The 288358-nt window shown below is 40.5% G+C and overlaps 1 protein-coding gene across 3 annotated transcripts; it reads left to right on the forward strand.

The window, feature by feature from the left end:
* The first annotated feature begins 5377 nt into the window (after positions 1–5377).
* Positions 5378–219114, forward strand: EFNA5 (ephrin A5). 3 transcript variants are annotated; one of them, XM_068928178.1, is made up of 6 exons: positions 5378–5563; positions 6077–7340; positions 179405–179697; positions 210547–210612; positions 211005–211085; positions 216135–219114. In XM_068928178.1, exons 2-6 carry the CDS (start codon positions 7216–7218, stop codon positions 216254–216256), a joined length of 687 nt encoding a protein of 228 aa, XP_068784279.1. In that variant the 5' UTR covers positions 5378–5563; positions 6077–7215; the 3' UTR covers positions 216257–219114. The 3 variants fall into 3 exon arrangements, with proteins under 3 accessions (XP_068784279.1, XP_068784282.1, XP_068784281.1); XM_068928181.1 differs by lacking the exon at positions 211005–211085; XM_068928180.1 differs by lacking the exon at positions 5378–5563 and having other exon boundaries at positions 5586–7340.
* Positions 219115–288358: the final 69244 nt, after the last annotated feature.

Genomic DNA, 288358 nt, shown 5'->3' on the forward strand with positions numbered 1-288358 from the left:
GCCTGCTCATGTAATATAATCTACATAATATGTATAGTGTGTCTGCTCAATACAGACGTTTTTGCACAAAAGATCAGGAATCTCTGGGATGACTGTATTATATAAGATACCCTGTACCTATTTGCTTTTGTTCTCTTACACTTTAGCTTTACATTATAATATAAACTCTTCCTTGTACCTAACAGTCCTAAGTACATACTTAGAGAGTCGTAGTATCTACATTGGCGTTTCTGTAAGATACTGGCTCCCGGTAATAACTTACAATCAAACAATATCTTTGGAAAGTCTCTTTAAAATATCTTTTAATGAATGTTTTTAATTTGGAAATTGTGGAAGAAATACAGTGGGTATAAAAAAAGGAAGATATACATTTGTCCTAGAACTATGGATTCTCTAGCTTTGGCACTACCCATGGGCTATTTCAGTTATTCTCTCTGACTCACTATTAATGATAAATCAGTATAATGAGGTTTACTTTGTGTGAAGCCAGAAGCTGTGCAAAGGATCGTGACTGTACAGAAACAAATGCTTTTATTTGGACTTCCAGAAAGACAGTATTCAAAATATTTTCATTTCATATAGACATAAGTTTAATGTTCTTAAAAATGTATCAACAAACTAATTCCTCAGAATTAGATATCTAGCAAACATGAAAAAGCATTTGTAAAGACAAACAAACATAAAACTTGAATGGCAACGCACTGTATCTAAGTCATTCTCTATGCATCTATGGAGAGGATATAAAATTCAACTTTGAAGTGGATTTTTCTAATGTCTCAAAGGGCAGCTGAGTACCCTGCTCCCATTTACATTTTTGAAAATCTCCTCCTTTGTAATTCGTTTTATGTCAAAGTTCAAAAAAGTTCATAAAATGTCAGTATGAAGCCAGGAAATCTTCTGCTTTCTTCTCAAAATCTTCCTCAAAATATTAAACTTCCAAAGTTTCCAGACTAACAGCCAAATAGATATGTGCTGAAGATGTCTTGCCTAATTTGTGTGCTGGTGTTTTGAGTGTTCAGACAGACATGCAGATTTTGAACTGACAACTTGAAATGGAAACAAGGCTGACAATTCGAGATGATTTTAACTAAAAACAAGAATAAATTCTAAAACCTATCTGCAAAAAGAAATATATATGGTTTCTGGATGCAGTAAGAAGCTTTAAAATGTCCCTGGATGATGGCCCAAAAAAGTGGTCCAGAATTCATTATGGTATTTTGTGTTATGGCATTTTATTTTCTCAAATAGGGATCTCAAAGTTACCCCTTTGAACATTCAAAAACAGTACGTCATTGAGACTCAGTACATCATAGTAAAGTAGGCATATATGTTATCTCAGGTTGGTAGAGCGGAAAAGGGGCTTAGAGAAGTGAGAGAGCTGCTAGACAGTTTAATAAGAAGAAAATCCAGAATCTTCATATAATTTCTCTGTTCTAGACAGCAGAGAATACTCACAAACACAATTACATACTGAATCAGATTCATCTGCAGTCGTTTTCTTCTGCTCTCTTCCGTAAAATGATTTGTTCCTCTCAAAAAAAAAAAAAAAATCCATGCATACAACACACAAACACAGTCTCTCACAGATAAGCATATCTAACAGGGAAAAAATATCTTTAAGTCAGAAAGAAACCTCTTATCTGCCTTGAGACTATTTGTCTACACTATAATCAAATGCTGAACACACATTTCTGTAAAGAATTCAGTGGTTCCTTTTAACATTATTATTTATGCTTTTGGAACCGCCTCCTCTCAAGTGAAAATTAGTCTGAGATTTTGTTCCATATTTGACAGCTCACGGTAAGGAATTAAAGTAAAAATGGGGAGGATATGTAATTATTAACCCTTCTGTTCAGTTATTAGTTTGCAAAACTTGCAGCTGAGGTTGCTTCTAAGTCATTCTTCAGCAAGAGTTTTACAGGATCAGAAAGGAATTAAAAAATGTAAGAAAGCCTGATGTTTCCAGGTCCTGAAAAACACATTTCTATGGATACCACAGATAAACAAAAGTTATAGTTTTGTACAATTCTTTTAATGAAAAACATCAGAGACAATTTAAACATGGAACTACTATAGATTTATATATTTTCTGTTTATCTAACTTCAATCAAATTCTATTGAAATGGAAATATACAATTTAAAAAAATCACATTTTTACAAAATGCTGACAGCTTTTATGAAATGCAACTATTTTCTCACCCGTATGCATTCGTTTCTCCAAAAAGTTCTTTCCTTAATTCTCTGTATTTTTACAAAAGGAAAAAAAACCCAGGGGTTAATTGTTTGACTCACTTAAAATCATCGAGCGGACTTCTGAAGAAACAGGATTGGGCCCTATTAGTTAGTTTTACTTCTAAGGCATGCACTCAAATTTATAAAAAAATAAAAATCATACACAGAAGTTACAGTGAAAATGTATAGATAGTCTATATTATTTTTTGCATTTCATAGGTACTAAACTTTGAATGGTGATTGTGAAATAAGCAAAACAAGTGACTTTAATACTACTTACACAAGTAATGCAGATGAGCTTTGCCTCCAGAAGTCATTTGTATCTGCTTAAGACAGTGAATATTGTGAATGGTGAGGGACAGCTATAGAAAGAGTAGGTGTATTTTTAAGGGAAATCAGCAAAGAAATAAAATCTGCAGATTTATCACTTTGAATGCTTTCTGTCTGAGAGAAAAGTTTAAGCTGAGCTAAGTTAAATTGTTTTGAGGAATACGATCAGTTAATGTACTAACATCAGCATAGCATATCCAATACATTGAAAGTCTATGCAACTACCAGAAAATACATGCTATAAATATGTGTTAAACACTGGTTACCACTACAAAGCTAGAGATGGAAGGGCAGCTAGAGAGGTTTATCAGAGGTAGACTGAGACAGTTCTTGTACCTATGTATTATTTTTCCTAAATATTATATTCAAAATAGTTGAATTCACGTTAAATGGCTTGTTAACAGTCTTTTGTTTCTGCTAAATGAGGGCTATGGCCAGACGCTGTATTGGCATACAGAAGTAGCTTATAACTCTGATATCAATAATTGCTTTAAGATTTAATCACAAAAATGCAGAGTGGACAGGAGGTTGGCGTGCTCGTGGGGGCTGGCTATTGGATGTGTCCATATGAAGTTGCTATGATGTAACAACAAACTTACTTTTTGTTCATTAAAGTATTGTCTTTTTACATGCAGAATTAATTAATTTTTACTTCAGGTCCAAAAGGTTTATGTCCTTATATCGTCTATAAACTAATAAGATACAGCCACCTACAGCTTGCTAAGTAAAGCAGGAAAAAACACGTCTTCCTGTTACAACTTAGTCCTGTTTTTGGAGTTTTTTTACTTACTGATAGTTTGGCTCCTTTTCATAGCTTTATATCCTGTTAAGTAAAAAGCCAAATACTATATTCAAGGAAGGATGTTTTGAATGCAAGATAAAGCTCTGACTCTGCTATTAAAAGGTGTTTTAAGTTAAACAAACAAAGCCTTCACTTCTTCCCTGTGGTGCTTCTTACGAGACGTGAACTGAGAGAAAAAATATCATTAGCTTTCTGCTACAAACTTAGCTGAGGAGATCCTTTGAAAAAAGTTTGTTATTAACATTTTCTCTTTCCTGTAAAGGTAGTGATATGTATATGCCCATATTAGAAAAACATTTAGGGAAGTTAACAGTGGATGTCCAATTCCTACTCAAAGAACTCAGTTCAGATGGCAAAAAAGGGGACTTTTTTGAAGGAAAAAGCATGGAAAAAATTGGTTTTCTGTTGTGTGTTCCATCTGGGGTCTTTGGCCGATTTTTTTGCATATCCTACTTAATCTATAGACTGCTGCATTAAAACAAAAAAAAAAAAGGCTGAGGGAAACCACAGAGAGAGAGAAAGTCCAGGAGTTGGAGTGTTTCTTTTTAACTGTAGTCTGTCTTTTTTTTTTTTTTTGAGAGGAAAGAGTTCCATTCTCCTCTGGCAAAACAACAGCTACATTAGTATGTGCAATTGGTAAAGACTAATCTGCAATCACTTTCCCCACTGAGAAAAAAAGGCGCAGCAAAAATCAAGAGCCGAGAGGGCCTGTGAATCCTCTTCTGAAAGGAGGAATTTCTCCCCCCCCCCCCCCCGGCCCCCATTAAATAAAGAGGGTAGACCGCAGTGATAGAGGAGACGAGGCCCGCTGCTTTTAAGGGACCTTGGGGGGGGGGGGGGCCGCCCGGGCGCCGCAGACGGGGGCAGGAAGCGGAATTGGTGGGTATCGCCCCTTCCCCGCCAGGCGCCGAGCTCAAGTGCGGCGCGAGGAGCCGCCACTGGAGGGAGTCTGGGCGCTTTCAAACGGCTGCGAGGCAGGCGCAGAGCCCCCGCCCCCGGCTCTCGGGCTGCGGGCCGGGGCGCAGGCCGCCGTCGCCGGGGCAACGCGGGCGCGCCGCACCGCAGCGGGGCGGGGCGGGGCGCAGCCCCCCCCTTCCCCCTCCCTCACGGCCACGAGCCGCCAACGGTCGCCGCCAACGGCCTCTCGGCGGAGCCGGGGACGGCTCACCTGCCGGCGCGCCCCGAGGCGGGGAGGTCGGGGGAGGGGGGGGGGACAGGCTGCCGCCCCGCCGCTCGTTTGGGCGGCCGAAAGCGGCGTAGCGGCGGCGTTATCGCCATCTCATCCTGAGCCGAAAGGTGAATGTTGCGAAGCGCGCGCGGAAGCGGCTGCCTTTGCCGCATGAGGGGCAGCCCTCCCCGCGGCCCGGGCGGGGGCATGTCTGCGCCTTGCCGGCCGTGCCAGGAGGCGTGAGCAGGGCGCGCCCTGGTACAGGCGAGCGGCCCAACAAACTGTTTAAAAATCCCGGTGTAGCAACCCGAGTGCTTGCTGGAAGAAGGGGATTAAAGGCAAGACAAAGCAGACCAGAATCTCCTTCCAGACTGCTAAACAGCCGCCCGATTTTAATTTGATTATGCAACGCCTAAGAGTAGAGGTGCAATTTGCGAGCAAATTCAATTGCTCCAATCACATCTCCTCCACTCGCAGCTGATGCCGTGCATCACCCGGGGCGTACAAATCGCGCGTTCAGGCTTAAAAGTGGGAAAGGAGTTTTCTTTTACAATTGAATTACCCTGCGCACTGTTTCCCGTGGCAGATGGAAACTCATCCTTAAGGCTGCGTGAGCGAACCCCTCTCACAGCAGCCGGCGTTGAAACGGTTACATTTAGCAGCAAGGTTGCACAGGAACCACTCCGATGTCTTAGTAATTCAATTAGTCAGGTTTCGAGAAGGTGGGGCTGGGTATTTTTTTGGCGTGGAAGGAGGAGAAGGCTAGGACGACGCCTCCTATCTCGTGTTGCAAACCAATCAGGTTGAGGTGTAAGGAAAAAAAAAAAGCAATCTGTAAGCAAACAGCAGGCTGTGCCCTGACTGGCTGCGCCGGCAAATCTCCCCCTTTCCCAAGTAAACTGCATGCAAAAATCCCACATGATCAAGGAGCAGCGCCCGTGCTGCGAGCTGGCTGCCTGCACCTCGTCCTCGCCGCCAGCCCTCGCGCGCACCCGCCGCCAGAGCCCGCCCGGACACACACGCGTGTGCATGTACGTATGCGTGGGCACCTCGCTATACCGGCTGTACACCGCTGCCGCGGCCTCTTGCACCCACGCGTGCACAGAGGCACCCAGCGCGCCGGGCTCCGAGATTTTCCTAGGCTGCTGATGTCGGATTTACACGCAGTGAAGGAACCGGTCATTGCAAAAGGGGGCGTGACTGTTTAAAAGATTTTTTTTTCCTCCCATAAAGCTTTTTTTTTTTTTTCCTGCAAAACTGACTTTTGCCCCTCCAATCCTCGTCGCTCTTTACGATCCCTCCCTGCCTGCCGCTGCATTCAAGTTTATTTATTTGCCTGCTGGCGTGGTATATTTTTCCTCGCTGCTCTTGCTGCTGCTGCTTCAGAGGGAAAAGGGGAGCAGCTGTCGGGCAAGACCGAGAAGAAGAAGAACTGGGTTTTTTTTTTTTTTCCCGATCTCCTTATGTAGTCATCTGAGGGGTGGATTCTTTTTTTCTCCCACCCCCCGTCCCCTGCTCTTTCAAACTGTTTTGTCCTTCCGCAGAAGTTGATGTTCCTGGGACTGGACCCGGCGCCAGCGCAGAGACACTCCGGGAGGCTGAAGCCGGAGATTTCCGCACCTCGCCGCGTCGCTCCCTTCGTCCCCCGTGCAGGAGAGGCGAGCCAAGACCAGCATCACCAGAGGAGTTTGCAGGCTTGATCTTCCACTTCTCCGGGGTTTTGCTTTTATCCACGCCCTCTCATAAAACAATTTTTATTTCCATTTCCTTGGTTTCCACGCCGCAATATTTCTTGGATTGGCCTCTTTTTTTTTTTGTTGCCTTTTTTTAACCTCGCCTTTGCTGTTGCTTAGTCCTTGGTGCACCCACCGCCCAGGAACAGGAAGGACAAGAAAACCGCTCCACAAAGTCTCCTTCAAGACACTCTGCGTGCTGCAGAACAGGCTCCCCAACTCCATCAGCGCAGCAAACAAACTCCTCAGGGTTTTGCTTTCCCCTGCTTTTTTTTTCCGGGGGGGGCGGAGGGCAAGGAAGGAAGACACAAACTTTGTACTTTCAGACCCGCTGGTACTTCTCGCCCCTCGCCCATCCGGCTGCCTTTAATATATTGCCAGGACCCCCCGTGGGCTTCCAGTGGGAAGATCTCCTGCCCCCCCTTCTCCGGCCCCCTCGCCCCCGGCCCCCCTTCCCCGCCGCCAGCCCGAGGGCCGCGCAAGCGGGCGCGCCCCTAGCGCCGCCGCCGCCTCCCCGGCCCGGGGCCGCTCGCAGGGGGCGGCGGAGCGGCGCCCCTCGCCCGCCCGCCGCGCACGGAGGGGGCCCGGTGTATGTCTCGCCGTGGGCTCCGCACGGGACTCCCGGTGAATGAGCACCGCCCGCCGCCTGCCGCCGCTCCGCGCCTCGGCCCCCACCTCCCCCTGCCGGGGTGAGGCTCCCTGAGAGCCGCGGATCGCGCTCCCCTGCCGGTCCCCGTCTGCGGCGGGAGGCGGCCTCGGCTCGCTGCGGCGCGGCGGCAGCCCACCCTCCTCGCTGTCGCCTGCTGCCCCCGCGCCCTCTGTGTGTGTCTGTGGCAAGCGATTTTTTTTTTATTGATCCCCCCCCAGCCCAGCTCGGTCCCCCCCCTTCCCGTTTCTGCGTCGCCGCTCCTCTCGCCGCCGCCTGCCCTGCGCGCCGCCGGCCGGGCGCGATGCTGCACGTGGAGATGTTGCTGCTGGCGGCCGCGGCGCTGTGGGTGTGCGTGCGCGGGCAGGAGCCCGGCGCCAAGGCGGTGGCCGACCGCTACGCCGTCTACTGGAACAGCACCAACCCCAGGTACGCGGGGCGGCGGCGGGGCGGGGAGCGGGGGAAGGAGAGCGCTTGCCCGCTGCCTGCAGAAACTACTTTGTTCGCAAGACGCGGCGGCAAACTTTCTTTTATTTTTTATTCCATTTTTTCGGAGGGTCGGGGCGCCAGGCAGCCGGGGTGGGGGGCCTCCGGCTCCGTGTTTACCCTCGCCTCGCGCCCCAACGCACGGTTGCACCAGGCTAGCCTAGGGCTCGGCAGCGCCGGCTTTCCCCGGGGAGCCCGGCGGCGGCGCCTCAGCGCGAGGCGCGGGCACCCGCCGCGGCTGCGCCTGCCCGAGGGCGGCGGGAGCTTCCCGCCGTGCGGGGCGAGGCACCGAGAAGGCGGGCGGGCGGGGGGGGGCGGCCCCGGCCCTGCGGCTGTGGCGGCAGCGGGGCGGCCCCGCAGCCCCCTGCCGCCCTGCGCGGTGCGGCCCGGGGCAGCGGGAGCCCGGCGGAGCCGCCAGAGGACGAGGTAGGTGGGCGCCGCGGGGCTGGCGGGAGGGCGCCTCGCCGCCTTCCCCGCCGGGGCCGTGCTGGCAGCGGTGCTCCTTGAGCGTTGTGCGCCCGCCGCGCGCTGGGGTACCGCCGAGGGGGTCTGAGCCCCAGGCTTGGCGCGCTGTGCAGGGAACCCTCTTGGAAAGGGAGGTTTCATTTGATTTTTCGGCAATTTCCCCTCGTCTTCACTGGCAGAAAAATTTCAGTCCCGTTCCAAACGGTATCCATGTGTTTGGGTAAAAAGTCACCTGGGTATTGTGGGGTTTTTTTTCCTTGCCTTCTTAAAGTACCTATGAGCAGACCTTTGTTTTCTTTTTTTTTTTTTTTTTTCTTTTTTTCCTTTAACCTGTCAAGCTAGTCTAAGTAAATTTGAGGACGTTTTATCTTAGGTTATCTCTGTTTTATGCTTCTGATACTGCTGTTTGGTTTGAGATTAGCACATTGATTTTTGTCACAGGTCATGTTTTTTAATAGATCCGTGTTGCCTGCAGAAAACTGCTCTACTTGATATTCCAGAGTGGCTTTAAAATAGGTGATGCCGAAGTGTAGAAGCAGAATTTTCAAGTGCCCAGAATTAGCCAGTCTGTCCAACACTCGAGTATTCTGTGCGTGTGCGGTAACAACTCTTCACTTATACCTAGTTGACACAGAAAACTTGAAACAAAAAAGTTTATCCAAAATAACAAAGGTGCTTGGGAATGACAAGAATATATAATTTTAAATGCCTTTGTCTACGTTTTCTTCTCATTGCATAAGTGTTACTGGAAAATAAATTGTTCAATATAAATAAGAAGAAAAGTTACATCACACATCAAAGAACATACCTCCCAAAAATTACCTGTCTGTCCTAGCAGAGATTTTTTTTATTATTGTTGTTAGACAAGCTGAAATATAACTACTGGAAAAAAATAAAGTAATATTTGCAAATCCCACTGTGCAGAAGGAGGATTGTTGAAAGAATTAGGTTTTACTAAATGATCTCCATGTGTTGCTAGTGTTAAAACAGTTCAAAAAATAACCTTCTGTTCAGGCTTTTAACTACTGTTCTGTATGTGATGAGATTATGCATCAACTGCATGCGCATAGGTAAAGGTAGTTGAAGGTACAAGCAATGTGTATCTAGTCAGAAAGTATTATTCATTGCATGAATTTGTAAGGATTTTAGTAAGTTTAATACTATTTTATTACAGTAAGTGAAGCCGTTTCTTAGCAGATGTTAAACAACAGCAGACTACAAAGAAAACTTAGTTTTGTTATTCCTCCAAACACTAGAGGAAGAGTTAATTGCACTACTAAAAAAAAAAAACTTCTCTTTTTAAGATAGCAGTAAAGTGTTTGTTTCTAAGTAGGCACTGCGCTCTCTCAATGAAAGTATCTATTTGGATATATCAATCATATTTATCGAAGAGTTAAAAATTATGAGAAAGAGCAGAGTACAGATATATTTCTCTTTCATTTTATACAGTTTGCCAGCTTTTTGTGCCTTTCAAGTTCCGTGAAAAATTCAGTACAGGAAAGCAGGCAAACACCTGATAGATGAGATGTAAAAGACCTGAAGAAAAAAGACGCTTCTAATTTGAACTCTTTGTCAGTGTCTTAAGTTAAAGGAAAATTCTCTTTGATTAGCGAAGACTTTAGATCCATTACTAGTGCTGTAGCAATAACTTTGCAGAGATTTATCTGCTTTCAGAGATGGACTGAAGGGACGGACTGTGTGGTTTTTATACACATAGAAGTACATAGGGATGCTTACTTGATGATAACTGTTTGAAACTTCAGTTACAAGACAAAATATAGTACAATTCTTTAACCACTGATGTGGCCGTTGTGCTTTAGCTTACTTTCTTTGTTGTATTTATTCAAGATTAACAAACCTATTTAGAACTAATGAATTCAGTTAAGAGATGTTGATAGTGATCAAAGGCAATCTAAAATTAAGTTTCTTCAAAACTTTATCTGAAGAATTTAATAAAGATTATATTTCCCTCAGATGTGCTGATGTGTATACATTTTTTTAGGTAGGAAAGTGCAGGAACTTATTGAAAGATATATAGCTCTCGTCCTTATTGAAAGACATATTAACAAATTGATGAGTGGCCCAATTTGGTAAGTGCTCACAGTATGAAGAATATTTCCCTAAATAAAAAAAACCCATGAGTCTATTAACAGAGTTGATATTACATTTCTTGAATAGTTGCCAAAGTTCTGCTAGAATAATTAAAAAGTGTTCTGTGTTCATTATTGTTCAAATGTATGAGTGACAGAAACAGCCATGTGTATTTAGACCTTAAATCTGTTGTGAGAAGTGTTTTAAGTATTCTTGCGCCTTCTTTCTGTTACGTGTTTAATTATCTACACACAAGTATCATAAGTGCCATAGTGCAATTCCAAATGAGCTATGTCTAGGTATTAGGTTTTTGGGGTGTCATAAAATAAGATTGTTTTATCCTTTTTTGTGGATTGAAAGTTATTCATCAAGTAAGCTTGAAAATGTGTTCTAATATGTTTTGTTTATGTAGCCATAGAATTAGGTGCTGATAAATTCCGATTATGACCTTAAAGTGCATTAGTCTTTCGTCACTGTCTGCGTATGTGTCCTAACAAGGGAGAGCAAAATGTTACAGCCCTGCTTCTGCATCCAACACCTAGAGTAGTTTTGAGAGTTTGTTTGGTAATCCAGCATATGCATTTGATCCTGATTACTGGTGTCCTTGTAATTAGAATTCAGTCAAAACGTCATGTATCTGGGCCAAATTTTGAAGTGATTTACTTCTCTACCACTGGCTATTGTTGATAATCTTGTCAAAGTTCAACTTGAACTACTTGCGGTGGTTATTGCTACATTTTACTGCTTGCAGGATTGTGTTTCAAGATTGCACTTTATGTTTAGTTATCTCCCTTGTAAGTTATTTCAATGGCAAGTTATGTAGCTTTAGGAATTGTTTCTGGTTTCAAGATACTTGCATTTCAAGTCTAATTTTTGATCATATGTAGAGGCCACCCTTGTATCTTCACGAAAATAATATATTTTTATCAGAGGTATTATTGGGTTTGGCTCTATCTTATACAGGGAACAAAAAATTACATCCACAAGAGAATGATGCAAAGGCATAGGATGCCAGTATATTTTTTTGCATGTCTGTATTTATGTGGATAATAACCTCAGGAAATCCTCTGGTAATTAGAGAATTTAGTGCAGCAAAATCATTTCTGCTTCAACTGGTTAGTTGCCATTATGAAGTTGGATACCATAATTTGATTAGCATTGCTAGATTCTTGTTGAGATAGATGCTTGAGATGGGAGCCGCAAGTAGAAAAATGATTTGATGCTGGTGAAAATTCTGCGCCTAGACCAAAATTTTGCAACCTGGATGTCAAAACTTAGGTGAATTCTGAGGTTGAGTATGCCCTGGTTCAGAAAAGCATCTATCTTCACTAAAGGACAAACTGAAATACTCAAGTTCTGTTGTAGTTGTGTGGATAAAGGCGAGTACTTGAGTGCCTCCCTCTACCAGCCGAAGGCACAGGCTAGTTTTCAGAAGCTCTGACAGTGTCTGCTCAGGCACGCTCAGCACTTCTCAGGAGCAAGCAGGGTGGATGTCTTCAGCATCTTCCTATTATTTAATATGCTTTTGCTAATTTCACCGGGTCATGTTGACTGTGTATGCTCAGGTCATGTGGTTGTTTTTTGTTTGTTTTTGATCTTGAAATAGTTCTGCCTGTGTGCAGCGATAAGGGAAATAACGTAGAAATGGTTGGAATGGGAAGAAGACAGTTGCTTATGTTAAGAATGACTAAGGAATTGAAATGAGCTGGGGGCAAAGTGTGCCAAAAATCAAAGCATTTGCTTTGGTTTTGGTCTTCCAGGTAGTTTTTAAATGACAAGGGAAGCAATAATGCCTTGAATACGTGGCTTTATTTTTTTATTTTTGGGTAATATGTCTTGTATTTTGGGAGGGTTGTATCTGGCAGCTTGCTCCGAGAGCAAAAAACCTCTGACTTTATATATATATATATAGTAATTAAAGATCAGAAGCACAGCTTTCAGTTTGCTATGCCTACTTTCTGTGGTTTTAATAGTTTCACTAACACCTTGAGTCTCCAAAAGGTTATTGGTGTTTATTTTAAAAGTGAATTTTTGAGACATTTTGAAATCTTCTGTGGAAAAACTACACAAAGAGCAGTAGTTTCATTGGCTTCCACCTTCATATGAAAGGCGCCTTGTAAAGTAGTAAATGGTCTTCGTGAAATTCTTCTTATTAAATCTTTTCAAAAAGTGCATAGTAAAGACGCTTTGCTGCATTCTTCCCGCTAGCGCTATGTCCTTTTGGAGAGGGACAGATAAAGATGAGCCTGCCTTCCTTTCCCCTGTTGCTACGATCCCACCAATCTACCAGCTTCATGCTGGGCTGAGAAAATGAATGAATGCAGTCCTTCAGGAGTCATGGTCTTTGCAGTTTTACAGTAAGAGAGGCATATGTAATATACGTTCGTGTATGCACATATATATATGTATATATACACATACATACACACACATGCACACACCCCCCCACGCCCCTAGCTGGGTGTGTGCACAATTAAATGTGTCACTAGAAGGGGATGCAGGGTAGAGTAAATCATAATTGTTGTGTGAAAAAACATCTCTAAAATGGAATTTTAAATTAATGAAGTCTTGCAAATTTCCAAAATGAATAGCCCAGCCCCCTTCTTCCAGCAAAAGTCTGTTTTTTTAAAAAAAAAAATCAAAAATTGAAAAAGAAATATTTGTAGAAGCTGTGTTTTAGTTCTCGGCAGTCTTCCCATTGTACTGTTTCTTTGCGCACTAGTAGTCCCCAGGTAGGTAGGCAGGTACACAAATGTAAAATGAAACAGAGACAATTGCAGGCATGTGTTTTGAGCGCTCTCAGTGCTAATTAAAGTACCTTGTTACTGCTTATTCCTAAAACAGTCTGTCACTGGGCATTGCGCTGTATTGTTGAAATATTAGACTTTCAGAAAGCACGTAAAGTAGGCTGGTCAAACTGGCGTTTGCAGTGCTGTGAAGCTACACATCACCTTAGAGAAAATGCTAACAAAGACACAACCTTCTCTGGAGAAGTATGAGTAGACAGCAGTTCCACCATGGCTGTGAAATGTACCTCTCTTGCTTAAGCAAGCTCAGTGTTTGTCTCTTTGCATTAAAAAATATAAAAGAAATATTGTGAAACTGGGCTTTTCTTTCTGTAATCACTCTTTGCTCTGCTCTTCAGTTCTGAGCATTGTTTTGAAAAAATGTCTTTAGTCTCATAATTAATCTAATCTTCCAGTGTTTCTGAATGGTGTAATTCACTGTTGAGAATAAAGGGTTCTGTTTTGTTTAAGTTTTCTTTGCGCTTGTGCTTAAAATGTAGTCAGTCAGCAGCACACCAACATAATGAAATGGAAACGTTTGGTTTAAAATAGACAAGTTATTGAAACTGCTTTCTGGTGATATTACAGCTATTGTGAGTAAACCCTACTGTAATGTACTTCAGCATAGCTGACTGGAAGAATAGAATCCCTCATGTCTCAGAAGTCTTCCTGGCATTTTTGCATTCTCCCTATTCATTGTTCTCTCTACAGGCTAGATTATAGTTGAGCTCATTTAAAATGGTGGGTAGTATTTTACAGTGTGCAAACATAAATAGATGTCTGAAGGCCTCATTTTTAAGAAACTGAGCAAAGATTGTTACATTACAAAACCACAAATTCCCACTCCTATGCAATTTAAAAAATTATTTGTATTTAAAATCAAGTATTTTAAAATTTAAAAACGTTAAAAACGGGATGCTGTTCTGCGAAGACTGAGATTGTATTTTGCTCCTATAGGATGTTATGGTTTCCAATAAAAGAAAAATAACCACCTCCTTTTTTTGTGTGGGGTTATTCCTCGTGTTTGTTATTGACAGGTTGATAAAAATACATTGTTAGAGCCCAGTTTCATCAAAAAATGAATTCGTTTATTTTTGCTGCAAAATGTAGAAGTATTTTTGATGCACATGTTCTATTAACTGGCATGCTAAGAGTTTTATGGCTTTTTTCGTCTTTAAATGAGTGACCAATATAAATGCTATCAAAAGAGAAATCAGCTAACAATAAGATATGCAGGAGTCCTGTTCCTTAGCAAGATCTGCTTGAATTGCTAATACCAACTTCTTATAGCAAATTCTTCAGGTTTGACCATTTTCACTTGAAAAGCCTTGAAGACTGTAATTCTATTCTATCACTTGTGCTGTAATCTGGTGGAAGAATTTACCTATCCGTGCTGGAAAAAGGTGCGGAAAAACGCTTTTAGTCTGGTAAAACCTGTAAGGTACGGTATTAGTTGAATTTTACTTTTTACATTTTCTTTTCCGACATTAAATCAGCATATTAATCCAATAAGGAACTGTTCGCTAATAATTACTACAGTAAAAATCTTTACTGCATGTTTGTCACTGAGTCACTTGACTAATTTTTTTGTTGTTTTCATCAGGCACTTAGAGAGCTGTTTTATTTGATAGACGCCATATTTAGTTTTCGATGACAATAATGAAACGATGCAGGAGTGCAGAAAAGAAATGATTTGCTCAAGAATCGTCTGATGAGGTGAAAAATGGGAATGTGAGATATGTCTGCTTTGACTCTGATGGGTCTCTGCTAAAATATCTTTTTGTTCCATTCTCATAGTTACTATCTGGCCTCATGACTATTAAAAAGATGCATGTTTTAATAGAATGTGTTGTCATGCCATAATGAATCTTCGCTGTGTAGCACTGATATTCTTTATTCATTAAAAGAACATATCTTTTTCTCCTCACATTATTTCCGTTTTTGCTTGTGGGTGCATATTGGCCAATGGCGGGCATGTTTACATTGTACGTGAGTTGTTCATCAGTACTAGCTGAGCACCCTGGCCTTTCCCTAGTGAGTAGTAATGAAATAGTGCATTTTTGCTTTTGTGGACTTCAAAGTAGTATTTTTCATATTCAGATTATGATTTAGAAGAGCTTATTCCTTCCCTCTATGCACGTTCCTTATACCAGAAAATCCCATTATTTAATCATACAGGGAACCATTAAGAACTATATATTAATTTTTATTAGGATGCTATTATTGTATGCAGGGGTTTTATTTATTTTTACTTTACATTTGTTTTAATTTTATAAATACATTTGGATATTTCATTTCAGTCTTTGCCTCTGAAACTGGAGCTGAAAATAGAAATTCTAAGTCATTGCGTCAAAACTAAACAAAAAATCCGCGATCTCTCTATGGTAAATTTTTTTTTGTGTGGTGCTAAGTCAATAAAATACAGACTTTTTTTTTTGTGAGGAGACAAAATAGGTATTTCTGCCACTTGTATATTTGATGATGATCTTTGTGATAGAGTTGCTGGGCTAATTGTCTACATCATCAACGTCAGGTAAGGACTGCTAAACAGGTTTAGTAACAGTGATGTTGGCGTCTCTAGAATTGTTCAGATTATTCTAAAGAAATTCAATAATTTTGTTGATAAGCAGAAAACCGGTTGTGTTTTTTTTTTTTTTTTAAATTGATGTCTTATCAGATTTAAAAAATAGTTATGTATTCATACAGGCAGGACGTTTATTCCCGCATGTTTGGCGAGCAGGAGTTAACAAAGTAGGAGCTATCAATCCTGCTCTCTTTCCCATTGTTTGCAGAAAAGAAGGAAATAAAGAGAGACGCTGGAATTTGAAAGTATTGACCTTCTGACATGCACACACAGCATGGTCATTGCACTGGCACATAAAGTGCCTTAAGCCACCATAATGGCAAACTGCATTTTTGAAGTTACTGATATGAGAGCCAGCTGGATGGGGGATGGAGAGCCAACATTGACTCTGCAGCTATTTGCAAGTTTCCACTTTAGAGCCAGACAGCTTCACTTCTAAATTCCCAAACTTCCCATTTAGGAATAATGTTGCTTTGTTCGCTTTAGCCAGGGATTTGTGACTGCTACATAGACTTAGTACCGTTTGGTCCAGATCTCTGTGGTCATTCTTCATAGAGATCTGCTTCACAGAGTAATTTCATTCATCTGGTGGTGGGGGAGGGATGAGAAACAGTGAAGGGACATTCAGATATAGCATTCTTCAAGGAAAATGCACATCCACATTAGCTAGTCACTAAAGCTTTTTTAAAGATGAAGGCAGAGATTTGGATCAAGTAGTTAAAAGCCAATTCAGACCCCTGTCTTCAGACTACATGTGATCTCCTGGGTAGGCTCTCCATGCATAATCTGGAAAAGACCTAATATTTTATGTACTGCAACAGCTCTTTCTCCCCCTTTTTTGTATTTGTTTACAGTTATTGCTTCAATACACTTATACATCTTTTTATAGTTCTCTTGGGGCTTAGTTTATTAAAAATTAGTGATCCATCACTAAGCGGGGTACAGTACAAATAGTGGTGCTCCCAAAAGAGTGTTCTTGTGCCAAACCAGAAGAAATAATAGGGATACAAAAGCTGCCAAAAAGCGTGTCTCCCAATTGCTAATTAATCAGGCGAAAAAGCACCTCAGCAGCTGTAGTTGAATGTGGGACAGTTTATTGTAAATATTGAATAAGGATATGTTAAGGGGACATAATATCTTTTTGTTTGTACCTGTGTATATTTTTTTTTAAAAAGAAATCAAATAAATGTGTAAACTGTGTGACTGAGTTGCTAGTGCTGAGCTTCTTTTACGTTGATGGCGTTGTCAGCGGATGGAGCTCTTTCGAAAAACTTATGCCACGTTTGAGCAAAACGACCTGTTTTGTTTATTTATTATTCCTGTCTATTTTTAAGGTATTGGCTATGAATAACAACATCTCTTGCCAGTAGGTGAAGCTTTAGAAAGGATACTTTAAAAGCTAACATCTTCAATAATTTGGGTTACAAGGTATGAGAGAGGAAGAACCATTGCTGTGAATATCTGGCATCCAAAGCTGCCAATCACTTCTGGCACAACTCCCATCATGGTTGCTGTGCCCATAATTAAACGCCTGTCATTAGTGTATTTTTCCATAACATTTACAATGGAAAAGGCAAGGGGTCCTTGCAGAGCTATGGCTGTCAGGGGAACAATAAAAACTAATTACACACTCTGCTGTCACCATTGTCAGCTCTGCTTTTGGGGGGAAAGAACATGGAAAGTGTGTGCCTAATAATTATATATATAAAATTATATATATACAATACCCAATTGGGGAAACTCAGTCATAGTGAAGTGACATTTACTTGGAAGTTTATTATTCCTGCCTTCAAAAGACCTTAATTCTAGGGTTTTATTTTTCCCTTCACTTATGCTGAAGTTGCATACACTTTTCCCTTTGCATTTTGCTCACCTTTCCCTTTCTTGCTTTCTCTGTTGCACACTTTCTGGTGAACTGAACTTTCCAACAAAATTGCTGAGAGCAAAGCTGGTTTTTGCCCACATTTACTAAGTGGGTGCAAATCTTCTTATCCTTTGTATGCTTTTTGCCTGTGTCCTGCGTACTAAACTTGATAAAGAAGCTGAATGAAAGCAGGTAGTTCTTTCAGATTAGTATGTGTGTACTTTTCTCCGTTTCCAACCCATGGGCACGCAGGCCATCTGCAGGGAAATCGGTAGGCTAAGGCTTTGGGGTGTCGCAGTTATGGCTTAAGTGAAAGTTTGCTAGTTCTGTTTATGGATACACAAAAATTTTCAAATGTGTGTATAGGTGCCTAATCAGAGAGGGAAATATCTGCAGGCTGCCGTCCAGAAAGAGGTTGAGAGAGTAAAGTCATGCTCTCACACTAACATTTACTCATGTTTTTTTCTCTAGCCTGTAAGATGAATATTTTACTGACGTTTTTTGTAGCCTACAGATTTAAAAAAGAATCTGTCCTGAAGAGCCAGAATTTTGGAAGATGTTTAGACACCTAGAGATCCAGGCAAGAGCCATGTGGGATTTTTGAGGCTGCCTGGTACCTAACTGTCTGCGACTATGTTTCTCTCTTTTTATACCTTTACGTACTGAAATACATTTCAAAAAATGGTCCCTAAAATTGATTTAGGAAAGCAATGTAAATAAACATCCTCATTTTTGAAAGTTGCTGAAGTCAAGAGGAACTGGTAAGTGCTAATTGGTGATGGAAGTTTGATTACTTGTTCATGTTGTATGCGTCGGTAGATGCAGTGGGATCCAATTTTTTTAACCCCATCCTTTTATGCTTTGTTATTGCAGTATTTTAGGCAGTGTTTAGATCCAGCTCCATTGAAATAAAAAGGTATTCTCCCATTGATTTGGATGGTAGTTTAATTAGGTCCTATATTCACAGTTTTATTGTATAATTCATGAATAAGAACTTTAGTAGTTAGGCTTATATCTTTTTGCGATTTTACACATTCTGTGTAAATCTAATCTAGTGAAACGCCACAGTTTCATTGGTTCCAAGTAATTTTTAGGTTGACTTTTTAAACTCTCTTTTTTTTTTTTTTTTAAAAGATTTGGGACCTTTATCTTGGAGGGACTGAGGGGGTAAAAGTGAACCTAGCAGAATAAGTAGTTACTTTGCCATCAGCAGGTATTGTTATATGTGATTAGTAAATAGGGGGTAGCAAGATTCTGATGCATTGGACACCATATACGGTGTATGAACATTTTGAATATAGTGGGGAAAAAAAATCATAATCTTGAGATAGCGAAAGTGAAGTTAATCAAATATAGTTGTACAAAAAGTACAATAAAGGATATGTATTTTCCGAAGCAGTGCACCGCTCTATCCTAGATAAGATATTCTGTAAGGACCAGACGAATCTTGTGAATGTCCAAGTGCGACAGAGTTGCTTCCTCATGGTAATAATTAAAACGCTGTATTCAGGAAAGTGTGGGTTTCTATTTTAATAGTCACCGAACACTAGATCTCCTTGCAAATCTAAACTGTTCAATATATAAACCTTGAAACGCTACCTGTTTACCAAAAAGATGAGCAGGGGTTCTTGTCCCGTGGCCTGTAAACTGCATTTTGAGGCTACTAGGAGAATAAGAAGGCAATTTGTCTTCAAGCATTTCATTTAATGGTGTTTCAAGTATTAAATTTTTGTTAATTTCCAGCCAACTTGCTGGTCTCTAGTGGCTATGAGATATAATGTAATAAGAGGAAGACACCACTTTCAGGAAATAGAGTCTATGTTTAATTTGAAAAGAAAAGTGTTGATGAAATAAACCAGTTTTTCCTAAAATTGCGAATCATAAAAAAAAAAAAAATTAAAACTCTGATTCTTAAACTGTGTCCATCGTGTGTATGTTTGAAGTCTCATCGTGCTTTATAGTCTTTGTGTTGGTGGCAATTGCAGAATAGTGGGCCTAATTTAATGTTATTTGTATGTATTTGTAGCTCCTTAAAGGACCCCAGAAATTTTTGAAAATTTGATTTGATTTAATTTTTTTATTTTTTCAAAAAAATCTGTAGATTCTCAATAATCTTATTATGTCGAGTTCGCAGACCTTTTAAAAGGATGCACACATAGTGTTATTGAAGAGTGTACATCTTAAACAGTCTCCAGACAAGCTCCATTTACAAAAATAGCAGGAATACTTCCTGCAGGGAGCATCATTTCGTAACACACTTAATAGCATAATTCTCATTTAAAAACATGAAATATAAATCAATCTCTTAGCACTTGCTACAGAAGTTGTGTTGCAGATTGGTTATTTCCTTCACTAACAAAAGTTCCATACGTTTATTGAGGATTTTGAGAGCGTAGAGAAACTCTTCATTAAAATAACAACACTCTTTTTTATTTTGGTTTTACTTCCAGTATCTTTAATCAAGGTGGTATGAAATTTCTCATTAAGGTTAAGATTCACATTATCATAACAAGTGACACTGTAGGTGAAGAAGGAAAATTAATTAGAGAGGTAGATCATGCTTGTTTCTCATTATATCATGACTATTCACTGCATTCAAATTCCAAGCAAACCCTTTCCCTGTACCTGAGTTATATAAAACTTACTTGCCAGGAACATTTGATGAAGAGAATCTCCGTATTTGCAGTTTGTAGTGCAAAGCACGATAGTTTGCTTTAAAAAAAAAAAAAAAAAAAGGGAGGGGGGGCTGTGATTTACAGCATCCTTTAAATGTTATTTTTTCAGACCCTGTCTCTGACTGAACTACATTTTATAGCTTACTGTAAAAAGAAATCTCCGTTTTCCATTTTTCATACTAGCTGTCTTAATTTGCTGCTGATAAAATGGCTGCTTTTAGCACAAAACATTTGGAAGCGTTTCATAAGCACTTTATTTTAGGTGTAGAGTTTTAGAGTTTTTATTGACCAAAGCACTTTTGCCTTTGTAACTTCTTTGAGTAAATCAGACTGTTGCAGTGCCCAGTTAGGACTTGCATGGTGTTCTTTTGCTCTGATTTAGAAAAGAGGAAAGATTGCATCTACTTTGTGTTTTCGTGGTTATTTTCTTGAGAAAGCTAGTACAGTGGATGCCTACAAGACTTGATTTTTAGATTAGAATCAGTATTATGTAGATTTAACCTAACCTTCATGAATTATTTGTTTTCTTTCATATTGGAGAAGATGTACCCGTAAGACAAAAATGTCCTCTGCTTTCCACATGTTAAATCAAAATGACAGAGACAAAGCAAGTCTTGGGAGTTTCATAGTCCCAAAAGTGTGATGAGGTACCTGCTTGAAATAGTTCTTTGGTTTTAAATTAAATGTACTGGCGGTTAGTACTATTTCTTGTGATTTCTGTTAGAGTTAGTGCTCTTAATGGTTTTGTCTTGAGAAACATTCCCATTCAAATTTATCAGTTTGAAAGATAACCTTTCCTGCACTATCTACTTACTGATCCGTATCACGGCAGTAATATTCTTATTTAAATAATATATCAGAAGCAAAAATAGTGTTTACACAAATCTATCCTGTCAATTGAGAAAATATGCAGGTAATACAGAATATCCTGATTTATAACAACAGAGGATTAATAATTATCTTTTTCTGTATTATTCCGTAGTAAATGTGAATAGACTGTAAGTGGTATTCTGTAATGCTTATCTAAAGCACAGAACATAAAAGGAAGAGTGCATTAACAGATATTCTGGCCAGATGCTGTGATGTATTTGCATGAAATTCCCATTGAGTTTATTGGATCACTGAGGAAATTTTTATTTTTATTTTTGAAGTTCAGAAGAGATTGAGGTAAGTATCAACTGTTAAGTGGATAGTTATTCATTGTACCTCATTCTCTGCTATTCCTTTCTGAACTTCAAAAACATTATTAGTAATGCTCTATTTTGAAAAATAGAGCATGATTTAAGTTCTCTAGAGAGATTTGCCATCTACTTTTCATTTGCCCCCTTGCAAAGTCCATTTTATCTTCTCTTTTCATTGTTATTACTGTGTTTTTTCCTGTTTAAAACTTTGATTCCATCTTAGCTATGTTTTGGGTTACATATTTATTTTACATTTATTGACATTTATATATCCATTTATTTATTAAGGTTTGATGTAACACTTCCTTAAAATTCTCACCGCAAGTAGGGACTTGGGAGACTGAAATGTGAAAAGTGGGTAGGAGAAATTTGTTCCAAGCTGGTTCTGATATAAAGGACCCCGTACTACTTTGCTTAGGACTGGGAAGCCTCATAGCTTTTTTCTTTTGAACTCCATTGGAAAAGCTGTTAGCTTGCAGCGTTTCTCATTTATTTGTGAGTGTTTTATCTGTTGCAGATGTATTTGTGTTTTCTTTTAATTATACTGATTGTTTACATTTTTTTTTTTTTTTTGGTGCTTACAAGCATTCCTGTTTTTCCTTTAAAATGAGAAGAGCGGAATGGAAGGCAGTCGGGAATCCCATCTGTTACCATATTTTAAAAATCAGACAAACGCCGTAAGTACAACAGTGCAACGTTCTCATACCAACTCAACAAATTAAACCTCCGTGCATTTAAAACTGAACAAGGAGGGGGAAAGGTAGCGATCTGCTGCTGCACGCCCTTTAACCCCAGGGCTGACATAAGCTACAGTTTTCAAAAGATCCCGACACTTCTGAAGTTAAAGCTGTAATTTCTCCTGTTTAAGCAGTGGCTTGTCAGATTTGATTCGAAACTTTCAGTAAAAGTCAAACATAGGAAAGCATGTTCAGACAAGATGCCAACCATTCTGAAAAAAAATCATACAGCTGCCTTTCAGTTTAAACAGGTAAATGATCATTGTCAATCTCATTGTACTTCACCCTCAGAAACGTTTTTTGTATATGTGGGTGGTTACGGGGAGGAAGGGAAGAAGTAGAGTAAAAAGGGGTGAGCTTGTACAAATGACAATATGAATTTTCCACTAGGATGTTTCATTTGATTGTGTTACTTTTGTTGCAGCTCTGCAAATTTCTGGAAATGGATGAATTCTTCTACAGAAGAATGATTGCAATGTAAAAAAAAAAAAATCCTCAGTACTTACACAAATGCTTATTTAAAAACGCTTCATTGTACTTCTGTTAAGTGTGAAGTTAAACATGTGTTTGTGCTGGTAGTAACTTCTTACACTGGACTTAGGTCCTTAATTTGAAAACTGCCAGTTCTTCACCCTTTTTCTGCCTTTGTTCTGACGATAACCTGAAAGCGTGTTTTTACTCGTGGCTTTTAAACATCGGAAAGTTGTGTGTCTCTGTGCAAAAAGGTGCGTTGCTATGATCTCTGAGCGGTCATGCTGCAACGTAGGCGTTACAGAGAGAAGAACAAGAGCTTTAGGTAGTTGATGAGGTGAGTGTTGCATATTTCATTTGTGTGGGTCACTTTAATTGGATTTGCATATAGTAGCTGTCTGATACATGATCTTCAAGCTTTATTAGTCAACTTTAGGGGAAAGATGAGTTTCCTATTTAGAAACTGCTAGTTGTTATTGAAACCTTAGTTGTGGCATTGTTCAGTGTCTTCTGTTCTTTTCCTGTCCCCTTTCTCTCTCCCTCCTCCTTGAATTTTCTTTTTATTCTTTCCCTCACCATGATCATATCCAAGGAAAAGTGGTTTGGGTTGTAATCTGTTTACCTCCCCATTTTTGCCTTGTTAAAATAAAATCGGGTAACCTCTCGAGGTTCCACACTGGTGAGTTCCGCCTGGAAGGAGCCGTAAAACAGTGGCTCCAAACTGCAGTAAATATTGACTGGGTCTCTGAGTTGAGTCTTGCTCAAAGCTCCCTCTGATGACTTGAAAGGCTCCTATTGTTCCTCCTCAGCCAGCACTCCATAGCCAAGGCTGAAGTATGCATGCGTTAGGGACAGGAGAAAGGCAGGGGGGGAAATTAAACAGTGATCACGGCTGAACGCCTAACTGCTCTGTGTAGAGGAAAGGGAAACCTCCAACAAAAAAGGGGCAAGAGCTTGCTGTGGGTTACAGAAAACTTTGCAGAGGTGGAGTGTCCAACATCATCCGCCCTCTCTCTGTGTTGGTTGCTAGATACGTGTAGCTGATAGCTTTAGCGTTATTTGGGTAGGACCTGGGGAAGGCGACAAGATAGGAGATCAACTTTTCCTTTCTGGGAACAGCTCCTACTAAGGAATTTGTAATGCCTGATGAACATCTAAGCAATGAGTGTGGCTCTTGGGCAGCTCCCTTTCCCTCACTGACGATGTATGAAGTATTTTGGAGAGTTTAACTGCTGCTCTTCTGTTGCATGCAGCTATTGCTTTGGCTGTGCAGGAAGGAGGGCAAGATGCAGAGGAATATGGTTTAATTAAGCCACGGCTTTTTTGTTAACTCATTTGAAAACACCGCTTGGCGATAAAACACGGACTGCAGATCGTTGTGCTTTCCTTGGCCAGTCCGTCATCCTCGGAGAAGCTTCTGCCAGCCGGTGCTGCGTGGGTGATGGGTCCCCTCTCTAGGGCAAGGTGGGGAGCTGTTTCAACTCTTAGGACCCTCCCGTCCCCTTTTCTGTTTTCCTTAGGCTATCAGGATATATCAGTTCTTTATAGGATTAACCCCTGCATTGGATGGATGGGTAATACTGCCTATTACCTTACGCTCACCTGAATCAAATCTCCCTGTGCATATGGATTGCTGACTTGCTGTGTATGAGAGTGAAACTCTTCTCACCAGGCTTCTTAACTCTCTCCCGCCTTCCAGAAAAAGCCTTCGAAGAAAAATATGATTAGCATTGTACCTGCTGCCAGTCTTAAAAATCATTCCTGCTCTGATTCATTTTGCTTCTAGATAGTGCTTTTTGAATGTGGTGAGAGAGATCTGTCTCATTCATTTCACACTGGTCAGCTGTCCTTGTTCTTTTCACTTGTATTTTGTCTCGGTGATGTTCTTCATTCCCTCCTGTCCTTCAACCAAGATGACATAAGGAAACTTCAAAGGAGCCATGACCTCCTTTTCTTTCTATTGGCAAGACAAAGCCTTACCCTCTGCGTTTAAGATTAGGGAAATGGCAGTGTATCTATCTCATTATTGTAAAGCATATTGGGATATTTTGAATATGAAAGGAGCTATATAAAAGCAAATTCTATTTACACCCCTCAGATGAGAATAGGTTTCATCTTGTTACTGCACTGGCTCTTTATCTACGAAGAAGAAGTGCTTGACACCATGTTAATAGAAATGAGTTTGCACTGTGATTTACTTGCACTCTCCAGCAGCAATAGAGCAGGCAGAAAACTCAGTCTTCAAGGGTGGGGCAAGAGAAGTAAAAGCAGGGAGAGGACTTATCTAAAATATGAAAGTACTGTTGATAAGAAACTTCAAGTACAGTGACTTAAAGCTAGCAAAAGCATTACTTTTGAAGCTTATACAGTGTGGTACTGTCTATTTCAAAGCCAGAAAAATGGACTTTCGATACATACGTAGATAGCGCATTATTGTAAATTGTTGTGGAGGGGTGTGATCAAATTTTAGTTAACCAGGATTTTCATTTCACCTAGAGATAACTGTTTTGGTGTGTAGACTACTTAGGGGTATAAAATCTGTTAGGTTTAACCATGTAGGGTTTTTTCTTTCTTTCCCGCTAAACATTTTTTTTTCTAATGCAAATACTTTATGTAAATACTGTATTTTGGTTGCCAGATCTTGTTGAAGTTCCCTTATCTATTCTGAGATCAGAATACATAATTGGGGCATCTGTAGATGTTGCACAGAATAGGGGGGATTGTGATTTTTTTTGTTTCTGTGTAGTAAAGCTAAACTTTTTATTTTGAACTAATAGTTAAACTAATAGTTAACAACGTGTTAGATGTCCAGTTTTAACCATTGCTTATGCTTTTTCTGTCTTGGATTTTAAACGAACAGCTGGAAAACATATTTTACTGAAAACCTACACCACAAATACCAACTTGCAAAAGCTAAACGTCATTAGAAAAAATTTTCTGTATGCCTCAAAGACAAAGTGACTTTCACTAAAACCGGAATAAGGAAACAACGTAACTGGACTCTGTCTAGGCCATTTTATCTATCTATCTATCTATCTATGTATCTATGTATATATATGTGTATATATGTATACACACACACACGTATGTGTATATATGTGTTTATGTGTGCGTGTGTATGTATATGTGTGTGCGTGTGTATATATATCTCGTTCTCATTTGTTTGTTTGCTTCCTTGTTTCTCACTTAACACAACACATTTAATATTATGATTGATACCTTAGAAGCAGGAACATTAAAGAAATTCAGAGTTACTGCTTCTGCAATAACTGGAGCACTTCTCTCTTGCATGAACCGTAGGATTCTCTTTTAACCTTAAGCATGTATATATGAAATGACTTTTCTTTCCACAAAGCAATATGCTGTGTGGCCAGGTTACAACTGCTGTGAAGTTGCATAATTTAAGATCTTTGGTTTTGTGCAGGTATAGTATCAAACAAATGTCTCCCCACACAGTTGTGTATGAGTTTTCTCTTTAGCTATTTTCTTGATTATGAAAAAAGCTTTTTAACACCCTTATTGCAGTCACTCAGGTACTATCACTCATTAAAGATAAGTTATTTGGTATATGTTGTATTTCACACGAAGATAGCGTTAATTCCTTGGTCGTGCAGGTATTGGTTTATAGATGTGTATACATGGCTTATTCTTGGCAATTTTTGTGTAACTTCAGAGCCTGATCCAGCAGAATGGAAATCTTTGGAAATTCTGAGTGCGAGAACTTGCAGGTCCCACTCAGTTTGCAGTGGAGTAAACGTGCACCTGCCATTCAGTTTGATAAAGGATTGACTGTTTAGATTAGAAAACAACATACTGTCAGACAGTGGTACTCCAGGCAATACATTTTTTTTTTCTTGACAACCTGATGCTGATTTTTTCATTGCTATGTTTTAATTACACAGGATAATCTAGGACCTGAAGTATAGGACAATATACAGATGTATATTTTTAATTATGATCTGTTTCAATTATTCCTGGGAAGGATTAGTGGAGTTGCTGCTTTTACCCACACTGAGGATATGTATATGGTGACTTACACCAGTGGAATAAAAGCACTTCTTTCTAAAGTTTTCTGAATGCCTATTAGAGTGCCTGTTATACTTGGATATGACAGTAAATCTACAAGTTAATGTAGTATGTTTCTCAGAATACCACCGTACCTCCCCTCAACCTTTGGCAGGATGCATCAGTAAAAGTTTTTTGAGGGAATAAAATTTAAATCTTTATAATGAAGAGCCCACAACATGCATTTTTTTTTTTGCATATTATGCCATTATAGCGTATTAAAATGGCTCTGCTTTATAGGGTGCAAAAAAAATGAACCCAGCTGGTTCATAAAGGTCCGTTATAGACGATAATCTCTTACCTGAACTACAAGTTCAGAATATCGTAATTTATGTAATTTTTCTGAACAGAATATGAAATTGCTCAGTTGATCTGTGTGGATGTTAGCTGCAAGTCCAAATCCTCCTTAAAATGCAAATGCCTAGAGCAGAATAGTCACTGGTTTGATACAAGCATTATTACTAAAAGCTGTAATAATTCCGTCTCATGGAATAGCAGAACTGGGCCAATCTTAAATGTAGGTCTGTCCATATGGTGTTCTGTGTAAGTTTCTGCAGGTACGATTCATCAGCACTCCGCCTTAATGGAGACTACAGAAAACGATACACTCTCAAATATTTACATTTATATATTAGAGCTACTATTATTGGTCACACCTTAAAACAAAAAAAAAGTTCTGAATTTCTAGTCTAGTAATTGTGCAACGTGTTCAGAGTACTTTTTTTTTTTTACAAGTGCCTGTCTGTTCAGGTACCTCCATAAAGTACACAGACAATGTAGCATTTTCTTTAGAAAAGTGTGAAATGGTAGAGGGCTGGTTTTATTCATATTAGTTAAGATACTGTGATGTTTGTGCTTAAAAAAAAGCTTAATGAACTTATAATTTATAGAGGCCCTGTCATATTGTCAGGAAACAAGTTAAAAGTGATGTGATTTTTCAACCTGAACTTTTACTTGAGCAGTCAGCTTCTGACATAATGAAAAAAAAATACCGCATTTTTATTATCAAATACAGATTTTAAAAATACAAAACAAAACCTCAGAATACAATAAAATGCATTTTCATGCAGAGAACTGGAAAGTCGTTTTGTCTTTAGGGCCTTAGGTGGTGAGTTAACATTCACAGTAGTTGAAAAATAAATAAATGTAATGGTGTTCAACTTTATTATGCGGAATTTTTAAATTCGGACCTCTAGAAGTTTTTTGCAAACCCTGTGTAACCTATTGTAGTTTTTGAAGTTGCTCAAATTGCACTTTCAATTTCAGTTTTGAGTGCATTTCTTATACTAAACATATAGCAATTGACTGGCTCAAACTATTCATTTTTTCACAGCCTCTGTTTTCCAGATAGGTGTTCAGTAATGTCTTTTCAACAGCTTGTCTAAATAATTGTTGAAATGAGAGAAAGCTTTCACTTACTTGGTGAATTATAAAACATACACACAAAAATCCCTGCGCTTTGGAAGGGTTAAAGCTTTTCATGAAGGTTAATAGAAAATAAAGAAGTGTAGCAATGCAGTGTTTGTCTGAAGAATTTGAGCCAAGGTGTCTATTTATCTCTAATGGAGGATGACAATGAAGGATTTAAGAAGTCATCCCACTTATTGTCTTCAACACAAAAACCTTCCGCCTGCATCTTTCAACTTGCTTCACCACTTCTGAAGGAGCCATGGGCAAACTGCTGAATTTTTATTAATCAGCTTAACCTAATGAGATGAAAAGACCTTTTCAGAATTACAGGGAGAGAGTCCTGCACGTACAGAGAACGCTGTTTTTGAATGCTTTCACATCTAGAAATTCGCTTCACGCTGGTTGGGAAAAGACAGACCTCAGTTCTGCTTCTGGCTCCCGCATCTACCTTCCTCCTTTCTCTGTCTTACCTAATTTTAGCCTTTCTGTAAGCATATGCTCATGAGGGGTCTTCCTGCTCTCTCTCCCCCCACTTTAGGGACGAGCATAAGGAAGACTTAATGAGGGTTTAGGGTGGAAATACCTTTGGGAACTGAGGCAAGAAAGCCTAAGCTGCTAAAACACCGCTCTTCTGATGGGGGCCCTGTCTGGATAACTTGCCTCTTCTAAATTCTTCTTCTTCCATTCCTTCCCTCCCCCCAGCTCCCTCTGCTTTTCTCTCTCTTGTCAAGCCCACTTCATAAACGGTAGCAGCTGGAGATCTTTTTAGTGGCATTCAGGGATTACTGCCCTTCAGGATTTTAATAAGCCCCACTGCCTGAAACGCCTGTGAGGGTGCTCTCTGAGACAATTACCATTCAGGGCTGGGATTGAGGGCCCTTCATGGCCCAGATGGCCGCGGCTCTGCGCGCGGGCAGATAGCATTCCCCAAACAACAGATCACTGGAGCAAAGAGGGGTTTTTTTGTTGGGTAGGATGAGGAGCGAGGAGAGGGAGAAAAGGAAGGGAATAAGGGGGTTCTCTCACTTTCCAGCTAATCGAAACAAAGTTTGCTCATCCTCCTATACATAACTGGATTTAAACTGTGACCTCTTAAGAAGCGCAATTTGAGGTTACATATCCCTATTCACTGTAAGGCAGCTGCAGTTTGCAGTTTAAAAACACAATACCCCTGATTATGAGGAGTATTTTTTAGCTGCCCCACAGAAGGAAATAACTTGCAAAGGCCTGGAGTGAGGCCCCCTTCTTACTTTAGCACTGGGAAAAGAGGACAAAAATTGCAGTCAGAACTTAACCAGTTGCTGTGGATGTTTGAAGGGCAAGAATGGAAAATGCAGCATATTCACACAGGGCAAACTTTTAGCCAGGAGGAACTGAGCACTTCAGTTTGCTTCTGCCTGCGCTCTGGCATGCTTTCTAGAAGTGTATGGGAATGAAATGGTGGGCTTCTGAAGCAGCAACTTCTTTGGATGAGTTTTTAGCCCCTGAAATGAGAAATGCAGAGTTCATGGGAGAAAGCTTTGGGCTGCTTTTGCAGTGAGCGCTGCTTTGTAACTAAGTGGAAGAGGCTTGCAGAGCTATTTTTGCTATGGCCAGAGCTTTTTGGCCTTGCAGTCCTGTGCAGAGGGTGCAAAATGTTGGCTTATTAGCTGAACAGCTGTTCTCTGTCTGGATGGACAGACATTAATTTTTTAATCCTTGGACCCCCTGATGGCAGAAAAACCCATTTGTGCCTCTTCAGATTAAGGTTAATATTTGTGATACGGAGCTCAGTTGCTGCCCACTTGCTTTTGACTTCTACAATGAATACTTCATTCTTCTAAATCATATTTAATAGGAAAATAAAATGCATCGTGTCATAAAAGAGAGAAATTGCCTTAAATAGAAAGCATACAGCTGGACTGTCTTATGGCTGAACAGTTTGGATGAATGGGACTAATTCTGTAGTTATTGATCTTGAGGCTTCTCCCATACCCCAGTAAGCTGTAGCAAGTTAATTTGTGGAGCTGCTGAAACTCCAAAGTTTAAAAAGACTGGTTGATCGCTTTTCTAGAAAAATAATAAATATGAATTGGTGGTAGAATTTTAAAGGGCTGATAATGTGTATGTAAATAGCTCTGCCTCATAAACGGTTGATTTAAAGGAATTAGCGCTAAAGGAAAGTAGGATGGTAATTTCTTACTCTAGGAGCCGTGGAGATGGCTATGGCAAGGAGATAGTCCTGTGTGAATTGAGGCTACTGAATTCATCCTCCTTCCCCTGAGTATTTGGCGGTAGTTGTTTTTTAAAGTAGCTATACTGAGCTCTATTGAGATGGCTCAACCACCTCTGTGGTTAAGAAATCATTTGTAACAGGAACAGCAATACAGGAAGACAGTCAGTTCACCTCAGGATGCTGATGTTTCATTAGCCTTTTTCAAACTGATAAGCACGGTTGCTCGAATATATTCCCATTATGAAATTGAATGAACAGTTTTGGTTCTCTCCTACCATCCTGTCTGAGGGTTTTGTCCCCCCTGCGCTTAAGTGTTATTAGAATAACAACATTATAAACAAATAAATAAAACTCATAAATCAGAAAGGACTTAACTTTAGTGATGGATGCTGATTGCTGACCTGCTAAGAACTGTGGTATGAATTGCCAGGCGAGCCAGCCAGTGTAAAGCTTGCGGCAGTTTCTAAGCGTAACTCGTATTGGAACAAATTCTGCTTGCCTTGCTTTCGTAAGTCGACTCGCTGAAGTGATTGAGATGATGATTAAACTGGATAGGGTGAGTAAACTTTGGCCAGTGTTAGGAAATACTACTTTCTCACGTATTATCTTTGAAGCCCCCAAATTCAGCTTAGATGAGATACAGCATTATAAATTACAGTAACTTCCTTAATATTGAAGCTTGAGTCTTCTGTTCAATTTGAATTGATAACGCTGAAAAACTTTGGCCGCTGACTGTGTGTATATATAAACAGGACTTCAAACAGTCTGTTACATGGTCTGACCCTTCTGAGTGCATCCAGAGTACGTACTGGTGCATTTCGGCTATGAGATGTGTAATTTCGTACTGGAATATCTACACTCTTATTTTGGTAATAGCGATGTGTAATATTACATATAATAAAAATAATACTCTCCAGGGGAATTGGTGTGGTTCACTGATTGCCTTAGAATTGAGTGAATATAAGACTGGATTAACAGTGGCATGATGAATCAGGCTAAAACTTCGGATAGGATATGCAGAAGTATTTAGAACATTGGTAGTGTTTGTGTGCTGAAATGTAACAGTGGACTTGTGTTACGGCCTCTTGTTTTTGATCACCATGTTGAATCTTTTCAGGGTATTTCTGCTTTCTGATATGTGTGAGACATATCAGGAATGCTGTATTTTCAGAACAACTTCTGGTCTGTAAGTTCGTGTAAGTGCCGTGTTTGTCTCCTCATCTCTGAGTATTGCTGCATTGTCCGAATGTTAATCAAAATCCATGTTTAGGCTACTTTGTGATGTTTCCAATATACAACCTACGTATTTCTGAGACCACCTTTAGCATCTAGGTTCTTTCCCAATGTTTCAGTTCTTGCCAATTTTATTTTTTTTTTACTATTTTTGCAATATTAGGATGAGTCTAATTTATAATGCCATTAAGAGATGATTTTCTCCCTCATTGTCTTCTGTCAGGTTTCTTTGTTAATAGCAAAGAACACTAGACAATCATGTAGAGACAGGCCTTAAAAAAGAGATAACATGTTTGAAGCCCTGTTCATAACATACAAAAACATATATTGCTGGATGATTTTTATTCCATTTCCTCTGCTCTCCAGCAGGCCATACCTGATTTTATTCTTTTTCCTTTTTTTTTTTTTTTTTTCCATTTCACTGTCAGCAAACAGTGTGTGAGCTGTGATTTACCTGACACTGTCTACTGCTGCCGGGTCTAGAAGCCTGATAGAGTCTTGGAACAGCATTACAGCGCTTGTCAGTCCTTATGTCTTGGGCATGTAGCTAACAGACCTCTATAACCTGAGTAGTTTCTCACCACGTTTTTTGTTTTTTGTTTTTTTTTAAGCTACAACCCTTAATTAGAATTCACGCATTTTTCCTAATTAATAATATATGCCATGAGATAACATGATTGGATCCAAAAATCATAAAGAAATGAAAAAAGCTAATTTTCTTTCATTTAACAATGTTGATGACTGTCCTTCTGTGTGTTTTGTGCTCCTGAATATTTGCAGAAATCCATGTGGAAATACTTGCAGTAGGTTTAGATCATCTAGATAAAATAAAGATAGATAAAAGGTGGTTGATACGCGTTACCATAATCTTGGTAAAATTTGTGAAACTTAACTAGCAATTTTGAATCTTCTTCTAGAGGAAGTAATAGCTTAATATTCAAATACAAATTATTTAACATGTCTTTCCTTCAACTACTGTTCTATTAACTATAGAATCACATTGTGTAAGTGCTAAAATATTAGGTAATTTTACCTAGAACTTCAAAAATTTTAGAGTTTTGTTTCTTTAATAAAGTGTGTAGTTTTTAGCTGTCTGATAACAGAGAAGGGTGTTGCTATCTGTCTGTCTCAGTGAGCATGTCCAGACCACGCTGTTCAAAGTGCTATCCTGCAACATAATCCGATATGCTATGAATGGCTGATATATTTAGGTGTCCTTTAGTGAAATGAGATGATAATGTTAGTCTCAGTATGTGGGAAAATTAAGGAAATCCTAAAAATACAGTAGAATTCAGTGGTTACAGCAGCAGTCTTTTTCAAAGCCTTTTAGAGATGTAGTTCCCCATTTTTAGATGATGGTGAATTTGTTAGGTTAACAGTGTTTTCCCATTTTATGAATGAAATCCATTTTCCTCGTGGAAAAAACGAGGAAAACAATTTTTAATCTCATGTACAAAGCTAGAGGGGAAAACTGTTTCAAAGACTTCATAAGAGCAGAAGTTCCCTGATAACCAGTTTAGGCCCTTGATATTGGACTTGATTTTATGCGTCCATGAACAAAAGGCTCTTAAGTGGTGTTTATTCACTTCAAGTGTCCCAAACAGTAAACAGGAATAAAAGTGTTCAGAAGTGTCTGCATGTGATTTCCTCGCAACTTGCCATGACTCCCTGGTGCTTCTGGTTTTGTCGGATTATTAGTCTGTGAAGGAAGAGATAAAGCATTTCCTTGTATTGAATTTGAGCACGCTCTGTGCTTTGGGCTGAATGAAATATTAAAGGCTGTTTGCGATCTTGCAGATGAGTAGGGCAGGCAAAGTTTCGCACGCACATGGCAGGGGGAATGAGGTCGAGACATCATGGATTCCTGAATTCAGGTGATTTGTTCGTAGTTGCTGGTAATATTTCCCTCCTACATAAAAGGAGGTTCCACCCACATGGTTTTAAGTAACTAATTTTAATTACTTTTGTAAATATCTTTGAACTATATATCCTTCCATTGATTGTGGCTACTTAAACCTTTTAGCAAGTACAGTAAACTGCAGTAATTGTAATGAACTCTCCCAATCTAGCATTCTTGACATTGAGGAGCCTGCAAGAGGCGCTCCTGAGAACGAGAGGGTACCGATATGTTACTCCTGCCTGCATCGATTGAACAGGCTAATTGCAGTTGGGAAGGAAGGCCATAAATGATAGAGTTCACTTAGGAAAGCAAAACAGTTTGGAAACAGGGGGATAAAATATAAAGGGTTGTGTGTATCATCCATCTTTCTCATTTTGGTGAGTATACTTTTTATACATGCGTACGTACTAGCGTACTGTCATTACATACACCCACACGTAGCTGGTCCAAGAAGGATTTCCATAGTATTGACTAATGTTTTTAATGCTGTATAATGCTTCACAAATGGTAGTTGTCCTATAGAGAGATTGTTGTCCGTAGCAATCCTTCTTGATTAAAAGTACCTTACTCGTTGGCTCACTGCTGAGACCATTCATTCCACGGATGACTGGTTTTGCAAGTTTGGCCTTATCTGTCAGTCTGTCTGTGTGGAACGGGAGTGAAATGTATCTATACTATATTACTTAATGAGAAACTTTGTCTTAAGTATAGGGAACGCTCTCACTGTGAGGCTGTCAGTTACCTAAGGCTTAAAATCCATGGTAATTACCATGTCTATAAAACGTCCCTCATTATGGCACATAAAATGCTTGGCTGCAAAGAACTGCTGTGTGAAGATTGTTTGCTGCGAACCAGTCAGCATAAAATAAAACTCCTGGGTAAAAAATAAATAAAGAGGCATCATACTTGGTTTCATTTGCACATTTTTTGATGAAGGATAGATCCACGTTGTCTGGCTGTGGTGCAGCAGCAATTTAATGCTTTCACTCTTCACCACAGAGGAACGTAGTGGCACTACTGCAGTCTTACGGGCTCTGCTAGTCTATCACAAATAAATGTGCTGGCCCTGGGGGAAAACAGTACACAAGGAGTTAAGCCAGGCTGTTTGCAATAGATCAATACTGGAAAAATATGCAGTAAGAACCTAGTAACCTTCCAGAGAAGTTGCTTTGAAATATTCACGCAACAATAAAGGTGAAAATCCCCTTTTTTATTTGAAGGGAACTTAGCAAGGATGCACGTAACAGGAGGAAATACGAAAACGCTTTTCCTCAATTACCAACGGTTAGCTCAAAGCAAGTAATGAAATCATTTCAGAAAATAACTGCATGATTATTTATTGACTTTGGCCACATTGATTTGCTAAATCATATGGATGCTATTAAGGTTTGCTGTTTTAAGCAACAACACCCGCTGCTCCCCCCCTTCACCTCTTTCTTTAAATTGACATGGTCAAATCCCAGTACGTTTTTGAAACCACAGTCTTCAAGATGGTGTATTTCAGTTCTACGTGTAATGGTTTCTTATTTCTTAATCGTGTCCCCTTGGCCCTCTCCACCCTTTGTATTTTGGAGTGTTTCTGTGTAGCATGACCCCCATCTCAGTTATGAAACTATGAACTGTATCATTGTATGTGTGCTTTTTGTTCGAAAGTCATTTAACTGGAGCATGGATTATGTTTTTCAAGTGGAAACGTTCCATATATCCCATATTACAATGTCAAATTATTAGTGGATTTTCAAAGCAAACAAAAAACGTAATTTAAAGCCATCTCTCTCAACTGCATGTTATTATAAAGATTCCCTGGTTGTTTTATAATAATATGCGCTGGAGCTATCCCACATCTTATTACTGTGAACAACTGCTGACAGAAACGCTGATTCATGCGAGTGATATTTTAGAAAACACGAAGCATACTTAAGCTAATCCAGTGATATTTCAGATTTGTTCTATAGCTGTTCCTTAGCTTCTGAGCAAGGCCCCGTCTTGAGCTTTACCTGTGCATTTGGAAGGAGGTATCAGGGGCTTGATGTGTTCGTGAAGTAGCTCAGAACTGCATGCTAAAAACAAAATGAAAGCAGTCTGCTGGGTAGAAGTTGGACAATCTGATAGGAGTGTCTAAGTGGCAGCAGAAATGTACCGAAAGGCCTACCGGTGGAAAATGGGCTTTATGTTGTTAATAGTACAAAATCAATTTTTCCAATATGCTGCTGCTTATAAAACCAGGTTTCTCTTCCCCTCTTAAATAGCCTGAGGTTGTTTTATAGCTACCTTTTATAACCTGAACATTGCATTCTCTGCCTGAAGACCCATTTTTAACCTTTTCTTTGAATGAGTTGGAAGTGAGGGAGGCGGTGCACCTGAGATTGGATAAGCAGTTTGCCAACTTCTCTGGACCATAGACTTTGAAACTCATCTGTGACTCTTAATGATTCTCTTTTTCCAATTAAATAATTCTCAGAATTTTTTGTTTTAACCCTCTCTGTCTTTAGACCAACAGTGGCATTACAGGCTGAATTATGCAGCAGCCCTCCCCATCATCTTACGGGGGAGCTGTCAGTATGCTAGGAAGTCGAGCCTTCCCAGGGCTGCGTTGCATCCCACCAGCCTCATATCACTGGTAGAAGCAACATGGCACGCAGGCGTTTAAATTATTTACACTCATAATCGGCCTTTATGTTACATTGCTGAGCCAAGCCTATGTTATTCTAGTGCATAATTGATGGTGCTCAGTAGTGGAAAAGTTAGAAAAGCAGAAGTAATGTGATGCGAAAGTACAGCGAGACAGCTCCAGCTGGCACGTCTTGTCTGGGCTGCACAGCCTAAGCCAGCCCACCAAGGACAAGGTAAGGCAGTCCAGGTCTGGCCTCTCGGCAGGAGTTTTATTTGGGATTTGAGAGGGAAAGGATACAGCACGTAAGAATTCTTCGGGCAAGCCATGTGACTAACAAGAGCTTGAAAGTTGTAACAGTTGGTCACAAGACAACTCCATCAAGCTTTCAGAGGAATTAGAAGTCAATATTCCCAGAAAGGGGTAGTTTACAGAGAATTTTGCATGGTTTTGGATGGGGTGATGACTGATATCAGTGCATTTTATGGGAAAAAGGACTTAATGTCGTGGTAATTCTAATACAGGGAATCGCATAAGCAGGTATATTTTATAAAGGCTACAGACCTTCAGAAGTTTTGATCATTTCATGTTACACAAGCATCTCTGACACATAAAAAGGATGCACAGACTGCCAGATTTTTGGAGTGACTTTTATAATATTTTGGCTACCTTGGTTGGGAATCGATACAACACAAAACACATCCCAAGTATTTCAAATTACAATTTATGGTATTTTCAGGTGCTTCTGCTAATATGTAGAAGCAATGTAATATCTTCTTTCTGACTTAAATATTGAAATCTTTCCTAAGAAATCTACTTGATTTACAAATACCGAGTCATTATAAAGATTCCTTTCTGTCCTTCTTCCCTTCCTTGGCTTTGCTTTTTATTTTTAGTCAGCAGCAGTTCTATTTTTCCATCTGTCAAGCATACTACACGTATGTTTTTTACAGTAACGTTCCTCACACCGTGATATGACAGAGTGGGACATACTGCTTTTCCAATGTGAAAAGAAATAACCTTTTCATTAAAAGCAATAGAATTATTGTTTTGCACTTTGGTGTGTATGTAATAAAGCCTGTAAGCGTTTAGTATTAAATTATTTTGGAACAGCAGCAATTCCTTTATTGCTATTTTTTCTAGATTAATCACCAAAAACTGGCATTGCTTGACTGTTATCATCAGGATAAAAAGTGGAAATGTTTCTGTACTTTTTTTTTTCTTCCTATTTTCTTTTTAAAAAAAACCAGGAGGATGATCGGAGTAATAGACTAAAGGTTAGTCAGGAAGTTATTGTCATTTCTGTTATTGGTCTCTAGAGACTTTGAAATTCTGCAGTAGCAGTATTTGTTGTTAAGGAAAACTACTGTTTAGCCACGTGAGGTAGTTGCAAGCAGACTTCTTGTGTAACTGGCAATGAATAGTGCTAATGAGTGGGACTTTCTCCACTATTGTGAAAACAAGGGCTGCAGCTTGCCTAAACCCGCTACTGGTGTAACTGTAATGACGATCTGGGACCGGGGATAGGTGACTGAAGTAGTGAAACAGCTGTATGTTTCATTTTTATTTGAATAGAAATGGATTCACTTCTAAGAGTTGAAGCCCTTGACACAAACACAGTGTTTTAATCCACGCTTTTTGCGTGCGTGTTGTAAATGACCACGCACTGTTTAACTAAACCTCTGCTTATATTACCTTCATACACAGAGGTAGTGCTAATGCAGGCATTTGCATGCTAAATGCTCCCTTTGTGACAATTCTTCAGGTGATGAAGTGGCTAATAACTTTTATTATTATTTCTAAGCCGAGAAAATGAATGTTTCATCGTCATTCATTGGTAAGAATAGCGCAGAGATCCCAAATCAATTCATCCCAATGCTTTAATAACCTTGTCTCATTAATACTTCCTATATTAATTCTACCAAACAAACAAACAGCAAGAGGAAAAAAAAGAAATACAGGAAATCATACAAAGATGATTATGAGAACAGAAGTGACAAAAAAGGTACAAAATGATATTTCATATAGAAAAGGCAGCCTTGTAATGTTTAATGAAGCAAGACGAATCCTTACAGCTTCTTTGATGATGGTGCTATAAAATATCCTAATAAGCTATAAAGAAAGGAACCTATGTCCTGTTGAAAATAATGACTGTTGCAAAGTCCCGTGCCACAACAGTAAGGAGGCAAAAACAGAGAGAAAAGTAATTAGACACCGAAGGAAGAAAATCTCAAGCAACCTTTTTGCCCAGTGCTGCTTTTAAGGAAGAGCGATAATGAAATGTTATTAAGCAGCACATTTTCTCAGCTAAAACACATTTTGGAGGACTTGCTTATGTTAAATTTGCACACTGAAAATTACTTTTATTGGTGTGTTTTGTAATTCTGTGTTCTAGAATAAGGAAATCGGTGTTTAAGAAAGGTAAATACAGTTTGTGTCAGTATAGCTATCTATATAGATACATGAGCACGTTTGCGTGTGTATAATTATTATACAAACTTAATATTCTTGTATACCCTTTCTGTACCACAAATGCATGAATATCAATGCCTACATCAGCACTCCATCCACGTTTGGGATTGAAAGAGAAAGAGAAAGAAAAGACTCTGATGTGACACAAGATCAGTTCTCCCTTGGCTTGTACCTTTTAATTCATTATTGAAAACATCTATGTTAAAGAAAAAGGATTGCAGTCCTCCAGGTGAGTGAAGTATTTAGCATTGTTAGTAACTCATATATCAGCTGCACAAGTGTAATGGCAGTGGAAGGTAAGGCGTTTTATGTCAGGCCGAGTTTTAAAGTTTGTATCAGGGAAGTTCTAGTGTTCCGGTGTTATAAAAAACCCAGATGGGTAGTCTGTTTTGGTAACTCAAAGTCCAGTTGCAGGTCATCTTATACACCTTAGTGAGTCAGCAGATAATGAGTAACTGTAATTTTAAAAGTTAAGTATTCAATCAGAAGTTCTGGATATGGGCTATATCAATCCACAAAACATCTTAAAATATGGGCTACTAAGATGTGTGGTTTCTTTAATGTGTAGTTTAGTTCGGGGGACTTCAGCACTCCAAAATGTTGTTCTTGTCACTGATTCATTGTTTATCTCTAAGTTACTCGGTTCTGTCTGTCTTGGTAAACTTGCCTGTAGAGGATGAGCTAACTTTATGAAATAGTTGTAATTTTGTTGAAAATGCTATAGAAATGCAAAACAATTCTGTGAACTAAAACTACTGAGTAAAATACTGTGTAATAAAGGCCAGTAAGTTTGGACTATATCCATCAGTCTTTGCTTGTAGAAATAATGCATAGTTTAGCAGTAATTCTGGAAGTTAGGCTACTTTGACTTTTCAGATTCACAGGTGATGGTCATCTTTATCCTTTAATGTTTATAGACTGCTTTAAGATAACCCATATGACAATTGCTACAGAGACAGGCATGCTATTACTGGCTTATATTTTTCAAAGAAAAACAGCAATCGTGATACAACACGTGCTTAGAAAGTAAAATTGGAATCTTTTCATACCATGGTGTATTTAGCATGGGGTTTTGTAGGTGTTGCGGTAGAGGTTAATGTAAATAAATAGATTAAATAAATCAGTTACATGGAATCAGTAACACTGTTTGGTTTTGAAATAGATTGATAATGGAAATTGAAGTTTGAGTTGTCTTGTGTTTCAGTAACGCTTTTTGCATTTGTAAAATCTTCAGTCGTTACAAATATGTAAGGATATCAAATTAAAGAGCTTCCTTTCTACTTCCCAAGAAATAGAAATGGGACTCTCTTTTTCTCAAGTTTTTCTAGCCATATTCCTTATTGCATTATAAGGAGGTGGCTCTGATCCTTTAATTCTTTGTAATAACTATTAATTAGCACTAAATTAAAGTGAATCTATCTTGTAGAGTTACATTTCTTATTGATCCAATAATAAGCAGTTAATCATATTTATTACTTAGTAAACAGTATCCAGTATTCATGAGTGGACTTAATATTAGGGCATGTTGTGAAAACTGCAGTTTTTGGCTTGGTTAAAGAGATGTGCTTTGGGGTGGCTGGTAAGAATCCAGCCTGGAGTGTTAGGCGGCTGATGAGCTTTCTGTCATATCGATAACAGTAGAGTCACAGCCTCACAGGATCCTTCAGGCTGGAAGGACCTCAGGAGGTCTCTAATGCAAGCCCCTGCTTCCAGCAGGTCAGCACTGAGGTCGGACCAGGTTGCTTGGGGCTTTGTCCAGCCTGGTCTTGAAAGCGTCCAAGGATGGAAAGAGATGGCACAACCTCCCTGTGCAACTGTGCCACCACCGGACCGTCCACGTGGGGAAAAAGCTTCTCCTTTATAGCTGGTTGGAACTTCCCTTGTTTCAGTTCATGATGTTGTCTCGTTTCCACTCGTGCATCTCAGTAAAGAGTTTCTCCTTAACCTCCCCTAGCCACTGGGGGCAGCTATCAGGGGCCCCTGAAGCTCTCCGTGCTCCAGGCTGGACAAGCCCTCCTCCTTCCGCGTCGCATCGCAGGGCCTGTGCTCCGGCCCCTGACCATCTTTGTGGCTTTCTGCTTGACTCCCTCCGGTCTCCCTGGAGTGATAATACACAAGACTTTATGTAACAAACAAAACAATACATAATATGCAAGACCTTGTGGTGCTGTGCCTAACTGGGTCTGTGACAGGAAGTCCAAACCATCTATCATAATGAATGAGTAGACTCTGAGGGGGTGCTTTTAAGATGGTGTCTCCACCTCCCGACTGCCATTTCAACTGCTCCGGTTCACTCGAGCATCAAATCTTTCCAAGAGCGCAGGGCTTGCCCTCTGCACGCTATCAGCGCAGAGAGAACGCACGGCTGGCACAGGAGAAAAAAATTAACCCGGCATTGCCTGGCCTGCAATTAGCCAGTTCACCGTTCCAGAGATGGACGCTTCCAAATAATGTTCTTTTCCCTTTCTGTCAATTTAAATATAAATATGTGTTTTAATCCTTAAGGTTATTTCACATTTGTCACATTCTACGTGCGATGCTGTTTGGTGTAGTCCCCTCTCAGGTGTAAATCTCCAAACATCTAGAAACCAAAAGTGTTTCTTGTTTTGGGTTTTTGTTTGGTGCTTTTTAAGTCAGACAAAAACTGAGACAGATACTTGTAGAGGCAAGCTGAATTACAAAAGTTGCCAGTTGCCTTCTTGGCTACTTTTAAAATTATGCTACTTACCTCACAACTTACATATAAGGTGTGCATTTAAATAGGTACCTTCTGCCCCAAGGACTTCTCCTCTCTTCTTTTCTTGGTCCTTGTATTTTTTTCTTTTGTGTCCAACAATACAGTTCTGTGCTTGCTTTTGTAAAGAGAGGTGAGAGAGAGGCGTCTTAAGTGGAAGGATATCTTTATTAAACTGCAAAGACTGTTTCTTAGGAATTGTGTATCTGCGTGGGCAGGATAGCTCCATCGTATTTACCTGAATTCTTACTGGCCTTATTTCCTGACTTGTGCTACAGGAGAGGAACATAAATAGCTGGGGAGAAAAACATGCAGGGAATACAGTCCTGCAGAGAAAAGGAGGTGGTGCAATCCTGTATTTAGCTTATCTTTTTCCACTAGAGAAGGAAGAATTAGTGCATCCTTCAGGGACATAAAGGATTTTTCTGCCAGAGTAATTTATAGCATTGACTAAGTATTTTTTTGTGGCTGCCAAGTGCTCTTTTTTATGTTTTTGGAAGTAAGAAGGCAGGATTACAAACTATAAATTACTATAGTGGTAGCTGCTCGCAAGCTTGCCCACCCATTCATGCTGTATAGTACTTTATGGAAAGTTATGTTTAATGCCACTTAATGAGTACTTAGGACTGAGTCCTCTCAAATGCTTTGATGGGCTGTTAAATTCACAAATGTCCTGCAACTATAAATTACCATTGAAGATTAGTAGAAAGAGTGCATTGCTGTATATTTCAAATGATTTACTTCACGTCATACTCATCTTTTTTTTTCCCCAAAGTGGAGGCCCTCAAATACTGGGACAGGATTTGCCAACCATCTGTGGTGCTTCTTACTTCTGCGTTAAGGTTGAACTGCTCTTTAGTGTTTTGATTCTGCTCTTTGCAGTGAGGAATGGGAAAAGGGATATGAGTATGTGTGCGTATATTTATTAACCCAAGGACAACAAATGAGAATATTGTCATTGCTGCAACTAATAATAGGATTCCATCATAAGGTTAGGTAGGAATACCTTGTATCCATGAAATGCGATCACAGAATATTTCTTATTCACAAAAATTGCTGAATGTTGCTTCTAAAAATGAAACATATTAACCAAACTTAGTTAAGGGCTTAGTCCTGAATAACCTTTGTGTAATCAAACAGCTGTATTCTTTGACTTTGCTGATATTTCTTAAGTGAAAAAGGACTGTTTTCACTAGGTTAGGGATTTTGGAGTTAGGCCCCAAAATTATTTGCTCTGTATATTTAACTTAAGAGGAAATGTGGTTTGTGCTCTTTTTTTTTTTTTTTTTTGTGGCTGTGAAGGAGACAGCTTGGACAGCAGATGAAATAATTCCATTTCTTTTCTCCTGATTAATGTCCAAATTTATATAAAATGGTTGTCGGGCTTTAGAATGAATTATTCTCATTATATTCTTGGGTTTTGGTTGGGTTTTAGATAAAGAAATCTGGCTGCTCTGATTACTTTTTATCTTGAGCATGTCATGTTGTCCTCCCTTCTTCCCCTAAAAATAATCTTTCATTGCACTTGTTTTAATAAATGTAAAAGCTGTGGGTAATAGTTTATTACTAAAAATGGTATTGATTGATAACTGTGTATGACCAGCTCACTTAAGGAGTAATAAATGTGCATACTTAACTGTATCTTAAATAAGACCATTTTTCAAAAATAATTTCACTGATTCTTTGTCTATAAATATATATTTGAAAACAAGTGATAGCTCTATGGTTCTGAATGACTGAGATGCTTCTTTCTGAGGGGCAAGATGGTCGCAGTTAAATGCTTTTGGGGTGTAAGTGTGCACACTCACAGCGTGCCTGTGAATACTCTTTTAAAATATTGCTAACTGTCCCTTTTGTAGGTCAGAGGAATTTATTAAAAAAAAAAGTGAGAGCTCTTAGCATAATTTTCCTTTTTTCAGATGGGATGTATATTAAAATTGCGGTGCTAGTGTCTGGTTATGACTTACATTTACTTCGTGATCCTATTTATACTCCTGGAAAGACAATAAAAGTTACAGACAGAATGTAAATTTCTGCACCGAGATCATATGGGAGATTAATGTTTTGCTGATCATAGATTATGTGACAAAAATATTAGTGGAGTCTTAAAACAGGAACTGGGTGATTAAAATGCAGTAGCTACCTTCTCACATATTCATAATTGCTGAGAAATTAAAATGTTTTCTGACTGTTTCTGACTGTTAACTGTCCCAAGGAACATATTTTTAAAGCCATTTTACGTTGTAAAACAAACAAGAACATAGATTCCCTTATTACTCTATTCTCAAGAAAATAATATTTATTGTCTTCAGGAGACTCTTAACGAAATATATGAAAGTTTGGAAACTTAGTAACCTATTACGAATATCCTAATTTGAAAGATACCACATATACGCTTCACTCTGCTTCATTTGAACTAGACTTTTTCCATGCTATTTCTGATTTAAAGACCTGTTCTGGAAAGATGGTATGTAATTTTTCAGAGCAGTTGTGTGATACTTTATATGAGAAGCACTGCAAAATGCTGCAGTCCTCCCTTTAAAATAAAGCATTGGTGTTTGCTCCATGGAGGGAGCTCTTTCTTATATCTGATGTTCATCTTCCTCTAATAATTTTAACACTGAGATGCATATCCTAGATAAATCTTTGAGTAAATTCTGAGATACACTACTTTTCTTTCAACTTGTCAGGCAGTTGGTCTGAGGAAAATAGGTTGTGCTACTGGTTATGCAGACTAGCAGTTGGGCAGCAGGATTATACAGCATGTCCTATGATACCCAATTTTGTTTGGAAACTGAAAGGGACACTTATAATGTACCATATGAAACCTCAGAAAGGGCAGCAATGAAAAGTATTTGCAGGTCCATATATTAGGATTGCTAACCAGTTAATAGGACTGTGACACTGTGAGCTACTCCAGATGCTCCAAAAAATAGCTTGCTGAGTAAACTAATACAAGTCACTTGAACTTCAATCTGCCAGGAGTCTCATCTGTAAAAAACTGACATTAAAAGGAGGGCTTTATACAATTCTTTGAGAGCTGCTGACAAATACTGATTTTTAAATTCTGTATTTGTTTTCTGATATCCGTAAAGGAGGGGGAAACATAAGGGTAATCTGAATACAATAGACTTTTACTAAAGCTAAATAGTTCTTTGGAGGCTGTTAATACAAACAGGGTGAACTAATATCAACTATCCTGGAATTTGCAGAATAGAGAGTGGAATTTGGCCCTTGGTTTAGTTAAGTAAAACAACACTACGCTTTTTGACGTTTGGCCCTGGAGGAAGAGAACCTAAGGAAATAGGTAACTTTATTTTCTCCTTCTTAAGGATGTGAACCATTTCATTTTCTGAAGTTCTACTCTGTCATTTTGACAATTATGCTTTGCAGCTATCAGTCATTTCTGAAAGAGGGTAATTGGCCATTAATTAAGATATCATGAATGTCATTAGCATTCAGTTTTATTTTTTGTATCATCAGCTGTAGGTTTTACTTGAAAACAAATATTCTTTTGCCATGTGGATAGTTTTGTTTTTTAAAAAAACACCTTAAAGTCTCCCCACATTTTTTGTTTCTGATCTTGGCTAATTTAGCAAGAGGAAGCTGCTGCTGTTAGTAGGAAGGATCCACCCAAGGAGATGCCACGCTTGTATTGATTGCACCTGATGGAAAGTGAGAATTGATGGATGTTGTTAGTCACAAGTGCAGCCTTTAAAGTTCAAGAATCGTATATATTGAGGGTTCTTGGTACCCTTGGAAGTATGAGAGGAGAGATAGGGAGCAGTCTGTTACCCTTGCACACAGTTTGGCAAGGATCTAATCTTTCTGAAGTCATTGCTTGTGAGTTATTATTTCTAATCACATGCTTGATTGACTCCAGCTAAATGACCCTATCTGAAAAAGGCAGGGAGTTAAATCTAAAACTGTAAGTATGTGTTTTAATGGAAAATAGAGATCATCATGGAATGTGTTCTCTATCTGCACTTGATACCCAGCAGAATATATAGCTTAAAAAAAGGTAAGCACTATTCTATCCTTGGGCAGAAGCAGCGTGTAAAAAAGACTGTGACTGAGCTCTGAGGATGAAAATGGAAGCCCTGGGGCATACGTGAAAATGATAAAACTGAGCCCCTTGATGGTGATATGCTAAGTATGGTTAATATTGCCGCTGTAGTATGAGAGGAGGATCAGGTGACCCTTTGAACTCCTTCCTGAGATCGCCAAGTCGTTTTGAAGTTTCAGGAAAAATGCCTACAAATGAGTTAACGAAAGAATTGCTGTTAAGAATAAAATGAGGCTATTTGCAGATGTTGTCTGTGTTTGGAAGACGCCCTGTTCTGTCTTGCCAAATCATTTCTTGGACAAAAAGATCTTAGATGAGGAGTCTGATTTGTCCACAATGAAAGAAATTCCTGAGGAGGAGCTTTTCAATTGGTCCTAAATTTTATTTTCTGTTAGGAGTTAGAGAGCATGATGCTAGAATGCAAAAAGCACGAAGCACTGTATTTTCAGGGGAAAAACATGCAACAGAGAATTTTTGTTTTAAAGTAAGGAAAAAAAATAATACTTCTGGCAGGTTCTCTTTTTACAGGTATTTCACAGCTTTATTTTTTCTTACCATTCAGACATTTGATTTTGTAGTTTTTGTTTTGTCTCATGATACAGATGGAGCCTGAAGTTTTTGAGATACTGCTGCAGCTCCTTCTAGATTGTCCAAGTTTTTTTTTTTCCCGTTATTTTACAATTTGATGGTGAACAAAATGTTCCCCCTCCCCCCCCCCGTAAACTTGCGCGTTGTGGCAGTATCCAAGATGACAGAGGGAAATTGGCTTTTATAGAATGTTTGAAATTATTAAACATTATTAAGAATAGAATTGGTGAAGTGAATCATTTACAGGATGTAATACTGAAATATTTTGGTTTTTTTGATTTTCAAGGGAGAAAACTGGCAGCTAGTGTGAATAATAAATAAAAATGACAGAATAACACATCTTTTAAAGTCCAACTCGTGATTTCTGTGAAGTCAGTGGAAAAAAGTGACATTATCTTAAGTAAAATCAGGATGATCTTTCAGAAAACAAAAACTGGTTTTATCTCCAATGATACCAGAAATGTTTTCTTTGTTTTAAAGCAAGTCATATATACTCAATTTTTACATTGGCAATTATTGTTTCTGTGAGTTTTTAGTAATCTAAAAGTGGGATGAAGTATGAAGCGGTGTCAAATGTTTTGATGTTGCCAGGATATTTGATTTCCTTACACTGGAAGGATGCTTATGGTACATTCCGTCGTTGCAAAATTATTTTATGCTTGCAGATTAGAGTAAGGTTTTCATTCGTTGGGTATCAGAAAAGACAGTAAAACAGGAAATGTGTTGGTGCATGTTTGTGGAGCGTCCTGTACACAGCTAAAAACCTTTGTGTGGTTATCGGATAGTGACCATGGACAGGTGCTTGAGCGGCTGGAGTAGGTTCCCCTGAGATCAGAAGGTTAGGCAAACTGCCCCTAGGATTTAAACAGGGCAGTTGTTTCATGTCAGTTTAATTATCCTCATCTTTTGTGAGACAGACACTCAAGCGGTCTGGAAATATTAGGAAATTGGAGGCTTTCACAGCTTTGAGGGCAAAGTTCTGATTGGGTTTGTTGGGTAATCATTCTCTTTGTGATAGTCTTAATGCCGGTGATGGGCTGTTAGAACCACAAGGCATGCTTAGTGCCAGTACAAGATTTAATCGAGACGCTGTCGTTCAGCGGGAGATGCCTTTCCGTCCGATTTTATTTCTGTGAATTTACTCTGCAACTCAGTAATCTCTGCTTGGGGTCATTACTTTGATTTTAACTTAGCAATTTAACTCCTGAAGTGCTTCAAGTAACAAAATCCTTGAAGGAGTAATAAGTTTAAATAGCTCTGCATCGGTTGAAAATAGTTCTTTAATTTAGTTCAGGCTGGGAGCACAAACTGGCAGGAAAACAAGGAGAAGGAAGGAGGAAAAAAGAGATTAAGCATAAAATGTCACGCACTGTCTTATAGTTAGAGAAGTTAGAGGTGGGGGGGAAAGGTTAAATATATCCCTTTTCAGCGTGCTGGCATTAATAAATACTTGGTAATCATAAATAAAAATTGTAGTCTAAATAATATTTACTTTTAATACTCATTTTGTTTGTTTAGCTTTGATTATTCTGATGGCATTACTAATACAGCAGATATAAAAATGTAACTACTGCTTCCTAAATTAACAATTTAGTTACCAAATGAGGAGAAAACATCTTAACATAAATAAAATAAAAATCTCTAGTCATTTCAGCCAGCCCCATTGCTTTTATAAAGCACTTGAGATTTTATTTTCATTAGCACTGAGAGGCACTTTGAAATGAGTAACTAGCAAATAAACAAACTGAGATAATTCAAGTTTATATTGTTGAGTTAATAAAACTAATAAAATCTCTACATTTCCCAAGGTTTTCCATTATTACTATTTAATTTTTTTTATTGCAGAAGAAAATCATTAGGATTATATAGTCTAAGGCATCGTGGAAATTTTCTCTACCCGTTTTATGTTCTTTTATGACTTGTTGAAGAAAATGAGACTTGTTCTGCAGCTTGTGAACAAGGAGAATGTGTCTTTTAAGTGGTTTCATCCGGGTAACTGTTTGGTTCCTCATTGTCTTTTGCTTGTCGGTGTGTGCTTGAAGGTTCATTTCTTTAGCAGTTATTCCTCTAAGAGGATTCTGGGATCTTAGTGCAGATTTTACAGTCTAGTAAACAGAAAGTGTATTCTTTTAGCAGCTCTCTCTCCCTTTAGCACTTGGTAAGTAGGTTGCACTGTATTAATGCACTGGATTGATAGGAGCATCCAAAGTTGCTGCTCCATGTACGGTGCCTAGTCAGTCTGTTCTGTACAGAGTGTGCTTTGCCGTATTGTTGGTGGCTTTTGTCTTGGGCGGCTGCAGAAATGTTTAGATCATCTTTTTATTCCTTTAATCATTGCTTCTTTGTCCCCATCTTCTTTCTCCTGGTGTTTTTTTTGTTTTTGTTTTGTTTTTGTTTTTTGTGTTGAGAGAGAGTACAGATGTGAGGTATGCTGAGGAGGTGAAAAGTCTTCTATCAGGTAGAAACGCTGAAGCACGTTTTAAAAGTAGATTGATGGTTTATCTAATGAAGGTTTAGAATAGCCTTCTCTGCTGTACCATATGCCTTTCCTCTGTTTATTTGGATCGTTGCCCTGTAATATGCGCTTTCTAGTAACAAGAAACTTTCTCCTAATCTCAACAAGCGGTCTGGGAATACACCAAATAATTTGGAAAGACATTGTGAGGGTTGTTCAGTAGTAGCTGGTATGATATTGATGATATATCATTCTTTTATTTTATTATAGGATATATTGCGTTATTCCAGGTAGATTTTTTCCCCTCATTTTTTGTTATACTGCAATCTGTGTTTGTTATGCAATACATTTATTAACTTTGCGGCACTTAAATCCCAGTAGATATCAAATGATGAGATGAATGTGAGCAGAGCAGAAATGTATATAAAATAGCCTAGTAAAGTTTATGCAATATAAAAATATGAATACACAACAAAATATTTGAGTGACTTTTTGAAATATCTCATGGTTTTTCTTTAGTTTTTAAAATACATATGTATTTTCACTGACCTCTGACTTCCAAGTTAATTCCACAGTTTTATGGTCTGTCTTTTGTTTGCATGCCAACACTGTACATATATATATGTGCATGTATGTCTTTTCTCTCACTCTGTGTGTGTGTATATATTTGTTCCAAAAAAACAAATAATCATGATTACAACGTTAATGATTGTAATCATTAATACCACATTGAATTTAAATAAATCATTTGTATATAAATGCATGAATTATCAGTAAAATATAACTAACTTTCACCGCTTACGTGGTGGGATTTCGGAGGGAGGACGAGGAAGAGCTCAAACCACCTTCTGCGTGATGCCCCTTAGTTTGATTTTACTGTGTGTCATCGTAGACAACGTTTGTGTACAAGACGGAGAATAACACTTCTTGAATGAGCAGATGTGTAGTTTTTTACTCCGTCTCACTGGAAGCGCGATGGTATCCTGAACAAAGGCTTGGCTTGGGATGAGTAAGCCATCAAGTCGAGATAATTTCCTTTCTGTGTACAACTGAACAAGCTAAGTTTCTCCCCCCCCCGCCCCCACTTTTATTTGTACAGGTCGATACCAGTATTTTCCATGTCACCCAGCGCTGGGTTGCAGGCTTGATTCACGGCTCCCACCCAGCCTGTGGGCCCCCCCGCCCCCCATTTTGCTTTGTCCGAGCCTCGCCTGAGCCAGGAAGGAGTTAATTGCTGATGGAGGTTAGACAGGAGCTCTTCGTGGTGTTCGTGCTAGGTTTCGTGTCTGTCACTGCCCCTCTTTCATGCTTCTGTGAGTATGGAAATGATTTGAGACAGAATATCGTTGGGAGCGGGCGAAGGGATGAGCGCGCGGGTGCCGGGGCCGCGCGTTGCGCTCCCCTCAGGTATTCGTGGCACGCAAGGCTGGGAGGGGACGAGGCGAGGGGGCGGGCGCGGCGCTTCCAGAAGGTTCTGCCGCCGCCACGCCGCCCTCTCCCCCCGCCGCCTCCCGGCTGCTGCCTCCCGGGAGGCACCACGGCCCGGGCAAAAGCGGCGGGGCACCCGGCGGCACGGCCGTCAAACGCGGGCGACGTGAGCACTCGGTCACGTATTCGCCGTTCAGTTGTTAATAGTCTTGGATTTGGTGCCTGAAATGTGTGTTGCCTTGAAAACGGCAGCTCCCTCTTTTTGTGAAATCCTCATTAGGCGTGTAGCTCCCAGAGAGGGGGGCGAACCCCCCCTCCCCCGTCCACCTTTCAGCAAAGTAAAACCGAAAAGCCTGGAAAAGAAGCACTCATGAAGTCATGAGGAAAAAAGCGTAGTGCAGCATTTTTGGTGGCACAGTGTAAAAGATAATAATTCAGCAACTTAAGGGATCGTTACATTTTCTACCTAGATTTGTTGGTATGACCTTGTTATAAAAAACATCTCGGTATACCTAAGCCGGTTCATATATTTGTTATGCTGTGTTTAGGCTTTCGGAGCCTAAATTTATCAGAAAATATGGAAATATGGATGATGTGATATTTCCTAGCTGGTCTGGAATGGGTATTGTAACCTCTGAACCTAGAAGAAAAAAATAGGTCATACTTCTAAAACTACTGTGCTCAGCAGACGTTCACTGTATATTATATTGTCTTTGTGTGTTCACAAATGGGAGAATCTAATAGCAGTATTGTAATGAAACAGAAAACCGTCTCTAGAAGTCCTTATAGATGGCACAAAATGCTGTGATTTTTTTGTCCCCCAAATAAAAATTGTCTTAACGTGTTGTTTCGCTCTATTAAAAAATTAAAATGCTATATGGTATTCTGTACCCTTATCAATCTATTTGGACCTACGAATAAACGATATAATGTAATTTAAGGTTATATTTTGAATGGAAGGGTTTTTTCTTTTTTATTACCATGTTTTTGGGTATTACCTGTCCTTGTTCTCTAAGAACTGGTCACCTTAATTTTTTTTTTTAATTGTTATTTGCTCTCATTCGTGTTGTTGCACTTCTAATTTTTTTTTCTTTTGGAAAGAATAAATTGGATTTGTTACTGTAACCTTTTGAGGCGATCAGCTTGGTCATCATTATCTCTTGGGCATGGAAATAAGGGACAAGTGGCATACAGGGTAGTTTCGCACATGAGTATCCTGGTGTCTAAAACAAAGTTACTTGAAAAAGGAGTGAATCAAATACTGTTTTTAGAAAAACATGTTTCTTGTGGTCGCTCAAGATTAGCTTTTGCTGATAGAAGGCTCTTTTGCCTGTGATTCAACACGATGCTCAATCTCCCAGCCGCACATTTTGTTAGGATTATTTGGCGGGGCGACTACGAAAATTGTTATTGTCATTACTGTTATTTTTTCTGAACAGTTCAGGCTGGCATCTCGGCTGCTTGCCAGCTTCAGCTTCATTCCACTCAGGAATTATTTACCTCATTTCTACTTGAACCTGCCACTCCTGCAGCTCATGTTAATAACAGAGATGGACAGATCAAAGGAGTCAGAGCCCCAGGAAGAGGAAAGTAGGGCAGTCCTCATTGGCACAAAAGACAATTAGTTTTAATTATTAAGATTGTTATTTTTTTTTAATTTATAGCAGAGCTTTAGTAAAGGAAAAATTCAGTTACTGTGTGAATGAAACAAGTTTCTCATTGATAAGTTGTTACGGTTTAAAAACAGAGCCCTAGTCTGAAAATAATAAGACGCGTGCAGCCTTGCTCATATCTGGTGAACAGGAAGACAGGAAGTGCCATGCCGAACATGATGTGTCACAGGGTTGAGTCCGCAGAAACTACAGAAGAAACAGGTCCATCTGTAGTGTATGTAGCAAGTGCTAAGAGGACCTGCTGCGGTGGGGGCAAGGGTTTAGTTAAAAGCATCGTACGTAACCATTGGTCTTCCTGTAACTTTCTTTTCTGTTTCTTTTCCCCTCCCATAGTTTTAGTGACTTTTTATTTAAAAAAAAAAAAAAAAAAAAAAAGAAAGAACAAACCCTTAAACTAGTGAAAGCTACTTGGTTTTGCTAGGAATTGCCCTTGTTGCTACTGTGCATAGGTAAGCAATCTGCATTCTCAGTGGAATGAATGTTTTGGTCAGGGCCAAAAACAGAAACAGACAATAAGGAGGAAGAGCTGCATCCTTGGAAGAACATGGGGAAACTTGCCTTTGATTAGCAGTGAGGTTAGATCACGCCTCATCTTCCCTGCGCTTTGGTAAGTGAAACAAGTAGTTTCTTTTTAAACTTTTTCATTTGAGTAGTAATAAAAGTAGACCAGTGGTTATCCTTCTTCAGTCATTCTGAGTCCCAAGGTGGGTTGCAGTTGTGCTGCTTCTCTTTACTGCCACGCTGTGGAAAAAGAAGCCTGACTTGGATGCTGTACTGTGTTTTCCACAGCATGGCAGTAACGCAAAACATTGCAGCTTTATTTCGCTCACAAGCAGGGCTGGTGGCTTTTGCCCACTCATAATAAGCAGCTGGTAGACACATTCTTATGATTTCTGTGTAGGGTGGGAATTGATGTGATATTCTTCTCCCGTGCTATGGCACTGTGTTGGGCGATAAAATCGCTATAGAAATAAACTCATTTTATAATAAAATACATTCTTTTGCATTAACCACGTGGATGTGAATTTAACTGCCAGCACCATATTTGGGAGTGCGTCTGGGTAAGGATGGTTTTGAGCCACGTTTTCAAGGCAGGCACTACAATACATCATGCGGCAGTTGGTGTGTGCTGAGGGGTGAGAGTCTGGTGCTATTCAGTGAGCTGGACGGGGTTCAGTGATAGGTCGGAAATCTCTGTTGCAAAAAGAATTGCATTCAGAAGGGAGTGAATGTGGTCGGACCTGATCTAAATGGAGTGAGCCATTTATGATTCTTGAGCCTCGGGCTCTTGCCAGATTAGCTTTTGGTAATCAGCTGGACAGATTTACTGAATGACACGTAGGTAATAAAAAGGAGAGTGTTAGCTGCTTAATTTTAAGTGTCTGATTCACTGCTCCTTTCCTGCAAGTACACCATAGATGTAACTCATCAGAAAAGGTTAGCAACAACAGCAGTGGTGAACGTGCTGGTTATTTTGCTTAGTGCACAAAGATATTGTTAAAAGTCTGCTTTGGCTACTCTAATACTCTTTTCTGCCCTGTTTTTTGGAGATATTTAGAAAGTTTTGTCTTACTCCTTTCCATTTTTTCCCTCTCCTTCCATTTCTACCTTTCCCTTCCAAAAATTAAGAATCTGAGAAATATAGAAATAAGGATTACTAGAACAGTCAACCTTTGTAATTATTCTGCTTTAGTCCTTTTTGGGAGGGGATATGCAGAAAATACGTAGTACATCAAGCTTGCTCCAGGTTATTCTCAGTTGTAGGCCATTTGTTTGTACAAGATGCACACGAAAAAATCTTTTTGCTCCCATGCAACTTCTTTCAGTGACACCACCTAATCATTTTTTATTATTATTATTAATCTCAGGTAGACTGATAGTAATTGAAGCCTTAAATTTGACAACAAATAAGCACAGCTATCTAGAAAAATGTAAATTCACTTTGTCACAAGACTAGTCTTTTTCAGGTTTCAGCCACTACTGTCTCAGCTGCCTGTGAACATCTGGGTGGATAAATATATGTGACACCAATGCTAAAGCAACTGTCTCTTTTTTTTTTTTTTTTTTTTTCCCTTTTCCTCCTTGGGGGAGGTCAGGGATAGCTCAGTGGGGTGGTGCTTGTCCTGTTTCTTCGGACTCTCTCAAGTGGGTTGTTTTAATTAAATGTGTGGCATTCACCCTATGATGGTGAATGGGTTCATGTAAATATGTGCTCAAAAAGATTGAGAGGGCATGGAGTTTTCCTGTGTGATTATGTGGAAAACACTTCTCCCTTTTCCCAGATGTTATTAGGCATCATCTTAGATTGGTAGTTCAAAAAAACACGTTTAGATCTTTCAGAATTCCTCGTGCTTCGTGAAAATAACAGTAGGCATGGTAGTTACTGCAGTACGGAGCCCCCAATGTGGTGCAGAAAACAGTATTTTCTGTTACATGTGTTCTTGGAGAAATACCTTTCCTGCCTAAAGTCATTAAGGGTGTTTTGCTGGAATTGTGGGCTAGTTAACTTCCTCAAGGATTTGGAAGCTAGGTAAATAAAATGTAATCATTAGTTTGGGATATGGTTTCTATCCTTTATTGTGAAGGATGTGAAAGCAAAACATTAACAACAAAATCTTTCTGAACTTTCTCTTCCAACCTTAATAAATGAGATGGCTTTTGTCTCCTGTTTTTTTTTTTTTTTTAAACATTAAAAAATAATGTTAGGGGCTAAACTAAAAGCAGTAATCATTTGTTTAAAAAAGAAATAAGAATATATTTAGTCACAAACAGTAGTAAGTAAATGACTAGCTGCTGACTGTGGACTCACAGGCAGCTTGCTTGCTGGGGATACTGAGTTTAGAACTTTTTGCCAGTGTCACTGGAGGATGAAACCTCACCTTTCAACTTCTGGGCTTGTTCACAGCAATTGTGGGCCTCGTGACTGCTAGAATGCAGAGAGGCATATTGTCATAATATGGCTTTGTCAGTGTCACCTGTTGACGCACGTTATGCAGTGATAGACTTACAAGCTAGGACTGAAGCAAAGCATTGCACAGAAAATGGAGATTGTGAAAGGCACATGCCTGCTACTTAAAGTCTCTCTGATTCATTCACCCAACAGGGAAAGTCAAACAATTTGAACCTTTTTTTTTTTTTTTTAATCAATTGCTTCTGCATGCTTTGGCTAGGCATTTACATTTTGGGTTTTTTGTAACTGCACTTATTAAAAGCTTTTATGCTCCTCTGCCTCTAAATATGTTGGTCATCCATGGAGTCAGATCAGCTTTTCTGAGGTACTTTCATGCTTTCTCTGTGCTTATTCTGAAGAGGGGCCAGAGAGAGTGAAGAGAACTTTTTTGGCTCTTGTGTGATTCAGTTTCTACAGAATTCTGATTTGCCTGGAAGTTTAAAATCCAGATATTGCTATTTCAGATAATGGCTTCAGGGAAGGAGCAAGAATGGAGGAGAAAAAGGAGCCAGAGGAAAGGTGGAGAGTGAGATGGAGAGAGACAGAACCATCTTTGGAGGAACTGGGGATTGTCAGCTGTTCAGTGGTTTGGAACAAGCAGACTGTGCTGTGTCTCATTCATTCTTTCTGTCTCCTCTTTTATTATGTCTGACTTTGATGTTCCTCCCACCTTAAAATGACCTGAATAGACATGAAGATGAGGGCTGTGATAAGGGATTGGGGGTGGAGGGGGGGGGGGTTGATATCTCCAGGAGAACTGATTTAGCTATTAGTTAACAATAGCTATTGAAGATCTCCTTCAGAGTATTATATGGTAGGAGAAAGCACAATGCTAAGTGTATAGGAAGTCATGAGATATGAAAGGGAAGATTTGTGTGTGTGAAATGTATGTAATACTTATTCTCTGTTGAAGTTAAAACTCAAACTACTTTTTTTTTTTTTTTGAATAAACAGCACTACTTCTGTACGTGGCAATGTGCCATGTTAACAGTTTGTATTTTGAAGTCTAGAGAGAGAGAGGAGGTAGAGGCAATACAAGGAAAATTTGATCCAGCAACAGGAACTGCCATTCACAAAACCAAAGTGGAGCATCAGTTCTCCAGTTCCAGCTTGCAGCTCACTTAATTATTGTTATGACTGATCCTCTAAAATTGCAATTTTACAGCACGTTATGATACTTGGATAAGCAAAAGTTATTTTTTTTCTTAAGGAAGTGGCTCTCCCAGTTCTTACGTTTCTGACCAGGTTACCTTATTACACAGTTTGCGTTATATTCTCACACCTTCCGTCTGGAGAAGACGACAGTGTTCCACGCTCACTCACTTGCTCTCTCTTGTGCACACACACACATAGACACACTGAATTTCTCTCATAGTACCCATAATGGGTTTAAGGGAGGGAAGGAGAGGAATATAAACAGAAAAACCACATCCTGACAGCTGCCTCCAGTTAGTCCTGTTTTTCCCCCAGCTTTTAAATCTTACAGCAGCTCTTAATTTGTCCCACATGAGTCTTCTCCCAACGGGGCTGTTGTCCGTTTCCTCCCTGCTTTCATTTGATCCAAAGCAAACAGTTAATAAAGAATATACCAATTCAGGCAGCTGTCAATGGGCCTTCAGCTTTCAGGTGCTGTGGACAGGAAGAAGAGGGCATATTATTTGGAGGTAAGAAGGGAAAATGGGATTGAAACGTGATGCCTGTGTAGAACAGAAAAGTATTTCCAGGTCAGGACTGCTTAAGACAATATAGTTGCAGATTGTCAGGAGATACATTTGGAGACTACTGATTTTATTTTGTTAGTATATGTGCAAATATCTTCGAAAAAGCCTTTTAGATTAAAAGTATATGGGGTGAGTGGTTCAAATAGTTCCATGTATATGGGGAAAAGAATCCCAGCACTTTACTAGCAGTTCATGAGGTCTCAAGATCCATTTCACAGGGACATAACTGAGTAGGCACACATTGCGGCTGCTAAATGTGGTGATGCTGCATTTTTGTCTGTTGTTTTTTTTTTTGGAGGGGGGGGAGAGGAGGAGGAGGTTTTGTTTTTGAGATGAGGTTTCCTACAAAGTATGGCTGTATCTTGCCTTTTAGGTATAAGAGTGTTAGGGAGAGGGATAACCTACCTTACTCCTAGACATATACAGAACAGTCAGAGTAGCTTTCTCCTGCCTGTCCAGCTAGGTTAATCTCTTCTAAGTACAAATTGCTTATCAAACCTGTGAAACTCAACAAAGTCATTTATCATGTCACTTGAAAACTTCTCTAGTCTGTGTTTAAGAAGGTGCTAAAGGATTGCAGTGGCATTTCCTCCAAAAAAAACAAGAACCGATGCCAAAATAATGCACTTTCTATTCAGGCCTCCAAAATAAATAACATTGCAGCTAGTTGTCTGCAAGTCATTATTGGCTCTGCCATAAAATATTAGAGTAAAACCTATCTATCTTGCCAGCTCTCTAGGTCTATTTGAGAGAAACTATCACTGTATTATTGCAGCTCTGTTTCCACTGACATTCGCAGGTGTGTCTCCATAGACTCTCTTCCTGTCATTTCCTAGCTTTGGTGGCTTGTTTTTGGGGGGGATGAGGGGAAAAGTGAAGGAGGACTAATTAAGACTTTTTCCTTCTTGTCTGCAGTTGGTATGAAAAGGATTTCAGTAAGTGATTCTTGCTGTAACAACATGCCTTGTGGGGTATTGCAACTCAGGGCTTAGCATTGTGTTCTGCAAGTTCTCCCATATCTCAAAAAAAGCAGTCTTTTAAAAGAAAGTAAGCTGTGTGTCTTAATTTTGCTTTCATGCTTTTCCATGATGTTGAAATAACTAACACCCAAGTCATCCTCTAATGCAATTTGATCTCTTAAGCCTTTCTCAAGGAAATAGGCTGGTTGACTCCATCTGAGGTCTGGTGGAGAAGTGGGGATCCAAAGGAAACTCAGGCTCCTGAAGGGTAAAATAAACTCTACTCTTTTCAGTAGTGTTGTAGGAAAGCAGCACAGTGAGAGTTAGCTGGAGCTGTATTTGTCTAAAAAAGTTAGCTCCACTGGAAATAAGATGTAAGGCAGAAATGGACCCTGAGATCAGTGAGGCCTTATGAGAGAGGCAAGAGGGGGAGAGCTGGGGTCAGGAGACCCCTGGGAAGATTATTAGAAGGAGAAATGGGTCTCTGGCAGAAGCCAAGATTTTGAACAGCTAGGTATACAGAGACAAGCTTAAATGAATACTGAGTGTCAGAGAAAGGGAGCAGTAGAGCCTGTAGGTGGCATAAGTATGTATGCAGTTTTTCGTGAGATTGCAGGACTGCCTTGTGAAATGTCAGAGAAACAGGTCTGTGCATGTGACGAATGCTGCTAGGATGTCAGTGAGAAACAGTCTGGGAGCAAATGCGGGTGTCTCTTGGGTGGGTGCGGTTGAGGTACTGGACTATAATCCTTGAAAAAGGGCTGTCTAGCGAAAATAACCTTTATGCTATCTATGTACTGCTCAGTACTGCACTACCAATTTTTAATTATAGTTTATTGTTGTGAAGTAAGAAATTTGATCTTTTTCTTCTTGGACTGACTGGTAAAGCTAATGTGTTTCATGGCATTTGCCATGAACCTATTTCCATTACCTTGTTTCCATGGCATCTAGGTGTCAAAATTTTTTTTTAGCTGGAAATACCCCAAATTCCTCCCTGCCCTCCTGATATTTTGCAAGTGTCTGAGTGATAGTTTTGGTAAAGTACATCTCTGTTCATTAAATTTTTAGGATTACTCTTTTTTCTCTTTCCAAATTGTGAAAATGAAAAAGAAGTTCCATTTTAGGGAATGTTGTGTATATATGCGTGTTCTGATTTTTCATGTTTTAAGACATTTCATTAAAAATTCTGTTGAGGCATGAACTCTGTCAGTGCCTTATCAGAAACCCAGGACAGTTTTCTGCTCCTTTACCAGTTGTAAAAAAGAAAATACATGTTTCTCCTTATCCCATAGAAAATCTCCTGTTTAACGTTTGTTGACATGAATCTTATTATGTCTGATATGTATCTTGTGGACAAGCAACAAGGGAGCTCTAGGTCCAGCGTTATTTTCCCTGGGGTTTTGTTTCCAGTGTATCACTTTTATTTAGTGTAAGTACTGACCTATTTTTCGTTTTTGTTTTTCCATTTTATTGTCAAAATCGAGTATCTGTGTATGCTCTGATTTGATTTTGCTCTTTGGAGAGAGGATACGGCATGTTGTTTTAATAAGTATCTCAGCACATGCAATAGAGATGAGCTCAGTCCTGTAAAAATCAAAAACCAGAAGTTAGAAAAAAACTTAAGTAATCAGATGGCTAAGCTGAAGAAATATTTTTGTTGGAGGCTTATTTCTAAGTAAGAGAAATATAGATCTTATATCATGAATTTAATTTCCCTCATTCTGCTTTTTTTGCTAAAGAACGAAAGAAAATGTGTGTGCATGTTTATGAGAGACAGCCAGGCAGGGCTGGGGAGGGGGCTTCTGGAGGAGTTAGGAGTTGAAGTAGAAACAGGGAGACAGACTTAAACGGATGCTGAGCGCACGCACCATATGCGCACGAAACTCATGCACACAAACGCGTGTATTTATGCTACTATCATAGGCATAGGTGTTCCTGAGGTAAGTGTTGACGATGGACCATTTATGGAAGCTTTATCGCAGACACCGCTATTTGCTCAACTGGATATAGTAACACATGCTTGTCTCCTGTAAAACATTCCCTTCATCATCAGCTGATGCTGATTATTGGGCCTGGATAAGAACTACATAAACAGAAGCAGAAGCTGCGTGGTTAGTGTGTGTGTGTATATTTAGCTTCACTGTTTGTAGTCACTCTATCTCACTTTGTGAAATAGCAATTAGAAGAATGTGGCTTGGAACGGAGGAAGGGCCTTGTGTGGCTGTCCTCTCTCACCTGTTTTTATATGCTTTTACTCCAGCTACATCACTACCTTCTCTTTGGTTGCCGTAGAAGTAAACTCGGCGCTGCTTGGACAAGAGGAATAAATGAGCTGTATCTCTGTGTGTTTGCTGATGCCTATGCTAAAGTGTGGGGAAAAGAGGGGTAGGTACAAATATTGCCAGCTGATTTTTAAGGTGAATGCACAGGACCTAACTGAGAGTGAGATCTCTTGCTTCATGATATATTTTTTAATTATTTATTATTATTTTTTCCCTTGAACTATCTTAGTATTGTCACCAAGAAATACCCTAAGCTGGGTCCATTTTTGACGTGGCAGAAACTTAACAAGGAAACAGAATACTCGGATCTCTGTCTTGGATTTGTTCATTAGATTGTTTTTGAGATATATGCCTGTCCCCTGCCATCCCTAATCCTTTCCCCCAAACAGAAAGAGCGGCAACAAAAATGGGATCCCCCCACAAGCTCTTCAAAAAAAAAAAAAAAAAGCCTCCTCCTGCCTCCTACTATTATCCTGTACCCTAAGCTATATGAGGGGAAGTCTGGCCAACGATGAAGCTATCTGTCTGTTGCCTTGTAGTGTTTGGGGAAAGTAAGCAATGTATGTTCATGAGAGGTTTTGTGAAGCTGAAGTGAAGGTAACTGAAATAGAGAAACTGAAAGAAATACAATTTTCTATGTGGTCTTACTATCTGTAGTGAAGTGGACAATGCAGTTGGACTGCAGCTGTAATGTATGGCAAAAGGAATAGCCACTGTTCCCTGGTATTTTTGTTTCTGTCTGTTCAGTTGCTTAAGCCACAAGTTACAGATCTTGGCCCCCTGTGTGAGGTGTGTCTATTTCTTAACGAGTCCCTGGTCTAGTTCAGTTGTTTCTGCATTTATTAAATGACACAGAGGACCTCCCCTTGCAAAGAGTTGTTGCCTTTCCCACTCCTTATGAAGATGAATTAATAATTTTTTTCTTTTAATTAGGTTCCATCTGCTGTTCCTGTCTTGAATTCTAAAGGTTATAGTTATTACCATATTCATAAAATCGCCCAACTGTGTAAGAGAACTTTAACAACAAATTTAAAGCCAAATTCCTCTATTATGCCTCATTCAGTGCACTTTTTGCAGTGGGTGATAGGGAAGCTGATTATTTGGGGCAAGCGGTGCAAATTATTTTCCATTGTCTATACCAGAAACGTGCCACACTGGAAAGAGAAATATGTCTGTATTTCAATAAAACTGATACAAACTAGAGTTTCCAAACACGAAATGCCTAAATTACAACAGCTCTTGGATGACGATCCTCTTAGCGGCCCAGCTTCCTTAAGTCTATAGCTCTTACTATCTTACTGTAAATGGAACGCTTAAGAGTATATATTAGCTTTTCGTTGAGAATGGATTTGGCATGAAAAGGCAGCCTTGGCTTGCTTTCTCAAGAAATCTGAAAAGAAAGGCTGATAGTCGGCTGAACAGTATGTGAGATTTGAGTGAAGTCTCCTTTTCCTGTAAAGGAGGAGGAGTACTGGGAATCTGATCTTAATGTGGGTGCTGCTTTAGGTGGAAGACCTGCAGCTACAAGAAGATAATTGCGTTGCAGTGTTTGGCATAGGGTTTAATTTTCCTTTTGTCTTGCCAAACAGGCATGTACCTTCGCTTACCTTCCTCTGTTTTTCTCCTGTGTTCTCACAGAGGCCTTATCAAGTCATGAAGTGAAAGCTTTCCTTCATCTGCTTCCCAGCCATCCATTCCTTTTAACCTGGGCTTGCATTGATTATCTTTTAGATGATAGCGTGCTTACGAGAAGAAAAAAACTGAAGAGTTGGCTGGATTGCTTTTTTGACAAATTCATTTTCTTTAAGGAACACCTGATTGCTCTACTGATAGAAAAATAATATGATCGCTATCTGAAATCAACTTTCAGAAATGGATTCCTCATCTTATTTTGTGGGTGATTCCTCATCTGATTCCTCATCACAGATTCCACATCTGTGAGTGGTTGTCTTTGTTTCTGCCCTACGTTCTCTTTTCCCTCACAGTCTGCAGTACTGCCCTGTACACTGTGTTTCTAGGTTGATCTGAATGAATACGCATCGTGACAGATGATCTTTCGTATGAGTTTCGGGCAATACTTGCAGCAGTCAGATTTGAAGCTCTGAGGGTTGAGCTCTAATGATTCTTCTGTGGTCAGTTTTAAGAGCTTAGTCCCCCAGCAGTCTGCTTTACCCCTTTCCCTCAAAATTACTGCTTGTTCAGTGTGATGTATTCGCTTAACCCTCTGCTGGAGGTTACCGGCTTTGTAGCTAAGCGGTAAAAGGGAGCATGTGCCTGTGACTCAGACGCCCAGTTCACGGGCCAATATGAGATGCTGAGGAGAGCAACAACTATGTGGAAGGCTGTGGACTGAGATGGCTGAGCAGTGGCTATGTGATGGAGAGGCAGGCAGACAGCTGGTATTCAGCCGTCTCAGCGTGGTTTGCCAGAGACATCTGTCAGTGCCCTCAGAGCCCTTTGTTATAAAGGTGGTAATTTTTTGTCTGCCTGCAGCGGTGAATTACAGTGCACTACTCCTACTTGTGTTTTTGCTTGGCTCTACTTCAGAGGTTTTGTGTTTGCATTATTTGAGAATGGCAAGGGAACTCTGTAGTGAAGAGGGCTGAATATCTGTTAATCACTATTACTGCTGTTGCAGCTGAAAATGATGCACACTCATTTTCACCTACTTTACCTCTCAGTTGGTTCCCTGCAGTGGTTGCCTGCCATGATCTTGACAGAGATAGGCAGAGATGTACACTGAAAACCGGTATGAATTGTGTGCATGTCATGTGCAGACTTAGTTTGTATACTAGAAGTGATGGTCCATTCAAGTATTAGAGCATTGGAGAAATAATCTTAACAGAGTTGCCAGTTAATTAATTCTTTATGTAGCTGTGAAAGGGTGAGCAACTGTATAATTTGCATATTTACATTTATTTCAGAAAGTAGCTATATACTATGGGGAATAAAAATGAGATGACATTTAATTTCAGCTTTTGGTGATAGTTATTTCAGTCTGTTGCTAATGGTAAAAGGAACTGTGGGCATCTCCTCATTAGATTTGTTTGTGCAGTGTAAATTGTACTCATGCTTGTGAAAAGAGCCCTGGGACATGGATACAGGTTTGACACTGAGCTATAATTTTTCTTTATCTGAGAGGTGTTTGAATGTACTTTTAAGCATTGAAACACAAGAAGTTCCGTCTGAGCACGAGGAAGAACTTCTTTCCTGTGAGGGTGACTGAGCACTGGACCAGGTTGCCCAGAGAGGTTGTGGAGTCTCCTTCCTTGGAGATAGTCAAAACCCGCCTGGACGCGATCCTGGGCAATGTGCTCTAGGTGACCCTGCTTGAGGAGGGGGATTGGACTAGATGATCTCCAGAGGTCCCTTCCAACCTCAACCGTTCTGTGATTCTGTGACTTCAGGAATCCCGTCCTTCTCAGTGCTACCCTTAGGAAGTTTAGGATTTAGGAGAAGAAATGCACCCCAGGAGAAAAGTCAAACTCTGTTTGGATTTGTGAGGCTCAAGTATGTATTTAGGGATTGGTGAAATTCTGCAGTTCAAATGTATCTGATTTTTTTTTTTTTTTAATTTGATGAAATTTGTGATTATTGCCAAAGATGTTTTTCACCCCTAAGACCTTTCTTGTAGGAGTAATATCTGCCTCTCCTTCTGCCCCTGGGAGACAAAATACTTTTGGATCCCCTTTACAGTTTAGATGGAAGTACCTGTTGCCAACCTCTTATTCAGTTTCAGTCCTGTCTCCACTGTTCCTTAGAAGCTATTTGGAATTGCAAAAATTTTAGGAAGTCTTTTTTTTTTTTTTTTTTTTAAGTTTAGAGAAGAAAATAGGAGAAACGCATTAGCTTCCCTATATCACCTCAGTTGTACAACTGTTCTTTTCACTCTTTGTGTTTTGCTGTGTCTTTTAATTTCCATCTCTAGTTTGTGGTAGTTATTCCAGAATTTGGTGAGATGCTACTTTAGCTTTGCCCATTTTACTGAAGTAAGCTAATGTGCCTGGACAATGGTTCATTGCACACCTATGTAGGTGGCTGATGGCTTTGTGTTCCTCTTCAAATATAAGGTGCTGTTACAGCAACTACAGACTTTCTGATTTTTGAATCAGGATATCAGCTATGTAGCTTGGAAGGCTGAAAAGCTGTTGAACTCATACAAGAATATATATATATATATATATTTAATGTGGATACCTTTTATTTGGAATTGAAAGCGATTGCTATTTAGACCTTATTTAAAATTTAATGTACAAGAAAGGCTACATTAACAGTATGTGATGTGTGGCTAATGGCTTTCCTTTTCTGTGTAAGATAGAAGGAGGGGGAGTAAACCAGTAACACTTTTTTGGGTGTAGTTCAAGAAATAGAAATTTAGGAATTAGCAGCTTGGAGCAAATGCATCATTTTTGGCTTACTCTAGTAGATGAGCTGTGGTGTGGATGACCCAAAACCAACATGACCTCGTTTGTTCCAATCCTGCTCTCCTAGGATTGATAGCAGTTGCTGAAGCAATGAGTAAACAAGGAGTGTCAGCTGGTCTTTTTTTGAACATTTTAGAATGATTAAAAACAACAGCAAAGCCCTTCTCTCCCTGCCCAATAAATGGAGTGGATAAGAGCAAAACGACTCTCCTTCCTTATGCCTGGACTCCTTTAAAGTGGGAAAGTGTTTCCAAAAAGCTAAGTGGAAAAATGTTTGTGTTGCGCTAAAGTGCGTCTGTATGCCATGCATTCTCTTCTATAAAATAGTCTAGTGGGTTTAGCTCTCATTTATAGCTGAAGGCCTGAACTGAGACCGCTTGTGTTGCTGATTGTAGGCGTAAAGAGAAATTTTCACCCTCTCTCCCAAGCAGAGGTATTCTGATGCAGAGCAGGTCAATGAAATGCTGCCTCTGCCATGCAAGCCAGAATGGTGTATGCATTCGCAGTTTGCAATAGCGCCAAAGCACCTGCTCCACAAGAGGAATCAGTGAAATTACTAGATGTAATTGATGTTTGTGCGAAACAGGGAGCATTTGGTTTTTTCCTCCTTGTGGTTAATGCTCAGTGTGATAATGCAAATGAGTCTTCCACATCCCTCCCTACTCTACCCTGTCACATGTACTTTTTATCTTTTTTTCTTTGTCTTGTGGGTACTAGCAGTTGCTAAATGGTTTTTATGGAGGATAATATATTTAGGAAGCAATTTCCATTTGAGATTTTTACTGCTACCTCTCCCTCTATGTGACCTAGGGAATGGAAAGCTGATATAATATAGTTATCTTTCCAAGCTGAGTCACTTTAAAGCATGTGCATGTAATATATAGTTTTTAATAACCTCTCCTGCTGTAGAGTAGAAACTGGTCTCTAAACGAGGACACCCAGATGAAACTTGTTTCTATGTAAACATGGCTTGAGCAGAATCAGCCAATTTCAAGGCAGATTAGTGTTAGTGGAGTGAAAATAGGGTAAGGGAAGGATGCATATAGGGAGAACTCAAACATTAGTTGCATTAAAAAAAAATCCTCATGGGATGATTTCTCTTCCTTAGTCCCCCTCCAACTCCAAAATGTTTTGTCCTGTCTGCTGAGCCTATTTTGTATTAAAGCATAGGTCAACACTGTAGGACAACACATGGAAGAGAGAGCTGGCCTCCTGCACATTCGGGCAGAGCTTCATAGTGGCTGTAGGTTCTCTTGTTCTGTTCTGCAATAATGTAGGTCCAAATAAACAGGTTATTTTCATAAGTTAACCCGAGATACTACCTCTGTTTGTTCTCCTGTTTTTGACCAGCCAGCTTCTTTGTTGTAAATGTGTTGGTGTCCAGGCTGAAGAGGAGGTGACTGAGTGAATGTTCAGCTTTGTCCTCGCACATGCCTGACTTGGATTAACTTTTCTTCTGTGTATTAGTGTGCTTGGCAGCAATGGGCTCCCCTGAGGTTTGGCTGCTGTTAGTTTGGAGCTTAAGAGGGGACCCTTCTCTCTTTTGCTGACCTTGTTTACTTTCCTAGCAAGGAACGAAGAGTCATCCCAGACAGAAAGAGAAAAGCTAGTTATCACTTCAGAGAACTGCATGCACCTGAAAAAATGAAATAGATATTGTCCCCTCAGAACTCCTGAGCAGCTAAACCTCAGACAAACTGTAGTGCAGAGGTACTACTGACTAATTGGCAGTAGGTTACATTGCTAGCGTATCGTTGACAGTACTTCACCGCCACGATACTTTCAAGAGAAACGGCCTTGTAGAATTAACTAGCTGAATTGGCAGAGGGTCCTCAAGCCTGACCTATCTGTGCAGCTGCAGAGCCCTTGGTTTCTTAGGAGTCTGTCCTGTAAGCCAACTTTCACTGCGAATGCTTTCTTTGGGGTGCGGGTGCTCCTCTTTCTCTCCAGGAAGAGGTCACCAGGAGCGGCTGCCCAATGCTACATCTTGTGGCTGCAGAATTAACAGCAGAGCATCATGAGAAGCCAGAATTTCATGAAAGACAGATTACATGGGTAAGTATGCCAGTGGCAGAGATAAGCAGGTGAGGGAGACAAAGGGTTCTGTTGAGTGTATGTGTGTATACACACAGATATGTGTGTAGTCACACACACATATACATAAATGCATATATATACATATGTGCACACACACACACACACACACACACACATATACCCATACGAAAGGAAGACAAAGGGGCTGCTGGAGGGTAGAGGAAAGGGGATGGGACTTAGTTCTTTGTTAGTGAGAAAATGGATAGATTGCTGGCAAAGTTGCCCTTGGGAGCCTGGCTGAGCAGCCTAAAGCTCATGTTGTCACCCTTGATACTTCGATGCTTTGTCAGAAATGGTCTTACCCTTTACGCTCCTATTAGGATAGCGCAGGACATGCTGTGCGGTTCAACGGGTTTCTGCTGCAGGTTTGATTCCTGATGCCGATTCAATAGGGCCTTTTTTCTGCCAAGTGTATGTAGTATATCTGAATATTTTCCTCCTTCAAATTACTTTGGTGCATGAAAACAGTAAAAACTGCAGTTTACCTTGGGAATCTTATTTTGTGGGGTTTACGAACAGCTTACTCATTCTTCAGTACTTCTTTCAGATGTGAAAATTTTAAATGGTCTGCTAAAATTATCTGAGCATGAAGCTATAAAAAGCTGAAGGCTTGCACATCTGAAATGATGAAGAAAAAGAAACCTACAGAAATTTTGCTGTGACTTCCATGTTGAGTATGGTAGCTTGAGTTGGGCCTTCAGAAACAAAGCATTTTCTGGAGGCAAAGGCAAAGCTTTTTGTCAGGAGTTTTGAAGTATTTTATGTGGTTGTCCCAGGTTGCAAGTTTGGCTGCGTTCATTGAAAAGCATAAAATATTACTGAATCAGGTTACTCCTAAACGACATAATTTAGGATAGCATAAATGTGTTTCACGTTAGGTGGGATCTTATATTGATTTATTAACTGATTAATGTCATCCTTCCTATCCAAAGTGTTACGTTTCCAGGTCCCATTTCCTACTGATTATTAGTACATGGTTTCTCCAAGGCTCCACTGTGGAGGAATTTCTCTTGAGATGAAACATTTTTGGAAAGAGGCTTCTTTTTGCTGAGGAGCTGCTTGTTGAGTGGCAGTGTTCTGCAAGCAGGTTCAGCCAACAGTATCCACATATTTGAACCTGCACGGATTTCTGTGAAAGATCACTTTGTTGAACAAGAGTTGCCTGCAGTCCCCTAAGCTTTCTTTTTGCCCCACGTTGTAAACATAGATTGTCCCACAAAAAGATTTTTTTCCCTCCTCTAAATTTTATGCAAACCAAGAAACAAGGCCTTTCTGCTATAATATTTTGGGTAGGCTTCCAGCTTGACTAACCCTATTTTATTTTAATCTTCTGTCACACGTTGCAGATCTTGGCAAGCTGAAAAGTTGTGGTTCAGCTGTTGTTTCCATTTTATTTTCTAAAAATGTGATATATTTACTTAAATAATGGAAAGCTGGGAAGAGCATGATAAATTCTTTTCTGCGCCTCCTTTCCTTCACTCAAGTATTTAGGGGTATATAAAATATGAAGAAGTTACTCTGCACCTCAGGATGCAGAGTACCTTACTGCTTTCTTATGGTAGAGTGGGTATAGCCTGGGGATTCCTCTTCTCCTTTGAAACCATAAAGGGATCCAGATAACCTGATTGTCCATATTTAAGTTGATTGTCCATATTTAAGTTGATTGTCCAAAAAGCCAAAGTTCTTTATTGTTTAAAATGGCTGGTTGGCTCTTTCTTGGTTATTGTTTTGTTTTGTGTGTCTCTTAATATAGCAAGCTATGATTGTAAAGTAATTCTCTATTGTAATACAGAAGAAAAGAAGAAATGATTTTACAGAAATCATTCTTTTAAAGTAGAATCTCTTGAGCACGTAAGCATGATGCCATTTTAGAACTGAATGCTTGCACCATCAGCAGTAAAATTTCCAATACAATGGTAAGCAATCTTTTTGAACTGAGCTGGGGAGCAAGCTGTCTAATTTAAGTCCGAAGCATGACTGTTGGTAAAAGTAGAAAAACATTGCGCTGGAGGAGTTATTTTCAGGTTGCCTGGTATCACTGAGGTCCCTGAAAAGGAACTCAGAGGAGCCTAGCTTCTAGCTATTCCAGTGTTATGAGCAATTTGTAACAACAGCTTACTTCTGTTGCTAATTCTGTTCTGCACCTGGCATTACTGCAGTTGCTTTTTGAGTTTTGTAAACTAGCAAGGAAAGAAACATTAAGCATCTGTTTGTAACTCTGGAAGAAGTGCTGCGAGTGCCTTCACTGAGAATCAGTTTTGTTTCTGTGAGTGTGCACAGACTAGTATGGATAATAAGAACTGCAGTACTGGGTCAGAGCAAAGCTCCATCTTGCACAGAATCGGGTCTGTGATTCTTGTAGTAACCAGTAGCGAAGGCCTCTAGGAAAGGTTAGAAAACTTTGGAGTAACTTTCCTTGGTGTGTTATCCCAGCTTTTGGCCATCACTGGCTTAGAATAAGAAAAAAATATCGTAAGTTAAAATGGATATCATTGAGACTTGGAAGCATTTTAACTTCTTGTAATTTTGAGCAGATCCTTAGTTTCTTCTTTCTATGAGAATAGAGCGGGATATTCCTCCTATAAATAGTTTCAAAGCCTGAAATTGCACATAAGCATTCTTTCAGCTGCCAGTAGCTTGCTTGCAAGGAGTTAAAAAGCCTAACAAACAAACAAACAAAAACTATTTGGGATCTAGAAAAAAACTTGACTAGACTTCCTACATGCTTTGCTATGTCTGTGCACATCTGTAAGTTGTTTCATATACCTTTTCTCTTTAGGAATGGGGATATGAATTGGTGTTCACCTCACTAAAGCATGTTTTGATCACAGTGAAAAATACTACGCTATTTGAAAATATCTTAATGCAAAAGCCAACTAGAAAGAGATTCTGGGGTTTTTTTTGTTTGCAATATAGTTTCTGAAGCTAAAGATTTTAACAGCAGTCAAAAAAGGATTCTATCTTAACATGGAGAAAAAGCAGCAGAAGCAAATTAAAGATTAAAAAAGCTACCTTTATGAATAGGCAATTATGGAGTAGGACTTTAGTACAAAGTTGTCCCAAAGAAGCATACACGTGAAAGGTATTTTTGTGGGTTATTTAGTTTATGTATTTCCTCCACGGACCTTCAGTAGTAAGCAGAACTCTGGCTGCTATGTGACTGTAATAAGCTGTTGTATGTAATGTCTATGTTGCTAAATATGCTTTCCTGCGACTTCAGGAGCGTGATTACATAGCTGACTAATATGATATCTTTATGACGGTACTACGATACTGTTACAGCCCTTGTCCAAAGCACACAAAATCAGTTTTTATGTCCCTTATAACCAGTGATGTACTTTAAACTTGTGAAAGATTTATTAACAAAGGCTCTAAGAGCACATATGCTGCGTTAATCGATTAGGCATTCGCTTCCTCACAAGTTACTGTTGCTATAAGCAGAGAAGAGTGAAAACAACTATCAAAATTATTGAACAAAGCAGAAATACAGTTTAATGTAGTCTTACGTGTGATGTAAAAGATCATGAAGTATGTCTTTTCCAACAGGTAGAGTGCAGCTGGTATTCCAGTAGCCTCCTGGGGCTTGCTGTTGCTCCTTTTCAGTTTCCCCCTCATCCTGGGTTTCCAGTTTTAGTCTGATGAGGATTTGAAGGACTTTTGCAGCTCACTGCAGGGATCTTTCAAAGATATGCATGGGAGCAGCTGAGCCATTTGAGCTCAGAGAAAGCTTGAAAATGAGCTGACCTTGAACAAAACACTTTGCTTTGGTTAGAGTTGAAAAGGTTGGAGGCTATCTGTTACTTTGTGCCAGCCGGCTCACCTATCAAAGCTAGAACCTTAACTTCCCCATGGATTAACTGTGAAGCTAATATACTGGGCACGCAGCTCCAATATAGGTTCAGTTTTGTGCTTACTAGTGCAAAATCAATTTGCTTGCTTCTCCCTAATCGGGGGACTCTCTTGCCAGACCAAAGTTTTACAAAATGTTTAGCAAAGATTTCAGCTAAGCCAAACAGGGCAAATGCAGTCCACTTTTTCCTTTTAAAGAAAGTAAGCTTTTGTAAGTACAAAGAGAACAGTGCTTTTCTAATTGAAGACATGCTAAAATCTGCAGTCAGAGAAGTGTCCCCACCCTCCACTCCAGCCAAATGCCAACTGACAAGCATAACCTGTTAAGTGTGAAAAGGGGTCTGTAGATCATTTTAAGCTCCGGCGTGCTAAGGAGATTTTTCTCAGCTTTTGGATAGTAAACAAGATCTGTGATTTCCGTCTATGATATAATTTAACTTTTGGCAAGGTTCAGAAAAATAAGATGAGCTCTGTGGCTAAAGCTATTGAGGGACACATTTTGCATTTAAAGTTCACCCAACTAATCTTTCCTTTTAGGTCTCTACAAAAGCAGCTCTTTTTGGAGCTCAGCAATATAAAATAAAATCATCCTTGCCTCTCCAAAACTTGGCAAAACACTGTGCCCAGATTTCTCCTAAATAGGGAGAGGCCAAGCTGATCTCTTTTTATATTTTGTAATGATATTCTTTCTCATTCTGTTTTGGACAAGTGGGTTTTGGATGTAGTCCATCTGGAATGTTAGGTGCATCGTAAAAACATCCCACTGTTGCGAAGAGCTGCTCTAATTTCCAAGTGCCACTAGACAAATTGTAACTCTGATTCTATCAACATTATCTCTTGGGGGTTTAAGAGATATGGGCTACCATCGCTGTAGACAAAGGCCGATGTGCTTTCTTCCGCATAGTGAAAACACTGCTGTAAAAGCAGCATCTGTTTAAAAATAAAAATAAAAAATAAAAGCTCACCCTTCCCCAGAGGTATAGGTTTTGTGTATTTGTGATTCATTTGTTCAAGATGGCAATAACTAAGGATGAGTAATAGCTTTAGATGAACTCTGAAGGACACAAGAAACCAGAATGCTGTTTCGTTCTTTGAAAGTGAGGATCTTGGCTTAGGTTTTGTGACCTGAAAAGAAGTGCTGGCAGTGAAAGGTGAAAACCTGTTTGATTGGCCTGTGGTCTTTTTGATCTGTGAACACAATTTAGCATACCATCTGGGGAAAATGTCTTCTGCTGGCACAGAAAGGAAGCAAGCAACCCAAGAACAGCGTCCAAATGCACTTTAATTTCTGTTGCTCTTGAATTTGTTCAATGTGATTTTGACTAAGGGACTAGAATTTCACATCTGCAAGATATAGTGTACAGCTATCCCAACCACTAGAGGCTAGATTAGAAGGATAAATTTCTTCCTATTCCTATTATAATCTATCACTGGGGCTTTAAAGATGAGAGGCCAAAACAAAACAAAAAAACCCCTAAAACAAAAAACACCCTACCAGTGCCTACAGCAGCAGGCATTTGGTTTAGATAAGGTGTAAAGCTGCTTTTTTAAAAAAAGGAGTGCTGCAGGCTAGTAAAGAAACATTGATGTTGCTGCTGTTAATATTATTTATTTTTACTTAATCATTATAGTATATGCATAGCTTTATAGACTCAGTAGTTTAGACTTTCTTTTTTCTAATCTTTCTGCACTTTCTTGCTGAGTAGACCTGGAAAACGTGAAATAAATAGTTGTGAAGGAAGAATTAGAGTGGAGTAGGAATGTAGTACAATGTAACCGAAGAGCAAACAAAACTAGATGTACAGAAACTAAGGGATATATGAGAAGGAAAAGGGGAATAGCTTAAAGCACACTTAAACTGGATTGGAGCCAAGTTTTCATGATGATCAGGAGAAATTTATCTTGTCAAAGGGCACTTTAAGTATTGGGCAGATGATATGTTGTTGAAAGCAGAAGAAAGAAGCTGCGGATGTAAGTTGAACGTTAAAAGGCAGTTAGATGCGTATGGCTTTCGTCCCTTCCTTTACTGTGCTGAATTAACCGTCTTCTAAATTTTCCTTATTCATTAAACAAATCAAATCCTCTCTGAAAATTTGAGAGACTTCAGAAACATCTTTTTTTTCCCTTTTTTTTTCTTTTTGTTGTTATTGTCTCCAGTTGTTCTTCATCGCTTTCATGCTTGTGGAAGGGTAACTGCCTCTGTAGACTTTTTAAAATAAAGGCGTTATGTAAATGCTTCAGTCAGAATAGCCTGGGCTTTTAAAAAAAATCATATCGATAAAGGTGTATAAATCTGCCCTGACTTGTTCGAGCTGTACCAGTGTATTACAAAAGCAGCTATGATGGCGTGGTTGTCCTGGGAGTAGCCGAGGGTTTGTAACCTGGCTCGCCTGCTGCAGTGCAGGCAGGGCACGTGAGTCTCTGCAAAAGCTTGGGATTCTGGACTTAGGTGCATACTGCACCGTTAAAGAATTGAAGAGGGCTATGAGAGATTATTTTTGAGTAATCATGGAATTGATTTATCGCTGTTGCTTTGTGCCGTATGCTCCTCTGCCAGTGAGAAGGTGGGGAGAACGGTAGGGTGAGGAGTTGAGGGGGGTTTACTGTCCCACCTACTGCATGGGAACGCCGAAGCTCAAGACTCTGGCCAAAGGCGGGTCTGAAAAGAAATACAATTTAGGAATGCGTCAAACCCATCTGTTTTTTTTAGTTTAGTAGTCACAAAAGGAGATTCCAGGATTGCTTCAAAAAGGTAAAACACCCTGGAACACAGCTCCTCTCTTCTAGAAGAGACCTCTTTATGGCAAATATTATTTTCACATCCCTGATCCGTACTACTAATTCTAATATTTGATCATTCCCCAAATTATTTTACAAATGAAACTGCAGGTTTTACCCCTCTCAAAGCAGAGTCTATAAAGTGATCGCTCGATAGCTTATTCTAATGTTGTTTTTTATTTTAATTTCTTTTGACAGTCAAAGAAAATGTGGTACTATGATGTAAGGCTCTTAGCTCACTTCCCTAAATGACTTTCTGAACTTGTTGTATGACTGCCAGGGTTGTGCTAGGGAGCGAGTCTGAGCGGCACGATTGTTACGTGGAAACTAGGGTAAACTTATCTTTACCGGTTTATGTGTTTGCGAATGAAAAATGATCATGTGTAAAAACGGTTTACCAAAGGGGGGGTGGTAGTTAAGAATGAAAACAACGTCACAGTAATAGTTGCTCTGTTTCACCGCACTTTGGACTGAGCCAAAACGTTGTGGTCACTTTAAGATCTGTCCGTTTAGAGCATTTGTTAAGCCCACGTTTGAAGACGGTCCTTTAATGGCTGAAGTCTGGTGCGCGTTAAACGCTTGAATTTACTGCGAGTCTTCAGAGACAAGTCGATTTATACGGCACAGTGTATGAGGTGTTGAAGGCATGTGCCGGAGCGGGGAGTGGCCCCGGGAGAATATTTCTTGCAAGGGAAAGGTTACTATGGTGATGCCAGTAAAGCAAGAAATGAGGTAATAGCTTGTGATGGTTGGAGAGAGAAGTGAACAACTCTTGAAGATGACTTTTCTTGATACCTTGAGCACTGAAGAATATGTTTCGAATTTTTGTTTTTCATGTTTAATCCGATTAATCGGCTACGAATTTCTGTCCGCAAGAGTTGCGTTTCACACGGTGTGTTTTCACCTTACGGTCTGCTTTGATTAATCATCCATGTATTCCCCTGGATGGGAAGCAATGAAAGACTCCGGTTTCCCTCTTTGCTGTATTTCAGGGATTAATGGGAAGTAGTGTCATGCTTTGTCAAGGGTCGATTTTTCATATTAACGTTTGCAAAGCAGAGACAGTGCCCTGTGCTGTGGCTCTTTACCATATTAAACAGGAATGTCCTTCAGAGTCTTTGTCAATGATAGGTATAAATCAAAGTGAGAAAAACGGTACATGCTGAATTTAACATTACTGCATTTTTTAATGTGTAAGTAGGCTTAACTTTTTTCCCATGTTAAGCCCATCAAGATCAAAATCAAGCAGGCGTTCACACGCACAATTGAAACTTGCCAACCTTTTCCTTTAAGTTTACATTGGTCCAAACTCTTCCCCACTGCTTTTGTCAATAGATCTTCTAAAGGCAAGCATTAGAGCTAGGTTTGCCTTAGTCTTTCCTCTTTTTTTGTCTTCCCAGCTTCGGGCCCAAGGGCTTCTTTTAATCGGCATAAGTTAAGGCCTGGAATTGAGTAGACATTTGTGAAGGAGACTTGAAGTTTGGAACAGAATTGTCCTTTATAGTTTTTTTTCCGGGGGGGGGGGGGGGGGGGGAGGGGAGAATCTTCTTATGAGAATAAAGACTGTGGGCTAATCTCTTGCCATCTGGAAAATGTAGAAGCCAGAGGTTGTTGGCACTGGGTCACATCCCTTATGTAAACTGTCAAATTCTTTCCATATTAATGGCGTATCAAGTTAAACCCATGAGATTTGTTGTCGGCCAGAGCTAATTTATTGATTTTTTTTTTCTTGATTCTGTCCTATTAATACTTAATATTGTTGATTGATTTTTTGGATAGGTGTTGGTCATCTTTTTAGTATAGAATTTTCCATTCTTTCCTGGTTCCTCAGTTCTCTACTAGCTGATAATGCTTGGTAGAGGCCGTTATGTGAAAGCCCCATGAAGAGGAGAGATTTCTCAAGTGACTTTTGCTGCTAATTAACTTGAAATGAAGCTAGAGACAACTGTTGGGTGCATTGAGATGGCCTGACACATGCTACCATATATAATTCCAGTGCTGCAAATTTTGGGATGAGTGCCAGAATCCAATATGGTAGCTATTTGCAGATGACTCACTTTAAAGTCAGTCAAATTAAGGTGTTTTGTTCCCTCCTCTAGAGGATTTGCTATTGTATTTGTTGTTACTTTTTTATTTTTTTAAATGTTGTTTGTTTGTTTATTTTATGAACAGGCAGGCTGGAGGAAGTAAGGTTGTCATCACATCCCAATCCCATTTTTTGTGCTAACGACGTTCGGGTAACACTGACAGCTTGTTTCTGCCGCTTACCACAGCAGAACAGAGTGTGGGGATGGGACAAAACAAAGAATGAATCTTTATAATCACGAATTTTTTAGCCTAGAAAGGTAACTACTCTCTGGAAATTGACCCTCAAGCTCTTTAATGCATTGACAGCTCTATTCAAAGAAGGAACACTTGCCAACAGCTGCTGTTACCAGCGTTGATGTGTATTGATTTTTTTTTTTTCTCTTTTCTGAAACTTTTCACGACTTCCCTCCCATCCCCAAATAAAAGAGAAAACTTGAACTCTGTTTTAGACCTTTTGATAGCAAAAGGCTAAACCATATAAAGTGCACCAGTGAAACCCTCGAAGGCTTGTTTTTGCAGAAAGCAGACTTTAATGTTGCATGCTGAGAATAATGGCCAGTAGAAGGAAACCGTAATGTTTTATTGCCAGACATTTCATACCCAGAATATTTTGCCAGAAGGTATGACGTGTTTGGGAGAGAACAGCATATTTGTTTTTGTCAGTACTTTCTTCCTCCCTCTCCCCCTTCCCACAATAGTGTCTGATCTAAACTTGAACAGTAAAACAAAGCCACGCAAACTAAAGGTTATTACTGCTCTTTGTTTTATCTGCTATGTCTCTGCTCGCTCCTAGATCCTCCTCCAGGCCTGGGTGTTTGGAGTAGAGAGCTGGGAAGAGGCAGAAGGCAGAGGTCCCCGGAGAAAGTGAGCCCACCCTCAGCTGGGGCAGGTTGTTCCCCTTAGCATGGCTTATGGGAGGGCCTTTCCTCAGCAGGCTCCAGGCTGGCACATCCGAAATAGGGAAGGAAAGAGAGGGGAGGCTCTTGGAAGGGCCGTGGGAGCCCTTGCCGTAAGTTACACAGTGTTGGCTTTAAACAGAGGCGTCACTGGAGGAGGCAGAGCCGAGTGAAACGTATTGGCAGATTTTCTTAAGTAAGCGTTTCCAATTGATGATGGTGGGAATGTGCTTACAGACAAGCTTGCTGCCTGCGTTACACAGGATTTTCTGTCAAAACCCTGAGGGACTACAGGCCTTGATAAAAGGGGATCCATGGTGGTGATATGGAAAACTGTTGCTACAAAATATCTTTGTGTTTCTGTCAAACAGCAATCCCAAAACAGTTTGGAAAGGGAGGGCTGAACTGTGTGCATGTGGGATGAGGAATGATAGGGAGAAGGAATACAAAACTCTTGCATTCATTTATATGTAGAGCTTTTATTTTGTGTTACAATAACTTTAGGCAACGTACCCTAGTTAGGGGTATAGTGGGATCTAAAATTCCTAGTAGTGATTAGTAGGGAATAGTAGGATGTAAATGTTTTTTATGACAGTGTCTCATGAATACCTGTTTATAAATCATCAGCATTGGCTTGACTTCCCAGTTTCCCGTGAAGGAAACGTGTGTGTGTGTGTGTGACGTGAATGCCGTTCTCTCTGCCTTCAGCTTTAGGGATGCGGGGCGAGCCTGCTTGGCGTGCATTGGCTTTGAAGAGAACCGTGACTGGAAGAGTGTTGTGGCTTAAGATCTGTTGTTTGACAAACCCATTTGCTTTTCTTTTTACGTCTTGGTAAGATCTTGCCCTGGCACACTTGGTCACAGCTGATTAGGTTAAGGATCTCTCTGGCAAGGGAGCATGCCCATGTTGAGCAGGACAGCAGGGGGTGCCCTTAGCAATTAACGACAGATGTGGGAAGGGTACCGGATCTGCCGAGAGAGGCATTCACACAATCTAAATTTCTCCCCCTTTACTGGATTTGTCATCACTAGAGCAATTTCAGGTTCCTTCCCTATATCATCCTCCCCCCAACCCCTTAAAAAAAAAATAAATAAATAAAGTGATACTGTTTCTCTTTGACAGCAGCCAGGGAATTGTACATTCTTTGTAACATCTAGTATTCTGTCTGTTCAAAATGCATTTCAGTAGGGAAGTTCTCTATCGTACTACTCTCACAGAGATTTTGCTGGGCTGTAGGGAGATTGTGGTATATGAATAATAAACATCATCTTCAGGGAGCAACCGACGCTTTTCAAACAGTAATATTCCCAAGTTTATGTCGTGTAGTTGCTAAAATATGTCAAGCCTATCATCTCTCAGGAGTAAGGAAAACTTGTTCCTCTGCTGTGTATTCCCCTGCATGCAGGGGTGTGTGTATACTACCTTGTCAGTTTGGGAAGGGAACCGTTCGCTGCCCTTAGATTTGAAAAGTGCTAGAAATTCCAGGAGGAAAGTTCCACTGAATTTTTCTTGCAGCCTGGAGGAGAAAGTCTGGATTATTTGTTGTGATACTCTTTTATTCAGACGGTGGAACGCCGACGTAGGTTCGTTTGCTTTTATATTTTAATTGACAAATGTATTTTTCTCTTGTTACAACTCTTAAGGTGTGTTGGGGATTTAGCATCATCCCCTTAAAATGCGAGTAACTTTTTTTTAAAAAAAAAAAAAAAACCTTCACAGAAATCCCTTTTATTTGCCACCATCTGCACAGTGAAAAGTTCACTGGTTGTGCGCTTCGAGCTTGTAAACCAGAATGTGTTGCTTTATCACTGAGCGCCTTGGCTTGAATGACCGACGCAGTGGGTTCCCGTGCACTATGCCCCACGCTGGATTATGCGCATCCCTGATGCTGGAGTGCTTCCCATTCTAGCTGAGGCAAACCAAAAGAACAGAAGCCGCGCAGCAGGTTGCACAGCTTTTGATGAAGCTTTGTGCACAGACCACTTTCTCCTTAACTGGGAATAGTCCCCAATAACAGCTGCTACCAGTGCTACTATTAGTCACTCGGTTTCACTTACAGACAAATCCCATCCCAAAAGGTAATGTTAGCTAAATGTACGTTTTGGTGAAGCTGATGAAATTACATGCTGAAGACAACTAGTTACTCGTGCCGTGGGGTGTTTTGTGTGTCTTTTTTTGCAAGTATTGCTGTTGCACGTTTCTTTCTCTTTGATTTTAATTGTTTCCCTTTGGATATAGTCTTGTGAACACCGAGTCTGGGTAAGGGTCACACTTATTGCTCCCTAATGTGCTCACAATTAAATGAAAATGCATATACAGTATGTAAAGTCACCTGTTGAAACCTCCTGTAATAGGGCATTTCATTGTTCACGAATTAATGTCATGAATCCATTTGGACACCAACCAGGAACTTGTTATAATTGCTCGCACATAAGTAAAAGCTTTCCCTGTGTTTTAATTAGTTGATACAAGGGATTAAGATGATTATGTGGAAGGCAGTGCAGTTTCTCTCTTAATAAATCAGGCAGTGTGGGTGCCAAATCAGCCCTCGATCCCATTTGGGCAGAGTGTTTTGATAAAGGCACAAATCAGACCACTAAGACTTCCTGTGGCAGCAGCAATGTAGATCATTTGGGTTTGCTGATACTGTTGATGTGCAGTGTGGGATATTAATCAAGACTAATTATACACACTGGCTATGAAGCAAATTCAAGGCCAGTGCAGGGCATGCTTCTGTATGTAATTACTGACTTCAAGGTACTGGGTTAATTGATAGAAATTAAAGGACCTTCCATTTACAGACACCACATTTCAGAATATCAGCTCAGTACATTAGCTCTTTCTTTACAGTTTGGTCCAGTTAGTTTTAAACACATGCCAGTAGATGATTGAACAGGCATCCGTTACGTCTTCCCTGTTTTTTCCTTTCCTGTTCTGTACTTTTAATTTTCTCTTAAACCCTACCAAAGAGGCAGCAAAGAATGAAATACTTCAAATAATGACAGGCAGCATGCTCTGCGACTGCTGTGCAGAATGTCATTAGCTTATGTTAGACAGGCAGAAGAATTGCAGAAACTGTTTTGTGAATAACACTGAGGACTGCTTTTTGATGCAGATTAGTGTGTGTGCGTGTTTACCATATACATTTAGTAGTAAACTATATATATTTTGTTATACACATAAACATGTATTTGTATAGAACATAAAATCTCATAATCTTGTTACCTCGTATATCTAGATATCGCTATAAATTTGAGTGTATGCATGTATGTATATGTGTCTCTCGTGATGTATGGCTCAAATGAGCTTATTCGGGAGGGGCGAGAGGGATCATCAACACTTGTCTGTAGTGATAGAAAGGAAAACGGAGTAAAGGAAGTTTGAGTACTCTCCAGGGAGATAGTTGTAGGTACTTTGGATTTTTTCCTATCTTAGTTCAGCAAAGATTGATTGCAGAATTGGATAGGACTCAGGGCTGTACTGAGAGAAGGGAATTCAGTACATATTCTCCTTGCTATTAACTTTCCATTTACAATTACACTTACAAAAGTGTAAAAGGGAGGGGCTGAGTATCTGAATTAAAGTGGGTATTTCTGTCAAGGTTTCATGTCCCTACTTCCGTAGCGCGTACTGCTTGCTGGATGAAGCAGAGGAAATGCAAGAATCATTTTTTTTTGCCTTTTTAAGGTACTTTACTGTGATCTGTGTAGCTATGAGAAAGATACTCTTCTGTCCTATAATGTCTGTTTTAATAATAGTAATTGGTGCTAATGGTAATAGCGCTGTCTTCTTTTTACAGAAATATTTTTGATTGCAGTTCACTCAGCGCCATCTTTAACGAGCAGAAAACTGTTGCTACTGTCAAAGCCTTTTTTCTTTAGGTCTAAACTTCCCTGGCATAAATTGCTTGTAGATGGGGTGCGAGCCAGTCCATTCCCATTGTCTGTGCAGAACTAGACACGTGAATGCCACAAATTAATCACCTCTAACGCGAGAATAGAAAGCTCTCACCCACTAACACGTTTGTGAAAGCCACTTTGAATCCGAGGGAAAGAACCTCTCAAACATACGTGAAAAATGGTGGGCTTCTGAAGGCCAGGGAATTGTGCAGCTTGACTGGACCTGCGTGCTAGCGTGTGGGGGGAGTGAGGGATGGGAAGAGGACCAGCCTGGGAGGTTTTCTGCTAAATGATCCTCTTTCACTGATGGATGCTGAGGTCATAAATGAGCTGCTGGCTGAGGCCGGGTTGGCGGTCAGAGCGTAGTGCCAGCTGTCTGCCTTGCTGGGGAACAATAGCGGTACCCTTTTCCATGTGAGAAAAGGACATTCAGGCATAATGTTTTATTAGACTTTGGACTAACCTTTCTTTTTGCAAACCTTAGGGTTTTTAGATAGGAATTATACAGTGTCATTTATAATTAACCTTTTTTTCTGCATACCCGTTTGTGCTTGAGAATTCCTTAAAGCGTATCCATGAATACCCTGCGTTAAACATTCAGATCTTGTCTTTCTCTTTTATATTGCCTATCTGAAAACTGAGGTGATTTTTGAATCATTCTGTTTTTGTCATTTGGAGGGGAGGTGGAGGGGAGAAATACAGGCAAGAATAATTACTGTATTTCTTTGGGACAGACTCATAATGCTGAGCCTGAAGGGAAAGGTTTTGTTGTCTTTTCCCTCCCTCCTCCTCAATTCTTGTGGACGTAAGTGGATGATAGATGGAGAACTTTGAGCTCCTTTGTTTCATAGGATTCTTGTTATAGAAATTCTTCGGAATAGAAGCGGTTTCTATTTAGGTAAATGTATGAAACCAGACGCATAGCAGCCACTGTCAGAACATACACCACATTATCATATTTACAGTTTGTGATGATAAGAACTGGATATGAACTGAAACTGTAGCCAAAGGAAAACTTTTGGAATGGTGCATTAAAGCATGGCGTTTGCCTCATCAGAAAAACTGCAATTGAATGCCGTTTTCCCTAGTCTTCTGTTTAAACATTTACCCTGAGATGCTAGAAATCTTGTCCAACTTAAAAAGTGTACTTTTGACAAACATAAACTTCAGTGTGAAAGGCCAGAAATCATACTAGCAAAGGCAATAAGAGATACCATGGCATTTACATAAAGGTTATATTAAATACAAAGCATCAAGTGTGCATACTTTTTTCTTTTTTTCCTTTTTTTTTTTTTTTCCTCTGAACGCTGATGAAACAGAGTCATCACTAGTGTGCAGCCTGAGGTTCTTGGTCTGCAGGCTTTGTATTATTTTCTTTTAGCTTCTTCATAAGGCTTGTATTATGCACCATGTTTACTTTTCTTCGTTCTCCCCATTTTTGTGTGTAGAAAGCACACAGCTTGCGGAGGGCGTGGGGAAGTGCACTGTATCACACGCTTCCTGCGCGCTGTCGGTCCCGCAGTGGACTTTCTTTGTGGCTTTCCATTGGAACCACTATTACACCACTGCTGCCCTTCAGATGTGCTGGAACATCTGTACTTTTCCAACCTCAAGCCTCAAGTCATGCTGAAGGTCACGTTACAGCTAACCCCAGAGAGTAGAACACAAAGTAAAGGGTATTCAGTTTCTCAAAGATATGACCCTTCTGCACTTGGCCTCTGGGACGCTCTAATATAATGACAGAGCTTAACAGCTTGTGCAAGCACTAACGGTTTGGGGTTAGCCCTGTTAGACAAATGGCTGGTTCACATTACTCGCTGTCCCTATCATATTCATAACTTGATACCCAGGACAGACCCTTTAGGAAGTTAAGAAAAAGAAGCAAAAAGATAGCAGAACTGTGGGGACTCTGTGGTTCGTTACTCATAGATGTTATTTAGAAATTTGCCCATGTATCTCTTTTTCATCTGTGTCTGAAAATAGCTTGTGGGAACTCCTACATAATAAAGTGAGCAGCACTGTTGTTTGAAATGTGAGTAATGCTGAAATTGCTGGAAAAGCTTGCCTTGCAAGTACTCCAGAACTATTTGAAAGACACAGATTTCTGCAGCTGGGTCAGCCCTCTAACACCTTCTTTGTAGGTGCAGAACTTTGACCCCCAGACTCAAATACAGTATCACTTTAAGGAGGAATCTTTGAGTCAAGGCGGGGAAAGGCTACTTTTGTCACCGACTGAGATGGAGTTAACAGGAAGACTACAACTACTGTTAGATACTCCTGTCACGAGAACAATCTCGGCGCTGCAAGCATCTTCAGGGCTGTTGACAGCTGATGCTTGCTTTCTATCTATAAATGATTATGGACCACTCATATTATCACAAGCTCTTATTAGTCTCCTTATCACACCTTGTTGAGAAATCCTAGTATTCAGAAACCTTGTGGAAGCTTTGTGTGGAAACCTCTGTGCTGCTCTGAAGGCATGAAATGCTGTCTTGATTACTGACAAACTGTAATTCCCATTCCCCAAGTAGACTGATACATCTAGAAACTGGTACCAATTCCATTTTTGTCAATCTGAAGCAATTGTTAAACCTTGACAGGTCAAAAACACTGTAGTGTTTTTGTGTAGGGAAGTGTCAGGTGCCTATACTTTTGGGATACCTGTGAAAAAAAAGAATTTGGGAGGCTGTCACTTGTTATATCATTCGTCCGGTGTCCTGTAAGAATTTTGTGTGGTCTGGCAGAGTATAGTATGTGATGAATAATACTGTAGTATTTGCTGTAATGTGGCATTGTTATTGAAAGAGGCTGCATGCTCTTCCCACGTTTCCTCCTTTCTGCTTTTTCATTACCTCTTCCTTTGTGTCAGCACAAGCGTCTGTTTGCAGCAGTGCGGACTTAGGCCAGTTTATGTCATAAGTCAGGTTGTCTCTGTAAAGATGTAAACGGCTACTGAGAAAGTCCAGCATGGTCCCAAAAGCAGGAGGAAAAAAAATGTTTATTATTTCAAAGCGCTCTTGCCTAAACTTTAGGAGTTAGTTCACCTACTGTGAAAGATTTGTTAAATGTTTTTTAATACGGGTAGGAAAAATGCATTAGATATTTAACAGCTGCGCAGCTGTTAAAGGACAAAGTAGATTTTTATAGCCTGAACGGTGATTTATTGCTGTATTTTTTTTTTAATGTACTTAAAACTGAGCGGTCTTTTTACAGTTACCTGCATTTGTATGGTTGTACTTATTTCTATATTATATTTTGGTTAACTATTGATGATTTCTAGCATTTGTGAAAGTCCCTTTGTCTCTTGCAGATCACTTAGATCCTGAGGTAGTACAGATCTTCACAGGTGTGGTTTGAATGCGCTGCAATTCTATTTAGCAGTAAGACTTTGCCATGCTGCTGTGTTATAGCATGTGGGCCTTATACAGTATGCAAGCTGACTCTCTTGATTTTCTCCTCTTGCCCTTACGCAAGTATGTCCTATATCAGGGCTATGTTATGAATAGATAGATTTGTACTGTAATTCATTGCATAATATAAGAAAAATCCTCTACAAATATGAAATGCAAGGAACTTGAACTTCAGTGGAAGGAATCTAAGGAATTTAAATCTAATTTTATGTGTGTGTGTATCTATATAGTCTCCCAATGTGCTTCCACAGTAGCAGGTTAGTGGCTAGAACTAGTCCGAATACATTATATCGACAGCTAGTCTATTTGTCTTGTGAGCTTCCAATGTGGATGGAGGTGAGCTAGATATAGGTGCGTTCCAGTTTAAAACATATTCTGGATTTTTTTTTTTCTTTTGAAGTTACAAATCTAAATATGTTTCTTTGCTAAAGGATAATGGGCTTCCCAGATATATCAGTGACTGTGTTTGCTGTTTATATCTGAGTTATAATGTGACTGACGTTCTTTCTCAGTAACTCCCCTCATTGTACTGCAGAGAGAACTACTGAAAGCCTCCTCCTTCAGTGAGGCAGAGAGTTGTTTTAAAAACTTCTTTACAATAATTTATTTTCCCTGCTTAGAGAGAAAATGCTCTATCTGTGCTTTATGTTACTTAACTCAACGTACATGCTGATGAAAACGGTGAGAGACAGTCACTCTGCATTTAGTCACAGATGGATCAGCAGCGCCACAGATGATTATTAGGTTTTGCACTAAGGAGTTGAATTCACTTATGTACATTTTTTCTGAAAAGGACAGATGCCACTGGAAATTGTGTTGTCCTCTTCTTCTAGTGTTTGTGTTTCAGCTTTTGTTTTTAAATATCCTTTAAGCAGTGGTTGTATAGGAAGATAAGTATTTATCGCATTTGGTTTCATAAATCTTTGGAAACGTACACGTTGATTCTTCTTCCTAAAACGACGTGGAGCAGAACGCTCACATAGCTATATTTGACCTTTTCATATGCTCTACGTATCTCCTAATTATTTCCCTTTTGAAAATAATCTAAAAACTTTTTTGTATTGCTTTAATAAAATAAGGACGATACAGGGGGTTTTATACACAAGCTAGTATCATGTGCATTATGACTTCCCAGATCTGAAGCGACTGTCATACACGATATTTGTATGCTAGGTATTTGCATATTTGATGGACTACGGTCTTAGTTGGAGTACTCTTTGGGGCCTTGTTCCTCCAAGCAGATTATACCTAATCTGTGTGGCACATAGCATGGGTTAGATGGCTTTGAGGTTTCTTTCTGTATCTGTTACCTAAAATGTTCAGTATTACTATTAATGCTGTGCTTGTGTTTATTCAAGATTCAATGAAAAATTCAATGAAAAATTTAAAGAGCTGAGGAGTTGGTAGAAGTAAGGTGTAATTCTCAGCCATTATTTTTCATCCTGATCCCAGAGTTTCAAGGGGGTGGGGTGGGGTGGATGTTGTTCCAACCTTCGGCAGTCACTCTCCAAAATCACTTCATGTTACTCTGACATCCACTTTGGACCCCTTCAGCCCAGGTTCCTGTTGAAGTTCTTCACTGCTATATGCAGAACACTTCTCAGAGAAAAGTTATATACTTGCTTTCTATTGCGCATGGTGTAGTAATGCTTATATTGCAAGGTCTGTTTTGGAGCACTCTCATCCCTTTTTCTTATGTAAAGAGGGTGAGTGACTATGAGGATTTTACCCTAACAATTCAAGGCATGTGTCCTGTGGAGCAGAAATGGTGCAGCTATTGTTTTGTAAGGTCTGCTGGAGGTAGCACAGTGTTCATATAGGAATAATCAGGATATAATGTCGTTTGGTCCTTTTTTCCTTTTTTTTTTCCTTCCTTCTTCCTCCTTTCTTTTAAAAAAAAAAAAAAAAAAAGAGGTGAGGGAATGGTTTAACTTGATTAGTGTTGGGACGTGATCTTAGTCTTTGCAGATTATAGAATGAGGACAGGCTTTTCTAACCATTCATCTCAGCTGGGATCTAGTAACATTTTGTCTGCAATACAAAGACCAGGGCATCTTTGCTTCTCAGCTGTCAGGTGCAAAATATGTAATATCTGTGCAGGTATATATCTTACATGCAGCCTTTAAGAGTTCTTTGTACACGCCTGTTCGTTAGCAGGCAAAAACTGTGGCCAGTTTCCATTACAACTTATATGGTACTTGGTCAAAAATATGATAAGCTGACTGAGCCTGAAATAATGAGGTCAGTGGCCTTTAAGCTGTTGATACTTTAACCCTAATGCCACAATAGTGCAGCAAGTAGCAACTTTATGTGGCAAGGATGTAAACTTGTGAACTGCAACAGCTCTTCAGGCTGAAGTTCAGTGTATTGTGGGTGGGAGAGACCAAGAAATAAGTCACAAGAAAAACAGCTAGAAAGCTAAGAACAAATAGACTTCAGCTCCTGAGACCACACGGAGTTGCTTGCTGGATGCCTTGCCAGATGATGGGGGAGGCTAGCTGTCGGGAGGTTTTGAAGGTTTTAGCAGAGCAAGGTAATGGAGTTGACGGTCTGACAGGCAGTCTGATTTGAGAATTCCAGTCAGCTACGCACCCATGTGTTGACTAATAAGTCAGTGGCTTGCTAAGCCCTGTCATTACCTAATATGTTTTTGTGTAACGACTTGAGGCCTTGCAGGAGAGCTCTGTTTACATGGTTGTCTCTGCCTATTTTATTCTTTTTCCCTGCTTCAGAGCTCGGTTTGGTTCAGAGCCTAGCTGTGCCAAGGTTCTCCACAAGGAGATGCATGTATTTATTTCTGGTGTGCTGATGATGCAGCTGTTTGGTAGCATTACTCAGGTGATCTGAATCTTTAGCCCCATGCAAGTTAATCATCTACTTAGGAAGTGGATGCAATATTATGACCAGCAGTGTAATGGCTTACTTTGTGTTCTGGAACCAAATCGATGCTGAGATTTATATCTATAAAGTAGGAATTCTTTTAAAGCCTTCTTTTTTAAAAGGGGATTTTTTTTTTACCGTCTGAATTAGAAACTTCGATTTAGGTTTCTTGGTACAGCATACTATGTATACATATGTAATTTGATCCATTTTTTAAAAATTGTATCTGATAATGTGGATAAACTTTTGCATTTCCAAACTGCTGCACAGATTTTATTTTTGCTTTGGAGGGGAGAGTATTGTGCTTTGCTGTGCCGGTACTTTGACATCTAAATACTTGCTCGAATGCGTAAGCCTGATAATATTAGTTATATGTGTCAGTGATTCGTTACAGACATAGAACTGTGAGAGCAGTTATTTATGCTTGCAAAATCTAAGGGCTGGTTGAGTCCCAGTTGGAATTCAGGCATTTAATTGCTTGTGTGCCTGCTCTTTTTAAATTCATCTTCTGTTGCTCAGGAATTAATTCTTCATGTCCTTTCCAAAAAATTAAAACAGTACTCCCTCCCACTGATTTTTTTTTTTTTTTTAATGTGAAATGGGTGATGTTTTCCTTTCCTACCAGAGAGCAAGGTAGCCAACAGAGGGAGCACAAATTCTGTCATGTTCCCAATCTTGCATTTTCATGATAGCCTGACTGGTAGGACAGCCAGGAGCCGGGTCTCAAAACAGATGTGGCGCTGAGAGCTCTGTTACAATATTGCGTCAAGCCAGTGTCATTTGAGTACATACAGAGCATTGTTATTTTTCACAGGTAAAATCTAACTTAGTTTTGAAAACTGTTTTCTTTTTGGATGAATGAATCATCCTTAAGATACAAAATATTACTGAGGAAATATCCCTTGAAAAGACATTAATGGAAGTGGAAAAAGTACACACGTTTTGTACGGAGCGTTGTTGCTCCCTTTGCATGGACCTGATCAGAGAAAACACTGCGTACGTAACATGCACGTTGTTTATTAATTATTTCGATCCAAGACTTGGGAGGGAGGGAATGAAAGGGTAGTATCTGTGCGTAGTTTGAACACCTGATTACGGGCCAGAAACTCCATTAATTTATCTACCTAGTACAGCTGGAAGAAAAAATGAGTCTGTCTCTTCCATCTAATGAACTGAGTAATAGTTACCTACCATACAGAGATGCTCTGATGGTTTGTTGTTGCTGTGTTCTTCTGAAGGTAGAAAGTAAATAGTATAGTGATAATAACATGATAATAATACATTAATACATTATTAAATCAATTTTCCTTGAGAATGGCCCTTTTTAAAGGGTTAGGGTTTTTGTTTGACTTCACATTTGGTTGCATGCAGTGTTTTTACGCTTAGGTTTTAAATTGTTAGTTTTAACAGTTTCAGACTTGCTCATCTTAGCCTAATTGTGCAAATGTCTAAGCGTGTGTATAACTGTACTTCTGTGACTGGCTTCACTGAAATAAGTCTGTAGGACTGCCCGTATGGGCAAAGCTTTTGGGCATGCCTAACGGCAGCAGCAGAACTGTGGTATGCTTTACAGAGACAGAGAAGACAGGTTTATTAACTTTAATTTAAAGTGTACATTTCCCCGTAGATTGTTTTTAACCTCTGAATTTACAGAATGTAGTGATGAGTTTGTAATGCAGTGCTGGAACAGAGGCTTGCCAAACTCGTCTCTCGTATTTAGAGAGACAGCTAAGTATAGAAACAGCCGCGTTGGGCTGGATTCAAACTGGGAAAATCCACAGATGTAAAAGTCTTTGTAGTTTGTTAGTAATGCTCTGAGACATCCAGCCACCCAATGACTGCTAATGTTAAACCTTTGAGAATAGAATCTGCTTTCTTGACAGAGAATTTATTAAATCAAACGCTGACCTTTTTAAAGCCAGTAGAGGCAGGAGGTTCCTCTGCCTCGATATACAAAACAAAACTCCCAGCATCACTGTCTTGCAAGCATGCTGTACAGCCTGCTGACCTGCCCTTTTGTAAAAGGGAGGCCACATACTGATGGCACACATGCTATCAAAATCCTGTAATCTGAACGGTCTTGAGAACTAAGACGTTCCTATCCCTAGCATGCTTTTAATTTGTACTGAATGAGCAATTGTTGACAATACAATAGAAAGAGGAAAACAGAGCTAGTAATGATACGAGTTCTTGTTAGTTGCAGTGAAAAGTGACAGTAATATTATCTGGCAGGAACCCTGGGCTCCATATGTGTGAGCGGCATGGTTTAAGCAGCGGTTTTATAGAATTGGTTTGGTGTGTATGTTTTGAAAGGTAGGGGGCATGGGTGTCAGTCCTGTCTTGAAAGAAGTGAAGGTCTTCCTGAAGGAAATCAGTGCAATGTATTAATTTCCTTACTTTTGTGAGGAATGCCACTTCTTGCCTCTTTGGACCCCGTAAAAATTTTGTCAGTGGAGTAGGGGTAGTAGTGAACTGCACAATGGTTTTAACGTTGCCCAGCAGAAGAAATGAAACCAAAATTCCTGGGTTGCAAAGCAGACAGGAACTGTGTGGTAAGTGTATGGATTTGAGATGATTTGAGATGCAGATTCCTTGGTATTTTTACCATTGTGGCAATTTCCTTTAACCTGTTTGTTTGGAAGGCAAGGGGGAAACTCTTTGTATTGCTGCAGCATGGGTAAAAGAAATGCATTCTGTGCTTCTAATTGAATTGGTTTCTTAAGGTCAAATTTTACTCCTCTGGATTGCATGAGCGATGATGCTAAACTCAGCAGACCTCCTTGCTTAAATTTGACCCTTAGGATGTTAGGATATTTGACTGTAGGTACTTTCGCATATCTACAGGGATTGGAAAACAATGACGTTTGGTAATGAGTACTGCAGAAGTAAAATGGACTTGAGTAATGTAGCCTGCAAGGGTAACTGCGGCTTAAAAGCAAGTGGCAGCTTTAAGTTAAGTTTGTAAGGAGGACATTTTATATTTCATCCCCTTTCAACGCTTGGATCATTTATTTCCCCCCGAGCAATATGAGGCCGTAATGTGAAAAGGTTCTGGCCCTTCTTCCCTATCCATATTAGTGATTAACAGAGTGAGTAATGACTTCAGGCGCCTTTGTGGCACAGTGATCGCAGGAACATAATCCCACCGTACTAAAATGTGATAACAAACAGTGAGGTAGGATAAAGGCAAAATAATATTTGTTTTGCTTTTTGTTTGTATTTTATGCACAGACAAAGCACAAATAATAGCTGTGCCCTTTTGTTCTTCGCTAAAAAACAGTGGTTCCCTAAATCTGTGGTGTTTTTTTCTTGCTTGTTTATTTTTTAATCTTTAATTTCCTTCTTTTAGAAAAGAAAGAAAAGCAGTTTAAAGTCATCAAGGGATTCTCAACCCTTTTTATTATTGACTTGTTCCATAAATGTGTTGTTTTCCCCTCCACAGTCATTTTTTTTAGTTTTGAGAAACGTGCTTGTTACAAGAAGTTATCTGAGGAGGCTGCATATTAACTTCATGCAAGAGAAATGCAAAACAAAACTGAAAACATTTTATTTGGTGACTGAGAATAGGCAGGAAGTTAGGGCGAAGAAGGGAAAGAAAAGCAAAGCAGAAATGCCATTATAGTAAAGCATCACCTGTGTAACGGAAATTCCAGCTGTAATGAGAGAGATCTCTGTAACTGTGCAGCAGTACACACATCTGTTTTAATACCTTTGAACTAACTTACTTCAGTAACTCATGTTCAAATCGCTGTGGAAGAGCGTTGAACTGTGTGGTCGGCACTGATCAGTGCTAAAATACACAAGCAGACTGTGAAGAATTTCATGGTTTCCTTGTGTGCTGAGCTGTTTTATTAAATGCATCTAATTGTTTTGCCATCTAAAGCTCATTTCCCAATTAGGATTTTGGAACTCAAATATGTTTCTGCCAAACTTGCAGCCATGCCTTCTGCCAGATCATATCATTACAGGAGAGATTAATTTACTGTTTGCACATTTATGTAGATTATGTGCTCAGCCAAGATTGTTTAAAGTTAACAATTCACAGGTTTCCGGAAGTCCCTCTAAAGTGAGCCTACAGGGTTAGATGGACTGCAAGGGACAGAGTTCTTCCCTTTCGCCTCAAAATACATCTGTCCCAAATACTGAAACAAAAGGGTCAGCTCACTGCCCAGCCTTCCTGTCCTGTTTTTAAAGCACTGTTTTGAATGTGGGAAGTGAGAAATCGGTTTCTCCCGTTTATTCATCCCTTGACTTCGTTGCGCAAGACTATTAGCAATGTTTGCAGCTACTTCCAAGTGTCGTGGTAGTTTCTGTGCGCTGACACTTGTGTGTAGGGATGAGGACCACCAACTTATTTCCTGTTGTTACTATGGCATGTCAGCTGATAGTAGATCCTGTGCGTCTTGCCCCTGTGCTTGAAGAACTTGCTCACTAAGCGCTTTTGTAATACTTCTTAGCTGTTAACAGCATCTAAAAAGTTTGATTTACCGTAGTACCATGTTCCTGGAAATGTTGAGACCAACAGTAAACTGCAATAAAATATTTTATACCTTTATGGGAAGAATGTACTTACACCACTCTTAGGCATTACCAGTGCCCAAGAACAACCTCTGAAAGAAAAACTCATTAATTCAGTTAAGTTATTCATATATATATAATTTTATATGTGTGTATATAAGTATTTGCTTGTATGTATGGTGATGCTCTGCCTTGCTTGTGAAGTGCCCCAGCATGCTGCATCAGTCACTTACTCACTCTTGTCCTCTGTTGGGCATTGCTGTTGCAGGATGTCTTCCCAAGCCCTACGCGCAGCACGGGACGCTGGAAGAACAAATTAATCGGCCAGGGAAGGTAGTTCAGTCTCTAGGTTCGTTCTGTCTTGCGTTGCCTGGCAAAGCTGGCTTGTAAGTACGCCAGTTGATGCCAGTGCTTGATTTGTTTGCTTCTGTGTCGTGTGATCAGGTTCCTGCCCATGGGAATATGATTGAAAGTGCGGATGAATTCCGCAATGGTCAGTAGCCTGTATTTGTTTCCACCCTTAATTTGGTTATCAGCAATCAGGACTGCACTGAGAGAAGCTTCTTGGAGATGACTCCATCTCTGAGCCCTTCTGCACCACGTGTGTTTTCATTGCATGTGTTCCGTCTCTTCTCAGGAACAAGGCGGATTTATCTCATTGCCAAATAACATTTTAGCTAGACATGCTTGGATTTATCTTGGGACCAGATTGCAAGTATCGGTGAATGTAGAAAGCCAGCCGCAGTAAGGCACAGAACTGCATCAGTGGCAGCTAAGGCCTTCCCTTCTACCAGCTCTGACCCTTCCTTCAGGACTTCCCTCCTCCCTTGGAAAGCTCTGCTAAAACTGAGAGCAGGATGTGTGTTATAGCCCTGAAGGTCATCTCATTACTGTGTAGTAACGATAGTACTTCAGTTAAGTCACAAAAAATACAGGTCTTCATTCTGCTAAAATAAAATTTACATCTCCTCTTCCTCCTCCCTGCTGGGTGTGTATGTTTGGGGGAACACAGGATGGAAGGGACTTGTAACTATTAGCAGAAATTTGCCCATCTGACTTGAGCTAAGAGGTGCGCTAACAGGATTTTATCCTTTGACCTTGTAGGACAGACTAAGCCAAAGAGTGGGAACTTTGCCCTATTATTCCTCATGGGAGCACCATTTTAGATACCCATCTGTGAAGCAGAGGCACTGGATCAAGGCAGATCATTGCCCTCGGGAGACTGCCTGCCAGCTAAGCAGCCTTGTTGAACTGCTGAGCAGTGTTATCTCTCTGCTATCCCATCTCTTAGCTATCTAAATCACTGTTAGAACTAGAGTGGGGCATACTTTTAGTGGGCAGAGCAATCTGTCTCCTGGGAAACAGCTAATTAGATTTTATTATGTATTTGTATTAAATCCACGAGAACTTGCATGTCTGCTAATTGCTTTCTGTTTTTCACTATTTGTGTGTAAATATTATTATGGTGTAGAATATGCACTGCGTAAGCATTCGATGGTAAGGAGTAAGTCATCCAGCTACTCTGGCAGAGGTAAACATTGCTTTGCACTAATAAACGAGTGAACCCATGTATACCCCAGGAATTTTCTTAGCGGTGCAGGCAGGACATAGCTCATAACTCAGAGTTTCTATGAAGCTGCCTTTCTGAAAATAGTCTTTTTTTTGTGCCTCGGGGGTGTGTGTGGGGGGGGGGTGACCATTTGTATTTTTCATGAGTTGCACCCTTCACACATAGAAATATGGTGCAGTATTTCCATGCTCTATGTTTGCAATAGGAGTACAAGACTAGAAGAATAAAACAAAGAGCTACTTTTTCTCACAGCTTGATTAAAACAATCCTGCTTAGATCTGCTAGGTTGTCAGCTCAGGCTTGTCTCTGACTTTTTTTCCTGCCTCTTTTTTCCATCCATCATTCCTGAGAGCACAGAAGGAGGAATAGATATAGTGTTCTGTGCTTGCTTAGGCCTTGGCAAATAACAATTCATCAACATCCTAGCTTTAAAAAAGACCATTCTTTGACTTGGTAGAGCATTACAATTTACCCAGTGTTCCCTGGTGTCAGGAAAATCACATGACCGGATCTAAAAACAAAGAGAATCCTGCAATATATTCTTGGAGATATTAATAATAAAAACTGCTGTGGTGAAGGGAAAGTGCCTGAAAGCCTTTGTCGTATGACCTTGATATTTCAGGGATATTTCCTGGAGGAGAATGTTCAAAATAATAACCCCCCAGAAAGCAAGAAAAAAAAAATCCAAAATGTTGTTAGAGGACCTTCTTTCTGCAGCGGTTCTTTTATTATTACTGTTTCAGAGCTGCTGTTATGCTAGGGAAGAGTAATGTAATCAAAGCAATTGGCTGCTGGAGATCTTTTTTTAATGCACTACTTTGGACACAATACATATGCTCTGTAAATAAATACAGAATTAGCGTTCCTGTTGGAAGCGTTTGGTGAGAATGAGTGATTTGTCTTCCTTATGAAAGGTGCATATATTTTCCTCTCTTAGCTGTTTATCGGGCTGCTGTTTTTCTGCTTATGGATTCTGAGATGGAATCCGTCATTTGTCAGCTTGTGAGCAGATGTTCTGGAGACAACCAAATTGATCATGAGGCTGCACTGAACAGCAGCACCAGTGTTGGAGGGCAGCCTTTACAAACTGTCTCTCTCTTCCGTTCTGCCCCCTCCATCCCTTTGTTATTTTCAGTCATAGCTGTTTGCCATTAACTGTCCTCGGGAAAGTTATAGGAGGACAGGAAAACGGATCCACTCCTTTTGTGCGTGTGTAGAGTGTGTATTCAGAGACAACCTCTGTACTACAGCAGAAAAAGGAGGCAGACAAAGACCGAGTCTGCACTGAAATGTCTCTGTTGCAGACCAATCTATAATGCCGTCAGGGAAGGCAACATTTTGTACTGCTTGTCTTTTTTTTTTTTTTTTTTTTTTTTAAAAAAAACAAAACAAAACAGAAAAACCCACAGGACTTGAACAAATTTGTAACTCTTCGGGAAGTACTGCTTGCTGTTTTATCAAGCTGTTGCTATGATGATTTCTTTTAATTGCTGTTTGTCTTGCATCCATATGAATGTTTGAGTTGATGGCAAGTGAGAGATAACATGTTACTTGACAAAACTGACTTTCAAAAGTTTGATTTGCTCTTAGCTGCTGTAGAAAAGAACTGCTGGAGCTGGGTTGATTACACAGCCATTAAAGGCCTTTCTTGCCAAAAAAACTCCTTTTTGCACTTGTGTGCTGTTGAAAACTGTGGGCTGGTGCCAGAGGATTGAAGAGCTAAACACATGCTGCTGAAGAGCTACATGTGGCTTTCAAACCACAGGTTTCTGACCCCAGCCTTAAGTAATTAACAACAGTCTCTGGAATGATGCAGTACTCGGTAAAAATTGCTGGGCATAAATACCTGTCCTTCTTCAAAAAATTGAAAGGTTTGAAAGCAGGCATTCTTTTTTATTTAGAGCTGAGGGCAGAAATGGAGTTCTTTGTAACCTTTGTAAATGGATTTGGGGGGGATGGGGTGTTGTCAGATGCCCTGACCAGAATGGTGGAGGAGCAGCGCATTGTTCGGGGCTCTACAGACAAGATTGATGTAAGAAACATGCTTAGATAAAGCTGATTTCCCCCCCCCCCCCCCCAAAAAAAAAAAAAACATTAGAAACTGGAAAACGCATGCACAGTGGAGTATTTTATACATGTTTTCTTCAGCATGGGCTTTTTTATTTCACAATCATTTTCTTTATTTTATGTCAAACAGAGAAAGAAAGCCCCTTACTCCTTTTTCTGCCAGGAGCGTTTCACCTTCCACTGAAGATGCACAAATTTGAGGCTTTTGATATGGCAGCTGATGGAATAAGTATGTATGGCTAGCAGCCGAGATCACAAAAGGCATGCGTCGTTTGGCATGCCACGGCCTGATGTCTTGACAGACAGATAATGTTTGTATGAAAGATGTGGTTTTGATGTGTTAGGAAAAGTGAGAGGTTCAATGTGTAGTTTTTATTCCCTTATTAGTAGGGACTGAAATAAGGCTTTAGAAGACAGGGAAGAGCATGTGTTCCAAGGCTGTCATTCAGTTCGGAGTTGTTACGTGCTGTCAGTTATATTTATCATCATGCATTCATTGCAAAGAGTAAATATAATAGGTAGGCTATGTAGGAAGCCACAATTTAAAAATGAAGAGATTGTTGCTTTTGGGGTGTGATATTTAGTCAGATTTGCGTCTTTCTGCAGAGAACCAGGCTCTCAAAAGGTTTATTCACACTGTCTTGGTCCATGGTCGAGTTTTGAGAAGATTTAAAAAAAAAAAAAATCATTTTTGGAGTTTGCAAGGATCCAATATTTGCCTTTCTTTCTTTTTTAAAGCACTTCATGTGTCTACTTTAAAACGAAGAGTCTTGGAAGCAATCACAAGAGATAACCTGTCTCTCAGGAACAGACTTGTTCACGTTGCGAGAGGGGTGGATGTGATTTGGTGCCTGCACAGGTCACAGAGGAAAAAGCTCATCCTTGTTCTGACTAGCTGTCAGGTGCTCAGGGTTGCCGTGGACACTAGATTTCAGGAGCTGTGCACTGCTTATTGCTACTCTCACAAGAGATAAAAAGGCCTCTTGTAGGCACAAGCGCTACAGCGTCTCCCTTGCCTGCCCTTCTTACTCAATAGACACCAGATTCTGTCTGCGTTGGCTGAACTGTGCTGATGGCACAGTAGTTGGTGCTCAGTGCTCTCCCTTTCTCTATAGATCTCTCCTGCCTTTGTTTCCTGAATTGTCTTAGTTGCCTAGGACAGAGGCTTCTTTCAGACCTAGCTGTCTTTCCTTAAATGAGTGAATATTAAATTCAGTGCCTTGCATTTGATTTTTAAGTGAATAGCAAATCCAGCTCTGCTTCTGAGTTGGGTGTATCAGTAGCACCCCCTGCAAAAAGAAGTTTGTAAATTTTGGTGTTTTTATTGCAGTGCCAAAATGCAGATATTTTTCTCTCTCCCTCTCTCTCTTTTTTTTTTTTCTCCTTAGTATGGCTGATACCAGCTTTCTGAGGAGCTGAGGGTCCTCAGACTATCTTGTGGCCTCTTTTTCAGTGTCTCAGGTTGGGCACTCCAAACTGACGCGCAGAATTAATGGACACTTTGGAAATACAGCTTTTAATCTCTCTGCCCTAGTTTCCTCTCGTAAAATGCAGGTTTATAATACTTGACTGCATCAGATGGGAATATGGGGTTGTGAAGATTAATTAGTTAATTTTTAAAAGTAGTTTACCAGTGTGAAGTGCCACATAAATGCTGATAGGAGTTCTTACTGCGTGTTTTTTTTTTCCCTTCTGGCTCCTACCTTATGTTACTTTGACCTGGTTAAAGAAAAAAAATTTGTCGTGCAACCAAATTCTCTCTGTGCTTCCTTCTTAGTTGGCTTTTTTATTTTTGTTCATCACCTTACTATTTAAAGTCTTTTCACGTAAAATTATAGTCCTGGTCAGGTGCCCAAGGCTATAGGAAGGATTCATGAATCCTCCTCTTTCAAAGTAAAAATGCTGCTGGAGTTAGAAAGCGTGCTCTCTCTGCTGCTGCCGCGCACGGTACGCAGACCTTCCTGACCTGCGTGGCTTTGGAGAAGCACCGCGATGGTGGTGCTGCCAGTATCATCTCGTCCGCTTCTCTTCCTGTAGCAATGCTTATTTCTCTGAAGTCAGGTAGACATGAAAACACTATGAAGATATGCCATGACGTTTTCTCTGACACGTAAATTTTTCTGACCATACAAAGGGCGCTGTGTGTGTGTGTGTGTGTGCATGTGTACCAGTTTAAGCCTAAAATGTTGGCTTTGAGAAATTACATTGAGATAGTGTTGTTAATATTATTTCAGAGCTAGTAGGTATCACAATTAAATATTTTAGGGGACTTTGCAATAATCCAAAGGGATAATTAATGGCTACATTTTATTATATGATAACAAACTGTTTTATCCAGAGGGCCTTTGTCTTAGCTAGTGCTCAGAATGAGCTGTGTATAGAAAGAATCTGATTTATTTAGTGAAGGAAGCTTGTTTTCTTAGCACCGCAAATTGTTATGCTTTAAAAATTGAGAAAGGTGAGGTCAGGTAATGCTACCCTGAAGAACTGCGCTCTATCCCTACCTGTGTTAAAGAGCTTTTGTGTGGTTTTAGGCAAATGGGTTAACCTAGACTTTTTACGAATGATTGCTAACTGCATGTTCCTCATTTTCTGGGTGACTGACTTGAAACTATGGAGTCTGATTTGGAAAAGTGCTGAACTTGCACAGGTGCAATTGTAGTGATAACTTCTCCGAACCATCGCAGATTGGGGACCCCCAAATCGTTGGTTACTCTTGACATGAACAACTTCTACCTCAATTCCGTTCTCTGTACAGTACGGTTAATAATATCCTTCAGCTGACAAGAGTTGTTATAATGAAAGGTTTGCCGATATTTGCAACTTAAGTAGATAGTGGAGTAAGTGGCACCCAGAAGTTTCTGACATTTTTGTTGCAAGAATGTCTTTTTTTAAAATTAAAGAAGATCAAGTATTTTTCTGTCGAACAAAATTAACTGCTTGAATAGTCACTCCTCACTCTGTGGACTGAATGAAGCTAGGGCCCCACGGAAGAAGCATTACCATGACCATGTAAGCTGAAGGCTCTATTGTAATAGATGCAAACCGGGAGTAAGGTAAAATGTCAACTTTGCAACCTTTTCCTAACTTTGAAATGCTTGACTTGCAACCTGACAAATGTTGTTAACATACTTTTGAGTGTGTAAGTGCTTTATTTTCATAACAAATCAAACTGTGGGGGATCATTGGGAATGTTGGAATTTGTAATTTACTCCATAGTTCTCTGCTATTTGAGCTGACTGAATAAATGGTAGCAGCAGCCAGTTGTCATCTTTCGCAGAGTAGCACTGCGTAGGAAGGGATTTGCCGATGGGCTTGGATACTTGCTGACAGCAGAGTAGTGGTGGGAGTTGGGAATCTCCATGCCGGGCTCTGTAGGGAAGCATTTTCTAATGGCCACAGATTCTTCTACCTTCTCATCTGTACTGTCCTATCTCAATCCTTTTTTACCTGTTTAAAATACCCAATAGAAATATTCCAGTCGTTCAAAGTTAGCAAAATTAGAAGGAAATGAAAAACTGGGTTTTATAATAGGAAATATTGGGTTATCTTAATAATAGATGTTGCCGCCAGTGCTACTTTCAGTGCTTTCAATGCCTTTGCTGAAACATCTGATATATTTTTCAGTTGCAGTTTGTTCTGCATTTCATTGTTCACTCCTGGTACCTGGATTATAGTAATGATAATGAGGAACAAATGAATAAAGAAATGAATGGAAATCCCAGATGTCATGCTCCCGTCTCAAGAATAGTAGCTGACTTCCCATTATGAAAGTGAATGTATCGCCCATGATACTTCGCTTCTCGTTCTGGGGCTTGAACTGCTCGGAAGACTCAAAGATGTACGGTCCTGAATTTGAAGAAGTAGTCAGAGGCCCTAGCAATTAATATACCTGAAGACTATGTGTATTTTTGAAATAAAATCCTCTCTATAGCTGTTTAAAATCTTCATCTCCCTCCTCTCCACCTCCTTGTTCAGATTGAAAGATATGACAAGAAGTAGCACTATAACGTTGTTCAGTAGAAAGGGGTCAATATTGTCAGTTTAATTCAGATGCCAGGTTAAAACAAGTTACAGAGTTGCTGATGCTGCTTGTAAGATCCTCAAGAGCAGTAGTGATCGTTTTTTTCCTGTGTCTTATTTTTATGGCTGTAAGTTAGTTTTACATTCGGTGAGAGACTGAGAATACCTGTGTTTGAGACATCTTTGCCAGTGCGCGTTGGTTCTGCTCTTCAGACCCCCAGCTATTTTCATCCTGGACCTCTCCTGAGAAGAAACTGCCAGTTGAGGGCTTGCTGGTGTTTTCAGGGAGTTTTTAAGATGAAGCACTGAATTTCTGATTCCTTGCCGCAATAATATGTCCAGCATTTTTTTGAATCACACTGTCTGGTAACTGGGAGAACGCAGGCTTGGACTCTGTTTCCTTGGCCAAGCACGGGTCAGGGCTGTTCGCTAGTAGCGGAGAAGGCATGTCCTTCTGTGCCTGCGTGGCGTGGGCGTTCACCAGGCCTCTGAGGTGAACATCCCTGTCCTCTCTGCACCCGGGCTGGGAAGCTGCGTCTTCCTTTTTTCCCCTCCTTTAGACATGGAGACTCCTGGTCCTCTGCACAGCAGGCTCTTGATGTGCCTATAGGACTACATCAAAAAGAATATGTTATATTCTGTTCTCTTTGTCAGTACCAGGGTATTATTCTGTCTGGGTATTTTTTAGTTATTTCCTGAGGCCCTTTATCATAGGTTTCATTGCTTCCCACAAGTCATCTCAGGGAATAAACCAAAAACATAGATCGGACAAGGCTGTTCTTTGAGAGGGAAGTGGTTAAGAAAATGGAAGAAATGAAATACACTTTCCTCCTGTGCTTCTTGCTCCTTTTCCTTTCGCTGAGGCTTTGCAGTCCAGGGCCTCAGACTAATGCCTAGTTGAGGCCATATCCTGTGAAGATGAGGACAAAAGAGTGGAGGACAAGGAGGATCGTTAACAACAGTTTAACATGGCTGCGATGAAGTAAAACTAACTCATAGACCTGATTATTGGAAATCAGTTGCGCCGCTCTTCACATGCCTAATCTGGTACTGTAATTTGTATAATAAATTCCTAAAAGAGAAGGGCACGTGGAGACTCAGCCTTGAACAGAGGGACACACACTAGTGTTTTCTTCAAACTTACGAATATAATAATAAATGAGTGAAATTGCAAGAAGATCCCAAATCTCAAATAAGTCTCCTGTTTGAAGGCGTGCCTTGAAAGGATTTATTATGCTCATGCGCTAACTATACCTGTGAATTCAGGGGCTGCGATTGAAAAGACTAGTTCATTGATAATGTGTGGCTGTAGTTCTGCTTATGTTCACGTGCACAGGAACTGTGTTGCAGCATAGCTAATATTTCATGCAGTAAGAAGCAGCTATAATTTTTTGCTTCTTTGAAATTCCCTCGTTTCTGTTGTTTCATCTCAGTCTGTCAGGCCATCTGTCTCGGTGCACAAAATTTTTCAGCTCTCTTAAAATAGTCTGGAACAAATAGTCATGGCCATAAGATAGCTAATGAGTCTTTTAGTGTGAAATGCCATGTAATAGCTCTGGCTGGTACCTGCTGTAAGTGTAGTGAGTGACTAGAACCACAGGCTAGTGTTTTTTTTTTTTTAAGGTTATTTTCAAAACTCATGGCACGAAGCTATTCAAACAGCAAAACAGCAGTAGCATAGCCGCTGCCTGTGGTAATATACCTGTGCTCTGTACGGGTTTGTCTAATTATTTAGAGTATAAATGGTCTGAATCTTTTCAAGATCTTTATAAAGCCCAGGAGGATGTTTCTTAAATCCCTTCAGTGTCAGGGAGTAGTTTTTTTTGCAAGACAGTGATCTTGAATTAAGAAAACTCCCAGGAAACTGAACTGATTGTCATTGCTGTCTCTTGCAATTCTGCCATTAGCTCTTAAGAGACAGGTGTAATCCCTCGTGCGTGCAGTGCAAAGTGTAGCCCTTTGCCTTTCCCTGGAAAAGCTTCAGCTCCCCTAAAAACATAAATTAAATTAGCACTTGTTGCGCCCTTAAACAGTCCAGACATGTAAAGCATAGTTATCTTGCTGAGAAAACGATCAGGACAACATTCAAAGAGCCCAGTGTCTCCCAGCAATCTCCCAAGGACATCTCAATGTGGCATGACCTTTTCAGGATAAATGGGCTTTTAAATTCAGCCTTTTCATTAGTGTCCTCTCTCTGTATTATGTCTTGCAAGTTGGAGCTAGCTTTGAAGCTGTGAGTGTTGTGACAGTGGCTATTGTTCCTGTGCGTGCATTGTTAATTGTAACAGCAGGAAATGTGCAAACCATATCAAAACAGCTGAGAGGAGGGTGGGGAGGGGGAAGCCTGAAGGAAGAAAGTTTCAAAGTGAATGTAAATAAAAAGGTGCAAAAACTACAGTTATGTTATAAGGAGTAAAACTCTGTGTAGGGGAGCTGAGTTTGTTTTGTTTTTTCTTCCTCTCCCTGTAAGAGGAATATGGAAGCATTAGCAGCCAGACTACCTTCATTCCTACAGCGTGGCTTGCTATAAAGCAAGTACTTAATTCCCTCTGAAGAGGGAAAGAAGAGGAAGTCACTGATATCAATAAGATGCAGTGCAATGTCTTGAATGCCAAAGAGATGCGCTATATATATCGGGGTTGCTCTGCTTGTATCTGACACCGGGCATATTTTGTAGTTAAAACAAACAAGACAAGCAGGTATCTTGGAATAGGCCACTAGCCTTTCTGCTAGCCATGTTTTTGGCTAAAAAGGGTCGGTGATCCAGGAATGACCGCACCAATTCAAGTGAGCCACACTGAGGATCAAAACAGACTAAGAGAGTAAAGCATGGATGATGCAGACATCAGACAGATACGGAGAGTAGTAATGCTGTTATTTGGATAAGGGTGATCATTAAGTCAAATAGGAAATGTTTGAGTAAAAGCAGATTTTTAAAAATGAACTAGAAATACTTGAAAATATTTTAACTTAACTATACTAAATAGGCATGCGTTTGCAAATAACAGTGTTACAGTTCGGATAAGTTGTTGTTTGTTTCTCATCTGTCTGTTGATTTCTGTATGCTCAGTGATGAGGCCATTGCCCTCCTCTAGGACTGAAAGGAAGCTGCGAGATGAGATGACTGAGACTTTAGGAACGATCTTTGAGCAACGTAATTGGTTCTCATTTGTGTTTTTAAGGCCAGCTATAACATACTGAATAACTGTATTTTATCCCTTCATTTATTTGAGTGAGTTATACTCAGAGGGTGAGAGGGAGTGAAGCAGAACGTAAAGGATGCAACAGACGTGCATGTGGCCTGGCTTGGACACACGAATGTCATACAAAAGTTAAGAAGATGGGGGGTTTTTTTGTTTTCTTCTTGTTGTTTTTTGATTTAGACGTTAGGCTGAGTATTTGAAAGAGTGGCCGTGAAGGAGGAGAAAAAGCACATGCTTTCTAAGGTGAACAAACTGCCTGACATTGATTGAAACAATATATAAAAATGATCCACATGCTGTATTCACTTGGCAAAGGTAAATAACGTTATGGAAAAGTGAAATAACGTTACAACAATGCAATGTAAAGAAGGGAAGAAACAGAAAGAAAAGAAAATTGAGTCAGAGACTCCATTCTACTTTTCATTCTGGTATCATCAGCCGATTATATCATCATATGGAGAGCTCTCAGATTATATAGATATTTATACTCTACGAAATCATGTAAAGTTAAACTTGTAAATTTTTTTCCACTGCTCAACTCGGAGGAGATGATGACCTCTTCTAATGACATCTCGATTATAAATACCTAACTGAATTTTGAGGGAAAAATTGCAGAAAACAGGGTGCTTTAAGCAATGCCATGTTACTCTTTTAGCCTTTCTTTGATTAAAGTTGAATTTTTATTTCTTAATGTCCATGATTCATTTAACCAGACTCTTTTCCATATTAAGACTAGTTCCCAGCAGTCTGTTATGGTTTTGCCTTATGGGATCCATTGGGTGAATTGGATCTCAACCCTCCCATTTTGCTTTCTTCCTATATTCCTGCCTCTTCCTGCCGATTGAAGAACACTTTATATGCGTACTAAGAATTTCTTATTCACTGTCCCTTTTATGTGTAACATCTTCTCTGTATTCCTCAGTTGTTGAGTGTGTAAAAAAATGTCAAAATTTAAAGCTTGCAGCCGCATCTGAGGGCTTTGGTAGCAACGCTGGGAGATAAATCATGAAGTAGATTAGGGTATGAGCAGCACCAGACAGAGATGCTGGTGGAATTGCATACACTGAAAAGGCAAAAGTCGCTCAGATGCGAGGCAAAAAAAAAAAAAAAAAAAAAAAGCGTGTGCTATAGTTCCTTTGGAATATTTGTGCCGCTGGCTGCAACTGTAAACATCCTAAACTTAAAATGAACCTCTCTCTGCTGTTGGTATCAGCATTTGGAATCCAGCCTTATTGACAAAAGGCACTCACAGCTCCTGCGCTTAGTCCTGAATATGCAGCATTTTCTTTCAGTCACAACTGTTGTGCCATTCCCCCAGCTATGTGTGTGCCTCCTTCCAACGTAGAAGGAGAGTTAGGTCCTAGGCTGCACTCTTGGCACAGCACGGAGAGCAAAATACCTTTTTCCATTTGTGCGTATTGAACTCTATTCATGATGAAAGTCAGGGTCTTGATATGCTCACTGTTCTCAGTTTTAATTGGTTTTATCTGCTGCTATCATAACAGCCTTATCTCTGCAGACAGTTGCATGGATAATATTTGGAGATCAGAATTCAAGCCCAGTCACCCAGTGTCAACCAGCAATTAAATGTTATTTGATAGTTCTGTCTGTGGCTCAGGTGCTGAGGAGCTCCTGTCTCTGGTTGACGGTCTTTATAGCATCATAAAACATTTCTCAAGGGAAATCTGGATGTGGCAGGCTTTCTGAATAGAAATGGCTAGAAAAGCCTGGGCTAAGTGCAGTTCAAGCTCCAGCGATAGTTCAAATCTTTGACTATTGGCTAATGACTATGCAGTTCAGGTCTGAAAGATGTTTAATTATTTCTATTATTGCATTCAGTGAAAAAATAAAAAAGCCTCTATCTCCGTGACATGGATGCTTATGTGTACTATGAGTAAGGACATTAAGTGTTTCAGTATTGCTTCTCTCATGGCTAATTTAATCTTTTTGTATGAAAACATACTATGTGCGTGGGAATACTGGCTGACTGCTATCTAACTGCATAAATCCAATTAATTGCAGTTGGGTCTCCCCAAGTGATTCTCTGGTTGATTAGGTAGTCTTCCTATTGTTTTGCTGGGGGTTTGGCTTTTTTTCCTACTATATTTTGAGACAAACAAAAGCATTTCATAAAGAAGTTGTGAAGGGAATGCAACACGACTTAACTAGAGTTTGCAGTTACTGTAGTGTCTTTTTGGCTCCTTTATGACAGTAAGGTTATTTCTCAATTCTCTCTGCTGGTTGTAAGGAAGCATAAGAAAGCTGGTATATGTTTGTGGTGGATGTGCTAAGGGTTCTGTGCATTAGGTGTTTTAATTGCTCTGTTGTGCCTTATGGGTGGATTAACTATTGTAGCACCTGATTAATTTCCTTCTTTTTATCTAGCACAGATGAGGGCAGAGACAAAAGGATGACAAATGGGATTGCTAAGTGGAGCACTGATCAATAGAGAGTGCTGTCCATTTGGGTAATGGACATCTCTGTCATATCAACTGTTAAAGAATTTAGCTGAGATGGGTCCCCATAGATCCACAAACCGTAAACCATCCAATATGAGAACCATTACTCTACACCCCTAATATATAGAAGTAACTCTCAGGAGTTCAGTCTTTGAGATGCTAGAAGCACTAATTTGCTGAATTTATTAGTGTTTTTTTTTTTTTTTAAACAATCCTCTATTTGGAGACAACACTTTTTTCATTCATGTACATGTTATGAAGACTATTGAGCTTGTTTTATTTAACAGAAGCAATAGCTCTCCACTTCAAACCGTTCCCTTGTAGCCTTAGAAAACTAAGTTTTCTTTGAGAAGACTGATAAATAGCTTTGTCCTGTCAGAGCAGATGCCTATGAATTATAGGACAGGAGTTTAGGAGTCATAGTGTGTCCAAAGGTGGCTGCATTCCTATTGAGTTTTGCCAGTTAGGCTATCATGGTCACCATGAGGATTTATGTAATCCAGCTCTAGAACGAATCTTTCCTGGTAATCATCACATAAATCCTTTCAGAGATACCCAGATTTTCTGGAACTGCACTTGCCATGACTCCTTTGGACTTGAGCAAGCTTTCAGGCAGAAGGCTAAATAATACAGTTTTCTTCTGGCCTGACGCTCCCCGTCTAATGGAGCCGTTGTAGAAGCACGTGCTCCGGTATAGATAGGTGAGCTTATGAAGGTCACGAAGGAGAAAGGTTTACTTGGCAGACTGCTGAACATATATGAGGGGAGGAAATACTGCCATGTCTCTCCATTCAGAGTCACTTTTGTAGACTTTTACATAATGGACTTCTCTCGTTGTCCCTTCTTTATCTTTCACATGTGCTTTTGCTTCAAGCCAGTTGGGCCTCCCTGCTTAGTAGCAGCTCTGCTGCTGTCCACTTTACTCCCCTTCTCCTTCAAAGTGCAATACTGCTTTTGGCCCCAGACCCTCTCCCATGTGTCCCATATGTTTCCATTCAGCTTGCTCCTGCTTTTCTCCTCTGTCCTCATTCGATTCTTCAGTCCATGCATTCCATCAGTTGCCTTCCTATAATTGCTCTCTCACAGTAGGGAAGGCAAGAACTAGGAAGATCCTCCTGACCAGATCTTACAAAGCAGAACAAGCGGCAGAATTGCCTCCCACTTCTCCCCTCTTCAGAAAGTAGGACATCTGGATGTGCTTTCTTGTTTCTAAATTTGGCAGCAAGTCTACAGCAATCCAGAAGATCTGCCAAGGGAGGGTCCTGTAGCACATGAGATAAAGGCTAAAGTTCTCAGAAAATGTGAAAGCAAAAATGCTAACGTGTATAGGAAATAGTTGTAAAACATCTCCATTTAAAAAAGGAAATAGCTTTATCCTTTAATTTCAGTGGGAGTTAATTTGAATTCATGTTACTGCACGCTCTCATGACATTTTGAAGAGCTTTTCTATTGGATTCGGTGACTATTTTCTGTACTGATTTTTCTCTCCAGTTCACTTCTTTGTATGAAATAAGCTTTGAGGCCAAAAGGAGGTTATTGCTTAGCTATTGGGGAACACCTTGGTTTTTTTAGAATGCTGTTTTTCTGGGGAGCTGTTGTTTAATCCCCAGATCATAAACGGAGAAGAAAGTAAAATAAAATGTGCCATGTAACACTGAAGAACCAAAACTGTACAGCTTTGTTCCTTCTTTGCTTCTCCTCACTTCTCCATTTATTTCCTGTTCCTTTTCTTCTTTCATCCTTCACTATTATCACTCATCTTTATCTGATGGAGCCACTGTTAGCCTCAGACTACTATCTTCATATTAAAAAAAAAAAAAAAACTGTATAAGAAACGACCCCAGAAGCAGGGACGACACCCTGACAGTGCTGCAAAAATGATGTTGGTACAAATTAAGGAAAATGGGAGGGAAAAGAGTCAAGGAAAAGGACTGAGCCGTTTCTACTGCTTGTTGAAGCTAGGGGCGAAACTTGTGTCTTCCTAGTTGCATTCACTGGGATAAAATTTTAGCTTGAATCAGAGGAAATAATTGAATAGTTTTTTTTGTTACCAGTATCTATTTTTTCTTTAGCTTTTCTGCATCAACTAATGCAAGCAGAAACTTCTGTTTGACTTTGCTGCTTTTTATTAGCTTGAAAATTCTGGTTAGAGGGATCAACCGAAGCAAAGGTAAGTTAGTAGTCCAGGTACGTGTAGGGTACAGTTAGTGAAAAATAATTCTACTGTGATTGTGCATTTCAGAATCACACTTTGAATTAATTTTATGATTACATTAAAGATGCTTAGCTGTAGGTCAATAATTCTGTGGTACCTTTGCATCCTAAGCAACTTACATAGATCTCTGTCAGCGTAATAAGAAAAAAAATTGTTCAGTGTTTCTGTTTAATGTAATATATTGGTCTCATTTTCCTCATGCTTTCTGATATGTTTTGCTGTAAAGTGTCCAATCTGTTGCTTACTTTTAGCATGGATAAACTGCAAAGGCTTCCGGATCATTGTTTAGAGTTTAGCTAGTGTGCCTCAGTGGTTGGGGCACTGAACGTATGTGGCTTTCTGTGTTCTGCGCCGAGGAGTTGCATCTAAGAAAGCTTTCATGGGCTTTACTCTTTCATCTCCATCCAAATGCTTCTGCCTTCTGCCTTACAAATTACGGAGTGCACAGGACGTAATTTTTATTTCTTTTGTTTTAATGACTTCTAGTTAAAATTAGTTATCCTCAAATAGTCTACAGTAACTGCTGCCTGTGAAATCCGGTCTTAAAGATAAACATTGTGGTGAAGAGCAGATTTTCACTGGGCAGTCAGATGCGGGTCATTAATTTTCAGCGTGGCTGTTTGTCTGTTAATGAGGCCATGACCCAAATGGCAGGAGGGATTTTTACCTATTAAATGTCCTACGCATCCCAGTGGACTGCTCAGTTTCAGCTAGGGGTCTTCACCAGTGATTGTCCCGTGTGATGTTCACACCGCGCTGCTTTGTCTTTGAAGCATACCTGGCAAGTGGAGAATTCCTTGTGCTCATCTCTACAATCGTTTATCTCCAGTAGGACCCATAAAACAAAGTTGTCCCCATACTCCATTAACCTCTGTGTCCTAAGCCTAATTGATAAACATACCTGTTTGGTCTAAGGACTACCTGTTTGCCATCGGTGTATTTTTTTTTTAGCTGTCCCTTAGTCCAAGGAGCATCACTCCTCCTTGTTACTTACCTTATACAAATGTGCCATTCCCTTGCTTTTGCAGTTGACATTTGTCTGACATGAAAGATAGGCTGAAGAAAGAAAGATACGAACAAAATAGATCGTCTTACCTAACAGATTTAGGTTATGTGTGGATTTTGAGACCTTGCGAAACTCTGGGAGACCTTTTCTCTGGTGTGCCTTTAAAGTTGAGGAATTATGTTAAGGCACACTGAAAAGACAGCCTTCTTGCAATTTTTCTCTTACTGACTATATTTTCTGTTCCTTTTGCTGCGGCATGCATTTTTGTACACTTGGTATGGGTGGTGCATATTACACTTTCATTTTAAAAGCCTTACACACAGAAGGGAATAGAAGGATGGTGTTGTGGGTCCTGTGGCTAGAACAGCATTGAACGTTGTTTGTTTTGCTTTGTGGTTCTGTAGCAGACTTGCTGTGTAACCTTGGATAAGTCGCTCAATTTTTCTGTTCCTCGATTCTCCATCTTCTAAAACAAAAGTGATTTTACTTCTTTTTCCCCCCCATCAATTGTGTGGGACAGTTTATAGGTGCTAGTAGTCCTTGAATGCTAAGTAGGCATTGGAGCTATCTACGTACTTAGACGATCTTAAAGATTTTAGAAAAGATCCTCCCAGCCAAACGGGTGCCTCTCCCTATAGTAGTATTTTACAGTTATAGACTGGAGCTTTTGAATTTTGAATTATGAAATGTTTTTATTAAAAAGCAAAAAACACCCCCCCCCCAAAAAAAAAACAAACAAAACCGGTCTTACAGACTTGGCTTGATCCTATAAAATAAAGTTGATCCTTCATGTAAAAGAAGGGAGAAAATAAGTTTTAGGATAAACTTGTCTTGGAGTTAGAGCCCCTGCCATGATGTTGTAATGAGAAGGATGATGATAAAGACACACTAAAATCCTTATGTTGAGATTCCTCATTAAAAACATACAATATGCAGTAAATATTGTCTACCCTTATGGTTAAGAATGTGGATTCAGTGGAGTATAAAGGAAGAGTGATCAAAATGAGGTATCTGTGCATGTGGATTTGGCCTGGTTTTTCAGCTGAACTACAGTATATTTTTCAGCTGAATGCATTAATGTTTTCCTGCAGTTTTTGTTAACGTACACCCACTTCTGCAATACTGCATTAATAAATATGTCTGATAGAATTTGTACATGAAGAAATCATCAGCATGCGCAAACATTGTTGTCTGGAAGATATGGGAACATACAAACGGTAAAATGAAGGATTTCACATGTAGGCAGCATATACATGTTTAAACGACTTTGTGCAGTAGTATGTCTTTTAGGCATACTGTGTGTATGATTTTAGGCTATGGGAAAGGTGTTTCTTACAGTAGTAATATTTATGGCAAATACTAAACCATTTCAATTTTTGACATTATCGTGGGGACTATTACTGATACCAATATATATTTCAGAATTTCTTTTTTTTAAAAGACCCTTAACATATAGAAGTAGAACTCCACTTGTATTTCTAGGATCTATTTATACAGCTGAAAAAATTATGGCAAAAGAGGAGATAAAAATACAGCTAGTAAAAGCATAAAATCTCAATATTGGGATTTCAGACTTAAGTTTCCACTGTGAATTTCTCAAAGGAATCCTTAATTCAAGTATTTAAAAATTCAGTTCAGATTTATGTGCTTATATTTCAGCTCTCCTTAGCTCAGCTGCAAAATAAAACCATTATTATAGTTTTATTACAGCTAAGCATTTTGGAGGCAAGCTTTCCTAGCGTTCGTGTGATGTTCTTCTGCAAGCGCGCTTAGAACAGGCTGCAGATAAATTCACTTAATGATGACTGCAGTGCAAAATGAAAAAAACAAAGTTTTTTGTTTACCTTGCAGAGTACACTTCTGCTTCTTGCTCCATGCAGCATATAGTATGAAAATTATGGCATGTCAATGCTTTTGCCTTGCCACAGTGTTCAATACTTTCTGAAATTTATAGAATGCTGCACTTAAAATTTTTCTGTTTATCTGCAGTTTCCCATATAAAACGTTGGAGGTTAGTGACCAGCAAGGAAAGACTCTTTTTACAATTCAGGGCTATCCTGTGACAGACCTTGTGTTTACCCTCTTTCAAAGCAGTCACCCTGTAGCGATGATGTGACGTTGGCAGCTTTGGGTTCGCCAGCTGTGTTTCCTTGTAAGAGTATTTCCAGAGTAGAATAAAGTAGCCCTGATCATGATCTTTGAAAAACATACACCTTGCAATGACTGCTGATTACTTTAAGAAATCCCCATTTCAATTCCAATATGCTTATTCCTTTTCTGCCTTCCCCACGTGTTTCTGTTCCCCTGAAAAATCATGCTGCTCCATTTACCTTATTTGGAATTCTACTCTGGATTTTTCGTTTTTTTTAAAGAAAACAAGTGTTAAGGACTGTCTACGCATTCAGTGCAAGTACGGGCTGTTTGAGGGGGGGATCAAATTTTGTTAGGGGAGCAGTGAGAGAAATGTAGAAAACGTGATCCAAACAACCGTGCCGAAAGTGCCGTCAGTCTCAGCATCACGTAGGTTTGGGGCGACTTAATCACTTTAGTAACGGTGAAGCCCAGGCTGTTTCAATAACATGGGAGGTCACTCACAGGCGTAAGAGATTTTTGCTGTCGTTGGAAAGACGATAGCCTTGCTGATGGAGGCGAGCAGGGGTTTCTCCAGAATCTGACAAGCGTTTACTATATCCGCTGTGCGCAGGACGTGCCTAATGATTAATGACTTCTCCGAGTGTTGTTAGAAGTTCCAGATCACCATATGTGACCTACCAGTTGCGTGTGCTAGCTTCAGAGCGTAACTTTGATGTCATGTGCTCCTGAGTTTTTTCTGCTGGGTTCATAGCACAGCATCGTGGAAAAAATACAGGGAACTGTTAACAGTAGTGGCACTAAGAGAAGCATAGCCAAACGGGAGGCGATTCAGGGAGGAAGCAGTGATGCTCTGTGAGTTTAGTTAGCTCTGGCAGGAGAGAAAGATGTCCAGAGAATTTCAGATTACAGATTTGTGTACCATCGCATAGGTTCTTAAACTGAATAAAAATGGGTCTGAGACTTTGAGATATCTGCAGGTCTGTCAAAACGGAGAGTGTGGCTGTTCTCACCTGTGCCCCCAGCATGAAATGTGGATTAAATGTTGATTCCACCAGCGGTTACTGAGCTCACAGAATTTTCAGCTTGTGGCTTTGTTTTTTTAATGTATCTGCTAACATCCTTCTTCTAACTTTATGAGGTTTCTTTTAGGCTGGATTAAGGCGTAAGCATAGCAGATCTATTCTGAGGCTCTCAGCTCCTGGCATCCTGTGTTTACATTTGTTCTTCATGACTGGAGAAAGGTCTGACTGGGTATTAGACTCAGCGCAGTGGTGTTTGCTGAAGTTGCTGTAGTTGAGAGCTATGAACTAACCCATTCAGCTCAGTGATGATACAATTAATTCTAAGACCTGCTGTGCAAAGGGAGGAGGAGATGCCTGTAGGAGAGGCAAGCCTGTCAATTCAAAAGGCTTCTTTTTATTCCACTCTCTGCAATACACACTATGAACACCTGCCTTTTTAGATGAGGAAGAGGCTCCCAAACACCACATTTGCTGCTCTCAGGAAGAGAAGGTTACTAGTGGTATGTCATGGGGCCAGGAAGAGTTCCTTGATTCCCTGGGAGGCAAAAATACTCCCATGCTCTTCCCCCACTTTTAGTGGGAAGTAGAGATTCCAGATTGCGCTGGCTTTACAGTTTTGATCACGTCCTGCTGCCCTCCAGAAAGTTCACTGGACTGAGAAATTTTATCAGAATTCATATTTAAAATACATGTAATTAATTTGTGCCACAGTTTAGAGCCTGTTAATATTCACTAAAAACCTATTAGGTAGCGGCACAAGCTTGATTGCTTGCGTGTCCGAGCTTTTAAAAAACAAAAGTCTAGGACAGCCCCAATCTGTGAAATAACCTCACATTCAAGCAAGACGTTTCCAGTCTAGAAATAAATAATAGTTTTTCAGATGCACTCTTTGACAAATGATCTGTCAGTTACTTCGAGACTAATGGTTATGGTCCTAATTCACCTGCTGTATAAACACACGAATTTTTACAAAAAAGAGTTTGATTAAAAACAATGAGCCCAATTCTCAGACATGTTACTAAATCTGTGCATTAGAATACTGTAATTGAGGTGATCCCCAGTAACGTGCATTTCTTGGATAGATATCCCCCTGCAGACTGTAAGCACTGAATAGTTAAACAGTTATTCAAAAAAATCATGAGGAAAAATGCAAAGACTCACTGTCTCCTTTGAGTAATGGTGACAAAATTAATTCCTGAAGCAGACTTACTGAGATTTTGGTCCACAGTGTTTGATTTTATTTTCAGGAAATAAACATTACTGATGAGGAATAATATTTTATTCTGGTGAGGATGGCTAGGAATATTTTTTGAAGTCAATCTGTGTGTATTAACCATTTAGTTCTAGAGAAAATCTAGAAATTTTAGACTCCCTGTAAAGTGAAGAAATGTATGTAGAGAAAGAGGCACCTGTTGGGTGCATGTATGAAAATACTGATGCTAAGGGCAATTGCCTATGACTTGCACACTCCACAGTCCGATAAGATGTCAGAATATATCTAACATCTAGACCCTGGAATTTCTTTCTAATGATGATCTGTAAGCTAGGAAGAACGTTACCATTTTGGAAAGGTTTGAGGCTGTGCTAGATGTTAGGTAATTATGCTCTTAAATTATCATTTGATGAAAATGCTCATCTTGATCACAGGGAGAAATGATCACCAATGTAGTTCTCTAAACTCCTTCCGGATGCAATATGTTCAATATTCAAAGAGTCCAGTCTTACCTGTAAGCATAAATGTCAAAGTGGAGGATATAAAATGTGATTGATTGGGACTTGCAAGGGAATCACAGATGCACAGAAAGAGGGAAACACATTACTGCAGTAATCTCTAGATAGCATATATGGAAGGTAGGTTAGATGTGCTGTTCAGCTGCAGCTGATTGAGGTTAAAGAGGTATTTTACTTCTGATTGTGCCTGCTGGCGTTAGTGCATGTGTGGCTGCACTCGGAGCTGGTTCGGTCAACATAGTTCCTTTATTTTTTAAATGCTTTTAAGAAGTGTTTAAGCCAGGCGATATTGACAGATTAAGGGCTGGCTATACGTCTGGTTATGGCAGAAGAGGAGAAGGTCGCCTGCGGTAGAGAGATGAAGCCGCAGTTGGAAGTGGGGACTGCAGGCACTGTCATCTTCCTCTGGCTCAACCCAAAATTAATAAGCTTCAGCTTTGGGTCTTGCCCATAGTCTACTCACAACAAAATCACTCTTATGTAATTACGTAACTCCAGTTTAGGCACATGGAAGAAGGTCATTATATAGGTAAGGTTAAAGTTAGTAGCTATCATAATAATCTTTAATTGAACCATCTTAATGAGGGTATTGTTCAGATAAAAATAAAGGTACAGAAATCTCAAGTACTTCAGCAACAGGATCTAGTTCTTCAGCTTCTGCATGTTTTTTGTTTTTTTTTTCCCTTCTCCCATAAAATTAAAGCAGCCTTCTAGTGTTTCTCAAAGCTTTCATGTTTGGAGTGGGAAATAAACTTTTCCCTATATCTTGTTGGTAGCACGTTTAAAAACTGGGGGCAGTGGATATCTGTCACACGCAGCACAGTGGTGCAAGTTCAGAGCGCTGGAAGTACGCAATTTAGGATTGGCCGTTATTTACTTTGTTCTTTGCGGGAGTTGCAGGGCTTTTCCTGTAAAGCTGTTACAGATGGTCAGGTATATATAAAGGAATGTAGGCTGTCAGTACTGCTGTCGGTACGTCTCTGTGTGCTAGTTGGGTTTGTAAAGTATATTGCTAAGATTTTATATAAGTTTTAACTGGGAGAAAATGAATGGGTACAGTAGCCCATTACTGAACCAGATTGCATCTCTTATGTTAAGACTTTCCAGGTTAGGCTAGACAAAACCCCATTTGTTTACATTGTGCCTTACCAAATAAAGCACTACTTGGTTGCTTCAAGAATTAAACTTGTTTAGTTTCAGTGTTATGATAGAAAAGAGGATCTTAAAGCTCCATTTTCTATATATATATTATATATATATATATATATATTTTTTTTTTTTTTTTAAGATGACTAGGTACAGAGGTACCTTCCAATCTTGATATAGAAGAAGAAAAATCATCTTTAAAAATATTTAATTGCCTATGATCTCCTATTGGGGGTGTGTTCCACTGGCAACTGCACTGACAGATTAGGAAATCCACAATGAAAGCATGGAAAATAAACTAAAAATAATGTTTTTATTATTACACAAATATGGTGGTAAGTAAGAATGGTAACGCAGCAGAAGAAAGGGATGGAAAGAAGTTCCAAAACATACCTTTATTGATAACCTACATAAACACTTAATTTACTTTTAAATATTCTAGACAATGTATGTCATAAGAATCAACTTTCAAACGTCATAAGGGTGTGTGTTTTCTAAGGATTTTAAAGGGTACTTTTGGCCTGGGACCTTTATTGACAAATTCATTTATGATTTATGTGAATGGACCTATGCTTCAAATTTAAGTTATTTGTTTGCAGGCTTCTTAAATACTTGACAGAAGGAAGTCAAAGCCATGTTCATCTGTTCAATTTATGTATTTTTTCTTAGTAACTGTACTTTTGAAGTTATTTAATTCCGAGCGTGTATAGGCTGTGTGCAGACTGACTTACTAATTTTGAGTTGTTGGTGTGTCAAACATGAGGGCTTTTAGATTGCAGGGGAAACTTGTGTAATTTGTTTTATAATGGACAACTCGGCATTTTAGAACTAATCCTTTATCATCTTTACTCATGTGAATGTCCTCATTGTCTTCAAGCCCCGCTTGATAGAAATCACAGATGCAGTCAAGACCTCAGTGCCCTTGCAAAATGAAAACTCAGGCTATTTCGGTAGCTTTAAAAGTATTTTTAAATGATTCCAAAAGTATTTTTATAACTTTCTAATTTCTGTATTTCCTGAGAAACAAACCATTCATAGATTACTAGCTGCGGAATATGTGAATATCTTCAGGAAAACTTTTCTCTATAATAAACTTTAGGTCTTTTTCTCCCCCTCCCCTTTTTTCTGATAACTACAATGAACATCTGTATTCCTATTCACATCCAATTTTTAAAAGCATTTCTAAGCTGGTGAAGTGCAGAGTGTCCTGAACTCTGTAGCTGCCTTAGGCTTTGAAAGCCTAAGGCAGGACTGCAAGCATTTGGCCTCGTATTGAAACAGAAAATATATTGGCCTCTTCCCCTGTTTCTGCCCATTTAAGAGCCCAGGAAGGTATTCCTGACATCACTAGTTTAAAAATAAACTCTTGTGTCTGTAAAAATTAAAGGCACCAAAATGAAGTAGAAAATTGCGGCTTTGAACTACCGTGCGTTGGAATTACTTGATTATGTTAGGAAGGGTTAAAGAGCCTCGTGGGGGAAGGGAGGGAACAGGGAGATCTGTTTAGTTAATTGTCTCTCTAATCCCTAAACAGTTCGTGCTACCTATATTGATTGCCTCTTGCCGACCAGAGGTAAAAGCAGCTCTGGCCCTCCTCATCTGCATACAGGCTAAGTAGGAACTCTCGTTTGTTATTACAAAAGGATTTATTTCAATGAAGAAATAAAGCAGAGGGATGGCAGATAAGGGCACTTAAGCCCTTTGAGCATTACAGCAAGCCTGTAGGATGTGGGCCCCGAACACGATAAGCTTTGCATTCTTCATTAGCGATAGAGCCTGGTGCCAAAAAGAACGTGGGCAGCCCGAACCGCCAACTCTTTCGATGCTTCTCTGGAAGAATCAATCCTTGCAGAAATCCTGGTCTGCAGCATCACTTCCGAGGTCCTCCTCTGCTTACCTTTGAAAGCAAGTGTAGGTGTTTCATGTGACATAGTCTGTGGCACATGTGTTATACTCATACTTACACATGTAAGTACTTCTTCAGTTTTTTACGCTGCCTCTCAGTTTGGGACTTAGAGACGATTCTCCAGTGGCAGAGATCTCCGTGTGCTAGATAGGTTTAAATGACTGATTAAAGTATGTAAAGGCTTGATCCTTAGGAAAAAGTGAAAGGTCACACAACTGCCTTTTGTTTCTCAGATTTCTTCTGACAAATGTAGTGGCTGAGCTGGCATAAGAATTCACTGCCTTGCCAGAACCAGAAATGCTGCAGTGGGCCTGTGCAAGAAGACTTTCCCTGTCGCTCACTTAATGGTTATGGTAGGATGAGCATAGCTACAAAAATTTCAGAGTTTCAGGCTCCAAGAAAGATATCAAAGTTTCAGCCTGTCTTGCTTTTGGGCCACCCAGCATAGAAAGCAAGTTTTTTCTCAGAGATTGCAGAAGGAAAACATCTGATGTTGCATTTGCGAAGAGGGGTGATATGGCTTTAAAATGTGTCTGCAGAATGGACAGCATCTTCTGAGTGGAAGTGCTTGGATAATGGCAGTTCAGGAGCTAATGTTAAGCAAGTTGGCACGTAAATTAGCTTATACTTTCATTCACCCAGTTCTGGAAAGTTTACTGAGTCCATAAGCTGTTTGTTTGCTTGCTGGGATTTGTTCCCTGAAACAAACTGAAAAAGGTGACTCCAGGACTAGCGACTAAAGAGATTTAGGCTTTCGTAAGGCTGAGGAAGGTTACCGAGCCAGAGAGTGACCCCTTTGGTGCTAGGGCTTCAGTGTTAGTTGTGCACTATTGCAAGACAAGCAGTTGATCTAAAGAATTAAAATGCTGTGAAGGCTTTCTTCCACAATCACTTTAAAGAGTGTAGAAAAAGGATATGCTATTATGCTTTTATACCATGTAGCATGTTTCCTAAAGACGCTAAGAAAAGGAAAGACTGTCTGGGATTTACAAAAATACATTAAATCAAAGTGCCTCATGCAAATTTGCAGCTATTTCAAAGTTCATTTAGACACTTATCACATTCCCTAAAAATATTTGTGTATATATATATATAACACTACTGTGTTAGAGTATTTGTTCAGTCTGAAAATGATGACAGGTTGTTTCTCGATGGCTTTTATTTTTAGGTTCTTAGACCAATGTATGAGCAGATTATTATAAAGGATTGTGTGGCTTGGCAGCCCTTAATTTTCAGGGGAGAAATCAGTCATCTTCATAGACGATGTGCTCGTGCCTGATTTCAGCTGGTCAACGTGCTTTAAGTACCCAATAAAATAAATGCGTGGGAGTATGTTAGTATGCGTAGAAGTATGCATGCACATAGTGTAGAACAGTATCTGCCTCGTTTGTCATCTTCTAACATAGCTTTGCTTAAACAGGTATGCTTACATATATATTTTTTCTGTAAGTATTTTTGTCCTATTTGCCAGCCATATTGCTATCAGAACTGTCTCTCCAAATGGCGGGGTTTGGCTCTTAGCTAGTAAACTTTCTTCTGTGGATGCAAATAATGAATTTTTAAAATCACAGCCTAGAAAAACTAAAAAGGTGAATTTCCTTATTAGGAAGTGACCATAGTTCTGGGTACAGGGTCACAGGGTAACTTCAGATAATGGACAAAGTGTCATTTTTAGTTACATAAAAAAAATATTTGCGTAATTTTAGAGGTTTTTATGGTTTCTCATGAGCTTACTATAATTGGATTTATGATAACTGAAGACCCATGAAAGTTCAATCTAAAATAGGTTCTCTGCATTAAAAAAAAAAAAGAGAGAAAGAAAGAAATCAAGCTCCGTATCTTTGAATTATCCAGGGATTAGAAAGTGATATTTTTCCCATGCGACAGAAACTTCTAGCTGTGAAGGGTTACAAGAAATCAGACCTTTAAATCTGTCACTTGTCCAGGACCAAATTGTGCTGGGCTCCACACTAGAGTAATTGGGAATGGAATTTTTCACGTGTGGAAATGAAGAAGAATTTCTCTGGTAGTTTGGAGCTACTCAAAGACTTGAATATTAGGGAAAGAAATAACTGCTGGGACTAATTGGTAGGCTGAAAATAAAGTTCTCGGAAGTGAATGATGAATCCAATTTATTGGAGGGACACACAACCAAGGCATATGTCTGCATGTGTATAAATAAACAGCCAAGGCTCAGAGGACAGTAGCAGTGTAGCAGAAATAAAAACCAGACAAATACCTGAATGTTCTCCTTTACATATACTTGCTCCAAAGTGGTTGTATCATTTGTTTGTTGTAATATGGGAAGGATTTTGGAGAGAGTTTTTCATTACCTCACATCTCCTTTGTTTCCTTAATAAGTGCTTAGGTAAAATTTCCTTCAGGACTACAATTTTCCTACTGGTTTAGCCGTACGTGTTTTTAAGTATGTGCTATACGGTGGGCCAGAGAGTTTGGAGGAGGGAGAAACAAGCCCCTCCTCCCAAACTATAAAGTGTTATGTTTGACTGTGTGAATAGCTTGTAACAGTTGATAGTTACTCTAATCATGCTATGGAACTGGAATAAAGCACGTTTTTACAAGAAGTATCAAAAAGACCCTGTCTGTCTTTTATCATTGTCTAACTAGGTTAGATTTGATAGGAAAAAGTGTTTTAAAACACTTGACAAAATACACACGTGCGCGCTCCCGGCCTCTGGGAGTGTTCCTGGCAGCTCAGCAGACCAGCTCCACGGAGGTTAATACGGTGTTGGAGCACGCTGAAGACCCAGGCCTTTGTGCCCTCTGACAGACTTGCGATTTGGGCCTCTGTCCTGAGGCTGATAATCGGGGCTGCTAGTACATCTTTCGGTGTGTGTCTGGGCAAGCTGTTTGTAGCAGAGCATATTGGCGTATCAAGAACTGAGGAATACCTCTCTTGAGCTCATCTCGGTTTATTCCATTTGTAGCACTTGGTGACAAGCCGGCTGTGGTATTTGCAAACTATATCAACTAACCCATGTAAAGAGGGATGACCTAGAGTACATTACACGAAAACGGTTACTGTTATACCAAAGTGACACTGTGATTTATGAAACATCAGACAACAGGCCTTTGAAGAAGTCTGTTCTTTATATCTGTCTTTTTTGCTTACTTCTGTTGTCTTAGTGACACGCTGTCCCTCTAGGCTCCTGAAACAGTTTTGTGACCCTGTTGGAAATGAATAGAAGGCCCCTTTTTCTTTCTAAACAGGAAAAACAAAGCTATGAATGAAGAATTGGGGGAGAATGGGAAAGTGAGTCACTGTGCTTTGTCACAGTAATACTCATTTTATCACACCTGACACAAGCGGAGCAGTACTTAACAGTTCAAAGGAGAAAACCAGGCCTTACTCTGGTGTCATTTAGGTTCAGTTCCAGAGCTGCTGAAATATTAAAAAGCTTCTCAAATGTGTGCAGGGGCTTTTCTTGTTTTTGTTTTTAAAGAAAATATCCAGATGAAGCTGTTTAGGCAAGACTTCCATTTTTTTTCCTTTAACCCTAAGCATGCTAAGCAAGTCTGTGAAATAACTGTGGCGCTTACTTAACGGTCTTAATTTCGCTTTCAAGCAGTAGACCCATCTTTTATGCTTCTGTGTTACAAGCTTTTTAAGGAATGTCTGTGTTTTGCCAAAAATAATTACCGAGCCAGGCTTTCTAGCAACATCTTTTTTTTGGCATCGGTTTTCTTGAAATGTAGAGTGTATTATTTTTTTCTTTTGAACTTTGTTGCTGCACTTACCTCTCTCCTGTTTCCATATTGCTTTCTGTATTGCGCTAGAACTGCTTGCTGGGCTTTAACAACAATAGGTGCAATGCCATAGATCAAGAGCCCAGCCATCCTCTCAGTGAGCCCTGTGGCACAATAGCAATGCTCCCGTTGTACGGGACCAAGTCCCAGATCTTTTCTGGACAGAAAAAGGTAAGGGGCATCTGTTCGTGAGCGGGAAAAGAGGATGGCCCAGCAGGTCTTTGCAAGATAGTGTGCCGAAGCTTAGTGCTTCTTTGGGTGGGGGGGGAGGTATTTTAGTTTCTCACAATGGCTTTTGAAGAAGATGCATGAGAAAAGAAACGAGCAGTAGTTCTGTGTTGAGTAGTGGTACCCACTATGTAAATGGCCATACCGACTGCCTTTGTGTAAAACATTGGAATTTCACTAGTGAGAAGTAGTAAGATCAAAGTGTTATTCTGATTATGCGTGTAGTGCCTAAGGTGACTTTGGTAAAATAAAATAACGTGATTTTTTTTTCCTGCCACCTACGGCTGATGAAATTTTAATCACATTTATATTATTATTCTAGCCTATGTGGAGATTCAGTAAAGCTTGAAAAGCATAGTCAATATTATTGGTCAATAGTTCTGTTCGCTGAAAGTATGCATTTAAACACTGAATAGGGCTATTTTTCCTTTGCTAAACAGACACAGCTGTCTTTAAAATGCTAGTTGAAGTTAGATGCAACTTGAGGTATAAGCTAATGAGTTACACCGTGCCTTCAAAACAAGCAAAAGTAGAAACAGCTGCCGAAGTAGACTAGCACATACACAGAGGGACGAATTCTCTCCAGGGAGTCACATCATAAACCAGTGTTACGGACATGCCTGTGGAAGCAGTTTGCTCTGTTTAAACCTGCGTAGAATAAACGCACAAACTCAACAAGACCTGGTTTATAAAGAGCTAGAAAAAGGGAGAATCGCCATCTGCTTCCCTGGTGGTGTGTCTCCTCCTTCAAGCTGTGTCAGCTGCCAGAATGAAGACTAGTGCCTGAAGAGCAAACCGTTGAAAATTGCTTGCAGTTTGGGGATTCACTGGGAGGCGTTCGCACGAGGGCCGCCCTAAGCGCGCGGGTGGAATTCTGCTGGATGCAGCCTTGTCTGATTTGAGGCTGTGGTTTCCTGTCTCTGTCACACTTTATGAAATCCCAGTCTTAGCACTTAGGTTACGGTAGGTTATAGAAACTCCAGCCTGTGCATCCTGGCTCAAATTGCTTTTCTAAACAACTTCCCTGCTATAGTAACACGTACAGCAGATTCTCTCATGGGAGCCCAGGCATGTGTATATAGCAGTAAGGTGCATGGTAAAAAGTGGTAACAAAGGTAGCTTTATGAGAAAGAGCCTTGGAGTGTGTGTGGGGAGGGATCTTTATTTGCATGATATACCATACCCTCCCGCTTTCTAATTGGTACTAATTGACGGAGAATGTGATTTGCAGTCTTTAAGCCACCGCTAGTTTGTAAGGGTTTGCTTGCTACATTGTTCAGCCTACTGGCTGCCCTTTGCTTATTAAGCGTGGTCAGTACTCAGAGCTTGCCTCTCAAGAGATGTGTATGTATTATCAGCCCTCCTACAGGCACCAAAGGCTTGTCAATCACTGTGACCTCCAGAGCCCTCCAGCAAGCCCAGCAAACAAGGCATTGAGGTCTGCGGTGGTTTTTTTTTTTTTTATTTTTCAGTTGGACTTTTTTGGAGTGGGGTTCTCTAATTATTTGCAAGTGTATGCAAACACTGAAGGAGAATTAGGAGCATCAAGTGGGGCCTCTGCTTTTATTAGGAGACTCTTTCTTTTCTAAATAGACGTCAAACATATTCTTTACTCTTTAGACAGTTAACCTTTCATCTCTCCTGCAGCAGAAATTCCACTCTCTGAGGTATGCTAATTTGCTGTTTGCAGTGCTCTAAAGTAGAGGGAAAATGTCATTTACAGTGCCTTCATTAAAAAGTTCTTTATCCGGATTGTACATATTTTCTACCTTCCAGTTGCATATTATTTAGTAAAATGAGCCCATCTATTCTCCTTCTCCTGAAAAGAAAACAGAAAAACAATCAATAGATGAATCCTAGCCATAGATGATTCTTTCCCAGGCTTGAATTCAGCACAAAGTATTCACATTTACTAAGAGGTAGGATACAAAAGTCCCCCACCATCTCCGGTCCCCTTCTATCCTTACGGATAGAAGGCTGGAACAACGAAGCCAATGTGGCCTTCTCCGACGTTTCTGTTACTGTTATTAAATAAAAGTCCTTTATGCAAGACAGGATATTGAAAGGGATAAAATGGGAAAGTCGAAGGCACAGTAGGGTAAGACTTGCGGAAAGAAGTGAAACTGCTATTGCCTTTCTTTCTGAAGTGACCATCTTCTTTTCCTTGGTGGGCTGGTCTGTGTGATCTGGGAAGATATTTGAGGCAGCTCTGGCTGCACTGCCTGGCCCTGCAGAGAAGAGGAGATCTGTCCAGGTGAAGTGGTGCACTAACACACAGCGCACTGGAGCTGGCTCGGCTTTCTCCACATGATGCTTTACCCTCAGTAACGCCGGTGTCATGTTGTGAGTCGCAGAGGAGAGAGTGAGCTTGTTCATTGGCATGCGTTACCTGTTTAGAGCATCCCGAAAGCCTTTGTTGTCTCTTTGGAAGCACGTAAGGTGTGGCTGCATCTCTGCTGGCTTAAATTTCCTTTGGCTGTAGTGAGAAAGAGTGCTCCCGGTCATTGTCAGCGTTGGGCAAATGCTTTGTGGCTGCTGTCGTGTTAGCTACTGTGTCATCAGCGACTGCCTCTAGCACAGGTATTTTTGCATATGTCTACAAGTTTACAGCTGCCATGGGAAGAGATGTGCTCTCGGTATTCACTGAGCGGTGTGAAGAACTTCGTACACGCTTTAGGGACGCTCTAGTTATGGTATGTGGTCAGTCGTGGCAAGCAGGATATTTGCACCAAACTAAGGAGGTATTTCCTTCAAAATGTGCAAAGGTCTGTGAAGGAGATGTGCCTACAGTAGCCACCTCTGCATCTTTGAGGTTACCCATCGAGAGATTAACACAGCAAGATTTGTTAACTTTTTATGCTCTTTCCCGTAACCCTTTCCGTATCCCTTATAGGGGGAGTGGTGTTCAGGGGCAGCTATGAGCTGCCCCGAGTTGTTTATACTAACTGTTAAATACTACTGTTGGGAGCCCAGGATTTTGAATTGAGAGAATAGATAACCTGTTCCCTAAACGACTAGGTGTTTGAATAACTCTTACTCTTCCTCACACCCCCAGGAAACAGAAATGAAGATACCCGTTTCCCCCTGTCCTAAGTCATGCCAGCCTGTTGTTTTATTCCTAGTACTTCTTTCTCTCACCCATCTTTTATTTTACAGTGAGTTAGACATTTTTCTAAGAGCTTTTGTTGGAAAACTAAGCCAGATTTGTCTTTTGAGAATGTACTTGTGTAGGAATCCTTTCATGCTGCCAGACAAGAGCCACTGGCAAGTTGTTTTTTTAATATAATCTTGATAAATACTTTTTCATGGATTTTGTCATGTTCCTAGATGAGGTGAATCTTTTCATTTACCACAGAAAGTTAAAGAAGGCAGCAGCAATCCCATGATGGGGGAAAAGGAATAAGAAGTCAGTTTTTAAATCCAGATAGTTCAAATGAATGCTCTGACCATTAAACAGCAGTAGACTACTTGGAAAACATCATATTTATTAAATTGGTTTGAAGTATCTTTAGGGAACGTGTTGTTTCGTTTTTTGAACTGCTTTCCTGATAAGTCAAGGTAAGGGAATCTCCTTGGTTTGGGTTGTTTCTGTAAGGCGCTGAAGGCCTTCACGTTGTCGGGCAAATGAATTTAGCCCTTCACATGTGAACGGGCATTCCACAGTACCTTTGCTTTGTATGCAGCTAAGTGCAAAATTAGAGCTTTGTAAATGAGTTCAGTTTGGGGTGCTGGTATGCTGTTTTGTCTGCTTACCCTGGGAATAGGGAGGATGAAAGGGGGAGGAGAAATAATTACGGGCAAAACAGTAACCTTTTCTTCTTCTCCCAGACGTTCACATAGGCAAAGAAAAACACACAAATGTTTCCTTGCCTATCACGTACTTAGACATTTTGTTAAGATGGATCTTTGTGGACTCCTAGGAGGAGACTCCCATTTGTATTTAGTCTGAAGTAGTTTGCTGGGAAGAAAAATAAGCCAGAAGCCCAGTGCGGTGGTACTCTTTTGTTTAGGTCTGGAGGACTGGCTCAGTTAAGGTCTCAAAAGGGGGATGTTTTCAAACAGTTTAAGAGAAGGCAGAAGGATTATTATTTTTTTTTAATGATGTGGCAAAACACACAGCTTAAAGCAGGAAATTAAGAACAGAACAGCCAGCGAATGTGATGGTCACGGAAACAACTTTTTTGGCTTTTGTTTTATTTTGTTGGTTGATACCCTTCATGCAACGTGAGATGTGTTATTTTTTCTCCCTCCTTGGTGTTGGCTGTTGTTTTTTGTTTGCTGCAGATGTTCAGGAAACTAATTCCAAAGCTTGCACCTGTGTGACACTGACCTAGGTCTACCTTGCCACATCCTGCTTTTATTCTGCTGCACAGATCAATTTGCAGTTTATTCCTCTTCTCTCTCTCCTTTGTCCAGAAACCTATCCGTCAAACCCTCCCTCCCTCCCTCCCCACAAGCCCTACCGGGGTGGGGGGGGGGGGACCTGCTCATTTCTGAGTCTCAAGGCTGTTTTGGCAGAGGAATGGAGGCCAGATTTCTGTCAGGTCAAGGTGCCATCTATTAAGACTGCGTTCACATTTTCATTATGAGACCCTGTTTGAGGGATTTATAACTTGGCTGTAAAAATTTGCTTCAGGCTGAGCTTGTCATACGTAGTTTCGTCAGAGGGGAACTTGTTACTGCTCTCTCATAGATACTCTCAGCCGAAACACATGCGCAGGCTATTGTTCTCCCCCACCAGAAGATGGAGACGGTAGAGTGGCTGGAGAGCATCTCTGTTTTGTTTTTATTAGGCATCCATGAGGTCTGAGACGTGCTAATGCTTTTAGCTAGGACTGTGTTTTGGCAGGCTCTCATAGGCTTTCCGAAGCCTGAAGTCAGACTGCTGCTGCCGCCGCCAGCTTGCTCCTTGAGTTTTCATATGTACTGCTTATAACCTGAGTCTAAATTACCTTTATTTTAGATTAACGTCAGGATAATAAAGAACAAAAGTAAAGTCCCTGCTTGAGGTTTACTGCATGAAGCTGAAAATACCTTAGGAAGCAAGATGGTTGCTGTGCAGTGCTCTTGTGGCTGGGAGGCTTGAAAGCTTCGGCACAGCGAGGGGGCGGTGGCAGGAAGCCTGTGTCAGCTCCCCTTTTCCTCACTGCAGAAGGCTCCGCAGAGCGCATCTCCTCCCGCAGGGCAGCCACTCTTTTCTTCCGCCACAAAGAGCTGCTGACCTGGCGAGAGTCAGCGAGCAGCGAGGTGCCCTCTAAGGCCCTGCAGAGGCACTTCATACGCTCTGTGCTTCTGAAGGCACCTGTATTTACGGCATGCCAAAAAAAGGGGCAAGTTAAAAGACTGAAGTGAGAAGGGAGGCAGTTAATAGGAAGAAGCACCTCCTTGTGTCTCTGCATGCTTTTTTGGGGATGCGGTTGTGGTGCAAGACCTCAGGGAATGCAGGCCAGGAGAGATTAGCATCACTAAAAAAAATTCTTGGCTGATTCCACAACTAAGGAAACAAAGATATTAGTCACATTAGGGAATTCCTTATCTTCTTAATACCATGTTATCGTGGGCAGAGGAAAAAACCTGTGCACCCGTAACTCTGGAAATGTTCTTTTGAACTTGCCGGAGGCTGCCTGTGTTGCTGGCAGATGCGCCTACCAGCAATATAACTCTCTGGTGATAATTCTCTAACTTCAGATTGACCGATTTTCTATGATTAGCGGTGAAGAGCCTAGTGAAGTGCCTCAGTTCGAGGAGTCCCCATATCCAAGACAACCAAGCCAAACCCTACTTTCCAGACAAAGGGCTTCTTTCTTAATAGCTTCCTCAAATAGGAGGCTTTTAAATAAGTCGCTTTGTGCAATTATTTTGTCTTCTATATATTGACATACATTGTAATCGCATAGTGGAAACAGTTAATGATTGCACAGGCTTGCTAACCTTACAGGTTAGCAAAGTTAAGAGCAAAGTTATTCAAAGCCAAATCTAGTAAATTCCACCAAGGACACTTCAATTTCATTTTTGACTTAGGAAGAGTAAAACAGGAGAAGTTAGAAATTCTACCGAGGACTTAGTTATGAAATAGCTTTATCATAGGTTTTATAATCAATGGATGGGTAAGTTTTGTGTTTACAAATTATACGTTCCTTAGGTGGATTTTGTATATCATCTACAGTTTAGGCACAATATATCTCAGGTTGATATATGCAAGCTTCACTTAATTATTTCATTACCTGTTTTTGAAACAAGTAGTAGGACTTGCATCTTAGTCTTTCAATTTTACTCTGTTACCCTCTGTTAAATTTCTGTGATAGTGCATGTGCTAGAGGCACGCATCAGGTTGCAGAGTCTTCTCCAAGTTTCAAGTATTCACCAGTTCTCTTCATACAAAAAGATTTTTGTTCTAAAACTAGATAACTAATACTAGTTACAAAGTATATTTGATTACTGTGTAAATTTACCTACATCTAATGATGGTTAAGAACTGGAATACAGTTCTAGAGCTCAGACAGACATCTCGGGGAAGATGTACTTTCCAGCCTTACTTCCTATTATTCTAAAATATATCAGTTTTATTTTTAAAAGCTTTACTATGGCATTCCTGCATTATCTCTTTCCTGGTTCCTTTTCGTTCCTTTGGCCATCTTTGTCATTGGCTGTTAACCTCCACGCTCTTTTTAATTAAATATGTAGAAAACTTTGCCTTTACACAGAGGCTTACCTGAGAGGTATTACCTGAAATGTAGTTGTATTTGTCCATGCGTCGTTTGTAACGGGTGGCTAAACCACAGCCCTGGAACGGTTCAGGAGTAGCTGCCTTGCTGGGGCTACATCTCGTCAGCAGCGGCAAGACGCGTGGGCCGCTTCGAAAGCCAGCATCTGGCTATGGGAGGAAGGAAACCTGCCCTGGCTCCTGCCACGCTCCTCACGCGGTTGTTGGGGGATGCAGCGCCCTGGGGTGACGGGGGTGGTAGTCGCTTCCCAGCTTCCCAGGTGGGGCAGTGGAAGCTTCCCGTTCCTCGCTGGCTGGGAGATACGGGGCAGCACGCCTCTGCCGCGTGCGAGGTACCGCAGGCTGCAGGAAGGACTTGGCGTGCAGCTCACCTTGTCTGCCAAAGTACAGAAAGTCTGGCTTCAGAGTTTGCCAGCCTTTCCATTATAAACTGATAAACATGAGCTATCAGCTAGATCATATAGCACTTAGGTCTTGACTGTTATTTGAAGGATAAACATTCATAGCTACTTAAAAAAAAAGAACTTTCTTCTTATGAGAAGAAAAAACCCTCACATTAGATATCTCTCTTTTAATTTAATTTTAAAAATATTTCTGAACATTGATAAATATGCAGATCAAAGCAAATATTTGTATTATAACTAAACTGAAAAAGAACACAGCTGTGATCTTGACAAGGATTAAAAATCATCTCTCTAGGTTGCTGGGTGGTTTTTTTTTTTTTTTTTCTTCTAATCCATGGCTGTAATCATTTGCAGCACAAAGTGATAGCGCACAGGCATGTGTACCAACCAGATATAACAGATTATAATTACTCTGAAGGTGCATTTCTGGTCTGTCAGGGCGGTAAGTTCTGACCTAAAGTTTTGCATGACAGATACAGTAACTGTGTGAAGGCGCTCCTGACGGCAAGCATTCACTTGTTATAAAGTGCTTACACAGGTGATTGCACAAATGATCCTGCTAACTTCAGGGCTGATACTGTGGTGTCGGAGCAGATCTTGCAAATTCTTTAAGCCGGAGCTCCATGGGATGAAGGGTTTGGCAGATCTACTGATTTTAGGTCTCCTTTCTTACCCTGCTGTTGAGATCTGTCCCTGTAGTTGAGCGTTTGGCGCACGCGCTCTACTGAAAGTTTGCACGCTACGAAATGGATCAAGGGATTGATCAAGATCAAAAATAACTCTGCAATATGGCACCTATTGTTATTTTAACCAGGTCACTTCACTTATCTGGGTCCACATCATGGCCCCAAAGCAGCTGTTTCGGTACAATTCACGAGGCAGTATATTGCCCCAGGGGGCTGGAGTTCCTTTAGTTGACAACAATGCTGAAAAGGTGTTGTAGAAGAATTACAGCATGAAGCCTCAAGAGGTGGTTATCGCCAGTTATGCAAATAGCTCAACTTTTCCAAGGTAAATAAAAATAATTATTTTAGTGATGGTTTGCAGAAATTAGCTTTTATTGGGCTTTTACTATTAAGTCAGATTATGCCGTCTAAAGACAGTGAGATCGCATATGATGGAGCAACGCCCGTCAAGTGATAAAATTTACACCCAAGAAGGGGGTCGGTTTTGCTGTTCATACTGTGATTGAAATCTCTCTGATCACAGACACACGAGCACAAAATTATTTTGCGTGCAACTACCATATGAAATGCACTGGCCAGGCCAGATCCACAGTTGTGCTAGTGCAGCCTACTCGCCCCCAAGGCGTTCTGTTATGTATGTAACGCCAGTCCATAGAATAGGGCTTTTTTTGCTCTGCTGCAGTTTACTAAAGGATTCTCCTGAAGCAGATGAGACTGTTTTTTCTAATCCTTTTATATTCAGTGGGACTGCTCGAAGTTGGTATCTTTAAAATCTTATTTTTGTCATTAGCGTCAGCAGATGAATCTTAACATCTCTAGCAAGAAGATACGGGGTCTTGTAAGGTGATATTGTAGTATAAACTTGTTTAAAAAGGAAACACTTGTTTTGTGCACAGTGAATGTAAATTTGAATATTAACTCTCGTTACAGAACTTGCATTTGAGATTAACCTTTCTTTTTTCCTTTACTTCTGCTTGAAATTGCTATTAGTAAATTGTAACAGGGCATGATTCCAAACTTAAATGTTGCATTCAACAAAACAGCAAATAACTGGAAGGTAATGATGCTTTCAAGGCATATACACATCCAGTCCTGTGTTATAACACAGTTTTCTGCCTCAGTAAAGGCTTTTTCAATTTTAATAGTAGTTTTTATTTTCTTAATGGAGTAAAAAGTTGACACATTGAAATACTCATGAGTTGAAGGTGATGAAAGTGTAGATCTTGCATTAAAACATTTTTAGCAGAACATATCCTGAGGGGAAAAGAGGACAGTAGGAGGCAAATGACTTAATTAGGATGTGGCTAAAAATTCTCTCAAAATAAGCATCTATTGTATAAGCTGAGAAAGTAAGCAGCATGAGTATAAATATGCAACTTTAGGGCAGAGCTGATTTTCACTGGCAACTTCAGATCATGGCCGTGGGATGTGCTTGTGTTAACGCTCTCTGTACCACCCAAGTTCCCAGTTCAGTTCAGATTCAGCAAAAACCTGTCATTCTATTTGTTTTGGGTAAATTTAGCAAGCTGCTCCTGATTACACCTTAGCCTGGGACCATCTGTTGATGGTGAGGCTCTCAATGGAGTCATTTCTGCAGGCAATGAATGGGAAAAGGAGTGAAGCACCACTGCTATTAGTAAGCAGATGCATGCTATCAGTGAACGTCCTTCCCGCCTTTCAAGCTGCCAGCTCTCAGTATTGATGGAGTGTCGGATGCCTGCAAGCCATTGCAGCCGAAGGCAAGGAGAAGTGCTCTCCTAGGGCCCATTCGTCAAATATTTCTGCTGGTGTTTGATGGAAAGGAATTCTGAAGGCACGGTTTTGTATGCGAGCAGAGGGAAAGGTCGGATTCTTCTGTGCTCTTCCCCAGCTTACCCCTGAACACGTGTGTGTTTTCCAGCAGTGCCCTGTCAAAAGACTCGCATCACAAATAACAGGATACAGCTGCTGTTCATAACAAAATGAGTAAACCCCCAAGTGTCAGGGTTGGATGATTTTAAAGCCATTTCTACTACTGAGGTTAGTGCTAGTTAATTCACTTCCGATTAAAAAGATACTGGGTGAAAAGTACCATTTTAGGGCATCTCGTTTAGGAAATCTGACCTAGGCATACTGGAGAATTTGTATACGCTTGCTGTTGGTAGTAGGGCTATTAATATTAAAGGTGCTGGGACTAAGTCTGCTGCCGGTGCTCTGGGGTGGTGGTTGTTGTTTCGGTCATGCCCTGTCCCCCCACCCCAGTCCTCTATAAGCAGCAGCTTGCTTTTTGCAGGGAGCTTGTGTAGGATGGCATGAGCTGCTCCGCCTTGTGTTTTGAAACAGTTGGAGGAGAGAGGTAGACAGGACAATGTGATGGACTGGATAATGAGTTGTCTGTTTAACTCTGGGAAACCTACATCAGATCAGTGAAGTGAAATGACTGGTTTACAGTTTGGTGCCAAGTGGTGTGTAGTGCTCACTTCACCTAACCAGCAGTTTGCTGCTCATTAGAGTTAGCAGCGTCATTGAGCTCCTCTTTCTGAGTCTGCAAGAGTGGAAAGAAAAGTTTCCGGTTCAGATAGTGTTAATTCTATTCAGAAAGGAAGACAGGTTTGTTGGGGAGGCTTCACTTGAACCTGTGGTTTCTGTTGATGAACCATACAATGTCAGCACTTCCGTTAGCCCTCAACTTTTGTGAGCCAGGAAAGGCAGGGGAAAGATACAAGTGAAAAATGGTGCATCCATCAAAATCTTCATGTATCATACCTACTGCATAGTTTTAAAATCCACATATCCTAGTTCAAGGAAAAGTAGGGTACTGAGAGTCACTAAAACTTACACTGCCAGAAGTTCCTCAAGTCCTGAATTAATAATTTAATGTTTGTGTATCTGATTTAGTTTTGTGACAAAATGTTATGGCTGTATATTTCAGTCGTAGGATGTATATGCAAAGAAGATGGCTAAGGACGTAAGATTGCTGAACTCTACTCAGTATTTCCTGTCAGTAGTTCAATATTAAGTATTTCCCTTCCTGAAGAGGAAATGAAAGTACTAGTAGTTTCTGCATAGCCTGAGAAGGTCCTATTTATAATCCTGGAATTCAGCAAAACCATGACGCACTTTTCAGTGCGCTAATCCAGTAAATCGATGCAATGTCAGAAATTGTACCGAAGTGTAAGGTATAATTCTGTGCAAAAACTGTATGTGGATGTATAGTGCACAAAAGAAGTGAAGTGAGAATTAAATGTGTGGGTTGGTGTTGGTGCTTCGATAGCTTTTTCTTTTTTTCCTAAGTAAAGTCAAATCTTACATTTACTTATGGTTGCCAGTGATTCCAAAAACAAACGTCAGACTTCAAATATTTCTACAAACTATTGGGATTATTGGTGTACCAGTAGCATTTGGAGTTGTAAACTAAGGTTTATTTGTGCTAAGTGTGCTGCACTGCAGTGAGGACTGGAGGATGGGCAGAGGACAAGCACAAGGCAAGATGGAAAGCAGGGATGTGAAGGGGCACGTTGTCCAGGACCACGCAGCTGTTACTGATCAAACTGGGATATGGGAGATAGACTACTGTACTGAATCTAGTGGTCTGTTTGCAAGATTATACTTCTTACCTCTCAGGATGTACCTTAGACAAATAGAGAAATAATCAAAATCTCAGTAATACAGCTTTTCTTCTTACTCATTGTGGGTAGCAGGCTTTGCACAGCTGCTCACTGACTCCAAAACAAGGCATTTATAGGTGTGCCTAGTAGTTGGGATCAGGTACTCCTGTAAGCCCAGCCTGCTTCCGTTGAAGTCAACAGAAAAATTCCCACTGGCTTTTGGATGGAGCTGGTCCTGAGCCCTTTGTAGATTTAACTCTGAGATTTCAGGTCAGTTCTCGTGAAATGGTGCTCTGTAACTTCCTTGGAGACTTCCATAGGCAATAGCCTAAATCGTAAAACCATCTGAATAAATTTGTGCACTAGCCAGTGCTTGAAAAGTCTCTTAGCTTCATCAAAAGGAATTGTTTATTCCAGGTCATGGCAGCTGGCTGTTCGTAAGGGAGTTCCACTAACACTGTATTCTTCTGCTGCGTCCGGTTTGGTGATGCATGAGGAACAGTGCAGCCTTCATTTTTGATATGATAATGTCAAGGTTACGTGGTACAGCATGGCCCTTACCTTGACATATTTAAAGATCATGGCGGCAACACAGGATTTCTTCTCAAATTCTTGACTGTTCAAGAGAGTGTAAAACAGTAAACAAACAAAGCGTGTGTTGTTGACCTTAAGCGTAGGTGAGGGTCTAGGATATTTGATTTCGGCTTTTATGTCTGCTGGTATGATACAAAAGGGAAAAGAGACGCTTAAAAACCTCACCTACCTGAACAACAGTAACACAAAGTCGTTGTTTTCAGGTGTTTCTTAAGGTACCTGTGTGTATTAAATAGCAAAATACAACAGAACATTAAGGCACTTGGTCAGGTAGGAAAATACAGATTAATGACATCCTGTTATTTTCATCATACTGGAAGTACATAATACAAGGGGAAACATCCATTCTGTACCAAGTTACAAGTGATAATTTTCTTTCCCTTCTCTATTCCCCAATGTGGCCACTTTTGAAAGAATCCAAACCAAAACAAAGCTCAAAAAGCAGAGTTCTTGTTTATGATGAGCTGTTACAATCAGGAGGAGATAATGTCAGCATCTGCTGAGGGGACCCTGAAGTCTGGGTCAGGCTGCAAAAGTCTGGCATTTGGATTTAAAAGAAAAAAAAAAGGGGGGGGGGAAAAAAACCCCAGTCAATAGACTGTCAGAGAGCCAAGTCACAGCTGCCTTGGAGGTATTGATCAGGATGATTTCACCAGGCAAATGAGCTCTACCAGAATGGCTGTGGAGCACCGTAAAACTGAGTCACTGACCTGGGTTGTTTATTTAGCTTTCTCCAGATATTCTGTTTGGTGTACCTGTTTTGTGATCAGTGTGCCATTCAGTGCTTGGAAGATTGATCCATCTGTGGTGGTAATACCTCCACCTTAGGGCATTCGCATCTTTTTCTCCCATGTTGCAATAAAGCATTACAATAAAATGGCTTGCACAGGCAGGGAGAGGAGGAGTTTGGAAGAAATAAACTCCCTATTATGGCACCTTTTAATTAAAACCAGAAAAGATGTTTTATATTGGTGTAGTCATTAGTTGATACCTCTATATTTAGTATACGCCCGGGCTAAGATTTTTGCCAGGCACGTGCTTCAAGTGTTAGGGTTTATGGGTTTTTTCATCATTGTCTGTCCCTGTTAGTTTCAAAATACGATGATCACAACTTCAGGGTGAAAATATGTCAGGATTTTAATGCCACAAAAGGCATAAAGCAAGGGTGATGTGAACATGTGGAAAAAAAAGCCTTTGGATTATGTTTGCTTGCTAAACTTAAACCGCTGGTTGCAGATGTGGTATATATCTTTTTCTTTTTTAATATGAATTAACTTGGATACTGCAGAGTGCTCTCTAATGACAACCTTGTTGACCCTGTAAGTAAATAGTAGTTCATGGATGAGAAATATGGTTCTTTAACACCTACAGCATGTGATTTTTGTCATGGCATTTAGAGGAGGTCTGGCTGTTTACTACTTGAGGTCAACAAGTATTCTGAAGTATAACCTGTAAAATAACTTATTTCTTTAAAGCAGCTCTATCTTTAAGCTATTATTAAGGCACCCATAGGCTGAAGCCATAGCCTGGAGGAAAGGTTACAAAACTAGAAGTGCTTTAATATTATCTGTGGAACAAATGAGAAGCCTCTGAACATCATGCCTGTTATGCTGTGTGGCTTTTATGTTAGTAACATAGGTCAAATACACTAGTGGGGGGGGGAGGTGGGGGGAAGAACCCCCCCCCCCCCCCAATCCTGCAAATAGACCACTTTGAAGAACAGAGGGGTAGACAACAAGCCATGAGAACAGCCATGTTTCTATTGTAATTGTCACCGTTTAAGTTTGCTCTGTGACAGTGAAGTTGGAAATGATATTTTAGTACCCGTGCTGCTGTTCTGGCATATGTTTGCAGGTATCTTCCGTGGCAAGGGATATTTTACAATGTAACATTTAAATGATTATGGCAGACTGGGTGATGAGGTGGGGCTTCAGAGAAGGAACATTTTAAATCCTTATTTTTAGAAAGCTCCTCAAGGGAGGGCCCAGAAACGGACATGACTTGTCCTTGTAGTATAAAGCATTCTGCTGGATGCTCTTAGACTGCAGTAACCGTGTCGTATAGGTGGCTATTTTGGAATAGCTATTGCACTTCAAATTCATAGTCTGTCATATTTGGGAATAATTTCTCCATGTAGACAAGCCCTAAGGAGATGGAAGCAGCTGCTCAGTTTACCCATGCGATTAGGAAGATGTTTCTTTGATTGCAGAATTCTTCATGCAGGACAGACAGTTTAAAAGTATTGATCCACGTATAGACCAGAGAAAAACTCATAGGGTCTAAGTCTAATCAGTTGAAAGAGAGCTTTTTATGAACCAGGGGGTTCTCTGGTTCTTCCCCCCCTCTAGATCCCTACCTGATTTAGTAAGCTGGGATAGGTATGGTGACCCCAATCCTGTTACAGGGAAATTCAGTGAGGATTTAATCTAAGATTATGAAGTGGATTTCAGGAGCTCTGGTTTGTACCTATAAAGAAGTCTTCAAAGTTGTGGAAACACATTTTGGATTATATAAAAAAAAAAAAAATCATGTCTAAAATCAGTAGTAATTCTTGCTAAATACTAGAAGTTTTAAAGTCGGTCCATTCTGTATTGCTTGCTTTTTGGCAGTTTCTTAAGGAGCTGATACAGAATTTTGGTAAAACAACAAAACGCTCCTGCCTCGCTGCATTGTTGGGTCTGTTCTGAAGTGTTCTGGAGGCTGGGAGAATTCAGAAGAGTAGAGAAATAAGTCCGTCTTACTAAGAACACGTATCAACTTGACATACAGGATTTGGAAAAGATAGTATTATATGCAATTGAGGTAGCTGGAGTTTGTGCAAAAAGTGTTACTGGAGTAAAACCCCCCTGGATTTAGACCATTCAAGATAACTTAGTTGACGTTGCAGTGGAGCGAGAGAGGAGGATTCACACGTTCCGTTCTCTCGGCTCGGCCGTGAGCCCGACTACGGAGCCTTGGCTCACCAAGCCGCATTCTTATTGCAGCGTAAAACAGATTTAAGTCTGTTACTCTTTTAGCTTACGTTGTTCTAGAAGCAGTGTAAGCCGTACCAGAAGAACAAAACCCCAAATATTCATGCACTTCTATTCTAAAGGTCTTTGTGTAGAAGGAATTTCTTGCAGTATAATCATAGTTCTACAATTATATCTGTATATTATTCTCACTTAAGTTCCTTGGGTAGAAAAGTTTGTAACAATCTTGCTGGATAAATATCTGTCCTTTTATGCCAGTATGCTGTCTTGCCAGAGAGATGCTCGTTGTAGAGGTTATCCTGCATTGATACAAAACAAGCTTGGACTTCTGGAGGAATTACTGTGTTTCGGAAGGTTTTAATACATGCGTGAAGAAAAGAAGCAGTGGTTGAAATCAGAGAAACATACGCTCTTGCAAATGTGTTGTGGTCTTTTTTTTCTTTCTCTCTTTTTTTTCCTTTTTTTTCCCCCTCCCCAGCTGTGATTTCCAAGCTCAAACGTGATACTGAGAACGGGTTGGTTTAGAGAGACAAAGAGGAGGTGTGGGAATTGGGGCTCCAATTACCTCACACACTCTGCTGCTGAGCCCTTTAATTTTTCTTATCAGTAATTCACTTCAGATAACAGTTCTGTAGATAAAGTAAACCTTCAAGGAGAAGAGAGGGGGAGAAAACAGAGCTTTTATTAGCCTTTATCAGTTTGCTAAAGAGCATTTTATTGTAAAAGATTAAAACAAAATTATTCTGTCCATAGTAAACAAACAATTGAATAAGAGTAACAGTTGCAAGTGAGGGCAAATACAGATTGAAATATATTTGCCTTTCCCTGATCTCTGGCCCTTTCCTTTCCTTCGCTCCTTGTCTCCATGGTTGTCTTCGTTTCTAGCAGTTCGCTAAATAGCTACTTAAGATTAACCTTTTTCTCCACTTAGAGCATGACATTGGGACCTACCCTGCTCTTGCTCCAGTTTGCGTTTGCTTCATTTTGTTCATGTCTCTGCTCTCAGATCAGAGCCTTGTCTTGGAAAAGAAGTGTATGAGAGAGTCATTAAGCAAAGCCAAGAGGATCCTGTTTTGGACCCACGATTATGATGATGCTTAAACAGTTAAGGAGAACTTGCAGTGCTACATGATGATTAATTATGATTCTCTGCACATCGGTAGTTTCAAACAAGAGTACTTACCTAGCTTTTTTGTTGCTGTTGTTGGAAAATAATGATTATAGTGATCATGTAATCTTCCTTTTTCTCACGATGAGATGATGCTTGTGGTAGTGTAGGGGTACTTGGGATAATGAGTGGTGGAAGGATGTAATTAACAAGCAGTTAGGTAATTTATTAATTTACCACATGGAGAACTCCATACCTCTGTTACAGAGTTGAGATACTTTTTCTTTTGCAGGCCTATTGGAGTAGTTGTGTTAAGTTCGGGAAAGACGTTACAGATTTATAAGAGCCAGCCGACCAGCTGGGCCTTATCACCCACTGTTTTGCATGTGGCGGCTGCTGCTTCACTGTTTTTCGTCTCTCTTGTTGCCTCTTCACATAGTTTTGTAAGTTGTGCTTATTTAGGAAGTGCAGCTGCAATTAGAAAGAAAAGCACGTCATCTTCCCTGTTGCAGTTCACGTAAGGGCTTCTGCTCTCCCCTCCTTTAGTTTTGCAAGCACAGCCCAAGAATGGAGAAGGGCTGAATTTTTTTTAATGTTGTTTATCAAAGTTAACAAAGTTTTAAAATTCATTTGAGAGCCAGTTTCTGCTGCCAAATGCACCTGTGCTTTGATGGCAAAAACAGTAAAAATGCACGGGTGTTTCGATAGCTAAAGTTTCATTTGCCCAGTTTAATTCTTGCAACTGATGATGGCTGAGATGCAACATCATCTTTTCCCTTCTAAATACAGGTCTAGCTTCTAGAAGAAATACCTTTTCAGTGTTATATGCTGCTCAAAGACAAATATCAGAATTTTGCACAGCTACTTCAAAGCTGACTTGTATACTAAGCCAAAATATTTCTTTGTATCTTTTTAGAATATCTTTGAGTCAGATAGTCTAGATAATTGGAATGGTAACTTGGAAATGAAATTGGGTTGGACATGTCCTAACTTATCCTAAGCAGAACATGCGTGTTAGGTTCTTTTAAAAAAGGAAATTCTTTGTCAGCTTTCTGTCACGTATGAGATATCATTCAAATTCAGTCATGTGAAATGCTGAGAGAGAGGCGGACTATTGGAGTCAAGCTGAATCACTCCCATTCGTACTGTGGTGTAACGAACGTGAAAGATTAGACTACTCCAGTAAATCAAAAGGATCTCTCCTAACAAGGAAGCAGCAGGTTCAGATACAAAGAGGTTTAGGGCTTTTTTTTTGGTTGAGCTGAAGAAAGAAGGAAGAAAGTGAATGAAAAGTCTACAGTTGGTAGAGTTTACATATTATAAAATAAATTTGCAAAATGATTACTTAAGTTTTTTTCTGATTAAATACTTATATACTGAATTAGCAACTCTCAGGGTGCCTGCTCTCATAAATCAGTTATCTTAGTTAAATTCACAAAATATATTTGACATTCACTTTTATGAGAAAAAGAGGGGTTTTAATACAAAAAAAAGCTAAAAGTGCATCCAGATCTAAATATATATTTCATTAGTATGAGGTTTATCTCATAGATTATTACACTCAAAACATTATTTCTTTATTATCATTGGTATCATTAACCAAAGCCATAGCTAACATACACATAGGTGTATGAGCGTTCTTGTGACTTACTCACTGGCTAAATAAGGAGCTACAGCAAAATTTTCCCATATTACTGCAACAAACTCATTGAATTTATGCTATCAGTCATTTCAAGTGAAGAAAATGCTTAATCTCTTTTTGCATTCATATAGATCTTAAATATTTTTAAGAATGTGTTCTTGTTCTCATGAATACAAATACGAGGATGTTTGACATGTAGTTGCTTAGTATCATTTTAGAGAAATCTTTGTCTCTTAACATTTTAGCTTATGTTCCCTCCATTCCTGAGACCTGCAGTATCTTTTTAGCTACTGTAATTACTTCATGAGCTGGTAAAAGCAGTCAGGTTCACATATTAAATCCTACATTAACCAGCACTGGGGTTATGAACTAACAGATTTCTTTCTACAAAGATAGGAAGAGTACAAGACATTACTTACTTGGAATAGTGTGTAAAATCGCAGAGCATCAACTCAGCCAGAAATACAATTCACATCAGTATAATTAGTCTAATTTACTGTCTTTTAGGCTCTCTGCTTTGGAGCAGTGAACTTGAAGTGAGCTTTGGACCTCCAAATCCTTATACCTGTGAATAAAGTCCTGCATTTTTTCTCTGGGATAACATTTTTCAACAAAGGGACTCGGTGGAAAGGAAAAGAAGGTGCTTTATTGGAAGAACAGATGGGATGGATTTGATAATGTTTTTAGAGATGAAAATATACCTGTGAAGAAACAAGCCTTGCTGTAAGAGTGCTGTTCTTCTATTGATCCAAAGCAAATGATTTTCAAACATGAAGTGAAAAGCTGAAGTGAGGCTGCCATAGGTGGGTTACAAACAGCAGTGGACAGGAAGTCTAACCTGAAAGTTCAGATTAAATAACTTTATTTTAAAATCTCTTGCAATACTTTTTACTTCCCTAATTATCTGGAGAAAGTGTGCTGCATTTTTTTTTCTCATATGTTAAAATTGCAGTAAACCAAGGACTCTTACTAGTGTTCAGTGAACACCTGTGACTAATACTTGTTGTGAACCAACTTGATTAGTAATGAACGGTCTGCTGCCCATAAACACAGAGCGCAGACCCCAGTGGCATTGCTTTGTGATAAAGCTGCAGCAGGAGAGGACAAGAAGCAGTTCCATGCGGTCTTTCTCAATTATGTCTCAATTACTCTTTTTTTCCTTAATAACGTACTTGAGGATCTGGATTTAGTTGCCTGTGCAACTAGTGACCGGGGATTTACTGATGTGCGCATAAAGCTTCAGTTATATAGGAACTCGCTGAGACCCGAAATCCTTGGCACGAGCCTCTCCTGCCGATGTGCAGAGTGGAACGCGGCCGCGGTGCCCGGGGGAGGTTTGCTCCAGTGAAGGGCAAGCAGTGCTTGCACCACGCGCCCTTCCAGGCGGAGGTGTTTGTATGCCTGTGTGTGAAGAGAGAGAGTGAGAATTCCCTTGGGAAAAAGCAGCTATTACACAACATCTGTAGTACAGAGCTGTGTAAAAGGTGTGTGTGGTTTTTTTTTTTTTTTTTTTTTGAGAAAAGCTGATTTTTCAAGTGTAACCGAGGCTGAAGTCTCTCCTACTGGTAATTGCGCTCTACATCATTTAATTTATGTTGTATTTCCCGGCACTGTGCATTGGATAAGAGTAAATAAAATGGCTGTGAGTGGATACATCTCTTACAATAACTCTTGTTTTTGGAATGTAATTTTCAGGCTTAGCCTTATTACCAGTTCTCTGTTAGCAATTCTACCTGGCGCCAGAGTCTTGAACCAGACCACTGTCAGGCAAGTGAGGAAGTGTTAGTTAACAGTGACTGCTTTATCTAAGGAGTGCTGGCCTGGGAGAGTTGCAGGTGGAGTGCATACACTAGGGTTTATGCACTATGATAGCAAGTGCAGCCAGAGTAAGCAGGCATCAGGTGTACAAGTTGTGCTTTGAAAAAACAGGAGGTGGAAAAAAAGAAGAGAAGATAGTGAGAGATCACACACCTGGAATCTAGCCAGGTTTTGGCTAGAGAGAAAAAAGCATGGAAGCGAGTCAGATGTTGATTGTTTTTTCTTTTTCTTTCCCTTTTTTTTTTTTTGGGGGGGGGGAACGCTCACAAAGTAGGTAGGTTGAGGAGTTGCACTTAGTAGGAACAAAATGATAGATATGTTTGATAGATTTCCGTCACATGGTGAGAAGTTCATGCTCTTTAAAGTGGAGAGAAAGAAGAACATGCTCGGTCTTCTAGGTCTGCACACATGTTTTCTAGCCACTGTAAATTATGTAGCTATTTACTCTTGAACAAAGAACTTATCAGGAAGGTGACAGGATGAAGAAGAGAAAGCAAAATATGAAACATTGTATAAGAATATTTCATCCTCCATGAATGTGGATTTCATAATCTTTTGTCAGTCATGCTAGTAGGTTTGGAAAATTCACAGAACAACAAGCTAAAAGGCTCATCTCTGAAGATGAGCCCATGGAGACTTGACTTTTCTGCTGGAAAATGAATTTTCCTGCTGAGAGTAAAAGAAATCTTGTCAAACTGGTCTTTTCCAGCCTTAACTGATGCAGTTCATTCTGTTAAGGCATTTAAACCTGGCGTGTTTCAGGCAGCTCCTATGAGTGGCAAATGCTTTTGTTACCATGGTTGCTTTGAAACAACAAATGATGCTGGACATGCTACTAACTGCATGGAGATGGAGTAACAACCCAAAGATGGACTAGCAGGTGGATCCAACAGAAAAGTAACGCATCTGTTCTGTGTAAGCTTCGTAAGATCTGATGGACATGCATATCCTTCAGGCACTACAAAGAGGGCAAGCAAACTTTCTGGGGAGAAAACTCTTCTGTTTACTTGTGTACTGACAGTTAAAACATTGTGTAGGATCTTGGAATACGTTGATGGTTATGTTAAGAGCAGAAGCAGTTCTACCTCAGATATTACTAAGTATTAGAAAAAGTTGAAAAATATATATGCTTTTTGACTTTTATGAGGGAAAGGAAGTGGGAAAAATCAGACGTTCTCCATTCCTGCCCACGCTTTATTAAACCAGTCTAAAACAAATCCAGAAAATGAGGACAGAAATTGAGAAGCATGCAGAATCGTCTTGTGACTAAAGAGTTAAAGATTTATGCATTTATACAGCTTTGTCATTTCTCATTTTCCATTTCCCCTGGTCTGTTTACAAGCACAAGTCTGTGCTGAGTAGAAAAGCATATGTATGTTTAGCATTAGACAGCTCTGGGATTGCTTGTATTCTTAAAGAGAATGTATTTTTAAGCAAAACTTCAATCTGTAAAGTTTTAATCCAGCAGGTGAGGATGTAAATTGAAGGTTAATGAAAGCTAATACTCTATTAATATTTCTCACGCTTTTCACTCATTTACAAAGTTTTATCTTGTAACCTTTTACATATTCAGAAATACGCAAGCTGTCTGCAGTCGCTGCTAAATCCCTGAGTAGCTGTAAGATTTCAGGTATCTTCAGTTAAACAGCCTGTGTACCTGCTAGCTCTCAGAGGAGTTACAGGCATTAACCTTGGGGGAGAATGGAGAAGTGCCCCGGGCACCGCAGGAGAGAGCTCGTGTTGGTGTGCTGGGGCCGCAAAGTCACAGCGGTGCTACCTATGCTGCACTAATTGAGAGTTACAATGAATCTCTTTGACAAGTAAGGACAAAATGAACTGTAATGTAAATAAGCATGTTGGGACAGTAAACACTTCTAAAGCAAGCAAAGGAGCAGAAAGGAAAATAATGCTGACAGTATGGGCTTTCTTTAACAGTGTGCATGAAATAGGCTAATAAATGTCAAAGTTGAGTCCTTGGTCACTGTTCACAAATGAAGCCTGATCAGGAGAGAGATATCAAGGAAAAGGCTCAGGCACGTCTCTGTTAAGCGCTGAGACACCTGACATCTTTCTTAGAAATAATAGCCCCAAATAGGTGCAAGGGATTCTTTTTTTTTTTTTTTCTCCCTGTCACCTAGTGGCTAGGATATTCCGGCAGGAGGAGAAAGTCCTGTATTCTGTTCTCTCTTTCCAGAGCAATTTGTGCATTTTACATCAAACAGCTTTTGGGTAAAACCAGGAATAGTACTGAAGACAAGGATTATTCTTAGTGAATAAGACTAGAATACCACTAGACTAGTGTATGAAAAGCAGGTATTACCATCTTTCCCGTCCCATGCTTTAAAAAGAAAGTAGCTACGACTGTGTTTCGGGAAGAGCCCAATCTTGTCTGTACATGTTTCCATAAAAGACAATCCTCCAATGACCCTAGTTGGAGTCCCTTAAAAGGCTGCTGTCCCCAGCTGTCAGTTAGCACCCTTGAGCATATGTTTGACTTGAAAATCTAGCAAGCTGCCTGAGCAAATCTCATCTCTTTCACTGAACCACCTTCAGTGTTGGTTGAAGTTAGCCTGCCTGCCTTGACACAGATGCGGTTCGGCACACGCGTGGTTCAGCACACATGTGGCTCTGTTTTGCTGATTTTGCTTACAATGGTAAGAGGGAGAGGCAGAACGGCCAGGTGGAGACCGTGACATCTAGCCCTCCTTCGGGTTGTTTTATAGTGTGCATACTGGATCAAGCTCTTTGAAGGACTTACCTCTGGCACGAGCGTTTTTGGATCCCAGCGTGAAATAGGCAGAGCCGGTGCTCAGCTGTTGCGATGGCATCAGCTCTGGACATGCTCACAGCGCTGCTCCTCCCTGAGGGAACTTGCCAGGGAATTAGGAAATGGAAACACTTCCAGGCTTCTATACGGGGCTTGTTTGGTTTGCTTGTTTGTTTAGGAACCTGTAATTCCTTCTAATTCAAGCCAGTCATTGCTGATGAAAGTAAAAAGATTTTACTGTTTCAGATTTGAATGTTTGCTTGATTTTTTTTTTTTTTTTGAACTAGTATTAGCTTTTCGAGTTACTTTGCGTAGCAAGTTGAGCAAAGATTGGAAACTAAAGGATGTTCTGTGGTTACTGTGGGGGAGAGACGTGGTCCTTTTCTTTTCAGAGAAGGGCAAACAAAGTTGCATTCTGAGAGCTAGCTAAAAATGAGAAACAGAAATGAAATAAACTGCATAAGTTTTTATGTTTTAAAAAAAAAAGAAAAAGAAGAAAATAACTTAATCTTGAAGATCTTTCAAAAAGAAATGAATTGGTGCTGTTCATAACATTCTCCCCGAGAAGAAAAAATAAGGGGGTGGTAGGGCAGTTTGATGTCTAAATGAGGTAATCTCCAGAAGAAAAAGATTATATTTGTTAAACTGTATAAGAAAAAATCAGAAGATAATATGGCTTTGTTCACAGTATTACATAAAGAAGATTAAAGACGGGGAAACAAGCTGCTTAAACACTGTAAACTAATTAGTTCGACGAATTGTTTTCCCGAGGTTCATGAGATATGAAACATTGGCACCAGTGCGTGAAATACACTCTGCCTCAGTGCTCTTTTCAATTTATTTTTCTGTTAGTGTCATATGTGTATATAAAAAAAGAGCAGCCAAAAAGAAAGAGGTTACAGAGGGAGACCAAAGCCTGTCAGATGATTGAAGCTGACATTTTGTCATCTTAAGCCCGATACGGGAGGGCCTTCTTCTAATACCCTTGTATAAATACCAGCTTCGTTTTCTGCCATCACAGGCTACGCTGCACAAATGATGTCAAGACAAGGCCCAGAGGGATTCCCGCCGCTGCGCGGGGCCCCGGGGCAGCTCCACGCCGAGCGGCGCGCGCGCGAGCGAGCTGGCGCGGCGTTAATTAGCTCGCCCAGCGCCCGCCTGCGCGGGGGGGAGGCGGGCGAAGGGAAGGGGAGCATCAGGAGGGCTGCGGCTGTGGGAGCTGCCTGAGGTTGGCTCGGGTGGGGGGGGGGGGGGAGAGTGGCAATGGCAGGTGTTTGGCAGGGTAAGTGTTTTTGCAGCTTTGGGGGTTTTTTCCTTCCCTGCAACTTGACGCACCTATTGGGTGATGTGCCAAATTGCGCAAATGTTCGAGGTGCCCTGTCGAACATGCGGTTGTTAATGTACTGAAGTGGGCTTCCTTTAGCGCGCCAGAAAAAATGTAATTATTTATCGTTATAATTTGATAAATATAACCTGATTAAATTGTTCTTTTTCTTCTCCTAAAATACCGCAAAACTTGATCGGATGTGTTTGGTGGTATCGTATTTGTAAGGTGATATTCCTATTTCGTAATATTGGGCAAAACACCTGGGATTTTGCTGATCTACAAAAATACGGTGCAGATTATTCGTTTTATAGTTGTGTGTGCAATATGACCACGTGGACTCCTGTATGGACTTTCATATCAGATAAGGAGAGTAGGGCTCGGGGCTTCCTGCACAGGTACAAGAATAGTTTTTCCTAAAAAATAAAATAAAATAAATAAAATCAAAAAGGGGGGGGGAGGGGATGAAAAATCCCATTATGGCTTCGGGTTATATTTGTAATGGTACCAAAATACAGGGGATAGTGAGCATTTCAATTTAGACAATAGCCCGAGGGGTTTAAAGTAATATCCGAGGGGCACTGACTATATGACTGAGATAACGTAACTAAGGACATAGTAGACGCATCATTTAGCGGAGGCTACATCAGTTACTTCCTGGAGGGGAGGGGAGGCGGAGGTTTGATTTTTCTCCTCCGGGTTTGGTAGCGATGGGTGCTCTCTCTGGGACACACGTGACGTTCTGTTCCGTGTATCCAGCGCAGGACTTGGGAGTTCTTGGTATTTACGTTATTGCTTATGAAAAGATGTGTGCCTGTTTAGTTTATTTTGTTTTGCTATGTTTTTAATGAACGTAAGACGTAACATTTGCAAGAGATTTAGGTGGTAATCGTCTGCTGTGCTTCAGGTTGAGTGTCCGAGGTACGCTACTATAGAATGTGGCTTTGTAGCTCCAAAGAATGAAGCGATGGGTATGGAAAGGGAAAAAAGGAACCAGGGAAAGGAAGGGAGGAGGGAAAGACGCTGTCACAACGAATTACTGCATCACTTCCTGCTTTCGAGCGCTCCCAGGTAGGGCCCCATGGGGCAGCGGCGGTGGCCAGCTGCCTTCTGCAGGGGCACGGCAGCGTCGAAGCACCTCGCTGAACACAAGCCGTAATTTGGCCACAGTGCTGCGGTATGCGTTCAGACCTTTTACCCCCACTCGCCCTTTCTTTTTTCAGCTATTGAGGTCAGTGCATTAGTTCCTTAAAAATGAATCCAGCCTGGAAATCTTGGTAGCATGGGTACTGCTCAATTATAAACTCTGAAGTAGGCAAATCAGATTCTAATTAGCACCACAGTCAGAACAAAGTGCTATTTTTATTGCCCATTACAGTGCATTTGCTTACATAGGTACCCTGCAGTTACAGATGCTTTGTTCAATGTTTTTGTTGGTCACAAAGGTAGCGTTTGTTACCTCTGATCTTTGAAGTTACCAACTTGAGCAACACTATAAAATGATTGTTCACAAAGACATGAATAAGCAACACTAGTCAGTCTTATGTCAGGCCCAAATAACTAACAGTCTGCCTAGTGAGGAGGATGATACCTCCTTGCAAAGGTGACAGTACAGTCCTGTCTTTCTCTCCCCTGGCAATGTGATAAAAAAGACTTTTTTGTAGTTTGCGGTACGGTAGAAATTTAGAAGTGAAAGCTCTTGATTGTAATCCGATGTTGTCTTCAAAAGCCAGGGCTACTTTATGGCCCAGTGCCATCACGGATTTTGTTATGTACTTCTCGTGAAAAATACACTTTGTGTAACTTCCATTAGGGTGTGATGTTTAGTATTGCTCAGTAATACTCCCTTGGAAGAACATATGGTACACAGTATTGTGTCATGTCAATAAGAAACAAACTGTGGCTTCTTAAAAGGAATATATTTCATTTTAAAATGGTATCTAATGAAGAATGAGCTAATCTATTGAGGAATAGACAGGAATAAAACCTCAGACTTTTTTCAGAAATAATTAGATACTAAGAGACCTTTATGGGTTCCAGGAGTAAACCTGTGTGACCCTGTCCTATTTATTAAGACTGATGAACTCTTGTTAGTGTGTTTACCATTTCCCTCCTGCATTACCACTTTTTTACAAGCTGTCTAGAAGTTTGCAACTTTTATGCTATATGTTTTTTTGCCATCTGACTTTTATGACTTTTTCCATAAAATTTATTGGCTGTAGGAGTCTTACAGCTTCTAAACCGCTTAATGGTGCTGGCTGCATCCATTCTGTAGCCGCTGCTTTTTTTTCAGACATCTGCGTAGATAGCGCCTGAAATTTACAGAACCTTTGTGCCTAATCCCAGCGGCTGACCTGCGCGCCCAAAGCCTCCCCCTGCTTGTTGCTGCTAATTATTCCCGGTAAGCCTGGGGGGATCAGACCCTTTCTTAATGAGTTTGGGAAAGCAAGTAAACATTTCCTTTCTCTCTCAAGAAGGTTACTTGCCTCATCTTTGTGACTTGTGCGTAGGGTGAGACTTGTGTTCTGCGTAGAGTTGGTGTCCGCAGAGCTGCTGGTGTAATTTTGTTCTGTAGAGTGAGGGAGAAGGAAAGAGAGAGGGGACTGCATTTGGCACCGCAGTGTAGCAAAAACAGCTGTGTAATGTGGCACAAGTGGATTATTAGATGTGACATAACATGTAGTATTTCTATCATGGCATTATATATCTGTCAGAGCTTTTGTCAGGCCCTTTTTTCTGAGTTTGAAATCCTTCTCATGTATTTTCAGTGAGTATCTGTTAAAATGTCCAGAAATCCCTCTGCAACCAATCAGCTTTGCTTCCTCTAAATATCTGCCTTTGATTGACGGCTTGTTAAACTGAGTTAGGACGCCGTGGGGAGCTCAGCCTACGCCGCGTGGACGCGGCTATAACTTGACACAGAGAGTATTGATTTGGAAAGATTTAGGCAACGTGGCTACATCTAGATAATGTTTTCATGATTACGCATCTGGGTAATTGAAGACCTGACAGATTTTTAATTCCTCTTTTGGTCAGGAATACCAAACTTGTACTTACGGTCTTTGAAAACGTTATATGTGCATGCTTTCTAATGACTGTTAGAGAGAAAACACATTAACAACAGTTCCTCTTTCACAGTTGCACAGGCGTTTGCTTCTGAAAGCAGTTGAAACAGCCAGCAGCTTGTGGTGATGTGGAAGAAAAGAGATTTTCATTCCATAGGGAACACAGTATTTTTTTTGCCCAAAGGAAGTACCAAAAAAAAAAAAATCATCTGAAAAATCCGTTGCTGCTTTTGCATATCCTTGCTTTAAGAAGTCTGTGTATCAGCATGTGTCTTGTCTAAGCACCTTATTAAGTCGCATACTAATATCTTTGTTGGTTTATGTATTTCTGCGTTGGGATATGATACAGACATTCCAGATCAGCAAAAAGAAAAAAAGTGTCATTGTGTTTCAGCGCAGGTTATTGGATGTCTTCCAGGGACACAGCTCATACGCAATAGAACATTAAGGGAGTGCCCAAATACTAAGATCTGTCTTGGCTTCCTGCCAGCAATTTTAGGGCCACACATTCCATATCTGCATAAACCGGCCAAGTTTTACCAGTACAGACTACTGATGGCGTTTCTTAGATGAAAATGAAACATTGAGAGCGATAATCTTCACGTTCTGCTTATCCGCTCTGAAGCCCTGTGTTGCTGCAGGCTGTGCTAGAGAATTCTCTGACATCCGCGCTTGCAGCTATCGGTGACCAAAGTGGGTAAATCTTTGCGCTCTTGAGTTATTAGCTCCCTAGCTTTACCAAGCGCTAATGTGGTTACTTCCAGCTGTTATTTCATGCAGCTCTCTATATTGCTCTTAAGTGCTGAGAGCTTTTCTTTCATAAAAAAGCTCTTCTGTAAAATATATGCATGTCAAAATCTGATAATTAGTTGTTTAAGTGCCACAGTTATAAATTGTTCCTTGGCAATGTGATAATACAAACCTTTCTAAAGCTCCGAGCGGTTGAGCAGAAGCAATTGGGATTGAAAGAAAAAAGAGCAGCATGAGGAGTCAGGACAAGCGGCATAAATAGGAGCTGGAGCGTCTTTGGGTTTGGAAACAGAAGACTGTACGGAGTGGAACTGCTGGGCGGCAGAGGGAAGGAGGAAGACCACGGTCAGCAAGCGGGTGCTCCTCTGGATGTTTTGAAGTTAAGTTCTTTTCAGCAAAATCCCTAGGGAAAGTTGTATTTCTAACAAATGACTTTCAGCAAGTGTAGCTGTGATGATTTTAGGTCTTCCTCCTCGTAGCTGACCGTTGTACCTTGCTACAGCAGCAGAGATGGCAGAAGGGAACGGGCGCCCGTTGCCCTAGGCCTCTGGTGTATCCGTTCAGGCGGTCTGCGAAGGCTGTGCTACGTTTACGGACAGGCAGGGCCGAAGCGTGGCCCTGCTGTTTTGTGAGCAGATATTCCCCTATAGGCATACCATGCCACCTCTCGGGTGGCAACAGGCAGCTTGCGAGGGCTGAGGTATGCCGGGAGGGGAGACAGTCACACGGCCAGCTGCAGCCCTTTGCTTGGGGAATATGCACTGGGGGCCCAAGAGTGAGCAAAGCATCCAATTAAAATTAAGTCGAGAACGAGCGCTTCAGAAAATGTCTGCCGCAAATTGGTTACAGGTTTATATTTTGATCGTGTGATTTTCTTATGCAGTTCTTTCTGTTCAGGCGGAGAACTCTGCCTTCTATATCTCTTTAATCGTGTACCTTAAAGATTAGACAAAACCGATTCTTCATTTTTCATTTTGCTCCTTTCTTCTGAGCGGTGTTTGATATGCCCAGGCATGCAAGCACTCTGTACTGTTGAAAAGAAAAAGGATCAGCCTAAACGTTTGCAGCTACCCTGAATTAATTTATTGAAAGCCCTTGATTTCTAGTGGGGATGTGGGAGGATACAGTTGTATGACTGCAGAGTTCTCTGAATACTTCAGTGTTGTATTTGTGCACACGCACACCTCTGCTAAGTTCTCTTCTAGGCATAAACTTATTTTTTGCATTTGAATTTCTTCCGTTTGCATGTATATTATTCAATCATTCAGCCCCGTATTGTAGCACACTGTGTTGGGTAGACTGAAAAAAGATCTGTGCGTTTGGAATGGGAGAAATAAAAATTCCAGTTCCACCTGTAACAGAGATTGTTCCAAAAGTGTATCTGGTTTTGGGAGGGAGGGAGGGGGGAATTCACAGTTAAAGGAATTTGCTTGTTATAAAATTTGGCAGCATGAACTGTGATTAAACAGTGTTTTTAGCTTGTCTCAAGGCCCTTAGTAAAAAGATAAGGTGAAGGCTGCATAGTTGACTTTTCAGAGGAACATGTGGAGCAGCGTAAACCGTAATGTCTAAACAGATGAATGGCATCTTTTGCATGCTTTTCAAGATTTGTTCTCACTGTTGAGATGCCAGTAAATCCGTTTGCCAACATTATAATTTAACTCTTTTCATCAATTTCGCATTTACATTACCTAAGTAGTTTTATTTCAGAAATGTGTATAGCTCAGATAACTCGTCAGGCTCATGTAACTGATCTGTATCTGTTTGTGATTCTGCCCCTTTTACCTCCCACATGACTTGTACCTTTCTTGTGCAAATAAGCTGCCACTACTACCTCTGCTTGATCTCCATGCTACAGATGTTTCTAATTAACTCTACTGTGACAGGCCGGGAGGATATAGTTACAGAGGCTGACAGGTCCCAGTGTCCATGGAGGCACTATCCTGTCACCTGATGCATTCCTGTGCTAACATCTTTTTGGCAAGCTTTCTTAATTACTACAGCCAACCAGTACCTCTGTGTTTAATATGGAGAGCGTGGAGTGATAGCTTCTAAAAGTCAGCAAAGAACGCAACCTTCCAAGGGCCAGCGGACTGCAGTCTCTCTTCTGTGGTTAGAGATACCGGTGCTGCCATTATGTCTGCTTTCAGGTTTTCCTGTTTTCTGTTTCTGCCTTGCACCAAGAATGTATTCAGGCTTTTTTTGTTGTTGCTTTTTCTTTAAAGTCACAAATGAACCCACGCCCCAGTAATTTACTGAAGCTTAGTAACCCATGTGAAAGCCATGCTTTCGTGGACTGTGTAGATGGTAAAGGCGGTTGAGCTTTGGCACGCGAGCTTTGGCACCCATGCTTTCGTGGACTGTTTAGATGGTAAAGGCGGTTGAGCTTTGGCATGCAAGTTACTGTGGGCCAACTTCTTTGTAGTGCAGACTTTAAATGGTGATGTGCTGTATGATGCACTTGCACGCGTCGCTCCTAAGACTTTCCACAGCCTGTGTCAGCCAGCCAGCAACTGGAGACTGTACTTGCATTACAGCTGGGGAATGCCGTGTGCTAAACGAACATCAGTGTTCCTTGGTTTGGGGTGAACTTTGCGTTTAGAGGCGTCTGGAAGAGGTGAACAGTGCATATGAGGAGGATATTGCACCTGCACCTGGAGCTGGATGGATATCCTCAAAATGTTGTGTTTAGCCCACTGCTTGATATTATCAAACAAAAGTGAAGGTGAATGCACATTTCAGTAATGAAAGATAGGAGATACCATTTCTATAAAGAAAGACCGGTTCTGTCTTAGGCCTAGGAAATGAGAGCTGCCCATCTAATGAATTTAAGATTGGGAATCTCATTCTTTCAGAACTATCACTTGAGAATAAGAGTAATTATTTCCTATTGCTCTTCATGGAATACAGTTATAATTGCATTACTGTAACAGTGTTCACATTAACACTTAATTGTTAATGTCTTCCTAATTTGGAGGAAATCATCACCTCTTCATATTTCATTGCCAGAGAAGGTTGTTAAATTGGAAGAGCAGCATTTGAAACCACTGAATAAAGAAAAATTGCATATGACATATCTTTAGCTTAGAAGGTAGAAATTTAGAAATATATCTTTATTTCCTTGAGATCTGTTTCTGTTGTCTTTCAAGGTACTCGGGCTTCTTTTAGACGCTAAACTGCACTGACAAAATTGTTTTATCGTAGAGAAACAGGAAGTCCTACATAGTATAAAGGCTATAACGGTGTTCACTGCAAGGGACGGGCAGTAATTTTCTTTAGCTCATTCGTACATTCTGCGTTGCGCTGGAAGACACATTAGCAAGGAGAGAAAGGTACCACCGGGGCAAGGTCAGCCTGACAACGGTGGTCTGCAGTTTTCCCCTTCCAGATGACTGCAACTCATTCCTTTGTACCGCACTCAAGTTCTTTAGGAAAACAACCCTTAGGCATGGATTTGACTGTCCACTGAGCAGCAATGTTTGCGTTCAGAGGTACTGGAGAAGCATAGGGGAACAGTCGTGATGTCTCTCCAGTTTATCAAAACAAGCAAATATTTGCCTTGAAGGTACTGAGGGATTGCTATCTCCAGTGATTAAAGCAGTTCAAAGCAGTAAGAGGGTCTCCACAACTTCAGCAGTGGCTTTCACATGTTCACGGTACTGTTTTGCCTAGTGCAACAGAGCAAAAAGGAAAAAAAAAAAAAAAAAAAAAAGAAAAGAAAAGAGAGCTGTAAAGATCTGTGTATATAAGTAGCTATGCACCAAAAGAATATACATTAAACATAGTCCACTTCCCAAGTACAGAAGAGAGAAAATCCATAAAGATGGAGGTGGAACAGCATATTCTGAATGCTCTGTTCCATTCCCTGAATTCAGTACATTGTTGTTTTTTGGGCAGACTAGGATGGAGGATTTGTGTTCAGCTAGCACCTAGTACAAGTGAGTGACAGCTTACCAGATGTTTCGTTGTTCTAATAGCTATTTCAAAATAAAATCTTTCAAAAGTATGGTTTTAGTCTTTCTCTCTTGAGTGACAGGCCAGTAGGGGGCTGAAAAGGTAAGTGTAAAGAAAGATTAATAGGCGATTTCTTGACTGGAGAACTCCTCCTTTCTCCCCTTCAGGTTGCCGTACATATTGGCCAGAAAAGTTCCCTAAACTGGGAACATGTTGTTGAGCTGCTTCTTTAGAGTTCTTGCACTAGGAAGTCCTTACCTGGGAAACGTACAGCCCAAGCAGAGCTTTCTAGGACAGGGGAAAATGGAGAAAGAAAGAGATGACGGAGCAGAGGGCAGAAGTCCCTTGTCTTAAGCTACCGTTGCTTCTGTTCTCCCTTGTCAACTGGAGATCAGTAAACATCTTGTTGTGATGTTATTTCTTCATCCAAAAAAGTGTTTGTCCACTAGCTGTCTGGAGCTAATGCTGTATAACTTACAGTAGCATTCAGTTGTATTTCAGCAATTCCCTTTAGATCAGTTTACACTACGCGGCTAAAGCACAGTGCAGCTGTGTTCACTTTTGTTGGAGTACAACAATGGATTTTTACGTATAATTTTAGTTCTTAAGATCGGCCAGAGCTGCGGATTCAAAGTTCGTTCCTAAAAACAACACACGTGTGTGCGTGTGTGTAAAGGAGGGGAGGAAGAGAGGTTTTATTGTAGGACCCAAGGGAACTCTTTATGTCATAGGAGTATGATAGCTAAAAACTGGAATATTTCAAAGACACCTTTGGAAAGGGAGCCTGCTCCTCTAAATCATGTTGATTGGCACAATTATGATTCAGGAATGTCTGTGAAAGGATTGCTTCTAGCACGAGCTGATTTCTTATCAAGTTGTTTGCTGACAAGTGAGAAACTAGAGGGTTCATTTTCTTCTGCTCTGTGATTCATTAGTTTTATTTCTCATAAACACCTCCCTCCCCGCTTTGCCTTGTAAGTGCAAGCTAAAAATGCTGTCGTTAAAAGTGATTTTGTTTTCTCTGCCTAAGGAAGATTGTTTAAAATGAAACATGCTCGTTCTTGATGATATGGGTCTTGTCCGTTTAAATCTGTAATGTAATTCCTCCTTATGTGGTGATAAACTTCTTTGCAACTTTCAAGCTTTAGGAGGAAGAAAAAGATTTTCAAGATTTGTCTATTTAAATAAATAAGCAAACATCTGTGATTTAACACTGCTTTAAATAGCATTCAGGACTGATTTTATGTAGATAATATTTGTTCCATCTCATCTGTACTGGCTGTGCACCTGACGTGCATGTTAGTTTTCTGTTTCTATTTCACTTTCAACTGGAATTCTGCAGAAACCAAAGAGAAAAAGTGAAACCCCTCATTCCTTCTCCTCAAAAAAGCCAGGCAAAGCAAATAATCCCCAATCAACAATCTATCAAACCCCATCTCTTCCAAAATACATGCAAAAAAAGCAAAGTAGTAGGTGCTAACCACATGAGATATGAAATGAGAATTTAAGTAATGAGCAGCATAGATTGTCAAGCTTCAGTCCTCTAGTAATAGGACTTTTTTTTTTACTCCAGTGTGTGCAATCTAGAAAAAAGATCTGTTGCTATACAACAAGCATTTATTTCTTTTCCTCCTAATTCTCTATGATTTGTGCTGTACTGTTGCATCTGCAAGAAGCATTTATTTCTCTTCCTCCTAATTCTCTATGATTTGTGCTGTACTGTTGCATCTGCCGGAACGCTCTTTTATAACATCCATGCAAATTATGATTTGTATTGGCTTCACAATTGTGCAGGTGATTGTCCCAGCAAGTGCTAGATGAATATTCTAACCCATACATCCTGATATATCCTAACTCATATAAATGGGACGTAACCCCCACTATAAAAACAAATTAACATCAATACGTGCATATTTTGGCTTTCCATATTTGAATTAACAGACCTAAATGGGATGTTGAGTTTTACTTAGGCTGTGCTTAGTTTTGTTCCCTAGCCCCTGACAATATGCCTTTATGTTAACAACTAGAGGAGGTTGTTGAGTTTTTTCTGCTATAGCGTGCATGTTTACTCACACGTATTTGCTTGTTTTTTTTCAGTTTTTGTTTTTCTGGGCCCTAGTCACAGTTTCACAAGTGTTACCACAGTCGTGAGACACACCACGTGACCCCTCTGACTCTTTGCAGCTGATGGTGTAGGAGGCAAGGGACGTAAAGGACGCCGCTCTGCGTTCCCTGCCCGGGAATCTGGGAGGACTGTTCTGTGGTGACCTCGGTCTGGTTTTCCTCCCCATTCTTTGCTGTCCCCAAGCTGTGAGGCTGATTTGTTTGGACAAACCCATTTCGTTAAGTGGAAATCCCCTTAGAAAACTGGGAACAGAAATTGATGGGAACTTTACGTGATTAAGCGTTCAGTGAATTTTTTCTGCAACCTGTGATGAATTTACTTGGGCGTAAAGTCTAATAATTATTTTGATTATCTGCTTCTTACGCTTTCAGCTGGACTGGTCTAAATTCTTCCTGTAGTTTGTATGACGTGACAGTTAACGAACTGGTTTGGCCAACACGCTAAGCCAAGTTTGTGGAAAGAATACGTCAGTGATTTTCTTTTGCTAGAGGTTTTCTTTTCAGCTTTAAGACTGTATCGTAAGAGAACCTTTTGTGTGTTGCGGTTTTTGTCCGTTTTTAAAGCAGAGAAAGAAGCTACTGAAGAAGATTTAAAGGGAAGGGAGAGAGGGATAGAGGAGAGTGCTAGTCCTGCTCTGTGTAATTCTTAAGCCAAGGAAAGACTGTGCTGGCCTATGGGAGCAGGACAATCGAGAGAAGGGTGTGCTGCCTTTCTGAAAAACAGGCTCCGCAATGTGCCAGCAACGTGTTTAGGGATACCTCTGGTCACCTGCTTGTCCTATAAAAACACCAGCCTGGAGGAAAGCAGGGGTTTAAGATTAATGGTCAAACGATCACTGAAGAAGGTATGGGAGGATTACGTTCGAGGCAACATAAGAGGATTCCATCTGGAGTTCTGACAGGAGGAGCACAGAGCAAAAGCTGTTCCTGTAGTGGTAGGAAACACTCATGCACAGTAATGAAAACTTGAGTCGCAGGTGCAAACCATCAAGTGCTGTTTGTCCACAGCTCTGTGAATGGCACCGAGGACAAAACAGAGTTTTACGTTCCCAACGGACGCCATCCTTTGGTCAGGGGCACGGAGGCCGCCACGAGATGCTGTCCCATCCCTGTTAAACAAAGGAGCTTGGAACGAGAAGCAGCTAACTGGTCTCCAGAGGTTTCTCTCTTCCGTTTTTTACATTCCTTCTTTTGTGCCATGAGGTAATTACCTGCCGTATACGATATTTGATTGAATCCTAGGTTTTGCAGCAGCAAGTAATAGTTGGATAATCGAGGACGGAACATTATTTCAGCTGGTGGACGAGTTTGGTTCGGTTGTTGTTCAGGAGATGTCGTCCGCAGCATCTCTCTCTCAGCCTCGAACAGCTCAGAGCGCAGCGAAAGGCTGCGTTGTAATGGCTCCTTGTAACAGTCTCGGCCAGGAAATGGGATTACGTGCCAGGCAGGGGGACGGACGCTAGAACGTTTTAAGGAAGAATCTAGGGCCAAAATACTTTGTGGTAACTTGTTCCAATGGAAGAGTGCCTCTTATTTGTGTCTCAGCGAAATTTCGTGTAATAAATTTCCTACTGATGCTGTATCAGCAAGTAATTACTTTTACTGTATCTTAAAAGCTTTTTGTACTTTAAGTTCTTCGGTGCTCTTTAAATTTAATGTATTGCTTTGAATAACTTTCCTTCACACTTAAAACTTCTGCTTCCAGCCTTACTGAAAGTGGACCCTGCAGAAGAAAATTACTGCTGTGCTTAGAAGAGGCCCTGCCAGCTAAACGCTTAATTCTCAGATATATAGCTCAATAATGGCGTCCTTATACCTTTAAAACAGATCGTGAGTCATGTAAAATCGTAGCTATTTAGGATGAAAGAATATCTCCCTCCCTTTCCTCCTCCATGTTCCTTCCCTCCCCTTTGCTCAAAAGAAAAGAGAAAATAGGATGTGGGAAGGTTTGTGGGTTTATTTGAAACTGTATGAAAAATAATATTCAGCTGCTGTGTGGAGAAACATGTCCAGCTGTATCATTCAGAGATCAGTTCTGGCAAGAGCTCTTTCAGCCAAGTTCTGGGGTGGTACTGGATCTGGTATTTCCATTGGTTACCGTTCCATTTTATGTTAGTACTGTCTTGTTACTCTGTCAGCAGTATTACCCCGAAGGGATTTTATTTCTGTATGCTTTTTTAGAAAGTATATTTTTAGCTTAATCTATTTCCTTGCTATAGAGTGATTTAAGAGGTATTCAATACGTTCCTCTAATTTTTGGCTAGGAAGACGTTGCTGGGATTGTTCAGAGAAAGGTCATGAAGTTAAAAGCAACAATCAGTCTCATAAAGTCAAAAAGAGATAGTAACACTCCTTAAGGGAAGCAATTCAGTGCGTATACTTCCTTGTATTTGTTTTAAAAAAAAAACCGTTTTTTTTTAATAAGTGGGCACAGTTCGAGCGCCCAGCTGTTTTGAACAAGCGTGTTGGTTTTTCTGTTTTTTGGTTTTTTTCCACCTTCCGAAGTGACCAGAGGCTCCTCTAAACACTCAAGAAAGAGAGCTCTAAAGGCACATATGAGACTCATCAGAAAATCCTAAGTAAAATTCTAGCCACCCTGGTGCCGATTCCCCCCTCCCTTTTTTTTTTCTTTTTCTTCTTCTTTTTTTTTTTTTTTTAAATCTGCAGCCAAAAAGCAGAGGTTTTGTGTAATCTTATTTAGGGTAGTGGTAGAATTCCCAGTGACATTAATGGGAACAGGTTCAGACCTTCTATATTAAATTGTTGTCTCTTATTCAGCATTGTGGGTGGCTTGCTTGGAACAAAGTTTGCAATTGAATTGGAAGTACTAACACTAGCTCAGCAGCAGAGCAGATGTTTTATTTTCTGTTTATTTGCTACATTTTTCAACGCAGGCCCTGGTACTTTGGCCAAAAGCTTATTTCGTGCATATAAAATGCTTGTTTCTGAGTCTGACAACTGCATGCAGTACGATCTTCAGCATAAAGTACAATTACTGTCGTTTCATTGATCACCTATTATATCCCAAGGCATATCCAGGCAAATCTAGCAAAGAACGTTTTCAAAAGTTGCAGGAAATAATTGATCAAGAGGTTATAGGATGTAGGGCACACTGGAATTTGTGTAGCCTGAAGCAGAAAGTTTCTTCGTCCTTTCAAGCCTTCTTGAAAACCCCTAGAAGTATTTGGTGAGCACCTTAGGAGCCTCTTTAATGTTCTTTTGAGTCTCAGATATCCCAGGAGACACTGCATAAATGACACATGCTCTTTTTTAAAGATATTGCTTGTATTAAAGAATTGACTTTTTTTTTTTAACAAATCAACTCGATTAAATAAGTTAATCAGCTTAGACTATTATTTGTTTAAGGTCTGTTGTGCTTTAAAATTGATTGTTGTTTAGGTCTGCTACATAAAAAGGCAGTCCTGGTTCCGTTTCCACTTACATGGCGTAGCGCATGCTTAACGTTCAGCCGGAGTGACAGCTAACACGACAGGATGATGAGGCAGAGGTCGGTGCCAGTTGCCCAGGCCCACGCATGGCCACCAAACTGAAGAACAAAGAGCTGACGCGATCCAGGTAGCTCACTGCCTGCGGTGTTTCCCCACCTTTCTGCGAGGCCCCTGCTGGTGCAGGGGCTGAATGGGGGCAGCTGGTTCCCCAAGGTTCAGGCCGGGGGGTCACATTCAGGCCGCTTATCCGGCGCAGTCGTGTGGGCTGGGAGCGGGAGAGCTGTGCTGCCCTGCAAGGCAGGGAGGTTGATCGGGGGCTGTGCCAAGTCGGGCAGTATTGCCCTGCTGGGATGGGGTTTTCCTTCCCGAGCAGGGAAGGAGAGAGGCTAGGCAATATTGCCGGGCATAAGCTACAGAGGGGACAGTATTTCTGAGGCAGAAAGCTAGCATAAAAGACACTTGTCCCGTATTCAGGGAGTCTTAATATGTAAGGGGTCTTGAGCCCTAAGAGATTGATACAATGACGGCTGTATGACCTCTGGAGCCAGCGCAGGGCTGAAAAGGCCATGCTAATGTAGGAGTTCCTAGCTAGTGGGAATTCAGGAACCCAAATGAGTATATTGAAGTAGAATTTCCTGTGGTATGTTACCCAGGTTTTTCTGTATCAGAGTATTCACTTCCTTCTCACCATAGGTAATTCAGAGCTGGTAATAGTTATCCAATTGTATTGAACGTCTGAAACAGTTAGCCAGAGGAAAATGCTGCCCGTGCTTGCCAATGGGCAAGGTGATATCAGTTTTTCTTTCAGGACTTATCAGGGTTGACTGTAAGGGAAATATGATCCAGGGTAACTTTAATTTTTTTTTTTTTTTCCCAGCAAACAAGTTCTTAAAAACGTGAAGGAAAGTTGCATCAAGAGTGGATACCTTTATATATATATTTTTTCCTTTGATGACGAATATGTTGTTCAACTTTTCAATAAATCAGTTGCACTGATATGCTTTCTATGTGACAGGCTGCAACTAAGCTTCATTATTCATACATGTCTGCATGATGTTACCGAACCAATTGGTGCTGTATCCATTTTGCACTTATGGATAGCTCACCATCTCTTATGAGCAGAAATAGTCAGCTGGCAGTAGTGACACAGAACAAAAATGGATGGAGTCCACAACCTTTTTCCTTCTGGCAGTGGGTCCTTCTTTCATCCACTTTCAATTTTTTTTCTTTGCCTCATCAATATGTACAAAGCAGAGGCTAAGTCAAAAAGCAGATACACTCCTAGCTCTTTACAAATCAATCCTCTTACATTGTAACAGGCAGAAGAGTTAAATGAGGGTAGGGAAAGGTCTCTGTATTGTCTGATTGGCAGAAAAGGGCCATGCCTGGATGTAATTGCTTATTGGATGTAATTCTATTCAAAGACATTGACTTGGCAGGCCAGCCGTGCCAGAGCCCAAGCCACTGTAAACCGAAATGCAGGGTGTCTCTTGTGTTGCTGAGATGCAGTTCACGATGGTATGAATGAAGGAGCAACAAGTGGGTGTGTTGTTACACGCTTGATAAATAAGGAAAAAATGAGATCTAGCAAGTGGTACTTGCTGGTAAATGGTATGTGTTTGGGAATGGAGTATCTGAGAATGTTTGCACTCTTAACTTCATGTTCTTACTATTCAGTCCTGTTCCCTTACTTATCTCAGAAATATTTTTTTGCAAGATGGAAGTAAGGTGGCAAGCTGAGAGGATAGGATGTGCAATGAAACGCAAGAGGAAGTCGGAAGGACTTCAGCAGTTACATGAATGCAGTTATATGTCATGCAATTACTGTTGCTCACTGGCTTGTCCCTTGTTTGCTTTCCTTGTAAAATATATGGATCGCTCATTGGCCTTTGGCAGCTGACGCTATAAATGTAACCACTGAGCGTAAATTCTGGTATAGTCCTTCACTGGCAGTTGTCATGCACCTCCCTGATGCTTGGAGCTCAGGCATTCCTGCTCTGGAGCGGGCTTCACTATCTCCCATTAAAAAGACAAAAAGTTTCTTCTTCTCTCAATGCCTGATGAAACTTGCTCTCTGAAACACACTTTGACTTTATTTCTAATTCTCAGCTGTGCTCAGCATACTGGGAATTACAGAGCTTATGTTACCTCAGGCTCCACAAACCAACTCCCTGATGCGTTTCGTCACTGTGCACACTTGAGACTTTACGGTGTTGCAGCAGGGCTGTAAAGTGCCTAAACAAAACATTATGCAGTTATTAAAAGCAAGGCAGGAAAAAAAAAAGGTTAAAAGGGAGAGAAACTCCTTCAGCCAGGTTTCTGAGTAGAACTGCCAAGTGCCATGTATCCCTGGTGACATGCATTTGGCAAGCGTGACCTGGCGTCCTGCTGCGGTCTGCGGGGAGGCAGCAAGGATTCCCCTGCGACTCATCCTTCCCACCAAGCAGTGCTGTTCTCTCGGCTGGCTCCCAGCCATCATGGTAAAGCCGCAGCCAGGGCGAGGAGGCAGTAGAGCAGGGACATGCGCTGCTGTCGCGTAGGCGAGTCCCTCGTCAGGGAGCAGGAAGGCAGCTGCAGGGGAGGTTAGCCCCAGGCACCACTGTCGGGGATGAAACGAAGTGCAGGAGGAGGCAGGGAGGAAGGGGAGGTAGCCGCAGGAGAGGAGAGGGAGGTTGCTTCAGGCTCCTTTCAGCCGCTGAGCCCTTGCGTAGTTGCAACTCTGATCTCTCTAACAGCAGCTAGCTCTCAGTTACATCCTTAAGCTCCAGCTTTTCAGGGCTCCTTTTATGTATTATGATCATCCACTAGCTTGAATTATTATTTTTTAATTCTTCTGTTAAATTCTCACCCACATTCTCCACTTGTATGAGGGGAGCTCTGCCTGTTCTGAAAGGAACTGTGACTTACGTTTGGTTCCCGAAGCATCTGTTTTGAGTTTGTTGAGAGAGGGAGAAAAGCAAATTATGTGTTTCATAGAGTTGAGTTCTGCTTTTCAGCTATTTTTTTTCTTTGCATGAAAATAGTCATTAAAATTTCAGATGCAGGTTGACTAAAGCTGTTCATAGATTTGTGTTCAATTCATTGAACAGTTTTAGGAGGAACAGTTGCAAAAGGTGAAACAATTTATTTCAACATTAAAAAAGAAAATATCTTTTAAAAAAGTGCTTAATTAAATTACAGGAAAAGAGTTTAGCTTTCCCTATGTCCCAAACCATAAGCTACTCACGCAGCAGTAATGCTAACGTGTTTATCCATTCCACATGCTACGGCTCGTTCTTCCGACTGATTCCTGTTGTGACTGTTTCAGCAAGAAAAGAGTCTCATGGAAGCCCCTGTATCTTCTGATTATATGAAGAGATTTGGGTGAAGGTGCAGTGGCAGAGGCTACTCCTGGTGTTTGTAGGTCTCCTGTCTGAGTAGCTGCTCTGAATTCAACATAGCAAACAAATCTGGATGTTAAATTAGCAGGAGCAGCAGATAAACCTGAAGGTTGGTTGTACTGTTCATCTAATTTTCCTAGTCAGGTATTTATGAGGCCTCATAGTATCCAAGTGCCTCAGCCGTCAGTGAGTTATTTTCCCACGGCAGTGAAATACTGCTGTTTTTACCAAGGAAAAACTGAGGTAGGGCAGGATGCAGGAAATCTGTTATTAAGCCAACACTGGACTGCATTGTTCAGGTCCTACCCTATTTCTCTGTGCCTTGTTTCAGCTCTTGGAGACTATCTACCCACCTGTTTATTGCAGGCCGTAATAGACAAAAATGAGTAATATTTAAGGAAACAATGTGGCTAGTCATAGTCGTGTCTAGCTTCACGCGTTTACTAACGCACCCCTCTGTTCCAGCATCTCAAAACGCTTTGATGAGCTCCTTCTTCTGTAGGTAAATGTTGTGCAGAAACTCTCTTCTTGGCGAAGGCAAGAACACGCGGTAACAAAGAGCTCCTGCGATACAGTCTGGTCGCGGTGCTGTGACACTTGCAGGGCTCATCAGCTGCTGGGACGCAGAGTAATGTGTAGGCAGGTGATAAGTCTCTCTGGGAGGTGCATTCCTTGGAGCATTCAGATGCCTGATAGGAAATCTGTGCATGTGGGGGAAGGCTTCCTCGTGCCATCAGTTGGTAGGTTAGGGAGGCTGGGTCTTAGAAACTCGTTTTTGTCACTTACTTTTTTGCAGTGTGGGAACTCTGTGTTTGAGTCAAAGGAGTGCTGCTCTGGAGAATGCAAGCTGGATGGAAAATAAAACATGCAGACTTGTGATGTCAAAGCCTGAGACCAAAACGGAGAACAGTGTGAAACTATTGTTTCCATCCTAATATGAGGACGGAGCATTTTACAGCCCCCTGTCTGCAAGTACGTAAAATAGCTGGATTGTACACACAGGTGTTCTGCTGATTGAGCGTCAGCCACAATGTTTGCTGACCTGCAAAACCCTTTGGAGTAAACCTGAAACAAAAATGAAAGCAGTTCTGGGGAAGCTGGACATAACCCTGCTGCCCAATAAAAACAAACCCCGTATCTGCAGAACGTGTGTCAGCGATGTAAATCCCAGGCTCATTGACAAGAGGGATTTACAGAGCAGAGTAGTTACTTCCTGGAGTTGTAGTGATTCAGTGATGAAGGAAACTCTTCAGCACTGACCCTGGTATGAGCCTGCTTACGGGTCGGGTCATCAGTGGCTTGGTTAAACACGTATGAATATTTATTGTTTACCCTGAGGTTTGTAATATTTGTTTCAAGAGGATGCTTAAATCTTCTGCAGTGTTGATAGGGACTGAAAGATCTGGGATACGTCTTTTAGCTGAAGCAGTCGTGGCATGGTGCTGCCTTCAGAAATGTTGAAGATGCTACACCCTCATGCTCTTGTGTGTTCAAACAAACCCTTCCTGGCTGCATGGGGGCTGTGAGAGCCGTTGGCTCCTCTGTCTGTAGTGTTGTTGTGCCCTTTTATTAGTCAAGCCATTGCAGCAATGCAGGAGGGGGCAAACCTTTAGCTCAGAGAAAAATTTTTGGAGATGAGAAAGGGTCTACAAACACTCTTCCAGGAGAGTTTCACTGGCATCTTTATGGAAGTTGGTAACCAGGTGATAAACAGAGACGCAGACCCTGAGCTGACTCGATTCTGCTTATGGCTGGGCTCTGTAGGAGGGTAGACAGTGTCTTTGATCACCGTTATCAGTCATATCAGTGTAAATCAGCAGGCATCAAAGTTAATAAATGGAAAAGGCAGGGTAGTCAAAAGTTGATTTAATTATATATTGGTTCTACTAAGTGTTGTTGAGTGCCTTACTGGATTTCATAAGGAAAGAGTGAATTTTTGTTATATACCTATATATACATTTACTAAGGTAAGCTATGTATACACTTGCACCTGATACATATACGTATTAAAAAATGGACTAAACATCCTACAAGCAAAATAAAACGATGCCGGTGAAATTTATACACTGGAGATTTTCAAAACCAGAGGTTCTGCTTCACTAAATCAGTGTGGTCATGTGCTCTGGTGGTTGTGATGCTGATGTTAACTGAACCAAAATGTTGGTTTTACAGTTCATTAGCACTCTTGGTGAGAAGAGCAGCTCACACTGAGCCCTCTGAAAAAGTTTCTATTTCTAGACTGCTGTGAGCCCTGCCTACAAAGCTAGGGAGAGACAGTTGGATTTTTCAGTCCAGATTTTGCTTGAATGGAGGGAGAAGGGGTCGAAAACAAGTGGTTTTTTTAAGTATTTGCACAGCATTCTGAGGGAAAGAGACCGTTCTTTTTTCAAGAAAATCTCTATTTGGCAAAGGCACATGATCTCCTGACATGTAAAGCGTCTATAAAAGAGGTCTGCAGTAGTCTCTTCCGCACATTTACTCATTCTTTGCTTGGTTAAATGATTTCGGGCAACGCGCTTGACAGCTGTGGATGTAAGGGCCCCCCAGACCCCTCCCTGGACTAGGCCCCTTAGCAGCCCGAGAGGAGCTGGGCACAGACGTGCACAGTTAGCTGATTCTTGCTTATCCTGACAAGAAGAATTTAAAAAATGTGCCAGCTTTCAAGGGTCAGAGGCTAAAGTATGGATGCGTTTATTGCGTCTTTTGGTTTTCCCTCTAATAGTCAGTTTGACACATTCTTTCAGTGAACTTTCTGAAAGACAAATAGCTCCAAATGGACGAAGAAGAAATCTCCTTTGTCAGGATTCTCATACGTGTAATTACCTTCAGGTGTCAAGGGCACTTAGTGACTTTTTTTTGTGCTACTCAAGCATTTATACCTTGTGGTCAGTGTGGTGCGTATTTAATTTTATTAATGTGGACATTTTTAAAGGGAGGACTTTAGAAGATCTGTTGTCTGAGACTTCACTTTCCATCATGAAATGACTAGTATCACACTCTAGATAATTCTTTCAAAGACATGGTTTTTGTCTATTTTTTCAGTCAGCCATGTGGAAGTATACATAGATTTCTTAGTGTGACTTAAGCACTGAGAGCTGCTCTTAAGCCTTTCCTTCTGTGTGGATGGTAGCTAGATTATGAGAAGAACAACTGGTTTGAGCTCCTTTGTCCTCTTGCTTTTAAGCTCTGTGCGTGTGATCAGCTTTCAGTTTTGGGAGACATTATATAAACTAATCTGCCATGGCGCAGAAGCAGTGCAAAATGCGCTTCTTAAAATCACTAGCCTGGAAATGTAATTGTCAATGCATATTACTGTGCTTTCAAAGGAATGTTCACCACTTTTTCCAGCAGCAAACAACTAATGGAAGGATGAAATTATTGTAGTCAGAAACCAAAAGTGGCAGAACACAGAAGAGAAGTGCAGAAAAAACATGATGTGAAATCTGTTTTGAATATCTCTGCCTTGACATTTTCCTGGGTGGTTGGAAATCTGGTGCTGAAAAATTTGGGACTGATGATGTAGTTGATTACAGAAAGGAAAATGGACTTTTTATTGAGGAGGGCCACGTTTAGATAAAATCAGTCAAAACAGTGCTAAAAAGAATTCAAAGTAAATTGTGTTGTATGCAGTTAGCTCTTAATTTAGTTTTAACATTGGATTGCATGCATTGGTTTAACATTAGATAACCTTTGCTGATCCAGGCAGCGTCTGGAATTTCGTAGCTCTTGTTTTTGAGGGACAAGGTGTGACTGGCTCTCCAAGCCCAAGCAAACCTGGAGAGGAGGGCATTGACTTTAGTCTGTGTGAAAGCAATCTGGAAATGGTGGAAGGAGAATGGCGGAAGAAGTTTGAGTTAATTATGATGGGAATTATTGGCTTTGTTCGTATAGGAACCCCTTTAATGTTTGGGAGAGTGGGTTAATGATGTGATCTGGCATTCGTTTGCTGTGCATCATCATCAAACAAAGGAGAAGAAAAAAAAAAAAAGCCCTTGGTTGGCTTTTTTGCCTACAGGCTGCTGCGAGCTGATTATTCTTCTAATCAGAACCATCCCAATCAAGGGAGACAATTAGCTGGGTTAGGTCTCTGCTGATTTCTCCTGTGGCCCTTAGCATCAGATGGCCTTGAGCACTCTTCACTGCTATCAACAAGTATTTCAGTAATACCTGTTTTGCTCCACCTGTTGTCGTTAAGACCCTCTTTTCTTCTCTTGAAGTGCCTCCTTTTGTGCATGCTGATTTAAACGGCGCAGATACCAGAAGGCACAGGCATCCTTCAAATGAGAAAGCTTGCCGGGCTAGACAGCGGATGCAGGGTTTAACTTAGTATGTCATATAAAAGTATTAGTATGTCTACGGTTGTAGACAACGTTTTGAGATACGCGGTGCGTGTTTGCGAGTGAGCGTGTAATTCTGCATTTTGATCAGCAACGTTTACTTTCGTGCCTAGAGTAAATACGTGCACTTGAGCAGGCAGCGGGGCAGGTTGGGCGCGTCGGGCAGGCAGCCTTTGTGCTTGTCCGCCGCAGCCCGCTCCCCCTGCCCGCAGCCTGCTGCCCTCCCGCTTAACTCTCCTTCTCCGCTATCGTCGTTTTCACGCAGCAGATGCTGGTCTGCTTAGTTGGATTTTATCTACCCAAGCGGTCTACTTGATACCTAAATGAACTAAACAGGCTAGTTAGTAGGCCCGTATGTTTATGTGCTGCGACCGGGGAGTTGCTCCTGATTTGCCCCAGTGTAGCAGAAGGTGAAACTTTATCCAGTGGTTTTTATGGGATGGACTTTTTTTTTTTTTGCCCATAGGTTGTAACTGAAGTAAATCACAAGCTGTCACGATAACTTAATCGGTCCTTTTCTCTGCTGTGTAAAATCCTTAACTGACTCAGTAATGCTTTTTTTTTTCTCTCTCTTCAGTTTCCAGTCTCCTTTTTATGGCGTATTATTTTAGTAATACTAAAAAATGAAGTAAGCCCAACGTATGTAAAATATGAAGAGGATACGCACCTTGAATGAGAGACGGGCGAAAGAAAAACAGCACAGAAGTGGTTGAAAGTTGAAGCAAATCATTAACTCCCCTCACCCCCCCCCCCAACTCTCTGAAGCTTGTTGGTGCTATTAGGGCAAATTTTGTAGTGTGCCTCTAGCGTAGCAAATCGGTACTGAGTTATGAAAAAGTTTCCTTTTTTTTTTTTTTTTTTTTAAATAGGGACTCCTTCAATGATTACTGAATGTAAGAATTGCTTATTAGGACAATCTGGGAGTTTCACACCATATTTAATCCGTTCTTAAAAGTAATTATCCCTGTCAAAATGATTCTTTTTCTGTCCTTGTTGATGGAAAAACTCAGCTTGCTAAGCTTGCTGTATTTTTAGCTCTGTGTTCTCGTTACTATTGTGATTGAAATTTTGGGAACAAGATCTGGTTTCTATAGTGTTAGATAACAATATGGAGATTCTTGGATTTGAGCTGCTTTGAAGAATTTAAATAGCAATGTCAGTATTCAGTTCAGCAGATAGAAACAAGTCCGATTTTAAGGACCTAAAAATGAGTGAAGCGATGTTTAGCTAATCAATCCCAGAGAATTAAGAAGTCACCTTCTGTACTGTGCCACGATAGAAAATGATTTCTGAGTTCTGGGTTGAGAAGTTGAAAAGAAATGGTTTTGTGAAAGCAAGAACAGATTTCCCTTAATGTAAGTCCAGCCATTTGGAATAAATGGAAGAAAACAGGTATTCCGTATCCCGTGGGTTATGAGCACGCACGTGTGAACAGGTTGTGTGGTTTTTATGCAGCACGCACATACATAGCTGATACTAACCAGTGCAGCTGATTCAGTCCCTTGCGGGCTGGGTACCTAATCAAGAGCATCATCTGCGCACCTAACAGTGAGAAAATTATAATGGTGAAGTGAGTTAAGCTTTAACGTTTGAACACAGGAATTGTGCTGCCACCTACATTCAGATTACTAGTGAGATCAATGGTGGGGTATTGATAAAGTCTCGGGGCTTTTTTTTTTTTCCCCCTTCTTTTTTTTCTTATCTTGCCCAGTGTGGGGGCAGTGGTGGTGATGTCATGACCTTTTAGCAGACCAAAGAACCATATTTAAAATGTTAATCCCGGTAAGACTTTTTTTCTTTTGTGCTATAAAAGGTGTCTTCTCATTAAAGTAAAAGCTTTTTAACCCTTTCTCTTTGTGGATTAAGAGTCAGGTATTAAGCACTAAGATATCTGTAGTGCGCTTTCCCGGAGATAGAATAATTAAATTTAAGTCACAAGAGGATTTACTATAATAATATTGATAATGAATGATTCTCAACATGAAGTTATTTGTTACCGTGTTTCATATTATAAAATGCTGTGTTCACACATTCTTCTTTGGCTGAGGTAGTTTTCCTCTGACATCAGCATAATAATGAATAATTTTACAACATGTTATAGTCCGTGCAGGTTCACTGTTCTGATGCTTTATTGAATGCTTTTTGCACAGTTAGGCCCCAGTTCAGGAAAGCATTTAAGCGTTTACCTAAATCTTTTGGCTTAAGTATGTGCTTAATGTTAAATATCAGCTTAATTGCTGTCTTAAACAGAGCCACTTATCAGAAAAGACCTTAATAGTCATATATCTGTAACCTTTTTGGAGCTTTAGAGCTAATGTGTCAAAATGTATTTTTTACCTCAGTTATAACTGTGGATTTAAATAGAGAATGAATATTCATGCACTGTTACTCAGACCATTCTGTGATCTAACAAAATGTCCCCTAACATATATGTAAGTGCATTTAAATGTCTGAGTTACAACTTGTTAAGGTGTGAGTAAAGAGGAAAACACACTAAAGTGCTTGCTACTTAACGGAACAGATTCATAAAGAAAAATAAAATAACTGATGAAACAGAAAAAGCAGTTAAATAGCAGTTAATTCAGCAACTCCAGAAACAATCTATTACCTTAGCTAAGGGCAGTAATTTTCTGTTGGACAGTTTTTTCTGTAATCTAAGGAATTGTTAACCTTTCCTAAATGATTTGGGAGACAATCTGCTTGGTTTCTTTGATGTAAAAACTAAGTTGGAGTTATATTATACTCTGTGATTACACTTAAATTGCTCTCTTAATAAATCCAGATTTATTGATAATATATTTAAAGCACATAATTTGTCTTTCGGTTGACATATCTCATGTGCATAATAATTAAGAATTTTTTCACTTCAGCAATGAAGGGAAAAGTAGGGGAAACAAAGCAAATGACCTCCAGCTGTTCAGCATATTGTCTGCAAGTTTGGTGAATGCCAAAGCCTTAAATTACCTTTTGCTCTTGGGAGCTTGGAAGGCATAATTATCTTCCACAAGAATTTGGAACAGGAGAAGATTTATTATTTGGGGGGTGGAAGTGAAGGGCTCTACAACTGTTTCTTGCCTCGTGTTTTTGTGGTAGGAAAAAGCAGGTGTGAAAAAAGCAGGTTTGATTCTGCCTGCTTCACTGTAAAAATTCCTGCAATACCTCTCTAGGCCTAGGTAACCTCTCAGAAACCTTAGAAATTTAGAGAGCACGTTTAAACATTAGAAGTGTTTCTGAAGAGTTGACCACCTGATTATGAAGCATGCATTCCTACAAGTACAGGATAAGCTTAGCAGTATAATAGTCTGAGCTATGGTAGAAGTGCAATAAAAGTCTTTTCTGGTGTATTGCTGCTGTTACGAGTCAGGTCTTTAAAAAAAAAAAATAATAATAATAATGATGACAAATCTAGAGGTCCGTATTCTGTTTTAATCGGTTTTTAGCCAAACTTGCATTGCAGTCAGTAGAAAACCTGGAAGCCTCTATTTGTCTATGCTTGTTTATGTGGCATCCTCCTTGGAGAGCTCGTGATATCCTTTTAAGCCTAGTTTTCAGTATGCTTTTTTAGATAAGTGTTTGTTTTAATTGAAGTTGCAAACAGGGATTACGGAAGCGAAGTTTTTTTTTTTTTTTTCCCTGAAGAGTGAATCTCCAAAAAAGACTTTATTTACCAAACCAAAAATTATTGCAAAATCTCATCACTGAGGGGTTGACAGAGTCTGATCCCTGGCTGTAATAGGTAACAAAGGTGGAAATATTCCATTCAGATGCTCATTAAACATTTGAGCGGTACCACGTTTGGTTAGATGCTTCTGTAGTTGGCTGTAACGCCTCTTACCGTTCTCTTTCTTAATAGTGCAGCATCAAATATTATAAGTTACTTTCTTAACTACGGGATTCATGGTATAAATTACATCTCTGGCAGAAATTGTCAAGTGTCAAGCTCAAAAATTGGGAAGGAGCACGTACTTTTCCGTCTGCTAACTAAACTCAAATACTGGCCCAGGACGACCGCTCTCGCTGCTTTTCGCGCTGATGCCCGGTGGCTCTGGGAGCCTTCCCACAGAATTGGTCGAAGTTGTGTGTGCTCTCTCTTTAACCTCAGATTATCCGTTTAAGCCCCAGCTATGTGCTTAAGCTTACAAACACTTGGTTCTTGAATTTTAGGTTTCGAGGAGACGCTTTGTACAGGGCACTCTGCAAGACACTTTACATCGCAGGAATTTGAAGTGAGCAGCACATTACGGTGACGGAGAGAGCCTGTTACATATTTTTATAGGCAGCAGAAAAGATGCAGGATTGTTATTAGATCAGGTGCAAGTAGAAAAATAAAATACTGCTGGGGAATACAGAAAGGCATCCGCTGCAATAAGGATAGAAGAGCTGGGTCTTGAATTGGTTTGTATTTGGCTGTACCAGAAAACCAGAATCGAAAACAGGCAGGTAGTAATGGAAGGAGATACTATCTGTCCTTGGAGAAAAATATGTTACAGGCAGGCGAGGTCTATTTTGTAACAAAATTTTATTTTCTTCTGTTTTCTTTTATTTTATTTCAATTTATTTTCTTTCCTTGACACTAAACTAATATTTAAGAGTAATAATAAAAGGAAGAAGTGGCTCATATGTTTGGTAGTTCGTTTTAACATCCCTGGAACAATGTTAAGGCTTCCCAACGCAGTAATGGTTCTTGTCAGACCTGTGCGGTCCCTTCCCTGGTACCTGCCTCGCGCCGACTTTATAATAAGTAAGGATAAGAGGGGAGGGCAGGGAAAGAAACCTTTGGTTTAATTTGTCTGTGATATTCTCTGCTTCTTATCTTAAACCTTAGTGTCTGTACCGTTAGAACAGCAGCTATGTTTTGTGCAGACAAACAAGGCCATCGTTCAGTTGTGAATGAAGCGATCTCACTAGAGCTTGGAGATTGGAATTCATTTAAGATTAATTTAGAAACACTTTTAGGAAAGATGCAAAAGAGAAATTAAGGGAGTAGCTTCAGTTTCACCTCTTAGAAACTTCTGATTGATCTGAGAGCAATGCATTTTATTTTCTCTCCCCTTTTTTTCTTCTACGTGAATATTTTACATATGCATATAAAGCTGAGTGATCAGGCTTTGCACCTTTTGTCCATTTGAGCTGTATTCATACATACATACTAAAAGATGATTTCTGTTACTCTTGCAAAAATAAGAGTTGCAAAACCTGTAATAGGAATTTAATTGAAAAGAGTGAAAAAACTAAAAATAGTATACAGACTGTATTGAATTCTGTCATTTATTGATCACATTCCGTTTACAAAAATGAATTATTGCCCATCAGACTGTATGTAGTTTTTGCCGTGTCTTAGCTGCTTTACAGACCAATTGCCGGTTTACAGTGCAAAGTTATTCCCATTGTAAATAAGTACAGAAGCCCTTTTGCATCAGTATGTATCTTGTTCAAACAAATAGAAAGCTTAGGATAAACTTCTCTGGGGAAAATATGTTTTCAGTGCTGTTGTTCAGAGACCACGTGCACAAACATTCAGCCTGAAGGAAAATTTATTAGTCTGTGTGCTGCAGGTCTTTGGAAAAAATTGCAGGATTCAAAAGAAAATATTTCTAATATTGATAATAACGGCACTACTTGGTGCTGGATCTGTAATCTAAAACTATGGGTGTTTGTTTTTCTTTTAAAGTTCAGTTTGCCTAGCGTGAGAGACTAATATAGAAAGGTAAAAGGAATAAGGCTAAATTATTGACTTTCTCCATAGAACTTTCTCTAAAATGCAATTTCAGTGTCAATAAAGGAAATATTTTTCCTCTGAGTCTCTTAAATAAACACAAGGCAATTGTGTAGCAAGAAATATATTCATTGATCGAACCCGCCTTTCCTGATAGCAGATTGTTTGCAAATATATTTATGTATTTGTTAGTTATTCTGACTTTTCTTTAGCTATTCTTTTAGCTGTTCTGACTTTGGGTGTTTTATTTTGTTTGTTTTGTTTTGTTTTTTACCCGAACATGTTCAAATAGCTTTTGTAGGATGTATTTGAATAAGTAGGTTATTCATGAAGTTTTCATAGCAAATGATTGCTTTGATACTGGAATTTCTTGTTATGTTTCTGGGTCTGTTTGTGATGTTAGGTGTTTTCTTCTTCTTTCCACATGTTACTTTCACTACTTTATGTTACATCTTGGAATGCATTATGAAGCACGCATTCCTACAAGTACAGGATAAGCTTAACAGTATAATAGTGTTAGCTATGGTAGAAGTTCTTTCCCTTTAGCTGGAAGATGTGGAACTGTGACTGTACTCTCAGAGTTTATTAAATACCCAGATACCATGAAACACCTTGAGGATCTTGGGCGTTTTGTACATTTACATAGAGGGAAATGAAGAGCTACCTACGTTCTACCACTTACAAATTATCATGGTGGCCAATTCTTAGAATTCTAAGTTGATCACAAAGCATTTGAAATAAAGTAAATCGAGAGACTGAGGGATTAATTGTAAGCAGATATAGCTTAATATTGAAGAAAACATTTCTTATGCAACAGCAGTTAAAGCTGTATATACAACAGATAGGCACTTTTATCCAAATGTTTTTCTCCTCTCAAGTACTTCCCGTGTTATTTACTGGTGCAAATTGGTACGGCATTTTTCTCAAGTGGTATTCAAGAGATGGAGACTTCAGTTTGTGTGTGCTAGCCATCACTCTGCAATCTGCTTTTAATATATTAGTGAGAAAATGAATCTGCAAAGGTGGCTTGCATTATGCCCCCTTCATTGTGGAAGTAGGCTCCAGTTTATCTATGTCGTTCGGTGCGCAGGTCGGCGCCTGCGTTGTGCGAGCGTTGTCGTCTGTGGTTTTGCGAGTGCGAGAAGCAAGACCTTTCTGCAGCCGGGGCGCCGCTCTCCGTATCCACGAACAGATGTCAGCGCGCGCCTCGGGCGGGGGGGGGGGGGGGGGGGACAAATACCCGTCCCCGAACCAGGTTCCAGCGGGTCTGATAGACAGTGTCTTCTGGGTTAGATGCATGGTCAACACATGTTGTTAGACAGCTCAGGTCTGGGCTCTTTAGTGGTGATTTATCTTTACACCTGTTTTTTTTTTGGGGGGGGGGGAGGGGGGTTGGTTTGTTTTTTTTTTTTTTGCTTTCCTTTTAAGAATTTAAACCCCAAATGGGGCTGGTTGTGAAGTCTGTGTTAGTAGTAGAAATCAGGTGAGACTTTCTTGCTTATTTAGGAAAGGTTGATTTCCTAATGAACCAGCAAACTAGACATTTTCTGGCATAGGGCAGAGGTAGTTGAGGTACACTTCATATTTTCAAGCAAGAGCACAGAATAAAAGAAGAAGCCGACAACTTGTGTGGTGTTAGTGTCTGAAGCAGATAGATGAGGAGTCATGTGTGGATGGTATTGATGACTGTGTTTAGAAATATGTGAGTAGTAATTACCAGCTCTCCTCCTTCCACCTCAGATAAAGTGGGAGAAATGTTACAAGTGAACTCCAGAATGCCGTTGCTGGGTACAACTAATGTGAACACAAATAATGAGCTTGTGTGCATCAATCAAATTAACAAAGAGACTGGCACTGTCCCAAACATTACGGACTCAGTTTGGACAGAGGCTCCAAACAGAAATCCCAGGCTGCCTTTAGGATCTGCTTGGGCGCAGTACCTTTTGGATTATGGTCTTCAACGCTGAAGTTCAGCCTGTAAGTCTAAGTGATGCCTTTGACAGAGTAATAACTCTTCCTTTACCCTCCCTCTCTCCTTCTCCCTCTGTCCATCTCAGTAAGTTAAATGCCCACAGCAATAGCAAATCAATAGCCAGGTGGAGGCTGCAGTAGAGGGGATTAAAGCTATCGGAGCTGGGACAGGCTGCGGATGAGAGCCTGACCTCTTTGGGATCAATGCTGTGAGATGTTTTGCCCCGTATCACCCTCTTATTTTCTCATCCTTGGCATGGCTGTGCCACTGAACTCCAAAGATGCAATAAGAGCTTCGCTTCAGAAGGTGCAGCAAAAGAGAAAATCCTTAGGGATTAGGGGGAAGTCATGTATGCTGCTCTGAACCAAAGTCCTTTTATAAATGCCGAGTCTGAGGAAACAATTTTAATAAACAGGAAAAAAAAATGCTCAGCTTATTGATCAGGAGGTGCAGAATGATGGGAAGTCGAGTGGGTGAGGGTGTTGCGGTACTTGCGAATCTCTGGCGTACTCAGATTTATAGGTGGGAAATAAACGTTGATTTGTTTATTTTCCCCCCTCTCCTCATACGTATCGAGGGGAAGAGCAATTAGTTTCTACTTTTTAATGACGTGACATTGAACTCTTTTATTTGTTATCAGTGACCATGCATCTTTTTGCACTGCTGACTATAAAAAGTCAATATAGGACCTGACTGTGCAAATAAACATAGTTATGAGGATGAGGAGGAAATTACTAACAGTAAGCGGAGTAGACACATTTTTGTACAATTTAGTTCTTAAAGAGCTTTTAAAGAATAAAAATAAATATGTTCTGTTCTTCTAAGTTAGATATCATTGGCAAGTGTTGTGATGCAGCTGAACTTTTTGTTCAGCAGTAGTTAGAAAACAAGTTATTTCAGGTCTCTGTTTCAGGTTAATAGAATTAATACCTTATATGGCATCAAAGAACTATTACATTTAAAATAGGACATATCCCTTTTCCATTCAAACGTCTTCCTTTCCTCCTGTGTTTTGCAGCCTTTTGCCATGATTCTGCTAATAGAAACCACCTCCTTGTGGATATAGGCTTTTTTTGTTTTCCAGAGGACACGTTTCAGTCAAAGCACACTGGGAAGTTTTCAGCAGTCGGGTTTTTAGTTTTTAAAAATGCAGATTTGTGGGTACCTTTTTTTATTTGTTTTTCCTTTCCTCCCAGAAACTTACTTTTACCAGACTGATGTGGGGCAGGTGTTTTGGTTCTGGAAGGTAAGAGAATGAAGACAATTCAAAGTGGTCAGCTACAAAACAGCTGTACGCTTCAGCAGCCTGGGAGAAGTTAAGCTTAAGAAGGTGAGGCTCAGGGACTTACCTTACCAATATCTTAAACCTTGGCCTGCCTCCACCAAGGGCAGTTTCCAAATGAATTGGCTATGCAGGGGTGGGTGCTTCTGACATTTGAAAAGGTCTAGTTTTCGTATCGGCGCAGAAGAAAAACAATTATCAAAAGCTTGGTATTTTTTGATGAATTTTTTTCTGTTCTGGCCGGACAGTCTTTGAATCTTCAGATCTGTCCAGTGCTTAATGAATTCTTTTCTTGAAAAACCTAAATGCTGGTTCAAAATGATTCGTTTCATCTTTCTGCCCATGTTCTATTCCCTGTAGTAGCACATTGGTTTGTCTGCTTTAAATAGGTAGCATGAAGCACCAGGTAGGATGGCAACTGATCAGAATCCTGTTATTTAACAAGAAAGAAAACCAGCCCTCCAAATAAGAAAGCACGATGTCTCTCTTGTTCTGTTGACTGATAAGAAGGGGGAAGGGGATGAGTTTTTGAGGGAAGACAAGCCGCATAAAACTGACGCTTTTCTCACAAAGCCCAGCTTAATGTGGTTCTTTTTTGTATTTGTTTGTTTTGTTGTTTTTATTTTTGGTCTAATCCAAGTAGTGTGACAAATCTCCCGGCGTGGGGAGGGATGTAATAGTTACGAATGAAGGGGGAAGGTAGATCTGCGGCACGTTCGGACGAAGCGATCGCTCGGCACTTTCAAGAAACGTGGTAGGCTCTCGCAGCCGGTCGGGAAACAGTAATCTGAAGTCTGATGAACTCGAAATTTCGAGTGCAGGAGCCTGATCCTGCTCAGCTGTGTAATTGTGATGGAAGCGAGCCAGCCAAAAGCAGGGACCTGGACGCAACCTTGTGGGAGACTTGTTCCGGCAGAGTGGGTGGGAAAGTAAGACGAAGGTTGCAAATAATAAGCTTCTCTGCCTGATTGATAATGAACTAGTAATAAGTGGCCTGGTTTCTCAAGGAAGCCCGACGATTGCAGGGCAGCTTTAGCTGAGTGCCTGTGACCACGTCTTATTCTGATCAGCTATAGCACAGCAAAGGCATGTAATTATCATAATCTAACAATTAGCCTGGCATCCTTTCCCAGAGTTTAATTACCCCAATAAATGATAATTGAGTAGAGGACTTAATGGCAAGAGAATAACTTTCATTCTGCATTGTGTACTTAACTCGCATGCTCGTCTAGGCATCATCTTTGAACGCTTTTTTGGAACAACAGACTTGATTACAGGTTTTTCTCTTTGTTTTGTCAGTCAGTGTTTTGCTTCCTACAGTCTTTTCTCATGATATTTTGAACTCGTCTTAACTTGTGAAACTGTAACCTATAGGGCTAAAAGGTCACAGACAACTCCTTTATATTCCTTTTTTTTGTTTGCTTGCTCAGGGTAGCAATATCCTGTTGGAGTTCTAAAATGTCACTGGTTTGCTACTCTTAGCAAACCCACTTCACTTAGCATCTGGAAAATGTTGAATTTTCTTTTGGTTTGAATAGAGCTAAAATTAAAATAGCTCTTTGATTACTTCATTGTTTGTGCATCAGAATCGGTGGTGATGTCAGCAGAGCTATGGGAACAGCGTTTATTAAATGTTGTGACAAAGCCAGTAAAAAGAGCAGAAAAGCATTAAAGGGGTTATTTTTGGGTACCACAAAAATAGCATCTTTAAAATTATCTGCAGTAAAATGGTGCACTTAATCCCACAACCCCTCAGATAATTAACAACCACAAGATTTCCCCCATCACGCACAGCAGCTTCAAGTTAGATGAAATGAGAGGCTTGGACTGTCTGAAAGAACAAAGACTAATGAGGCACAAGTTACCCTGCTGTGCCACAGTGACAGTGTGGGAGCTGAACTTTGGATGGGCTAAAACTGTGAAGCTTGCCACTTGAACAGAGGCAACAGTTGGGAGCGAGCTCAAGTAGCGGGGAGTGGTTGAGGCGTGACATCATCACATCCTAAAAGCAATCAAGATGTTTCCCTTATAAGGGATGTTAGTGTTTTCCAGAAAGCGTTTGGTTTTGCATATACAGACATAAAAAATACTTTATACTCATCTCTCCATTTTAGATTAACCAAATGGTTTCTTAACCAACCTAACTAATGGAAGGAAAACTACTTTTCTACCAATTTCTGAATTTTTCCAGCTGAAGCTTTTCTGGTTTTGTAAGAGATCTTTCCGGTGTCTCTTAACATCTGATCTACTGGTGGTTCAGCCTTTGCTGAGGCACTTGCAGGATCTTCTCACCCGGCTGCTTATTTTCACCGTACTTGTAGGAATCGATTATCTTTGAGATCTCCCTGTCTCCATCAAATACAGTTGGAACTGGCTTAGTGGCCTCAAAAGTAAGACGGAGGGGCAGAGTGGCCAGCAGTTACAGGTGTATGTACCCACGCTGCTCACAGAAGCCTTGTTTCCTTAGGGAACAGGACAAGAGTCTTTCTGCTGTGCTGTTTGTGAAGAACAAAGGGTAATTACAGGCTTTATTTATTCTGAGAATAAATCTATTCCCTGATTTTTATTTATTTATTAGTGTGCTTGTTTAGTGTTGCCTTGCATTTTAGATTAACTTTTGAAAGCAGGGGAACTGGTGTAAGGCATTCGCCTTTAGTAGTGTCCTCTGTGCACTGGTGTTACGGCCTGTGCGAGCTCCAGGGCAACAGACTCGGGGCCATTTGCATCTGATGACTTCTGATGCTAGAACGAAGATGAGAATTTCATAATTCATAGTTAAGGCAGTTATTTGACGTCTTCGGTCGTTGATGTTGAAGCCTTGTCCCATACGTTTGACAGAACAGACTCCAAGTAAAGAAGGGTTGACATAGTAAGAGGAAAATTTTCTAGTACACTTATCTTGAAGTAGAACAGCTGGCATGTCTATTTTACAGGAAGGGCGAGGGAATATAACTAACAAGATTTGTATGGGAAGCAACAAGCAGAAGCTATAGCAATTTTTTATCTATCTAAATGATAATGGGCAATTAGTGTTATTTGTGCTGTTTTTAAACTAGATTTTTATAGTGTTTATTTCATGAAGGAAAGGAAGAAAGAAACAAAGAGCAGCAAGCAAAACTTGTTGCATTCTAAGTATCTATTTAAATAAATCATCGCTTATTTCAGTGGCCAGCAAGTTATTAAATTCAAGATGAGCCACATATGCTTCAGAAATTACAATTACGAAGAGATGCATGCACACAGACTGTGTAGTTGTGCTTGCATTAATGGATAAACAGCATACAGAAGACAAAATTACTTTGAAAATGGTCTTACGTTTCTCTGCTCAAAATTACCATGAAATTTTTTTGCTGTGTCCTGAATGTCTGGATGGCTGGGCAGCGGCGTTTGAGCAGAGGAAAGTCTGTAAGACCGTCGTCGCTGGAAGCAACGTGCAAGTTCTGTGTAGCAAGCTGATGTTTGTTGGTTATGGAAATGTTTAGGTTGAGAAGCTGCCTAACTATCTGTCTCTGTCTTCGTAGTGGCTTTTATAGCCCTGCTGCCTAATAGCTAGCCTTGTAGCGTGCAAGTTTCTGAGACACTGCTTGAATGCCACCTGACAGCAAACAAAGGTTAATTATGTTTGAAGAATAGCTGTATTTTGCTATGAGTAAGCTAGAGTGGAGCAAGACAAATGGCATTATTTGCAAGAGGATCCTGCGTGAATTTTGGGGAAGCTTTGGTGGTTGGTTTCTATTGCACTGCTATATTCTGTTTTGCAAAAGATAGATATGACTGGTTTCTTCCTCATAGGGGGATTTACAAAGATCTTGATCACCGTGTGGTTGCAGAAGGGCACGGGGTCCAGGCAAGCATCTCCCGTTACAGGGTGAAGGCCTAAGTGAGGGAAGGAAAAAAGCATCAGTAGCATCGCTAGAGACCGTAGGGAAGGAAGGTTTCTGTTCTGTGTTGAAAGGGACCGGAAAGGGAGAAATTTGTTAAGCGTCAAGTACAGACTGCAGGAGATCTGTTTTTCCTATCTTCTCTCAAAAGAGATTTGTAAACCAATTCCATCTCCCCTTTACATGTGCTCCTCAGCATATGTAGCATTGATAAATCCTTTCATTTGAGGTGGAACTTCTGTTTCACTCTAATACCTGGCTTTACACTACTAATAAAGGGTTTTCAGCCTGTAAACGTTAAGTGTTTTCCTCTTGGATGGGGTTTAAAATTCTTGGAAATATGTTTCTGAAGCGTTCCCTGAAACAGCTTTGAGGAGTCTGAGCTGGTGAGTTTGGCTGCTAGATACTCCTGGCCCCCCACCCTTGCCTTTCGGTACAGGGTAGAGGCTTTCGTGTTTTCTCTTTAAGAACGTTAAGTGCAACTGCCTTGTACCTGGAGAAATGAGAGTGGGCTCTCTCAGTTCACTGCAACAGGCATGCTGGAAATTTCGCAGCCTCTTGTGGCGAAACGTAAATAGTTCTATGTCTCTCTTTAGCACACGGACTAAGGGTTTGATTCCTGAATTCTTCAAAGCGTTACAGGAAGGGAAATAAATACTTGCTTTCTGCTTCGCAGTTGGCTAATAACTGCTGTGTGTCTTTTCGGCATTGCTGTTACTGTATTTATGGAGTGAAGAGACTTCCCTCAGAGCTACTTGATGAAATACCTTGGTACATGTTTCCCCTGGAGCAGGTTCACTGCTGTGGCAGCTAAAGGCCAGTTTAGATCGCTTTAAATATGCACCATCTTTCTTCTTTGGACACCTAAATGTAAATGCGTTTTGGCTACAGCAAATGACTGTGGAATGAATGTACAGACAGTGCAGGGGAAAGGGGAAGAGGGAGAGAAGGACAGTAAGGTTAAAAACGACTTAGTTGCATACTTTATCCTCGGATCTGCTTTGCAGTTAGTACTTGCTTCCTACTCTCCGTGTCTAGCTGCGTACACGTGTACTGGGAAGAAGGAAGACAGTCAACTGGTTCAGCGCTTACGGAAGCAGGAATAAGAGTGACTCTACTAAAATAACAGTGATGAAAGAGGAAAATTGGGTTGGGGTTTTTTTTGTTTAAAAGGAATACAGTAGAGGACTCTGCCAGAACAGTGAGGTGAGCTCTTTGTTTGCAGTAGTGGGGAGAACAGCTCAGTGGTGCAGATTGCAAATTTGATTTCGTCGCTAATATGCGGATTTGAGGTGTGATCACAAATTGATTAAGTTGTCTGTCTCTTTGTATTTATAAATTCCATTATCATAGACTGCGTGGTGTAGGATTCATCCCTTCAAATTTAGCCATTTACGGTATAGATTCTATCTGTGAAGTGTCTGCCTAGACTCTCCTTTTAGTTAAAGGAGAGAAATAGCTGCTCCTGCAATGTGATTCATCTCATCCTGGTGCACCTTGGGCCTAAACAGGTCAGATGAATTGGGCTCCAGAAGTTCCTATTTCTCTTCATTGACTTAAAGGAAATCCAGAGAAGCAGATCCCATAAAGTCATTTGTATTGCAAGAGTCTGAAGTTAAGGAGACCAGTCTGATCCTGAATGCCTGCAATTATTTAAATCTAGTTCTGAAAGCATATAGTTTCTGTCACAAAACCACAACTGGGCGTTATTGTGAAGGCACAGTAGGGTACCAGAGATAATCTTGAGAATAACAATGCAGAAAACTTTGCATCGTCCATCACCTTTATGGTTGAAACAAGCATGTGTATATATATATGTGTGTGTGTGTATGTATGTATGTGTATACACACACACACAGAGTCATTTTTACTTACTAAAAATATAATTTTATGAAAAAAATAGAGATACGACTTCCAGAAGTTGACTTTCCTGTTCATACCTTACAAGATGCTCCTTTTCATTACCTGTAAGAAATGGCATGCTGTTAACTGGTACAGGAAAAAAGAGACCAATTTAAAAACAATACAGTTTTGCAAATGTTTTAAGACAGTAGCTCTTCAGGTGACAGGTTTTGCAAGCACTGGAGGACAAAAATATATTTCTAGCTAATGATTTAGATAAATGTGAGTTCTGCTGAAATGACTGTGGTTTGGAAACACTTTTCCATGTTACCGAATGGAACCATGAGGCTATGCACTGGCTGAAATTATACAGATATATCATGCTTTGATGCGTGTTCAGTTTTTTTCCTTTAAAAAGCTATTTTATTGAAGCTAAATTATTGTAGGGATATGAAAAGGTATAGTTTGCTCTGAATTTATCCTTGGAGGGCCTGCAGATCATTGCTTTTTCTCTGAAATTAGATAGAAGGATCCAGATGGCAGATTTCAAGCCCATCAGGTGTTTAAAATATGCCCCTCAGCTAAAAAGAAGTATTATAGTTAAATCTGTCATGGCCTTTTTATTGCTCTGTGATACACTTGACAACTGCAGCCGTGAAAGAGAGAAGCTACAAGGAGCCCAGTCAGTCTGAAGTGGAGTAGGTCAGTGGTTGGTTTCTTTGGCTGCCCCCAGGGACTTTGATAGACGTACAGACCTGCTTTATGGAATCATTAAATCCATCATGGTATAGGGCTCCCATGGAGGCAGTGAGCTTGTTCCCGTAGTTGCTTCCAGATACTGTGCCAGGCGTTAGAGGAGTGATGGAAATGATGCTTGGAGGGAAGAAAACAGGGCCCCCCCCCCCCCCCAAAAAAAAAAACCAACAAAAAACCAAAAAAAAAGGTCTACAGCGTCTTCAGTAGCAGTAACAAGGCAGTGCATCTGGGCTGGTGCCTGGCGCTGCGTTGTACAGCTGGCACTCAATCCGAGCTGCCACGTTAGGCTGAGTGCTGATAATTCGTATCCCAGGATCCTGTCATCTGAACAGAGCAGTGTCTCCTAGTTTGGCGGAGGAGTTGCGCTGCTTTTCAAATATCTAAAAAGCAGTACAGGCTTTGCATGCTTCTTGGTGCAAAGTGCTGCTAATAATGAAGAAAGAGTAAACCTGTTTGTGCTGCTGTAGTAAGTATAAGTACTTACAGTCAAATCAGCTTTCAACAAAGGGATGATTACTGCCTGATTCAGAGAAGAGGATGGGTTTAGTTTGTTTATTTGTGTGCGTTTGTACACGTTTATATAGACACTGATTTGGGGAGGCTGATATGGTTGTGGCTTCTTTGCTTCTCCTTGCTTCTTTCTCCAATTACAAAAAAAAAAGGAATAAAGCGGACACCTTCTTCCTTTGTTTATTTAATAAGGCACAGGGAAAGATAGCCTATAATGTGGTATGCATTAGCAAGAGGTTCATTCTGTAAGACAAAAGAGCAAAACCTGTATCTAGAAGATCATGTGACCGCAGTCCTGTATAAGCAGTCTCTGGTAACTCTGGTGAATTGTGAGGGTTATTTTTAAGAGTGAAGGTTGGAGTGAAGGGAAGTGCCATTAATGATGCCCCTTTCATGAAAACATTATCCTACAAGAAGGTTACACACTGCCTTAACTCTGCTTTTGTCTGAATTCTTCCTTTCGTTTTAGATTCCAGAGGGGTGACTACCACATCGATGTGTGCATCAATGACTATCTGGATGTGTTCTGCCCTCACTATGAAGATTCAGTGCCAGAAGATAAGACCGAACGCTACGTTCTTTACATGGTGAACTTTGATGGTTACAGCTCCTGCGATCACACCTCCAAAGGATTCAAGAGGTGGGAGTGTAATCGGCCGCATTCCCCAAATGGACCATTGAAGTTTTCAGAAAAATTCCAGCTCTTCACTCCCTTCTCACTAGGATTTGAGTTCAGGCCAGGCCGGGAATATTTCTACATCTGTGAGTATATAGAGATTTTATCATTTTTGCGTAGCAGGTGTAGGAAACCCAGCTAATTTTTCACCTATGCTCTGTGGAAATGCAGAGGGCCAAACTGTGTGTGATGCAGATGCCTTACAGTGAAGGCAGACTTAAGTATCCCCAGGTACATTAGCTAGGAATCTAGAGTGAAAATGAGATTAAAAGCACAGCTTCTTTTCTCACATGAAATAGCACGTCAGCCGGTTCACTGAACCGTGGCTGACTTTTAAAGCAAAACACGCTATTAGATTTATTCTAACACTCTGAAGTGGCAGGGGGAGGAAGAAGAGATGGTTGGAAGTTCTCCCCAAATACAAGGAGAAATAATTACTTCTTTGGATGTGAAATCCCTGGATTTTGTTATTTGCTTAAATTACATATTCTTGTCACTGTAATATTTGTCATTCAGGGAGAGTGAAGGTGGTTTAGTTTGTAAGTGCTGTAGCTGCTAATATCAATAGTCCAGCGATATTTAAAGTCATAATTTCTGAGGATAAATATACGAGCGTCGAAGCCAAGGGGCTCTCTCTTTCTTTCTTTCTTTCGTGTTTTTTTTTCCCTTAGAGCAGCTGTTGCTGTAAGCGTAGGGGGATGTGGAATGCAGTGGGAGCAGATTCCGAGCAAATTAGTATAAATGAGCTCACACACCTGCCTCGGCAAACGATGGGGAACGCTGTCGGCTCTGAGCTCTTCTCGAAGGAGACCTGCATCAGTGTTGCTCTGGGCACCACAAATGGGCTGGAAACCTAGAGGACACGCAGGATAACATCTGGGGCTAAAGAAATAAAAACATCAGGAGGTTAAAAACCAATGGGTTGAGCTACCTGATTCTTACAAACCCGCTATGTAGCTGTTACTGCTTCAGCTGTCTTGTTTGGTTAATCCTCCGACAAGGATCTTATTTCGTCAATTTGTTTTGTACCTGAATCTTGCACTTTCCAACAAGTTTTGATTGTTAAAACTGCGATTTTTTGTGTGTTTTTTAGTGTTAGACTAGAGAGTTAAAAGCCTTAGACAGGCTGTAGATCCCAATAAATATTGCCTTCATGCCTGTAGTTGGCCTTTCTACTGTGAAACAGTCATTCCACCTCATTTCACCGCAGAAACTGAATACATATGATCCCTATTTTTCAGCCTCATTTCTTCAGCATTGAGATTTTTCTTTTCCCTCTCCAAATATACAGGGAAATACACTCCTGATGGATTGTTTTCAATTCATTTCCTGCAGCAAATCAAATTCTCTAATGAGTGGCATTTCACCATCAGAAGAACAGTGCCTTGTTCTTGTACTGGAGTGTAATAATTATCAGAAAAAGAATAATTAAGCTATAATACAAAACAGTTTTTCGGTACGATGATGAGAAATCATGTAAAACCCTGGTGCCATTTCAGATCCCAGAGCAAATAAGAAAAAAGAATGATGCGGAGAGTGTGGTAGGATAGGTGAACCAGTACTGCGTTTGCCTAGTCCTAGTCACCTCGCTCACGAAAGCTTCCCATTAACTTTAACAGGAGTTTTTTTTCTCTCAGAACTGCAGAATGAGGCTCCCTGTGGACACCAGATTTTGTTTTGGGTTAGTTCGGTTCCTGAGCATCGTCAGCATAGCAAGCAGGAACACTTAAGCTAAGGAATGCAGTCTCTTTAACTGTCCTGTGGTTGCAATAAAATGCAGCACAGGCATGGTAGCAGTAGCTGCAAACATGAAAAAACTTCCATATTGTTTTTCTAGATTTAAAAAAAGATAGAGAAACCTTTAATAGAGGTGAAAACCAAACAAGGAAGTAAAGAAAAGGATGAGAAATCTCCCCTTGATCTAGCTAGGTAATGGCTTCATTGTTAAAACATACAAAGTCCATTGAACTCTCAGGCAAGACGTTATTATTCAAGCACACCCGGGGTGCCTTAGGATTGCTTTTCCTCATCTGTGGTTAAATTCAATATTTCACTAAAAATCATTATGTATCTTCTATAACATTCATTTAACAGAGTCATTTAGCTGTCAAGGGCTCCCTTCAAAATAATTGTTCAAACGTCCTTTAAAATATGAAGAGCTTTATGATGTTCAACTGAGTTTAGATGGAATTATTTTTTTAATGAAAGATAAAATAGCAAAAAGCCTTAGAAGCAAAGAGATGTTCATTTGCCTGTAGCTTACTGGCCTAGTGTTCACCAAAAGCAAATGTTGAGCCACGTTTTAGAGAGCCAAAACATTTTTCTTCCTTTTCTGTAGTTGAACTATTTCTTCCCCTTCCTCTTTTCCTCTGCGGAGGCCAGTAAGGAGGTGGAGAACGTGGCGGTTGCAAGAAGGGCAGCACACTGGCAACGATTAAATGCAAGGATTCTCAGGGGAGGGTTGGCCGTCCTGGTACGTTTTTCTCCTAGTTTGTGCCGAAGAAACGAGACGGTGAAACGCCGCTCCTTGTTTCCTCGTCAGACCTGTCAGCAGGCTCTCCAGTGCAGGCCGCAGAGGCTGCCTTTGTTACCTCTCCGTGGCTGTATATTAAGGAAGTTGCTGCTTAGCGAGGGAAGGCTTCGTTTCCTCGGCAGATCTGAAACCTTTGCCTTCTCGCTCTGCCCCAGGACGGAGGGCTGGCTAGACTGAGCGTCAGGCTGGTGTAGCCTGTTTAAGGGGCACGAAGCATGTGGCTTAGTCTAGACCTCTGGGAAGACAGGAATACTAAGTGCTTGGTTAGGTGTTTCGCTTAATTACTGTCTGGTTTGGTGCTGTTTGGGAAAGGTTTGTTGTTTGCAAATCTCCTTGCTTTGCCTTTGCCTTTTAAGGATGTTCCTTGCCCTTCCTGCTTCTGTTGTTTTGGGGGAATGCCATAATTCGAAAACTATCGCTGTCTCTTTTTCCGAAGCATTTGTTTTTAAAACTGCTGCTGTTTTTTGTTATGTCATGCCTTCACGTATTGCCCAGAGGACAATTGGATCTCCTTTCTTTGCGTGTTCGTTCTAGGAAAAGTCAGGAAAAAATAGTTTTCTGGTATCAAATTTACACTGAAGCAGTGAATTCAGCATTGCAGGCATGAAATGAACAAGTGCTAATAGAATTTAAAGAGGAAAAGATTATTAAATATTTACAGAGAAATTATCTTTAAAAAGGTGGTTTTAATTAGGGAGATCATAGTGGGGGGCAGGGAATGTAAATAATACATCATAACCCGAAGACTCAGTTTCTACTTAGTTCTTAGCAGGCTCTCACCTAAGGTTAGTATGTGTTAGTCACAGACAAAATAATATTACTACTGGAACAGAAGCAAGCGAAATATAGAAAAAGCAGAATTTAAATACTTCATGGGGCAATTGTGGTTTTAATCTTTTGGAAGGGGGAAAAAATTGGGGCTTTCAGGTTAAGATGGGGGCACAAGGGATGATGTACACAAAAACAAGGAAGGACAAATATGGATCATAAAATACAAGAGTTTTGTGTAATTCAGAATGAAGGTATCTTTTTCAGTGCTTTGTCAGCTTAATGACAGGTGATTTATTTTTATTAAGGTTGTAAGTATTGAATAAAATGCCAGTAATAACTTGGCAAGCAGGTATAAAATCAAGAGTTGATCAAATAAAAAAAAAAAAAAAGAAGAAGAAGAAGAAGAAGAAGATACTGCTAGGAACAGACCTGGGGCAGATTACTGCAGGATGCTGAGAGCAGTTTTTCAGCCAAGCTCCTGTGTTAGTTTAAGCTAGATCCCATTCCTCTTTTTTGAGGATATGGTACGTAGTGTCTGAAGTTTTACTAATGTTAAGCTCTTTCATAAGTACTGCTTTCCTCTGAGCCATCAGTCCAGTTATTCTGTCACAGACTTAATGCTTGATATGATTTATTCTTAACAGATCCATATTGGTTTTATCATCTTCTTACCCTCCTAAGAATGCACACGTATTGTTTGTTTAATCATTTCATCATTTTGACTATTGACTTCTGTATACATTGTCTCCCCTTTTCTAAAGAGACCAGCTAGGCTTGCTCTGGCTGCTCTCCTGTTCGCCACAAGGTCTTGAAGACATTTGCTAGTGGTTAGCGGGCTTTATGTGTAACTTATCTAAATGTAACTTAAATGGTTCTTTCTCCTTTCTTGCAGAGAGAACTTTTGTCCTTTAAAAATCCTGTTGTCTTACCTGTGGCTTTACCTTACACGTGGCCTTATTTGTGTAACCTTTTTAATTGATGCTTGTTTCTGGTTTTATCCCATGCATGTCTCTTTCTGATTTTATTTCAAGATGCTTATGCTGTTTCTTTATCATCTTTAATGGAGTGCCCTTGTCACCATTTCGCTGTGTAAAGCTTCTGATTGTTGATTCGGGAAGCTTTTAGTGTAACCGTATTGCTCCTGACCACATCAGGATAGGGTGCTCGTATGGTTTGGATTCAGTTATGGTTTTTAGTAATATTTTTTTCATGGGTTTTTAAAGCTCTGATTAAATTAAAAACTGTGATTTGTAACGTTGCACTTAGTTTTACATATAGTTCTTTATAATCACTTCCTGCTCTCCTGTATTCCTTTTCCCCTTACCGTGTATCCTCAGGGGACCTTGTGCTACCTGTTCCCTTGGTTTTTCTTAAAATGTGTTATTATTCCCCATTATCTTGGTTTCTCTGCGCTAATTCCTTCCTTTTCCTGAAATTGCTGACTCTTACCTCCTGACGACTTTTATTCACATTTCGTTCTGTTTTGTTCTGAGCGGCTTCTCTAGTAGAGAATTTGTGATTTTCAGAACCTCAAGTAGAAAATGGTCTCTCTCCTGTTAACTGGTTCCGGTGCTGTGACTGGAAGTTGCCCTCACTGTGTTCCAAGAACTTGCGGGACTGTACGAGTCCTGCTGTCTTTTTTTTCTCTAACAGCTGCCAGCGTAGTTGGGCTATCTCATTGCAACCATCGGCGTGCCTCTGGAGGCTCCTGTGACTCAGAAGATCCTAAGGAGAAAGCAGTAGTAGAAAAGAATGTTTATAATGCCTCTGTTTCTCTCTTTCTCTCTCTTATCTTTACCTAATAATAAAGTAATTAGTTAACCTTTACCTTATTAAGGTCTGTAGGTGAACTCTTTTTGAGCCAATTACAACTCTGACTCTGAGTCAGAACTCTTTGATGCCAGTTAAGCTGAGCTTTAGCTGTATTCGCTCTTCTGCCATATTTTGCGTTCTTGTATATAGGTGTTCAGTGTTTGCTTGCCCTATTACTTTTCCTTTAGTCTCTCCTATGATCTGCTTGCGGTTTCTCTGTCCTCTGCAATAACATGTGCCATGATTGTGGGATGGTATTTTGGGAAATAAGCTTAAGATCCTTATCGCCAAGTTGCCTAGTTCCTACTTCCTTCTTTTTAACCCACGATCTTTGTGGTAGAACCCGAACTGTAATACCTGGTCCACCACAGAATTCCTGGAGGTAGAAGAGGACGTGAAGCCACCACTGCTTGGTGGTGGCAGAAGGGATTTGTGTTTATTATCAACGACTTATTGACAGAACTTAGGTGTCTAGGTCGAGGGGAGGAACCGTAATATCCCTACACAAATCAGCAGATAGCGTAGGAAAGGCATTGGCTGCTCCTTATGAAAATTAGCACGTAATTAAGAAAATAACTTCCGCATGACTAGGAACCTGGAATAGCCTCACAAATTGCCAGCTTGGCTGTTATTATTTAGGATTGGTTTGGGTATAGGAAGGATTTGGGGACTTTGTAGGGACAAGGCTGAATAGCTTGTAATGCTATGCAGGAGAAATCTATAGAGAAGTCCTATAAACTATAGCATATTAACAAGGTTTCTTGGTATTTTATGTGTATTCAAAGAATGATATTAAACAGGCACATAGAGCTTACTGCTCTCTCTGAAGCACCAGCTTATTATTAGTGCTAATCAGTGTTTTGCATGAAGAGGCACAACTCACTGTGAGAGGCTTGTTTGATTTAGGGATCTCCACGTGTTCTGCCAGAGATTTAGGCTGATGTAATAGGAGTACAAAACAGAAGGACTATGAACTTTAATTTTATCCTATCAGAAAAGTCAAATGTGCTTCCCTCCAAAAATTACACTTCCCTTTCAATAAAAACACTTGATTTGATAAAAATGATTGAGACAAGTCAAATAAAAAAAAAAATGTTGTTGTCCTCATGTGGACCAGGAAACACTGATTTTTTGGAACCACTTGATGTCAGCACAACTGTTCGTACGTACCCTGACTGTAATTCTGCTGATAGGAGGTGCTCTCTGAGGACATGAGTGTAGAATTTCTCAAGTTTTGAGTCTGAATTTTGTGAGGAAGTTCCTGCTGGAAAATGAGAAAGAAACCAGTGCAAACTCTGTTGCATCTTGGGGAATGTTGACGTCAGCCAAAGGTTATGGTAGATGATTAGGTTACTTCCTTTGCATTAGGTTGGTTACTTTTTTTGAGGAAGTCAGCTGTTGCTGATACTGATATTACCGTATTCCGGCATGGGTAGCACAGTAGTAGTCAACTAGTAATATTCTTGAAATATTTTCTTTTGCATCCAACACTTGGAATATATGTTTTTTTCTGTGAGCTGTTATTCCAATAAAGTCAAAAATCTTGGCAAACCAATTGACATTGGCCTAAATGGCAATTTATCCCATTCTAGAACTAATTCAAAGGAAACACGGGGACAAACTTCATCTGTGTCTCCAGCCAAATGAATGTTTCTTTAACACTGCCAGCCCGATGCAAAGTTGCTTTTGTGTAAAGAGAAATTGTTCCTTTTTGCTCACTGATGGAGCTAATGCTGATTCTTCTTCAGAGTGACCTTGGAGTTGTGGGGGAGAAGGGAATTTCCATTGTAATGGTTATACTCTATATTTCTGGGGATTTCTTTCCTCCTGTTTGTCATTAGGATAAAAATGGTCATCTCTTGTAAGCACCTTTTGTATGCTTTGTATATCTCTTTGTTATGGAAGTTGGTCATTTGCAGACTTTTAGTGCTGCTTGTCTCACAGTGTCCTTGGCTACATCTGTATTTAGGTTCTTGAGTGATAACCACAGTACTTTCTCTGTAGGACAAAGTTAAACTATCCATAAATGAAGATGGATTATTTTATTTCTCCACTGACCACAATCTGCAACTGTATGAGAAGAACTTTCAACGAAGTCCCTAATTGTTCTTTTTCTCCTATCAATAAATTCTGGGTTGTGAGAGGCGTGGTTTGGGATATTTTTTTTCCCCCCTTGATGCTGTGTCAGTCCTGAGATCCCAAGTCTAATGTTTGACTTGGGGCAAAGTTTGGCCTACAGCTTTAGAAAGTGCTGACCTGTGTGAACACTGGAGAAATGAGTAGAGCAGATTGAACGTAAGTCTTGGCATGCCATACTAAGCTTATACTGGGGGCAGCTGAGTCACTGTAGTTACTCTGTAGGCTAAGCTTTTATTAAAATTCATTTCTGCCGGTGGGAATGATTAACTTAAGTAGCAGATATTTCACTTGGAAAATGAAGACTGGATTTGTCTTTCAGTGGGTGAAAAAAGGCCATCTCTCTTCAATTCCACAGGTGTTAGTTACAGCAGAATACTGCTGGTGTTTGTGTTTTCTCATTTCTTTTTGAAGACAGGAGGTCAGAAGATCCCTTCTGCAACTCTCTCCAGGCATCCTGGCTTGCACCGAGGGCTAAAAAATGGAAGTTAACTAAAGAACGTTTATTAAGGGATGCTGAGGGAATTACGGATGTTTTTAATGTGTTAATTGCACTTTTCTTTTGGGAGAACATTGTTTATTACCAGGTCCTCCATTAACCTTTCAGTCAAGATCTGATCAGCATCAACACTGATGCTACTTTGACAGCATGGCTCAGACATGCCACTCTAGTACGAGTCCTGCTTTGATAGCTGGTTTACCTGAATCACTCGAGATGTTCTGAATGAAATCAAAGCAATTGAAAGGGTTTGATAAATGTATACTTTAGAAAATATTTTTGTGTGATAACATTAGAGAGACAAGGAAGGTCACCTTTAAAAGGGAATTCATGCTTAGCCTAGTGTATAGATTAAAGGACCGATTTCTATTAGAAAGCATCAGAAGAATTAAGTGCTGGTCCTGAAAGCAGAGACAATCACCAGAGTCTAATAGATTCTGACGTTGGTAGTGTTCTTAAAATCCTCAAAGGGAGTGTTAAAAGCTGTTGAATAATTTGGGACTCGGGAGAAATCCATGGAAGAAAATGAAGAGAGAACCCACAGAAGTGCTGGTCCCTATTGTTTAGGCTTTTCAAAGAGAATGTCTTTCAGCTAACAAGTTGAAAGAAGATGGTTTGGGTTCGTGTGCTTCAAAAATTCAAGTGCCATTACGATCCTGATAGAAGCAGAAATTTAAAAGAGGGGAGGATGTACTACACACCTGTAACTTTGAAAACAGTTTCATGAGTGTGTAAGGTCTTAACCCCTGTAGGAAGACCACTGACTTGTGTTGCTTTCTACTAGTATTGGACATTAGAAGAGTGAGGGAGTGCCCACAGTGAGAAAGCGTGAGGAATGGAGGGTTTTTTGTCCATCCTTTTTTCCTTCTCACCTAACGTGCTGGAAGAAGGCCGCTTTGTTTTTGCAGGGAAATAAAGTATATGTTGAATGTTGTTATATGATTCTAGCAAATTGCAGAAGCTCAGAAGGTGGATAAAAGACCACCAAGGAGCATTAGGAGCTTGATAAGTCCATAGGCACACGCTTGCCTTATAGGGAGTGGTGAATAAGTGTTCCACCCTGGTGGCTATGGATTACAGTGGTCTTTAACGTTTGCTTTTTTTTTTTTTTTTTTTGTAAAAATGTTGTGACTTTCTCAGAACTTTGCATGCAGATTTCAGTGTGCTGCTGGAAATATAACTGAATGAATTGCATAGAGCCCTTTACATCCTTTGTACAGATGGACCATTCATCACAGCTTGCTTTAAATCAGTTTTGATGTTCAACAGCTACTACTTCCCCTCTCAGAGATCGCTGCACTCCAGTGGTGGGTGAGGCTCTTTTGCAGTGGTGCTTCACCAGGATGTTATGAGATTAATAAGGTGAAGCACGTAGATTCCCTGGATGAAAGAACTCACAGAAGTGGAGAGTGTTATTAATAATTATCTGAGGACTTATAACTCTGTAACATCGTTGTAATTTGATTTCTGAGCAAACTGAAACCTGTTTAATGAGCTGTTGTATTGGAAGTATTCATTTTGTAACATGGAGCAGATGCCAGCAGAAATGGAAATAACATACCAGTGACATTTGGAATAACAGTGTTGTACTTCATTGCCTCCATGTCATCAGCATGTTAGTCTCCCTGTTGCTCAGACTAAGTTACCAAGGCAGTGCTTTCTCTGCTCATACCGTTCGCATGTCATGATCCGTGGGGCGTATGCAGGCCTGCAGCCAGTAGATCAAAACCAGATCCTCTCAGCGAACAAAATCTTCAACATTATGAACAACTGGATGATGTTTCGTAAGGTAATATTCAACATTGAACTCCATGTTTACTCCATAAATACTTAGATTTTAAAGAGGCAAGCTTGTTTTTAAGCTTCCTATCCCTCTGATATTGCAAGATGTTGTGAAGAGGAGAACGTTACAGAATTCTCGAGTAAATTTTTTTCCCCAATAATGCAAACTTTTCAGACAGGGTCGCCAAGACTGGGCTTGAAATGGCCATATGCAGTTAATACTGTTATCTCCCAAGATTCTTCACAAGCCGATATAAGTCGCACAGAATAAGATTGTTCAGTCAGAGTATTCAGAAATGCATAAAAGAGCTTTATTCTGAAAAATTACAGAAAAACCTCTCCAGGCTTTCAAACGTTCCCACTTACCCTCAGGAAAGTGGTAGGTCATCCTCAGATCCGCTTTGTTGGCCAAATGAGATTTTTATTCCCTCTAAAATCTCCCTGGCTTCCTTTTTGCTTCATGGATATTTAATATTTAAAGTATTGAGTGGTATAGCCAGCTAGATACAGCCCTGCTTTAGGGAATTAAGAATGGCTTGAAGGAGTATCAGAATCTCACTTGTGCCATACCTCTATGCACAAAAGTAACCGGGCTCCTGATGGTGGATATGGGGAATAACGTTGCTGTTGCTGATCTTCTGGGGGTGAAATGATCTTAATTATTTGAAGGATAATCAGAATAGCAGTATATTAATCAATTAAAAGAGCCCTGACAATTCAGTCATAGTGGTGCTTAGAATGTAGTCGGGGAAAAATACACAGGAATGGCTTAACTTACATTATATTTCAAGAGTTCTAGCTGGGGATATTTTGACGAAGGGAGCTTGAATTTCTTCTTACGGTTTTTGACACATCTGCTTTAAGTAATATGGCATCTTCTTTTTGTGTCTCGATGTCTGTGTCATTAAAAACTTCATGTGGATTTCACTTAAGTATTGTGGGGTTTTGCAGAATATGCTCAACTGAAGCATGGAAAGAATGAGCCACTTTATCACACACAACCTTGTGCTGGGACTGAAGGCAGGATCTGTAGCTGCAGCTGGAGTAAGGCTGGCTCTGTGTGCACATGTGCATGTGTTTCTTTCTGAGAAATCTTGAACAGAAAGACAGTAGCCTCAGGCTGAAAAATACATCTTTTTGCATCTTTTAGCATCTGGGGACTGTAAAAGAATGCGACCTTTTTTTTTTTTTTTTGAAGAGGGCTTAGTATTAACATCTCTCTGCTTCTGGCTGGTGATGCACAGAAAAGTCATGATTCCCCCCCCATCTCTCTCAAGTACAGGCTCCACGGTATTAGGTATGCAGTGCTTGCTGGAGCTGGGTACCTGACTTTTTAGGTCTTTTCCATAAACGTCATGAAGAGGTTAAAGGGAAGAATAGCATAGTCAAAGCTCCATAGGTGCATCAGCAAGGTAGGAAAGTGCATCTCTTCCTGAGAGAAGGGTGCAGAAGCAAAGCACATCTTTATTCAGAAACGAAGACGTCTTCCAGTGAGGATGATGAGTATGGTGTAATTCAGACGTGAGCAGCTGACCTGAGTAGGTTGTTGTTTAGCAATTTCTTTTCTCATATTTTCTTACGTTTCATGACACTTTTTAAATTGTTATTTTAGCAGTTGAGTATGTGTGGACAAAATTAGAATTCTACTGGAGTTTCAGATGAGTAATCGTGTGTAAGAATACATTTAAAGTACGTTTATAGCAAAAAGAACTATGTGGTATTCAACTAGTTGTTTGAAGCCTTGAGACCTAAGATATTACTTATTTTTGATTGCTGCTGTTTTATCTCTTAGCTGCGTCTAACTGATGTAAGCTGTGGATCATAAGATCACCTCTGAAGAGTGAAGTGTCTGTTTGGCGGCTGTTTGACAGTGCACTGTCGAGTGCCCCCGTTCCAGCCCACATGTCTTTGCAGTAGTACTGGCTTTCAGGCTTTAAGTGGGGAGCATTTTAACTCTCTCCAATTGCAGCATTAAAAAATGCTGCCAACAAGGCAGCAGAAGCAGCAGCTGCCTTGCAGCCTCACAGTTTATTGTAGCCAGCTCCCATGCCTGTACAAAATGTGCCATTTCCAGCTTATTAGAAGAGGGTGTTAGATAGCTTTTGCTGTTGACCGTTTCCTCTAGCCTCGGCAGGGTGATGAGCCCACAAGAAGCGTGGTTAGAAATTATTGCCACGGGTTGGGTTCCTGATGTGTGGCACTGCACCTGTGGTAGCTTTGCTCAGAAACAGACACCAGTGCCATGGTATTTTGTTCACGGTCCCACTTGAAATACTCAGTGGGAACTCAAGCGAAACTATATAAATTAGTCACTGTCACGTTCAGGCATTAAAAGTGGAATTAGTAATTTATATTAATCACAAACGTTTCTCCAGGTTTTATTAACAAGCAGATTGGCTGCCAAAGCGCTTTCTGGAAGACATTTTTTTCTCCAAACTGCCACAGAGAACAAAACAGTTATTATGGGCGTTTAGATAAAGATTAACGGTTTCAGCAATTCATTTGAGGAAAACCGTATTTTACTATACATTCCACTTCAGCACAGACCGTCACTGCTGGCATGATTTGTTGCCTCTTTGATAAAATTATACAGTGGAGACACAAGATGGTGTAATTCATTTTGAGAGCAGAAACAGGTTAATCAACAAATCAGACTGAGGTTAAAAATCAAACTAGACCCACATTTCTTAATTTTTTGGCAAGTCCAAATTTCCAATAAGAGCAATGGGATGTCTGTCTAACTGCTGTTTTAGCACATTTTGGTTCATTTTGTCCTCAGGCTTAATGGTTTTCTTCTTTCTTTACCCGTATCATGCCTCTTTTTTTTTTTTTCTTTTTCTCCTCAAGATGGTTTTATGTGCACTGTTTAGCTCTCCAGGAAAAAATAGTCTAAGCGACCACTTAATAGTCTCTGCATCTACAAGTAATTCTGTGGAGTACTGTAGGAGCTGGCCGTGAACTCGGCACAGTGTGTGAAGGACTGACCAGAATGATAAGAAAGACATCAAAATGAATATTACAGGGTTTAAGAGCAATGCAGGGCAGACTGTCAATATGACCTTCACACTTTCACGTGTTTTCTACAGGCAAAATCAATTTCCTAGCCTACTACTTTTTGAGTTTATCGTGTTCTAACAAATTAAAGAATAGACTTGCTGTATTTAATTCCATTATGGCCAGCTCCCCTTTTTCCTGCACTTTTGTGTCTTAAGGTGGTAGAAAATGAAGGAAATCAAAACACACATGAAAAATCAGCTGTTTGCTACAAAGGAGACAAACAAGGGTTGAAGGAGAAGAAAGCTCATTATAAAGAGATTAGAAAATTAATTGATTGGTGGCTCTGATAGCTCCCATTGGATGTCTGAGGACCCTGTGAAAAGAAAGTATAGTCTCAAACATAACATTTCTTCCTATTATTTCTTTTTCTCGTGTAGAGCCTCCTCTGAAGCATCATTAAGTTCCAATTATTTTCGGTGAAAAATTTCACAAGAAAAGGGCATGATAAAATCAGTAGAGGTAGTGTCATTCCCGCGAGAAACCTACTATGTCTAATAGTCAAAGTGTAATAGAGAAGGCTTCTGTTCAGCATAATACTTAAAAGATTTCAGCGGGGAGGATTCGGTTTCAGAGAGGTTTTGGATCTCTTGTGATGAGGAGTTTAACAGCCCCCCCCTCTGTCCCCCTTAATTAGTATTGGGCAGTTGATGAATTCAGTAAAAGAGAGGTCCGAGAACTTGATGAGATCTGTGGCTTAGTATAAGCATACATGAAACTTGCAGTGAAAAATCTGTTATTAATTTTTTTTTTCTGAGGCAGTGTGTTGGGTTAGAAGTAATGTTCTTTCAGAAAAAAGAAAAGTTTGTAGAGATGTTTGCTTCTTCACTCATTGACCTTTTTTCCCTATGTTTCTCAAGTACCTATTTAGCAACTGTGTGCATATGGACTGTATGGGCTTGTATGTGCATATATATATAGGTAATACAAAAATGTCAAATAGTGGGCACATTTTCAATTAAAAAAATATCTTTTGGTGTTAAGGGATTTGGCTACCGTGATTTGGGAAAAAAAAGAAAAAAGGCTAATTTCGTCCAGCTAAAAATATACATAATCTTAACGCCACTGAAAAATAAAATGTTTGTATTATAAAATGCCAAAGAAGTACCTTCTGGGCATTATATTATACTCGCATTAGATTATCATTCTCCTCTGTGGGCTGAGCTGCACAATTGTTCTTTCTTTTCCTTGTTGCGGTATAAGCATGCTACTGTCCCTAGGCATCGCTGACGCTTGCCAAAAGGAAGGTGAGGTTAAAGATCAGTTCTGCCCTACTTTAAATGGGGGACTGGTTGGGATACTACACGGGGCAGAGCTGCGACTGTAGTCCCTTCAGCTTTTTCCTCCTCGCTGTGCTCGGTTCCCCTCTCCGACTTGTCATAACACATAATGCATGTCATAACAACTGTGCCGTAGAGCAGATACATTACCGCTGATACATCCCCTACGGAAGAAAATGGCAGAAAGAGCCGTTCTCCACAAATGTGCTCTAGCTTCCATGAGGAAGTGTTTTGGCTTTTCAGAAAAAGAAGTATGTTGGTTTGCCACCAAAACCCTTGGGACGCAAAACGCACTGTTGGCTTCCTTTGGAGCTGTCCACCCTGTGTGTTGTGCCATGTTATTTCTGCCTTCTCAATTGAAGGAGCAAATGCCTTTTCAAGTGGCTTTGCAGTTGTTCAGGGGCCCTAATTCTGTGTATTGCTCAGCACTTGCTGTAAGGGTGATTTGAGGGCTGTGTGCATTTACAGACACTTAAAGCGTTTTGTGCTTGACCATACCAGCTGCTTGCTCTCATCAGAAACAACAGTATTGCTTTCATCCAAACTATGAAATGACTTCTGTTCTAGATTTTACACAGGTCTAAAGGATGTACATGAGAGTTATCTTGGGAAAAGCCCTCATAAGCTACTATCCAAATAAAGTATTTCTTAATGTCTTAGTCTATCCCAGAACAGATATTTCTGCCCAGGACTTTTTTGTTTTAGTAAACTGAAGAATATGTTGAGCGAAAAATAGTCTTAAGCTAGAAATAAATCTCTGGGGAGTATGATGCCAGACTTGAATGACCAGGAGAAAAGGAAGAGAAAGTTTTCAGAACTATCTGTATTATAAGGATGAAGAAGATTGTACTTTAGAAAGATGAATTAAAATTGTGCTTTTGGTGCTTGCCTGAGTACAGCTGGGTTTTCACAAGGATCTATTGTCATTTCTGGGTGCAAAGTGCTTGTGAACAGCATATAGTACTATGTATGTGCAGATTTGCACCACACCCATATAAACAGGGGTGAAGTTATACAAGCACATGTACAGTCTGCAAAAAAGTCAGCAAAGAAAGCCACACACAAGTAAAGTGGCAACAGAAAGTCCCATGAAATTGCTTTAGCTCTTCAGCAACTATACTTCAGGCCCTTGAAAGAAATGGTTCTGTTCTGTAAGGGGAAAAGAAGGTTAGTAAAAGTAGCAGTAATTTTTTTTCTTCTGTGCCATTTCATAAAGGAGCAGAATTTTTTATTTATAGGCATAAATATTCCAGTGATGGTTTTGTTTCAGATCCGAAAAGTAAATAGAGACTGTGTATGCATGTTGAATGCTAAAAATGATTCACTTGATTTTTTTTTTTTTGGTCTGGAATACATTTGTCAAAATGAATGTCAAAATGGAGGGCCAAATTCAGTAGCTGTCAGTGAGAAGTGATAAACTTGCTTCTTTGTGACTCAGACAAAGTTGCCTAATCTTCTTTTAAAGAAATAACTTTAACCGTGCTGCTGGAAAAAAAAAAAATCTGACGACTGTGCACACTGATCATTGTGCTCTTTTTTGACTTAAGCATCAGTGAAAATGACACTGATTTCAGTGTATCTGCATTTGAATGGAATCTTTGTTTAGGCTTTGGGGACTGATCTGAAATGCACCTGAATAGGTGCATTCTCAAAAATGAAAAAAACCCTAAAAACAGAGTAGATACAATGTAAATTACTCTGTACCTGAATTGTAATATGCTCCTTCGAGCTTGTTCTTCCTTGGCCCCTGTCCAACAGGAGGTAAAATAAATAGATTGTATATTACAGGCCATATGTCAAAAGTGCTTAGCATTCCCAATTAGAGTCATAATTTTAGAAGTACTTAGCTGTCACTTAGGTATCCAAATAGTTGGCCAGATTTCTAAAATGCTTTGCACATGAAGCATTGAGTTCTTCTGAAAAGGTGATCTCTGATGTGGGTTGTAAACATCTTGAGAGCTTGTCAGTAGGTTGTTTTAAATAGCATGGTTGTGTTTTACTAGGGTTTGTGTGTGTGCGCGCACTTCTGGGCTTTTTTTTTTTTTTTTGTGTGCGAATGCAATACCCTTGTCAACTGGAACACCATCTCTGCTTTTCCATTAGCAAGGGCTAAGTTAATGTAGTAATGTTAGCTGTTAGCTCTTCTTTCCTTTTAACCTGAAGTGCAACTGTTAGCTTAGAAATATATAGAAGAGTGATGGTAGCGTTGATGTCGATGGAAACTGACTTCAAAGTACAAGGCTTCTGCTACGTTTAACTAGAGCTTTAAACAGCTATCTCCAGCAAGTGCGTGTCCCTAGGCGGTTAATGCTTTAATGAGCTGGCAACGGTCTAGATGGGGAAACAAGTAAGGGCAGGAGCTGGAGCGTTGCGGGTGCTCAGGTACCCTTAGACTCATTCCACCTTGCTCCTCTCTGTGGGACGAATGTACTCCATGGCTCAAAAGTAGGCTCTCCCTTGGGGCTTTTGTCATATGCTGGGTAACCTAGCCCTGCCATTAAACTTGATGGGATTCTTTTGGGAGTTCACGGGCGGGTATTTTATAAGCAGTCGTTGTCTGAGGTGGGAAAATCTTAAAGAAAAATAATTCTGAGTCCGTTCTTTGTGTTAGCAATAACCTGTCACAAGCTGTTGATGAACGCAAGCTGTGGATACAGTCCTGTGAATCCCACCTCCTTCCTTGCCAAGCAAACACAATTTCTGTAGCTCAAGCTGGCAGAAGCTTATCTTTACAAACTCCGTCACTTCTCTTGGAGATGGTGCCCACAACGTGTCATTGCTTAGGCTAGGGCTGAAAAGCAGACCTAATGAAAATGTTGTGTGTGTCTGGAGTTTTCCAGTCCTTGGTGCAGCTGTGGCACTTACTCTCCCTGCTGCGCTGCATAGCACACTGGCCATTTGTTGGCAAGTTCATATTTCACACGGCAGGGAATTGAAATGATTGAACAGACAGGCGAAGAGTTTTATTTGCAGTAGCCTGTGTATCCCTAGACTCTGATTTGGCATAAAACATCTGCTTCATGATCTGTTTCAAGGCCAGTTCCCTTCCGCCAGCAAAGGTTACGACTTCAGGCAAGCTGTGCCTTCGCTGGCAGGGAGAAATTTGCCTGAAGACTTGATTTAGTCAGAATCAAAGCATCCTGCCACAGAAATCCTTTTTTCAATTACTTCTGAAAAGGCGACCAGACGGTAAATATATTAACATATTACGTAGTGAGTAAAGAAGCCACTGACTTCTGTTGTATGGGCTTTTTTGAGAAGTTGATATAATCAGTATCTGTGTGCATGTGTGCATGTGTGGCTGGGAAGGAACGCTCCCAGTTACTCTGATGGTTAGAGATGTGATAGATAGTCTGCATGTATCTGCCTGACTCCACTGCAAATGAGCAGAGTCAACAAGTTATTGCTTTCAGCTACAGTTCATGCATATTTTCATTTTGTAAAATTAAGTACGGTAATACTGACGTACTTTCTATTATATTCTTAGTAAGTAGGCCCTGCATGATGCAATGTTTGGAAATAAATTAATGCATTATGTCTTCCTTGTATTTTGTGGTGGGGACCTAATTTCAGAGCGGTTTTTGTCTCCTGCCGAAAAAGTCCATTTTTTGGGAAGACTGATACAGATTTCTTTGCAGGAGTGTCAGCTTGATCCACACTGACATATGTACAAATGAAATCCATATTTCTTCTTGCAATAACAGAGTTAGATTAGACCTTTATTAGAGTGAGCAGCATATTATCATCTGTGTGCTTCACTGCTATTGATGCACAGTCTTTGCAACATATGGCTATTTCTCCTCCTCCTCAAAAAAGAAATCCTTTTTCCAGCTTAAAAAAATAGTAATTGAATATTTGCATATCTCCAAGGAGCCACGCAGGTTAAACTCCGCATTCATCTTCTGCAGTTCTTAGGCCGCTTTGGTTTAAGAGTAAGAACTATTGCTTTTATGAAGTGCCTTTTTCTATAAAGTCAAAACCTCACAGCAGTGCACAGAAAGCCAGTGGTATAAAGGAGCTAAGTAGAGTCTTTAATAGAGAGAGCTAGGTTGTAAGTGTTTTTGTTCCTACAGAGCAGATAGATTTGGTTCCATCTGTTCCATATTCATAACAAAGGAGCTCACTTGCAGGAGGACTGACTTCCCGGGAGTAGCATGGTAATGATCTTTTCACCACAGAATGAAAGGATCTGAAAACGGTCACTTCAACTCTGCAGAAAGCAGCCAGCGCTGATAGCACTTCAGACCTGCTGTTTTCCTACAACTCAGTTTCAAGGTGCCTGTTTCTTTGAAATTTCTTTTAAAAAAAAATAAAAATATAAACCTTGAGCTCTTCTTCTCCCTGTCCCGGTCAGTCGCCCTCGTGAGGAGTTCAGGCTTTTGTCTCAAACAAAAATAGAATGACATGTTACATATACGGGGTCAGTTTTTCTTTATTTGATCTTGGTATTAAAGGCAGAAATGAAAAATGATTTACTGCCACTCTTGGTTGTGTTTCCTGAACTTTTTGCGCAGTCTCGACGTTCTCAGTAAGAGGACTCTGTGGACGGGAAATCTGAAGCGCACAAAACGTGTGCGCAAGTTCCTTGCTGCGTTTCGTAATTAGGATGCTCCAGTGCCAGCTTTGATTACACACCTCGTGGGCTTTCAAAAAAAAAAAAAAAAAAAAAGAAGATCCAAGAAGAAAATATTCTCGTCTCCACAGGCTATTTCACAAAGGGAGAAGGGACAAACACAAGAGTGTACCACAAATGCTCTTGCTTGGTTAAAGAACAGATTATGCAGTGACCCCTAGAAGGTGAACTTAAGGCTTTCAGACACTTCAAAAATGAAATGGGATCACAGAGCTAGAAGGAACCTTCTGTGTCATTGGCTTTACCCGTGCGAGTCTTAGGAAAAGGGCCACAACCAGCCCCAGATTTATTGCTGTCCTAGCTGGAAATCCCGTGTGGAGTGCACTGAACCCTGGGTGGGGGTCTCCGTGCTCCCGAAGGGGTCGTGCCAGAGGCAGCTGTAAGAGGGGAGGGGGCAGGTCAGCAGCCCGGCGGGGCCTTCCTTAGCCTGTGCTGCCGCAGCACCCGTGTGGGCATCCTCATGAGCTAGTGCTGGCTTTCCAGCCAGCCGCATCAGAAATCACAGGTGTTTACGTGTGCTTATGCGTCTGCTACGTTTGTTTACTTAAGACTCCAGATCAGACAGTACATTCAGATTTACACTTACCTTTTTGTTGCTTTCCCCGCCCCCACGCCCCTCAAAGTAAGGTATTTGATCTCAGAGGGGTTTTCTGTTTGAGTGTCTTGGGGTTTTTTGTTTGTTTTGGGGTTTTTTTTATTTCCGGGTTCTGTGTGTTTTGCTGTAGTAGTTCAAGGAGAAAATACCTGCCTTTCATATAGCTCTTTTCTTTAAGCAAGCAGGAGTGTATCCAGGCTTCTTTGGAGAAAGCAGGTGCGTTGAAGCTGCTTAGGAACGTGAGAGGAAGGAGGTACCTGGTGCACACTGGCACGCAGCACTCAACAGCTACTGGCGCTTATGTGGAGTGCAGCTCTTTATTGAGATGGATTAGCCAGGAACAGAGATTCAAATGTAAGCAGATCGTCATGGTCACAGAATGCGCGAGAGGGATTGTACACTTCGCTGGCAGGTTTGCTTTAATGCAGCCAGACCTTTACCCAGAGGAGACTGGAGAGACCACGCTATGTGAGAGACACTTAATTGTGGCAGTGATGGATAATGTGTGGTTGAGAAGAGTTAATTCAGTGGAGATTTTTGCCCGTATCTTTTGAAGTGAAGTATGTGTCAGCAGGGAGGCGTCCAATAATTGTGTTATCCCATATTATTGTCCGTATTTATAATTGCAGATACACACAGGAGGCACCGTTAAAAACTGCTCACAACCTGACTTAGCAGATTTCCTTAACTGCTTAGCAGGTAAAGGACAGACGTGCTAGCTTGCAGTGGGGAGATGCTTGCTTAGATCAGGAAGCATCAGGTGTGAAAGACACTTTTGTGGAAGAGTAGTGGAAGAATACTGCTGTTTTGAGGGAGGCATTGTTACAGCATTTGCCTTTTCTGTTGGGTTTATGGAAAAGATGAGGAGATACCTGTGTGGCTCAACAGTCCAATGAGGTATTCTTTGCTTTTAAGAAGTGTTTTCCAAACCACCAGGGATTTTGAGTCCCGGTTGTGGAAGAATGTATACACACATATATCTAGTTTTGAGTTCAGCTGGGTGTGATTACTGGAAATAGGGATGATCTTCCTGTGGTATACGTTAATTAAAAAAAAAAAACAGCGTGGAAGGAAATAATAATTTGTGGCAGAGTAAGATGAAATGTTAGCTGTCCCATGGGTGTTTCAAACTTTCCCACAGTCAGTTGTAACAGTCTACAGTTCTTTTCTGGCATAGGTGAGACATGTCAAATTCCTGACAAGGCCACAGTTCTGCTTGAAGTGGCTGCAGTGGTAAAATAACACTCATGTAGATTGGCTTTTTTTTCAAATATGGCTTTCTAAGAGTGAGTGTGACCTGTAGCAGTGCACACAAAGCAGACAGGTGAAATAAAGAAGCAGGGAGCTGAGAAGCTTAAAGACGACTGCTATGGCCTGATTCACTGGACAAATTTCTGTCAGAGGGAAGACTTCAGCTTAATGTGTTCCAGAATTTTTCATGGAAGGGTGACAAGTTGAAGGGTTAAGGAAATCCTTTTAAGGACTGGAAGAAAAATTTCTGGCTCATATGGCAGAGTGATTGAAGGTTCAATAGTCCCTCTCCAGGACTTAAACAAACTGGGAATTCACCTGATAAAGATGTACTGTTATTAATATACTGCTGGCATCTGTTATTTAATTCGTACTGTACTCAGCCATGGGCTGGGACCCCATTATAGTTGGTGTAATGAAACGGAAGGTTTTTGCCCCGAGAATCTTTCCTTACTTGTCAGAAACAGCTTGAATTACAGAGGACTATTGTGTGTTTTATAGACTTTATCCTTTCTGCTGCTTATCTGATCTTCATCCTGCCCAATTTGGATTTATTTGTATAGAAGCTAACTATGTGCATTAAGGCATTTTTTGTAAAAGCTGTGTGGAGCTGCTGGTAGACCTTTCCTGAAAGAAAAGACCTTTCTGAAATCTTTTGGGTGGTGGAATCTCTTGAAACGGTACATTTGCATACTTCTGGACACGCACGTGCCCTCAAACACATTCAGACTTGTATTATTCTCACCGCTTGCCTTTATGTTAAATACCAGCAATATACACCCCCCCCCCGCCCCTGCCAAGTTCCTGCTTTTTTCTAAATTTCCTTTGTTGCTAAGGCAGTTTCTTGTAGATCTCTCTTCTTCCTGACTCTACTACTTTTTCCCCGAGAGTGACATAAACACTTTGCTGCTTTGGTTGGGTGAATCAGCAGAAGTAACTTTTCCTGTCTAGGTACTTGTCACGCTTCCAACGCAATACAACATTTATAATTGCTTTTTTGTTTTTACGAACTGACAGAATTTACACGTGTAGCATAGGAAGCTAGAAACATTTCCAGATAGGTATTTTAAAGAAAGTTGCAAGCGCATGAAAGCAGAGCCGAATGGAATGCTCCTCTTGGTTTTAATTATGGTGTCAGCAGTGGTAGAGCTAGACATGGGTAATATGAAGTCCATTAAAGTGTATGAGGTTTAGTAACATGATACAGTACCCACAAATTCCATGCGGGTGAGCATGTTGCTTTAAAGATCAAAAAGAGAAGGTCATTACTAACAAGACTGTAATGTCTCTTCAAAGGATTTACTTATGTCTAGTTCTTAGAGATGGAAATTAGCAAAATGGATAGCCTGCTTGAAGAAAAACATGTTATTTCTAGTGATACCAAGGGAAAATCAAAGTACAAAAGCGCTTATGAAAAGTATGAAGAGGATATATTTTTCTCTAAGTGCTCAATTTGATAGTATTAACTTGTTTTATTAGCAATTTACTCTAATACAGTCTTAATGTTGTACAATAACTGTATTTGTTTCTGTTAATGCCACTGAAAACAGTAATGAGATCTGTGGCTTTTATTTCATTCTAGTTAATAATAACGTTTGATGCAACAGAGAAGTGTGACATCAGTCATTTATATTGTGCTAGTGCGGTAATGTTGGCTCTTATTTTGTAGGACATAATATAGTTTGCGTTTATGGAAGAGAAACCCATATGAGAGAAAGGCCTGCAAATATCTCATGTGGGAGCAAACACATGACCTGTTCTTCATCTATACCTCCTTATATTTCACAGGAGCTTACGTGCAACTAAAAGTCCATTCAAAGTAGGATATGCCTTTCATTTATTTCCAGCTGAGCTTTGTTTGTTTTTTAATGAGAAGAAGCACTGCAGGGGCAAGGCAGATTCGCTGGGAAGCTCAGGCTGCAGTCAGATGACAGCTTTGCCCCGGTTCATAAACAAACATAACTGTTCTTGCTCTTACAAAAAAAAAGCCTTTGTGAAGCACAGCTGAGCTAGGTTGGCCCACATAGGTGGGCTTGTTTCGGGGGAGCAGCTCAGAGCGAGTTGTTTTCCGCAGCTGAGACGTCTGTCGTCGTCGTTCTCCGGAAGGTTTGAAGGATACGGGCTGCCCCGCATCGAGGTGATTTTGTGTTGTCTTGTACTCAGGTGGACTCTGTAACTTGGGAGGACAGATGATAGCAATATGGCTAAAATGAACCTTTGGACTTGATCCAGCGTGATGCTGTCAGCCTCGTGTGAGCCTTCAGCTTGTGCTCAGCTCGGGAGATGCCCAGCGCTGAGGGCCGGGGCTTCTGGATGCTTTTATAATCTGCAGTGAAAAAGTCTGACCGCAGTATACCGGCCATGCGGTAATCTAACAGCAGAGCAGTCTTGTCGTTAAATCACCCTCTAGAGCAGATAAGGGACCTTCCTGAGAGAGACAGATACGGGGCTAGACCACACTGAATCCCCACTAGAGGGAATGTTGGACAAATGGCTTAATTAAACTGGGAAATTCATGGTTTACGTCTCTTACCGTACAGAGTTTGATTTTATTTTAAATGGCTTTCTGTATGAAAAACCTAATTTCAATCCATACGGCCTTCAACGAGATACCTAAGGTGCAGTGGATTAAGAACTGCAAAAAAAAGTGTATCCTTCCTGGCCAAGCAGTTGAAATGGGACAGTTGAGTCAACATTAAATGCTAACGCACAAAGAGTAACTGTGTATTGCTTTCTTCCAAGAACTCTCACTAGAATAGCATTTGTTCTCGCATGTGTCTGGCAAGTCATTTCCATTTCCTAGGCTATTTTTAGTGAGTCTGAGAAATATAGTCAATTACAATGTAGGCCATAATAACCCAGTGTTTTTACAGCAGTGCAAAGCAAGTGCAAATAAGATGTTAGGAAATAAGAGCAGTATTTCATATTCTGTCTGTTGTGCACGTGACTTCTAACAAGTCTTTTTCTCTGTTGTTGTGCACTTTGCGTAGTGATTTATATTTTGCCTAAGTGGCAGAATGCTACTCCACGCACGTGTGTACGTACACACACACGGAGATACGAGTAGAGAAATATGATGTCGTTGCTTTTACCTTCACTGCCTTGAGGATGCAGGAGTAAAGCAAAGTGTGCATTGGTATTGGGCAGGCCTTTAATACTTTGCATTTAAAAACTTCACTTGGAAACACCAGTTGTCTCCACAGTACTATTGCCTGTATTAAACCATAGCTAGTATTGTGTAGTGTTTATATATATATATAAAATATATATATACACATATATTTCACTTTAAGTAATTTTTCAATTTTCAAGTGTTGTTGGCAGTCCTAGATCAGGTTCTTTTCCAGCAGAGATTCTCTCTGCCTGGTGGCTTGAGATTTCTCAGGCTTTAATTTGTGCTGTAAGCTTTGTGTGTGATCTCATCCTGACTAAATATAGAGAGGTGGTGGAATGGGTAATAGCAAACGTGCGAATAAGTTTAGTCAGAATTTACTCGGGAAGCATGCTTGATTATTAGTTATGAAGAATGAGTAAGTCACGAACAGTCAGTATTTTGCTTTTCCCAGAGTGGAGTCGTGTTCATACTACCAGAGCACAACAACCTGTGCTGGTATATTGGAACGGAAGACGAGATATGCATAGCCTTTCTTTTTTTTTTTTTTCTTTTTTTTTTTTTAATTAAACTCAAGGATTGGTGAAAGTCGGGATTTCCCTAGGACCAGGATTTATCTGTTTTTAATTTTAGATTTTAACGCTTACAAGGGGAAGATGATCTATAAATCCTTTCAGGGAGTCTCTTTTTTAATTAATAATTGTAAAGACTCTTTCGTTGTCCTTAGATATGGGCCTCACTTCATATATAAACACAAAGGAGTGTTTTATTGATTCATTAAATTCTGGCTGACTTTTTCAGTCGTACAGTTTATGCAAATTTGTAACTTTTTTCAATCTACATTGTGAGAAGAATATTAATAACTAATTCTGCATTTACCTGGCTAATTTGCATACATTTGTGTTGTATGGTAAATCACATGAAAACCTACAGGGGAAAGGCTCAGCTCTTCTAACAACTAATAGGCTATTTTTTTCTTCTGACTTGCACAAATTGAGAAATATTGCCTGTGGCAAACATAATGGAAAACTGCATTTTTAATGCTCTCACATATACTCGTTCCTTTACAAAGAAAGGAGGAGATGACTGTTCTTAAAAATAAAACTTTCGAAAGCTTTGTAGCTGACACAAGGTTTTGGCTGCTAAAACACTTCTAGTTGGTGGAGTTATGTTTTGCAGGTTACGTGAGGTTCCCTGGATATTGGGTTTGACTAATGGGAGCGGTGTTGCACCTGAAGGGGCTAGCGTCAAGTCAGACCTGTAAATATTTTTTCCTGGAGAGATTGTCTGTAACTTGTGGGACTAAGAGAGTGGAAGGATTGCCTAAACGTGAGTTTCTGCTTTACAGCACCCATCATCCTGTGTACGGTGGTTGCTGCAGGTTCCCTTTTTTTGATGTTTCTCCAGGTGATTACTATAGTGCAGTCCTTTGGATGGGATAGCAAATGCTAGGGGTTTACTCCAGCTGTATGCATATGGCTTATCCCTTTAGAAGGGTAGGGGAGAAGTTGGGAATTAATTCCCTATAGACTTTGCAGTAGGCAGCTCTCAGCGGCTGGGATTTGTGTAACGCGCAGAGGTTGCTGCTGGTAGTATCTCTGCGACGAACTGAGGTGAGATGTCAGTTCATACTGAAAAAAGACCCTGGTTGTTGGCCCTGTTAGCAGAGCACAGAAGAAAACGTTCATGTAAAGGGTGAGTGCGAGAAATCACAGTTCTCAAAACCATGGTGGGAAATAAACAGACTTGTCTCTTCTCTATAGGCTTGTTTCATAGACGCTAGTTTATAATTCTTCAACAAATATTCCAAGTGGACTGGTGAGAGCAGTTTGAAATTCGAAATAGTAAGAGAGTGCATTTAGTGTGCATCTGCCGTGTGTTATGGCAGGGCTGTGATGAAGACACAGGGGAGGAGTTTTGTCCTGCTGTAGGAAGGGAAGCTCCTCTGTCAGCGTCCCCCGTTCTAACAGGAAGGTGCCATTTGGGTGACTTAGAAAAACGGGACGCGATTTGTATACTGAACAGTTTCAGTTTTGCTGTCTAATAGGGCCCATAGTGGATTGTGGCTTGAATATTAAATACATTTGTAATGCTAAATGAGTATTTGAATTGCATTCACGATTTTTTTTTTTTGATATCAGTCAGTTCCCTGACTTTCATTTCAGTAAAAGGTGCAATGTTATAATTAGAAGGCTAAGAATGAATTAGGAGACAAGCAGAGGAAACCGCTGATGACGTGAGTATCAGCAGATAGGATGGCTGAGACGCTTTCTATACGCAGCCTCCAAGTAACATGCTCTTCAGTTGGAAACTGAACCTCAAATAGTTGCCAGCCGAACTGCTGCCTACCTGAGAAAGGAAAATATTTCATTGCGGCTCCTGTCGCATGACCAGCAGGTCTTGAGAACCAGCTTGCTTTTGAAATTTTCATACCTTTCCTTCTTTCTGCATTTTACATTTACTTTTTTATTAGCCCGTTTTGTAACTTGATTGGGCCATGTCTTGACAACTCCTTTAAGGAGATTTTGGCATTTAATGTAATAGTTCAACTGCATGTCTGTTGGGAGGGGAAAAACTGTTTCTGTGTCCGTTACATTTTGTTTTCTATCTATGGTTCTCCAGTAGCTATTGAAAAACTCTACTAAGCCTTATCCTATCTGATTAAGGGCTTGAGCTGCTATATGTAATATATTAATAATATCCAATGTATTTTCTAGTAGAGAACTGCTTGAGAGCGGGATGGAGGGAGCAGGACTTTTATTTCCCTATTTAAATATAGCTCACAAATACTGAAATATTTATGGTTTGGCTCTAGATGAGGAAAGAATAATTTCCTTGACTCTCTTTCCTTTCCTTACAGGGTATAAAAATGGTAGCCAGAAGTGGTTCAGAGAAGAGAAATTTTGTCATCTACTTTTTCTTTATGTGCCGTTGTTGGATCCAAATTGGATCTAGTTCTGTAAGCAGGAGTAGTTTTTGCACGTGCTTTTTTTTCTAGTTCAGCTGAGTGGAGACAGAATTTTTGCCTCAAGAATACAGAAATCATGACTTGAATTTCTCTCGAATCATGGAATTTTCTATTTAAAAAAGAAGAGAGAGAGGAGACAGAAACAATTATTTTTATGATCATTGAATTATTTTCATATATCTTGTGATTTGAGAGGGATTTAATGTGTGTTTTCTTCTAGCCCCAAGTCTTTGTGTAACTATGAAGCCTAAAACATGTTCTTTAAACCATATAGACCCAGGAGATTCTCATGAGGTTGCTCATTGGGGCGGGGGAAGCACAGGGGGGCAGTGGGGGAATATCATCAGAACTGTAATAAAATCATAGGAATGGGCAACATTATAAAGTTCCCCTTCTGTTTTTCATTGTGAGTCTTACTGACTGATTCTTTTCTGCTCTCTTATCATTCATGGAAAAAAGAGGGTATAACCTCTTTTGTTCCTTATACGGGATCTTTTTTCAAAGGGTTCTTTTTGTTGTGCAACAAGGTTTCCATCACCCTTTTTTTCCCTGGGAATTTTTCCTTTTGAAAAGGAAAATGTTGCTCGGGACAGGGTTTCATTAGCATCCGAGGCTTCCTGCTCTCAGAACGGGCTCCTATTTTATAGCTAATATCACCTTTAAAAGAGGCAAATAAAAAAGCTATGTAGAGGCTAACTCAGTTTTGTGCAGACAGGAGAATGAAGTTTCTCTTTGTACTGCCCAGAAAGGACATCTCTTCTTATAGAAGAGCTAATTTCAGTAGAATATAGCAACAAGAGCAATAGTTTAGTTGTGAAGGGACTTTAACAGATTGCAGCTGGTCGAAACCGTTTCTCTTTCTCCTTTCCAGAGTTCAGAAACTTTGCTGTCTTACAAGCACGGAGCAGAGTCTCAGGGAGTTTGTCAGAGTCTGCTGCATTGAAAATCCGCCTTTCTTGGAAAGTGAAAGAGCTTAAAACCGCTGATCTTTCTGTTACCGCTTTGCTCTTTCCTACCCTTTAAGTGTAGAAGTCAAGATTTGATTTTTTTCAGACACTATCAATTTGATAGGAGATTTTTGGTTCCAAAAACCAAACTGATCCCAGAATTTGTCATGCGAACCTCTGCTTCTGATGGGTCCTGGCTGACACATTTTTTTTTTTCCTCCAGAAAAAAACATTTTTAGCATTTATTGCCAGTAATATGTGCAGCTTATCCTTTCCTCTGTGTTGTTTTTGGTCACTTAGTGTTTCTCTGTAGCTGTTACTCAAAACTCCCTCTTTTAGGTCACCCTGATGCAGAGTTGTGTGCTCTGTAACAAAAGGTTGTCATTAAGGCTGCTTTCCTGTAGAAGAATAGGATTTCAGCCTTCAGCCTGAGTGCAAGCTTCAAGGCATTGACTTACCAAAAAAACAGATATAAGGAGCAATGTTGGCTTTGCCTAGCCAGGAGCAAGTCTGATGTTCCTAGTGTTGAGCATTTAGAGAAAAAAGATCTTGGGGTTGTCAATGAAAGAGGGGAGGAAAAAATTTTCCAGTCCTTGCTATCTTATCCTGGACACCTTAATCCGAAAGTCAGGGTTTTCACAGAACGATGATGAACACATTGCAGAATAAAGAGGAGAGGGAAGACAACAGAACAGTACTGACAAACTTGCTGCAATGTCTGCGTGAGGAGGACGGATGATACGAGCCATCCTGACTCTGCCCTTTGGGTGATGCATCTAGACTTAAAGTGAACGCTATAACTGGTCAGTGGGTTTTTTTGGTTTTTTGTTTAAGATGAAAAGGAAAAGGAGGAGGGAGGGAGGAGAAGGAGGGAAGAAATAAAAATGGATTGCAGTCACCCAGCTTGGCAAACAGTTCTTAATTTCTCGGGAAGGCCAGAGAGCTTGCAGTGTTTCCCTTCATCACCTCCTCCTTGGTGGCTGACCAGATGCGAAAGCAGAACAGTAACTCACTTTATTATTATTCCTTCCTGAAGGAGTAAAACACTGCAGTGAAAGAGGAATCCTCCTAATTTTACTGCAAGCATGAGAGTGCGTAATTTCCTTGGAAAAGAAAAAAGCACTTTTTCATACTTACCACTAAAATTGTATCAGTTGCTAGGATGATGAATTAAATGCAACTGTTAGGTTGTCTTCAGCTCACAATACAACATACAAGATGCAGAGCCTTGTATGTAAGGGCTGATAGAAAAAGGAGCTTTAAACAGGGAGCAGATTTTTAATATTTTTCTCCCAAAAAACATAGTGAATTACAAGTTGTTGTTTGTATATTCATATAAACTGTATATATGGAGAGCATTCATTTTCTGTTTTTCCCCCCAAAACATTATCCGATCCGATCCAATATCATGGAGCTGGCATTGACTAACAAAGTGTTCTGATAAATAGCAGTGAGCCCAAATACACTCGTTTTATGGGTGTAAACAGCAGCATGTGATCATCAAAGCTAAATCTTGCCTCTGAATAAATGTGTATCTTGATGCACTTCTAAAAGAATTTCTGAGCAGGAAAAATCTCTTAGTGATGAAATTACTGTACGGTCTCTATTTTGGCTGGTGTCGGAAATGTTATTTCCACCTTTATATTAATAATGTGGTAATAGTGTAGAATTCTCAACTTGCAAGCAGTCCACAAGTGCCTGCTTTTAGTCTGGGCTAAGCGGTTCGCCCGTTGAGTGTATGCAGTCAGGACCACAGAAAGGACACAATTTCCTGAACGTAACCACGGAGTGCAAATATTGTGCCCTAAATAACATACCAGTTGCTGTAAATGTCAGTAGAGGGAGTTTTTCTGATTTTGATTTAGTAAGAGCCTACAGCAAAGGCAGCTGTTAGCACTTCTAAACTGCTTGTCGTTGTGAAGGGGGGAGCATCATTTCTGCACACTTTTATCTTTTAATCAAAAGAAGGAAACAACCTTTCAAGTACTTCCCAACAGGTGCAGAAGCACAGCATTAGCTCTATTCGACTCTGACTTTGTTCCTTTTTTCGCCTGTGTACTGAAATTGCGAGTCCTTCCTAGGAAAAAGCTGATGCTTGCCGTGGAAATGCATCATCCGAGAACGGAGGGAATTCATGTCGAGTTAGCTGAGGAGCCCCTCAAGTGTGAGCTTAGCACGCAGACAGGAAGTGCGGGTTCGTATGTCCGTACATAAATCATTTTTGTTAATTGTCACAAACCAGGACAGAATTAATAAAAACGGATGATAAACAAAACAAACTCCCTGCCAGCCCAGTCATCTTTCTGTAAATTCAGGCAGCTTGCAGGAGTTGTCGTTTTCAAGAAAAAGCATCTCTTGCTCTGTCTTAGTATGTAGCTTTTTGAATGATGGAGTAGGCCGTGCAATGAAATAAAATGACTTTGCAGTGCTTCAGGCAATATTTTCAGCCATAGCCTCTGAGATTTTTTGCAAGGGCAAAAAAAAAAAAAAAAAGCATATATATAGATGATCTTTCACAAGGGAAAATTTGTATGCCCAAATCGAGTGCCTCAGTAGCCAGCGTGCGTGTTTAGCATTGGACCAATGTACAAATTAAAAATTGCAAACATTGATGAAAGCTGCCAAGGTGACTTCACATTAGCAGAAAATACCCTCAGGGATGCAGTGTGTGGTGGCAGGCAGGTGTATTTCACTGTAGTCACGCGTTTCGAGGCAAGAGCAGTTGCTAAAAGTAAGGAAATGTTCATGGCAGCGCTTGGTCCTGGGGAAATAAGTAAATGCCGACCATAGTCATCTATGTATTCTCTTTTGTACAGCGCTAGACATGTTGTTTCCCCTTCCTTGTTTTCTTCTTGGACAGTAAGTACCCTTATAACGAAAGGCGTTGAGTGGCCAATGCCGCGGGAGGGCAGACAGAAGGAATGAGCCGGGTTTAGTCTGTTAGCTAGGTAACGTAGGGAATCCTGTTTTTACTGAAGCGAGATAAGTGTTTCTGCAGTAAAAGCAGATGGACTAGGGAATACGGGTGCTGATTTTTTCGGTAGGATTTCACTATGTGTTTCTGCTTTCTTGGAAGTAGATGCATAAATTTTTAGCAGTCACTGTCATGTTGTGTGGGTTTTTTTTACATCTCTTTTTTTGGTTGCTAACACCAACGGCCTAGCATTTCAAGACTAGCTTCTCTGCAAGTAACTCTAATTATTCTAAAATGTAATTTTTCAGAGTAAACACCTGCATTACAGCAGAAACCATATTAAACAACCTCATGAGAAAAAGGTGTGGAAGGGTGAAGGGAGATAATGAAACTTTTGAGAATATCACATGCTTCACTTGTCTCTTGTAAAATAATCAAGAAAGGGATTAGAGTAAAATCGGATCTGCAGTTCTTTCCCCACTTGTGCATGATCAAGCTGCTTTGCGTACTTGAAGTCCATACATACGGAGACTGAAATGTGTTTATCCCTTCAGATGAAGGGAAAATAAAGGATGTTTTCTTACAGGACAAAGGCTAATATGCATTTTTTGTCTCTTCCTCTTCTCTTTCGTTCTTCCCCCTTTACAGCTTCTGCGATCCCAGATAATGGAAGGAGATCCTGTCTAAAGCTTAAGGTCTTTGTGCGACCGGCAAGTAAGTTCTTTACTTTAAGCTTTTGAGGGTGGCTTTGTAGCGCATGCTTTACTGTGTGGTCTGGTAAAGAGCGATGACACTTTTTTTTTACTGTTAAATCTTGTGTATCTGTTCGGTACAGCAACATTTGTGTTATGATTTTCATCATATTTTCTTATCATTCTTCATAAAGCTTTGTTTTAATTACATAGCAATTGCTAACTTGTTGTTTCTTAAAATGTTGTACAAATGGAAGACTACTGGCATTTGGACAAGTGCCACAGACTTTAAAATATAAATATACTTATTTTTATATAATAAATAGAGAGAAAAAAAGAGAGAAAAAAAGGAAAGTGGGGAGTTTAAGGGTGTCTCACTAACATATTTGGCTGTTATCTCTATTTTTGTTATAGACAGCTGTATGAAAACTATAGGTGTTCATGATCGTGTTTTCGATGTTAACGACAAAGTAGAAAATTCATTAGAACCAGCAGGTTAGTATGCTTAGAGAATCTCTTTTAACCAATGCGTCTATCCCTCTGGTGCTTCCGTACTTTCTTTCCTCCTCTCTCTGCATGCTTTGCATGGTAGAATTGCTCTGCTTTTTGCTCGTTTCTAGCAGTGCTAATATCGCTTAGGGTATACTTCCTGTATCCTTGTTTAATGCAGGGGAGGAAAAACGTTGCTCTGTTTGTCTTTTGGGTGACGTGGTTTAATAAAAGATGGTGTGTGCCGGTGTAAAATTTCCGCCAGTCTCCTGAAGTCACTGGCCCTTCCATGCCAAACACCCAGCATGTTGGCAAAGCGCTCGATTTACTAACAGGGCCCAAAGTTTTAGACATCAAGACAATGCGTATACTTTGTTTGTCGTGGGGTTTCAGAAGGCTTTCAAAAACAACGGGACCACTGCTTGTTTAACGCTAGTGCATGACAGGCATGCAACTGATAGAGTTACTGTTTAAGTAAGAAGGTTAGTCCTTTAAAAATATATACATTTTCATGTATGTTTGGTTAGGCGCAAAGTATTATATTTTACTTTTACACACGCATACACACAAGCACATATATAAAAATTCCCGTTCAGATTTTACTGGAGCAAACTTATGCTAACGTTTTGGGATTGTTCTCTCCCCCCTCTCCCCCCTTCTTAAAAAAAATAAATAAATAAACCAACACACACATACACAAAACAGAAAAGCCTCACCTGCCCTGGGCAAGGTTAGGTTAACTTCCCCTACAAAGCTGTGCTCCTCTGCGTGGAGAGTGCCTCTATATGTTTGTATGATTCACTTCTGTGACAGGTAGGAGCATGTTTAATTCTAGGGGTGCAAGTAATCCCACTAACTTCGATGGGATGGCTCATGGCATTAAAATTAGATAGGAAAAGTATTTGCAATAGTAATATTTATGTGTTTGTTTTATATATACCTGCACACTGCTCACACAGTGTTTGTATTCAAGCCTCAAAAATTAAAATACGCAGTTAAATAAAAAAAATTATACCAGAAAACATTTACACGTAAGTACCAGTTAGTACATACCCTGAAGAACAGATTACCAAAATCTCTTTTTGGTTATTTGAAAGGGGACTTTCCCTTTGGTGTGAAGCAACATATTATTTCTTCTTACGCTTTGCTACCCCGGATTATACTTGCTGATCCTTTAAATAAAAATCATTATTTAGGCAGGAATATAAATAAGACTTTAGCAACCTACCTAGTTTGAATGATTTACCTAGGAATATACAGCAGATTTCATTATTTTTCTCGAAGAGGATTTTCAAAACTCTCCTAAATATTTTGATTTTGAGAATCTAGGATATTCTCTAAGCAAATCTAAGTGCAAGCAGAGCATGTTTATCGTGGAGATGTATTTATGCTTCTATTAATACTGTTGTCCTTCTAGAGCGGGAATTTAGGACAATCATTCCATATCTCTAGATACCCTATGAACCTAGACACTCCATGTGCTCTTTTACGTTCTGTGGTTTGGTGGATATGGGCTAAATACTATGTATCCCTCCTGTTTATTGGTTTGCAAGTAAGATCCTCATCTGAGTAATAAAGGCACGATTTCAGTGAACTTACTGAGCGATTTTTTTCGACAGTGCTGATCACTTCCTAATTGAATGATAATACCTAGCTAGCACTGTCGCAAAAGCTTATCATTAGAAAGCATCAGGCGAAAAAGGGAACTAAAATCATACAAAGAACTTGCCGCAAACTGAGATGAAGCAGTGTGTGTGTTAGCAGGGGAAATAATACCCTTAATAAGATACCCAAAAGTTCCAGTTTCTTGAGATGAGTGTGTATTTGCGTTGTTATTTGAACCAGTCACCGTCAGATAATCAGTCATTCCCAGGCCTGCCAACTGCTGTCACACTTACCTGTTATTAGGCTGTTAGACTTCCAGCTGCCTCCGTGAATCTTGTTGCATGTGATCTGTGCTGTGTACTAATTTACCTGTCTCTGGCATGCGTCTTCTGTGTGTGCCCTCTCACCTAGCCTGCCACTACCTTCCCTTACAGCAGACAGAAGAATTGGGAGGCAGGAGGAGTGATGTTCTGCAGATCACTCGCTATAACCATTCCTCTAAAAATCACTTGTTGCGTGATTTTAGAACCTTTGTAATTTCACTGTTTTTGTTTAGGAAATTGTGGGAAGCTGATCTGTAGAAATCACTCTTATTTCAGAAGTCGTGAAAGTAATCAACCTTTTTCCTGTCCTCCCCTTCTCTCCCTATTTAATAATAAAAAGTCCCTAAACTAAAAATTGTAGCTGTGCATATCGGGAAAAATTATACTTGAAGCATATGATGTAAAGCTATGTGATCTGGAAAATTCACGGCTGTCAAAATAATTTTTTCTAATTACTGCTAGCATTCCCTCTCTTTAGTAGTGACCTTCCAGATTTTACTAGTGAATTTTGTCCTCCTCATCACTTGCCTTCTCTATTAAAACAAGCTAAAACCTTCCCCCTAAGTATTTAAGGTTGTGCAGTGTTATAACTGTGCACCTCCAAGGAAAATCATATTTGTAAAGTGTTTTTGAGAACTACACATGAAAAGTGTGCTCTAATATACAAGTGCAAAGAGACCTTGGGACTGCCTCAACAGAAAACCCAGATGACTCCTTGAAAAGAATCCCTTAATGTTACATGAAAATGAATTCTGCTGTGAAGAATGGCTTTATAAAAATGGCACTGTAGAAGAGCTCCATATTTTTTATTTAAGAAGTCGTCCTTTTAATTTAGGGCTTTTTTTGGCTCAATTTTTTAGCAGTAGCCAGTATTTGAAGACGAGTAGAACTTATCACTGCTCTATAGCATTTCTGACCCACTATGTCTCAATGCTGCCTCATACATGTAATCGGGACAAAACTGTTGTCATTCGATGTTGCAAATTAGAGAGAGACCACTAATTCAAAGTTATTTGCAATGCCATTGATGATACAAGAGGTGGAAGATAACTCATCATTCCCCCCTTTTAGTTTTGGTTCATCAGTAGTGAGTAAATGTTTCCAGTCTGAGCACACCTGACTGAATATATGGAAGAAGGTAGGACTGAGAGTTAAATAGTGATATTTTTTCTGCTGGAACTTCCTAGGTTATGCTTAAATTGGGAAGTTGCTCTTGCAAAGCATTGTATTCTGATTGTGGTGCCACCAAAGTACAAACGTGTAACTAGCAAGTGAAACGTGAAACAGCTTTTGGTTCTCACCAAACACTTGGAACTAGCACAGGTTTAAATACCTAGCATTTACTGAAATTGTTCAGACCCTTTGGAATCGTTCTGGTGGGAAAGGATACTGTGGCCTCATTCAGGGCCTAAGTCTCTGGGAGATCCTCCCTGCTCTGCGCTGGAAGGAGCTGTAGCTGAAGGGATTCTGGTCAGTCTTTCCCACTGATTTTAGCGGGACTTTGATCCGGTGAATACTTTTGTCTCTTTCTTACGAATGTACAAATATTTGCAACTGATCATTGCTTGCTCTTCATGCGTCTCCCTCGAACGACGCTGAAGACACGGTTGATAAGTCTGATAGGACTGAGGCATCAGTTAATGCTGCCAAACATGTGGTAGATTGCTAATCCACTTCACTGTGCGCTCTCCAGTGATGCCAGACTGATGCTGAAGAGCCTATTAACCAGAATTATCCTGAGTGCTCTACCTGCTAGGTGTCAGAGGCGTTTGGGGGGGGGGGGGGGCTTGTTTCGAAGCAGAGCTAAGTAACTTAAAAGGTTGCGTTACAAGCTGTGTGGCGTCCTTCGTCCTGTGACTCCTGCTTCTCTTAGTGCCTTTAATTGCAGTTGCACAGCTCTCACCCGGTGTAATCCTGGTAACGTAATTTTGTTAAGATGGGAACTACGAGGCAGATGTATCGTAGGTATGCAGACCCCTCTCATAAAATGGAGAAGCTTGTTATATTAAGTAGTGAGATTATGTTAATTTTCCTGAAAATTTAGACACTCTAAAGTGACTTAGGAGTACGTTTTGAGGCCACTTCACGCTCCCTAAAAAGGTGTAGCTGATTTCATTCGTTTAGTATGAAGAAAATTCAAACCCCGAGCTGACTTCTTATGGCAGGCTTCAGACAGATAACAGTTCAAATAGCCGAATTGGATAACTGCAGATATGGAGGATTTTGTAAAGAAAAATACTATATCTTTAACAACACTGGTGTTGCGTTTGACTTACCTATATTTTTTTATGAAACGAAACAGCACTGGAGCCGTAGCTTTTTTTTTTTAATTTAGAAAACTGAACAGAGCTTTATTCAGTATCAGAAATTTAGTGGAATATTTTCTACTGTATTCGCTTCTGCCACTAACATGTAAGCATGTTTTTCCAACAGAGCTGGTTCTTTTTTCATTAGTTTTAGCAGCACATATGTAAATTTGTTTTTGTGGAACCTAAAAAGTAAGCTGTTACCTATGAGGGTGTATATATTCTATAAAATCAGAGGTTGTCATGGGCTAGCCTTTAAAATTGCGTTTCAAGAAGGAGAGACTAGTGTCATATCCCCGGGGTATCCCAAAATGCAGTATACTTCAGTGGAAATTGTATGTGTGGAAGTGGACTGTGTGCTTAGGCTTACGGACTGTCATTTCGAATTTGGGAGGCAAAATCTGTAACTCAGTGAGGGGATTAAGTTTGAAATTAATTCTGAGCACATACAGCTTCTCCTTTTGAAAATCAGGTATTTTTATTTAGCTTTCTAGCTATTGACTTTGCTATCTAATGAGCCATCCAAAGCTAGAGCTACAGTATTTTACAAGAGGAGGAATCTTTCATTCCTCAGTCTGTCGAAATCGAACTTACTTTCTGCTCCTCTGGTCTTCAGTGGCAGCTTTGCCAGTAAGAAGTGCAGGACTTGGCCCCGAGTTGGTTACATAATGAGATATTACACGGTTGTGAAAGTCAATGACAGCACAAGGTTCATTGCCCTATTTCATAAAGGCACTGAAATCTACTTACAGTTGTCGGCTCAGTGAGAGTTTATTAAGGATGCAAAATCTCATTGGAATGTATGCTTTCTGTTTGAACAGATGATACCGTACATGAGTCAGCCGAGCCATCCCGTGGTGAGAACGCGGCACAGACACCGAGGATACCCAGTCGGCTTTTGGCAACTCTATTGTTCCTCCTGGCAATGCTTTTGATATTATAGCACAGTATGCTCCAGCAACCTGTCGCAGAAAATATCAGGGTCTTGGAACATCAAAGACCCACCTAACTGCTCATCCCAAGAAAGGGACTTTATATTGGTTTTGCAGATGTCAAGTTGTTATTTTTTCTTTTCCCTTTTTTCCCCTTTCAGCCTGAACTCTGAGCAAGAATTTGAGGGGAATAACTAGTTTCAGCACCCGTCCCTACCCTGTGACTTTCTTAACCCCTCCAAACAAATAAAAGGACTCCAAATGAAAATGCCAAATTACAATAGTGACACTAGTGATTCTTATTTTCCTCTGCATTCTCCTTTAAGAAGTCACCTCTGTTAGCTCACTGTGTCATCTGTATGTGGACAAGGAAGAATAGTGGCAGATGCAGTCAGTGAAGGATAAGGAAATTCGATGAAAGCCTGGGAGAGATTTACTCTCCAATACAATATTTATGCCTTCTCATTCAGCACTGTAAGATGATCATGCAAGGCATCGTGTCACCATGTCAGGACTGGAGGGGAGATATTAAGAATAGATATAATATAACACCATTTCCTCTAGGAGTTTCTAAACGAACGGGCTTCTAAAAGGAAAAGACAATGTTTCTTACAGGACTGTCCTGAAACATTTTTGACAGCAAAGTTTGTGCTTAGCAGTAGAAATGCTGTCTTTGGTGAGAGGAGTAAGTTAATTTTGAGGAATGTTAGCACACAGCAGGCAAGGTCAGATTTAGAAAACTTCACTGGGGGTATGAGTGCCTCTGTTATTTCTGTTTAAGTGGATAGTGCACACCAGATTATTTTATTTCAAAACAGATCACCATGGTGCTACAATTTTTTTTTTTCTTGAAATGCAAAGAGGCGTTTTTGAGAATAAAGTGACCTTCCCCAGCGCTGACTTAGTAGCTGATAGCCTTGGATGCTGCTCTGGGTTTTAATGCATGCTAAGAGAGGACACCAGTGGCCAGAGGAAACCTGTTTGGGACACAGGATCTTCAGTGGGCTCTTGATTTGTCTCCCCTGCAAGTTCCTCAGTCATGGGAATAAAACACAAGTAGAAGAAGCCAGGACAGTCTAGTAGCATTGTTTGATGGGGGAAAGAAAAAAAAAGTGTGGAATATGAATTCAAGTGTTGATTTTATATCTTTTTTCCCCTTCCAGCACAATTTGGAGTGTAGAGGAAACGTGTTTATCAGCAGGAGATAAACTAGATGGGCTCCCAAAGACTTAACAAAATATTTTTTTAAAAATCCACTAGAATAGAAAATACATTATTTAGATATACTTTATGCTGAGAGTGAGTATATATGCTTGTCCTATTTAAACTTGTGAGAGAAGTGGTAACCCTTGATGCAATTAGGATATGGGACTGTCTTGTTCAATGGAATTGAGAGTGACCCTGTTTAAGGAATCTGAACCTTGGCTAAGGTAGAACTTGAAAAAGTTACTTGCCAGGAAATGTAAGCCTTGGGGTATTTTTTTGGTGAGGCTGCTGCGATATTTGAACTGCAAAACAAAGTCATGGAAATACCAGGCCAACACTGAAACAAAGCTTTTCTAGCAAAAACTGTGAGGATTACGTTAAATGTGAAAAAAAAATATAGAACACATTCAAACAGAACAAGGTTTTTCTGTATTGATTCTGAAGAAAAAACAACAACATTGAGTGATATCGTTAACGGACAGCATTTTGTCGTTTTTTGTTTTTCAATGAAGAAAAGCTTTCCTGAAGTTGTAAGCAGCCCATTATTAAGAAAGGAGGAAAGGGGGAAAATAAAGTGAAGATGCAAAGGGAGGTTGCGTGCATGTTAAACTAAGATCTGGGTTTGCCTGATACCATGCAGTATGTTTATTAGTGCAGGGCATGCACTTACAGTAGGAATCCAGGAAATTCGCTCTAGTATCAAGCACACGCAACGAAGAGAGGCAATCTGAACACTGGTGGAAGTCGTCGTCTCGTTACAGTCTAGTTGTTACTCTTCTCTCAGTAATGTGTATGTGCTTGGTGCACGCACTACTGCTACTTTCGGGTAGGAATTAAGAGAGCTTTGGAAGAGGCGAGCTTGAGGATCAAAATGCACCTTATCAAATGGATTATTAAGCAGAGTACAGATAATACTGCATGATAGGTAAGCATATTAAAATGATTCATAAGAATTGCAGACAGTCATACTAACAGAGCCAATTTCATTTAGAAATGGTGACTTTATTTTTTCAGTCCTTTGTGTCTAAATGATGTTGGACTTTGAGATGTACGTTTATCTGCAGCAAGTCTTCTCCACTATTGTTAGTCGTGGTGAAATTCAGTCCTTCACTTCATCATATAGCCGTGCTAATTAGTTGAGCAGTAGCAACAGTGGTGCAGCCAATAGGCAGATTCCCTGCGTTTTGCAGTGAGAAGCTTACTAGACAGCAGTTTGATACTTGATGGCATCAGGCAATCCCACTCATACCAAGTAAGTAAGTGTTGATGGGTTTTGTGTTGAGTTGCGAGTTTCTGGATGTTTTGAAGGATGTTGGTGCGAACCGTAAGCAGATTTCTGCTCCCCTCCCCTTTATCTACCCCATGTGAAGACTGAGGGACTCGTTCTCTCTCAGTCTAGGTAGTTCACCCCTGTGACCTGCACTCCTGGTTGCCAAGGGCATTGCAACGTGAAGCAGGGAAACATGGATCAGTCAGTTAGTGGATACTGTGTATCCTTTAATAGACAAGGTAACATTTCGTGTTAGTTTAGAATATTGTTTTGTACTGTACTTTCTTGGATGGCGAAGGAAAGACAATTAAAACTTAAAGCTATGTTCTTTAAATTCTGTATTATTAGCAACCTCTGTTGTATATAGTGTTTGATAATAAAGTATTAATTTGATTCTTATGTCTTTTGTAAGTGAGAACAATAGACTTTCAGGACATTAAAATCACGCATTGATTACAAGACAGAGCTTTGAAGCATCAAGTGTGGTCATGGCTGGGAACTGAGTGACAAGTGGCCATGACACTGCAGCATACAGGACTCATCTGTGAAAATCGTTCATCTATTGCAAGACTTCACAATGTCAAGACCTGGAACAACATGACTTTTGATGATCAATGTTTTGTCCTTAGTGTTTAAAGATCTGATGTTGGAGCCCTGTGGTTTCTGTGTTAGCTTTTTGTTCCTTTTTTTTTTTTTAATCATGTTTGTTTCTAAAAAAAAAGGCTTTGGGGACCTAACAACTCTTCTATTCTTTTGTTTCTCTCTTTTTTTCTTTTTAAATCTTTTTTTCCCCTGTGTTCTTTCTGGTTTTGTTTCCATGAATAGTTTTTACAGAAAGGATCTTGCCAGTGTCATGTGTGATACGTGTACGTACTTGATTCCAAAACCACTAGAGACAAATTTGGGAGAGGTCAAATGTAGATTATTTCTTTTCCGGTATAATTATGGAAAGAAAAAAGTTGTATTTATACCTGTTGATTACCACCCCTAGCCCTTAGAACTGAACTTTATCCATTGCCTTGTGAGAGCAATGGTTCAGTCGCTTTCAGAGACTTAGAAAGAGCGTTAACTCCTCCCCTCCTTTCATTACACTTGGATTTTGTACTCACCAGTTTTACTATACAACCCTCCACACTTCTCTCCCCTCTTCCTGCCCTTCCTCCTCCTCCTTCCTCTCCCCCCCCCCATTTTAATTTGGAGCTGTGAATGGGCAGATCTGTTTCTGGTCTGGCATCACTGAGTTTTTCCCATGCATTCCCCCCCGAGCTTCTCGGATGTGAGACAAATCTCCCTACAATAGGCTTGCTGCCATTGTCTGTACAGTTTAATAGATGCTGGCATGTTGGAGGTTACCCATGAGTCTGCGAAATCCGCTTTCCATGCTTACTCTTGACACCCCATTGAAGCCACTCATTGTGTGTGCATCTGGGTATGAAAGTCCAGCTCAGTGTGGTCCTGTGCTTGTACTGCCCTGCTTTGCAGTTTCTTTGCACTTATTCATTGAGTGCTGTTTTTGAAATGCTTACATTATATGAACTTAAAATGTAAAAAAAACAAAAAAAAACAAAAAAAACCCTGCCCCATAAGATCTGTATTTGTATATACACGTGTCCGTACAATAATACTTAAATAAAATTAAAGATTTTCATCATTTTAATTGGTTCTTTTAGGCTACATTTTTGTTCACTGAATTATGCCTTTGTTTTAGGGTCTATTTGTATCTACCTTACATATCTGTGGGCAATGGAAAGCAATGAGGATTATGAATGGGAAAGATTATGTAGCGTGAAGAAGGCATTTGGGTACAATGACTGACTACCTAGGGCTGTAACTACCGACATCCTGGCTGATCTCCTAAAGTCTGGCTGCTTCTTCACTTTTTTTTTTTTTTTTTAAATGTGTTCATAGCCTTTCCAGGTACTTAGGCGACTAAGGAACAGTGTCAACCAAGTGCTAGAGTGCTGTATGTTTTCCATCATTGCTTTTGCCCTGCTCTGGGCTGCCAGAGCAGTCTTCCTTACTCCAAAGTTTTTATGGTTTAACTCTTGCTCTTGAGGAGCAGAACCAGTCCTCGAGCTATGCAAACAGGGCAGTTGCACATGGTGCCCCTCTGACTGAGTGGCTTAAAAATCTTAATCATGTTTTTATTTAAGAAAAGGAAAAGAAGGGGCGAGAGCGGTGGGAGCCTCATGGATAGGAGAATGTGAGCAATGGTACCTCCTGAAGGGAAGATGAGGAATGGAAGCAACTAACTGGTGCTCTATTTCTCTTCCTCTTTGCCTCCACCCCTGCCCCCAGCAGTTGCTGTAGTGCCTCTAAAAGGCACAAGGCTGGATTGGCCTTGACTTGTGTTTAGGTCGGAAATGGCTGTCTTTGACAGTGCCCTTTCACTAATCATATGGTAGGTACAGTGGTTTAACCTGAGAAATTAGGTCATAGGAGGTGGGGGACACATACTGAAACCTATAATACATGCACCATGTATTCAAAATGCAGCTTTAATTACACCATGTTAGCATTAAACTCACTGAAAGCTTTTTATTACATTTAATTAGTTGACAGGGCAGCAAGTACTAATTATAACTTATTGTAACCTCCTTTACAAATGAGGAGTGACAGCTTGGTGAGAAGAGAACTGTATGTGAGTACTTTGATAGAAAGAATTGATGCACCGGACTTTTTCCTCTGGAGCTGTGATGTTAGAAGCCGAGCAGGATTATAAGTGACACATGTTCAGTATGTCTTAACATAATAGCCGTGTCCAGAAAATATCCTGCAGTTTGACACACTTAATAGCCTTTGCTCAGAAGACACTCTGCTTTTGCTGAGAATGGTATTTGATTTCATTTTTCTGCATTAGTGTGCACAATGGGCCTTTGTGTTCCCTCGTCTTTCCTTCTGCAGAGTAACTCTGCTCGCAGAATACCTCTGAGGGCATTCCTAGGAATGGCCAGGCACGCATCATGCCACTGGGATACAGTTATGTGCCAACATGTTTTTATTAATGCAGAACAAAACTTTGATTCATATAGGTTAGAGATGTGGCAACCAATTGGGATGGTCGGAGTTTTTACAGGCTTTAACGGCAAAGGACTGAGAAGTGCCACCTTCCATGTAAGTCTTATTTTCCTGAGCATTTGCACTTGTTAGGAAGTTTAGTTTAAAACATGATCTCTAACTTAGTATTATAGATGCGTGCCTTAGAGCCCGGGTCAAGACTCAGTCTTCACTCTAAAAGCTGCAGTACAGGCTGCTTTTGTATTAGGCAGCTATTTGTGACTGCGTGTTTTTAGGATCCTTTTGATTCACTGCTATGAATGAAGGCAAGCTGGGATGCTACCGATTTAAATTTGTGGTTAAAATTTTCTCCTAGACCAGCTAGGAGCCTATAAAACAAAGTATTTCTTAGATGCTAAACAGTCCTTTAAAGAAAAATCAAAGTACAAGTGATATTGCAGAAATGTAAAAATTCTGAGGAGCATTTTTGCTTCTCTGCTTCCCTGATAAAACTGCCAGCTCACTGATACTGTCAATCATGTTTAGTTCAGAAGAATTCAGAACACAGGATAACTGCAGCCGTCATTAGCACATCTCAAAGCACTCATTTTTCCTGTAATCATTCTTCGAGACAAGTGCTCATGTTATTTGGTTACACAAGGATGAGTATAAATACGAGAAACTGGAAGAAGACAAGCTAGGTGTCTACCTCGGGCAAAAAGAGGAAGCATCTTCTATTTTGTCTAGAACTACATGAAAATGTACATTGCGTTCAAGATCCGGCTTCCAGACAGCTTTCTGTACGCTTAACCACCTAGCTCTGAAGTAAAGGAAGGAAACCGTCTTTTTCTTTCTGTATATACAACAATCCTAAGTGCATTCTGCTTGCACAGTTATCTTTCGGTTATCATGTTCAAAGCATGCGCTATCTAAGTGTGATTTTCTGGAACAGACTTTCCCACTTAGTAGTTTATATTTTCCTGTACTCGTGTTAACATTTAAACATGCTTTGTTATCCACAGATAAAACTGCTGTTGGAAAAACTGAAGTTTTTGTCTGGATGGTATTTGTAAAAGGAAAGGTCAAGTAAATCAATAGGATACTGTAGATATAAGCATCCCTCTGTTACGTGTACTGCTGGGAGCCAATAGTGCCTTTTGTCCTCAGGTACTGTAACTTCAAGTGTCTTAACTAATGGTTCAACTAATCACTGGCCACCTAGTCAGAAGTAGAAGGGTAGGAGAAATTTTTTGGTTTTCATCTCTTCACTGTTGCTTTACCTACAGCCAAACAAAGCAAGAAAAAAAATCTAGAAACTGAATGCAACAAAAGCAAGGCTCTTTCTAAAATGGCAACCCTGAGGTGACACTGAAGTGCTCTTTCTTTTGTAGTCAGGTATTGGGAATAAATGGAGTGCTACCTGCTGCACACTGCTAGCTGTGGGGACAGTCCTTACCTGAGGAAGGTCAGAGGAATCAGGGTCTTGGCTTGGTGTGAATGCTTCAGTGGAAACTAGTTGTGCATCACGTAGCACCGCATGTATCCTAACCCTTCTGCTTGCTGCAATGGGCATGGAGAAGGGGAGAGGCAGAAAGGCAGAGCTTGTTCAGTCCCAGACATCTCCGTAATAGCAGCAAAAGGTAGAGCGCAGACTCTGAGCAAAAGAAATTGCTGTTGGGGTAAGCTGCCCATGAGCAGAAGACTTGCTTATTTGTTGAAATACATAAAAAGAACATTAAATAAGAAGCCTGCAACATACCAGATTGCACTTTCTAGAAGGACTCCTCTGGCCAAGCACTGTTCTCATGGAAGTCAGGGAGAGGTTTAGCATTCAATTAGGAAGACATTGATCAGTTTTGAAAACCCATCAGCATTTAAAAACATACAGTTCACCATTGTAGTTAATTATGTATGGCTAGGTGCTTTAGTGAGCTGCTGAAAAAAAAAGAGATGACCTACAGCTCAGAGATAACAGCTGTATGTCAGGTGCCATTCAATGAGTGAACGCTGTAACCTCTCCATACAGGTACAGAAGAATAAGGGCTACTTCTGGCTACTAGATTTGACCTGTTCCATCGCTTTCTTTTCTTGGGAGTGAGATTGAAGAAATGCTTTGTCAGGAGGACTTAATGATATAAGAAGCTACAGCATAAAATGATGCTTTGTAGCTGTGGATTGTGAATACATCCTTTTAAGAGAAAAAAAATGATTGAATCACCTGGCCATTCCAAAACTGCAGAAACTGCAAAGCTTGCACTCTGCAAAGCTCCTCCAGGCAGCATCTGGAGCTCATGATTTTGCTCATGCTTTTGAAGGATCAAGCCCTTGTGAGGGATCACCTCTGCTTACTGTGCCTTCTGTGTAACAAATACTTTAATGGCGGTTTTAAAGCTTGGTTTGGGGAGTGATTTTTTTTTTTTTGTTTTATCCTTGCCATGAGGGAGATCTGAATGCTGAAGTGGGGGTGCAGAGCACAGGTAAAGTGACTTTTAGGAGGCAGGATACAGCTGCAGTTGCATTAGGAACACTGCAAAGAGGAGGCTGGCTGCTCTGCCTTAAAAAGGAATGAAAAGAGCTTGAATCATGCATGGTGTTAATAGTTAGACATCAAACGTGAGGCAAAGCCCTATGAACCCATGCAGTGATGCCTATCAGGCTTTGTACATTAGTTTTATAACATCCTGCTTCCTCGCAGGAACATACTTGCCTTGCAAAAGGCTTTGTGTTCCCCTTGACACAGAAGCCAAAATGAGTGTGCATATCATCCTTGCTAGTGAGTACGTGCCCTTTTTGTTGCTGTTTATTTAATTAATTATTCTGCATTTATTTGCAGGTAAAAAGAAAAAAAAAAATCTGCACACTTCCTGTGCTCTGGTCTCATTAGCCAGCTTTCCTTAAAACTCTTGTATTCCAGAGAAGTTTTGCCAAGTGGCTAAACGAAATGCACACGGTATGAATATTTATGATGTTTTAATGATGGGATTTTTGCATCCATGAATAATAAAGATTTTAACAAGAACCGATAACGAGATCGGTGCAAAACAGCCAAGTGTTTAATACAGCAAGCCCTCGGTGCGGGGACTCCACCGAGAGCTGAAGGCAGTACTCACCTCCTTCCTCTTCCCCCTTCCTTTTCTTCCAGCACCAAAAATGCAGATCTTTCAGATAGCTTTGCAGAAAGCAGGTGTCTTATCTGTGCTTTGTGCCACAGCCACCTCCTGCATGCTTCATTTGAAGAAGCATAAGGTTTCTGACAACAAAACGACCTTCAACTTTTGAACACTGTATTTATTTCAGATACTCTCCAGCATTGTCTGTGTCTGATGCTGAAGCTACCGCTTTGCTTGCTCTCTTTAGGAGCCGCTGACAGACGAGCGTTTACGAGAGCCTGAGGTTGGTGGTACATAAGCCAAAGCAGAAGGGTTTGCGTGTGCTGAGGTAGACACGGGTGCTCCTGTCTCCTTCCCTCTCCTCCCTGCTCCAGCAACACGACGCTGGAGGGAAGGGCCACTCACCTAGGAGTCCACCGTCAGGCTTTTCGGGGAGGGAGGCTGAAGGTCTTGCCCCTCTGCTGAAAGCCACAGCCCTCGCTGTGTTTGTCTATAACCTCAGTAGCCTCTGTCGCCAAAAGCCTGGTTTTGTTACTGTCAAAGCAAGATGCTATCAAGCCACAGTAATGGCATGCATGGGGGGACACTGAGAATTTTGGTCTCTGATGCATTTTAGAGCAAGGGTTTATTACATATTTGCTTTACCTGTGAGTGCTGGACTTATGGGAAGAGATGCCATGCAATGTATGGGTAGATAACTGATGTCAAACAGACAAACGAAAACCTGTTTAAGAGAGTGGCGTGTTCACCCTTTCTCTCCTTTCATAACTTTCCCACTTGGAGATACCAAAAGTTGCCTGAATTTTGACCTTTGGCCAAACTTCCTCCAAAGCTGCTGTTCAGGGACGCTCTGTCTACCTCTCCATGCTGAGGTGGCTTCCCACAGTTGTTTGCACATGTGATGAAGAGCAGGCCTCAGACTGGGCTACTGACAGCAGCCCTGCTCTCAAAGTAGAGAAGAGCTCTGAAAAGAGCGGCTTTGGGTAAGAATTGGTCTGGAAAAGCTTTCTAGGGCTGAGTACAGGTGTCTGTGTGAGGCAAAGAGATGGTGGGGCATGTGAACTCATATGCACTGGAGGCAAAATAAAGGGAGAATTTATTACAGTAAAAGCACTTTTCCTTAAAAAATAAGGAAAGAAAATTTAAAACAAAAGGGTGAATTGAAAGAGGTCACCACTGAGTACTTCTAAAAAGACTTATTTAATTTGCATGGGTGGTCAGTCAGGGAAATAAGAGAAGAAAGACTTTTGATCTTGAGCACAGACTGAAATAAATCAACATAGATCTGACGTTACTTTCTTGCCATCATCTCCATATGAAAGTTTATTTCGTGTTATATCTAACGCTGGTCAAATTTTTTACGAGGAAAAATTCCTTCGTAGTTTAATCAACTGTTTCATGCTATTTTTTTTTTTTAGCTTGTAGTATGGGGCAAAAGGCCCACTACGAAACAGGTAGATCCTTTTCTGTGCTTACACAGAACACCACCAATATCATAGAGCAAGTTATCTCTGACAGTATCATACAGGTGTCTTGTCCCTGTTATTGTCAAACACTTGTTCCCTTTGCATGCCTTTCAGCAAAGACTTGCCCTAGCAGCCACCAGGAAAGCTGTTTACTTTGTTTCAAACATAATTAAAACAAAAAAAAATTACAAAGGAGGAAATTAAAGGACACAGCCAGTATCCTTAGTTTCTGCTCTCTCAGGCAAAAGATTGCTATCTTAAATGTCTGGTTTAGTACACTGAAGACTAATAAAACTCTTCTATTTTGAAATTTAATGCCACTTGCTAGCTGCCTGTGCTTTTGGAGGCTATGTATGTCACAAGACCTTGCATTTTCCTCTTCTGAATAAATGGCGGAGTGTGACGAAGCCAACGTGGAAGAGTAAAGGATGAAAACATACACTTCTAGCACGGGAAGCACCTGTTGCCTCTGTAGTAACAATAACAGATGTAGCCTAGATTTAGTCTTCACAAGATATATACCAGACACTAAATCTGAGATTAAGGCATCGGAAAAGATGATGATGATGTCAGAAATGGAAAAAAGCAAATACGCACAGTCTTGCAAAGAAGTTTGGGGGAAAAAATCGAAACAAAAGAATGCTCTAATGGAGCATCCTATAGAGAAGTGAAGAAAAGAAAGCCATTCATGTTTCGGAGCAGCAGGGCGTGGGGACGCCCGAGAAGAATCTTCTGAAGGAGGGAGAAAACACGGCGTGACTCACTGGGCAAGCAGTTTCCACTTGGAAAAATTAGGCAAGAAATATTAACATGCCAGATTTGGGAGCTGTTTACATCAACACAATACACTGCTTATTGTATAGACAGAGTGAGCGAGGCCAAGCCTGGAAACCACGTCGTCTCCCCATAACCTCAGAGTACCCACTGTCAGCTGGAAAGGGCAAGGGTGAAACAATGCGGGTGTTTGAGATCCAGCAGTAAACAGAGAGGAGCTTTATGGATTGGGCACCTGGTGCTACGCTCTGATCCCTGGCTTTTAATTTCTGGTCCGTCTCCAACTAAATTAGAAGGGAAGGTAGCATATCTAATAGCAATTCTGTCCCTAGGGCATGGTGGCAAGAACATAATTGAAACACCGCATTACTGCACAAAGTACGTCTGCTAGTTGGCCCTTCTAGTCCAGCTACTAACAAATATACTCACATACCACGGTGCTGTAAGTATTCAGCTGTGTGCTTTGCCCATCTGTTGCTTATTTTCAGGGAACTGTTAACTCCACCCTTAGGAGGAATTAAGATGGAAACCTAGGGGCAGAAGCTGAATCTTTTGAAAGGTGGTTGCTGAATGGACTGGGAGCAAGAATGAATGGAAATCTGCAGCAGAATTAGGGAAAAACAGCAGTTCTTCCTTGTGAGCCAATGCACCCTCTCCTTTTTGCCCAACCCCAGTAGCCAGTCATTTCGTAATAATCAAACCTGAAAAGATTGCCTTCGTTGCTTAGTACTACAGGGAAGGTGGTCAGGATGCACGCTGCAACAAACTTGTTTAGGCAGAGTGCTAGGTGTGGACACATAGATGTGGTTGAAAAGCACCTACATAGGCAGAAACGTGTGTGTTGCACTGTTTTTTAACAGAGTGAGGTGCCCCTGACTATGACAAGCTCCATATCCACGGGTAAGAGTGCTCCAGGCCCTCAGGAAGAGCCTAAGCAGGCAGGTTGGCTGTGCCCCCCCTGGTTGGTGAGCCCCGGCCACGCAGCTCCGTCTCGCACAAAGCGTTAGCGTCCCAGGGCCACGGGCCCATCGGCGGCCGGTGGCGGAGCGAGGACAGAGGGAATGAGGGCTGCGGGGGCTGCGGCGTTTCCAGCTGATCTCAGCCTGCGGTTCCTCTTCTCTTTGGGGAAACCCTCCTCGTCTCCCCTGTGAACCTTGCCTGGCCCTCCACGCAGGAGCCAGGCAGCCAGGAAGCACCCCAAAGACTAACATACACTGGCTTTAAGAGCAGAGGTTGGCGTTGTTCCCTGGCTGGTTCCCCAGAAGTTCTTTAATGTAGAATGTCTCTGTTCTCCCCCCACCCCCTCCCAGCCCTTTCTCTTTGAAACCCTCTATATGCAGCAATTAAACTGTCTTGGACAGACTTTCACGAGGGCGAAGGGAAGGATTGGAGCTCTTTGGGCGGCAGGTGGGTATTTCCTGAATCGGGAAGCTCTCCTTGCAAGACTACGTTACACGGAGCAGGGGATGGACACAGCAAGAAGAGGACGGTGAAAAGCAGAGTGCTCTCTTTAAATGGCTCCTAGGCACTGTCTCTTGCCAGCCCAAAGATTTGTTTTTTTCTTTTTTTCCTAACTAGAATTCACTGACCTCTCACTAAATATGTTTATCCAATGTGATTTCCATCAGATGGATAGCGACCTTGTTTTCTTCTTCAAACCTTTTCTTTAAATGTTGTTTCAAACTTAATTCTGTGCTGTCACATCACATGCAGCTTTTGCCAGCCCCATCTGCTAAGAAACACAGCTGGGAGGCTAAAACCACTTGTGATGCCTCACGCTCAAGAAACACTCATCTTAAAACAAATCTTTTTAAAATATTCTGCCAAATGGCATCTTTGTAAATCTCTATCTAACATCACAGAAGAGGAGCAGAAACCAGAAGTGCTATGTGTACAAGGAGAAGCAGTTGCTACCTACCCATCTGAAGCAAACAAGAAATGTTAATTAGAAAAATTCTCCAACTTAGAGTGCTTTACCCATCTACCCGCTGCTTTTTTTTAATGTGGCAATATAAATCCTTTTTCAATGGCTGTTAAATCTAAAAACTCAGAGTAATAGGAATGGTTTGAAGGGGTAAAAAATGAGCTAAAGCTTTGCACAATGCTATGTAATTCTTCACTTGCACTGTAGGCAGTCAGACTGAGCTATTTTAAAATTAGCTGTAATTTGCATAACATATTTTACTGTTATAATTCACTGTCTGTATTTATAGCCATGTCATAACAATCTAGTTTTTTTTTTTTTCTTTCCCCTTTGGCTGGAGTATATGATGTGTATGAAAACTGAGTCTAAGTCATGCACTGTTTGTTCCGAAAGAGCAAGCCAGATGAAGAGACACTGTAATGTCATCAGTTTAGAGCACTGTTTGATATGGTAATTCCAGCCTCCACAAATTCGCCTCACCAACTCTTGTTTTTGCCTCCTAACTAAACAAAGCAAACCTTTTGCAATGACTGAGAGTTTGAAATAGCCAACTACGTGCGCACACTCCAGTTTAAAATTAAGGTTGGCCAGAAATCTGTTCAAACAACATGACACTTTTGTTTTTACATATTCATCGAGAAACAAAGAAGGCACTGAATGCCAATATCCTGCAGAAATAGTCAGCTACAAGGCCTGAAAAATCACTGCACAAACACACTTCTGCAACAGAGCAAACCAGATAAAAGGTCATTTCACTGCATATTGTATTTTTCGGAGATTTAAGCTCTAACGGCACAGATCTCTCTTTGCTTTCCAGTAGAATTGCCACTTAGCTGAAGCCGACATCAGCAAAGATTGCTGGATGGGAATTACCTGAACAAAATTCGCAGGAGGCGCTATGGGAGGCTTCATGTTCCAAAACCTGTATCAGGGAGACATCTCAGTCCACCAAGACGTTAAGCATAGGCATGTGCTGGTGAGATATGCTAAAATCATTTGGGGTTGGTTTCATTTGTGTGAAACTTCTGTGGTATTCCATGTGCTCATCACCAGCCCAGCTTTCGCTAGGTGTTTCAAATAAATGTATTTACCAGCATCCCCATAGCTTATTATTCTTCAGTTTCCTTGTTCTGCCTATCTAGATAATGTGTTAAAGGAGAAGTCTTGCTAGGGTTTCCCAGGAGTTCATGGTATGTCTCCACTCCGTTTTTCCTGAGAGGTAAAGCAGGAGGAAATTTTAATGACGCGAGCGCAAAGTTAGCAGGTTGATCTGCCTGACGGCAAGAGTGCCCATGGGGGTTTCTTCCCATGGAGAGAACCGTGCCACTCAGGAGGAGGCAAGTTTGCACGCTGTGTCCGACGAAGGCGGAGCCCTGGCTCTCCCAGCCACGTTGGTCCGTTGTTCTGTCCCCGGATCATCCAGGGGACAGAAAGAGAATAAGGAGTGAAAGTGGAAAGAAGAATAGCTGAAACAAAGAGGTAGGATGTAGATATTCTGTCAGGGCTGAATTTCAGTATCTGACCAGTTAACATGGGTCACTCGGGTGTATTTATGTGGTAGGATACGGGGCTGTGCACCATCTCGCTGACTGGGGTAGCGGCAGCAGCACAGCTTTTTGGTTGAGCAAACCCTCCTTTCGTCTCGGGAGCTGTGCGCGTCCGACAGGCTACCACGTTAAGGCAGGCATAGCAGGGCCTGCAACTAACTTGGCCATGGCCAGCTTGGAGGTTTTTGCATGACTTTGTAGCTTTGTGAAGATGGGCTCTTTGTTCTTTACAGTTTGCTGGGTTTGGAATTGGCCAGTTTTGTTCTGGCAGAAAAGGCTCTGGAAAGCAGGCGGTCATGCCTGCCTGCGGGTCGTCCTCCTACTGGGTCCAATGATCATTTTCCTACACAAAGGTAAGGACGTTTTTGTGAAAGTAGTCAAGCAGAGGAGGAGATGATACCGACCTCTCAGTCCTCTTTCAGTACGATTTTCTGGAGCTAATGAGGTATGAGGGGAGAGATATTAAGTAATAATTTCCAATGTGCAATTCAAACATTGGCCGATGTCCTTCCTTCCTGGCTCCAACCCAAACAAATAACATAAGCAAAACAAAACATGCTCCAGACTCTTGTATACCAGGAGATAATGGGGGAAAGCAGAAAAAAACTGTGTAGTGCCCTGCCAAGTCTGAGGAAGCCCAGCGGAGGATTAACCCACAGCATACAGTGCAGCGGGCCCCCGACCTTTCTAAAAAACTGCTGGCTCCTATCATCTCATTTTTTTGTCTAAAACTTCCCCACCATGGTATTACCAGTCAACATTGCATGGGACCAGTATGGTTATTTCAGGGCATACTGTGACAGGGTATTGCGAGCTGTTGCTTATCCACAGATTCAGCCGAAAGCTCCTAAGACACCTGCCTGTCTGACCACCGGGAATATGATACTGCATATAAGAAAAATGACAATCTGAACATCGAAGAAACCTCCGCAGCCAAACGGCTGAAAAACGACCTTCTTTCTCTTCTTTACCTTGCTGTTGCATATCTTTCAGAGATGTGTAATTTTTTTTTTTTGCACATGCTGAACGCTGAACAGCTTCTTGGTATGTTTTAAAGCTGTCACCATGGCACCAATTGCAGTAGCTCTCATTTGGTTTGAAACTGCTTCACGTTTCTAGTCAACACTGGGCTAAGTGCTAATTCCCACACTGTGGGTATAGGATATGATTTTTTTTAAAACGTTTGGGGTTTCTGTGCAATCAGCATTTGACTTTCGTTGCTGTAAGGAACAGGTACAAGGGATGGTACAGCACTTTCTTATCCAGCTCTTTGAGGTTTTATAAGGCCCTGTGCAATATATGCATCTATCAGTAGCAAATGCTATAAAAAATTCATATATGAGAGGTAATCCAAAAGGCATGGGCTGGTGTGAACCTGTGCACTAATGGTGTTCCCACAATCTGCACAACTGGAGGATCCTGCCCTTAGAAAATGTAGGCAGCTCTTCTCATATTTCTATTTGTGCCAGCATTACTACGTGACCTCAGTGCTACAGGAAGGCAGCTATGAGGGACTAAATTCCTCACATGTCCCAGAATGACATGAGAATTTTTATTTTCTCTCTGAGAGATGATTGTACTCAGGGTGACTCCTAGCCATTAGTGTAGCTGAGGTAATTCAGGATGAAACCCTCCCACTGAAACCACGTTCAAGGGCTTGTAAAATTCAGTTCAGCTTTTGGAGGTGGATCCCTCCATGAAAGATTGCCGGGGGCACTAATATTGTTAACATTGATTGATCTTGTCACTACTAATTTTGATTTGATCTCATGACCTTTAAACTGCTGAGCAACGCACAACAGGTGACATCGTTAAGCCAAATGTGACCGCTTTATCACTGCTGTGGACAGCAAACGTACTGACTGGGTGGGAAGTTCAGAAACTGGGGGTGGCTGAGAGTAGGGACTTGAGCACAGTGTGTCAATTCTGTATTGTTATGTAGGACACACTAAAAGATCTAAGCAGGCCACGTTTAAAAATAGAATAATAAAATTAGTACAGTGCAGTCTACCCTGCGGGGCTGACATGACCTGACTTGATGAAGCTGCACATACAGAATGGCTTTTATTTTTAGGGCACTCTATCTGGGATAACAATGACTCTGCTGATAGTGAAGCAGTGGGTATAGTTTGTCTTGATGGCTGGCACTTATGCTTGAGAAGAACAGAATAGCATATTTAAACTGTCAGGCCTTAATTGTTTCATTAGATGGTGGTACCTTTTGCACAAAAGGAGCAAGCTAAGTGCTGAAAGAAAGAATGATGAACAGCAATTCCAGAAGGGCACAGAGGTGCTGCAGAAGTTACTTCTCTCTCTTTGTTTCTTCCCAGTTCATCTCCGACACAAGAAGTTTCATTTTTTAGCATAATGACTGTTATTAAAATCCGCTTGAAGAATTTCATGAGCACTGTAGTGTACCTTGCCCTTATTTTTAGATCTAAATGAAACTCAAAAAATGTTCATGGCTCTGACTTTAGCTATTGTGTCTCCAACATCCAATTTATTGATGATAATGATGACTTGCATTTCTAAATGCATCTTTTCTCCTGCAGGATGGATCCCAAAGTGTTTCTAGAGACACAGTATCTGTGTATGAATTACTTCACCTACCACATGAGGTTTAGCCACCTCTGGGGACTCAACTGCTTGACTCTGCAAAGCAGCACAAAACAGTTTGCACTCAAAAGTAAAGAACATTAATCATATTCAGATGAAATTACTACAGAGTGCCCGCATATTTGAGAGCCCTAAAAAAACAGACACTAGCTGGGTGGTGGCACCAGGGCTGACCATCAAAGCTATGGATTTCCATGTCGTCTGAAAGGACAGCTTAAGAGTACATTCAGACTGCAAGCAGTCTGTATATATTTTCCCCTCCGTTGCTGTGAGGTATCCTGAGACGGAGAGATTTGACGGGAATCTTTCTCTCTGTAAAATAGAGATTCACAGCTTCCTTCCCGCTTACATAGATACAGGGATTCAGAACCTCTTTACAACAAAGAAGTGGTTTTATTTCATCATGAAACCAGATCCCAAAGATAAGTGTTTTTTCTCACTCATATTTATTGCCCCACAGAGTTTTTTCTCTCAGGAACAAAGGGAGGAATGTGATTAATGTCTCCTCAGCTCCTGCTCTTGGTACTCCGGAGAAACCGAGGGGAGGACTCTTCACAGAGGTCCTCTTTCATCCCCTGGAGGGAGGATGGCAGTAGTTTGGCTGTTTCTGCTGTGTGGGCTGTGTTTCCTCTGCCTTTTAAGATGAGTTCGCTGATTTATTTTGAATTCCATTTTTTTAATTAGTTCTGTTTAAGTAGGGAGCTATCTTCTCAGGCCGGTTACACTTTTAGTTGAGTTTGAGTGTATACAGATTTATCCACAGCCGAATTATATGTGACTGGGACATCTTTGGTCTGATTCCCGTTTATACTAAAGGCTTCAGGATGTTGTTCTGACAGCGCAAAGTGGTTAAGGCCCTCCCCACCATCCTTTCTACACATGCCTGAGTGGAAGGGCCTGATGACAGACAAAAGTTTGGCTCTCTGATAATTGACAATAATTTTAAGATTGGTTTTGCTGCTTCTGGGTGTCACAGAATGTTTCCAGCCTGGGGTCAGCACTGGGTCTCCAAAAAGACACTACTAGGGGAAGGAAAGCTTGGTCTGCACTGACTCTGCAGAGCGACTAGAAGAGTGGGGTGCTGGAGGGGTGGATCCATTGAATGTCCAAATCCCTCCCTTCTCACAGACTCAGACTTAGTGGATCCATTAACTTCAGTTCAATTACTCACAATTTAAACCAAGAGAGTAGTTTTTTTTCTGCTAGCAGGTTGGCACAAATGGTGGGCAGCAGGGTGGTGAGAAGTCGAAGGGAGCAGGAGGGGAGGAGTATCCCATAGAGGGTCAGTCAAATGTCTTGAGATGGTTTTTGGAAGCCACCCGTGGAAGTGGTGTGCCTGAAGAATAGGAGTTTTCAGAGAGCTGCTGCAGGGCTGCAGGGAGCAAAATGAATAAAAGGGGAATGACAGCTGTAGAGAGAGAAACTGTGCTCACACACTACAGTGTTATTGACTGTTGCATTTGCATTGAAAGACAGCCTAGGAAAAAAAAAAGGTGAGCTGGAGAAGAGTCCCTAGATGTGTAATACAAGATGTTGGGCGGGGTTAGCTTTTTCTAATAAGCTTGTTATATACAAAAGCTGATGTTAATATTTTATAGCTCCCTCCACCCAGAGGTCTCAGCCACTAATTTTTGCTTTGAAGTTGAGTTGCAATTTCTGCCAGGTGATTCACAATGATTCATTGTGTTGCCTAGACCAATGTGATGCTGCTTTGCTAATTTAAAATCGTCACAGTCTTTTAGGTCTGCATTTTTAATGCTTAAAGTATTCCACTTCATTAAGGTTTTAGGTTTCTATCTAAATAGGCGTGAGTATTATTTGGTAGTCAGATTACTCTTAGTTAACAAAATGGTTCATGTTGTGCCATGATTAAAAAAAGGATACTGTTACAGATCCTATACAGGTAGTGTATGAATCAATCCATAGGCAGACCGAAGCAGTTGGTGGGCTTACAGACGCAAAACTATTGACGTTCACAAACAGGAATAGGTTGGAAACATGGTGAGAACTTGACGCGTATTTAATTACGCTTTTTCTTCTTGTGTTTTCTTCTTTTCTAGGGGCAGATATTTAGTTTTGTTTATGTCAATAATTTTAAGCAACTACAGTTTTCTGGATGAAAATGATTCATTTTGCCCTGGACTCTGCTTCTGTTCTGTGTTCTCAGTCTTTAAGACTTGGCTTTCTATGTTTCTGACTAGCGTTCCCATATGTTAGCTCCTATTGTCTTTACATCCTTTTCTTCAGGTATGTAGTGTGGAATTCAGATCCAGATAAAAATACCTATGTTCGGATGTCTGCAGTGGGTTTTCTGATACAGCAGACCTAACAAAGGTGTCCATTGTAGGGAGGATGAGTAGCTTTCTAGATTCAGCTGCCTGTGTCGACTAGATTCCTATTGACTATGATGGGATTTTGGACACTGAGGCTCCTGTGTAGCTGCAGCTCCCATAGAGCTGCACGCCCTTTGAGGCTTGCAGCTGAATTGAACTCTTGGATGCGTGAAGTTGAACATTTGCGGGCTGTGTGGTATAAGACTCCTTAAAGTATCCAAATCATCTGCCTCAGATGGTAGATAGGACACATTAGGAGAGCTGCAGTCTTCTGGAGAGGCTGGTGGGGGCCAAGCGGGGTACTCCAGCACATCCCAAATGCCATGGGACATCCAAGCAAGGGCAACTGAATCAGGTGCTCGGAGCCTCTTCTTGCATCCTCACTCAGCTGGCACTCCTTTTGGAGCCAAATGCCCTTGGTCTCCCTCCATGTTTGGACCCATTATTTTAACACATCTAAAGGTTGAAATATAGTGATTTTTCTTTTTACTTTACTGAAAGACTACAGGCTGTTAGTATGGTAGAGCACTTTGCTGAGCACGTTGAACAGACGATGCTTCTTAAAGTGAAAGCCATACACATGAACGTCAGTGGTTCCTGGGAAGATCAGAGCTCACAACTGAGCCATCCAACAGAGTCTGCAAGAGCTGTGTCAAGATTTGAAGGCGAAAAGTGGCTACCGATAGCTAATGAGCAATCTGCTTTGAGCCTTACTTACAGACAGAAACTCTACGAAGGATTTATTATCAGGCCAGGCAGAATCACAGAAATGCATGAACCAGTCACTTCAGGTATGATTTTTTTTTTCCAATGTGGTTTTATATCAGGAAATGATTTCCTGATTATGAGTAAATAAATAAATAAATATATTAGCCACAGATATACAAATATGTATCTATGAGGATAAAGGGGCTCTTGTCACTGTCCACCAAAGCCTCTTGTGCAGGTACAAGGTCCTACACCACATGATGCAAGGGATGTAATGACTCCTCCTTCCCCTCTGTGAACCGTGCCAATTTGACCCTTGCCAGTTTAGACCAAGATATTAGCTTTATGACTAACATGCGTAAGAAAATATGGCTGAGGAAGGAACTCAGGAGAGGCCCAGAATAGGGCTAAGAGGGCTGAGGCTTCCAGGCTGGCCGGCGTTGGCAGCCAGCCTGTCGGGAGAGGTGTGCACCTTCTGGAGCGGCTCCACTGGGGGTTGTCTCCTCCCAGATCTGCTCTGCAGAGTCAGTTCAAGTTTTCTCTTCTACTTGTCTAGATGAATGATCAGCATTTAATTTATAGCTTCTAATGTAATGCTCTTAACCCACTGTTCTTATCTTCATTCCCTTCCTCACTTTCAATTTATCATAACCTTTCTTTCCAATATAGTGCATTATTCTTTTTCTCACCATGAGCACTTGGACATAGACAGGCAACAACAGAAAAAATACTGCTGCTCTTCTGCGTGTTCCAAAGCTTCAGCATGTTAATTTTTTCTATTTTCTCCAAATTTTCTACCTCTGATCTCCACCTCACCTATTTGTAAAGCATCATCTCTTTTTGGCCTGATGGAAACTAAATTTGACCCTGAGTTGCCTAACCTTCAGAGATGTTCATTGTTTAATGTGGGCTTAGTGTTGTCTTTTCTGTGACAGTTTCATTTTACTTTGACAGCAATTTTTAAAGCAACAGGAGGACATTAACATTCAAAATTAACCATGTGGACGGGTAGAAATCCAGTATTTTAAATACATGAAGAAATATCCATTAAACTGGAAAGTAAAAAGTTGGCAACTTTTGCAGGAAAACATTTTGAATGATTGTACAGGAGTACTATGATATTTTTAAAGCAACACATTCTGTTATACTTAAACCTGGTAAAGATAAATATAGTGTGGAGATGATCTGATACCTAAACAAGCATGTATTTGTACAGAAGAGAATTGCTTTTTAGTTTTCCTCTGCTTTTTTAAAGTCAACTGAAGATAGAAGTTGAAAGCAAAGCAAAAACAAAAAAAGTGAACTGCTTTGAGTTTCTGAAAATTCTGGATGAGACAGCATGTTGCAATACATTTTTTTTCTTGTAATTGCTTCTGATGAGTCTGTGTGTATGTGTACTACATGCATATTTTTCTAAACACACAGTGTTCATTACAGTCATAAAATATTAAATTGCAAATGGTTAGAGGTCAACAAAGCAATGACTGTTGTGTAATAGTAGGTATCAATTATTGTGTTTGATGCACTTTTAAAAGTACTCTCGTACAACTGCTAATCTGATAAATTTTATAAAGGCTGAGTGGAACTACGGCTCCCATGGAATTTAAGGACAAAGGTGCCTGATAACTTATCTTAGGATGCTAAAGGTCCCTTTCAAACTCAATTATTACATGATTCTGTAAAGCTGTTACAAATTTGTGTGATTCTTTTTCAATATGTTTACTTTTTCTTTCTATTTTTCTTCTTTTACCTCTTTTGTGAGGTACCTGCTGACTAGCAGAGGCAGAATCTTCTCTTTCTGTAACAGAAAGTGAAAAGAAAACGTCATGTTTCCTCTAAGGTTGGGCCACTGGCAAAGAGCAGGCAAGGGAACAGTTCATGGGGTGTATAGAAATCCCAGACCGTGAGAGACAGGGTCTGTGGTCATTCACGGGCCTCATCTCTGTCTTACCTGGCAGAGGACACTTGCTTTTTTCCAACCACTCTGATATCGCTGGCTCCCTTGAAATATCCAGCAAGACTCCAAGACTGCATGTTTGAAGTCAGCGGCTGGGTCTTTGCCTATTAGCTGGAGATGGGTTTTCCAGAGTTAATAGCCAGCCTCTAAGTTCTCTATTTTTCCCTCTATTTGGTCATACTTTTCTGTAGTTGTTCATTTCATACTTTCTACAAGCAAACTGCCCATGGTTTACTGAACACTTTGATTCCAGAAGGACGAAACATTTAAAATAACTTTGTGGTGGAATATTTATGAAGAAAGAGACTTCTCAGCCAGTATATATTATGCATTGCTCTTTGTGTTTGAGTCCAGATTTCATACTAGCTCTCTTGTCAAATCAAACCAGTCTGGAAATAACTGGATGGTTTGAAGATTCATTGCCTTTTCAGACCATGCAGGTTTGGCTACAAGATTGAAACCACAGCAGGACACATTTAAATCCTTCTTCAGGCCTTGAGCAAGTAACATTCATAGTTGCCTTAGTGGATTTTTGTCTTAACGAGCACCACAAGGATCTCAAGATTTGGCTCTGAATCAACAGAGAGAATTACAGGTAAGACTAATGAAGTTCCTGGCTGTCTGAGTTTAATTAATCTGTGACATCAAGCTGCCTCTCTCTCCCAATGATTCAGACTAGAAGAGAATAACCAGCTCTTCCAATACTAAAGTGCTGCGCATAGCAGTTAATTTCCTGTAAGATCTATTCACAACCATGAAGAGAAATACTAACTTGAGAGTTTGAGTGCAGCTAGAAGTAGAACTGTTAAAACATCCCTACAAAATAATGGCGAAGGAAGTAAGCTGCAATAACAAAAGTAATGGTACTGCAAAGAAACATTCATGTAAATGGCTGTACTTGTGCTTCCTCAAGTAGTAAACTTGATAACAGAACTTTCTTTTCTTCCCCTATTCACATCTTTTTTCTAGCTCAATGTTTTTAGCTGTGGTAGATGAAAATGCAAAAATGCCCTTGGATGACTTCTGCCCTGTTGTGTAAAGGACGTCATATGTGCCGTTTGCTGGGCCCTTCTGACCTCCTGCGGTAAGGTGTTAGCCAGGCAGTTAGGCCACGGTCAGCTATGGGTCAGCCCCCAAAGGATTTATCATGTAGATGTGATGTAGATTTTCACAATAGGTTAGATGAATTTCAGACCCTTTTCTTTTGTTCTCGGAATTTAAAAAAAAAGGCTAAAATGAAAAAAAAACATTCCAGGCCAAAACATCCAACTCCCCCATGCCAGAGACTTTCCTTATGAGTTTTCATTGGTTGTGTTTAGTCAAATGCTTCTCACATACATCCAACAGGGTAAATTCAGCATTTTCTGCTTGGAGGGAAAGGTAAGCATGTACAATCGTACATGCTGTTTGATAGGTTCCTTTCATACAGTGTTGCTGAGGAACACTTCAGTGTATTATTGCTAAGCCTTCAATTGTGTTAAAATGTGAATAAAAAACCCCCACTGTGTGTAGACCACAAACAGAATTCCATACAAAAAAGCTGCCAAACTTTAATGTTTCCCAGGTTTCAAGCAAGGCCTTGGGGAGAACATTGAACTGACGGTATGGTTCTGATTCCCAGTATTGTCTAATATCCAACCTCAGGTAGATTTTTCTATTATCTATTTTTTCTATTTTTCTCCCCAATCCATTCCCTCATACACCCTGAAATTCTTTAGTATTCAGGTATCATCACTCCTTCTGAAAGCTTCTTGTGGTTGAATGTTTAAGCACCCTAAGAGCTGAAAGGTATTTAAATGTTATAATGATTCCTTATAATTAGATTTACTCTTTTTAATCAAGGATGCAAAATAGTATTTCTACCTCCCAATGAAGCTGGTTGAGACAGCGAATATGTAACAACAAATGAATCTGCTTGTGCACATTAGAAACTCTGCACCTCTCTTGAATTATTCTTATTATTCCATACCATTCTTCTTGGTGTACAATTACTCTTATGGATACATGCATACATATATATGAAAATACCTCCTAACAACAACGCCAGCTAACAAGAATGCCAGCCTTGTGGCAATGGGGCTGTATACTGTGAAAAATGAAAAAAAAATATTTGGGCAGGCGATGAAAGGGAGGAGGAATAATGGCGAAGAAAAAAATAAGACTCATTCATTGAAACAAATATCCTCTGCTTTTTGAGAAACCTCCTTCTAGCCGCTGCATTTGCAGGCTTCGATACCCGCCACAGAGAAGCCAACAAAAGCAATATTATTAGAATGCAAAATTTTTGTTTCTCATAGAACAGTTATGGACTCAGTAAAGATCTCTTTCTTAAAACATTCATTTTAACTGAAATGAATTTGTCAGTCTCAGAAACCAGTCTCCATCTCCAGATGAAAAATAATCTTGTTTTGATTTATGTATTTAATATTTCACACTGGAAATGTAAAACTACAGCAGTTATTTTATAGTGACTGAGATCACGAAATATAAGGGCAATTTATTATATTTATTATTTTGCTTTATAAAACTATAAATCAACATTATTGAAAATTAAATGTATGTTAGACTGTAAGGGACTTTGGAGGTATGACAATGTTTTACATATGACTTTTGAAGATATGATGGGAATCTGAATTATTCATAGGAACCTTGGATTTTCCTTTGACTTAATCAAATTAATAAAACAATTTCATTTCTAAAACCTATTAATGCTCTGCAGGAGGAAAGCAACAGGAATGAATTTATCTTTAGTTTCTTTACGATTTTTGTGTAGGACTATAAACAAACAAAGGAAAATGCAGTAACCCTAGGGTTTTAATTCTTTCCTTTAGAGCAGAGCCTGCTCATGGAGCCTCTGTTTAGGACCTGTCACTGTTGCTGTCATAAGCTCTGTAGTTCAGGAATTATTTCAGCTGTAAAAATTGATCTGGTCAGAAACTGCAACAAAAGCCTCAGACCCAGAGCAATTTTTAAAATCAATTATTAAAAAAACTCATCCATTTACAAATGTCAATAACCATTTACTAGAGTGGCTTGGTTGTTTCCAAGTATTCCACCATTCTTTTTTCTTTTGTTTTTCCTTTCTTCTCTTCCTTTTTAATTGTGAGAGTGTTTTGCAGTCTTAGGAAAGAAGTGATGTGGACTACAAAACAACTCATCCTCTGCTCTCCCAGATTTGGATGCAATGCTGCCAACATGCTTTCAAATCTGACCTGCAGAACTGAGGCCATTCTGGTGATAAGTTGCTTATCCTTGTGCACCCCGACACGTTATTTTTCTTCCTCGTACATCCTACACTGAACTCAGATCAAAATGCTCTGAAATGGCTTTGCTGCAACACTTACTCATCTCTATCATACATCATTGTATGAAAGAATGGCACATCCAGGTGTATAACTCATGACATTTTAAGCATATTTTAATTTTCAAACTAAGGTAATCTACATTTGGGTTTTATATATCTTTAAAGCCACTAAGATAGTAATAAAAAGGACCGCATTTACAATTAAGGGCAAGATTTCTAAAAATATGTCTCTGACGTCAAACTTCAAAGTTTACAGTTTGGCTCCAGGTACCATTTCTACCTAAATATGGGAGCTGTTAGGTATTTGAATACAGAAAAAGCAGAATACTTATTCTGATGCTTAAATATGATTTTTGGATGAAATCCTGGCACTGTGGAAGTCAATAGGCATCTATCACAGATTCAAACCGAGCCAGGATTTTATCCTTAGTTTGTCGGAACCAGAGTTTAAAGGCACTTAGCCTTAGTGATGCAGGCTGACAACTAGCTGGATTTTTCAATAGCAGCCTGCTGCTAAAGTCCGTGTGATATCAAAGGGAATGAGCACCCTGAGGCATTTGAAAAACTCTCCAGACACATATCTACATTGTGAAAAGTCCAAACGGTGTGAAATTTTTTGGCCCAGCAACTTAAAAACAGGCCTCACTGAAAATACATTTTCAACCTCTCATTTTTTGAAAAATTTGATTTTGCTTGCGCAGGGGAAGGTTTCTCCTATCCCCACGCGCCCTCGCGGCCGAGAGACGAGCCGAGAGCGGTAGCCCTGGCGGCAGAGACGGCCAGGAGGTGTCTCCTGCCCCGTGAACACCGGCGACGCTGCTGAGACACGCAACCCTCTCGCGGCAGCAAGAGATCGCCTGCCTACGTGCGGCCTCTGCTCTGGGCCGGTTGTCACCTGTAAGTAACCTTTCACGCCGGGCAAAGACTTGCAAAGATTTTATGTGCAGCTGTGCCTTAATAGTCTCTCTTCCTGATTGTTGCATTGTCCTTTCCCATTAGCGGGCTGTAACGCACATCTGCTTGGGGCAGGGACACCTGGGACCGTTCCTGGTGCCCCTAAAACTTTGGTAAGATTCTAGAAAAGTCCCCCCTTAAGTACTTCTCTGCAGTTTTGGGGCTTCAAAACTGAAGTGTCAAACTCAAGTTTTGGGATTGCATTGACAAAACTAGCCCAAACAAGAAATGAATTCTCCAAATGCTTTCCTGGGCTCTGACTTTGGAGGAAGAGAAGTTGTTCCTCAAGGATAATTTGTCAGCTGTCCTTCAGCACATCATCAGTTGCACTTACATACCAGCTCCCTTTTGGCTCATGCTCTGTACTGCAGTCTCTTGGCTGATTAATTAAACTTGCATTTCCGGCAAATTTCCACTAGTTGCAGCACATTTTGTAATTTTTAAGGGGCTTATTTCAACTCATGGTCTTGGCATGGCTGCTGCAAAGCATAAGGAAATGGATGATTAGCTGCAGTCTTTCCAGTAATTTAGAAGCATTGATGAACACTAGCTCAAACTGTAGTGAGTGCTGAAGGAAGAGTAATATATTGAAAGCTTCACTGTTGCTTTCAATGGAAATTAGAAAAATAATAAGTCTGCTAGGCGAGACACTACCTTTCTTTTTATATAAATCATGCTTTTAATACTTAAAAGGGTTTTTATATTTCTGTGCAAAAACCAAATGCTAGGAATATATTTGGAGCAGGCAATGTAATTCATCACTACAACAATTCTCCTGCATAGTCTTGAAATGGGAATGCTGATGGTCTAGGCTTGTGGGGATGCAGGCAAAACTGGGTGCTGAAAAGGCGCAGTGCAGACAGTTGTAAGGATGAATCTGCTGGAAGTCCAGCCCTGGAGTCCACCAGTGGAATCTGGCTCTGGAGTCCACCAGTGGTGAACCCGTTGGGTTTGGCTATTCTGCTTTTTTCCTCCCAGGTATGGAGGGTGCCCTGCAGGCACGCTCAGGTAGAGCTGGTGGTCCAGGCTGGGAACAGCTCTTGCATTTCCCCTCACGCCTGTCTCCTCTGTCAGCACAAGGAAAGCAGACAGGAGCCCACAGGGCTGCCTTGCTCCTGCTGGAGCCTCGAGCGGCTGCTTCGCCTGGCTTTAGCAACGGCCTTGCCTGTGAAAACCTTCATTTGTTCTCCTCTAGCTGCAGTCAGCGTAGTTGTGCTGCCTTTCAAGGTCTCCGCTGTGATGCAGGAAGGAGTAATGTTACTTCTGCTTTGCTTTTTCCTTCTTGCAGCATGCTATGCTGCTGAGCACTACCCATACCACTAATTCGGTCATTTGATTCATACTCGTGGCGGGCACTGGAATCCTTGGAGCAAACCAGAGGGGGAAACTAAATGCCCCTGAAAGATGGCAAATTTGGCACAGAAAAGGAACCACTTGTTCTTATATTGCAGAGTTAGCCCCTTCATCACCACAGGACATGTTGAGGCCCAGAATGTGGGATTGAAAGGCTAATTTAACATGGATCTAAAATGCTATTTAAAAGCCAGAATCTTAATATTAACCTTATACTTCAGGGTTTATCTCTGAGTACAGATCAGAATAAAATCTTGATTGTCAGGAGGAGGAGGAGAAGATAATCTGATACGGAGAAGATAATCTAATGTTTGCTTACCTCTGAAGCATCTGGTGCAGACCACTGCCAGCGGCAGAATACTGGGCTAGATGGACCACATCCCTATTTGTTGTAAGAAAGTTCCTAAATTCTTACAACAGATGAAAATTGGACTGTCTAGGTACAGCTGTATCTAAACAGTTAAAACTTCTTTATTGTGGTAAACCATAATCAACATAATAGAAACTTGCACTTTCATCTACTTCTTTGAACAATGCTTCTTCCTTTTCCCTCCCCCAAATACAATGAGGAAAAACCATTTGGCTAATCATTACAACTAGTCACTGTTAAACTGAAAGAATGAGGTGTCAGTACTGTGCCTTGAAGTAAGATCATGGGTAGAGTCCCTTCTCACTGCTGTAATATTAATATTGTCATCATAGTAATGTCACCAATTACTTTCCGATCAAGAAGCTGTAGCCAAATGTTTGTGTGTTCCAGAACCAATTCTTTTTGTCTTTTCTCAAAAACAGGTAATTGGATAACTCTTGCGAATGGCTTCTCAAATTTGTCAGCTTTTACAAAATGAGAGCATTTCAGACTTTCTTTCTGAAGAAAAAAACAAAGCAGAAAAGATAAATGAATGCTAAATTCCTGTAAAGTGCTTGATGAAGCAACAAAGTGAGGAAACTCCTAATTGCCTCTCTCAGCTAGTCCGAGCGTGCTTTGGTATTACAGCATGCAGAGTGCATTAAGTACGGTTCCAAGATTTCAGGCCACATGGAGAAAGTCTCAGGCTTTTGTGTGTATGTATGGTTTACAAGCAAATGCTGAGTAGCTTCGCTGTGGTTTCATGCCCCTGCATAGTAAGGAAAGTATTTTCAAATATACATTGACATAGGGTGACTGGCTGTAAAAGCTGCCAGTGGCTTGTCTTTATCATTTTGCCCACAGAGTAGATGTCTTGGCTATGGCTAGTTTGTTTTTAATGTAGGTGATGGAACAACATGGTTTATGTGTCTGTGCTGCATTAAGGCCCACAGAAGAAGAAACAGAGCAGACTATGGAAACTGGGATTGTATTATGGGCTTTATCCACTTAGGTTCTTGAAAGGATGCTGGTTGGGAGGGTCCTAGTGCCTGCGTTCTGCATCCAGAGAGCTCATCTCCTAGCTTAGTATATGTGTTTTCCTTGCTGCATTGACCTGCGCCGCAAATATGCACCGCAAATGAATGCAGAAGGCTATTCGCCTCTCAGCCCGTTCTTGGCCTTTAGTTCACATTATGGAGTTCAAATGAGACAAAAGGACTTCCTCCTGGCTTTTTGCACCTACTGAATTTCACTTTTGAAATATCTAAAGGGGTAAATGCAAATGCATTTCTAGTTTCTGTCAGGCTATGTTTTTGAGCAGATTGAAACTCCAGAGTAAATTAGCAGTCATGGGAATGGCACTGAGAGAGTAGTTTGAGGCAGGCAAATAACCTTATGTGTGTGTTATCCATGTCTTCACGTGTTTATTCTTCATTATGAGTATTACGTGCTATAGTCCCACGGTGGTGGGGTAATAGAAATCCCTCAATTGAGTCAGAGATTGATGGATGCAAGGGAAACACGGAGAAAGCGTCTAAAACTGCTCCAAATCAGAGTCTCACGGCAGAAAGGCAAAGGCTCTTGCGACTCCATCGCACGCTCCCTGCCCGAGGAGGGTTAGGAGGAGAGCTTTTCCTGGGGCACACTGGGTGCACGGTAGTGTCTCTTACAGCGCCTGGGGCAAACTTGGCTGAATTTGGCCTGCTGCATCGATGTAACCACCTGCCTGGTTTAGTATGAACCGAGTGAATGCAGTTTTAACAGGTTTGGAGCGTTTCTCTCTCCCTCAGAGCTATGTATTTTTTTAAAGGAAATGTTAGGGCAAAGAAATTTATCTTAAGCCATGGCAGTCAATGGTCTATCACTAAACAATATCAAGAAGAAAAACATGATAGATCAGCTGTCATGTCAAATATTGTTCCATGACTTGTTCTTGTCTTTCAACCGAATTCTGCTCTTTCCATCTCATTTCCCATGCATGTTATACCGAATTTGTGGGCCTGATCTTCAGCCTCTTCCAAGCACTGTCAGCCCATGGCAATTTAGGCCAGAGCAGCTGGTCTTCTTGGTCTATATTGCTTAGCCAGCATCCAGCCTACCCTGAATTATCTTCCCTAGGAAATCAATGTGATTTAGAAATAGGCAGGGCAGAGTGGGCTGCCAACTCTTAGAGCTCTAAGCGTTTCTTAAGCAAGCGGGGACGGTTCACTAACTGATACACCTGCAGTGAAGGAAGGAACAGTGTTATTGATTAAAGTCCAGGTACAATAGACTTGATTGGAGCTTTTGTGGAGTTCACTGCTCTTTTGTTTCACTTTAAGCTTAGGAGGATGCACACCAAGTACTATTTTTAGGGCCCATGTTTGTTGCTTAAGGGCAAAAAGAGCAAGTTTTCTTCTTTGACCTGATCCTATATTTCCAGGGGGGTATACTTTTATCTGAGATGCCAGATGAAATTACTGACAATCCATTATAATATTATTAAATAAATAAGTGGATGCCTCAAGTAAAAAATCTTGACTGGGGGTACTGCCTTATGAGCTCAGCAAGACAGGTTTATTTATATCATGTACGAATAATATTTGGTCAATAATAAACAATGTTAAACAACTCATTAGCAACAAGTAATATATATAATAGTTTGTTTTTCAAAGTCAGGTCGTTTCACTTGCTTCCACGGCTGGTGCCAAGAAAGATGGGCAGATCAGGAGATTGGGTGCTTGGCGTAAGCAGTAACAGAGAGGCTGCCAGAACTGATTCACCCTTGTCAAACCTGTACTTGTTCTGCATAGGGCAAGGCACTGGCTTTTTGCTTGAAAACATGTGTTGAAAAATGTGTTCCACTTTCTTGACGGGGAATTTGTTCTCCCTTTCTCCACCTCTTTTATTTTATTTATTTATTTTTTTTTAATTTGGTCATCTTTAAGTTTTACAGGATGGCTGTAGAGGACTGGGAAGCCTGTAAGGCTCAGGGCTGCTGCAGGAAAAGGAGGAGGAGGAGGGAGGAGTCCTTCTGTTTTCCTTTCATTTAGATTCGTTGCATGTTTACCAAGGTGAAAGGATTAGTGCCCTGGAGATCATTTGCTTTCATAAGCTTTAAACTAGAGTAGAAAAAGTTTCATGTCTTGATTCTCTTCCAACAGCTCTCTCTCTCTCAGCAAGGCATATAGGAGCAAGCTGAGACATATTGATTGCCAGCAGACTCTTCCAACAAAATTGCCCTGTCTGAATCAGTTAAACTGGGTGGGAAAAGATAACTTCTGCCAGTTTTCTCCCATCATCTCTTCTAGCATGTGGTGAAACACCCAGAGCATTCCTTGGGGTTTTATAATCAAGATGAAATGCTCCAGATTTCTAAATCTAAATAATGTTAAAACTCTAGTCTGTATGTAGCCATACTTCACATAGCTTCTAGCCTTTTTGTGTTTTATACAGACTTGCTGTGCAATATTGATTCTTTTCATGTTTCATGCAGGACAAAAGTTTAAAGATGGGCAGGAAATAGGAACTTCTCGTTTAATATTGTCTCCATTTAAATCTAATCTGAAGAGGTAATGACATTGAAATCTTTGTTCTACTGAAATCCACTTCTGGTGGGATTTCTGTATGACTGATAGCTAAAAAAATAAAAACAGGGTCATAAAAACTATCTATCTGACTTACTCAAGATTAATTCCAGCTAGAAAGCACTAAACCCCAGAGCAGAAAACCTAAAACCAACTAAATTTAGCCAGACTGCTTTCTCTGACTCTTTCAGAATATTACGAGAACGTTTTTCAGGATGATCATTTTAAAGCAGCAGTCAGTAACAAAGGTTTATTTACTGATTTGCAGCAAAATATTGTGGAGGTATTTAAGGAATAATAAGAGGAATCTCCTGCTTTACTAGGGAATAATCCAATTCTCAAGTGGATTAACTACCAGTGTGAAGGTTAAATAGCTCTTCTAAGCAAGGGTACCTGGTTGCTACTGAGGAAAACAAAGCAGCCCTTCTGCTATTGATATTGCATAACAGGTTAAGTCTTTCTTATTAAAAGCAAAAGCCAACTCATCCATTGCATTTTAAGTGCTCAATAATAAGGGTAATTTGGGTTTTCCTCTGCTGCGGCAGAGAGGGAGCCTTAACGCATGGGATCAGGAGCAAGGAAAATATATGGAACAACCTTATGAAAGCAAACCGAAACAGAGAGCTGTTCCTTAGGCAGTTTTGCCTGGACAGCAGGGAGACAGGCGTTTCCAAGGCCTGATTCCAGTTTCACCACTGACTTGCTGGGTGCTCTGGGCAAGTCAGGTCCTCTCTGCTGCTCCTTGCACTTCTCCACAATAGCAATAGCAATGCCTACCTGTCCCTCAGCAATGTTAAGCAGATTAATTCAACGTTGTATTAACCTGTGGCCATGACTCAACCTGAATACTTCCTTCCTACACCAACAGTCCCAAATCACTATATGACTCAAGCCGGGAGTAAGCCACTGAACAATTAAGGTTCTCCATGATGCTCTCTTACAAACCGCCTGGTTGCTTCATGCAGGGCTGGTGGATCCTTGCCTCTCACTTCCTAGTTTAAAAGAAAAATTGTTGTACAAATTCATGAAAATTATTTTTCTGAAATGATAATAATGCCAGAACACCTTTTTCTATGAGAAAGGCCATGAGCCAAAGATGGTTTAAAGCTGGAATTTGAATAGCATGCTATGGGGCCGGGCCAGGCCCCTCTAATGCAGGGAAGGAAAAATACAGTCTGGCCCACCGCTCTTCAGAGGCTATCGACCCTTGTTGTAGAGCTCTGTTAGCACCTGTAGAAAAGAAATTTCAGCTCTGTGGATGTTTGGGGAAGAGTAACTGTATTTCTCAACGTGTGCGTGCTGTTTGCCCGTTTGCCTGGCTGCCCTGGCTGGTTTGGCCGAGCCGACAGACAGCCGATGTTGTGTGGGGCAGCATGAAGCTCTCGCCAGATGCTGGCTGGGAGAGGTGCGGGAGCAGAGTGAAGAGCGACCTGTTCAGTTCTAGTCCTTTCCCCTGGTTTGTTCCTTTTGTGCTACCTTTTTAATGCACTCTAGTTTAAATGCGATTGTGGCAGGGCTTTCCCAGGGTAAAGAGTATTGACTTTATGGCTGGTATGTAGTTTAGCTTCTTTGTTACTGAAGAAAACCTAAAATGAACCTGATGTAGCAAGTCTGTTCCAAAAGGCTTGTAAATTATATTTCTGCTGAGCAAGACTAATGTAGCTGGGATAGGACAAAGCACATCATTACTGTCGACACAATATGGTTTTATTTACAATTATTCATTGTGAAGAACAACCCCCTCCCACCACCATACACACACTTAATTCTAACCAGATTTTAGTGCTATCAGTGCCGCATCTTGAAGAGAGAGATACAGGAGGGACTACATTATTGTTTTATGTATAAGAATAAATAACAGCGTCAGCAGGTATGTAAACCCAGGGAGATGTTTTCTCTACGAAGAAGCTAGATGCTGCATGTACTTATTTATTTTCTCTAAAAAGACGTTAAATGGGAACTTCACGCTGACAATTATCTGCATCGTGGTGCAAACTGTGCCAGACTGATTAGTGGTTTAAGTGCCATTACCCTATTACTAAGGTGACAATGACTCTCTAGGTGTTGAAATTTCAGGATGCGGATTATCCAGAGTTATTCAGCAGGTATTGAAGCCGTCTCCCACACTTAAACCTCCATATTTTTCCTCTCTGGCTGCGGAGATAGTACTCTGTAAATCATTATGCTGCAGCTTTGTTGGTTCCACAGTTAGGAGGCTGAAACAAAAGGTGTGAAGTTACCCCATTCATCTTAATGGGGTGTTAATGACTTCAAAGCCTAGTTGTGACCATTTAAATGTGAATGCTATTAATCAACAGGATAAAACACAAACACCCAGCGTGAGCCACTGAAATGTAAGTGCATAGGGTAGAGGGGTCCAATTTTGGTTCCTGAATGAAGATGCATGTTTAGAAAAAGAAAAGAGGGGAGAAAAATCCCTACTTCTCTGCTTTGACAAAATTAAGGGGAAAAAACCCTAGCTAGTGCTTTACTGCGGTTTTAGAACTGTACTGCTACCATAATCACAAATTAGGTAGTCTGCAGGAAATGAATAACTCTCAGCAGTGGTGTCATTTTGATTATTGCTACAAGACAGCAACTTACAAAATTAAATTTCCTTCAAAACAGTTCTCCTGTGCCCTTTGATTGAAAAGCTCATTTAAATAGTTCCCCCACTGCCACCCCCAACATACACCTTGGGATTGGCAGGAAAGATTTTACCAGCCTTTTTTGTGCGGTCATTTTTTCCTGCCATACATACTCAGTCACTCCAACCTGTCCTACACTTGCAACATCATACGATGTGAGGAGGGGGTGAAGGCTAATGCGGGCATTTTCCCCTTCTGAATTTGGATAGACAGGGTGTACCACTGCTTAATTTTCAAGAGAAGCAGTGTTTGAAAGGTTTTGAGGAGGGCAGCAGAAGTCAGCAGGTACGCTGTGATGGTTGTTTAATACATTTACTGTAGCTATTCCTCTTTATTCTGCTCTCCTCCCATCCGTTGTTACTTCTTGGGTTGGCTGCGCTGGAAAAGAGATCGTCCTTTCGTGATACGCTGGCATGGGGAGGTGGGAACGGGCTGGTCCCTGTGAGTACTGCTATTGTGCCACTAGTAAAAACAACTAGCTATTGGGTCCTTTTTCTGGCTTTTTCTCCCGCTCTGCATCAGCTTGGTTGACTCGTTTAACTATTTCAACTTTGGTTTTCTCTGATCATAACAAACACAGTTGTCCTTATTTCAATAAGTTTTGTGTAATTTGGGTAAAAATATTCTGTGGAGTCACAGCCTTTTTGAAGGAACAGATTTACAATGTCTATAAGTTGTGGGTGGCAAAGAGCATTTTCTGGATGCAATTTAGGGGGGAGAGTAGGAGAAAAACAGAATGACTTCTGCACAGGTGTTGAGAAAAGGTCACCATGTAAAGTGATGCTAATAGAGAAGGACAGACCAAAGCCCACTTTATCCTCCCAAAAGGTGTTTGCAAAGGCCAGAGTCTGCTGTAGTTCAGTGCCATGAGTTTTCTGAAGTAATGGCTCTTAACTTATCCTTTTTTCTTCTTTTTTGTGTCCCTTTCCCTTTTCCCACACACTTCGATGCCGAGGGTCGAGACCAGCAGGCTCTCATGCATACTTCCGGGGGGCTGCATTGGGTCATCTCCACTGAGATTGCTCCAGGCCAGCTTCACGATCTTTGCTGTCACCTGCCAACCAGGACAAAGTAATATGGACAGGCTATATACTCCAGGAAAGCTCTCTCATCCGAGCTCCTTGGTTGGCAAGGTATGGCTTACGCCCCGGCTGGCATCACCGCAGGCGCTGGGAGCCTCTGCCCCTCTCTGTGCTCCCCATTGGGTTGGTGCCTCCTCAGTCCTGTTCTGTACCTCTGCCCTGGCTTTTTGTCAATCTCTGAATGAGGTTTCCCACATCAATTTTCCCAATGCACTTCCGTTCTGACATGCTTCTTGTTTCTCTTACTCATGTATCACTCCTGAACAAACATTTGGTATTTTTTTTGGTACACAGCCAGACATACTGCATGAAAGATTTGCCTGAGGACTCTGGTGTCATCTTCCTCTTGCCAAGTGATATACCTTGTTGCCTCTCCCTCATGATTGAGACTGGGTTTAATTCTCTGTTTTAAAGGGAACTACATCCTTTTCAGCTAACCTATTCAGGTGACAGGTGCTTTGGGAGATGACAGTATGACAGTCTTTTTCTCTGTTTGGGCCTGGTATGAGAATCTGAAAGCGCTATTTGCAAAAAGCTACCTTAAATAATTGCTTGAACAAAATCCCATTTCTATTATGATTTGCTATTTTGGGAAGGTGAAATTCTGTTGCAAATATATAATTCCTGTACAGATTATTTTCTGTCTCTTAAGGCACCCTGTTCAGTGTATGCTCTCTTAACCAGCCTCTCAGAGACTCTCCTGGTCTGAGGCTGGAGGTGCTGTGAGTCTCAGTTAGATGAGCCGTGGTTTAACTCTGGAGCTTGGACACTTTGCATTGCAGGCCCAGATAAAATAACCAACTAGAGGTGCTTTTCATCTACCTCCTCCTACAGAAGAGCCCTCCGCAGTGGACTGGAGAAGGGTGCAGGCATCTCCGTCTGCTGGGCTGTGGGATGCATATAACACGGGGGCAGAGGCACCAGGAGTGAGGGAAAGCCATACTGGTAGGTTTTACAGTAGGGACAGTTAGAGCTCAACTAGATTTAGGTAATGTAATCATGTGCATTAACTGCAGGTAAAGACCCCCTCTTGCTTTCTTGTGCATTTCCCGCAACACCTCAGGATTCAGCCAAGGGCAAGCAGTTCTGAAGTCATGAACTTTAGGCTTCACAGAAAAATCTTGTTTGTTTTGGTGCTGGCTAAATAAGGAAGAAGAGAGCACTTTACACACGACTGCTAGCTGATTTATTCTGAGGATAAGGCATTATTTTTTCACTTGTCTCTCTTTCAGATACAAGTGCCTGTGCCAGAAATTCCTTTTTTACAATTATCGTATCTTCTATTGAGAAATCATTCTGGTTACTGTGCACTTTCCTCCAGAGGTAAACAATAGGATTCTTCAGAGGAGAGAAACAGGAAATATACCCCATGCAATCTGCTTCAAATTATCCTGTAATGACTTTTGAATCAGAGAAAGCTTCCATATCTTTTAATATCTCTTCTTGCTTCATTGACTGCTTGTCAGATTTGCATCTTGTTTAAAAGACAGAAAACAAACCTTTCTGAAAGAGGAATGCAACATTACCCTCAATGATACTGAGTTTTTCTTCAAAATAGATATATAAGGGTTTAAAAAGGAAAGTTCATATTGATCTGAGGAAGCTTTACAAGCACCTGCTTTCTAAAACTTTATAGAAAATTTTACTTTGTTTTGGATGTAGTTGCTCAGAGATGTTTGTCAATAGTCATCTTCATTAATATGGAAGTCTACAGTCTCTCCATGTGCTCATTTCTTTTTTCTGTAAACTAAATCTCAGTATCATTCTTATCAAATATTTTTTTTAATCTGCCAGTTTTCCATTAATGTCTTCTACATTATCATACTGATCTACAAGAAACTGGCAGGCAGTCTCCATTTGCCTTTCATTAAATCCTCTGCCAGGCCCATTAGATGTTTCTGTATGGTGTGTTGGACATAAGCGGCATGGCTGTCAATCCAAACCCAGATAGCTGGAAGACAGATACTATAAGCTTAAGTTCAGGGGTGATGGGTAGGCAGTGTGTAAGCCATTTTTTAATAAGAGACTTTAGAAAGTAGGAGAGGTTATAAAAAATGATCTATTTGGTAAAAACCACAGTACTGCTGAGATGACAGGCTCCCTTTGGTCCTATTTCCCTTCCAATGTAAAACCATTTGTTCTGTTCTCATCGAGTCTTCTCTGCCTCTCCCACTCATATCCCTGGAGGGCGATTGAAGGAATGGAGTGGGAATACGATCATCTCTTCCACCCAGCAGGGCAGCTGGGCTCATCCCCGCTTGGACTGTGGGGCATGAGATTGCCCTGAAATTCCTGGGAGGTTAAATCAGCCCAGCCTCAAAGCCTTTGAACTGAAGCTACTCCACACAGGAGTCCTGAATTAGGTCTTACGATATTGTCAGGTAGCCTTAAGGTAAAGGACAGTCAAGCTGGTACAAGCTCTTGTTAGACTATAATCAGATGGAATTTATTTATTTTTTGGCATTGCTGATGTGTTGGCTTTGCACACCTTAAAAACATCAAAGCTGACAAACGGGCAAGAAACAGCGATGCCGACAGCACCACAGAAAGGAACAGGAAAAGGCCAAATTAGAGAACTCATGCAGAAACTGGTACCAGCAAGTAAGCCTGCAACACCCACCATACCTGACAGGTTTCCTTCTTCAGCATTATCCTGGAGAGCTTCCTGCTGCTTGCAGGACCGGGAATAAGGCTTGTCCCTGCTCCTCCATGCTAGCAGCCCTCAGTTCCTCACTGCCCCCTTGCTGCCTGGCCGCACTCGACTGTTAGTGAAGGTGATGGAGACTTTCCACTTTGGGTTAGACAAAGCCTGTTTTAAAATGAAAACACGGAAGGAATTCTTAAATAAGTCAATCCATTAGTTTGAAATGACATATTAGCAGTTCTAGTATGCGAAGAGCACATGGAAACGCAGCTGAGCAGTTCTACTGCAGGCCCACAGAGCAGGAAGACATAAACACACATAGTAAAGTGATAAAATAAATAGTAAAGGCATACATTGGAAATATATTTCCCCAAGTGGAGTTACCTGTTCTATTTTACAAGGAAGTGATAGAACAACAGTTTTTTATTTCCGTGTCAATCAGGAGGGTGATGAAAAACTGTAGTAAAGGTATGCGACTCATTTTAGTGACCAGTCTTGTTAAATTTATCACTAAACAGAGCTAAGACCATCAATCAGTATTCTAAAATACAATCTATACTTCATGTATATTTATTAGAGAAGATAAAATGAAACAGTGCATTGAAATTAAAGATGTCCACCAAAGTATGCAATGATAGACGCCAGGCCAAAAGCTCTAAGTCTGCTTGGTGGAAGGAGCTGAAAGCTCAGAATCTGGCTTTAGATGACCAAGTCAGATAAAAACGTCTCTGATAGCCAAGATATCAATATTTAAGACAGATGTTGGCAACATTTTAAGGAATGAAAATTGTTACAGATGTTGGAGGCTAGAGAGCTGCAAGCAGTTGGGCTATGAAAACTGTACTCTTTAAGGGAAAGACCCCAGCCTGGGTAGAAATGATCAGCAATTTCTGAGCTAAAAATCGAGCTTCTTTCAACATGCATGTGAAGAGTTCTGGTTTTATACGCTGTGTTCTCATTTTGCCTCACCCTGTTTGACTCAGGGGGTTGACAGATAAGCCCTGGTGATTTGCACATGCATGACTGTACAATTTATTCTTCTCTCCCCCTCTGCCACTTCCCTCTGCTGGTGTTACTGCCCCTGTAGAAGAGACAGCAGAAGTGACTCTGTGCTGAGCTGCTTCCCTGACACTGTTTGGAGCCTGGTGTATTAATTTAAACCACCTTCTACTTCAGTTTAAGTTGATATGCTGAGCTGTAAACCACAGCTGCTGAGAAGCTGGCTCGTATTTGCTTCCACTAGCTGTGGCGGGGGGGCAGGACAAACAACCAGTGTAGAGTAATACAATTCCAATTCCTTGGCAGGACTTGTCTTACAAACATGGTTCAGAAATAGGAAGTTCATATCTAGCTTTTTCTTCTTCTTTCATAGAAAAATCATCAATTAACTAAAAGCTGGTGAACAAGAGGTGCGTTGACTGAAGAGAAGGTAGAAATTAAGTAGTAGTTGCTCCAGCTAGTTAAGCATATTCAGTGGGAGTCACTTACTACTTCTCTTCTTCCTCCTCAATTCTATCTCCCTATTTTTAGACTTCAGTTTATGAATGTGCTGGATCAAATTCAAGTTCCCATTATTAATCTTTGAGACCACCGATGAACACAGCCCAAGGTTTCCCTGAGAGCACCTCTGTCTCTGTGTTGACGACATCCTTAGACAACGAGGAAACTATAAGCTTGTCAGCCTCGAGGGTGAAGCTTGCGGGATCCGGAGTCGGGGCTGTCTTGGCATCGAGGCAAACGATTTGGACCTCATTATCAGAGGAAATAAGAATGACCACAAATCTTGCTGCCTTCAGGACAAAGGCTCACTTTCTCAATGTCACTTTTCCAAAGCTGCTGCTAAAAATACCCAGGTATAAGAACAAAGGCAAAAGAGGAGAGAAAGATAAAAGAAGGTATAGTGGAAAGGAGTGGGGAGGAAAAACCTAATCATGGTCCCATATGGCTGTGGGAAGCAAACTAAATCTCTGTTGCAGCCTTTTGTGAATTTGGGTATAATTTCTTGTGAGGTGTTTTAACACTTGGCATGGACAATTGTATAAGAAACTAAATAGAAAGTTGTGTACAGAATCATAGTGATTTTTCTCTTGCTTTCAGTTCCACTTTTAACTGTTGCCCTAATTGCCCAGATAATTGAAAGAGTAGTTGATAATAACAGACTAATTCCTTGAGAAATTACACCTTAGAGTTTTATTAATGGAGACTTGGGGTGCCTTTCATTATTGTATACTTCATCATTTTTCTCTAATGACACTTTTCTGTATTACTGCTACAGTAACAGTGACATAGGCATGGTAAACTATGAAATGAATTCCTGAGCACTATTGACCTTATCTTCCTGTCTCATTGCAGTCCTTGAATAATTTTTCCAAAACCTTAGCTTTTTGTTAGTTGCTGATGTAGAGATAGCTTTTCAGCCCTCGTCCCTCTGTGAAGTATATGGTGAACTACTGACCATATCTTTCTCAATATCCACCTAACTTCTCTGTGTTACTTCCCCTACTTTTTTTTTTTTCCCTGACATTTTCCACTTGTTCTCACACGAACATCCAAAGATTACAATCAGCCCAAGGAACATGCAGCATCTCTCCCCTGCTTGCCATTTATACTGGCTAGCCAACACCCAGTTTCCCCTGTGTGTGTCTCTCCTAACTCACAGTCTTGTTGCAGCTTTACATTCTGTCTCTATCTTTTGGGTCTATTTCTGATGACCTCCTCCATCCGTTTAGATGATTGAGTTACACCTGTCTAATAAGGTTTAAGACGAACTTGTATTTTGGCATGTCCCTGGCTGCTAATAAGACCATCGTGCTTAAAAAACAAACACTAAGTTCACATTAGGTAGCATTACAAAGCGCCTGCAGGGGCTTGGGACGTACCTGTGCTTCACAGTGGAGCCTGGTCCACTGTGCTAACGCCACTAAACTAGTACTGAGCCTGGAAACAGAGCAGCCCCCATCAGTGCAACATTATGCTTCAGGTGATTAACCTTGCTGGACAACAGGACTGATGGGTTTGCATACGACATCTTGAGGCTTGTCCACAACCACCTTCTCAGCTGGTATCTCTGGTAGGCCCCATGTCCTGCAGAGCCTGCTGACACCTTCAGAAACATGGGTGCTCTTTCCATCTGATCTTGTCGGCTCCTTCATTCCTTTACATGCGACTTTCTGCTCCTTGGCGTTTGTGCGTGAAAAAGATTCATGTTTCAACTCTTTATCTTTGCTTGCTCAGGGATCACCGCTCCTCGTGGCATTTCCTCCTATCAAGAAGACACGACTCAGCTTGCAGACTTTGGTGAACCCCATTCACCTGCATTACAGCAAAAGGACCTCTGCTTATCTTGGAGGTGGAGATTCCCCAAGGCAAGAAGATAGCTATGAGATGATGGTGCAATTTTTAGATAGATCTATCTCATCATGTCATACCTTTTTGGAGTAAATATCTACCTAAAATTAGTTGAGAGATTTTATTTTAGACATATACGTAGGATCCCTTGATTTCATAAATCTGAGATATGCTTTTCAGTCCTTGTCTGATATATATGAACATAGAATAATTTTTGTAGGTATAGGTAATACTGCCATTTCTCTTTCTTTGTCTAGGATAAAGGAGAATACATCAAGTTGCCCTTAGTGTGTATATATATATGTTATATATATCTCACATTAAATTCAGTCGATGAATTTTATAATGGCCATAACAAAATCATAAGGGCCTAAAGAAAACTTTTCAAAGACTGTCTAAGTGACTAAGAACGGTGTAATTAGTTTTGAAGGTGTGTGTTGTTTGTCAGGCTTTTGGCACCTTCTACTATCTTTCACCTATTTGGTTTCTCTGAGTATAACTAACTAGTATTTCTGCATTTGTAGCATTATTTCTCTCAATGGCTAGTTGCTTCTGCCAAGAATCAAGCCTTTAATGTAAAAAATCTATAGCCTGTGGAAACATGGCACTGGTTCAGTTATAAATTACAATTGTAAGGTGCAGGTAAATGTCTGATGAAACCGAAGTATCTTGCCATAACCTGATTTTGTTTAGCATTGCTATAAACTGCTTAAGGGCATGTCTCTCTTATTTGCAACCAAGCTTAGCAAAGATAGGTTATTTCCACTGTGGTGAGCTTCAGGAAGTGCGTCTAGATATTTTTTAAATGTAGTCCCAGAATTGTTTACTTGGTATTTAAAAAGAAATAATTCCCGATTCTTGGTGAACATTGTATCTGTCTTCATCTTGACCAGAACCCTTTAACTCCCTGTGAAACGACCTCTCACATTTCCTGTTAGGAGGAAGTGTTTGGCAAAGCAGAGGGATGTTGCTATGGATCTGTCATTGCCTCTGACTCAGGAGAACGGGTGGGACTGGCTGTGATGAGAGAGATATGTGCAGAGTTTCTCCTGGGAACAGGCACCTAGCAAGCGCGGAGACGATCAGAAGCCAGTCGTTTTCCCAGCACAGAACCCAGCTGCCACCTCGTGCTGAGGCTGGAGTTCCCGTAGCCAAATACACAAGTTCAGTTCTAATAGCAGAATATTCTAGCCTAAATTAGCTACACATTTTGGAGTTATCAGAAACATGACACTGACACTTGACATTAATGCTTACCTAATTCAACTCAAAGATTGTGATCTCTCAGTCAGAATGTGCTTCTTTCGTCAACTCATTACACATATGCTTCTTCCCTTAGCAAGAACCAGTAAATAAATTCTTTCTTCGTTATTTAGGCATTCTCTATATGTAGTAATTCTCTTCTGAGGGTAATAACAATGCTAATACTGCATTAATAAAGAAAAAGACATAAAACACAATGTTGCAATAAATATATCTTGCTAGATGCAGGGACACTACTCCTGCTGAAAATTGTCTCAAGACACTTTAATGCTTTCTATTGCTATGGTTGCAGAATTAGTAAGGGTGCATTGCTAAGGGGACCTCTATTACATCCATTAATGAGATTTATAAGAACACTAATAGGTAAATCTAAAGTCCAACTCTATCAACAGTAATGCAAATTAATACAAGTCCAACTCTTTGCAATTCAGGATTATAAATATTCATGACTGTCCTGCACTCTCCTAGGTATAAGTATTTTCTGAGCATATTTATATATTCAATGTGTCTACGCTTATGCAAAGATAAAATAGGTCCAAAAGGCCTGTCCTATATCACTAAGGGAGATATTATATCAGCTCAGTGTGCAAGGATTAAAGTCGTGTCACTTCAGCTACTGATAAAGTAGAGAGACTACCCCAAAGTAGTATTTATGCTATTAAAACCTTTTTTTCATTTGCTGCACACAGTATTAATGGTGTCTTCCTTATTGCCTGTGTTTCTTTTTACTGTTCTTATTAAAGAGATGAAAATTAAAAGGAGCTGAATGATAAAGGCATTGGAAATCAAAACAGTATTAGAAAAACAAAATAGTTAATGGTTTCATGTGGTTATGATATGGCACTTGATGTAAATCATATAGTGATAATATCAAGGTATAGTATTATATTAAGAATATGTTGTACTGCTACACAAATTAAAAGTTATCTACTTTATAAAAATTAATTGAATACCTACAGTGTTAAAATCAACTTCTCTGACCTACAGTTAAACTTGCTATCTGCCCAGACTAAAGTTTGGGCTCACTTAATAATGACTGTAGAGCACCATTCCTGACACTATTATCATTTTCAGACTTTCTCAGAATTATGGTCTTATTTTACAGTCGGCATCTGGTTGATAATTTCATTGCAAATGTTTTTTTTCCCCCCCTCTCTTTCTTTTGTTACTCTTTTCCAGAAAAACACGCTTTTCATCTGTCATTTGCTCTCCTACTTTGTGCACTCCGAGCTCCTCTGCTTTTGGCAATGTCAGCACTCAAAATGTCTTCTCTCTGAACTCCTAATTCTCCTAAATGTTGCAAAAGATGGTAATTTGGCTCTTAGGATCAGCAGCTTTGCCCTGAGAATGCTTAGCAAGGTGATGCAGCAGGGCATACATGAATACTTCTTTACGATTTTATTGAAGCAAGAAGCAAGGAACGTAGCCCACTGAGAAATGACAAGCTTTTTCTTTTTCCCCCTCCTGCTTTTTTTCGGGTTTTTAGCCCATAAATTGCTTTAAATCACAGCTTTTCCTAACCTCTGCGGAAAGACTTGATGCCCAAACGGAGAATGAAAGGCACCGTGAGGACTGCCAGCCCCTGCGCGATACCCCCAGACCACCGCTCCCGTACATCACGCAGCTGCTATTGTCTGAGTAAGCTCAGCTGTACACAGATGGACACGGAAACAATTGCAATCGCTTTCTTTGACTACCTTTAACTTTTTCAGCTGGGGTCCTTTAAGCAGCACACACCAGCAACACAGAATGAAGAAAGAGCAAGAGGAAAGCAGTAATGAGATACAGCAAGAAAACCCACAATCAGCACCAGCTGTTGCCCAATTAAACTCAACAGTTCACAGGTGTTCACAAGAGGATACACAGTTTTGCTTAAGCCAAGGTACCTTTCTAAATAAGCCTTAGGAGAACACTGCAAAATGAATTTTGTTTTATTGGCCACTTTACATATTTTTAAAGCTTTAAAATTTTTATACGTCAATAATAACAATTTTATAAACTTAACGTCTCCCTCTCCATTCTCAACATCTTAATCAAACCCCCAAACAGCAGATTTAATAGCTGAAGCGTTTATCATTTTCTTCTTGGTTCTTCTTAGCTGAATTCTCTTTTCTATTCCCTGCCTCAACTAATACTTTTCTAAGCAGACTTTAGTACTATTGTTTAATATTTATATTCCAGAAAATCACAGTCCAGTTGGACACCAGTGTACTGAATGTGACGGAAATTGGTATATTCACCCACCTTTCTATGTACGTCCAGATACTGTCTGATTTTTGAAACAGTAAATTCACGAACGGCATGATCCTCTCAGGCCTCTGCAGGTGGGCCCTACTGACAATTTAGCAAATCTGCATTGATGCCGCTTTGAGGTGCATTTGTTTTGTGATTACACACAGGATGCCAGTCTCCAGGGCTGGCATTTTAATAGCTTTAACTAGCCGCATAAAGCAGCTAAAAACAACAGTGAGAATCAGGGAGAAAAATGATAAAGCGACTCCTCCTGATTGATTCCTTCTCAGGAAAAGCTTCCAAGGCTTAGAAGTCGTCTATGGGGAGACACTGATTTGGGGGTCATAATTAGAGCTGTGACAGGAAAGGATGGGCTCCAAAATTGAGAGGCTTGCATTTGATCCACACCGTTGTTTATTCACAATTGTGTATCCTTAAAACAGAACGAATTTTAACACAAAGGCCAGTTATGACATGAAATAATTATTTGCTTCCTTTTGTAATCCAAAATTACCTTCTGAAGTTCCTTGGCAATTATGGCATTTTGGCTGTCAACTAGCTGTTTAGACCAGGCTGGGAGACTCAGGGGAGCTTTATCTCTGCACTGGAAATGAGATGCATATGATGCCAGTTCTGTAAAGGTTAAACCTGAGCTCTAACGCTACAGAGACCAGCTCTCAGATTCAACCCATGGGGAAACGTTTATGATGCTCTCTGTGTCCAATTTATTTTAATAACACTTAATAATAATACTTTGCTCTTAACTAAAGTTAATGCCTCTCATGCAAAGATCTCAAAGCACTTTCTGCATAGGAATTAAATTTCACCGCACCCTAACGACAGAGGGAAGCATTATTTTACCTGCTTGCAATTTCTCCTTATTAAAAAATACCTTTAGTCTAATATTAAGGGCTTTAAGAGAGCGTGAGAGTTTGTATTTTTACATTCTCAGCGTCACTAGCTCTGAGCTGGGTGTATCCCTGATGTGCTTTTAGGTCCAGAAATTAAAATGGATCTTTTCTAGAAATAACTAGAGACAAAACTTTTAAATAACATTGATAGAAAGAAAAAAACAATAATGAAACACATGATAAAATAGAACAGAATCATTTGGGGCTTGGATTCTGATAATTCTCTTTTCTTTTTTCTTTTTTTTTTTTTTACTTTTAGAAGAAATGCTTTTTGAAGTCTTTCCATGCTGAGCCTCAGAAGGTTAGCTTAGCGGTGGCTCAGTTTTTAGACATGCATTTCAGTGAAAATATTCATGTAATTCAAAACATTTCAAAAATACAGTACTGGGTATTTAAAATCCTGGTGTGATACATGCAGAACAGAGAGTGGTAACAGTAGGCTAACAAAAAATGCAGCCTATTTGCAAGGTGAAAGAACAACCTTCACAATTTAGAAGAAAATTATTGTGGCTTCTTGTCACTTTTTGCTTCTTTTTTCTCTCTCCCTTTTTGCCTCCAGACACAGCAGGATAACATCTGTTCTCAGGTAGGAGACAGAAATTTGGACTATAATATGTGTGTACAAAAACCATGCACGTAGGGGTCGGTACTCCCAGGTGAAACGCTTTCCTTGAGCAGAAAGCCGCAGTGCTTACTACCAATGTGCGGCAGACCCCTAGGCGGGGGTTTTAGCTAAGATGCAAATTCCTGAAACGATTGCTCTGTGGCCCCTCACCGAGATCATCGTATCCTCTTGCCTGGCTAGCGCTGGTTACCGCTCCTCGGTACAGGTGAGGAGGAAAGCTGGATGCGGCAGACGGGAAACTTTAAGCTTGTATCCCACGTACGAGTTAATTTGAGCTCTACTCTACTTTGTCAGCCAAGCCTGAGCTTATATTATACACTGAGTCTCTTTTATGCATTGGAACTGGGCTTTCCCTTGCTCTCGCTGAATCACAGACTTTATTAATCCGTGATGGGTCTACTCTGCATTACTGGAGATTAAGGAGGCCCTACTGCCAAGAAAGGAGGGGCTCAGTGTTGAAATAAGGAAATAAACTGTTAGGGCTTGCTGTTTATCCAAGCTAAATAACATTTCCCACATCTGTGGACGCTGGCCCACCGCTGATTCTCACTGTTATAATAAAATCTTTTATCATACGTAGAGGCAAGAGGCAGGTAGCGCCAGCGGGCAGCGTGATAATCCTCTCTCCGCTCTCTCTCCCGCGCCCGAAGCGGCAGAGGCGGGCGAACGAGGCCGGCGGTTTCGCACGCGGTGCGAGCCTGGACCAGGGAGCCTCGGCAGCACGGGCCGGGGGAAAAGCGGCGGGGAGGAGAGCAGCAGGCGCGGGGGCCCCGGCTCGGCCGGGCCGCTGGCTGCGCGGCGGTCGCCACCCCCACCTTGGCGCTCCCTTTCCCAAAGGCCGAGATCGAGCGTTTCTGATGTTTCCCGCCGAACGCTTTCTGTCTTGTTCGCTTGGCCAGGTATGCGCACACGACCCTGCAATGGCAAGGGACAGGCTCTCCTCGCCTTCCCGTGGATTTCTGCCTTGAACGTGAATACGCGCAGGAATGTGACTAGGCGCAGGATAACGTTTACCCCAGCAGAGAGATCCTGACCGCTGCTGACATCCTGTCTAAGCTTCCTCCTCCTCTTCAGGTACTCAGTGCATTCCTCCCACTAGCCATACGGCAAGTATACTGTAAAAGCGCACAAGAGGATACACAATTAGCACGAATTTCCGAGGAATAAGAAGGGCCAAAGACTGTACATGGAAACCGGGTGCCTCCTAAAAGTCGCTCCCCTACTTCACTAAGTGCTAGGTTTTATTCAGGCCTCATTGGGAGAGATCCCTTATAGTCTGTGGTAGATGAAAATTGACGATCATAACTAATGATCCCTCCTGGCCTTAAAAAAATCTATGAATTTACAATAATACGCTAAGGTTGGATACACCTGAGCAGATCCTCTAGCACGAGCCCAGTCTCAGGGAGCCTCAGCTACTGCTAAGTGCTGTCTTGTATTTTGGGGTTTGACTCTCTCTCCCTTCTAATTGTTTCTTAGAAGTCTGGAAGAAGTCATTTCATTCCCTGCTGTTTATTTCCTTTTCGGTTTGGCAGGCATTCAGGCTTTCCTTCCATTTGTTTGCATACAAGTGCATACAGTTACAAACACCCACGCAAACAACGTGTCACTTAAAATGGTAGAATGCCATTACCATAACTAATACACTTGCTCTTTGTTAACGCAATTGTAGATGCAAAGATCGCGAGACTGAAGCATGAAATTTAAGAACGAGGTGACATTTGCAGCCAGAATCAAGTTTTGTGCTTTTGTTCCTTTTCCTCTCAGGGAACATATGGACGGCGATCAAATTAGCGTCCCTGACATGGCTGAGCGTCAGTCAGTCACGGGGGAGCGTGCCCTTTCCGCGCTGCCAGGTCAGGGAGGCGCTGACTGTCCAGGTGCCAGCCCCGCACACTCCCGCGTAGCCAGAGGCATGGAAACGTTTTTGAACCGGATGAGCGGTGGACGCAAAACTGGTGCGAGGCTTCCGGGCTGTTCTGCAGGAGCTTGCGTGTCCCCCTCCCTCTTTGTGAGCCTCGAATAGCGGCAGGTAGGATTTGACTCCGTACATGTAAATCGGCGTTAAAGTGTGTGTGTGTGTGTGTATGGGTGTGTGTTTTCTTACTTTCACATTCCAGTCCTTCGGTTCTCACAGTGGCGGCACACTCCTTTGCCTTCACATGAGTTGTGCTTGTGTGTGGACTACAAATCTGGGCCCCTAGCTACGAAAGATCTGTGCTTTCCTGTGGGCAAGTATTTCATTCAATTTTATTGATTTTTAGTCTTACCCTATTCTTGTGTGTGTGTTTGTTTATTGTGAAAATCTAAAACACGAAACAGCACGGCTAAAAAGCATACTGTGTGATGCAGGACTTCAGGAGCAGACTTTATTTTTCTCCCCTTCGTCAGTCTTTGGAAGGAGCTTTGCTGTTACTAAATCATGATTCGGAGTGTGGGCCAACTCTTCCTCGCGAGGTATGAACGCAGTTGTGCTAAGCTCTTCCGAACACTACAATAAATCTCTCCTCTTTGTTTACTGTTCTTAAGCGACTGACTTTTAGATGCTTTTAGACTGTATCCAATGGCCAAGACTGTCCTCGAGTCCTAGCCCTTTTTTTCCTTGATACTCGTGGCATAATTGAATGACTCATGTAGAAATGAATCAGATGCTATTAGTTTGTTCTTCTAATGGAAGCCTTTCCGTACGAAAGGTTAAGCCGTGCAGTTTTTCCTATGGCTGAAGATTTCATGATTACAGCAAAGAGAATAACGGTGTCCTTGATGCTTCTTTTCATTTGCACCATAAAAGGAATCAAACCCATCTGTAAATTAACTATAATTTACAGAGCTGTATATAACTCTTTGCTAGGTGTTGCAGCTTGCACTGAGGAACCATAATAATACACACACATATATATATATATATATATGTGCACGTATTTAAAATAATTCTACAAGGTAGCAGGACAACTAAACCTGCAGGGCTGTATTTCTCAAGACCTTGCATAAAATTTTGTGCTTTTATGGGCTTTAGCACCAATGGCAGACTTCTCAGCAAGCCTGAAGTAGTGTGAGGTGGCAAAGCTCAGCCTCAGTGGAGGCAAAGCTCACCTTCAGTGGAGGTCTCTCCACGTTTAAGTGTCGGGACGAGAGGCAGACCTTTGCAAGAGAGCATTTGGTCATGACTGGAAGCTCCCCACTTTGCGTTGCTCTGCTGTAATGTTTTCGTTTGGATCCGTCTCTGTTTAAAAAATGGAAGCACATTTTTAGAAGAAGAAACTCGATGCTCATATAATATCATACAATTTCTTTAAGTGTATTTGTTTTTATTTATAAATCAGTGCATTAGCAGCAGAAATAACAAAGGTGAAACCCTAGATCTTTATTTAGACTAGAGAAGCTTCCAGGAAGCACTTACAGACATGGCTGTAATGCAAACAAAACGATAAAGATAATGCTATGGGAATGCATGCTTGCTGCTCTCTGAGCACCGCCAGAAGACGCCAGCTAATAGTCTCCAATCAGTTTTGCCTGAGCAAGTTTATTTTCATTATAAAACACTTACATTGACACAACTGATAGAAGTGTGGCTCAGTGAGGCATTTATCTGGACTGTACCAGGGTACTGGGTAGCTATGAATGACACAGTCTCCCACCAGACAATGAGTTAGATAAACATAAACTTTTCTGTAGGGTTTCTATACAAACCGCCCAAGCAGGACTAGAGATCTCTGAAATGCTCATAAAAATAGGGAAGAACATAGAAAGGAATCATATTAAACTCACTAGGTTTATTATTGTATTATAAATTCAGCCCAGGTTTTAACCGAGGTTCGCTTAGGTTCATAACCTCTTCCAGTGAAACCTGGATGGTTTAGGGTTCTGCATTGAAACCGGAGATAATCTTGATGTGCAAGCATAGTGAATGCTGATTTTTGTGTGTGCTCTTAATCCACGCGATGGGTTTTTCGCATCATACAGTCTGGGATTAGCTGCAAATTTGAGATTTTAATTTACTGTAAGGAGCAGGTAATTATCTGTGTGGGCCAAAAGGAGGATAAAGTGCTGCTGAAATCCACACAGGATACTGCTGGGGACTTACAAAGGTATATCTGAATTTCTTGTTACGTGTATTTCAAGCTGCAACACAGGGATTAAAAGTTGGTATCTCCTATAAGAAAAATATTGATTTAACAAAGGACAAATATGAATGAAGTTAAAAAAAAAAAATCCCAATTTTACTTTCAGATTAGGGCATTCAAGGTTCTAGTGACTCTTCAAAGGCTGAAAAACCTCATCCTGCATAACCGAATGCGTGTGGCACGCTTCGCACGCCGATCAGCGCTGCCCTGTCTGTCAAGTACGCTTTTAATTTTATTCTTTCCTTTTCTATTCTTGTTTTTCTTTTGGGTGCCTTACTCCCTAAAATTTCGCAGTCCCTGAGGTGAATGAAAGGATTGATGTATGTCGGCACTACTTACGTGAGTTTGGGCCTGCATGACCTCTCCTTTTTTTTTTTATTTTTATTTTTTAATAAAGCAGCATTTTACGAAGCAAAACGCCTTCAGCACGTTTTGAACTGAAGCACACGCTGTGCCTGTTCTTAACTGATAGTAATCGAACGACTTCTCGTAGTAACTTCTGTAGAGAAAGGGCAGTAAAGATTCTAGGATGATTTTTGCAGCCATTAACCTGTCTATACAAACGCACACGGCCAACTTTTCACAGCGCGCCCGCCGGCGCGTGGAGGCGGCGGCGTGCCGGGAGCGCGGTGGCCGGCCTGGGCTAGCGCTGGCGGCCCCGCGGAGCGGCTGGTTCGCCTCAGCGAGCCCCATGCCCATGTGGCCGGCCGCTTGCTGGCGTCCAAGCTCGCCTGCGCCCGACCAGCTCGAGTAACCTTGCATGGCACTGCCGTTTGTTATATGGACATCTCCTGCCGGAGGAACCGTCACGCGCTCGTGATCTAGCTCTCTAATAGAGAGTGAAATCTCTTGCTCTGCCTAGCACCATTTTTGGAAATGTCTGAGACACAATTATATCTGCAATTGCCTATTTGTTCGTGTGTTTATTTTCAGGAAGTCTCAGGAGTCCCGATTAGCCAAGACTCCCCACCCCTGCTGTAAATTACAAAACTAAGTAAAGCGGAGACAAAACACTGTGGAGAACCAACCCCACTCTATTTTAGACGTGAGCATTTATGATAATTTAAGCTTTAAGCCACAGAATATGACCGTGCTTTCTAAAATCAAGGGATTTGACCTTCTGGTTCTGTTGCTGGCATGAAATGTGGCTTATTTTAAAAAATGACTTTAAATCACTGGAGACATAGCTGCTGACTTTGCCAGAAATAATGCTGTGCTAATTTGTCCCTTCAAAAGCTGTGCTTCCTGACTCAGAGCGTGCAAAGAGGAGGCAAGGTGAGACAAGGGAGCGAGGAAAGGGAAAGGAGGGAAGAGGAGCCATTTGAGGTTAATATCTTCAGGACCACATTTTAAAAGGATCTCCATTTATTGTGTACACACAGTTTGCCTGAACCACCTTCTCCAGACACTGTCCCAAAAGCCTGCCCTTACAGCACTGATCACTGCGCTTCAACATATGAAGTCTCCTCCTCTTGGATCTGAAGTAACACTGTCCCTTCCAGAGAGAAGTCCAAGTGATGGTTAAAAAAAAAAAAAAAAGCTTAGTAACCCTACCAAAAGACAAAAGAAACTGAAGTACACAAGTGGAGCGTCTCTTTCTACTTGCTGCTATGGTGAATATTTAGATGTAATATTGAAAGAAGAGAAAAAGAGTCCAGAACTATACACTGGCCAAAGGCTCGCTGGGGACAGCTGCCGGGGATGAAGCGCTCGCGATGGCAGCACTGAAACCAGAGTGAGTACCACCTGAGGAAAAGATGGGGTGAACGTGGGTACTTATCACTGAAAGCATACTCCTTTCCAGCTATCCTTGTGGTTCCTTCCGCTCCATCTGTCAAAACGGACCGCGCATGGGCTGGGAACAAAGTAATTGTTTCTAAAGTAGCTAGATGAGACATTAAGAGCATGCACTGGCAGCACCACGCAGCCTGCCTGCCTCCCCCCCCCAGACCTGCCAAGGGATATTCTGTGCAATGGAAAAGAACTTCCAAATTCTTTAGCAGAAGTTTTGGATTCACTGAAAGCTTTTCTCAGGCATGAACACATCAAACTATATAAAAATCATGGAAGTTGAATTTATTACTTTCAAAACTGAAAAAGATTCACATTAGCCAACACTCGAGCTTTCAAATTAAAATACATTAAATTATTTAAACTACATAATTTTGCAGAAGTCCAAGGGACCAAAGGGATTTTGCAGAAATATCTTTTGGTAAACATATTGGATGAAAGTTTTCTGCACAGTACACAGAGAGCTGGGAAAACAAGTAGAAAATTTCGCTTGCTTAGAGAACTAGAGATAGACTAGGTAGTCTAACCAGCTACAGAGGAGAATATGAGCGAAGCATCTGGTTTATCCTCTCTCAAACATCTTTCTTTGTTCTCTGGCATAATTTCATTGCTATATCAAAGAAGCTTGACTTGGTTTTTGAATTCTCAGAAAAAACACACTCAATTCCACTGCCTTGGAGAAGACGCTTTTCAACATTGCTTTGCAATAAGGTCTGAGGGCAACATCGCTGTGAAGAGGCTAGTAGCCAGGCAACCCTGAGGTGCTTCAATCTTCCTATGTTCTCTGAGTCCACTGCGACCCCGGGCAATATATCAGCTCCTATAATAAGGTTAGCCAGTCACCTAATAAATAAATTCACTCCAATTAGCAAAGGCAAGAAAATGAATTTAGCAACTTTTTTGCAGACACAACAGTCAAAAGCTCACATATTCTATGAAATATATTTTCTAATTGCAGTTTCTGTGGCTTTCCCACCTATCTACAAAAGAAAGCAGCAGGCTTGTTACAGGAGTACGTTAGAGCAATGCGAATTTCCTTAATGCCAACACTGTTGTATTAGTGAACAGAAGCTTTTATAACTTAAAAAAAATCAGCAGCATAAACTGCACTGAAATTGCTTTACTTTTTGTGGGGCAGAAATAGATAGGTGTGGGGAGAGCAAGGATTTATGTGCATCTGGAAGGGAAAGGTGGGGCTACTGGACTAGCGAGGCAAAGAAGGACGAGGCCAAGAGGAATAAGAGCTTAAAAAGGAGAAAAAGCTCCAGCTCTCAGTTTAAAGCATCCCAACATTTCCCACAGTTCCCTCTGCTCCCAGCCCTCCCTCCTGCCCCCTCTCTCTGGCTGCCATTGGGGGAAATCAGGTGTTCTGCTTTTGCAAAATTGCATTTCCCTGTGACGCTAGCTGCCTCAGGATGTGTCTGCTGGGAGGATCTGAGGAGCTGCCAGTGAAGCAGGAGGGATTCACTTAAACTGAAGTAAGTGTCTGTTCCAACTTTTTGGGAAGTGGTGGTAGAGAAGTCCGTTAGGCCTGGCTAATTTTAGGAGGCTGCTCAAGTTTGGGAAACATGAGCAATCTGGAGGTAATGGATTTGGAGCTAATGCAGCATGTAGAGACTGACCAAAAGAGTTAACCAAAGCTTGTGATGCTTTGCCAGTTGGTTTGTTAGCTTAAATATCTGTTGAAAGTGAGTGCTAAAGTGTAGTGCAAATACAGCCAAAGAGGCTTAACTTACTTTCATTTGGGCAGGTATTTCTGTACTTTTTTTGAAGCATTCACTCTGTTTTGGTAGTGCAGACCCCAGTGGTTGGATTTATGACTGCATATGCAAGCACAGGAAATGCTCCTGTAAACAGATGTATGCGCAGCCTTTTAAGATCAGATGTGCTTGTGGTGTGGGTACGGTAAATAATTTGACTGTTGTATGGAGGATATGGGTCACAGGTGTGGTCTTTCTCTTGCCCCTGTAGACTATATTGACTGTGAGTGCTACAGGTGCAAAATATAGCACATGATGGAGCAAAATGATAGAAACGTCAGGACTGAGGCTAAATACTCTTATTGGTTTTCAAAGCCAATGAATCTATCCAACTCTCTCTCCTGGAGGAAATTATAGCAGCTGTTGTCTGAAATAGCAGTGATTGTTCACCTTATTACACTGACCTAGAGCTCTTTTTCTCTTTTTTTCTTGTTTTTCTCCCGAATGATTCCAAGTTCAGTTTGCCCCTTTCTGGCTGAAAGGGAAGAGGGTGTTCACCTCTAGAGGGTACCACCAACTCTGCGTTTCTGAAGGCAGCAACACGTTTACTTGTCTGGCTACTTGCATAACGCTATTTTGAAAGCAAAAACAGCCCTTTGCAGGAAGTGAAGTATTCTGTTTCCTCATCCCTGCGCTGTCGAATCTGGTGCCACATCCACAGTCAGAAGAGCTTTTGGCCAGGTCACTGAACGGTGCCTGCGTTCTGCACATCCGCACACGTAACAGTAGTAAAACTTCTTTTTTGTGTATGCTGGATTGCCAAACACTCGAGTCTGCCAGCTGCCACCCCCCGTGTTACCCACAGCGCTATTGTTACTGACTGCTAGCAGGCGCAGAGCTGTTTATCTTCATATCAAATCTGTGTTTATTGGTTGGTCTTTAGCAGCTTTGCATGATGCTGATCCCTCAACGAGGGCAGCGAAGTCGGAGTGCTTCAGCTGGCAGTCCGTGGAGTTGACGGGGAGCAATGCCAAGAACAGAGTGTTTTACTGCTTAGGGTCAGCATCTTCGCTTCAGAGCTGCAACAAGAACAATTTTTGTTTTATTATCAGATTTAGGAAGTTGATTTGTCTGCGTCTGTTTTGTTGACGTTATCAGGAAACTATTGGCAGCAAAGAGAAACGAATCGTTAAGTAACGTAACTTTTGGCAGAAGGGGGAGCTGGGAGGGGGCAAGGAAGAGCAAGGGGCAGAGCTTGCTTTGTGGGTGCTGGCCTACAGAAATGTCAAATGTTTCATGAATGTAGTATATTTGCATTTACGACGACATGTCTTCTGGTAGCTAGCCCTGTAGCTGATCCTTTCGCTCTTCGGTATGTTATTGTATTTGTTGTGCCGGGGCTCTTATTTATGGCATCTGTGGGCATCACTTATTTTGAGAGGTGAGCATGCCTGTGAAAGGGAAGGTAGTAGATGGAGGACTGTCAGCCGAAGAACACTGAATGTTAGGTTAGGTTACAAGTTTAAATATTAATTTCACTTTAATGTCATAAACATTTAGAAATACTACATTTAGTGTACTTTAAAAGGCCTCTTAAGATAGAGTTTATTGCCATTAGCTTTGCATCATCCTGAGGCTTTATTAATAAAACTACAAGAAACTCTACTGCAAACTCTCCCGTCCTAAGAAAGGAAATAATATATGGATTGCTTTTAAAATCAATTATCAGAAATTAATGAGTTTTCTTCTCGCCTGAAAATAGATTTTTGTAGTGGAATAGTCAGCATGTGTCACTTGGCTTTCAGTAGAACACAATTGTGTTGGCAAAGGACCTCTGTAAACATCCTGAAGGAGAGCTGCCCTTGTATTTCCCATTTAAGACGGGCAGAAGGGGGTGAAAATAGGTGGTCCAATTTGGAAGTGTGTTTGGTTTTTTTTTTTTTTTGTTTTAAAACCTAATGTGTTCTGATTTGATGCACTGAAAGGACCTTAAAATTGAGTTTTTTTTAACTGTGAATAGTCTAGACATAAAATAAAGATTGGCTATAGTAAAAATATATACACAACTAACTGTGAATTTATGAAATAGTGAGGTACAAAGACTAGTAACAGACATGTAGTTTACTTAAATAGCGCTAGATTTGCACTTAATCTGCTTTCCACATATGTTTAAATGATCTTTAGTTATCCACAAAAATCTGCTTTTATAAACCTCATCATTTATCAGGGATTAAAAGAGCAATGTTTTGACAACATAGTTGATTTAAATGTAACTCATTATTTGTACGTCATTAATCCAAATTGATTAGCACCTGCATTTTCTGAGCCTGGTAAGTGTATCCCAGTAGTTTACATTTTGGGCAAATGATATTTCTTTTACTATGCATATTGAGGTTCAGGGCTGTCTTGTGTCATGTATGCATGTTATGGAAACAGCTTTCATCTGTATCTTGATGAAGTCAAGGTTTTGTAGCTTTTCAGAACAATTACATTTGAGTGCTAATCAATCAGTGTGTTTACAGCTGATTTCTGAAATATCTTTCCTGCAAAATTCGTTGGCTGCTTATCCTGGAATTTTAGGTCGCTAGGACATAGAGGGGTGATTTGACATTATTTACTCAACAGGATTACTGAGAAACAAAATAAAATCTTTTCTAAAGATATGTATGGGAGAAAAAACCACTTTGTTAAGATGAAAATGAACCACTTTGTTTTGCGAATGAGACTCTTTCTACATAAAAATCATGTTCTTTGAAATCGGCATTGGAGAGGAGATTGTGAACTCCATGAGCTGTTATTTAAACAGCGTTTTCCTTTTTATTTACTGTAGGACCTTGAAACTAACAGGTAGAAAGAGATTTTTTTTTCCAACCAAACACTCTCTCCTGCTAGCGTTTCCAAAAATCCCTTCGCAAATAGACTTTATTCAGGAAGACTAATAAGATAGAGTTTTGAAGGACTGCTTATGATTTCATTGTCTTAAATTTTGCAGTTCCAGCTTAAAAATCCCTCAAACCTTGTCAAAGTCAAGCTTTCAGCACTTACGGAAATTAGGCTGCTGTTTAGTGTCTTAAGTTGGGCACTGGGAAATTGAAGCACTGACTCTCAGTAATCACTTCTGCTCATACAGCTCATTTCTGTTTTAGATTTGTGTGGCTTTTATCCCCTTTCACCTCTAATCTGTAAGGAAATAGGTATGACAGTTGCACTGTTCTATCACATGAGGCACGACTGTAAAATACATTAAGAAATTTGTGTCAATAAATCCTCTCAGTCTTAGCTGACAAACTGTTTTCTGCGCTGTTTCACCTTAAAACAATTTCACTGTGAATTCAAATAGATAATGCAGTTTGAGGCAACAATTTAGTTTGATACTGGAAAGATGTAGCTATTTCTGTTTTACTTGTAAGTCTTGTAGTTCCCCATGCAAAAATAGAGAATTAAGAAAAATTCCATATAACTCCTATGGATAATATAACTCCTTCCATAGTACCTATGAAATACACTGCTTTCCAAATCAGCAACATCATCTATAAAGGTTGATGCAGCAGGGAGCCAATTTTATAGTATCTATTTTCCCTGGGTGTTTGTTTAGTTGCCCTGTTCTTTCCTAATGTTTCCTGTAGAGTTTTCTGTGGTTTTCAATATCCTGCTGGCACTGTTTCTCGCTATTTCTTCATATACGGCACACAGCATTTTATATACTAAACCATTTCCAAAAGATCAAATCAACCCGTCTGGCATATCATACCTGCCTGTGTTTTTAGTATGAGCGATGTGTCTGTGTTTTGTTGTTGTGGGAACGCTTGCAAATACGCCCTTTGGCTCTGAGCAACTCCAAGACCGCGCTCAGGCAGCGATGTGAGGACGAGGTGGAAGAAAACGAGGCGTGCTGCCCTATCTGTAATCGTCTTCGCCGCTTACGGCATGATAATGGAGAAATGAAAATGCATTCCCACTTGCTATGGGCTATAATGCAGCATGAGCAAGGCTCTCCTTCGAGCAAAGTCTATCCCTGTCTGAAACGCGCTGTGTGCAGGCTCCCCGCTGGCAGCGGGCGGCCTGGCCGGCCGGTGATGAACGTGCTATAGGCACGTTCCATGCTGTAGGCAAATCCTGCTGTTTCACTGATACAGCTGTAACATTGATTTAGAAGTCTTTTTTTGTTTTGAAGGTATTTACATTTAAAAAAAAACCTGACTAAATATTCTGAATAGAAGTCCAACTGGGCTCAAATACTTTGTCATAGCTTTACAGCAGGCCCTGTAATAGGGCAGAGACTATTTCAGTATTGTATTGTGTATATAAGAGTAGGGGAGAAAGAGCTTGTCAGTGTTCAATTAAGAGAAAGGAAACATTAAATTAATTGGAGGATAGCTCCCACTCAGCTGTGTTATCTGTTGTATTGGTCACGCTAGCTCAACTTTATTAAAAATAACAGTCCAGCTCAAAAACATTTCGTAAGAAGGGAAGATACCAAACATTAAAACAGAAAAAAGGTCCAAATTGAAGACTGAAAGGGAGTGAAAGAAAAATTACTGAATTAAGCAAGTGATGAAGAAAGGGCTATATAAAATTGTCCTGGGCTTTGAAGTAAAAAGATGGAGGGGAAGCTAACGAGCAAAACGATGAGAAAAATATAGTGAGCCAAGAGCAGCTTGATACTTATAGTGATGCATAGCAGAATTAAAAAACAGCTCTACCTCTGGCATAGCCTCATTTTTCAGCTCTTATTTACAAGGGTAGATTCACTGAAAACTTGCCGGATTATGGCAGTAGCTGCAGAATGAAGCTCTCAGAAAGATACTTGTAGAGGCTTATGGAACAAAGCACATTCTGAAAGATTTCAATTTTATATGCAAGTTAAGCAATAACCTAAAAAAACTGCCAAAATAATTTTCCATTTTTAATGATATCTTGTTCATAATGATAGCCAATGCCATGCTTTAGAGTAAGGAGTAAGAGCCGGTATGCGTTACTGGGATAAATAGCCTGCCCTCAGCAGAAGTTTCTATCTAACCTTCACTGTAAACACCCTACGCTCCAGTTAGATATCGAGAACTTCACTTCCATTCACTTGGCAAAGAAAGGCATGGCTCTCATGGAAATAATAAATGCAAATTGAAATATCTGTGCTGTAAGACATGCCTAAGGGACGCTGGTCTGAACAGTGCATCTTCCCAAATGGTAGGTGACAGTGCGTGCGTTCCTGTCATCCAACACTGTGCTGAGCAGCAGGTCCCGCTGGTAAGGCCAAAGCAGGTTCCTCCTACGTGGTCCAGATGGCAGAAGGAAGGTCAGCCCTCTGCAACCTTGGAAGTGCTGGGACTGCTGCTGTGCCCACCAGCACGCTCCCACACCTACGCGGAGACCTACATCGCCCTCCCTTCCCTGCCTTGGCTAAACTGGCTTGGTTTCTAGCAGCTGCCCTGCAATCCAGGCTGTGGGCATACATAATGTGTATCTGCTTTCACATAGGAAAACAATTTTTTTTTCTAATTGTGCGCAAATAAAGTGTAAAGTGAAATAAGGTTCTTCGGGTCTGACTGACAGAGGTCAGCAAGCATTTTCCACTAATAATGGAAAATGCACTGGGAGAATTGTGGTGGATACTGCCACTGTCAGAAGCAGGAGGCCAGTCTGAGAGCCTCTGAAGGCCTAGAGCAGGGCAGGTTTTGAGCATGGCTTCCCCCCAACCCCCCACCCCGAAGAGCCAAAAATTCTGGTAGTTTTATTACTGTCGTCTTTTGACATTGGTGAGCAATTGTAACCACTAAGGTCATAGAATGCTAGCGTCTATTCTTACGGTGCCCAGGACGTGTTCTGAAGGTTTCTATTATCTGTTTGCTTGTATCCTCCCATACCTGCCTGATGGTCCTTGTCCTCTCTTGTAAGTTATTTGGGGCAGGGACTCTGTTCTACTCTCTGTTTATACAGAGAATGGGACACTGGACTTTCTCATTGGCTTCCAGGATCCCCATGTACTCTGGTAACTAAATCCTATATCATCGCTCTTATTATTTAGTATTATTTTTATTAGTTTGCAGTAGAAATCCTGTACCTCAGGTTTAGATGCTACAGATCTCTTTTGCTTAGCAGTGCTGTCTGAAAGAAAAAAAATCTTCTCGCCATGGAGAACTTGGAACAGCTGGTGAATCTGTGACTAAGAGATGCACCATCACTGCTCTGCTGTTCCCCCAAATCCCCGTGACCCTGAGAAAAGACATGTGCGCCTTGGTATCTGCGCAGGGAGAGTGAGTGATCTCCATTCTTTGTAACTTTTTACTATCACTGGCACTTGATAAGACATTAAAATAGTTTACAAAATTTTCCAGTCCCTTGGAGCTTGTTGTAGTTTCTCGGGAAAGCTAAATATATCTCCATGCCTTCAGAGGCAGGAAGTTCCAAAAACCAGGTGCAACAGAGCCCAAAATGAGACATCATCCTGGAAATAACCTTGCTGAAAAAGAAGAATTTACTGGTATTTTAGTAAAACGGTGTGGCAGCATATCTCCCTGCATCACCTAGAAAGTGAATAAGGCTTCAGGAAAGTTCTTGTTTGACTCTTTCAAGGATTGTAATTTATAAAATAGAACTGAACGGTCAAACTGGGGCGGGGGGGTCAGAACAGAAAGAAAAGCAAATTTCTGAAAGCTAAGGATTGTTTTTTTTATCTTTTCATATACAATGCTATCCCAGGTGGATTATCAGTCCCTGTGATAGTTACTGCGTAAGATAGTTGATGACATGGTTTAAGGCAATTCTTTATAGGTGATGTGAAGGGAGGAAGGAAGGAAGGATAGAGAATAAACATTACCTATGTGCTTTATCTGTGAAACTAACCACCTCTAAAATAAACATGAATTCCTTGTACGTTTCCCTTTTGATAATGATGGATTAACCTAATTGGATCACATTATGCAGGTTTTCTACTAAATCAAAATCGTTCTCTAAGAATGTTTTAATGCTGGTTTTTACTAATAATAGAAGCTTTTGATGCAGTGAGTATGGGTTTTTAAACATCAGCTTGATGCATATTTTTCACATGATACAGTTAAATGAAGTATGGAAAGCCTGTATTTGGTCCTCTGAAGATATCCTGTTAGAGTCATGCTTTTCTGGACTAGGCAAATGTCATACAATGAGTTATCCGTACTACAGCTGAAGGGATTAGTGGATTTACTTTAACAATTGTAAACCTTCATGTTAGTATTTCCTCTTCAAAGTTCTGTATTAGGCTTATGAAGTGAGGTATGTTTTTAAAGCAGTGGCTAAATTCCTGAATTTTGCAAGTAACCTAGATCATTATATCACTTCTCATGCAGAGACTATCTCCATGCAGGTGAATGCTCAAAAAAAAACAAACCCACATGCATGTGCACATGCACACACACACTTATACATAAATATATATAATATTACACTTATATATATATGTATATATAAAATATAGAAAGTACAAGATACAACCCAACTGGACAATGATTCAAATTGAAGCCCAAAGTCCAGAAGTGGGAAAACTCCTGTCTGGATCAAAGCATTCGAAACTGAGCCTTTGCCTGTGATGCTTCCCATCAGAAGTCATATTTTTGATGATTCTGCACTCTGGAGAAATTTTGGCCTATGTTCAGGTTTGAGTTCTGCTGTGCCTTTATAACATTCTTAAGAAAACCAGATACAACTCATCAGCTTGCTTTGCACTCATAGTAATATAGGTTTGTGACTGTAGAATCCTTTTCTTTTGAAATAGTCTCTAGGCAACATGTCTTTACATGTAATATTTGGGATATTTTAATAAATCTCATGAAAAATACAAGCATTTGCACATGTAAGCAATATGAAGGTTGTGCTATTTTGGCATGGTTAACATGCTGCAAAATCTTTCTGTGGTATAATTTCTGGCTTTCACTTGTTTGTTTTCTTATTTTTGTTGGGTTTTTTTTGAGCAAGTGCCATTTTTGTAAAACTAGTATTTAATTGTAAATAACCACTTATTTATAAATATGTTTCTCATCAACATCTTGATTAAAACAAACATGAATTTAGCTTATATTACTTACTACTTGCACGGTGGAGGTGGTTGCAATGTGTATTTATGAGTTTTCTGGTTGAACATGTTTTCACTCTCTGTTACACATTTCATTACCCTCCCTTCCCCTCCTCCGTATGTACAGATGGAGCAATCTGTAGGCTTCATTTAAAGCAAGCGTTTTGGTCTCATGTATGTGTTTTAAAAAAAAAAAAAAAAAAAACAAAACTTTTAAGGTGTAGCCTGTGTATTCTCTTCTCTCTGAAAAGAGAAGACCCAGAAAACTAACCTCCGATAGTGATATGCTGTACGCTGTTAAGGTTGTCTCACAACGGGGTTTCAGTTATGTCTGAAGACTTGGAGTTGTTGGTGCCGCAGCTTCTTGCAGCACTATGCTGTGATGAGCGTGTGAGAGAGAGTCTCCAGTCTTTCCCAATGGTTATGTGTACATCTTCAGCTGATTACGGTCACGCTGTTTCCCAGAGGGCTGACTCCTGTGGGATGCTCCCCATGCATCTGCAGGAGAGCTTTCCAAAGGCGTTACGGATACGCTGGCTTGCAGCTTTCTGGAATTGCCTTCTTTTGATTATAGTGCTTTCTGGGATTTGAGGAAACGCTGTCAGTTTGATATCTCATACCAATTTTTAAAGGTATTAGATCTGTCTTTGTATTTCCCTGCCAATTTTTGTGACTTTACAGACACTTTTTTTTCCCCTCATTTAACAAAAATGTTTTCTTTCCTTCCCTTGCTGTGAGACTCTTGCACAAAAACCAGTTGTTGACTGATTACTGACTGTAAGAAAAAATAGCTGATGTGATTCAATGTGAAATATGGTCAAGTCATAAAGAAAAGCTGGAAAAACCCAACATCATAATTGTGCTATAATCTCTTTTATTACTGATACAGAAAAATTAGGTTTCACTTTATTTCAAAATGGAAAGGTAGTTCTTTTAGTCTTATAGAAAAGAGGAGGAAGGTGTTAGCTAGCACAAACAGTAGTCAACAGATCTGGCACTGAGTTCCTATAGATAGAATTTTATTTGTATTCAGTCTTTGGCAAGTTATTTAACTTTGTTATGAGTACTGCACTAGCAAAACAGCAATAATATATTACACTTATTTGTATTGTGAAAATGATTACTTAGTAGGGCCCAACAGTGGGAGCGTTTGCCCAAATCAGGAAAGATGAATTTTCTTTTTTTCTTAATGATGAAACTAACGATGTAAGCGCTACAGGAGGTTAAGGTAGCTGAAAACATCGGCAAAGGTGGATAAGTGAATACACTTTCTGCAGCTTGGAGAAACCAGTTGCTTCATGACCATCCATATTTTATGTGGATATTCCTAACTGATTCAGATCTTCTCAGAGCAGGGACCAATTTCTATTGTAGATATAGCTTGTTTTCAGTGCATAGGCAGATGCACAGAAATTCTCCTGTCCCTTTTGCGTGGGTCTGAATTTGACCTAAACTGATGTTACAGTAAGTTGTCCCATTGGATCTGTTCCTTTTCTGGCAGAGTTTTCTTCCAGAAGCTTCCTCAAGAGTGTTATTAAATTCAGGTCTTAATGTTCATGAGAGCCTAATGACAGAGGTTCTACGTCTTCCCTTATAATGCAATAGGGCTCTGGTATATATCTGGGGGGGGGAAAAATCTTATTTCTGCTACTCAGAGCAGTGAATACATAATTAAAACTGCACAAAATTACCTTTGTAGTGTTCCCAGTTGTATTTTATTAGTAGGCCCATCAGGATTTGACGAACAAAGCATGTTAATGCATTCCTTAGCCCTTAAATGGACTGACAGCTATCGGATATATTCCAGCCCAGGTCCTCTCCTTTTGTGTGAAATCCCTTGTCTGGAAGCAGAAGCAGCTCTTCCTGATTCCCGTGTACTACATTATCATGGCGATGGTGGTGATTTCCTCATGTTTCACTGAGTGTGATGCAAATGAGACTATACCCAAGCTCACTCAGTCCTAATGTCTTAATCCATACCTTTCATTCAGCCCAAACAGTGTATATCACGAATTTCCTGAGAAAGAAGGGCATCCTCTGCATGACTAACTATTTTCCTGGCATGCACTGGCCATTTATAAACTATGGGAAGTAGCCATACAGCAGACCTGATCCTTCTTACAGAATGCATAGCAAATCAGCAGTGTGTGTGTGGTGGTTCTTTTTTTTTTTCTTTCTTTTTTTTTTTTGGTCCTATTTCACAGAAAGCTGTTGGAATTAATCTTGTGGCAACTACAAAACTACTTAAAGTTCAGTAGCTCTTCCTTGGGAAAGGAGTATCTCCGTGCAATGTTTATATTTAAAATTATTACTCTCTATTCTTATTTTACGCTACCACTTAAACACAAGTGATTTACTTTACTTTTTTGTTAGTGCAGTGAGACCAGCTGTGTTCTGAGGACTAGCTGTGCTGGCTGTACTTTCGGTTTATACAAGGGTGTCTGCGATGGGCCAGGAAAAGCATCTAAACCTGGGAACGCCAGCTGGCAAAGCAGTGACAGCCGAAAACTTCTTTTCTGGCCTTGCTCACTTCAGTGCTTGGGGCGCTAACCTTTTAGCAGTCATTTTTACCATAGAATTTCTCAAACGGCTCTCACCCTCTGTTTGCAGATCTGTGGCTTTCTATGAACAGGTTCATTATGTTTTACTTCACCTCTTAACACTGAAAGAGAAGTGAAGCGTACGGCAACTAGTTTTCTAAAGTACTCGCTGTCATTCTTGTAATAACAGCAGTCTCATTTATGACTGCTTATTTACTGATTATTTGCCAAAGGTGGAAAAATATACTATTTTCTCTATATTACTAAACAGCTTTGGAGCTTTTGTCTCAATCACTTGCAAAAAGTATACAGAATCCATTAAAAAGTTTATAGGAAGTTTACTTAAGTCTTGAGTTTTCTTGTGTTAACTTCTTTAATTGGCATGAGTATCCTTTTAACTTTCCTGGCAGATATTTAATCGTACTAGGCAGCAGTGTACCGCTCATCAATTTGCGGACTGACCTTGTGAATTTTAGAAGCACTAATCTGTGCTCTAGTTTATGTGAACCCAACGTGCTATGAATCACAGAATTATACGCTGCATAATTTCCAGCGTACTTCTAGAAACAGAAGAACGCAATGAAATTATTGCGTTTTGGGTGGTTTTCATTTACTGACCCTGACTAAAGCCTTTCAGTTCACTTCTGTGTCAAAGATCAAGTAGCCGTGTATGTTTTAGTGATGCTCATATCGCTTCCACGGAAGTATGCTGTGTGAACACCTCTAGTCACCTAACTCTTTGGCATTATTTTATACTTAAATGCATGATTGTTGTGCTTCCTCATATCTCCTAAAATGTGTACATAGCAGATTAGACACTTTGCTGAAAAACAGTCCCTTAGAAGTGCAGGAGTAGACATATATGTCATGTCATGCTAAACTGCTTAATTTACTTTAGATTAAAGGTTTTTAAAGTCCTTCATCCTTCTCCTTTTCAAACAGGGGCTCAGATACATTAAAAGTTTGAGACTGCAATGAAAAACAGTGACTGATATAGCAAGGGCGAGGGGGGTCTTGTGGGTGCTGGTTAAATAAAAATGGAATCCAATGAAAATTCTGATTGATTAAAACAGGAAAACCAAAAATTAGTTATGCAGAGCTTAGCTACACGTAATGTAGATGTTGAGATTCATTAGTGATTTTACGAAGAGGTCAGCCACTCCTTGCTAATAAGGGTTTTGCATAGTCTCTTTGGATTTCAGGGGGGTGTGTGTGTGTGTGTGTTTCCCTCCCCTCCCCTCCCCCCCGGATATTTTATGCATATCACAAATCAGAGTAAATGTGAACCTGCTTTTTCCTCTAACTTCCTTTGCTTGATATTGTTTTGCTTTTTGATGAGCATACATTTTGCTTATCTTTGAAAAGTGTCGCTGTGTGCATTAATCTGTCATTTCAGAAGTGATGACCTAACAGTCTAGCATTTAAAATTTCCCTTTCCTTTTACATTTGTGAGTGATTGGCTCACGTAAGTGAGGAACTTAATAGGACTGATTTAACCTAGGTATACCACAGAGCAGACACTAGGCAGTGTTATACAGTCTACTGTAATGCCATTTGATAATACTTTGAAATACCTTGCTTGCTTGATGTGCTGACTGCTTTTGAACATGGATTGTCAAAGGCACAAAAGTGAATGATGGTTTTATGATGTGGTAAAAACAGTTTTTCTGCTTTGATTTCAATACATTTGTAGAACAGCGTACATGACTGGTAGGATTGTGACACTGGAATTCACTCAGACAATCCGAAACACAATTTATCGGAGTTCATGAGTATACTGTAATCTGTGTGGTTTCAGAAAAATCTATATTTGTATTGATATGACTTTATAACTTTATATTGCTATTGATGTAACACTGTAGCAGTGGGTCTGTTGCATTTTCTAACTAGTGACATGTAGCCTGATTAGATTTGTGTATTGTCTGAAGCTTGGTAGATACGGATCAGTACTATATAGAGAGACAATTGCATATCTGTCTGGACTAATGTGTGAGAGTGAATAAGTGAATTCTATGCTCTTTATGTGCCATCAAAGCAAAAAAAAAAAAAAAAAAAACAACAACCAAATGTTTTTACACTTGGTAAACTACCAAGTTGTTATAATCCTTTATGTTCTATGTCGTATTTTGAAGGAAAAATCTGAATCATTTTTTTCTCCATATGAGTGTTGTTTTTGATTAAGCATTCTAACAAAATATGACAAAATATCTTTAAAATACCATGTAACTTTTCTTTTTTCAGGGCTGATGCAGAAGGCATTATGCCTGTATACTTGGAGTCTAATGTTAATTGACCTTAATGTCAATTGTTGGGAAACGTCTTTAGACTACAATGCTTTTTTTTAAAGCTTTGTGGGGATACATGAGTGAACATAAAGGATCATATTGACTATGAATATAATCTTAAAATAGAGGAAAGATTAGGAACAAATGTTGGGAGTTGGCAAACATGGCCAGTTTCTACTGGCCTGAATGCTCATCTCTAAATCTGCAGGTTATTCTGAATAATAAAAGGAAAAAGGCAAGATAAAAAGTGAAAGGGCTAAAAGAGGAGGAAAGAGGAAAGACTGTACTATAACTGAAAATATTTGAAGCTCAACTCTTTTTAAGAATCACCTTGCAGTTCCGGGCCCTTTCTCCTTTCTATTCCTTGTGTTAGGTGCAGCAGTGCAGGTGGAGATGCTCTGTGCTCCTACTAGTCTAAGCATCCTTAGGCTTGTTCAGTAACTGCTCAGATCTATAATTTTAAGCTGAGGACTGGTTTGGCCTTTCTGATTTTAAGGGGAGGGGTAGAAAAGTTGTATGGCGCCATAAATCCACCTGTTGTAGCTGAAGCGCTACCCTGGCGTGGTTACTGAAGGACAGGGAAATGTTTCTTCTGCGTGCTCATCTTGCAGGGTCCTATTTCACATCCTGCCTTTGCTGCTGTGCCTTTCCCCTATGTGTCACTTAAACCTGTCTCCCGTTACCTCCTTTTGTCAAAAAACACAGCCAAGGAGAGTGAGCTGAGGGGAAACGTGAAACTTTCTCTGGACTTCGGCACCGTTCCCTTTGCTCGAGTGACGCTCTGCTCCCGATATACAGCCCGTGGTCTGATCTGTAAACTTGAAAGAGTTTCCCATCTCTTGAAATATTGGAAAGAATGTCATATGTTGGTTTGTCCGTCCCCTGCCCTGCCTTATGGGTGGTTATTTTGATGCACGCTCCTCTGAGCTTTGGGTAAATTTCATTTTCTAACAGGTTGCCACAAATGTTTTGTCAACATCGAACAAAGTGTTTCTTCATAAAACAGCACAAATTTATGCATGTTCTTGATGTTCCTGCTGTATGAGTCATTCCTAAAAGCTAGGCAATAATTATAATTAGAATGGTTGGACAGTGTGGATACAAAATATGATGAACAGGTTTAGGAGGAAGAGTGCTGAAATACCAGGCAAACTGAAATAACAAAAAAACCTTATCCATGCAACTTAGAAATGAAGCAACAATATTTCTCAAAAGGCCTAAGGTGGTTGCACATTTATTGTTAATTAAATATTTCAGCCTTGATGCCAAAGGATCTGCTTTCATGAAACTGGAACAGACATGTCATTATTGCTGCCTGTTAAGTAGACAGCTTTGTTAAGTGTTGATTCACACAATTCACAGTGGGAACTCATGATGTCTAGAAAACACGAGATGAGTGAACCAGATCTTGATTTCTGAATTGATTAATATATCTTTATCATTAGAGGGTGCTGTGCCTGTTGTTTGAAAAGATGTGCAAGTCATGTGTGGACTTGTTGGGATTCATAGGCTTAGGCAATCTGAATAATATGGAGCTATACAACTAATGATGGGCAAGGCTGAGAAGATGCAGAGTCTTGATTTGATTTAGAATTCACATCTTTAAACTCATTTAGCGTGAGATCAAACTAGGAAGGTGTCACACAACGGAGCAAATAATTATGTATGATTAAATTGATTGACAAAGCCTCTTTTGTTTGCTAATTCCCCTTATGCAGCTTATTTTTCACATTTATTCATATAATAGAATATTAAAATATATTGGGTTGGAAGGGGTGATGTTTGGAAATCATTTAGTCCAACCTCCTGCTCAAGGCAGGGCCAACCAGATTTGGCTGCCTTAGACCTTGCCCAGTCGAGTTTTGACTCTCCAAAGATGGCGAGTCTCTCTGGGCACCTGCTCTAGTATCTGAGTAGCCTCATTATGAACTTTTTTTTGAGTGTGCATCTCGAGAGGTGTCTGGCTCTTATCTTCTCCATACATTCCCATTAGGTAGTTCAAGACAGGAATGAGATTTCCTCCCACCTTAATCGTCTCTCCAAGCTTTTTAAAAAAAAAAAAAAAAAAATTCTGGTTGTCTCAGCCTATCTTCCTACTCCAGCCCCCTAAGCATCTTGGTAGCCCTCTGCTGATCTCACTCCAGTAAGTCAATGCATTTCTTTTGCTGAGCATCCCCAAGCTGGACACCACTCCAGATGTAGCCCTGCTAGTGCAGAGTAGAGGGGAAGGATCGCTTCCTTCCACCGGCTGGTTACGTTCTTATTAACGCGACACAGTATGGGGGCCATATTGATCTTGTCTGTAGAATACTTTGCATAAACAATATTACTTTCTGCTCCTTAATTCTGGCTGTTTGCCGTATCTGTTGTATCACGATGGAGCTAAAGTCAAAATGCAGATTGGAGTTTATATAAGAATTCCTACTGTGGAGTGGAGAAAGTGGCTGAAGTGGCTTGCGCATCAGCCATTAGACCCAAGGGGCAGATAAGTGTATATCTGAGTTGGGCCAAAGACAAACTCTTTTAATGAAAAGTATTTTGCCACCTGCTCTCTGTTTGTACCAGAGGACTGTGGCCATGGTGTTACTTTATACTGTCATTCTGGCTAGATATCCCAGGTTGATGTTCTTGGTACAGCAGAATGAATGTTTCTCTTGTCAGCACCTTTTCTTAGTCACTGCTGGCTGACTTGGCTCTCACTGTTTTGTGTGGACCATGGCTGCCAGCCCTGGGAATAAGAGGAACTGGGAAGAAATTTCTTTTAAGGTAGTTCAGTCGCAACAGGCTTTTAAATTAGTGCTTCATCCCATTTTCATGTCTTCAACAGCAGAAAAAAATAATCAGCCCTATAACAAGCCATTTCCAGTTTGAGCATACCATGGCTGTTTTTGCATAGGGACTCAATATCTGGAAAAGTTTTCCACCAATTTTTGTTTGGTTTGATGTGTGTTCTCACTTGTTTCTCTCTCCTCCCGCCCCCCAACTCCCTGCTTTAAATACTTCTGTTACCATGCTGATTGCAAGTTCTTTGCTATACCCTTCGCAACCTGTTGGACTGAAGACAATAGTGTTCTCCTCAGAACTGAAGTAACCCTATTGCAGCCCAACCCTTGCTGATGCACTTTGAACAAAAAATGTTTGTTGACAAGGTCCTGCTTAAGGATCGCAAAATCTTATTTCCTTTGCTTTAAAGGACACGTGCATCTTCACACCAGAATAATGTAAGAAAGAAGGATTCTTCTCATTCATGATGAATTAGAGTTGCTAGGCTTCTGTGTCTAGTGCTAACTTATGGCACTCGATGCTAAAAATGTAGCCCCTTGAAGTTGTTACAATAAATTAAAGCTGCTGTCAGAGGCTGAAGACATCAAACTAGAGGAAAAATATATAGTCAGCCCTTAAATTTTGTGTTGTAAAAAGAATGTCATTCTTCAGCAAGTTGACAGTAAAAATAGACAAAACCAATATTTTAGGATGTTGTCTCAAAGATCATGTGCAAAAATCTGTGACTGTCTTGCATTAAGCTGTGAGTTATAACTGCTCAGTCTTGAGTGAGAAATGGCATATTTCTTGAGGCCCTTAGGACATGCAAGTTATACATTACTCTTTTTTGAATGACAACATGGTCAAACTCTTCAGCTAGCAACATGTTTGTGTTTTTTATTTTTTCAGTTGTCTTTTATGTGTGATATAAAGTTGCTATTAATTTAAAAACTGTCACTCACAGAATGTGGGAAAGGAAGACCAACGGAGACAAGCATTTGACAACAGCTGAAATTGGTATCCTGAGACAGGTGATAATTTGGTACAGCTAATTATCATTTTTCCCATATGAAATAATGTCAGAAACATAATAAATTGTTTTTCCTTTGATAAGGCATATTTTAAAAACTGCAGTCAATAATGACTTTGTCATAACCCTGCTGCTTGTTTAAAAAAAAAAAAAAACAAAAAACAAAACAAACTCCCCCCCCAAACCAAAGACAATGGCTCTGCGTTTCCTTTCTCATGATTCATTTTTCACCTAGTTCTGACCTTGTGACTGATATTTAGAGCTCATCCCTTGTATTAGTGGCCAGGATCTGAGTTTTCCAAATTAAACAGTTTGGATCGTATAATTTGAGCAGCCTATTCTTGAGTTTGAAGGAGATGGTAAATAGATATAAACTTTAAACAACTTCTTCCATGTGTATCAGGTCCAATGAGGTCTGCTGCTGTTATGGGTTTGCGTTTAATCTGTTTGAGTGCTGTTGCAGCTCATGTCTCTGCCATATTCCCTAGGATGTCTGGTGTCACATGAAATTCCTCCTTGAGCAGCCAGAGGAGGCTGGAGGGGGGACGGAGTGGCTCAGCTGTCCTCCCTGGCTGCTGGGGAGGCAGGGGTTGGGGTTTCGCAGTCTCCTCTAGCAAGGTGCCCTGGTCCATAGGGCTTTAGGACCTTCATTATCTTCTAGCTTTTTGCTGCTCACAAGAATTTGGATGACTTTACGCTGTAAAGTTAGTGGGTGGCAGATAGACATCCTGTATACAAAAAAACTCCTTTCTTAAGGAAACAATGCTAGAAAATACAACTATTGTAACTTTGCAACTATATTGCAAACTTTATCTTCATCTGTCCTTTCTTCTCTGGTACTCCTAGAATGCATAGAAACCTCTTCCTAATGGAAGGTAGGAACCTTACCTATTGGGCTAAACTGACTTGCATTCATTTTTACTTTAATTGCCCAAATTTCTTCTGGCTGGAAATGTTCACCTGTGTAAAATTATGCATGTATTTCAGTGTTTAAATGACCAAGCCTTCTGGTAGAAAGATTCATATATTTGCTCCAGTATTTAAGTCCTCCGAGTTCTCTCTGCTTTGTGTAAATTTATGGAGTTATTTTCTTATAAATTGCAGGTCAATTGACTTATTTTTCTCCATTTAAGGCTCTACCAGGCCTTGCTATAAATCATTCTGGATGATTGATCAGTTGGGATTTTTGTCTTGGAGCTATGCTATTTCAGGGCACTATATTTTGAGTAATAGTTTATAATAGCTAAATACTTTCTATCATTCTGTAGGAACAAAGTGTTCCACAACTTGCCACAGTCAATGAAATATTTCATTTTTGTGTTTCTGACTTGACCCCAAAAGTTTAGTTCATTTTATCTTGTATTATGGGTACTAGCAGAACACTTATCTGTGTGCAAAATTTAACAGATGTAATTGATGCTCATCACAGTTAGCGTAAGCTTTATATGGTCTTTTTATCCTAGCATTGTTTCAGAATTTACCTCTGGGAAAGTCCCAGTAATAAAAAAAAAAAAAATGCTGCAGAGAGTATCTGTAAGGGGTGTCATGTAATAAAGTAATGCAAGAATTGATTTAGATCAAAACACTTATTTTCTTCTCTAAAATAACCTCTTATACGCATATGTCCTTTGGCAACCTTTATGCTT

Source organism: Struthio camelus, chromosome Z (genome assembly GCF_040807025.1).
Source record: "Struthio camelus isolate bStrCam1 chromosome Z, bStrCam1.hap1, whole genome shotgun sequence".
In the NCBI taxonomy this organism is placed as follows: domain Eukaryota; kingdom Metazoa; phylum Chordata; class Aves; order Struthioniformes; family Struthionidae; genus Struthio; species Struthio camelus.

Coding starts and splice junctions, on each gene's coding strand:
- EFNA5 (XM_068928178.1), top strand. CDS start 7,216: ATGCTGCACGTGGAGATGTTGCTGCTGGCGGCCGCGGCGCTGTGGGTG. Junction 7,341..179,404: donor TGGAACAGCACCAACCCCAG/GTACGCGGGGCG, acceptor CTTTCGTTTTAG/ATTCCAGAGGGGTGACTACC. Junction 211,086..216,134: donor AAATTCATTAGAACCAGCAG/GTTAGTATGCTT, acceptor CTGTTTGAACAG/ATGATACCGTACATGAGTCA.